The sequence below is a fragment of the Acomys russatus genome, chromosome 5, assembly GCF_903995435.1.
Source record: "Acomys russatus chromosome 5, mAcoRus1.1, whole genome shotgun sequence".
Taxonomy (NCBI): domain Eukaryota; kingdom Metazoa; phylum Chordata; class Mammalia; order Rodentia; family Muridae; genus Acomys; species Acomys russatus.
In genome coordinates this window covers 8,637,571-8,921,700 of record NC_067141.1, presented here as the reverse complement: position 1 = coordinate 8,921,700, position 284,130 = coordinate 8,637,571, and the positions used below count along the sequence as shown (strand labels likewise).

The window sequence follows — 284,130 nt, the reverse complement described above, 5'->3', positions numbered from 1 at the left end:
ACGGACACATGACGCACTGGTTATGGATACGACAAAGGCCATGTGCAGACAAAGCACATGACACTGTGTCCCAAAGGAGAGCAAGGAAAAGGTGTAAGCTGGTGCCAACTCACATATGTGGGCAGGTGCATCTGTTATGTGTCTATCATCCATCTTCCTACCTATCCCTTCATCACCATCCATCCATCCATGCATCATCCATCCATCCATCCATCCATCATCCATCTATCCATCCATCATCTGTCCATCCATCCATCCATCCATCATCCGTCCATCATCCATCTGTCCATCATCCATCCATCCATCATCCATCCGTCCATCATCCATCCATCATCCATCCGTCCATCATCCATCCGTCCATCATCCATCTTCCATGCAGTCATTATGCATTTCTGTATAAGAATTCACATGAACTCTTTACCCAGGCTTCCCCTGTCCTCTTCCAGAGTCTAGCCTGGTGAGGACCCCCGCCCCCACTTGATCTTATTTTTCTGCAACCTGCCAGATCAAGCCCAGCTCCCACAGCCAGTGCCCTGGCCTAGTGTGGCCACACAAGCCCTGCAGCAGATGACCTCTGGGTTTTCCTAGGGTCCCACATCCTGTGCTCTGGCCTAGCCCCACCCACCTCTTCTGCACTGTCGCCAAATTCTAGGCTTCATCTAGGGCCTGCTCTATCTGTATCCACACATAGGACCTTTATACCACCTCCACACCCCACCCCATACCCAAACATGCCAGGTTCCCCTCCAGGACCTAGCCTGGGGACTACTCCTGACCTCCTCATCCATACCTTTTCTGCAATCTACCAGATTTAGCCAAGGTCCCACAAAGAATGCACCAGCCGAGTCTGGTCTTTCCTACCTTCACCATAAAGGGGCTCTAGGCTTGAGCCAGCATCCTCCCTACCTATCCTCCGCCGTACCACAGGACTCTCCCAAGGCATACCCAACCTACCTCCCCCAACACTCCAAGCTTGGGATGGGAAGCACATACTGTGTTCCAGCACAGCCCCTCTACCCACCTGACTGTATCCCACCCACCCATTCCCATCCTCTAGACCCACCCCACCCCCCACATCTCCTCTTCTCCCAACCCTGTTCCGTCCACAACAAACTCAGAACTAGCAAAGGGAATCCACGTGACTGGATCTCATCACAGCAATGTCAACAAGATGAAGGAACAAGCCAGTATCCTCTCTCCAAAAGGCACCAGTCGTGTGGGAACGTTTGCCAATTAGAATTACCTAAGTGAATTCCAAGTCACAGATTGTAAGAGAACAATCATAAACAGCGTCAAAGAACTCAAGGAGCCTAAAGTAGACGCAAAGAAGCACTTCAGGAAAATCAAGGAGCAAGCGCTCAGAGTGGATAAAGGCCTGAGTGATGCCCAAGAGAGCACAAACACAGGCTGATGGAGAAGATGGAGACAACCCAACATTTGAGAATGGAAGTCAGTAAGGAGATAGAAATGGAAGAGGACTCAAGCTGAAATAAAGACAGAATTGAAAAATTCAATAGCCCAACTAGAAAATTCAAAGGAGGGGGCTGGAGAGATGGCTCAGAGGTTAAGAGCACTGACTGCTCTTCCAGACGTCCCGAGTTCAATTCCCAGCTACCACATGGTGGCTCACAGACATCTATAATGAGATCTGGTGCCCTCTTCTGGTGTGCAGGTGTACATGCAGACAGAACACTGTATACATAATAAGTAAATCTTTCCTGTTGTTGTTTTGTTTTTTTAGTTTGAGTTTCCCCATGTATTTTAGACTTGTCCTAGACTCGCTTTGTAGACCTGGCTGGCTACAAACCTCACAGAGATCCATCTGCCTCTGCCTCCCGAGTGCTGGGATTAAAGGTGTGTGCCACCACTGCCCAGCTGGAACACTTCATTCTAACCGAGAGGACACTACTACTATTCTAAACACATATGCAGCAAACCCTAGAATACTCAATTCCATTTAAAAATGTATGATTGGAACCAACGACAGAGATTGACAACAATCCATTTATACTAAGTGATTTCAATAACCCACTTTTCCCCAGTAGACAGGTCATCTGGGCAAAAATTAAACAGAAACAGCAGAATTAGCTGATACCATACATCAAATAGACCCAACAAATATTTACAGAATATCCTCACGCAAAGACTAAAGACTACACATTCTATTCAGGAACACACAGAAGCTTTTCTAAAATAAATCCCATGTCGGGGCAAAACCCACCAATCTTTACAAATTCAAAAAGATTGAAATTACTCCTTACATCCTTTCTGACCACAGTGCAACAAAACTTAAAAATTGATGGCAAGCCAATCTCTAGTAAATACACAAATTCATGGTGATTAAACAACTCATTACTGAATGATGAATTAGTCAAATATCAAGAAAGAAATTTAAAAAAAAACTTCCTGGAATTAAATGAAAAGTGAAAACAGATGTTTACATTATGATTCATATCAGAAGCAAAATTACAGTTATGAAGTAGCAACAAAAATAATTTTATGGGTGGGGGGGGTCACCACAATGTGAGGGACTATATTAAAGGGTTGCAGCATTAGGAAGGTTGAGAACCACTGCCTAAGGCAAGGATGGGCCAGAGGAGAGATGCCTATGGATGGGGTCCCAGGAGGTTGACACGTCACCCAAGTCTTGCTGTGTCACAGAAGCAGCTCAGGAGCAAGGTACAGCTGCTAGTGGTGCTGCCTCACCCTGTCCCCAGTGTCTCCTCTCTGCAGTGACAAGGTCTTGCTTGTCTGCCTTCCCAGGGGAGACTCTGGAGTTCCCAGTGGAAACTGGGTAAAGGAGCCACTCACAGTGAGATGTGCACAGTTGCAACCCAGGGCAGGGCTGAGAATACTGACATCTAAGTGGAAGCACCAGGTCAGCACCAGCCAGCTCTGTTTGTGTAATGGATGGCATCTCTTGGGGAGTGGCTCGTGGTACCCAAATCCTGGCAGGCTCTCCGAAAGAGACAATGTTTTCATACCCATCCCTATCACTAAACAGTCTTGCTGCCCTTTGTTATTTGCACTACTTCTGATATGTTAACAATTCCAAATAAGGGCAAACTCTCTCATCTCAAGAAACCAGCAGCTGGGGGCTGGATACGACAGCTTGCCAGAACCACTGGCCAGAACCAAACCCACAGAGTGATCAGGAAAATGAGGGGCATTGGGACTCTCATCTGTCGTGTGTCACCCCACACCCCCCGACCTCAATACACACACACACACACACACACACACACACACACACACACACACACACACGCACTTCCCTTATTAAGTGACAGCCAATCAAGGCAGGCAAGGAAGTTCTTTGTTTTCAGCCTTTAGGGAAGAACAGAAACGGAAGGGCTGGTATTGGGGAGGGGAGGCCGATTCTCCAGAACATTCTTTCTTGTTCCTAAAACCCTCTTGCGGTCCTAAAATACTCTGCACCCAGAGATTCATGTGAAGTCATCAATCGACTGTGTGGTGCCCAGGGATGTGTGAGGTCATCATGCTTTGATGTTGGCCAGTTATGTAATACTTCTCAGGGGCCTCTAAGGATCACGGGGATCAAAGGTCTTTGGTAGGTGCCTGGGGAGCTGACAGCGGTGCACATACTGGCAGTGCTGAATGTGCAGTTCCTGGTGTCACTCTTTACCTTTCAAGAGCTTCCCGCACAGCTTTTTAGACAGATGATGATGATGATGGAGGAAATCAACTTGCTACAGCAATTAGGTTCCACTCGATCCCTTGAGAAGCGTGATGTAACTGGCTAAACATCAAAAATGGCAGCCCCTTCTCTTCAACACACAAGGGAATGCTTACTCAAAATGCAAAAAGAGAGGCAGAAGAGATGGCTTGGTGATTAAGAACACTCACTGTTCCTCTAGAAGACTAGAGGGAATGAAGAAAAGCAAAAAAAAAAAAAAAAAAAAAGGAAGGACACGACTGCTCCAAGGGACGGTGGGGGAGAAAGTTTATTGTAGATGAACAGGAGAGCATGGGGCAGACAGAGACATCTGGGAGAGCCTAGCTAGAGAGGACGTCACCCTGACTGAGCAGGATCATGTGGAGAGAGGGGGAGGGGAAGTAGAAGGGAGAGCAAAGAGAAGGGAACCAGGAAGGTACAAAAGGGATGAAGCCAAAATGGCTGGATTATTCAGGGAAGAGCAGCCCAGGCTGTGGGATGGAGAGTTCAGGATAGGTGTTGGGGTATGCAAGACAGGAGGACCCTGAGGGATGCTGGGAGAACCTGGTGGCCAGATCCTCTTTGATATATTAAGTAGGCACCTCAGCCATTTGCTCCAGGGTTTTAGATGACCTATTTGGTTGACTACCTATTTGGTTGCCGTCACTCACATCAAAGTGCCACCATCTGTAATCCTGGCTCCAAGGGATCCATTGCCCTATTCAGCGGGCAAGACACTCATGACACCCATGTGAACTAAAATGATAAAAATAAAAAAAATTTTTAAAAAACAGCTGGAAGAGCACAGGGCTCTTCAAACTCCTTTGCGGGTGGCTGTGAAGACAACACGAAGTCCTGCTCACTGTGAGAAGCGTCTAGGAACGGAGCTCTCTAGAATTCAGGCCATGGTGGCGTTGAGATGAGAGAAATAGGGGGTGGGGCGGTGAAGGTTAGAGTAGGCTCAGGATGGGGTGGGGCAGGACATATGGCAAAGTCCAAGGCCCTTGGACAGTGACCTCCTCTTCACCTCCCTGGGGCTGATTCCAGATGGGGGTCATTAGGCTCTACTGATGGTCCCTGGATGCAGCGTGTGGTGTCTCCATGTCTGTTCTCCATGACTTGGAGGAAGAGTTTGGAGAATCGCTGTTTACAAGCTTGACTTCTCTATCCACTAGAGACCAGAGACACTGTCCAAGAGTGCTCCCTCTTACCTGCTGGATTCCTGGGAGCCCGGGGCTTTTGCTGAAGGGGGTGCAAGGGCCCAGCCAGACTTTTTGATCACTATAGACAGAGTGGTCTTCACTGTGCAGGTCTTCCAAGACACAGAGGGTCTCAGCCCCATAAAGCAAGGCTCACTCTTCCTCAAAGCCAGGGTCCTCCACGCTGTAGATGTGAAACCTCAGGCCAACCTCATTTATAACGGTCAGGACCAGGCACAGCACATCTTTGGTCTCATAGGCATAGGCCAGGTTGACCTCGGAGCCCAAGGGAAGCACCATGGTCAAGTCATAAGTGCCCCAGCTTCCTGCTCCCTCAGGCAGGGTCCCTAAAGCTGGATGTACAGGGAATGGAGGCGACAGAGTGGCTCATACCTATTTCTGTTCACAAGGAGCCTCCTGTGGCCCCACCTTCTGCCTGTCGCAGCCAGGGAAGATGCTCAGCTCGTCTGGCTAGTGGTTTGAGGTAAAAGGCTAAGAGGATCACATCCCTGGTGAGTGAAGGCAGTGTCTCAGCTCCTCACGCCTTTGGCTTCAAATGCTGAGATCCCTCCTTTCCAAGACTTTACCTCTAGTGGGCTCACCCCTCTCGGGGGACTCCCTCCTTAGATGGCTGGGGAGGCCCCAGTCCTGGTGGGGGTGGCCTGCGATTGCAAAGCTGTTTTCACCAAGCTCCAGCTGGTTCACTGTCCACCCACTATGGACTGTCATGGGTGGTGGCAGTTCCCTCTGTCTTCTGTCCACCCTGCTTGGTTTATCTCTGTTTTCTCTCTGTTCTCTGATCTAAGAACGTACAACTGATGTGCTTGAGAGATGTTTACCCTCCCACTGGAAGCTGTGTCAGGGCCTGTGTGCCGGGGACTTGGGCCACTGTTTCCTCTCCCTGGGAGCTGAGCGGGTGGTGAGTGTCTATGACCCAGCCTCCTTGCACGAAGAAAAATACACTGAGTCGGGAGTCTCGTCGGAGAAAGGTCTCAATTTTATCACGGCGGGTTTTTCTTATATAGAGTATAGGGAGTGGGCGAGGTATAAGGTGTCAGGAGATATGACCTCTCCCAGCACGTAAAGTGGCCTGATACTGTGGGACCAATCAGTTTGTGTTACATGGCTGTTGGTAGGCAGGGCTCGCACCAGGGCGTGCCTGGATGGACCATGCTGAGTCATTTTTATGCAGAAGTATCTGCCAGAGACTGTTGCTGAAAACCGGGCCAGGTTCGCTTCTGTCCTCAAGGCCTCAGAGGGCTGACAGATTCAGCCGTGAGGTTCAACACCTGTACTGCCTTTAACTTCTGACCTGGCCATTCTGTGCTTGAGACACCGAAGGCTCCTTTGAACTTTGTGCATTCATGGATTTTTAATTTTTGCCCCCGAAGAGGTGGATAAATTTGGGGGTATTCTGGCAATTTAGTCCTTTTGGAGTCAGTAGCTGTGCTGCAGGCTATCTTGGAGAAATGAAACATAAGGAAAAGCTATAGGGAAATCTACCTCACAAGGAAGAGAGCTGGCTACTGGGCCACCTGCAAGGGAAGGCCTAAGCCTGGCACGATGGCTGCTCAGCACATACGGGCCAGTCACGGAGGAGGTGACAGAATGCCTGTGTCAGACGTGAGTCAGCAAAGCCAGCATGGCAGCGATGCTGAGTGTGGGAGCTGAGGGGACAAAGGGGGTCTTTTGGGGCTTCACAGAGGAGGGGCCTGTCTGTACTGGGTCCATCTGTTTTCACACACAAGACTCAGTCCATTCCTTATCAGCCCAACCAGCCGCTGGCGTGGATGGGTGGGAGAGAAAAAAACCAGTCTGGTTTTGACTCAAGTGCTTTGCTCCAGGAAGACTCACAAGTGACGTACCTGCCAGAGAAAAACTCCAGTGTCCCTCGATTACATTTACAAAATGGACTGAAATCAGAACTTGGTGGCCTTCAAACTCTCTCAGTCCCTGCCCACTCTCTACATCCAAATGAAATTAACCTATAGATCCAACCTTGAAAAGCAATAGAAAATAATCTATAACAGTGTTTTACATATGTTGAAACCCAACACCGGCCAATAACGAATGGAACACCAGGTACACACTATCCTCCTTAAACTACATTGAGACCCCTTGACTACATCTCACAGAAGATGAAAGTTCAGAAAAGGTAAGTAATTTCCCCAAAACCACTCATCTTAGAAGTGGCAGAAGAGGGATTTGAACCCAGGGGTTATTCTTGGTTGAGATCTGACTGGAAATAGAGGTCTGTCTGGTCCCCTCCCACATCTGCTAGGAGGTCCCCAGGAGTGACCTCCACCCTTGAGACTCTGCAAATGTGGAGACCAAGACACTATGAGGTCTGTCATCTGAGGTGAGGGATGCAGCCAAAGAGGACCAGGCTAGTGACTGACAGGAAGAAAAAACCAGGACATGCTGACATCTGGGAGGACTTCCAGGAAGATAGGGTCAGAGACAAAGCAGGACCTAGCTTCTCATCTTCCTTACCCCTGTAGCTTAGGCAGACAACAGGGCTCTCTTCTCAGAGACAATAGGTCTAGCCCGAGTCTGGAGGTGACCCATATGTGTACATGACAGTAGGCCATCCTCACACTCAGGTTTGGCTGCCCAGAAACCGAGAGCTCAGGCAGGAAGGCACAGAAAGCACAGGTAACAATGCCTTTTGGCTTAGCAACCACAGCTTTAAATCCAGCCTCTGGTTCTATCTGAATAGATTAAGTGAGTCCAACCAAACCCTCTTCCTGGCGGCTCCAGGAGTGAGTGCTTTGACAACAAGAAGGGACCAAGGAGCCTCTGGCCAGCACAAGTTTCCCAGGATGCCAGGTCAGGGTGCCATTTCCCTGGGGCCCCTTCCTGCTGCATTTTCTGCCCTGCCCACTACTCTTCCTGAGGCTTCCTCCACAGAGTCTGGGAGATGCTAACAGCTACCAAAGTATGGGTTTACCAGAATGTATCTCTCTAGGCTGAAAGGGAAAAAACCCATGTAGACGTCTTCCATTCGGAGAAAAAAACTTTTGTGCCATACTGAAGCTGGGGAGGCTCCTGACAATGGGTGGTGAGGTCCCTACATCTCTGGTAAGGCCTCTCTTCTCCCTTTTGTCCTTTTTTCCTGTGACATCCACTCTGTGACCCTAAGCTTCCACATGCGAACTACAAACACAGCCTGTGTAATGCTTAGGTTTGATGCTGGTGGCCAGTCACACGTGATGCAGGGACTACAGGCCTTGGGATGTGTAGAGGATGATGAGGGTAGCGGTATGCTTGTGTGGAAGAGTTCAGAGGACCCCAAAGCATGCTGGTAAAGCAACGGGGCTTGGGTGAGTGCATGCCTGGTTGGCAGTGGCCTGATGGCCGGGAAAGTGTATGTGGAAGGTTGCAACCACCCTCCCCCACATCTTCATGTCCTGGCCACAGCACTGTGCAATACTTGGCCCTCCAGAGTCCTGCCTATGGTGTCCCAGGGCCTTCGGTGATTAACTCAGAATGGAGATAAGTCTGGGACTTTTGGAAATTGAGGCAGGCCGAGGGAAAGAACAGGAGGGCAGAGAGGGAGGCATGGGTCTGTCCTGGGTTACAGCCACCAGCTGGAGCTCCACTCAGGAGTGCTGGATTGACAGTCTCTGCTGACAATTACATGCCCACCCTTGGCTGCCTTACAGAGAGATGACTCCAAACCCAAGGGCAGCTGGCAGCGCGGTCCCAGCTCAGCCCCTGCGCATGCAGCCAAGGCCAACAGTCTAGCAATTAGCCCTCAAGGTTGCAAAACTGAGTCCCTCTAGTTCTGGTTCCCAAGGAGAAGGAGAAAGCACAGGCTATCCCAGGGCCAGCCTTCTGTCCTAAGGAGCACACTTGCAATGGTCACCCTCGATCACTTTCATCCTAGCAGTGTGGCCTTGACTGTGACAGTGAAAGGGGAGACTAACTGATCAGTCTGGGAGGCCTGAGCCATTTAAGGTGAGAGCTGGACCTTAGAAAGACAGAGATATGCGGGATAAAGAAGGAGTGTCCGGTGACGGGCCGAGGCTGCCCAGGGAGACCAGTCTAGACCATGTAGACAGCATACAAGAACGGTGGGTGGGGCCTAGGCATCAGCCTGTAGAGGACACCCATAAGGCAGTGCCACTGATGGCCTCAGAGGTGGCGTCTGCTCTCCTGGGGGATTGTCTTCCTCTGCACCATGAGTGACAGGAAGGAGGAAAGGACTAAGGACTGCTTCCCCACCCCCCCCCCCCCACACATCTGAGAAGGCCTGGATGTCTCCGGCTCTCATAACCAAAGCTTTGTCTTTGCATCAAATTCTCATGTTTAAAGAGGTCAGAGTGGAAAGGAGATCAGGTGCGCAGTCAGGTGACCTTGGATCCTCCGAATCCTCCACCCCATACCTCCTCAGGGGTCATCAGTGGCCCTCTGCCACCCTCTGAGCCATTTGAAAACACACATCCTGCAGATAGGGTGGGACAGTCAGAGACAGCTCTCCAGGGAAGGCCCTTGGGGCTCACTCCTCAACCTACCATGTCACAGAGGGAAACACTGAGAGAACAGACTCCTAATGTCTCAGGATGCTTAGCTCATAGTAAAGCTAAGGGGCATCTGAGTGGACTGTGGACCTGAGCCTCATGGACTCTGGTTCCTAGGGAAAGAAACAGCTTCAGCCTCATTGATCCCATTCAAAACCAGCCTGTCTGTATTTTGTATGCCCAGATTCCTTGGTCCTGGTGCCTCTCCATCCCAACCTCACCTTTCTGATTTCTAGATTCTCTTTTATTTTATTTTATTTTATTTTATTTGAGATAGGGTCTCACTGCATAGCCCTGGCAATCCTGGAACTCTCTATGTAGCCCAGCCTAGCCTTGATTGAACTCACACAAACCCACCTGTCTCTGCCTCCTGAGTGCTGGGATGAAAGGTGTGTGCCACCACCGCCCAGCCTTAGAATTCCCTCACAGGAGGTTCCTCGTGGATTCCTGTTGACCACTTGTCCCTGGATTTGACCTCATATCCTCACAAAGAGATTTCATATACCCCACACACTTCTTGTTGCCTTCAAGACTGAGACCAGGAGCTGTCCTTCAAATAACCTTCCGCATCTGCTTTCTGGTTTTTGGCTATTCTCCCAGTGTCCTGGCCATTTCCTGGGTGGGCTCTGGACTTCCAGTTACAGGGCCCTTGCTTGTTCCCACAGACAGAACCCTTCTTACCCATCATGGTATCCATGACCCAAGCAAGACTTCAGACCCATAGCCAAAAACAAACCAAACCAGGCCAAAAACAAGCAAGCAAGCAAACAAACTCCCGAGAAGCTATGGCCTTCCACCTAACCTCCCCTCCCAGCAGTAGCTGCCACAATCACTGTCCTGGTGGCTGCTGTGTGATGAACACGTTACTACACGCAAGACCTAGGTGTGTCCGCAGTGTGATCTTCTCTAATCCTCTCAAAGACAGTTTCACTATGGCTGTCTCTGTTTTACAGATGTAGAAATAGATCAGACGTTAAGTGACTTGCCCACGGTTGCATACCTGAAATTTAAAAACTGAGTCTTAGACCCTGGAAAATTGACCAGGGAGCCCCGTCCTTAAGCAGCAGCACAGGTGGCACCAAGGACACCAAGCTCCTTCCTAGGTGGCGTGTAAAAATGTGACTTTGGTCTTGAAGAGCAAGGCCTGCTAGGAGACCCATGGGTGCTGGAAAAGGAAGTGCAGTTGGTTACAACATTGTGGTAAATACTGGCTGTATGGTGCTGTCACATATAGTGTGTGCATGCAAACAACACATGCTCACACAGACAGACATTCCCATAGGCACACAAGCTAATGTCAAACATATGTTTTATCTCAGCATACGGAAGCATCCCCCCTGAGGAGATGAACTTTCATTAGCAGTGGTTCTGCCAGTGGACAGAAGGTCAGCCCGGGACGAGTCTGCTGTATCTCCAGATGCAAGTACTTAGGTCTTAATGATGTGTGTTTTCTCATATGTGGGCAGCTGACATCCGCCATGTAAACTATTTACAATTTCCCAATATACAGAGTCAGCGCTCAGGAAAAATGGAGCAGCAGAGGCAAGGCTCTGGAAGAAAGAGATCCCCAGGGGCTCCTTTCTTTCTTAAAAAAAAAGGGGGGGGGATATCCTTGTCCCATTGGACTAGGATGAAGGCAGCTGTTCTTTGGGGGGCCCTCATTTTAGCGTGGGGAGGAACACAAGGGATGGACACTCCCATAACTGTATCCTGGCTTCCCCTGGACCTTTCCTGAGGGAATCTCATCAGCTATGGGAAGGTTGGGGCACGAGTGGCAATCAGGCACCCAGAAGGAGCCAGGACATGGGAGTCAGAGAGAAGGACTGGCTTGACAGTTGGTGACCCTGAGCCAAAGCCACCACGTTCTGGGCTTTCAAGGTGGGTTTTTCTACCCATTTTATACTTCTGCTGCCCTGAGAAAGGATGCTATGAAGTGGGATTCATGGCTCCGAGGTCATGTGAATGCATGGTGAGCCTTACAGAGTTGGGGAAAGCAGGTCAGTGTTTCACTCCTATCTCCCAAGGTGGAGTGTCCTTCAAGAGACCAAATGTTCAGGAAGTGCTGGACTTGACACTGGAATTCAGGGTCACCTCAATCCCAAACCTGAGATCTCTCTACTCCACTTCTAAAATGACTAGATGGAACTCAGCAAACAGGAATTGCTCAATATGCTTGTTGATGAGTGCGTGTGCACATATGTGTTTGCTCACTGTGGAGAATGCTTGCCTAGCAACCACAAGGTCCTGGTTTCTATGCCTGACTCCACTTTTTTTTAAAAAAATAATTTCCTATTTGGACACAGATATGTTTTTGTGGAGTCATCTGGTCTACCTCTGCCTTGGTGACAAGCCAGTTTCTTAGTCATAACTAGATGGAAATGCAGGATGAGTTTCAGGCAGACACTTGGAGCTGAAGGCTAGAGAGAACCGAGCAGCACTTGGGAGATGTGTCTCGGGCTCTGGCACTTTCCAGCCTAGTCCAGGAGCTGCCATGTCTCTTGTAGTTTCATTTGGTGGTACAGGAAGTGTCTGTCCCCAGCTTTCTAATAAATTTGAGTGACTGGAAGATAACACCCTGTCACTTGCTAAGACCCGAAGACCTGGATGGGAGACAAGGAGGAAGTAGGGGAACATAAGGACTGTTCTAGACCCCACTCCTGCCTCAAAATTAGATGCACTCCCCAACCACAAACAGACGGCAAAGGGAAATTGGGGGACGGCAGTCCACAGAGAGCGATCCCTTGCTTGGGGGACCGATTCGAAGCCTGGCTGACAAGAATAAAATGTACCCTTCTTCCACCTTTTAAATCAAAATTCCAGGACTCAGTGTGAGAGCTGCTGTGCCTGCCCTCAAGTCTGTCTAGGGCAGTTCCTCTCGGTCTGTGGCCAGGAAGGAGACACAGCCCACAAGCCTCAGACAAGAACATATCAAAGGAGAAAGAAAGGGTTTGTTTCTGAGTCACTGGGAAGAAACAAGTCAGTCCAGCTAACAGAGAAAGTGTTCCATGTACTGGGTACAAGGCTGATATCTAGTGTCTGGTGGCAGGATCACCCCCTTTCTCACTCAAGGTCCCCAAGATCAGCCCAGCAGGTCGGCTGCAAGATCTGGGCTTTTAAATGAACCATCATCTTTTTAAGCCCCATAAAATGCTCTCTTCCTTCCTTCCTTCTGTCCCACCCTCCCCTTTAATTTTATGTGTGTGAATGTTTTGCCTGTGTGTATATATGATACCACAGGCATTTGGTATCCTTGGAAGTCAGAAGAGGGCATTGGATCCCCCTGGAACTGGAGTTAGGTTGTGAGCCACCATGCTGGTGCTGGGAATCAAAAACAAGAACAGCAAGTGCTCATAACAGCTGGGCCTTCTCTCTAGCCCCACAAAGCAGGATCTTGCTATGTATATCTCAGACTGACTTCCAGCTAATGATGTTCCTCTGTCCTGGCCTCCAGAGTGTCAAGGAGTACACCACCGTGGCCGGGGCTACTGATTTTCTTAAAAAGGCTATTCCCCACATTTTTAAAGCTTTAGGCCTCACAAAACCTGGACTTGCCCTTGACTGTTTTCACCCTCGGTCTCACAGGCCCCTTCTAGTAGCCTGTCCAGGGCCTAGCTCATGCCTCAGCAGCCTCCAAGCCTTCAGGAAGATGTGCCCAAACCTGCCATCTTCCTCTTCACCCCATGAAGGTCCCAAAGACACAGAGTCCGAGTTCTATGGAGTCTTATGCACGGAGTCTTGGGTGTCTGAGCAACTGGGAGGCAAGTTACACCTTACATTTTCCATCTAAGCTCAGTTGGCTTTTCCTCCAACAAAGATTCTAATACATAGGCAGTAGAGACGATGAAGAAGAGTCGCAATCTCCGAAGAGGCGTGGAATTCACTGTGAACTCTTAGCCCCGTTAGATGCCATGTCTGTGCCCAAGGCCCATGGGTGGGGGCATGAGGGTGCAAGAGGCACACAGGAAACACCCTGACTCTGTGTTCGGAAGCAACAACAACCTCCAGGAGACCTGCAATTCCATCACAGTGCAGGCAATCGGGCAACTGACTCTCTGGGTGGGGTCCTTGAGGACAGTTGAGGATTCTCTTAGGCCAAGTGTAAGCAGAGGTAGAGGACACCTCTGTGTGGCCAGTCAAATGCTTCGTCAGCTGGTGTCTGACCCAAGTTTGTCCGTCAGCTACAGGTCGCCTGAGTGGCCATCCTGCCTCCAAGCCACAGGCCTCAGCCTAGGAACTTTGGTCAACAGAGCTGGCCAGCAGCACTAGCTCAAGGCTAATCAGGACTGTGAGTGGCCAACTGTGGGCAGCTTCTTGGTCCTCAGAGAGAGCCACAGAGATGGTTTCACCAGACACGGGAGGCTCCACAGCTGCAGCAAGGCCTGAGCATGGCTGAAGGTGAGGAGGTTGGCTAGGCAGCGAGGAGGTCTCACTATCTTTTCTGTACACTGCCACCCCTGGCTACTCTGGGGGAGCTGATTCAAGGGACAGTTTAAAAAAAAAAAAAAGACTTATTTATTATGTATACAGTGGTTTACATGTACATCTGCAGGCCAGAAGAGGGCATCAGGTTGCATTATAGATAGTTGTGAGCCACCATGTGGTTGCTGGGAATTGAACTCAGGACCTCTGGAGGAGCAGTCAGCACCCTTAACCTCTGAGCCATCTCTTCAACCCCCAAGGGACAGTTTTGTTGGTGGTTAGGTTCCGAGTAAGCCACACAATGGAAGAAAGATCACAGGCTCCGGACCTGGACCGAATGGAGTCTAACCCTAGTCCCACTCTCACTTCGTTGTGCTTTTACCGTTATGCAGCAGAAAATAAACCGGACACCTAAATTACTTTTAAGTGTGCAGTCCTGTGGTACTGCGTTCACTCTTGCAAGCACCTTCCCCTAAAGAGTGTCATCACCCTAAACAGAAGCTGTGTCTGTTAAGGGCTCACTCCCCAGTCCAGTCCCCAGAGAACTCCAATCTGGGTGATGGAAGTCTGTCTGTCCTGGGCTGACCAAGGGGTCTCAGCAGGTAAGGGCACCTGCCACCAATCCTGGCAAGTTCAGTCCTTGGGACTCACACAGTGAAAGTAGTGAGCTGAATCCATAGGTCGTCCTCTGACCTCTACATATATACTCTGGCACACAGATATGTGTGAGCATGTATACACAACACAGCGCGCGCGCACACACACACACACACACACACACACACAGAGTTAAGTTTGTTTGTTTGGTTTTGGACACAGGGTGTCTCTACTTGGCTTTGTCTGTTCTGGACTCAAATAGTTACTTTTGAAATTACCTTTTACAGTCTGAGAACTTCATATAAATGTGTTCCTACAGTATATCTGGCTTTTATTTTTTTTAACTTAGCACAATGTTCTTAAGCTTCATCCATGTTGGAACACGTGTCTGAACTTGGTGGGATTAAATACATTATTGGCTGTATGTGCTGTGTTCTGCCTGTGCATTCATCTGTTGATGGACACTTCCCACACAGCAGAAGGGAAGGGAGCTGCAAAGGTGGCGTTACTTAGCATCTCAGTCTCCACAGCTTCTTCTGCACATCCAGCTTTCACGGGCCTGCCTCGTGTGTCAATACCTTCCCTGGTGCCAGCAGGTCAGAATGTGGTGACAGCGCAGAGAAATACCGCTAGAGCCAGCTCTGTGGCTCACAGGGTAACCGGAGGCCCATCGTAGTCGCAGCAGTGTTGGTGAAAGTTTCTCTCTCTATGTCAACTCTTCATCTTTCTGGCTGGTGGCCTTGCTAGTTACACTTTAACTCTTAAAGTTCCAGGCTTGGGTGCCTTTAGCTCTTAAGGAAAGGAGAGGTAGCTATTCCCGCCTTCCAGTTTCTCTGCCACCACACCAGCTCTCTAGCTGAGAACCTTGGTTATTTAACAACAGGAAGTCTTCGTCAGCTAAAGCTGGGTGGTCCACAATGGAGGGTTGTAAAAGGAAGAACCTCGGTTCCTTTTGACTTGATGGCTCAGCAGTGAACAGCAGCTTGTTGGAAGCTAGAGACCTATTTAAGAAGGCTGATAAAACACTCCGGACGGCTTATCATGTACTAAACTTACTAAACTTGGAAGCATTCAAAGACATACCCACATTTGGCAAGCAAAGCAAGAATATTTTTATGAACCTCACACACACATGTGCACATACAATCAATAAGCAAAAAAGGGGAGCTCCCAAAGACACCATCCATCCACATATATGTAAACATACAGATAAATACATGTATATGTATATATGTGTGTGTGCATACATAGAGACAATATATACAGACAGACATATAAACAGACAGATTTTTGGATGAAGCAGATGGCTTCAACAACTGTTTAATTCTCTCTTGGGTTTTTATATGATCTAATACAAAGGTTCTTTATGAATGGAAAAATTACCTCATTCAAAAATAGATTGAATTGTTACATAGAAAGAGAGTTAGGAGCGGCTGGAGAGATGGCTCAGAGGTTAAGAGCACTGTCTACTCTTCCAGAGGTCCTGAGTTCAATTCCCAGCAACCAAGTGGTGGCTCACAACCATCTGTAATGTGATCTGATTCCCTCTTCTGACCTGCAGGGGGCCCTAGCATTCATATCGCCTCTTAAAAGTTCCCAGAATTCCAAACGTCACACACTCACGGAATCTGTCTGCAGCTGGCAAAATCTGCTGTGAAGCAGCCTTGTATCCCCACACCTGGGATTAAAAGGAAAACATATTCCCGTAACAGTTCTTTAAACAGTTTTTTAAAAGAAACCAAAAATTCTCACTGCGGAGCATTATGCAAGAGCCTCTGCCTGTCCATGTCACTCTGAGTTCTGAGCAAAAGGAACCTCAGATGAAATGAGCTCAGCCCCAAATGTCCTTTCTTGGTTCCTGGGACCAAGGGCCGGTTGGCAGCTAGACTGTGCACTGAGTGGAATGCAACTGGGACCCAGGACGCCTGGGTCATGCTTCCCTGCAACCTCCCCTCGCCTGTGCAAGTGTGCACATGGTCTGCTGAGGGCCCTAGTCTGAACATCCTTTAAATTAAAAAGCATCATTACTTGTGTGTACGTGCTCACACTTGTGCACAGGTGTGTCTCTCTGTGTGTGTGCTCCACTTGCACACAGGCCCGTGTGTGTGTGTGTGTGTGTGTGTGTGTGTGTGTGTGTGTGTGTGTGTGTGCTCACGCTCCCACTCGTGTACAGGAGAATGTGTGTCAAGGCTTGCATGTGAAAGTTAGGGAGTTTTGGAGAACCGATTCTCTTCTTCCACGCAGCATCTGGAGATTGAACTCAGATCATATCTGGGGAGCAAACACCGTTACTCTCTGAGCCACCTCACCAGCCCCTACTTTAAGGTTTCTTTATGAGAAGAGGACCCCCTCGGGCTGCCCCCCCCCACCCCCACTTCTCAAAACACACACAGTCCACTGACTCCAGAGAAAGGCTTCCCTCATTCGGCTCAGTTCTCGGGCTCTGCTCTGCACTGCAGTCTAGGCTGGCATCACTTACAACATACAGATTCTAGGATACTGATGTAATCAGAAAATATAATCCTAGAAGACAGGATTCTTGTCCACTAGATGACTCCATTTTAGAAGAGGTACTCTTCCCAGGTGACCTTGAGTTCCAGGGTCTGGCTTTGCCATAATTGTCCAGCAGGTCTCTGAAGCATGACCCTCAGGCAGGGGATGTGGCTCAGGTTAGGTGGAGTACCTGGTTAGCATGCACAAAGCCCTGCGTTTGATCACAACACCACATTAAACCAGGATGCATGGTGCACACCTGTAGTCCCAGCACTTGGAGACAGAGGTAGGAAGAGCTGAAACTCAGGGTCATCCTTGGCTACATAGAATGTTAGAGGCCAGCCTAGGCTACATGAGATTCCCATCCCCAGCACAAGACAACAAAAATGATTCTGGAGAGAGATTGGAATAATAATAGGAAGATACAAAGAGGAAGAAGTGACCATTTGACAACACAATTCCGGATAATCTGACACATCCGGAGACACTAATTAACTGTTCTCATCTGACCCACAACTCTGAGCCACAGCACGGTGCAGCTCCCTGAACGCACAGCTGCTGTGCATACTTCCTTCTGGCATCTCCTTACTCGTTCACCTTTGACCTTATTTTTACCCACAAAGGTAAACTCCCATGTGGTGAAGAGCTCGCCTCGTCTGTTCACTGTGTAGCTGCCAACCGCAGAAGACGGTCTCATACTCAACAGATGCCTGACAAACACATGCCAAGCAAATCTGATTCGATATCCACCAACTCTCCCTCGCCCCCAGAGAAGAGGCGAAATAATTAAGATCTTATCCAAATGGAAGGACAGAGGGTTTCACACAAGTGACAAGCTAGTGATTAAGGTCCCCAGGGAAAAGGCTTCATGAGAAACCTGTCCATCTTGAAGCTGCCTATGGCAAGATGCTCTTGGCCTGTGGGTTGACACTAGCTTGATCCACTTTCCGTTTCCTGGCCAGATGATTAAACCTTTGTCTTCCAGAGATCAGATTTAGGTCCCTGACTCTTTCCCTCTCTGAGAGGGCTGTGGAAGCTCCCTGAAGCACGGAGTGGGGCTGAGTTAGCCCCTTTGTCTGGTGAGTAATACACAAAGGTTCTTCCCCCAAACCACTGGAGCCCGCTTGAAAACAGCTACGAGTCTGTGCCTGACCCCAGAAATGCAGCCAGTGAGACTGCAGAGAAGAGCCCAGTTGTTGTTAATAAGCTCCACCTGGTGGAAATTCAGCGGAGAGGCAGGAATCCCGAGGTCAGCACTGGCTGAGCCCATAAGTTCCCTGGGTAGTAACCAGGTGCAATGCCCAATGCCGAGGACACTGCCATTTTCTCACTCCTTCCATCCAGTTAGGATGGAAAAAAAGAAATGATTTCAGATGAGAAATTACTCTGGCCCTGGAAAACTCAGCAAAGTCTTCATGTGTAAAAGAGGGGTCCCGAGGCTAGTCATCCTGTCAGGCGGTAATGAAAGGTCCTGGAAAATCCAAGTCAGGGCATATGTAGCATGCAAGACCCAGATTCCCATCTCCTTTCAGATAAACAGCCCTTGGTCCCAGCCCAGCAAGAAGGGAAGGATAGCACAACTAGAATGAAAATGAGGGTCCATTGAGTTTATTTTTTCCTTTTCAAATGCACTTGGGGGCACCTAACAGAAGAACACAGGGCTGGAAAATCCCACCAGATCCTGGCCTCAGTCTGACCCCGTTCTGCATCGTCCACCCCAACCCCCTCATCCCCCCCCCCCCGACAGGACTCACAGCTGCAGCCACCTCATGTTTTCCAGACGGGGAGTATCCCATGTCCTGCACGTGGTCTTTGGTCCTTGTCACTGATATAGGGGCATCTACCTGCTGGGTGAGAGCTCCCCCTAGCATAAGTCTCCACGTCTGCGTGCTGACAACCCTAGGTTTTCCTCGGCCAAGGCCAAGCCTTCCCCACAAGCTCCAGATCTGGATGCCTGCCTCTCCTCGAAATCTTCACACCGTGGGTCTATTCAATTTCTCCAACTGAATGCTGAGGTGACTCAGTCTATAAGTTGACACTCCTGCCCTTCCCCCAGCATGGCCTTCCCCCACAGCCTTACCCTTGCTTCACTCTCCCACGTGCTGACACCAGAACCGGGAAGGTGTGGCAGCTAATATCCACAGAACTTGTGACCATAAGGAAGGCAAGCTTTGTATGAGGGGTTATCTGGGCTGAGTTCACTGAAATGAGAAGACTTAACCTAAATATAGTCCCACCATTCACGGGCTCCAATTGCAGAAAGAGAAGAAAACAGTCCCAGAGAGGCGGCTCAGAGGTCGGAGCACCGGGGACTCTTCCAGTATAATTCTGACCTGAACTGCCTTGGATTCTCAGCTCCCACGTGGCAGTTAATAACTATCTGTAACTTGAATTTCAGGGGATCTGGTGCCCTCTTCTGGCCTCTGAGGGCACCAGGCATGCACACACATGGTACACAGACACACATGGAGGCAAAGCACCCATGCACAAAACTTAAAAGAAGAACAAGAGGAAGGGAGAGAGGAAGGAAGGAAGGAAGGAAGGAGAAAAGCAGGCAGGCATGGAGTTTGTGTTTTGTTCTGTTTAGAAGATGACCCAATCCGCCATTCTGCTTCCTCCTGTGGATGCAATATGACCAGCTGACTCATCTTCCTGTCACTAAGGTTTTCCCACCCTCGGGCTACGAATCAAAGAAAATCTCTGCTTCCTTAAGCTGTGGTGTCAGGCGTTCTGCTGTCCCGAAGCAGTTAACAGCAAAACCACCCCAACAGTTCTTTCCCTTTCATTTTCCAGTTTCTCCCTTCCTGTTCCTCCATCCACCCCTCCCATCAGCCCCTCCTTGCTCTCTTTCAAAGCATGGCTTCCTTTGTCATTAAGTGCTATAGGATGAATATCACATTTATTGCTAAATATAAACTGTTCCATCTGCATAATGTTATTCATTTGTGAGCCCACACCACTTCTGAAAAACTGATTTATGAGGAAACTTGTTCTCTCTGCTTAGGGAGGCCTAGAAGAAGTTCTACACTGCTTATAATTAGTTGAAAACTAATAAAGAGTTGTGGTTTGTGTTTCCTCTTCTTCTTCCTTCTCCACCCCCTCCTCCTTTTCTTCTTCTCCCACGTGAGGCAAACCCACTCTTCAGATGCTTCAAGTTGTGAAAATCGTGCATTCCCCAGCTGAGCAGGAACTGAGACAGAAAGTGAGCAGCCTTCAGGTCAAGAGGAGTTGGAAAAGGAAACAAGGTGAGCTCTTGTCCTCGAGGCCAGGAGATGGGGTGTTAGCCGTGGACCGTTTTGCTACTTCGAACAGCTCACCTGTCTTAGCTTTAGGGAGGAAAGGGTTTATTTGGCTTCCATGCCCTGAATTGCAGTCCACTGAGGGAAGCCAAGGGAGGAACTGGCCAGGAACCAAGAGGCAAGAGGTGATGCAGAGGCCATGGAGGGTGGTGCTTACTGACTTGTTCAGCCTGATTTCCTATAGAACCCAAGACCTCCAGCCAAGTGCCACATACAAATGGGCTGAGCCTTTCCACAGCAGTCACTAATTAAGAAAATGCCCTACAGCTCTGCCTATAGCTGGATCTCATGGAGGCCATTTTCTCAACTGGGGTTTCCCTCCTTCCAGATGATTCTAGCTTGGGTCAAGTTGACATAAAAATAGGGAGGGCACCCTTTCTGTAGCTACAGTTCCTCTTCTGAAAAACAAAGTGCTCATTTGGGAGTGGGACCCAGATTCTTTCTGAAGCTTCTCTGAGCTCTCCCTGGCCAGGGTGTGCTTGAGGCTTTGACTGAAGCTCCCCAGTACTGCATATCTGGTTCCATTCTGCAGCTGCCGCCAAGCCGATAGAGCCAGAAGCAATTTGGTAGAGAGGAAGGGCTGTGTCCTAGGAAGTTATGTCCAAAAACAAGGTTGAGGGGATCTGTTTTAGCCCCGACGTAAGTCCATTTGGTCTGCTCCATCTCTTCTTCTAGGGAGCATCCTCTCCCCAAGTCTGAAAAAAAATCCCCATCAAACCCTCTGGGTCTGAGACGCTAGGTGCTTCCCAGGAGCTGGGGATGGCTCTTACTCACCCCAAGCTCATCAGAGTTGCTTGTCTACCAGCCCCAGTGGTAAGTGGGAATGGGCAAATGATGCAACCCCAGCCAATTAGCCCCCCAGCCTCCCCACCCCTACAATAAGGTCAAGTGTGGGCACTTGACTCAGTCATAGGCAAATTAGAGGCCTGGTTCATGACCACAGTAGTAGGTTCAGGGAGTGTGACCCATGTCCAGACCTAGCCCTGAGGTCAGGGAGTGTGATCAGAGTCCTGAAGCTACAGCTAGAGCTTCAGGGAAAGGACACTTAGGGTGCTGAGGACTAAGGCTGATAAGATGTGTTTTCCTCCTGGCAGCTAAAGGCCCAGCCTGAGGCCCCGGGCATCTATGTCTGACAGGAGCTGCAAGGAATAGGTATATTCACTGTTCTCTTCCTGAGAAAATGGCTGGAAGGTGGGAGCTACCATATTTTCTGGACCATAAGACGCACCTAACCATGAGATGCACCCAGTTTTTAGAGCAGTAAAACAAGAAAAAAATATCCTGAACCAAATTAGTAGTAGCATAATAAGATATTTATTAAAATATAACAAAATGTGGTAATATTAAACAGTGTTAACTCGATGGGAGGAAAGGCTTAGAGACTCAAGCACTTTTCTAGTTTTCTGGAACCCCCAAAAACTCATCATTGCTAGTGTCGGCGTTTAGGAAGCTCAGTTGCTGACAATCACTTGTGTCACTTTCTTCACTATCTTTATATATGATATTACCTTCAGTTCTATCCAAGGCATTGCTAATGCCACATCTCTTGAATGATCATACAATGATTTCCTCCTTCTTCACTGACTGCCATGATGTTTTAACCCGTTCACAAACTTGAGTGACAGTGGCCTTTTCATTCGTCCTGTTGGAGTCAGATCATGATTCCCAGCAGCCATTCATCTGTTCCACTCTTCTCTCATAAAGACTTTAAACAGTTTGTTGATTGACACATCGAGAGGTTGCAACTGACTGAGAAGACCCCCAGGAATAACAGCTAAATGAGTTTTCACCTCTTTAAATCTGTTTTTTATTGTTTCACTAATATGTGCTCTGAACTGGTCAAGCACTAATAAAGCAGTTTTTTTTTTTTCCAGAAGCCCTCCAGGACGTTTAGAGCACACTTTCTCAATCCTTCTATCGTCTCACATATGCAGAATGAACAGTTCTGTCTTCTCCCATATGCCCAGTAAAGATTTCTGCACAGCAATGTGGCCCCACTGGAGTCAAAGAGGCCCCACTAGAGCTTCCTTATTGCTACACATTTTACTGCACTCCCCCTGCCCCACTCCGGGCAGCAAGCTGACGCACACCTGCTTACCCAGCAGGCTAAGATTGGCATTCAGATCAGCACAATAGCAGGGGGGCAGTGGGAAGGGGGGATGGACACACAGAGACCAAACTCTGTGTGAGAAGGGATATTTTGGTGATATCCTCTATGCCTCTTCCTGTTCCCGTGGACACACTGAACCCTTCGCACGTTCCTCGGCTGGCACACTGACGACATCGGTACGTGACCTCTTTGTTGATGTCCTGTAGACAGCAATCAGACCATAAGGCACACCCTAATTTCCCCCCACTTGGGGGGGGGAAGTTCATCTTGTGGTTTGAAAAATATGGTATTTTACGGGCTGAAGAGATGGTTCATCAGTTAAGAGCATAGTCTGCTCTTCCAGAGGTTCTGAGTTCAATTCCCAGCAACCACATGGTGGCTCACGACCATCTATACTGGCAGGATGTCTTCTTCTGACCTACAGGTATACATGCAGATAGAACAGTCATATACATAACATAAATAAATATATTTTTAATTTTTTATTATTAATTTATTCTTGTTACATCTCAATGGTTATTCCATCCCTTGTGTCCTCCCATTCTTCCCTCCCTCCCCTTTTCCCCTTATTCCCCTCCCCTATGACTGTTCCTGAGGTGGATTACCTCCCCCTGTATATGCTCATAGGGTATCAAGTCTCTTCTCGGTAACCTGCTGTCCTTCCTCTGAGCACCACCTGGTCTCCCCCTTCAGGGGACATGGTCAAATGTGAGGCACCAGAGTATGTGAGAAAGTCATATCCCACTCTCCACTCAAGTGTGGAGACTGTTCTGATCATTGGCTAGATCTGGGTAGGGGTTTAAAGTTTACCGCCTGTATTGTCCTTGGCTGGTACCTTAGTTTGAGCGGGACCCCTGGGCCCAAAATAAATATTTTTTTAAAAAGGAAAAAAGAAAAATATGGTATTTTAGTAGGAACTCACAGGTTTTAAGTATGCCATGTGGAAATCACCCACAAATGTGGTTTTCTCTTCAGTGAATACTTTGATCAACATGGATGCGCCACATGCCAAGTCCTCCTCTGCTTGGCCTCTTCGTACGTGCCTCAGTGTCTCAGGCCAGCACTGGACTCTTGCCTTAACTCTGCCCTTCAGTGTGGGCACAGGCTCCGGACCTCTAGGCACAGATGGTTCATAAGTAGCTGAATCATGAAATATTTAGCGTTGGTGTATACCAGGTTCCAAGGGGGTGCAGAGGAAGGCTTCCTGGTTGGAAGGGGCAGTGGGGGTGCACGTGGGTGAGCAGACATGATCCTAAGTGGTAGCTATGAAATGTCATGCTAGATGAGTATTATCATGTCCACAGGAGGGGTCCCGGCCACGGTGGACAGGGCAGGTCTGTAGGCTGCGTCTGTTGGTCTGAGGCCCGGCACACAGACCATTGCTCACTGCGCCCCCCTGCCCCACACCTTCCAACCAACAGAACCAGAGCAAGTTACCATGAGTCAGACAGTTTTACACAAGTATGGGTGAGAGCACAGCATCTATTATTTGGAGTGAGAGCAATTATGAAATTTTATGTCCGATACTGTGACTCCTTAAGGATTCATCTGACAGGCTTCCTTCCCCTCCATATGTTGTTTGCTGTCAAGATAGAAACATGGCTGATATAAACACAGAAGCCGTAAACACATGTGCTTCTGACACAAGCTGTCAGGACCTGCCTCACCGCCTCGTCCAACTGTACAGAGGAAAGAAGCCACTTACTGGCCGCTCAGGAAGGGATAAAGGAACCAGCAATTGTCCTCCAGCCTCCAGCAGAGGACACATTACCTACAGAAGCCAAGTGCAGCATTTGCGATTCCTTTAGGAAGGGATGACGTCATGGCGGGGGAGACCATGGGAATGGTCTGGGTGATGGAAGGGAGTGCAAGCCGAAGTTCTCAGCAAGGCAAGAACAAATGCAAGGGCAACTACCTTCCACAAAGCCTGATGGTAGTGAGGTTGGAGGTGTGAGGAGCTGTGCGGCGTGGTTTTGGAGGAGACCCTCTCTGAAGTGCCCTAGCAATAGCTGTGGAGCCGCCCACCCTCTGTTTCCTAGTGTGGCCTGCCTGGAAAGCTCAAGAGGGCAGAAGCCCTTTCTCTCTCTGTCTTTCCAGCTGGAGAACCTGGAAAGACATACACACAGGCACACGTGCACCGTGTATGCACTGTATGCACACTCACACCTCACACGCATACACTCACGCACAAACATAGACACACACCACATACACATGTCTACATACATGCACTTACACATACACCCCACACAAAGACAAACACACACATATCTGCATACACACACATATATGCACACACCACACACACGTATATATACATGCATGCACACACACACCAACATACACACATATACAAGCATACACACACACACACACACACACACACACACAGAGGAGGGACACCTCTTATAGACCTTGAAGTCTTGCTTCGAGCCTTGTGTCATCATTGGTATGTCCTCCTTACCTCAAAGTACCCACAAAGCACAGGAGCATTCCAACTTTGTTCTTTTGCTTCCTTTATCAACACATCAAACTCTCTTCTACGATTTCTTGCTTCTCAGTTCCAGAAGGTTCTTTTAATGTTAAAGGTAACTTCTTTAATTCAGGGCCGAGTACGTGGCCACTGCAGGGTATCATGGAGTAGGCTTGGAAGAGTGGCTTACAGAAAGTGTGTCAGGGGCTTCAGGGTGAGAGCCAGACACGGGGGAGCAAACATCAGCAAGTCGTGGTAAGTGAAGGAATGAATTCACCCGGTGATATGTGTAACTGTCTGACGCACATAGCAAGCCTCTCTCCCTCTAGGTCCTCTCCTTCCAGCTCAGCTGGAAAAGACGCTGAGCTCTGGAGGTGTCCAAGGGCCTGAGGTCGGCTCTGGACTGAAGGCACTTGGAGAAAAGGAAGAGACACGCTCGAGGGCTCCCCATAGGCGGCCAGGCTGGCCTGCATGCCCAGTCCCTTAGCATCTCTCCTTTCAGATCATGACTCTAATACCACTTTCCCAGGATACAGGGTCATGTGGAGACTTGAAAAAGAAAGAAAGAAAAGCTCCAGAGCGCCACAATCTGGGGCCTGAGTGGTGATAATGCTGCCGGGTGCTAGCTTCCTCACAAGCCACAACCCCAAGGCTTGCCTGTAGCAGAGGGCACTTGGAGAAAATGTGGAAAAGAGCTCCAGGGTTCCCCAAAGAGAGGCCAGTCTTGCTTGGACTTCCCAGCCTCCTCTAGCATTCTCTTGCTTGGAGAATGTTGTGTAGGGATGGGGGTGCGGTGCAGATGCAGGGTGTGAGTATGAGTGAGTTGGGGGAGCGAGGGAGAGCGGGGGGTGGGGGGGAGGTGGTGGTGGTGGTGGAGGTAATGGTGGTGGTGGTGGTGGTGGTGGAGGAGGATGTGTGGATGTGATGGAAGGCACTTAGAAAAAAAGAAAAAACTCCCGGACACTCTGAGAGAGGCCAGGTGGCTGGGAAGCTAGTATCCACAGTCCCAGGACTCTGGGGCCAGTCTGGAATGGAATGCAGAAAAGGAAACAAACAAACAAACACATTCCAGCACTTTCCGGAGGTGGACCGTCAGAGGGTGGTGGTGGGTGGTGGTGAGGGTAAGGATCCGTGAAGGGTCCACTTCCAAGCAGCCTCCCACAGCCCTGATACAGTCCCAGAAGGAGGTGAACCTTAAGATCGACTCACTCAAGTCTACACCCCCAGTTTTTTTTAAATAAGGCAGTGATGGGCAGTAACTAACACCAGATTGCCCGGTGTACAATTCTAAGACCTTAGAGTGAGTTTGAGGACACCCTGATCTACATAGTGAGCTCAGGGCTACTCATGGTAAAGCCCCTGGGTTTTGTTTTGTTTTGTTTTAAAGTTACCAAGAAGACATCACTCCATCCACACCTTGAACCCTAGATGCTGAAAAAACAAACAAACAAACAAAACACCAGAAGACAGACTTATGAGGAGTTGGTGGTTCATTTCTGCACGATGATGAGATGGACCCATGGACTTGGAGGCTTAAAGGTACCAGTCTAGGTGTGGTGATCGAGCGGAGCACAGGTGATCAAGAAAATCTGCCAGATTCCAACCGTAATTAAGGATGCTGAGTTCTGTTACAAATCTGTACAACTCTCACTTTCTTTGGCACTACCTACCAAAATAATTTTTAATCTCTGTAAGTTAAAATTTATGTGTGTGGTTTTTATATCTTTAGAGTAAAGGATTTCCCTAAACTTAAAATCAAATGCACACCAGGTATAGTGTTGGACACCTTTAATTCCAGCACTAGGGAGGCAGAGGCAGGTGGATCTTCTGAGTTCAAGGCCAGTGGCCTATATGGTGAGACCCTGTCTCAAAAATAAAAACTAAATTAAATTAAATGCATTTATGGAATCTTTACATTATAACTTATTATGAAACACTGGTCAATCCTTCACTTCTTGGGATACTTAGTAGCAGCAGTGGAGATCTGAACAGTGCAACAAGAGCAGTGGCGGTCTCATTTACAGACACCAAAATGGAATATTGCTTGTATTCTTGAAAAGCATTTAATTAAAGCAAATATGATACCTTCAAGCCATTTTCTAAGTGTTAATAACAATAATAACAGTTTAGGGCAGGAAAGTTGGCCTTGTGGATAAATGCTCTCTCTCTCTCCCACCCCCACACACAAAATATGTGTGTGTGTGTGTGTGTGTGTGTGTGTGTGTGTGTGTGTGTGTGTAAGCAAAACCCAGGACAGCATACAAGTGTGGTCCTTCCAGGATGAAAACAAACCAGTCATGAAAGAGGAGCAGACCTTCCCTTCAAGATCAGTGACATTATTAAATATCATCTATTATGATGGTGTTTAAATTTTACCATCATTTTTTTTTTTTTTTTGAGACAGGATATCACTCTATAGACCAGGCTTGCAGAAAAAACCACCAGAAAGCATGTAGTGTGAAAAAGAAATTAGTGAGCCCAAAAAAAGAAAAAGGCAAAAAAGAAAGAGATGGATGAAGGAAACAGCAAGGCTTGCCATGCCAGGTCACCCTCCTTCCCACACTGTGGGAACCTCTTGCCACCTCGTGTTCATCTTAAGCAACAACCACAAATTAGGCTTTGAATTGCTGCTGGCCAACACCTAGCAGGCATACATAGGGAGCCCTTCTCTCATAAAAATGAATGCACAATGCATAAACACGTGCAAAACTGAGGGGGAAACCCCAGAGAGTGTAAAGGCGGAGCAGGAAGTAGGAAGGAGGCAGAGGGGGTGGTAGGAAAGAAGTAAACAGGATTTATTCAACATGGTCACAGTAGGAAGAGGGCCAGAGAGCCTGTCAGGCCTGTCTCCCTTCCTCTCCCTGCCCCCACCATAAAAAAATAAAAATAAAGGTTAAAGAGCTAATACTTGGTTATCAGTAAATAACAGCAACAATAATAAGTTTAACATAATTTTGAGACACTTACTGCTTTCATGGCAGCACTCAGAAGGAAATCCAGGGCCAGGTGGTGAGACAACGTGTCTGCAGACCTGAGGGTAAAGATGGTGGGACAATCGATAGGGCTTGCTGACTTCCAGACAACATTTAATCAAATTAAGTTGTGACATAAAATCAAATAAGCTAAAAGACACGCGGGCGTGGAGTTTCCCCAGAAAGCTGGCAGTAGCTGAGTTTGGAAATCAACTTGAACGCGTCTGTTCTCTGCTCGCCGTGGTGATGCAATATTTTGGAACTAGCTCTTAACATTCTAAGGGACCGGAGCTTTTGCCAGACCTCACAGAGCTGATAACATGCCTTGCAGTCACTAGACTGCCACCCTGCTGTGTACTCGAACTGTTTGCTTAAGTTGTCTTTAGGAGAACAACGCAGTGATCAGAAGATTAGATTTCTCCATGTAACGGACTTTTAGAACCTAATCTTGGCACGGAAGGAACTCAAAGCAGTGAAACTGATGTTATCAAGGACTCCCTAGTAGACTTGCTTAGGAGAACTTAAGTCACACAAAGGTCAATAGTCCGCTAACCAGAGCTGCTGAAGATTCACAAAACTTGGGAGCCTAGGATGTGAATATTTACTCACCCGGACTGACCAAAGACCCAGACCTCTGATGGGCAGCCCATCGGGTAGCTGGGTATCACAACCATCAGTAGTCCTCGTCTGCCATTAAGTCCCCTGCGCTCCTAACAGGAAGAGCATAGTTCTGCCAGGCGGCCAAGACAGACCTGGGTAACAACCACTGAAAAGGAACGACACTGGTACCTAAAATAATCCTGGCGGTATGTAATATCTTTGCTGTGTAAATCTCCCATTTGTCTACCTGGCCAGACTTGCAGCCTCCTGTTTAAATTGTTCAGAGTGTAACCTGGGGCCAGATCCAAAGGAGATTTAAGCATGACAGCATATGTGGAATGCATAAACCTAAGGTCGATATGAGCTAATGAAATCTTCTGTTGGGGGCTGACTCTTGTTTGGGCATTAGCCCCAGTGAGCCAGGTTCCTAAACCAAAGTGTTTTCCTTCGTTTCTAACTGTGTGGAGGGATTTCTCCTTGAAGAGGCATGTTGTTTGTGTAACAGTGTAATTAAATCAGCTGTATTAGAACAATGAGAGCTAGAAACATCAATTACCAATTATCTCACAGCATCTGGTGGAAACATACACAGGGTGCTACTGAGCGGCTCTCTCCAGGCTTGTGTTTAGTAACTTTGTAGACTGAAAACGAGCTTGGTGGTGACATTTAAACCAAAGAAAGGGCAGTGTAATAGAGTTTTTACTGGTTTGCTTTTTGGAAACTTGGGTTGCTAGACATCACGTTTTTTTCTTTTCTTTTCTCTTCTTTTGCATTTTTTTTTATTCGTGGTTTTCTATTACTTTTGTAGAGCCTTTACAGTGTGTTGAAACCCTTTTCAAAGCCCAAAGCCCTTAAGGATTTGCGTTTGCATTTGCTTGTGTGGGGTGTGTGTGTGTGTGTGTGTGTGTGTGTGTGTGTGTGTGTGTGTGTGAGAGAGAGAGAGAGAGAGAGAGAGAGAGAGATTTTTTTTATGTAGCCTTGGCTGTCCTGGACTCACTTTGTAGACCAAAGTGGCCTTGAACTCACAGAGATCCGCCTGCCTCTGCCTCCCGAGTTCTCGGATTAAAGGGATTATAGGCATGTGTCACCGTGCCTGACTAGTATTTGCATCTCGTAATTTTTGTGAGTTAAAGTATTCACTGAACATGCATTTTTCCTTCTTGTTTTGTGACTCTCCGTGTCTCATGCCTGACTGTGGTGTTGGCTGGACAAGAGTGAAGTGTGGCGATGGCAGTGTCTGGAGACGGGCCGGTGAGAAGCTACACTCGCTCCAGAAGGCATTTTTAACCTCAATTTCCTTTGTAATGCCCAGTGGTGGCTGGGAATGAAAGTTAAGTCTTCACTGTTGGGAAACTGGTTGACAAAATCACTTCAGGTCTCTGCTGTTTACAATACACACTCTGGCTAATGTTCTGGTTAAGAAAGCAATAATTTCACCAGGTAGTGGGGGGTGCATACCTTTAACCCCAGCATTTAGAAGGCAGAGGCAGGCAGATCTCTGAGTTAGAGGCCAGCCTGGTCTACATAGTAAGTTCCAGAATAGCCAGGGATGAACAGAAAAACTCTGTCTTGAAAAATGAAAACAGACAAACACAAGAACATTAAAAAAGAATGACAATATAATGGTTTCTAACTCATGCCCTTTGGTAGGTACAGGAGAAGACAAAGGTGTCATATATTATCTCACATCTGAGTTTTATTTATTTGCTTTTGGTGGTGATACAAAACTCAAAACGGATCCGTCTCTATTTTCCTTAACTTTTAATAGAAAAATTTGAATATATTATTTAGTAAAAGGGTGATAGATTACATACAGCCTAACATGCAAGTCAATGGAGGTTTACCCTTCCCACCCTCAGAATTGCAAACTACATTGTAGCTGCTCTTACAGCTAAGAAAAGAAACTGGCTGATTCAGGAAAGAATTACTGTTATCTATGATGACTAGGCTGCTCTCAGAGTCAGCAGGCACATTGGAGGACTGGTCACAAGGATGCAAAGCCATGAAATAAAGGAGAAGCAACGCCTGCAACAGTGTGTGTGCACATATGCTCGGTATTTGGTATCGTTCATTGACATCTGAAGCATTAAACTCCGTTATTTTTTTTTGTACTAGAACCATATGCAAGCCGGGTGTGGTGGCGCACGCCTTTAATCCCAGCACTCATGAGGCAGAGACAGGCAGATTATTGTGAGTTCAAGGCCAGCCTGGTCTGCAAAGCGACTCCAAGACAGCCAAGGCTACACAAAGAGACCTTGTCTTGAAAAAAAAAACAAACAAACAAAAAACAAAACAAAACAAAAAACCAAAACAAAACAAAACAAAAAAACCCTAAAAAAGAGCTATATGCTTGTTGACTTCCATCATGACTAGAAAGTTCTATCATGTTCTTTGCTTTTTTTTCCTACTAGAAACTGAGTACATGTCAAGAAAGGTGCATTCACATATGTATGTATGTATGTATGTATGTATGTATGTATTACTGCTAATCCCACTGACATGAGGAGAAAGACCACTGACCACAAATTATGGCCAACCAAAGCAAACTTTATTCTGTGGGGGTGGGGAGTGAGGTAGGCGTGGGGGTGAGGCAGGGATGCACTCCCTGAGGAAGCCTATTGCAGTGATGCTGTCAAGAGCATTCTGGAAGAAGAAATCCAAAATATCAGAAGAAACCTTTGCCCTTATCAAGAATGTCTGAGGCTTTTTCTGGGACTGTGATTTAAGAAGCATCTTCATTGGCCTCTCTAGCACCCCAGTCAGCCATTGGCCATCCTGTCCTTCTGTCCATTCCAGAGCAGGATGTTCTGTCAGAAGCATCAGAAGAAATTGCAGAGGATTTGGCAGCTCATGGCTGCCAGGTTACAACAGAGGAACCTGAGAGAGACCGGGCTTCCCCCCCCCCTGCAGCCTGGCAATGCATTTTCAGGCACGTTCAGCGAACAGTCACATGGAGTCAGGAATGAAGTGCCCTGCTTGGCCTGGCAGCTGATCTCTTACCTTTTACTGGGGGGGGGGGGGGTATTTTAAAAGTCAGAGCAGATGTGAGCACTTTAGCGTTTCGCTGGCTTTGTTGGTTGAACACCATCTGAATTGGTGTTAGCATGCACTGGCAGCATTTGGAATTACTTTTCAGAGAATGCTATCTGCCTCAAAAAACGATCTGCGTTGCTTTTCAGTGTCTACCAGCTGCGGTGTGTTGGTCACACACATCATTTTCAAATAGACACAAAAATTACATGCTTTCACATCTTCAAGGCACTTGAAAAACATCTATATCCCTTGTAGGTTTTGAAGTTAGGCAGCTCTTTGAAAATTCCTTCATTCGAATGTCATGCCGTAACCTTTAGGGCAGCAAGCTGAACAACCCCTGTGGGATGATTTAACTCTAAGAGTAATATTTTATACAGCTTTATTACGAAACCTGATCTCTCTCTCTCTCAGGAAAGAGTCAGGTTGAGAATTAGAATGGTGCCTTAAGTCAGAGCGACTTCTACACTGAGATTACTGTGTGCACAAGACCTGTGTGCCATCCAGGGACATTGTAAGGACAAGGCGTCTGTCCTGATCAGAGTGAAAGGCAGGCAGGGCAACTATCAGAGATGAAGGTGTGGCTCATGTTCAGAGTCAGCCTTTGGCCAGGGCTCCCTTCAGGGTGTGGATGCTGTGGGACTGTAGCTCCACCTTATCCCCACCCCATCCCCACCCCACCCCTACCCTCTACCCCCTACCTCCCACCCTGTACCCCCTGCCTATAGCCTTCTCTCTAGAATTGGTTCAAGAGCTGATATTACAAAGAATCTTCAATCTTTTTTTTTCTTTTTAAATTTTTATTTGTTTTTAATTAATTTATTCAAAGTACATCTCAATTGTTATCCCATCACTTGTATCCTCCCATTCTTCCCTCCCTCCCACTTTCACCCTATTCCCCTCCCCTACGTCTGTGCCTGAGGGGGACCTCCTCTCCCTCTATATGCTCATAGGGTATCAAGTCTCCTCTTGGTAGTCTGCTATCCTTTCCGAGTGCCACCGGGCCTCCCCATCAAGGGGACATGGTCAAATATGGGGCACCAGAGTTCATGTGAAAGTCAGTCCCTACTCTTCACTCAACTGTGGAGAATGTCCTGTCCATTGGCTAGATCTGGGTAGGGGTTCGATGTTTACTGCATGTATTGTCCTTGGTTGGTGCCGTAGTTTGAGCAGGACCCCTGGGCCCAGATCCGCCCGTCATAATGATCTACTTAAGAATCTTCATTCTTTACACTAAACTTTATTCTCATTTTACTATTGTATTGCTTTGGACTACTAGATCCCACCACCTCTAAACACAAAGCTCAGAGCATTCTAGATCTTCTTCTAGGTAGACTTGTGACTAAACTCACGGTAACAATGCACGAACACGGACACAATTAAAAGGCACCTTCTCAGGCTCACAGTTCATGGAATGCTTGGTGTGTAGTTGTTCTCCTTACTAGAAGTACCTAGTAATTTATGTTCTTCCCTGGTCTGAACGCTTGGGGAAAGGTTAAATAGCATCCTGGGGCTTACAGAAAGATCATCCTCGTGTATTGAGGCCAAGTGGCTTCTGAGCCGTCTTTTCAGGCACCCTGTGCACAGCAAGGCTGTAAATAACTTCCTTATCTGGCTCCTCGGTGACTCCAGTACCCACTTGACTCTACTCCAGGTCCTGACCTAGGGTGAAGCCGTGTACTACCCTCTGTGCAAAGGCACCGGATTCCCATGAACAGACTTGAGATTTGCCAAGGGGTCCAAGGAGAAGTCTCCAGCCTCCATCAAAACCAACCGTCCCTCAGAAGGGCGTGTGTCGTGTTTCTCTGAAAAGCTGCCACTCCCAGTAAATTGGGGGGGGGGCCTCAAAATTGGAAGGGTGCCTGGGAGACCTTGCTGGTTTCTCCTTACTCTGAACCACACCTACCTCCCCACAACCCCCAACTCTCTGTCCCTCTGTCTCTGTCTGTCTGTCTGTCCCCCTGCCCCCACCCTCAGAAATTGGCCTTCACAGATGCATTTTATTCACCCAAAATGTTCTCACATGAAATGAAAAATGACATGAAAGCACCTCTCCCCACCCCCCAGCATGCCCCACCCCCCATCCTTCCTGTTTGTGTTTTCAAGCTTTTACAGGAGACTGAACAGTGGTCTTAAATTTTTTGCTTCTTCATTCCTGCCCCACCTAAGCTACAGAAACTAACCTGGGTCTGTATCCACCCAAACTTCTTAAAGTAAAAAGTCTGGAGCTCCAAAAAGAGGGGTGCGGGGTGCTTTAGTCCATGAGTGACAGGAGTGAGGAAGCTAAATTAGCAGTCGGGAAGCTGACTGCTTCTGCTTCGGGACCTGGAGGCCAAGGTAAGGGACTTCCCACCTGATGCATAAGGGATGAACAAGACGGCTCCCAGCAGCCCCACCCCCTCCAACTCTAAGTGACCATGGTGCTCCTTGGAGTGTCCAGGAAGGTGCTTTGTAATAGATGATGCTAGAATATTGACGTCAGGCTGGAGCTAAGGGAGGGAGATGGGAACACCAGAGCAGAAGACTGGCACGGATGACCTAGGGGCTCTGCAATGGCTTCCTGCTAGATGAGCAAGTCAGGAGCCACAGTGTACGGAGGCTTTCCATCTGCTTTTCTTCCTATCATCTTCCTGCACCTAGAACTTTCTCTTTAGTCTCTGACTGGCTGAGTGTACATCTTATTCTAGCAATAGCCAGTGTTTTCTCAGAGCTGCTGAACTAAATCTCCAAAATCATCTTTAAAAATGTTTAACTAAGAAAAAGGGATCAAGCGCTCCAACGTCCAGCAACAGCGGGGGGGGGGGGGGGGGGAAGAACCCGGAGTCTTTTAAACCAAACTTAGTTTTGTTCTTTATTGGGGTGTCAAGGTACAGCCATGTCAGGGGATGAGGACATTGCAGAACCCAAGGCTTCAGGGTTCTTAGCCATGATGCCCTGATCCTTCAGGCTATGAGGCTTTACTCTTTGGGGGTTCTTTGGACTTCAGAAAGCTCCTATATTTGGCCAAAAACTGACTCCCCAAAGTACTCAGCTCCCGCTGGAGTTCCTCCAGAGTCTTGTCTTGCTCTGGCTGCTCCCCAAGCGTGTGCTTCGTGTAATAGCTGGTGTACAAGTCCACCCAGTCACCAACCACAGTCACCATGTTCTCTTCAGGGATAAGAGGGTCCTCAAAGACCTAAGGGTGAGGGGAGAAGAGAGGGCGGTCGGGGGAGAATGTAGTCAGCGACGTGGAGTGCCAGGATGGTCTTATATTTCTACTCCCTGTTTTTAGATATTCGACTCAATGCTACATTGCCCTTTCAATTTCAAAAGAGCCTTCCCCGACCTCCCAGCACACACACACTCTCCATCTCTGTCCTTTGAAACAGTGCACGCATGCGGGCTTACCTGCTGATTCAGCAGAACATTAAACTCCTTTATTCCTGCAGAGATCAGCTCCTTATTAGTCTGAAAAGGGGCCATCTGTCAGTTAAAGAGAGAGGTAATATTAATCTTTTTCCCTCGGGCCTGAGTATCCTCCCCAACTCCCTCACCATCACCCTGTTAAATAGTCCTTATAGCTGAGAGAGAACGTCTCCTTTCCTAAGCCTTTTGAGTCCTGCTCTGCTCTGAAATCACATTTCTACCAATGTGGGCTCACATTCAGGTCCAAGGGTGCTGCGCTGACCTCACTCTTCAGGGCTTCTGTGTCCTCTGCACTCAGCTGGATGTAGGCAGAGGCAGGAGTTAGCTTAAGAAGGAAACGCCCTGTATTGAGGTCCTGAAGGAGCGTGATAGTTTATCCTGGGGTGGGGAAGGTGGGTGGTGAGGCCTCCCTGGAGTTAGAAAGATAGAGATACCAAGAAAAAAAATAGATAAATGAAGACAGAAAATGCAAGAAACAAGCCAGGAATATATATTTGCCCTTTCCTCTACAACCCCCAAGCCAGTCTGGGAATGCTGAGGAAACTAACATTTTCTAAATCCCATTACGTAATGGGCACTTTTGCATCGTACACAATGTTAACAGCATTGTTCCTCCAATCCACAGCTGCCACATTAAGAGCAGTTTAGAAGCCAGGCTACAAAACCACATTCAGGAGGCAGAGGAAGGAGAGTCAGGGTAAAGGCCAGTTCCAGGCTATATCCAAACAACACCTCATTCTACAAAAAGAAGTTTATTCTACATGTATTCTTTCATGCCAGACACTTTCTCAAGCACATATTAAGTATTTATCATTATAAAAATACTTTCAGAAAAGGTAGGATACATACATAGTGAAGCCTTTTCAACTATAAGGAAAAATGAAAGTATGTCTTTGCCTCAGTGGAACAAAGTTACCTTTGAATACTTGTCAGTATTTCTAAATAATGTGTAACACACAGGACATCTAAATAGTTACGTACTGGGCTGTCAAGATGGCACAAGATGATACTTGCTGCCAAGCTTGACAAACAAACAGGGTGTGTGTGGGAGCAGCTGTAGGCTAAGAATGCCAGGCTAAGAAATGATATTTTATTTTCTGATTTAAAGAAAAAAGAAGATGCTTTTGGAAAAATCCTATTTTACGGACAATTCCCTAAACCAGGTGGGAAGGAGAATTGGGGAGACAAAGAGAAAGGGGTGAGTGTAGAGGGAGAGACCCTCCAGCTTAGATTCTCCTTCTAGCTCCATGGAGCTCTCTGCATGAACAGAAACACAGTAGAACCTCCCTGCTTGTGCTGTTTTCTGACACCATCCCTGCAACCTCTTGATGCTCTTACCCCAAGCATCCTTAGAGGCCTTGTAGAAATAATATTCTAACTTGGGGAAGGCTGGAGGGCAGAGAATCGCTTCCAAGGGTGTTGGTGAACCAAGATGTCTTATTTGCTACTTGAAAAAAGCCAATGACTGAGGGACAAGTACTGGGGCAAAGAAAAAGACTTATTTGCAGAGCCAGGAAGCCAAGGAAACAAAGATACTAGTGGCAATACAACCTGTCAGGTGTGTGGACAAAGGAACGCAGAGCAACAAGCAAGAAAGAGCGAATAGCTGAGGATGTTTTTAAAACAAAACTTGAAGATTGGTGATGTCCAGGGGCCCTTCATTCTTAACTTTGATGTCTTTGGCTTTGGAAGGGAAGAGAAGTAAGTGAGTTTAAGTCAAACCAACCTTGTTCTAGACAAAATAGTTCTTAATGATTAATATGCCTGCATGTAGAGTCGGGCAGAAATGTCCGAATCAGAGATTGTGACAGCCAAGGCAATGATGGTGCTGGTCCTCGTGCTTAGCCTGGTTTCCCCTCAGTGGCCCAGTTCTTGTGTTCTCTATGAAATAAGTTTAGGTGAGACACCCAGAGTGCAGTGTAGAAAATAGGGTTCAATGCACACTACGAAGGGATGAGAGTGGGCAACGGTCAAAGGGCCATGAAGAGAAAAACAAACATTCCCACAGAGTAAGAACTGAGGAAAACATTCCCACAGAGTGAGGACTGAGGAAAATATTCCCACAGAGTGAGAACTGACAGTGTCCAAAGAGACCATTGTTGGCGTTCCTGCTCTGATGGAGCAGAGTCCTGGCACTTGGGAGCCCAGGAAATGCACAGCTCTGAGGGGAGAAGGTATCCCAGTGGAAGGGTATCCTGAGACATGGGGGCCCAGGAAAGACATTACTCTGAGAGGAAGCCTCCTCAGCACAGACATTGCAGTGCCCAGGGGAGGGCATCCCCAGCAGAGCTGAGGTGCCTCAGGAGCCTCAGCCCCTCTCCACCTCTCTTCACTGTTTCTTAGGTTCTTCCTACGACAGAGTCACACCAGGCAGTAAATCTCATAAAAGAGATTTATTGGAAGGGTTCAGGGTGTGGAGGGATGAACCCAGGGTTGGCTCTCCCTGCTCCCAGGAGAGGACAGCAGGGAACTGTGCAGACACAGTCTTTATATAGGGTTTCTTGGCAGGTGGAGTTTTCTAGGGCAGAGATTTCCAGGGTGGGGATTGGTGGGATTTCAAGTCCTGAGCTTGGGGGAGCTCAGGGATTGGTGGAGTTTTGTTCAGACTTTTCACCTAAAATTAGCAGAATCTGGGAAGGGTCCTGTTGAGCTGGAGATGATCTTTGTGACACCATGTCCAGCATGTGATATGTGACAGCATGCCTCTGGACATGCTGTTAGGACAGTTAGAGAGGTCTGGGGGAGGGGCCTGGCTACTGGAGCTCCTCAGGCAGGGGCCTGCCCACTTTCCTGCCTTGAGGGTTTACAAAGTATACAAAATTTACAAAGGCAGTCCCCTTTTCCTGGGGTTTCAACAGCCAACAGCCTTTGAGGAGGGCATGCTCTCAAGAGATAGGGAAGGACAGTGATTAGGGGCATCATTTGTACCATCCCACAAGTTTAGAGAGGCTATTGCTCTTTAAACATGGCTCTAAGTGACCACACTGTGCTTGGCTTGAGGTATTCTGGCTCCTTCCTCAGTTTAGCCCACGTCCATTCTTGGAGAGCTTTTACCCTTTCTTAACAGGCTGTCTACTTCTATTCCGTGCCCGATTTAAAAGGCATGGTTGTTCTCTGTCTCTCCTCCTGGTAACTACCAGGATTTCCACCCAACTTGTACTATGTTTCCTTACTAAACTAATAAAACTGTCCTCAAGATTCCTTTTCATGGGGGGCTGGAGAGATGGCTCAGAGGTTAAGGGCACTGACTGCTCCTCCAGAGGTCCTGAGTTCAATTCCCAGCAACCACATGCAGGCAGAGCACTGTATACTAAATAAATAAATAAATCTAAAAAAAAAAAAAAAGATTCCTTTTCATTCTGTTTCTAAATTCTTTTATTAAAAAGAAAAAAGAGGTGTGTGTGTGTGTGTGTGTGTGTGTGTGTGTGTGTGTGTAAGTGCACATCCATGTGTTTGCCTGTGGAGGTCACGAAGAGGGTGCCTGATCTACCTGACATGAGTGCCGGGAGCCAGACACTCATCTTCAGGGAGAAGTCCATGAAGCGAGCCACTCAGCCTTCGCTCAGCCTCTAAAGAGACTAAGACGTTCCCATGGGAACCTCGGTTTCCCCAGTAACAAAACAACAACAAATGTTGGCAAAGAACCCTTTCCGCTGCTAGTTAAGAATGTAAACTGGTGTGACTTTTGAAAAATCAAAAGGAAAAAAATTAGAACTTACCATATGATTATAGCTCTACTATTTGTAGGTATACACCAAAGAACTCTGTGTGCCACCACAGAAATATTGGTACATCTGCGCTCACTGCGGCAGTACTCGCAACAGCTAAGACATGGAATCAGTCTGGAACTCAGTAGACAAATGAGCCACAAAACGTGGGATTTTATTCGGCCATAAAGAAAAGTGAAGTCATGGCATTTGCAGGGAAACGAGTTTTAAGACTGTTTCAGAGGACAAATGTCCCATGTTTTCTCTCATATGCAAGTCCTAGATTTGAATTTTTAATTTGTGTATTTGTAGAGAGGGAGGTATAGGTCATGAAGTTAGAAACGGGACCACGAGGAGGGAAGGGATCTTAAGGAGAGTAGGAAGAAGACAGAAATCATGTGACAAAAGCAGCGTCAGGGGTGGGTGGGTGCGTGGGTGCCTAGTAGGAGTCACGCAAGGGAGCAGGAGAGGCAGGTGGCAAATAGGAGCAGACGCACAAGCTAATTTTCAAAAACTATATTGTCCCTAGCTTCACAAAAAAAAAAAAAAAAAAAAAAAAAAAAAAAAAAAAAGGCACCTGCGACCCAGAGAGGATTCTTAGTTACACAGCTAAAAGTTTGAGATATGAGTGGGGTCTCGAGTGGGGTCTATTTCCCCAGGAAGGCATCTTTTTCCTCTCCTGATTATTGGAATTCAAATCAACGGGACTCCACATTGCTCCTAAGGCCCAAAGATCGACAGATAGGCAAGGTCAGTCCTGGAGAGCGTCCCAGGAAGGCAGGAACGATCTGATTTCTCAGATAGTAAGAGTATTGCCCTTCAACGGCCGCCGTAGCCAAACCGGAAATGTAGTTCGTTTTGCTTTTTTGCCGCGTTGGACCGTCGCTCTGAGCTCCAGGGATGGCTGACGTTGCGAACCTGCGGCCGCCGCTGTGTACAGAGCAGTTCGGCTCCGGAGCCCCGCGCGGGTGCAGTGCTGCCGCCGACGGGAGCCTGCGCTGGGACCAGGCTCGGCGCCGGGGCTGGCTCTCCGGGGCCCCAACTGCGAAACCCGGGCAGGACGCGGGTGGAGGCTGGGGGCCCTGGGCAGCGCTGCCCGCTCTTTCGGGCCTCAGAACCGTGCTGCTGCCCCAGGGCTTCCCAGATAGCGTCAGCCCGGATTACCTGCCCTACCAGCTGTGGGATTCCGTGCAGGTCCGGCCGACGACCGACTGTCGTGGGGGGTTAGGTCTATGGCTGAGGATCAAGGGACCTGGCCACTGCACTCTTCATTTGCACGTGAAAGGCTGGGGTGCTCCGCAGTGCCCTAACATTTTTCTTTTTGAGGGGTGAGGGGACGAGGTTTCCAGACAAGGTCTCTTTGTGTAGCCCTGGCTGTCCTGGACTCACACTGTAGACCAGGCTGGCCTCGAACTCACAGCGATCCGCCTGCCTCTGCCTCCCGAGTGCTGGGATTAAAGGGGTGCGCCACCACGCCCAGCCCCTAACAGTTTTCAAGGTTACACAGCACCAGTGAGAGCCGGTATAGCACAGTAAGCCCCGTGGGCCCTCTTCCCCCCGCGTGACCCCTCCTCACGCCACTCCCTTTCTTTCCAGGCCTTTGCTTCCAGCCTCTCCGGCTCCCTAGCCACCCAGGCAGTCTTGCAGGGCTTAGGGGTAGGCGACGCCAAAGCCTCTGTTTCAGCGGCCACATCCACCTGGCTGGTGAAAGGTGAGCTGGACCCCAGGAGCCTTACGGGTTGATCTCAAACCCCGCTCCCCTCCCCCCACACTTCTCGCTCTGGCCTCCCCTACCCTCCACCCCCTTCACTACAAACACTAGCCCTGCAGTTCTGCAGTGGTCTGACCTCCAGCAGTGGCGCGCGTGTGCGTGTGTGTGTGCGTGCGTGCGTGCGTGCGTGCGTGCGTGTGTGTGTGTGTGTGTGTGAACATTTATGGTCTGCAGCCTGATTGGACGGTACATACAAGCAGCGTGCCCCCATGCCTAGAACAATATTCTATTCCCGTCTCGTTGCCCACTTCGGGAATAGCCTCATCAGTGAATCCGCCTAAGTGACACAACTTGTTACCCAAGCAAACTTGAGAATCCCTAAGTCATCTGGGTCCCTCATACTTAAATTAACTTTAATCCTACTTTACGCAGCCTTGCATAGAAATGTAGTTTATTGCATAAAACTGCCAGCTTCTCTGGATGGTGAAAGTTGGATACTTCCAGTGGGGAAAAGGACAAGATGTATTCCGACTCCTCTGGGACACTAGACAGTGCTGTAAATAATGATTATAGTAACCATGTGCTGAGAACATACAGCTTTTTGAAAAATCACCAAGAAAAACAATATTATTTGGCACAGTGCAGCCTAAAGAGTGGAGCAAAGAAAAGGGAAATGGCCGTTTGTTTGATGTGTGGGAGTGCCTGTGCAGTCTTCTGGCCTCTGTCTTTCCCAGTAATTCCGGGTGGTATTTAAATGAACCCTAGGGGCGGGGCAAGCGCACAGCTCCTGCCAAAGGCCTGGCCACATTTTTGGTGAGCCTCCCCGAATGCTTTGGAGATCAGGAGTGCACTGTGTAACTGCGGGTGATCTCTTGAAAGAGCATGGTAGAGCAGAGTGATCACTGGCTTATAATCCTCATTGCGTCTTCTTTTAATGGTGGCGATGATGATGATGATGATGAACATCCGGTTATAGGGCCTGGTTTTGAACATAGGTGTTCCAGTCCGTTTCGCAGCACCACACTGTTAACTTGACCTTTTCCATGTTCTCCTTGAGCTGAGTTTGAAAACTGCAGTTGCAGTCTGGGTCAGTAATTGGTGTTTCTGAGCATCCGATTCTTCCTACCAGTGTGTTGCTTGTATATGTCTAGCGGGTTTTTAAGAAAAGCCGAGACCTTTTTAAGATATGAAAGTATATGCGCTTTAGAACCTGTCACCAATATTAAAAGATGTCCTCTTAGTTAGAAAGAACTTTAAAAAAGCTTGTTTCCCTTAAGGGTGAGATGTTTATATGCAGAGCACCATGTAAGTAGCACCCTTGGACAGGACATCTTGTAGAGCTTCTGTCGCCTCCAGGTCCTTTTCTCCTACCCCACCCCTCCCCCACTCCCCCTCCCCCACTTTCCCACAAGGCTCCCCATACATCACCCAGTGCTTAGCTTGAGTCTCAGCACCTGTTTTGAAGCACTGTTGGGTGGAGCCTCTCAGAGGACAACCCAATAGGCTCCTGTCTGCAAGCATAGCAGAGTATCATTAATAGTGTCAGAGGTCGGCTCTCTCCCATGGGGCGGGTCTTGGGCGGGGCCAGGCACTGGTTGGACATTCATTCCCTCAATCTCTGCTCTATCTGCTCTGTCTTTATCCTGCACATCTTGTGGGCAGGGTAAAATTTAGATTGAAGTTTTTGTGGATGAGTTGGTGTTCCCACTCACTGAAGAGGGTGTTCTCTTTAGTCACTGGCCCCTGCTACTAGGAGTCCCTGCTAGAGTACCCGTCATACCCTCCCAAGAGCCTGCCCTGACTTAGGTCTCCGCCAACAGCCAACTAACCAACAGAGCCAACTAACTAGGGCCCAGAGGGGTTTGCTGAGACGGAAGCACCAACCAAGAACCATGCATGGACTGGACCTAGGCCCCCTACGCAGATATAGCTGATGGGCAGCTCAGGCTTCTTGTGAGTCCTCTAGTAAGGGGAATAGGGGCTGTCTCTGACATGGACCCTGTTGCCAGGTTTTTGATTACTTCACCCTGGCAGGACTGCCTTGCCAGGCCACAGGGGATTAGGATGTGCTCAGTCCTGATTTGATGAGCTAGGGTGGTTGGGAAGGGGGCTTCCCTTTTCTGAGGACTAGGGGAGGGGATATGTAGAGGGGAAAGGAGGGTGGGACTGGGAGGAGAGGAGGGATGGGGCTATGACCAGGATGTAAAGTGAATAAAAAAATTTTTAATTGGATTTTTTATTATTAAAAAAAAAGTATGTTATGCTGGGCCTGGTGGCACACGCCTTTAATCCTAGCACTTGGGAGGCAGAGGCAGGCAGATTTGAGACCAGCCTGGTCTACAAAATGAGTTTAGGACAGCCAAAGCGACACAGAGAAACCCTGTCTCAAAAAACAAAACAAAAACAAACAAACAAAAGTTAAAAAACAGCAATTGACTTTTATATATGGCCTTAAAGAATTATTGTTGTGATATTTTGTGGAGATTCTACGGAGTGTTGCTATCTTAATGATCCAATATAAGAAAATGGAAGTCAGAACATAAACTTGATGAGAGACAAGTGGCCATGGATTAAAAGTATATTTATATATCTAAAAAAAAGAAAAAATATTACTTGTTTTGTTCTTGACACAGGATCTTCTATAGCCCAGGCTAGCCTAGAATTCCATATATCACTGGAAATAAACCCCCTGCCCCAATGTCTTTACTTTGGATTATAGGCATGCACTATTATGCCTGGCTTTGGAATGTGTGATGTAATCATTTTCAGATACACGCTGTCCTGGTTGATTGGTTGGTTAGTTTTGGTCGTCTGAGAAAAGGGAACCTCAGTTGAGAATATGCCTCCATGAGATTGGTCAGAGCCTGTGGGGACCCTTCTTAATTGATGGTTGGTGTGGAAGGGCCCAGTCCACTCACAGTGCCATCGCTGGGCATGTGGAAGGGCCCAGTCCACTCACCGTGCCATCGCTGGGCGTGTGGAAGGGCCCAGTCCACTCACAGTGCCATCGCTGGGTGTGTGGAAGGGCCCAGTCCACTCACAGTGCCATCCCTGGGTGTGTGGAAGGGCCCAGTCCACTCACAGTGCCATCGCTGGGCATGTGGAATGGCCCAGTCCACTCACAGTGCCATCGCTGGGCATGTGGAAGGGCCCAGTCCACTCACAGTGCCATCGCTGGGCGTGTGGAAGGGCCCAGTCCACTCACAGTGCCATCGCTGGGTGTGTGGAAGGGCCCAGTCCACTCACAGTGCCATCCCTGGGTGTGTGGAAGGGCCCAGTCCACTCACAGTGCCATCGCTGGGCGTGTGGAAGGGCCCAGTCCACTCACAGTGCCATCGCTGGGCGTGTGGAAGGGCCCAGTCCACTCACAGTGCCATCGCTGGGCATGTGGAAGGGCCCAGTCCACTCACAGTGCCATCGCTGGGCATGTGGAAGGGCCCAGTCCACTCACAGTGCCATCGCTGGGCATGTTGCCCTGGGGTAGATAAGATAGCAAACTGAGCAGCTGGGCCAGAGCTCTCCTCCATGGCTTCTGCATCAGTCCCTGTCTCTAGGATCCTACTGTACTTTAGTTCCTGCTTTGACTTCCTTTGGTGGCCTGTGACCTGGGATCGTAAGCCAAATAAACCCTTTCTTCTAAAAGTGTATAGGCTGTCTATACCTGCCCCAGCTCTGAATAAAGACACAGAGACTTATATCCATTTAATAATGGCTTTAGGCCTTAGCTTACTCTTGTTCCCAACTAGCTCTTATAACTTAAATTAACCCATCTGTATTAATCTATGCCCTGCCATGTGACTCTTTACCGCTCTTTATCTTCATATGTCCGACTTCCTATGTCTGGTAGGCAAATCTTTTCATGCCTCTTTCTCTTCCAGAGTTCCTGTCTTTCTGAAGTTCTGCCTGTTCCCTCCTTCCTTAGCCATAGGCCATCCAGCTGTTGGAGAAGAATGTTTGCAAAACCCTGAGACAGGGGATGCTTAGTAATACCAAAGTCCGTGTGCACTCAGCTCTCTGCTGGGACAAAAGTCAGCGTTTGCTTACACAAGGCCAAAGCTGGGCTAGGGACAACCGGTGAATGAGCTGCTGGGTTGAACTGAAGCTGGACCGTCCAGTGGGGAGCTGATTTAGGGATGTTGGTGATGCCAGAGGAACTGAGCAGGCAAAGATGGTGCAAAGACGTAGGCCTGCAAGTGTGGCAGTGGTGCTGGAATGGATTGGGATCAGAAACTCACCAGACAAAGGCAATTTACAGGCTGGTGACCTGTTGGTAACCGCCACTCATTGGCAGGGGTTTCACAGCAGACTGATTTCTAATTTGTGGGCAGGTGGTTACTTAACGCACCAGTTAGACTGAGACGGTTGTAGATCCTCAACCCTGCTTATTGTAAGGCAGAGAAGAGGAGGCAAGAATCACATTCTCTGTTCTGGTAGGACAGCATCGGCTTTCAGATAATAGGTAGAGCATTACGTCATTATTTTATCATAGTGCCACCCTCCAGACTGCAATGGGTCCTGGAGACTGCTTCTGTTGCTCCACAGACCTCCCCTCATCTCTGTCAAATGGCCCAAGTAGGATATATGCCCTGTCGATGTAGGTACACAGCTAAAAGGAAGAAATGGAGTCTGTCCCACTGACTCCCGCTGGATCAGTAGTAGTAATCTTGCCATATTCAAAATGACAAATTGGTCTAATATAAAAATCTCAAACATAAAAATGTTGCTTAGAGCTGGGCGTAGTGGTGCACACCTTTAATCCCAGCACTAGGAGGCAGTGGCAGGTGGATCGCTGTGAGTTCGAGGCCAGCCTGGTCTACAAAGTGAGTCCAGGACAGCCAAGGCTACACAGAGAAACCCTGTCTCGAAAACAAAAACAAAAACAAACATTTGTTTATATGTCCTTGAAGGCAAGAAGTTCAAGTGAGTTAGAGAGAGTAGGATACTTACGAAGTTTCTTTGATGGGTATTCCAGGTTCAGGCAAGGGCCAGGAATGGAGAAGCAGAGTGGACTGGATAGGAAAGTGTCACACACATAACAACATCCTTGAGAGACTGTGGTAGTGAGGAAAGGTAGACCTCCATGTCCCCATGACATCTGTTTTTCAGAAAAGTTGGAAATACAGTTGTTATAAAATGCTCCAGTTTATTCTTACATTTTCTTTGAGATGTACTTGCTTTGTCTATGAAATAGAATGATCCTTCCCAAACGTCAGGATGATCATGATAGTTGAAAGTACTTCAGGTGGGCTGGAGAGATGTGTCAGTGGTTAAGAGCACTGGTTTCTCTTCCAGAGGTCCTGAGTTCAATTCCCAACAACCATGTGGTGCCTCACAGGCATCTGTAATACGATCTGATTCCCTCTTCTGGTATGTGTGAACGTGTATGTGTGTGTGTGTGTGTGTGTGTGTGTGTGTGTGTGTGTGTGTGTGTGTGTGTGTATGTGTATAATTTTTTTTTTAAGTACTTCAGGTGTCTGTCAAAGTCCTTAGCGATACCCTCAAGGCGAAGCTCCAGCGTGGCTGTAGAAGGCACACAGGCATGGAGGCTGTGCAAATACGACCTTCTGTTGGCATTCTCTACTCAAACAAGATAGAGGCCTCCACACGCCCCACACCCCCTTCTCTCTTTCCTTTCCAGTGCCACAATGGAAGTCCCTCCCAGTTGTCTGATTCTAAACCATGTCCTTGTAATCCTCCCGCTGGCCTGCTGGATGCTGTCTCCACATAGGGGCAGGCTGAATTTGCAGGTGTTTTGTGGGTCAAGCAGTTTTACCTTTTGCAAAGCTACTTGGTTCCACCATTTTGTTACAGAAACAGCTGTAGACTAGACAAACTTTTGAATAGTTATACGGAATAGCCATGTGTTCCTCAGCACTGTAGTTGTGGAGCCTCCTGAAAAGCAGACTGTGCTGGATGTAGTTCCTATGAACTAGTCTTTCACACAAGTTTATAATACTAAGTATTTATGTTGATATGAGCAGTTGGTTCATGTAGGTTTTCACTACTGTCTGATCTGCCACTGGGTAGATGTACCAAGATGTTGTCTCCTTATCTGTAAGCATTTGTATCATCTCAGGGTTTGGTTGCCATTGACAACACTGCAGGCTGAGGATGCAGCCGGTTTCTAGAGAGCCTGTCTAATGATGCTGCAAACAGGATTTCCTGTCTACTCTGTACACGCTGAAAAGCTGCTGACCTCAGTGTACCCCTCAGAATTAACTATGACGAGCATTTGTCACACCAGATGTTTTTCAAGTGCAGTGTGGCCTGAAGTGAACCACAGCCAGAACTCCTGGGGTCCTTTCCTTTCTCTTACCGATGCCTTCTTCTCACCCCCAGATTCAACTGGTATGTTGGGCCGTATCATCTTTGCCTGGTGGAAGGGGTAAGTGTGTCTTCCTGGCCAGCTGACTCTAGTGTTTCCCAGGGGCATTAGTAATAACACGAGTATTTACTTACTAGAGAAAGTTCAGTTAAAAAAATATGCAAAGTGCTTAGCATCTCGTACTCCACTTCCATTTTATATAATCTCCAATCCCCATAATCTTATTGGGTAGGACTGAACATTTCTTAGAGATGCAAGTCTGGGAATATAGCTCAGAAGTGGAGCACTTGGCCTACCATGGTCAAGGCCCTGGTTTAAATCCCCCAAGTTACAAAGAAAAAGATGACAAAGATACTTTTTAAGATGAGAAACACACCTACAAGAGGGAACTTACTATCTCAATTATTGCTCGCTCACTCTGGCTGCTTAGATAGGAAGAGTGCTACGTGCTCAACACTGCCAGTGTGCATGTACAGTATACAGTGTGCCCTGCGTGAACTGACAGGCCAGTGTGCATGTACAGTATACAGTGTGCCCTGCGTGAACTGACAGGCCAGTGTGCATGTACAGTATACAGTGTGCCCTGCGTGAACTGACAGGCCAGTGTGCATATACAGTATACAGTGTGCCCTGCGTGAACTGACAGGCCAGCGTGCATATACAGTATACAGTGTGCCCTGCGTGAACTAACAGGCCAGCGTGCATGTACAGTATGCAGTGTGCCCTGCGTGAACTGACAGGCCAGCGTGCATGTACAGTATACAGTGTGCCCTGCGTGAACTGACAGGCCAGCGTGCATGTACAGTATACAGTGTGCCCTGCGTGAACTGACAGGCCAGCGTGCATGTACAGTATACAGTGTGCCCTGCGTGAACTGGCAGGCCAGTGTGCATGTACAGTATACAGTGTGCCCTGCGTGAACTGACAGGCCAGTGTGCATGTACAGTATACAGTGTGCCCTGCGTGAACTGACAGGCCAGTGTGCATGTACAGTATACAGTGTGCCCTGTGTGAACTGACAGGCCAGCGTGCATGTACAGTATACAGTGTGCCCTGCGTGAACTGACAGGCCAGTGTGCATGTACAGTATACAGTGTGCCCTGCGTGAACTGACAGGCCAGTGTGCATGTACAGTATACAGTGTGCCCTGCGTGAACTGACAGGCCAGTGTGCATGTACAGTATACAGTGTGCCCTGTGTGAACTGGCAGGCCAGCGTGCATGTACAGTATACAGTGTGCCCTGCGTGAACTGGCAGGCCAGCGTGCATGTACAGTATACAGTGTGCCCTGCGTGAACTGACAGGCCAGCGTGCATGTACAGTATACAGTGTGCCCTGCGTGAACTGACAGGCCAGCGTGCATGTACAGTATACAGTGTGCCCTGCGTGAACTGACAGGCCAGCGTGCATGTACAGTATACAGTGTGCCCTGCGTGAACTGACAGGCCAGCGTGCATGTACAGTATACAGTGTGCCCTGCGTGAACTGACAGGCCAGCGTGCATGTACAGTATACAGTGTGCCCTGCGTGAACTGACAGGCCAGCGTGCATGTACAGTATACAGTGTGCCCTGCGTGAACTGACAGGCCAGCGTGCATGTACAGTATACAGTGTGCCCTGCGTGAACTGACAGGCCAGCGTGCATGTACAGTATACAGTGTGCCCTGCGTGAACTGACAGGCCAGCGTGCATGTACAGTATACAGTGTGCCCTGCGTGAACTGACAGGCCAGCGTGCATGTACAGTATACAGTGTGCCCTGCGTGAACTGACAGGCCAGCGTGCATGTACAGTATACAGTGTGCCCTGCGTGAACTGACAGGCCAGCGTGCATGTACAGTATACAGTGTGCCCTGCGTGAACTGGCAGGCCAGCGTGCATGTACAGTATACAGTGTGCCCTGCGTGAACTGGCAGGCCAGCGTGCATGTACAGTATACAGTGTGCCCTGCGTGAACTGACAGGCCAGCGTGCATGTACAGTATACAGTGTGCCCTGCGTGAACTGACAGGCCAGCGTGCATGTACAGTATACAGTGTGCCCTGCGTGAACTGACAGGCCGGCGTGCATGTACAGTATACAGTGTGCCCTGCGTGAACTGGCAGGCCGGCGTGCATGTACAGTATACAGTGTGCCCTGCGTGAACTGACAGGCCGGCGTGCATGTACAGTATACAGTGTGCCCTGCGTGAACTGACAGGCCGTCGTGCATGTACAGTATACAGTGTGCCCTGCGTGAACTGACAGGCCAGCGTGCATGTACAGTATACAGTGTGCCCTGCGTGAACTGGCAGGCCAGCGTGCATGTACAGTATACAGTGTGCCCTGCGTGAACTGGCAGGCCGGCGTGCATGTACAGTATACAGTGTGCCCTGCGTGAACTGGCAGGCCGGCGTGCATGTACAGTATACAGTGTGCCCTGCGTGAACTGGCAGGCCGGCGTGCATGTACAGTATACAGTGTGCCCTGCGTGAACTGACAGGCCGGCGTGCATGTACAGTATACAGTGTGCCCTGCGTGAACTGGCAGGCCGGCGTGCATGTACAGTATACAGTGTGCCCTCCGTGAACTGACAGGCCGGCGTGCATGTACAGTATACAGTGTGCCCTGCGTGAACTGACAGGCCGGCGTGCATGTACAGTATACAGTGTGCCCTGCGTGAACTGGCAGGGCGGCGTGCATGTACAGTATACAGTGTGCCCTGCGTGAACTGACAGGCCAGCGTGCATGTACAGTATACAGTGTGCCCTGCGTGAACTGACAGGCCAGCGTGCATGTACAGTATACAGTGTGCCCTGCGTGAACTGGCAGGCCGGCGTGCATATACAGTATACAGTGTGCCCTGCGTGAACTGGCAGGCCAGCGTGCATATACAGTATACAGTGTGCCCTGCGTGAACTGACAGGCTAGTGTGCATATACAGTATACAGTGTGCCCTGCGTGAACTGACAGGCCGGCGTGCATATACAGTATACAATGTGCCCTGCGTGAACTGACAGGCTAGTGTGCATATACAGTATACAGTGTGCCCTGCCTTGACAGGCCAGTGTGCATATACAGTATACAGTGTGCCCTGCGTGAACTGGCAGGCCAGCGTGCATGTACAGTATACAGTGTGCCCTATGTGAACTGACAGGCCAGCGTGCATATACAGTATACAGTGTGCCCTGCGTGAACTGGCAGGCCAGCGTGCATGTACAGTATACAGTGTGCCCTGCGTGAACTGACAGGCCAGCGTGCATGTACAGTATACAGTGTGCCCTGCGTGAACTGGCAGGCCGGCGTGCATGTACAGTATACAGTGTGCCCTGCGTGAACTGGCAGGCCGGCGTGCATGTACAGTATACAGTGTGCCCTGCGTGAACTGGCAGGCCGGCGTGCATGTACAGTATACAGTGTGCCCTATGTGAACTGACAGGCCAGTGTGCATATACAGTATACAGTGTGCCCTGCGTGAACTGGCAGGCCAGCGTGCATGTACAGTATACAGTGTGCCCTGCGTGAACTGGCAGGCCAGTGTGCATGTACAGTATACAGTGTGCCCTGCGTGAACTGACAGGCCGGCGTGCATGTACAGTATACAGTGTGCCCTGCGTGAACTGGCAGGCCGGCGTGCATGTACAGTATACAGTGTGCCCTGCGTGAACTGACAGGCCAGCGTGCATGTACAGTATACAGTGTGCCCTGCGTGAACTGACAGGCCGGCGTGCATGTACAGTATACAGTGTGCCCTGCGTGAACTGACAGGCCAGTGTGCATGTACAGTATACAGTGTGCCCTGCGTGAACTGACAGGCCAGCGTGCATGTACAGTATACAGTGTGCCCTGCGTGAACTGACAGGCCAGCGTGCATGTACAGTATACAGTGTGCCCTGCGTGAACTGACAGGCCAGCGTGCATGTACAGTATACAGTGTGCCCTGCGTGAACTGACAGGCCAGCGTGCATATACAGTATACAGTGTGCCCTGCGTGAACTGACAGGCCAGCGTGCATGTACAGTATACAGTGTGCCCTGCGTGAACTGACAGGCCAGCGTGCATGTACAGTATACAGTGTGCCCTGCGTGAACTGACAGGCCAGCGTGCATGTACAGTATACAGTGTGCCCTGCGTGAACTGACAGGCCAGCGTGCATATACAGTATACAGTGTGCCCTGCGTGAACTGACAGGCCAGCGTGCATATACAGTATACAGTGTGCCCTGCGTGAACTGACAGGCCAGCGTGCATGTACAGTATACAGTGTGCCCTGCGTGAACTGACAGGCCAGCGTGCATGTACAGTATACAGTGTGCCCTGCGTGAACTGACAGGCCAGCGTGCATGTACAGTATACAGTGTGCCCTGCGTGAACTGACAGGCCAGCGTGCATGTACAGTATACAGTGTGCCCTGCGTGAACTGACAGGCCAGCGTGCATGTACAGTATACAGTGTGCCCTGCGTGAACTGACAGGCCAGCGTGCATGTACAGTATACAGTGTGCCCTGCGTGAACTGACAGGCCAGCGTGCATGTACAGTATACAGTGTGCCCTGCGTGAACTGACAGGCCAGCGTGCATGTACAGTATACAGTGTGCCCTGCGTGAACTGACAGGCCAGCGTGCATGTACAGTATACAGTGTGCCCTGCGTGAACTGACAGGCCAGCGTGCATGTACAGTATACAGTGTGCCCTGCGTGAACTGACAGGCCGGCGTGCATGTACAGTATACAGTGTGCCCTGCGTGAACTGACAGGCCGGCGTGCATGTACAGTATACAGTGTGCCCTGCGTGAACTGGCAGGGCGGCGTGCATGTACAGTATACAGTGTGCCCTGCGTGAACTGACAGGCCAGCGTGCATGTACAGTATACAGTGTGCCCTGCGTGAACTGACAGGCCAGCGTGCATGTACAGTATACAGTGTGCCCTGCGTGAACTGGCAGGCCGGCGTGCATATACAGTATACAGTGTGCCCTGCGTGAACTGGCAGGCCAGCGTGCATATACAGTATACAGTGTGCCCTGCGTGAACTGACAGGCTAGTGTGCATATACAGTATACAGTGTGCCCTGCGTGAACTGACAGGCCGGCGTGCATATACAGTATACAATGTGCCCTATGTGAACTGACAGGCTAGTGTGCATATACAGTATACAGTGTGCCCTGCCTTGACAGGCCAGTGTGCATATACAGTATACAGTGTGCCCTGCGTGAACTGGCAGGCCAGCGTGCATGTACAGTATACAGTGTGCCCTATGTGAACTGACAGGCCAGCGTGCATATACAGTATACAGTGTGCCCTGCGTGAACTGGCAGGCCAGCGTGCATGTACAGTATACAGTGTGCCCTGCGTGAACTGACAGGCCAGCGTGCATGTACAGTATACAGTGTGCCCTGCGTGAACTGGCAGGCCGGCGTGCATGTACAGTATACAGTGTGCCCTGCGTGAACTGGCAGGCCGGCGTGCATGTACAGTATACAGTGTGCCCTGCGTGAACTGGCAGGCCGGCGTGCATGTACAGTATACAGTGTGCCCTATGTGAACTGACAGGCCAGTGTGCATATACAGTATACAGTGTGCCCTGCGTGAACTGGCAGGCCAGCGTGCATGTACAGTATACAGTGTGCCCTGCGTGAACTGGCAGGCCAGTGTGCATGTACAGTATACAGTGTGCCCTGCGTGAACTGACAGGCCGGCGTGCATGTACAGTATACAGTGTGCCCTGCGTGAACTGACAGGCCGGCGTGCATGTACAGTATACAGTGTGCCCTGCGTGAACTGACAGGCCGGCGTGCATGTACAGTATACAGTGTGCCCTGCGTGAACTGACAGGCCGGCGTGCATGTACAGTATACAGTGTGCCCTGCGTGAACTGACAGGCCAGTGTGCATGTACAGTATACAGTGTGCCCTGCGTGAACTGACAGGCCAGCGTGCATGTACAGTATACAGTGTGCCCTGCGTGAACTGACAGGCCAGCGTGCATGTACAGTATACAGTGTGCCCTGCGTGAACTGACAGGCCAGCGTGCATGTACAGTATACAGTGTGCCCTGCGTGAACTGACAGGCCAGCGTGCATGTACAGTATACAGTGTGCCCTGCGTGAACTGACAGGCCAGCGTGCATGTACAGTATACAGTGTGCCCTGCGTGAACTGACAGGCCAGCGTGCATGTACAGTATACAGTGTGCTCTGCGTGAACTGACAGGCCAGCGTGCATGTACAGTATACAGTGTGCCCTGCGTGAACTGACAGGCCAGCGTGCATATACAGTATACAGTGTGCCCTGCGTGAACTGACAGGCTAGCGTGCATATACAGTATACAGTGTGCCCTGCGTGAACTGACAGGCCAGCGTGCATGTACAGTATACAGTGTGCCCTGCGTGAACTGACAGGCCAGCGTGCATGTACAGTATACAGTGTGCCCTGCGTGAACTGACAGGCCAGCGTGCATGTACAGTATACAGTGTGCCCTGCGTGAACTGACAGGCCAGCGTGCATATACAGTATACAGGGTGCCCTGCGTGAACTGACAGGCCAGCGTGCATATACAGTATACAGTGTGCCCTGCGTGAACTGACAGGCCAGCGTGCATATACAGTATACAGTGTGCCCTGCGTGAACTGACAGGCCAGCGTGCATGTACAGTATACAGTGTGCCCTGCGTGAACTGACAGGCCAGCGTGCATGTACAGTATACAGTGTGCCCTGCGTGAACTGACAGGCCAGCGTGCATGTACAGTATACAGTGTGCCCTGCGTGAACTGACAGGCCAGCGTGCATGTACAGTATACAGTGTGCCCTGCGTGAACTGACAGGGCAGCGTGCATGTACAGTATACAGTGTGCCCTGCGTGAACTGACAGGCCGGCGTGCATATACAGTATACAATGTGCCCTATGTGAACTGACAGGCTAGTGTGCATATACAGTATACAGTGTGCCCTGCCTTGACAGGCCAGTGTGCATATACAGTATACAGTGTGCCCTGCGTGAACTGGCAGGCCAGCGTGCATGTACAGTATACAGTGTGCCCTATGTGAACTGACAGGCCAGCGTGCATATACAGTATACAGTGTGCCCTGCGTGAACTGGCAGGCCAGCGTGCATGTACAGTATACAGTGTGCCCTGCGTGAACTGACAGGCCAGCGTGCATGTACAGTATACAGTGTGCCCTGCGTGAACTGGCAGGCCGGCGTGCATGTACAGTATACAGTGTGCCCTGCGTGAACTGGCAGGCCGGCGTGCATGTACAGTATACAGTGTGCCCTGCGTGAACTGGCAGGCCGGCGTGCATGTACAGTATACAGTGTGCCCTATGTGAACTGACAGGCCAGTGTGCATATACAGTATACAGTGTGCCCTGCGTGAACTGGCAGGCCGGCGTGCATGTACAGTATACAGTGTGCCCTGCGTGAACTGGCAGGCCAGTGTGCATGTACAGTATACAGTGTGCCCTGCGTGAACTGACAGGCCGGCGTGCATGTACAGTATACAGTGTGCCCTGCGTGAACTGGCAGGCCGGCGTGCATGTACAGTATACAGTGTGCCCTGCGTGAACTGACAGGCCGGCGTGCATGTACAGTATACAGTGTGCCCTGCGTGAACTGACAGGCCGGCGTGCATGTACAGTATACAGTGTGCCCTGCGTGAACTGACAGGCCAGTGTGCATGTACAGTATACAGTGTGCCCTGCGTGAACTGACAGGCCAGCGTGCATGTACAGTATACAGTGTGCCCTGCGTGAACTGACAGGCCAGCGTGCATGTACAGTATACAGTGTGCCCTGCGTGAACTGACAGGCCAGCGTGCATGTACAGTATACAGTGTGCCCTGCGTGAACTGACAGGCCAGCGTGCATGTACAGTATACAGTGTGCCCTGCGTGAACTGACAGGCCAGCGTGCATATACAGTATACAGTGTGCCCTGCGTGAACTGACAGGCCAGCGTGCATGTACAGTATACAGTGTGCCCTGCGTGAACTGACAGGCCAGCGTGCATGTACAGTATACAGTGTGCCCTGCGTGAACTGACAGGCCAGCGTGCATGTACAGTATACAGTGTGCCCTGCGTGAACTGACAGGCCAGCGTGCATGTACAGTATACAGTGTGCCCTGCGTGAACTGACAGGCCAGCGTGCATGTACAGTATACAGTGTGCCCTGCGTGAACTGACAGGGCAGCGTGCATGTACAGTATACAGTGTGCCCTGCGTGAACTGACAGGCCGGCGTGCATATACAGTATACAATGTGCCCTATGTGAACTGACAGGCTAGTGTGCATATACAGTATACAGTGTGCCCTGCCTTGACAGGCCAGTGTGCATATACAGTATACAGTGTGCCCTGCGTGAACTGGCAGGCCAGCGTGCATGTACAGTATACAGTGTGCCCTATGTGAACTGACAGGCCAGCGTGCATGTACAGTATACAGTGTGCCCTGCGTGAACTGGCAGGCCAGCGTGCATGTACAGTATACAGTGTGCCCTGCGTGAACTGACAGGCCAGCGTGCATGTACAGTATACAGTGTGCCCTGCGTGAACTGGCAGGCCGGCGTGCATGTACAGTATACAGTGTGCCCTGCGTGAACTGGCAGGCCGGCGTGCATGTACAGTATACAGTGTGCCCTGCGTGAACTGGCAGGCCGGCGTGCATGTACAGTATACAGTGTGCCCTGCGTGAACTGACAGGCCAGCGTGCATGTACAGTATACAGTGTGCCCTGCGTGAACTGACAGGCCAGCGTGCATGTACAGTATACAGTGTGCCCTGCGTGAACTGACAGGCCAGCGTGCATGTACAGTATACAGTGTGCCCTGCGTGAACTGACAGGCCAGCGTGCATGTACAGTATACAGTGTGCCCTGCGTGAACTGACAGGCCAGCGTGCATGTACAGTATACAGTGTGCCCTGCGTGAACTGACAGGCCAGCGTGCATGTACAGTATACAGTGTGCCCTGCGTGAACTGACAGGCCAGCGTGCATGTACAGTATACAGTGTGCCCTGCGTGAACTGACAGGCCAGCGTGCATGTACAGTATACAGTGTGCCCTGCGTGAACTGACAGGCCAGCGTGCATGTACAGTATACAGTGTGCCCTGCGTGAACTGACAGGGCAGCGTGCATGTACAGTATACAGTGTGCCCTGCGTGAACTGACAGGCCAGCGTGCATGTACAGTATACAGTGTGCCCTGCGTGAACTGACAGGCCAGCGTGCATGTACAGTATACAGTGTGCCCTGCGTGAACTGACAGGCCAGCGTGCATATACAGTATACAGTGTGCCCTGCGTGAACTGACAGGCCAGCGTGCATATACAGTATACAGTGTGCCCTGCGTGAACTGACAGGCCAGCGTGCATATACAGTATACAGTGTGCCCTGCGTGAACTGACAGGCCAGCGTGCATATACAGTATACAGTGTGCCCTGCGTGAACTGACAGGCCAGCGTGCATATACAGTATACAGTGTGCCCTGCGTGAACTGACAGGCCAGCGTGCATATACAGTATACAGTGTGCCCTGCGTGAACTGACAGGCCAGCGTGCATGTACAGTATACAGTGTGCCCTGCGTGAACTGACAGGCCAGCGTGCATGTACAGTATACAGTGTGCCCTGCGTGAACTGACAGGCCAGCGTGCATGTACAGTATACAGTGTGCCCTGCGTGAACTGACAGGCCAGCGTGCATGTACAGTATACAGTGTGCCCTGCGTGAACTGACAGGCCAGCGTGCATATACAGTATACAGTGTGCCCTGCGTGAACTGACAGGCCAGCGTGCATGTACAGTATACAGTGTGCCCTGCGTGAACTGACAGGCCAGCGTGCATGTACAGTATACAGTGTGCCCTGCGTGAACTGACAGGCCAGCGTGCATGTACAGTATACAGTGTGCCCTGCGTGAACTGACAGGCCAGCGTGCATGTACAGTATACAGTGTGCCCTGCGTGAACTGACAGGCCAGCGTGCATGTACAGTATACAGTGTGCCCTGCGTGAACTGACAGGCCAGCGTGCATGTACAGTATACAGTGTGCCCTGCGTGAACTGACAGGCCAGCGTGCATGTACAGTATACAGTGTGCCCTGCGTGAACTGACAGGCCAGCGTGCATATACAGTATACAGTGTGCCCTGCGTGAACTGACAGGCCAGCGTGCATGTACAGTATACAGTGTGCCCTGCGTGAACTGGCAGGCCAGCGTGCATGTACAGTATACAGTGTGCCCTGCGTGAACTGACAGGCCAGCGTGCATGTACAGTATACAGTGTGCCCTGCGTGAACTGGCAGGCCAGCGTGCATATACAGTATACAGTGTGCCCTGCGTGAACTGGCAGGCCAGCGTGCATGTACAGTATACAGTGTGCCCTGCGTGAACTGACAGGCCAGCGTGCATATACAGTATACAGTGTGCCCTGCGTGAACTGACAGGCCAGCGTGCATGTACAGTATACAGTGTGCCCTGCGTGAACTGACAGGCCAGCGTGCATGTACAGTATACAGTGTGCCCTGCGTAAACTGACAGGCCAGCGTGCATATACAGTATACAATGTGCCCTATGTGAACTGACAGGCCAGCGTGCATGTACAGTATACAGTGTGCCCTGCGTGAACTGACAGGCCGGCGTGCATGTACAGTATACAGTGTGCCTTGCGTGAACTGACAGGCTAGTGTGCATATACAGTATACAATGTGCCCTATGTGAACTGACAGGCCAGCGTGCATGTACAGTATACAGTGTGCCCTGCCTTGACAGACCTGCCAGTGCACATATATAGTATACAGTGTGCCCTGCGTGCATATACAGTATGCAGTATGCCCTGCCTGGATGGACAGGCCAGTGTGCAAATATAGTATACGGTGTGCTCTGCCTGGATGAAATTAACTTTAGGTGCTTATGCATGGCCAGAGAATAACTGTAGAGTGGAGACAGGTGAGGTGCCGCCCACAGTGTAACAGAACAGAAGTATCCTAGGCATGGATATCGAAGCCCAGCTCTTTCTCTTGTCTTCCTTCCTGCCTACCCATTGCTCTGTGAGCCAAGAGAGCCTGCACTAGCTATCTATAACCTGCAGTTACACCAAATTTGGTATTAAGCAGTCTGAGTATATGGACTTAGGCCTACTAACCTTTGAAGAAGCAAGGAGAAAAGGAGAGTGGTCCAGGAGTAGCCTCTTCAAAGGTTGCCAGAGAGTGAGAGACCAGCAACAAGCAGGATTTTCCCTTGGAGCCAGTAAGGGCTAAGGATCTTGTGTCAGGGCAGTGACTGTTGGAGCAAATCACTGGTCAGAGAGCCAGATACAAAATTACCTTTCAGGGGAGCTCCATCATGAGGGAGAGCTCCCTGCCTTGCCATGGGAGACCAATTAGGAAAGATGTAGCATCCCACCAAGGACAGCATGGTGGCCCCAACTAAAGAGAGCAGACCTTCACTTCACAGCCCAGAGAGAGCGAGGTGAGGAGAGATGGCAGCCGCCTGTACAGTGTAATAAGGGGAGCCAAAAGGAAAAACCTTCAAACCTCCCTCCCAAACAGGTCTGACTTTCAAGGATGTTCAGAGGCGTGGCAGCAAGTTTCACAGCATGGGACTTAGTTCATCCCAGTCTGTTGCTAAGGGAAGTGGGGGCAGCATGGGACAGGGCCATGGCCTTATGTTACAGCTGAGTTGGGAAGGTCTACAAGGCCTTTCTTACCAGCTGTTATCACAGAGCTGCGGGAGGGCATGGTCCAGTTCCCGGGATAGTGAAAAGCAGCTAGGGTATTTGTGATCTAGCAGTGACAAGGTCACAGCTGTCTGGTTGAAAGTATATCTGCTTAGGACCCCCAACACCAGGCTGTTAGCACAGAGGAAATTTATTTTCCCCAGAGGGATGGGGATAAGAGACAAAGACAGGAGAGAGAGAGAGAGGACTAGGGAGAAGGGGACAGGAGCAAGGGAGAAAGAAGAGGGTATTTATCCTGGGGACAAAGGACTGCCTCTGGATAGAGAAGAGATAAGTGTGGCACATAGGAAAATAGAACCTTATAAAGATAAAAGGGGAAGCCCTGTGTTAGGATGAGGTGTTTAATTTTAATTGGGCATGTTAATTAGGTGAGCCAGAAAGGCTTTTGATTGCTGACCAATACTTTGATAGCTGGACCTTGGTAGTCAGCCTCAGGAGGAGAAAGTGGCCAAATAAGGGAATGGGCCTTCGGACTAGCTTTAGGAGTGTAATCTAACAGTTTAGCAAGGCGGAGGGAATGGGGGACAGGGCAAGGCGGCCAGAGCTGTTCGCTCAAGCTGGCCAGAGTCTCTTTGCTGCGTTTCTACCTTAGGCTCTTGAGACCTCACCATGACTTAAGATAATGCCCGTATAGCCCACAACATTTCCTCTCTGTTCTAAATCACAACAACCTCTTATCCCCAACAGGAGCAAACTGGACTGTAATGCAAAGCAGTGGAGGTGAGAAGGGATGGGAGGGAGGGGAGAGGATGGAAGAGGGAGGGGAGAACCCGTTGTTCTAGAAGTCTCTTGTATGACCTTTGACCTCTGATCCTTCCCCTAGGCTCTTTGCTGACGTCCTCAATGACATAGCCATGTTCCTAGAGATTATGGCTCCCATGTACCCAGTCTTTTTCACCATGACTGTCAGTACCAGCAACCTAGCCAAGGTATCCACCTCTGGGGCACTTCTGGACCTGAGATGCCATCCTTCACAGCGCTGTGTGTGGCTTACCTGGGCCTTGTACTGAAGGCTCTTCTAAAAAGGGGACAAAGTTCATATGTGTCTACTCAGACACAGACAAGTTGTCCGATCCTCCTTTGACTAGATGCTCTGTGTACCTCAGCCAGCTAGTGCAAGGCCATGTTGGAGCACATACTGGTGAGGACTCTCTGAGCCAAGAGGTGAAGAGGTGTCCGGCACCAGTATCTGAGGGCTAGGCTCCCGGCTACTTTTCAGTCTTAAGGAACATCGGTTTAGTACCTACTACATGGATGACACAGGCCGCAGACTCTCCTGTCTTTAAAGGAAACAACACATAATGATGCAGATATTTATGGGATTATAGTTCTGGGTATATACCGGGCGGGGAAAGGTCTGGGATGTGTGGTGATGGGAGAGTGTTCCAGGACCAAGAAGTCACAAACACAGCAGTACCACAAATGCAAGCTGCTTTCCCTCTGTGATGGGTGTTCACTTGCCCAGAGGCCTAGTGAGGTCAGGAAAAAAAGCCCTCTACTGTCAGGTATGTGGAAATCAGTAAAGCTCTGAGGCTCAGTACTAGATCCGTCTCAAAGGCCTGGCTGTCTAACACCACATCCTAGTAGCATTTTGCCACAAAGCACTTTGGGATTGGAGTAAAGCAGTCTTTGTTTAGGGACAAGCAGTAAGTGGTGCACGCACCTTATCCTTCACCCCTGCTTTTGTTAGCAAGGTAGGAAACTCCCGAAAGAAACCCTGCTGTAGCTGTGGACCGGGGATTATGACTTCTGGCATGTCAAATTCTGCAGCAAACTGAGCCATGTCTGTCCGACACTAGAGTGAGGCCCACTCTTTGTTTTTGAGATCTCTCTCAGCAGAGTTTCAGTCTCTGTGACTAGCACTCCCTCCACAGCTGCAGCAGCCAGATGGTGGCTGTAATCCATCCCTCCTCCACATCAGCTGTCACCTTCAGTTCTTCACAGCTTTCCCTCCACTCAGCCCCCGGTCTCCCTGTCAGCACGCTGCTGGAGAAGTCCTGCCCTCGGTAGTCCAACCCCCTTTAGTCCTTAACACAGCCCAGTGCTCTTTTGAAAGTGGGAGCCAGTGGGCCAGCAAGGTGGCAGCACCAAGCCTGCTGACCTGAGTTCAGTTTCTAGGACCAACATGGTGGGAGGAAAGCAGGGCCTCCCACAGAGTCTCCTCTAACCTCCATGCCTGCACCATCCCACATATGCACATGTAACCTCCATGCCTGCACCATCCCACATGTGCACATGTAACCTCCATGCCTGCACCATCCCACATGTGCACATGTAACCTCCATGCCTGCACCATCCCACATGTGCACATGTAACCTCCATGCCTGCACCATCCCACATGTGCACATGTAACCTCCATGCCTGCACCATCCCACATGTGCACATGTAACCTCCATGCCTGCACCATCCCACATGTGCACATGTAACCTCCATGCCTGCACCATCCCACATGTGCACATGTAACCTCCATGCCTGCACCATCCCACATGTGCACATGTAACCTCCATGCCTGCACCATCCCACATGTGCACATGTAACCTCCATGCCTGCACCATCCCACATATGCACATGTAACCTCCATGCCTGCACCATCCCACATGTGCACATGTAACCTCCATGCCTACACCATCCCACATATGCACATGTAACCTCCATGCCTGCACCATCCCACATGTGCACATGTAACCTCCATGCCTGCACCATCCCACATGTGCACATGTAACCCCATGCCTGCACCATCCCACATGTGCACATGTAACCTCCATGCCTGCACCATCCCACATGTGCACATGTAACCCCATGCCTGCACCATCCCACATGTGCACATGTAACCCCATGCCTGCACCATCCCACATATGCACATGTAACCCCATGCCTGCACCATCCCACATGTGCACATGTAACCTCCATGCCTGCACCATCCCACATGTGCACATGTAACCCCATGCCTGCACCATCCCACATATGCACATGTAACCCCATGCCTGCACCATCCCACATATGCACATGTAACCTCCATGCCTGCACCATCCCACATATGCACATGTAACCTCCATGCCTGCACCATCCCACATATGCACATGTAACCTCCATGCCTGCACCATCCCACATGTGCACATGTAACCTCCATGCCTGCACCATCCCACATGTGCACATGTAACCTCCATGCCTGCACCATCCCACATATGCACATGTAACCTCCATGCCTGCACCATCCCACATGTGCACATGTAACCTCCATGCCTGCACCATCCCACATGTGCACATGTAACCTCCATGCCTGCACCATCCCACATGTGCACATGTAACCTCCATGCCTGCACCATCCCACATATGCACATGTAACCTCCATGCCTGCACCATCCCACATGTGCACATGTAACCTCCATGCCTGCACCATCCCACATATGCACATGTAACCCCATGCCTGCACCATCCCACATGTGCACATGTAACCTCCATGCCTGCACCATCCCACATGTGCACATGTAACCTCCATGCCTGCACCATCCCACATGTGCACATGTAACCTCCATGCCTGCACCATCCCACATATGCACATGTAACCTCCATGCCTGCACCATCCCACATATGCACATGTAACCTCCATGCCTGCACCATCCCACATGTGCACATGTAACCTCCATGCCTGCACCATCCCACATGTGCACATGTAACCTCCATGCCTGCACCATCCCACATGTGCACATGTAACCTCCATGCCTGCACCATCCCACATGTGCACATGTAACCTCCATGCCTGCACCATCCCACATGTGCACATGTAACCTCCATGCCTGCACCATCCCACATGTGCACATGTAACCTCCATGCCTGCACCATCCCACATGTGCACATGTAACCCCATGCCTGCACCATCCCACATATCCCACATACACAATAATGAATAAATTTTAGTAGTAAAGGTGGAAATCAAGTTCGGGTACTTATCTGACCCACTGTTCTTTGGGGACATTCGAGGCTTCCAAGGTTCTACTTGGAGCCAAACTGTTTCCTGCCAGTCACTCGAGCCTCATCTTGTACCGCTTTTCTCTTGATTTTGAACAAATTAATTCCTCCACTTTTACAGCTATACATAAGTTTCATCAAGAAATGTCCGATTTTTATCACAGCAAAATTTTCTGTATCTGTCATCTACAAGAGATTTGATGAACCCAGTTGCCAGTAACTCTAGTTGATGGCCTTTGCTTTATAAAGACCTCAGTAAAGATGGAAGGACCTTAATCCAGGGCCACTGCAGTAAGCCTGGGTCGGCCTGACAGGCTAAGTGGAGCTAAACTGGGCCAGGAGGAAGAAAGGACTTAGAAGTAGGTTGAATAGAAGTGTGAAATTGGAACCCCGACTGGACCTCATTGTCCGTCAGGGAGAAGTTAGCCAAAGTAAGGAAAGGAGAAGCATGAGTTACGAAATGTCTCTCCAGGGGCGCACCCCTGTGATCCTAGCACCCTGAGGTCTGCAGGGGCGCACCCCATGTGATCCTAGCACCCTGAGGTCTGCAGGGGCGCACCCCTGTGATCCTAGCACTCTGAAGTCTGCAGGGGTGCACCCCTGTGATCCTAGCACCCTGAGGTCTGCAGGGGCGCACCCCATGTGATCCTAGTACCCTGAGGTCTGCAGGGGCGCACCCCTGTGATCCTAGTACCCTGAGGTCTGTAGGGGCGCACCCCATGTGATCCTAGCACCCTGAGGTCTGTAGGGGCGTGCCCCTGTGATCCTAGCACCCTGAGGTCTGCAGGGGCACGCCCCTGTGATCCTAGCACCCTGAGGTCTGTAGGGGTGCACCCCATGTGATCCTAGCACCCTGAGGTCTGTAGGGGCGTGCCCCTGTGATCCTAGCACCCGGAGGTCTGTAGGGGCGCACCCCTGTGATCCTAGCACCCTGAGGTCTGCAGGGGTGCATCCCTGTGATCCTAGCACCCTGAGGTCTGTAGGGGCGCACCCCATGTGATCCTAGCACCCTGAGGTCTGCAGGGGTGCACCCCTGTGATCCTAGCACCCTGAGGTCTGTAGGGGCGCACCCCTGTGATCCTAGCACCCTGAGGTCTGTAGGGGCGCACCCCTGTGATCCTAGCACCCTGAGGTCTGCAGGGGTGCACCCCTGTGATCCTAGCACCCTGAGGTCTGAATTAAGACTGTTGCAAGTTCTAGGACAGCCTAGGTTGCATAGCAAGACCCTGATTCAAAGAGGGAAAAAAAGGTCTTTGGGGAAAGGAAGTTGGAATTCGCTATAGGTCACAGGGTGGTAATGGCAGGCAAGACTGTCATTTTCTCTTGGAACAAGGTAGGGAACATGTGCCTGAAATCATGGGAGTTAGAGCCAAGGGCTAATTGGGTTCAGTGTTTGCTGGGGGGAGGTGTCACTGGAGACCTGTTTTTCTATGACTGGTGGGACTTATTTATGTGCTCAGCCACAGAAGAGCCTGTGTTTCCACAGCATGTGGCCGCTCTGACCCTCACTCTTCTCTTTTTCCCACCCAGTGCATTGTAGGTGTGGCTGGTGGGGCCACTCGAGCTGCACTGACCATGCATCAGGCTCGAAGAAACAACATGGCTGATGTGTCAGCCAAGGACAGCAGCCAGGTGAGCATCAAGCACTGGGGAACAGTGTGCAGTGGGGAAGGGACCAGGACAGGCTACAGTTTGCAGGTATGGAAAGAGACCTCTGAGTACCCCGGAAGGACACACAGGGAGGACCGTAGCTGCCTTTGCTGTCACTGAGGTGTGGGGTCAGATCTGACAGCACAGTTATGGAGAGAAGTTCAGCCTGATTCCAGCCTCTGCTCACTGAGAGCAAACCTTTGCCCTCTGTAGGCTATATCCCCGCTTTGAGAGCTGTATGTCCTGGTCACAGCTGGCAAGTCAAGGTGTGCGCAGCATGTGAGGTTCTTAGGATCACTAGCCAGAGGCTCCACTTAGTAGTTTGGAAGTCCTCTGGCCCACTACCCTTCTTCTGACTGGGGGAGTCTGGGACAGACTGGGGCTGGGAGGGCAGCCCTAAGCCTGGCCTCCACAGGTACTAGATTTTCCCTGTATCTCTGTGCAGGTGTTCACCATTCATCATCCAGTTCACAGCCACCCTGTAAGGTCGACACATGAGGAAAGGAAGGCCTGGACAAGTCCAAAAATGTGAAGGGCTGATTTTGTTGTTGTTTACCTGTTTATTTCTTGTTGTGGTTGTTGACACTGAATCAGTTTAGGAAGCCATTGTATCCAGTCCTGTTCTAGCCCTGCTCTGTACTCCTAACACTTGTAAAGCATTAACCACGTGTCAAGGGTGTTCTCTCCACGAGCTCATCCCGGCTTTACAGTGTTGTTGTACCCGTTGTGACCATTCCACAGACAAGGACAGAAAGCCAAAAGTCCATCTAGACGTCCGTGGCCAGGTCCCTCCTCTCAGGAAATGGTTGAACTAATCAAGTAAGAGCCAGGCCCTTCTCTCTTGCATCTCCCAGCTCCTCCTGTTAACTCTCCCTGGACCAGCATCTTGCCTGAGCCCCCAAGCTTTGTTGCTGTAGCGTGAGACCATGTGTAGACCATGTGCTCAGTCTCAAAGCCAGCCCTGCTTTCTGCTTGTTTCCAGAGAAAGTGAGGTTCCCTTTGGGGGCTCTTCATCTCATTAATAAAAGAATTTAGAAACAGACTCAGTGTATGTGAGGGGCACAGTGAAGAAGCTACTAACATAATTGCTTTATTATTAAAGGGAGGTTTTTATTATAGATAAGAGAAAGAAAATATCCAGAGATATCTGATCTGGAAGAGTCCAGAACAGAGAGAAAAGAAGTAGACTGGCCATGGCAGCAGGATGGACAGAGCCAGGGCTATCTGCGAGAGGTGAGAGAGCAGGAGAGAGAGACTAGAAAGATAGCAGGAGAGGGGACAGTGAGAAGAGCAAGAGCAGGAAGGATGCTAGTGTGGGGCTTTGAGCTGCATAACAAGTACTTGTGAGTAGGGGCTGAGGAGCCCGGAGGTCAGCGTGGACTTGATATGCACCCACAGGTGGATGTCAGTGGAGCGCCATGTGTCCCTTCTGCCAGAGGCAGGGGAATTGATTCCTTTCAGGGACAGAAAACCTGTTTCACAAGGTCCTGAGGAATGCTGGCTTTTATCTCAACACCAGAAATGCTTCTGCAGTCCAGCTTGCACTCATTTCTGGACACATGGACTGCCTGAGATGTAACACTCCGAAGGGAGCTCAGGAATACTTAGTTTAAGAGATAAGAGAAATAAATAGCCCAGGGTAGGTGGGAATCCCAGCAGCCTCTGGGAGCAGGGATGGAGAAAAGCTTTACTCCCTTTCACTTAGGCATGGAAGGAAATAGCTTATTAAAGGAAAAAGAGCCGGGCGGTGGGGGTACACGCCTTTAATCCCAGCACTCGGGAGGCAGAGGCAGGCGGATCACTGTGACTTCAAGGCCAGCCTGGTCTACAAAGCAAGTCCAGGAAAGGCTACACAGAGAAACCCTGTCTTGAAAAACCAACCAACCAACAAATGAATGAGGGGGGAAGGGGAGCATTCCCAAGAATGTAAGTGGTTAGCAAGCTAAGGAGAGAGTCCAAAAAGCATCCAGCCATGCAGTATATAGTATGTGTCTTTATAGCCACCGCCTGTGTGTGCTAACAGGCTTTGTTTCACATGCCCTCTGTTAGATGATACCAGGGTAAGGAGGGCAGAGATTGTCGATTTAAAAACCACAGCTGGCTGGAGAGATAGCTCAGTAGTTAAGAGCACCACCTGCTCTTCCAAAGGTCCTGAGTTCAATTCCCAGTAACCACATGGTGGCTCACAACCATCTGTAATGTCATGTGATGCCCTCTTCTGGCCTGCAGGTGTGTATGCAGGCCAAATACTGTATAATTAATAAATAAATAAATTAATAAATAAATTAATTAATTTAAAAAAATCTCCAAGTTTTAAAAAAAATAAAAAAATAAAATAAAAACCACAGCTGTCTGCCAGGCGTGGTAATGCATCTCTTAGCACTCAGGGAGGCAGAGGCAGGTGGATTGCCGTGAGTTTGATGCCAGCCTGGTCTACAAAGCAAATCCAGGTCAGCCAAGGCTATACAGAGAGACCCCATCTCAGAAAAACCAAAACTACCACCAACAAAACAAAACCCAAAAACCAAAGACCAAAACAAGATAGTTTATTCTGAAGCCATTTTGAATAAACATTGCCCAGGAACACAAAACGAGGTTGCTCCAAATTCCATGCTCCAACATGGAAGCGCTTACATGAAGTTTTTATAGTTTTACAGAAGAGAGAGAGGGATACATACATCAAGGCAAGTTTAAAATATATTGGTGAATATATCAGAGAGGCTCAACGGGTTTTGTTTTTTAAATAAACCTGACTTAAGAGTCAGTTCTTAGAAGCCTGTCACATTTAGTAGAAACCATAAGCTTACTTTGATGAAACAAAATCTTCGTTTTTTTAAGTACATTAATTGCTTGAGAAAAGCTAAAGGCACGGGGTTACATCATTGTCCTGAGTTTTAGATTTTAGGAGTGGCAGAGCCTAGAGGATCCCCTGTCTGATGAGGGGACTATCCCTGAAAGTGAAGCTTGCGCCTTGGAGCGGGACACATCACATCCTGAAAGCCAATTTGCTTTCCAAGCACAGAATGTTTTAGACATTTACAGGTCACAGCTGAAACAAGTAAACAGCTAGTGTTTTAGCTAAGGCTGTTTATTGATCCCCCTTTTTCATTTTAAACTTTAGTTACAGAATAAATTAAAGAGTTTTGGCTAAACTCGGCAGTTTTAACTAATGTGACCATTTACTTATAGGACAGTTGGGTTCTGGGTAAACAATAAAGATGTGAGCATATGTGAACACATAGTCACATGTAAATATAATGCTGGATTGTATGCCACGGATTATGTCCATCTTAGGTTAGACTATTAATTAGATCACATTATGATAGCACTAGCAATTCTTAATCCAAAATAAGTCTTTATAGATATGATTTTAATATAAAGTTGGAGGGCTTTGATCTTAAAATCAGAGTGTGATCTGACTGAGCGGACTGGGCAGACACCCAGAGCTTGATCATTATGTAACTGTCTTTAAATTGGACAAGCTAAGGGCTGGATTTTACCTCTAGGCTCATTTCACTTGGGAATAAATGTTTCCCTGTTTATGGAGAAGACATCTGAGAGGTGAACCAGTAGCTTCCAGCGTTAGCTCAGCTGCAGAGACTTCTGTTTCCTGAGCATCCTGGGCCCATATTACCACCCAGTTCTGGAGTTCACCTTCATTAGTGCCACTCTTTAGTTCTTGAGTCCATTGAGATAGAACCCCAGACTGTAAACTCCTGTCCCCAGTAAGAACTGTCCCTGTAGAGAAAAGCAGTGTAAGCTTGGAGGCACCTGCAGGTGCCAACATTCGAAGCTGTAGGCAGTGAGATCCTGTAAGGACCGACACTGGCGTTCACTTTATCATGTGGTGGTGGGGGCACCTGGGAGACATCAGCACCCCTTCTTAATAAAAGAGCACCTGGTTAGAGACCCGAGGGGTGGAGAATAGGAGGAAGAGAAACTGGGGAGAATAGGCACTGCATAAAGTAGGATGTGGGGTCATTTGGGGTTCCCACTCTTGTAAACTTTCAGGCCAGAAGTTAAGAGTTTTACAGGACCATCTGAGTGTAAGTTGACTAAACAGGACAGTTAAATGTCTACCACTATCAAGATTATGACTTGTTTATGAATGAGATGGAGGTGTTTGGTATGGCCTCACTTTGGTTTTGTAGATCTTATGAAGCAAAAAAGACATTACCAGAATTGTTATGAATATACAGACAGCATTTTGTTTAAGTGAAGTTGTTAAAAAAGTTGATCTTGATTTAAAGCCTCAACAAGCTTTTGTGGTACCTTCACCCTGTAAAAATCACCTGCCTGGGCCCCGCCTGCCTGGACCCCTGGGGTCAGGTTCACAACTCATAGCAGTTTCTATACCCAGAGCCGCTCCTCTTGGTGGGTGGTGGTCTAGAAATTTTAAAGGATGAGGACGACAAAAGGAATGTTGAGAAGACTGCGATATGCAAATGAGTGCTGACAGAATGGGTTGCCAGTGACACTGGGCCTTCTTTTCTGCCTATGTGATCTGGCTGTCACTGCTGCCCTTACAGATCCTGTCGCCCCATCGCCCACCTTAGAAAGCCAGGCCCACTAGAAAGCGGGTGCTGGCTCTGCCATCACTACTCTCACGTGGGCTTTGGGCCCTCACAGTGGGCTCTGCCATCACAGCCCCCAGCCCTTACAGATCTGCCAGGTTTGTGGGCAAAGTAGGGATCTGGGCCCTGAGCCTCAGGGCCTGAGACGGAATGCTTCAAAGGGAATCTTGGACACCAGGTAGCTGAGCTTTAGGGGAGCCTCTTTGGGTTCCTTCTTGGCTCCCACATGTCACAGGGAAACTAAGGTTCCCTTTAGGGTCCTCAGTGAAGGGGTTCAGAGACAGACTGAGAGGCAAGCTCAAGGATAATTGTATTAAAGCTTAAGTAAAAACTCCCAGGAGGGAAGATGGAGGAAAAGTCACACCTTTTAAAGTTAGGCATGAGATAGAAATAGATTATTTTAAAAGGGAAAAGTCTACCAAGAACAGAAGTGGGCTAGTGGGCTGAGGAAAAAGTCCAAAAAGCTGTGTGCTCTTTTATGAATACACATGCCCCCCCGCACCCCCACCTCTCTATTTCTGTTTGTTAGATGATGCCAAGATAAAGAAAAACCCCAGTCGTCCTCGAAACCTGGCTCTCTTTCTCGTTTGCTGAGGTAGCTTTCCTCAGTCCCTGCCTCACACACTCAGGATGCTGTTTCAACTTCACGTGGCCACTGGACTGACTTCACCTACAGACACAGAGGCCCTTTCTGCTTCTGAGCACCTAACTGCCTCAGTCGCCCCTTCACCACTTCATATGCCCTTTCCCCCTCAGCCTATCTCCTTGAGAAGAAAGCTGGGAACAAAATTGAGCCTAGGGGGGCCCCACTCTGTGCCAAGGCCAGCTGTCCCCAGAATTCCAACAGTTGGAAGCCCCAGTTCATTGTCTTGAATGATGCACTGGGGCCGGCAGCATGGCCCTTTCCCCTACGATAGCTTCATTCTGGCCATTAGAAGGCTCTAGTTACACTGGTCCACGAGCAAAAAGTCAAGCCTGTTCCCTGCTGGGGTTCCTTGTCTGCCAGTATTGGATACCAAACAATAAGTGGGACCCACCTTTTCTGACGCACTGTAGAACTCTAGTTGTGCCCAGCCAGAAGTGTCCCAAGGGTGTTCTAACGGTATTGTGTCTCCTGAGCTGAGAAATTCCCAGACTCGTCTAAATAGCAGCTCACTCACCAAAACATTAAAAACGTAGTTGGCACTCCCATCGGGGTAGGGGGCCCTGCTTGGCTCTGAAGCAGTAAAGATTATAATAAAAAGCAGCTAAGGCCAGTCCTCCTGGCTTGACAGGAAGCCCACTCATGCTCAGCTTCTCTGCTGTTTTCCAGGAGACAGTGGTGAACCTAGCGGGGCTCCTGGTAAGCCTCCTGATGCTTCCTTTGGTATCAGACTGCGCAAGGTAAGCCAGGAGGGAGGCTGGTGGGGATGCCCAGCTTGGCCACTTCCTGTACTCATTGGCTCCCTTACTCTCTTGCCCCAGCCTTAGCTTCGGGTGTTTTATCCTCCTCACTGCCCTCCACATCTATGCCAACTACCGTGCAGTCCGAGCCCTCGTCCTGGAGACCTTGAATGAGAGCCGCCTCCAGCTGGTCCTAAAGCACTTCCTTCAGAAGGGAGAGGTACTTGAGCCTGCCTCAGCCAATCAGATGGAGCCACTGTGGACAGGTGACCCAACCCTTTGGTCTCGTGTTCCTGTGCTTCCCTGCCTTCCCACTCTGCCTGAGCAAACTGACTTGAGCTCCAAACAGGTTTCTGGCCATCCCTGTCTCTGTCCCTGGGTGTTCCCTTACACCGTTTGGCCTCCAGGTAAGTGGCCCAGTACCTCCTGCTTCCCACACTCCCCACATCCGCTGAGTTTTTTGGTCAGGTTTCACTGTATATCCTGTTTTAGATTTCTTGTTGCCATTGTACAGCCGTAGAGATGAGCCTGAGCTTTCGGGGAGGCAGAGAATAGAGCAGAGTAGATGTGTGTTAGCAGCAAGCTGCCTTCTAAAGACCCTGTGCAGACCCATCGACAAAGCAGCCCTCAGCCTCCTCACAGTGAACGGTGGTGACGGCAGAAACTTGCAGCCTCTCAAGATGCACAAAGTGAAGGATGTGGACTCATCCTGAAACAAGCCGCTTAGTTCATCCCCTCTAAGGCTCACGGAGCACTGTGGAAGAGGGGCAGGAAGGATGCAGGAGCCAGAAGCCAGGGGAAAGAGCTCTGAAGTACCATTTTCTACACCTGCTATGATGTGGTTTACTTTTTTTTTTTTTTTTTCCTGTCATAAACACCATGACCCAAAGCAACCTGGGGAGGAAAGGGTTTATGTGGTCTGTAGTTCTAGATCACAGTCAATCACGCAGGGAAGTCAGGGCAGGCGCTAAGACAAAAGTCATCCTGTTAACGGGCTTCCTCACTGGCTCATGCTCAGCTAGCTTTTGAATGCAACCCTGGCCTGCCTGCCTAGGGATGGTGCCACCCATAGTGGGCCAGACTTGCCAGATCAACCTTCAATCAAGAGAGTCTCTCACAGACACAGCCGTAGGCCAGTCTGGTCTGCGCAGTTCTGCAGCCGAGGTTCCCTCTTCTCTGGTGACTCTAGGTTACGTCAAGTTGATAAAAACTAAGCACCACACAGTACAGCTAGTGCGTCACTGACATGCAGCTGTACTTACCTGCACAACGCCCACACAAGGCTGGCCATACCAGTCAGCCAAGGAAGAGGCCTGTTGTCTGTGAGAAGGGGACAGCACTCTCTTCAGTTGTGTGTCCACTGCTGAGCCTACCACGCTTCAGCCGTAGCTCCCAGTCCATGGCCATAAAGAAGGCCCTAGTTAATCTCAGTGGGCCCCAAAACAAAAGAAATAATAAATATGAGAGAGGGATTTGTGGGAAAAGGAAAATGGAGGGGTGGGAAGGTATAAGTGGCTAGCATGCAAAGGTGAAAATAATTTCAGCAAAAGAGATGTTTATGGATGAAGGCGGGGTGGTGCCTGGGGAGCACTGTACACGGGAAGGAAGAAGGTGTGGGAGTGCGAGAAAGGTAGTAGCTAGGAGGAGATGGGCAGTGAGGAGAAGGCCAGTGGCAAATACATAGATGCAGCCAACAGTTTGGCTGAGTGGGCCCTCCTGCTTGCCCTCCCTGCCCCAGTGCGCTCTTCTCTCCCTCAGCGTCTCTGAGCTGAAGCAGCTGGTTGAGGGGCATCAAGAGCCGTACCTCCTTCGCTGGAATCAGTCACAGAGTGAGTGCGCTACATTCTCCCTTCATCCCCTGACTCCAGGCCTCCGATCCCTGCACAGTTTGGAAGCTGCCTAGAGTCCTAAAGAGTGCTCTAGGCCAAAATTTGATGCATTTAAATTAATATTTTCATGCCCTAATGAATTCACTGTATTCCTCTGTAACAGTGGTTCTCGACCTGTGGGCACTGACTCCTTTGGGGGCTGCACAACCCTTTGACAAGGGTCACAAATCAGATATCCTGCATATCAGATGTTTGCATTATGATTCATAACAGCAGCAAAGTTACAGTTTTGAAGTAGCAGTGAAAATAATTTTATGGTTGGGAGTCACCACGGCATGAGGAACTGTATCAAAGGGTCACAGCATTAGGAGGTTGAGAAGCACTGATCTCTACATGAAGCTACAGAAGTTGCCTTATTCCTTTTTTCTAAGGATTGAATAGGGTGATTTATACATTCTAACATATTCAAATAACACTATGGCCATTGGCTTCTCTGGAGATCATTTTGTCTCTTACCCTGAGCCCTTTCTTAGGGAAACAAGTCCTCAGGATTGCTGACTGTGTGTAGTGTGCTAAAGGCATTACTTTTTACTAGTGAAAGAAATTACCTCTTGGGGCTACTGTGAAATTGTCCTTGGAAACTGAACATTTCGTTTGGCCTAAGAAACAACTGCAGTTGGAAAGGAAGAGTGGGCACTGCTGTGTCTGCAATGGCCTCAGGCACATGAGGGAGTCAGAGAGACGGGTTGAAGGCATTTGAAAAATAGTTCTTTTCTGCTCTTTCCCTTCGGTCTCTCCAGACCAGGTACAGGTCGCTCTGAGCCAAGTGGCAGGCCCTGAGACTGTCCTAAGGGCTGCCACTCACGGGCTGATTCTCGGAGCCCTGCAGGAAGATGGGCCGCTTCCAGGAGAGCTCACAGGGCTGAGGGACCAGGTTCGGGCTGGTAAGAACTTGATGGCCTAGTATTGGCTACAGAAGATGTGGGAAAGGGTGGCTTTCTCTTTTGCTGAGGAGGTGAGCGTTCCTGATTTTGCCCCCACCAGGTCCTAAGAAAGAAAGCTGGGTTATTGTCAGAGAGACACATCGAGTGTTGGACACACTGTTTCCAAAATTCTTGGAAGGTAACATCAGCTCCTGGCTTCTTCAACCTTGGGTCCTGCATGGGAGATAGAGGGCTGCTTCTGTCTGTATCTTCAGTCTGGATCTCTGTCGCCCTGGTTACAGGGTTGAAGTTTAGGATGGTCTCTGATATCTGTTGATATCGGTAGTCTATAACAAATTGGTCTTAAAGCATTTACATCTTTCTGCCTCTTTCGTGCACTGTGGCTGATTTCTCACTATGCAAATGAAACTGTAGCCTCATTTTCTGCCACAGATAATCCCAGCAGAGGAGCCTACCTAGTGTGAAAGGCTTGCACCTGCCTGTGCCTGTTCACATAACCCACCCCTGGCTCAGTCCCAAGCCTCCACCCTGCCTCATCCTGTGACCTCTTCCTAGGACTGCAGGCTGCTGGCTGGAAGACTGGCAAGCACCACCTAGAGGTGGGTGAATGGAGGGCCACGTGGCTGGTGCCACCAGAAAAGAAGGTCATATGAGCAGCCCTGCTGGAGGCCCAGAGCCCAGGACAGAGCCCAGAGCAACAACTCGGCCACAACAGGATGTTAGAAGGACAGCTTTATTTTTGCAATTGGTCTGCTACAACCAGCTGGCCACCATCCTGTGGGATGTGACAACCAATCAAATGGACTGAACCTCAGGTAAAGAGGAAGGGAACCAGTTCCTTCCTACCACGTTCTTGCCCCCTTTTCCAGGATCCCGCACTTTTTGTGAGGTTCAGACATGCCCTGGCTGCAGCTCATGTTGTTCCACACGTGTGACTTTATGCATAAAAGCCCCAGAGGAACACAGCCACAGTCATCATGAGCAGGGCGTTGAGGTTGACTACTCGGGCCCAGCTGGGGTCCTCACTGATATCCTCCAGTCGCCTGGATGTGGGAGCCGCCTCCTCAGTAGCGCCTGGAGGACTCCTGGACCCACTGCGGCTCATGCCACAGAACCAGAGCAGGCACTGGCGGAGCAGGCCTGGTGCTGGGGGCTGGCCCTCTGGAAGAAATGGGGGTACAGAGTTAGTAAGAAGGGCATTAGCTCCCCTAGCTGCCCAGGACACTCTCCTGGGCATGCCTTACCTTCCATCCTCACTGCATGCTCCTGGCCCCCGTTCTGCACAGGGGGAGGGGTTGGGCCTTCCAGCTCAGCAACGTCCAGGTCCTCCCGCTCCTCCTTGCTGTGCCGGAGACTGAAAACCAGCCGGTGGAGCTGGAATACGGGGAGAAGGGACCAGGTGGGAGTTGTGCCCTCCACCCCAGGTCCACACTGGCATACCAGCTTTGTCACTGCCCTCCCCAGCTTCCCTTCTTCTGGCCTGCACACTTGCCTGGGCTCAGCTCACTCAGATTCCTCTTTCAGGATAGGCTTGCCTTTACCCTGAACCCCAAGATCTTCATCTAGTATTAAAGTCATTGGCCCTGTCCAGCTCCATGCTTTACCCCAAGTTTATGTCTGCACCAGAACCGTAGTTTTTCAGGCTGGTCTTAAAGTTCTGATCACAGTGCGTTCCTGTGCCATTTGCTCTGCTTCCCCAAATTTCCAGTTAAGTAAATGTCCTTGTCCTGGAGATACAACCTCATACTGAACTCCCTGCCTTCTTGAGTCTTTCTCTGTGGCATTCCTTGAAGCAGACTGGCTAACAGGGGGGTGGGAGGGCAGAGGGGGACAGTTCATCCATCCCATTCAGTTCGCATTTGGGCTCCCAGTTCCCCTGGAGGCTGGCCCTTACATGCTTCTGAGGGATGGGTGCGGTGCATAGGGAGACCACGAGTGTGAGGAGGCCAGAACAGATGAAGAGCACAATGGCGAAATAGAGGTAGTGTACCCGGCAGAAGAGCGCCGGGCACGCTGAGGGTCGCACGCAGCTGCCCGAGCCAAAGAAGAACTCAGGTATGAGACGAGCCAGGCCCATCAGCAGGCCCCCAACTAGTCCCCAGAAAGCACCCTGTAGGAGAAACAGCATTAGCCCACTCAGCATGCCCAGGCCTCACCCAGAGTTGGCGCATGTGTGCCCTACTTACCTTCTCATTAACACGCGGCACAAAAAGTGCAAGCACAAAAACTGCAGACACCGGAGGGGCCAGGTAGCTGGAGACAGACTGGATATAATCGAAGAGCTGCCCACCCTGTGCTGCCTGCACTACTGGTAGCCAGGCTACAGACACTGCCACAATGAATACCACCCAAAGCCTGCAGTCGAAGACAATCAGATTTTACCCAGGACCCACCTTCCCCATTACCCTGCTGGTGTTCCATGCCCACAACCCAGGTTCAGGTATGGAGTGGGGGTTGGGACCCTGGTTGTACCTTCCGACTAGCAGCAGCTCCTTATCACCTGCACGAGGCCGCAGGCGTGTATAGATATCCATAGTGAACAGTGTGCTACTGCTGTTGAAGATGGATGCCAGAGAAGACATGAGGGCAGCCAGCATGACTGCTAGCATGAGTCCACGCAGACCTGTGGCCAACAGGGGCTGTCAGGCCAGGGCCATTAGCGTGCCCAAGGTGGTGAAGGACTGGCACTAGGTGACCCCTGGGTGGTCCCTGCAGGCTTGGACAAGGACAGCCCACATCCAGCCCTCACCGTTGGGCATGAGCTTCACAACAAGCCGGGGGTAGGCGATGTTGGAGCAGCCCACCTCAGTGCCGCACACCCGCTTACACACCTCAGGGACCACACACGCCACTTCATCTGCAAGAAAGAGCCACAGGGTGGCTAGGAAAGGCCGTGATCTGCAAACAGACCACTGAAGAAGTTCCGTGTCCCTGGAGTCCTAGAGATGGCCCTTCTGGTGGGAAGCAGACTGAGATACTAGGGTCCCACGTCTTGGGATAAGAGACAGACACTTGCACAAAAAGGGGGGGGGGTGCTAGTGGGTACAGTACTGTTGAGCCTGATGGGGTGCAGACAGGCAGGGGTGGTATTGTTGAGCCTGACATGTGCAAATAGCAGGGCACAGTACTGTTGAGCCTGATGGGGTGCAGACGGGTGGCACTGGCGCACAGTACTGTTGAGCCTGATGGGGTGCAGACGGGGTCACTGGCGGGGCACAGTACTGTTGAGCCTGATGAGGTGCAGACAGGGTCACTGGCGAGGCACAGTACTATTGAGCCTGACAGTGCAGGCAGTACCTGGATAAAGGATGCGGCTGATCATGCCTGGCATGACCATGAGGAACATGGGCATCAGCTTCAGGTAGCCACACAAGATGCATCCAGCTTTGATGTGAGTCAGGTTCTTGCCAGCCAGACAGCGCTGCACGATTACCTGGGACGAGAAGCACCCAGCTCCACGGTCCGTCCCTGTGCTCGCCCTTGCCTCTACTCTCCACAGCCCCCAACGCTAACCTTAACCCTGACTCTAGTCATACCAGTCTCTAGCTCTACAGAGCCCCACTCCATCTCCACCCTCCCATCCCACCACTGGTTTCTGACTTCTTTTAATCATACCAGTCAGGCCCTGCCTTCAACCTCACTCCAGAGGGTGGTGTCACCTATCAACCAGCGCGGGGCATTTTGAGTTCGGTACCAGGTGTGTGCGCACACACCACCGCACACCTTGACCTCACCTGGTCGCTGCACCAATACCAGCCTGAGACAATGGTAAGCCCCAGAAGCAGTGCAGGCCATGGCAGGTCTCCTGTCACAGGGTCACGCAGTAGGTGATAGGAGTCAGGCCTCGGCCGATAGCAGGTGCTGGAGATGTTACCAACAGCTGGATCCTTGGACACCGTCAGTGAAGTCACTGCTCCCAGGTATTTGTCGAAGAGACCCGAGTACCCGCCCACTTCATGGAAAGCTGTGCAGGCAAAGTTGTGAGGGGAAAGGGCCCAAGTGTGAAGGCCCTCCTTAGGACCCATGTGGCAGAGATAAGCGATGTCCCAGCCCCTCCACTGAAAGCTCTGGACAGCAAAGACCCATGACCTGCCCACTGGGTAAACTCTGTACCGTAACCAGTGAGGATGAAGGCCCCAGCAAGGATGACAAAGGTCTGCACGGTGTCTGTGTACATTAGCGCTGCCAGCCCACCTGCAACAAGCCTGAGTCAGTGAGGGACAGCACAGTCGCTGGGCCCTAGCACTTATGGTTTTTGAGAATGAGAAAAGTACCGCTTCTAGAGAACAAATCTTATGAAAACGATGCTAGCCATGTGCCCTGGGGCGCCCGGAAGCAGACTTGTTTTAGAGTCCACCGATGCTTTCCTGGCCAGGAATCCATGTGGTGCAAGATTCCCACCATAGACTGCTTGGCTAGGTAGTGGGGCGGGGGTAACTCTCCGTCATTTGCATCCTACCCTGCCGCAGGCCTCCACACCCACTTCAGCACCACTCTACCTACTCTCTGCATGCTCTGGGATCCTGGGCACTGCACTTGATTTAACCAAAGATCTTGGAGACTGAGCAGGTCAACTCTTCAGCCAGCCAAGAAGGGCAGGAGCTTCTAATTACTTCCCCCATTCTTACTCTTGAGGTTCACCCCGCACTAGCTGGGTACCTGACCTTCCAATCTAAAACCAAGGGACACTGGGAGATTTTTCACAGATTTAATTCTACTTGGACTGTCACATTTCCACAGCTCTCTCTCCCACTTGCTTGTACCCCAACAGAACCACAGCTTCCAGCTTTATGTTCCAGGCCAGCCCTCTATCACTACCACTAAGCAGCCTTTCCGCCCCTCCCCCCATCACCACCACTACCACCACCACTACCACAAACCTCACTGTCACCAGCATCACCACCACCACCCTCACCGTCACCACCATCACCAACAACCCACCTACCACCACCACCACTACCCACCACCATCTCCACCACCCTCACCGTCACCACCACCACCACCACCTGTGCGCAGCCACCTGTCACAGTATAAATCATGGTGATGCCCAGGAGTGCAATGACAGAAGCATAGATGTTCCAGCCCAGGGCCTGCTGTATGAATACTGCCCCAGAGAACATGTCCACCTTTCAGGAGAGAGCAAACACGTAGCTCAGAGGCAAAGGAGGGTCCACCTCCTGCCCCTGAAACCATGCATCCTATGTGGCCACACCTCAAAAGTCCACTCATTTTTCAAAGACCTAGTCTTCCTAGGTCGTGAACACTGCCCACAGCCTCAGAGACCTGCTCTTTCCAAGCCGGGACTCCTCATGCTGAATCTTGCTTTTCTCCTTGGTCCCGCCCCCTCCAGAGGTCTCTGATGATCTCATTGGGCAGTTGTACCTTCCAGAGAGTCTGTACTGCCCACCGCACATGCTCACCGAGATCTTGGTGAAGATGTACAAAAAAAGCGAGAGCACGGACAGGTAGAGGCGAATGCGGTGCCCACCGAAGCGCTTTCGGAGGTACTGAGGCATTGTAATCACACCGGCGGTCAGATACACAGGCACGAAGAGCCAGCCGAGGAGCAACACCACAAAAAGCGCCTGCGGGAACAAGGGATAGCCCGGGGTGAGCCTGTCTTAGCATCTTGAGCAGGCCTGTCCTAGTCCTTGCGCCCAGGACCCAGAAGACCACAGTGGAAGAACCTGGGCTCTGGACAGGAAGGGAACGGAATCTTGACATCTTCCTGGCACCTTATCTAGAGTCTTGTTTGCATTTACTGGGTGAGCATCACCACCGACCAGTCTCTCTAAGAAGGTCTTTATGGCCTTTCCCCACCTCTCTGGCAAATGAACCTGTGTGCACAGACTCTTCAGAGCCACCTCAGCATCTGCAGGGCAGGGCGGCCTCCCCTCCTCCGCCCATGCAAGAATTTTATCCTCAAAGGTTCAGTTCAGCCGCCTCCTCCAGGAAGGCTCAAATTCTTCATCTCTCCAATCCTCCAAAGTGAGCCCAGTCCCAGGCCTTCATCTCCTTGTTCTTGCAAAGAACTGCAATTCAGCTTAGAGATGCTCACAGACTACAGTGTCGGAGAACATCAGGACAGGCACTTCATCTGTGAACTGCCTGCCCCACTTCAGAGTGGAGTACATGGGTCAGGGCACACCGAGGACTGATGTTTGTGCATACAGGAAGTACCCTACTGCCTGCCTGTAAGTAGCATGCGATCCTGGCTCCCAACCCAATCTCACTGCCCCGCCCCCCCTCCCGAAACTGGGCTGTTCCAACTTGTTCATATTCCCCATGCCAGCAGCTTCCCTAAGATGTGATCTTTGCAGGAGTTTCCACTGGGGTGGGTTATTCTAGAAAAAAAGACCTCACATTCCACTCAAATCCAGCCACAGCCAAGCCGCTTGCCGCCCCAGTCCCTGCCAGGCCCACAAAATGACCGCTGCCGATGTTGCTGGCGAACAGAGAGGCTCCAACCTGAGTCAGAAATAGGGGTGAGCTAGGCTTGCTACTCCTCTAGGGTCCCGCACCCCACCCCCCATCCCATGGCCCAACCGCTCTCACCGGCCACCACACCATGCTTCGTCCTGCCAGGAAGTAGCCACCAACTGTGCCTCGGTTGGTTCTGAACATAGACTGGTAAACAGAAGTCGGGGGGAACTGGGATTGGGGCACATCTCTGGACTTCATTAGCTTCCTCGACACATTCCTCAGCCTTGTTTCAGGCTGAAGATTAACTAGCCCTAGACTCCCCAGATTGTTTGTGCCCTAATCCCCAACCTCCTCCCAGACACTCAGTGCAACCCAGGCCCCAATCCTGGGGCAGCTACAGGAGCCTAAAGACACCAAGATTCAGCCTGGCTTACCTGGTGGCTCCAGATATGGGCTGTCACTCAGCCATCACGCAGACAGCGAAACGGAGACCTCACTCAGAATGCTTAGCTTAATGACAACCTACTGATACCCCAGCCCTCTTTTGCACAATCCAGAAGGTACGAAGACAAGGAATTATAGAGTTGCTTGCCTACTGGACTTAGGTTTCTCTCTCAAATATCCAAGCACCTTTCTCCCACCCCTCTCGGAGGTCTCCCTAAATCTTTACCCTCAAGCCCAGAAGCAATTCCGGATCAAAACCCCCTCAACTTCTCACCCATAATCCAACACCAATGACCAACAGGAAATAAGCAGCGATGACCAGGATGTCAGCAGGATTGTCAATGAGGACCTTCTGCTCCCCCACTTCAGAGCCTTCCTCTGCGTGCGCCTCCATCGTCTCAAGCATCTGCCCCTCCACGGGCTAGTCCCTGGGTTCTCCCAGGGGAGGGATTAATGGTTACCTCAGGAGCACTGAGCCGACAAGTCTTCCAGGTCTCAACCTTCCTCTCCAGCTCTATTTAGCTGAATCAGGTTCTATCAAGGCCGAAGGCTGGTCCTGGGGCGCCGGACCCTTCTGAGTTCAGGAGCGGTCCTTCCTATACCCAGTGTTCCAGGAGAAGCCATGTCCTGCATTCCCTGAGCACACTCTCTCTCTAGTTTCTGAGTAGGGAGCCTGGCTCAGCCAGCCTCCAGGTTCTAACCCAACTGACAGCTTTGCTCATCTGAGCAGACTCCTCCACAGCTCCCATGACAGTCAGTAGGGAGTGCTCGCTTCTCAGCCCAACTGTCAAGCCTGCCGCGCCTTGACTGCTGCCATACGAAACTCAGAATGAAATCACACTGCCCTGACCACTCTCCCGCCCTTCCCAACCCAAGTACTTTCTAGTTTCTTCTTGTTCTATCCCAGGAATAATTTTAAATTTATTTTTAAGGGTTTTTTTTCCATGCAATATATTTTGGGCATATTCTTTTCCCTCTCTCAACTTCGCTTAGATCCCCTCCCCTTCCCCCAATCAACTTCTTATTCTTTTTCTCTCTCAAAAAAAAAAGAAAAAAAGAAAAAAAGAAAAGAAAAGAAAAAAAAGAAAGAAAGAAAGAAAAAAGGAAGGAAGGAAGGAGCAAAACAGAGAAAGAAAACAGAACATGGAGTCTGTGTGTTGGCCAACTCTCCCTGAGCGTGCAGCCTGCCCTGGGGTGTAGTTAACATACCCAGTGTCCCTCCATTGAAGAAAACTGAGCTCCTTCTCCCAGTAGCTGTCAACTGCAAACGTTTCTTGGTTAGGAGAGGGCCTTTGTGGCTACTTACCCTTCTTCATGCTGGGATTTTGTTTGAGTTGAACTTGCACAGGTCTTGCACACGCTGCCACATCTGTGAGTTCAGATGTGCACCAGCCCTGTGGTGTCTGGAAAGCTCCGCTTCCTTGACGATTACTTCCAAGGCTCTTACAATCATTCCGTCCTCTCCTCTTCCACTTAGAATCCTGAGGCCTGAGGGGAGGCATGTGATACAAACATTCCACTTAAGGCTGATGGCTCCAAAGTCTCTTACTCTTTATGTTGTCCAGTCATGGGTGTCTATACCGTCCACTCCACATATGCATGAGCTTTCAGTGACGCACTGACAATGAGTACAGTTGTCACTAGGAATCCTAGCTGTGTGCATTTGGCAGAACTATTGTAGTGTATTTTCCCTAGGGCCCATGCTCTATATAGTCCCAGGTTCTTAGTCATTTTAGTGGTGTCAGGAATGGGTTCCATTTCATGGGATGTACCTTAAATACAACCAAAAAGTGGCTAGCTACTCCTGTAGTATTCATGCAGCCACGGGCGTGTCTTTTGGTCAGGTCTCTGTTCTAAGCCACAGGGTTTTGTAGCTGGGTGAGATTGATGACTACTTTTCTCCTCTGGTAGTGTGTATAGTTCTTTCCAGCACTATGACCTCCAGTCAGACACCTCGATTTCTCCATGTTCAGTGACATAAATGGTACTGTCTTCAGCAATAGGGTCTCCCCATCAGGTTATGCAGAGTAACCAGTAGCGCTGGTGACAGCCTGTTATGTTCGAGAGGGCCACTGGATCTCAATGGCCAACAACTTCTAAGATGAACTTCATTTCTAGTCCTGGGACTTCTGCTTGGTCACATGTGGTGTTTAATTGGGACATTGTCCCCTCATTGTATGGCAGTTCCATTTAAATTCTATTAATGTATGTGTGTATTTTAGGGTGCTTCTTCAGTAGTAGGTTTCCATATGGCTCTTCTATTTCTTTTTTAATTGAAAATAGATTTTCCTATATTATATATTCTGATTACAGTTTCCCTTCCCCTGCTCCTCCGAGTTTCTTCACACCATTCCACTGACTCAAATCCACATGCTTGCTTTCTCTCTCTCTCTCATCTGAAAAGTCATCTTGAAAAATAAGTAAAGTAAAAAAAAAAAAAACTCAAATAGAACAAAACAAACAGAAGAAAAGAGCCAAAGAAAAAGCACAAGAAACACATACAGACGCAGACACACACACACACATTCTCACACATACAAATCTCATAAAAAAACACAAAATCAGAAACTGTAACATATAAGCAAAAGGGGCTGGAGAGGTGGCTCAGTGGCAGAAGGCACTACTGCTCTCCCACAGGACCTGGGTTCCATTCCCAGCACCCACATGGCCTGTAGCACCAGTTCCACGCGATTCCAATGTTCTCCTCTGGCCTCCTCAGGCTCTGTACATATGTAGTGAACAGACATACACACAGGAAAAGCACCCATACACATAAAATAAATAAATCTAAAGTGAAATAAAAAGAAAGAATTTAAAATATATATATAACCAAAAGATCTGGGGGGAAAAATGCCCAGACAAAGCATTGTGAGTCAAAAACACCATTGAGTTTGTGTTGGGCATCTACTGGCCGTGGGGCCTGCCCTTAAGTATGGGATGTCTAGGATGTCTGTCTCTCCCTCTCTCCTCCCCCACCCCCACTGTCCAATTGTAGGAGGAAGCTGCTCTGGTGATCCACAGGCTTTTCAAAAGGCTTTTAGTGCGACTTGTCCCTACGCATACCCTTCCCCCCCTCCCTTTTTAATCTTCCTGTTCTAATTTTCCTCTATCCCTTTATAACATTATATCCTATTTCCCCTGCCTTGGAAAACCCCCTTCTCATCCCTGGTCACTTAGCTACCTAACCTCTGTGAATGCTATGAAGGAAACACACATATTTAAGCTTTAAAAGCTAATATCCACATCTAAGAGAAAACATGCAATGTCTGTCTTTTTGGGTGCGGAATATCTCACTCAGAAGGATTGTTTCTAGCTCAGACCATTTACCTTAAAATTTCTTTTTTTTTTTTTTTCTTAACAGCTGAGTAATATCTCTTTGTACCTCATTTTTATTAACTGTAAAGTCCTTTGGGTAAGTGCCTGAGAGTGGTATAACTGAATCTGATGGTAGATTAATTTTCTTCTTCTTCCTCCTCCTCCTCCTCTTCTCCTCTTCCTCCTCCTCCTCCTACTGCTTTCTTCTTCTACTTTCTTCTTCTTTTTGGCTTTTTCAAGACAAGGTTTCTTTGTGTAGCCTTTTTGTCCTGGACCTGCTTTGTAGGCAAGGCTGGCCTCAAACTCACAGAGATCCACCTGTCTCTGCCACCCGGGGTGCCGGGATTACACTGCATCCTGATTTTCAGCTTCTTCTTCTTCTTCTTCTTTTTTAGATTTATTTATTATGTATATAGTAGTCTGCCTGCATGTGTGCCTGCATGCCAGAAGGGGGCACTGGATCTCATAATAGATGGTTATGAACCACCATGTGGTGGCTTGGAATTGAACTCAGGACCTCTGGAAGAGCAGACAATGTTCTTAACCTCTGAGCCATCTCTCCAGCCTGATTTTCAACTTCTTAAAGAATCTCCATACTGATTTTCCCACAATGCATGTGTTTCCCTTTCCCAGAATCCTCACCAGTATGAGGTGTCATTTGTTTTTTTCGATCTTTGCCATTCTGATGAAGCTAAGATGAAATCTCAAAGCAGGTTTAATTTGCATTTCCTAGTGGCTAAGAATGTTGAACTTTTAAAAAATTGTCTCTCAGTGTTTCATCTTTTGATAACTCTCCACTTAATTTTATACTCTTTGTGTAGCCCTGGCTGTCCTGGACTTGCTTTGTAGACCAGGCTGGCCTGGAACTCACAAAGATCGGCCTGCCTCTGCCTCCCACGTGCTGGAATTAAAGGCATGCGCCACCACACCCAGCTCGTTGGTGTCTTTCATCCCCTCTGTCTCTTTCAATCTTCTTGTCTTCTCTTCTGCTTGGTTTGCTGAGCCCTGAGTGGAGGGCTTTGATGAAGACATGCCATGGAAGACTGAGTGCTCCAAGGCCTCTCATTCTCTACACATTGTCCAGTTGTGGGTTTCTGGGTTAGTTCCCATGTACTGCAGGAAAAAGTTTCTCTGATGATAGCTGAGTGAGAGACACTGATCTGTGAGTACAGGAGAATTGCTACATTCCTTAGCATAGCAGTCCTCAATCTGTGAGTCATGACCTCTTTGGGGGTCAAATAACCCTCTCACAGGGGTCACATATCAGATAGTTACATTACAAATCCTAATAGTAGCAAAATTACAGTTATGAAGTAGCAATGAAAATTATTCTGTGGTTGAGGGTCACCACAACATGAGGAACTGTATTAAAGGGTCACAGCATTAGGAAAGTTGAAAACCTCTGCTTTAGCAAAACAGAGTATTTGGCTTTCCCCCTAGGTCTATAGCTCATTTATTCTCAGGTTCTTGGCCACCTGAGCCAAGGCGTAAGGCTTAGGTTCCATCCCATGCCAACTAGAAACTGGTTGGTTATTCCCACTATGTTTCTGCCACTATTGCACCCGCACCCCTTGCAGGTAAGTCATCATATCACAGACGGAAGGGTTTGTGTCTGGGTTACTGTTTACCTTTCTTCTCTGGTAGCATGCAGAGTACTTCCAGTACTGTGAACACTAGTTAGTAGGGGTAAAGGCTCTTGTTAGGCATCAGCTTGACTTCTCCATGTTGAATGAAGTATGTAAGCGTTGTCTTCAGCAATTGCACCTCACCATCAGTTTCTGGAGAGCAACCAATGTCCTTGGTAATAGCCTGAGACGTTTGGTGGGTTCTCTGGGCCACCTTTGGCCAATGACTAAGGTGGATGTAACCCATTCCTGGCACTGGATGTTTCCCTTGGCGTGTAGGATGTCTAGCTGAAGCATTGTCTTCCCCACTATTTGGTGACCGCATTTAAATTCCTCTCATATATGTATGTATTTTAGGAAGCTTCTGTAGCAACAGGATTCCACATGGCTCCCCCAGTGGCCCTTTAGGGTTAGTTGTCTCTTTCTTACATTCCCTTTCTTATCCCCCTTATCTTCTCTTCTCCATTTAATCCTCCTGGTCATCTTTCTCCTGTCTCTCCATAACTATATATTCTGTTTTCTCTTCCTTGGGAGATCCTCCCCAACCAAATCCCTTACTCCATACCTAACCACTGTGGCTATATGAATTATATATGTCCATGGAAGGCTTAAGAGCTAACATCCATATGTAAGAAAATGTACGCCATATTTGTCTTTTGGGATCTGAGTTGCCTTGCTCAGGGTGATTTATTCCATCCATTTACCTGTGAACTTCATGACTGGTTTTTGTTTTGTTTTGTTTTTAACAGCTGAATGACTTTTTTTTTTTTTTTTGAGACAGTGTTGCACTGGCTGTCCTGGACTCACTTTGTAGACCAGGCTGGCCTCAAACTCACAGAGATCTGCCTGCCTCTGCCTCCCAAGTGCTGGGATTAAAGGGGTGCGCCACCACACATTTTCTTTATCCATTCATCCATCAACAAATATCTATGCTGTTTCCAATGTCTGGCTATTATGAGTAGAGCAGCAATGCACACGGATAAGCAAGTGTCTCTGCAGTAGGATGTATGTCCTTTAGGGATATGCCCAAGAGTGGTCGTGGCTGGATGGTGAGGTAGATCTAGTCCCAGCTTCCTGAGGAACCTGCACACTGGCTTCCCTAGTGGCTGTACGAGTGAGTTTGCACTCCCATCAGCAATGGGTAAGTGTTCCTCTTAACCCACATCCTCACCAGCATGAGCTGTCACTTGTTGTATTGATCCTGCCCAGTCTGACTAAAGTAAGATGAAATCTGAAAGCAATTTTGGTTTTCTGTTTTTCAAGGCTGGTTTTCTGTGTTGCCCTGGCTGTCCTGGAAGTCACTCTGCAGATCAGGCTGGCCTCAAACACAAAAGGTCTGCCTGTCTCTGCCTCCCAAGTGCTGCTCAAAGTAGTTTTGATTAGCATTTTCCTGATGACTAAGGATATTGGACATTTCTTCGAATGTTTCTCAGCCATTGTGTTTCATCTTTTGAAAACTGTTACTGGGGAGGCAGAGGCAGGCGGATCGCTGTGAGTTCGAGGCCAGCCTGGTCTACAAAGCGAGTCCAGGACAGCCAATATACACAGAGAAACCCTGTCTTGAAAAACAAAGCAAAACAAAACAAAATAGTAGTAGTGTCCTCAACTCCTTGGAGCTGGAGTTACAGATCGTTGTGAGCCATCATGTGGGTGCTAGGAACGGAACACACATCTTCTGAATGTGCAGCACTCATAACCACTGAGCCATTTCCCCAATCCTTTTTAAAAATTTGTGTTTTATATGTGTGGCTGTTTTGTCTGCATGAGTGTCTGTACGCCATGCATGTACCTGGTGCCTGTAGAGCCCAGAAGAGGGTGTTGGATTCCCTGGAACTAGAGTTACAGATGGCTGTGGGTGCTAGAAACCGAACCTGGGTCTTCTGGCGCTGCTCCACCCCGACCCTCTTGATACTACGTCTTATATTAGAGCCCTGGAGCCAGGCTGGCCTGGAACTCACCATCTACAAGTAGACTGCTTTTGTACAGGTGTTGAACTTGCCTCCCTCACGCTGGGATTGCAGTGTGAATTGCCAGGTGTTTGGGGATTTTGTTTGTTTGTTTTGTTTTGTTTTGTTTTGTTTAAGATAGTCTCAAAACCCAACCTGGCCTCCATTTTGCTATGCAACTGAGGATAGTCTGCCCTGTCCTCCACGTTGAGATCACAGGCATGCCTCTCCACGGCTTCATCTGATGTCTGCTGTCATCCCAACAAACCAGGAGAGAGCAGTTCCACAGGCCTGTGGCCTAGAGCCCTCAGAGTATGAATCGGACAAGGGTTGTAAAGCAAGGTTCTCCAGCACTGTGAGGTGTGGAGTGTGTTTTTATGTTTGTAGAAAAAAAAAGTGTACAAGAATAGTGAGCCTCGGAGGGACAGGGACATCCTGACCTCTGATAGGTCGGGTGACAAGAACCAGCATGAGGTCAGAGTGAGATCTACATTCCAGGCTAGTGGGGTTTTTAAGGCGTGTGGGGCCCTTTCAGAGCTTGACAAGCCTGTGGGTAGGTAGGTCTCTCCAGTGGCTGGGTCACAGCAGGGACGGGAGTGAGGATAGGGGCAGGGATGTCTGGGTAGCTCCAGAGCTGGGGACCTGGAGTACTCAGTCTTTTTTACGAATGGGTTTTTGGCGGGTTGGTTTTGGAAATCTGTGATCCCAAGAGGAGATCAGCCGAAGAGCTTCAGGAAGCACGGCTGGCAGTAAGGCTTGCTGGCACGCTCCTGGAAGGAGCCTTTGGTGAGCGGACGCAGGCAGAAGGTGCAGGTAAAGTGATCTGGGTGGAAGCGGCGGCCCAGAGCAGACACGCAGCGGCCAGTCACGGGGAGGCCACACGTGCCACACAATGAACCGCGCTGGGCATGGAAATGGTTTTCACACAGCGGGCGCCCCTCGTGCTCAAAAAAGCTGCCTCCCGAGAAGGGTGCGAGGCATTCCTACCAGAAGGAAGTATTGACAAAATAAGGCAAATCTCTGACCAGGTAACCTGTGTGGAAAACTAACATCCATCCACCGTGACTCGGGCAGCCTCCCCGCAGAAGTAAAGCAGCCCTTCCGATCGATCGCCCCCCACCCTGGGCTCCTTGCCGGCTCCCCACAACCACGAACCCTGCAGACGAAGCAGTCTGGGTGCCAGAGCGCGCTGAGTGCTGAGATGTAGTTATCCAAGATGGGACCTTGGCAGCCCTGGCAGCGCGGGGCGAACAGCTGCAGGAAGTCCCGCCGGCAGTAGGGGCGGCCCTCCCGCTCGTGGAAACCTGGGGGCAGGGACAGGAGATGTGGGCAGGACTACAAAGATCCAGGAGTGGCAGTGGGTATGGGCAGTAGGGAGGGAAGGACAGGGTCTAGAACTAGAAAAGGACGGGAGTGGGCGGGAGCCCATGGGTGAATAGGGAGGGGCAGGCGGAGTAGAAGAAAACTCATGTTGAGGAAAAGAGTGGACCTGTAGCTTTTAAATATCAGCTCTCACCCTCTTCTCCGAAGGGCTCCCCGCAACTGACGCAGCAGAAATGTTCAGGGTGCCAGTGGGTGCCCAAAGCGGTAACCATTTTCTGCAGACAATGAAAAAGGACATTACTGTCGCCTTGGTCCCTTCTTTCCTCCGCCTCCCTCCAGGAACCTGGAGAAAGCTGAAGAACTAACAAGGAATTTGGGGTTAAAGTGGGTAAACAGAAGATGTGGGCTTGGAGGTGGGAGAGGCCAATCCTTGCTGAGTGAAAACAGGTAAATTGGTGGGAAGCTTACATGTCGGATGGGTTGGTTGCAGAAGCCACATCGTGGGGAGAAGCGTTCAAAGTAGCACTCGGGGCAAAAGGGAGCCCCATCCTTCTCGAAGAAACTGCTGCCTCCCAGGGTTGTGGAACAACCACTGCAAAGGAAGTGCTCTGGGTGCCAGGCTCTACCCAGGGCGGTAACCACCTGCGAAGGTGAATGGGAGGTTTCTGTCAGAGTGGCTCTCCACATGAAAGGTGCCCGGTGAGCTAAGGTTTATATACCTGGCATTTTCCCAGTCTTAACCTTGACGGATCAGGATGAAAAAAAAAAAAAAAATCAAATGTTCAAAGCTAGCCTTCCAGCTTTACTCCAAGGGTTTAGGACCACAATCCTTCAAAGGCTTAGTTACTTTAAAGTTTGTGTGGGGTGTTTTTTGTTGTTGTTTTGGTTTTGTTTTGTTTGTTTGTTTTGTTTTGTTTTGAGACAGTCTTTCTAAGTTGTGCTGGCTTCAAACTCACTATGTAGCTCAGTTCTCCTACCTCTCAACCTCCAGGGTGCTAGACTTAAGGCAACACCACCATGCCAGAAAACAGTTGTCCTTAGCCAATACAGACGTAAATTTTAGTAAAGGTGCAACCTATGAAGACTGAGGCACCTAGGGTCTCACAGAAGTCATACTGCCCTGCTTTCTGGGATCAGCAATTCTGTTAAAGGAGTCAGGTACTTAAGGCACCAGGCTCAGCTATTCTGCTCAACCCATGATCCAAAAGCCAGGACTCTTGGACCAGACTCTGAAAAGGAAGAGAGCCAAGAGACAGTAGGCAAAACTAATAGGCCTTTGGGGAAGATTAAACGAAATGGAGCTATGAAAAGGAACTAGCACAGTGGCTGGCACACAGTAGCCAGGTTGAAATTCTTACCCTATGGCTTATCACTAAGAGTTTCTGTTTTCTCATCCATAAATAGGCATGGTGCAAAGGGTTCAGTTCTACAGCAAAAGATGTATTTAGCGTGTGCAAAGGCCCTCGGTTTAGTCCCTAGCACACATACAACTTTTTAAACTAAGAAAACATAACATAGAAGGTTGGAGAGATGGCTCAGCAGTTAAAAGCACTGGCTGCTCTTCCAGAGGACCCAGGTTCAATTCCCAGAACCCACATGGCAGCTCACAGAGGTCTGTTAACTCAGGCAAAACACCAATGCACATACAATTTAAAGAAAGAAAGAAAACATGAAACATAGCCTGGGCATGGTGGCCCGTACCTGTCCTTCCAGCACTTAGAAGGCTGAGGTAGGAGGACTGTCGTGAGGTCAAGGCCAGTCTTGGCTACAGAGTGAGTTTCTGGTCAACTTAGGCTACAGTTGAGACACTACCTCAAAAAATAATTTTAAAAAACACAGAAAATAGGCCGGGCGTGGTGTTGCACGCCTTTAATCCCAGCACTCGGGAGGCAGAGGCAGGCGGATCACTGTGAGTTCGAGGCCAGCCTAGTCTACAAAGTGAGTCCAGGATGGCCAAGGCTACACAGAGAAACCCTGTCTCGAAAAACTAAAAAAAAAAAAAAAAAAAAAAAAAAAAAAATTAAAAATTAAATTAAAAAACACAGAAAAATATAAACAATAATGTCTACTTTAAGTGGGTATAGTGGCATATGCTGAAAATGCTAGAACTTGGGATATAAAAACAAGACTTACTTGGTTGGTTGGTTGGTTGGTTTTTTGGTTTTGTTTGTTTGTTTGTTTGTTTCTCTTGTGGTCCTGGCTGTCTGGGACTTGTTTTATAGACTAGGCTGACCTTGAACTCACAGAGATCCACCTGCTTCTGCCTCCTGAGCGCTGTGATTAAAGGCGTGTGCCACCATACACAGCTTAAAAGCAAGACTTAATGGGTTTTAGATGTGCTACATAGTAAGACCTTGTCTCAGAATTTCAAGGATTGGGCCAGAGCTGTGTCTCAGTTGGTACAATGAATACCTGGCATATACAAATAAACTTGTGGGCGGGGGCATGTCTATAATCCCAGTACTCAGGGTGTGGGGGGGACTAGAGGATCAGAAATTGGAGTTTATCATTGATGATATATTGAATTTGAGACCATGGGATACATGGAACACTGTCAAAAAAGAAAGAAACAGAAAAAGAAAAGAAGAAAGAAAGAAAAGAAGAAAGAAAATCTGGGAGTTAGGGTACAGCTCAGTGACAGAGGGTCTACCTGGCATATGTAAGGGTTTGGGTTCAGGCCTCAACATCACAAGAAAAAACAATTTCCATTTCACAGGTACTCATTCAAAGAGAATAATGGAACATTTGTTGCACACAGTCTCCCCACAAGGCTCAGAGATCATCAGAAGACGGGGTGAGAAGGCTGTAAAAGCCAGAATTTGGGGGAGGCTTCTGCAAATCAGCACTTCCTCAACACGGCAAGGGGGTTGTGCTCATGAACCCACAGAAGCTATGGATCTTTCACAAGACCTACAAGTCCCAGGCCAGTTCAAACCACACCAAGGGCGAGGGAAGGGCTCGGTTAGCGCCACCCACAGCAGAGGAGCAATTGGCAGCTGTTGGCTGCTAGTCAAGAGTGCTTCGGTGCTTCTGGTTTTTTCAGGCATGTGGCCCTGGAAGGTGCAATGCTCTGAAGGATGGTCCTGCAACATCCCCCGCCTCCCACCAACACTGGCAGCAATACATGCACTTGGTAAGTTTTTAAAAGATGACACGAAGTTGGGAGAAATATGGGGGCACTGGAAGGAATAGAGGAAGGGGTTGGATAGATGCAAAATACATTATATAAATGTATTAAATTCTCAAAGAATTAAAAAAATATTTTAAAGGGAAAAACACAAGTCTAGTTCTCAGAGGTGCCTATACTAGTACATGCCTCCTCTCTCAGGGCTGCACTTACTTGCCCAGCAATAGGTTTATTGCAGGAGCCACAGAGGCCCTTAGCCTGAGTGGGAACACCGCGGCGGCTAAGGTCGGACTGCAGCAGGCCCAGCATTGTGTCCAGACTGCCCTTGCCAGCCTGTCCTGGTGGAGTCGGGCATCCCTCGTGGGTAGGGCTCACTGCAGGAGGCTGAGGTGGTCCTGAGGCTGGAAGCTGCAGTCAGATGACATGGAAGTTGAGTCAAAAAAAAAAAAAAAAAAAAAAAAAAAAAGCCACAGATTGGAAGCATCAAAGCAGGATTGGTGAGCCCAGCCCAAATCCTTCCAGACTCACGTGGTTCTGGACGCGAAAGTCAGAGAGTGATGCCATCAGTCTGTCCAGCTCCAGAGTGGCTGAGGTGGCGGAAGGCTTTGAGGGGACAGGGAAGGTGCTGGGAGGCCTGTGGAGAACACAGTCGTATAACTTCAGAGCCTGCCCGCATAACACGCCACCCTCCTCTGGTAACTCAGACATCCAGGCCCCATCACCTCCTTCCCAGCCCTGCCAGCTACCCCAGGCTCACACAGTGGATGTGCTGCTGTCTTCTGATTGGTCCTCCTTCTCCTCTCCTTCTGCCATCTTACTAGATGGAAACTGAGACATTATTTCATCTGTAGAGACGAGAGAATAACACTGGCAAAGAGCCATACTCAGCCCATCCTCCCGGTGAAGGCTCCATGTCCTTGGGCTCCTCCTCAGAAAGGCCCACGTCCCTTATACTCTTGCCCATCTTTGCCCTTCCCCGACCCCATCAGAGACCGGCTCAGTAACCCCAGTACCTGTGATGTTGAACTGGGTGGCATTAAGTTCCTGAAGCAAACGGTCCAGTTCACAGAGCCCGTTGCCCAGGACACCACTGGAAGAGGAGAATGGAGGCGCCACGGGGGCCACAGCCTTTGGGGACCGAGGCTTGCAGACTGTGCTAAGGGACAGGAGGGAACATGGGTTTAGAGTAGGGGAGTCCCCTCATCTGAACTTCAACTGATTTCCCTATCTCCATGCCCTGGTCCCCAGGCCCCTCACCTGTATAGATGATCCTTGTCCCCAGAGGCACCTGAAGATTCTCCAGACCCTGTCTATAGAGAGTAGAGACGTATGTAGGACAGTCATATTTCCTTGCCTCACTCAGACGCCAATTTCCCCAAACCCAGACCAACCCAGGCCCTAATGGCTGCCCCAGACCCCAGAATCTCATCTCACCTGTGGTTGGTGGCCATAGGGTGGGGGAGGTGTGAGTGTCTCTGGTGGGCACTCTTTTGGAGCCCCTAACCTTGACATGTGTGAAGTGGTGGTCTCCAGATCAGAGAGCAGGGCATCTGTGGTGAGAGGCCCTCAGGGTGAGAGGTTTGGGGCGGGGCGGGGGCGGGGGCGGGGGCGGCGGCATCAAGGTCTTAGAGGTTAGAGGATAAAGGGTTCTAAGTGGTAGTGTTCAGAAAAGGTAGGAAGCCAGTGTTAAAGACAGTGGCCAAGAAACATACTGAGAGGGCCAGACCAAGGCCCAGAAGTACAACGGTAGCGGGGGGGGGGGGGGGCGGACATTTATGACTAGACATCGCCCTTGACTTATCCTGGGAACCAAATACAAACCCGGTCACTTGACTCTTACTCTCTCCATCTTTCTTACTGTACCCAGAGCGGTCAATCGGCTGCACGCTTGACTGAGTGTTCTCTGTGCCACATTCACTACTTCTTCCCATATTTACACAGCCTGGCCCACTCACACACACGTCCTTCTCTCAGGGGTAAGTGGCACCAGCAGGGAGCGGTCCCCCCCCCCCCCCATACTTCTTATCCATGCACTATTGTGGAGGAGCGCCCTCTGCTGCTGGATCCAAAAGTTATGCCATGGGGCTTCTAGCCCGAGCCTCCGCAAAATAGGGGGGACTGGATGCCTGGGGCGCTTTGAATCTCTGAGCGCCCCCTTACCCCCGCCTTACCCTGTCGCTTTACTCTTCTCCGAGCATCTACCGTAGAAGCCGTAAACTTTTATCACTTTGGCATTCTCTGTATTACTCTTTCTTGCCCTGAGGACTTACTTGACACCCGCCCTCCGCCCCCCCCCCCCCCCCCCCCCCGCTATACTCAGGGACACTTAACTCTTCTTTTCTTGAAATACTGGTGTGGTTTCAAGAGAAGATCCGAAACTTGATGTCACACTCTCCTCTCCAGACTATTTTCCCAGTCCCGGGACCCAAGGATCCTTTAACCCCTTCCTACCCAGAGCCTCTAAATCCAGGCCCCCGTGGGTGCCTTAATGCTTTGTCCATTGCACAAGCAGGATTGAGGGAGCGGAGCCAGGGAAGAACGGAGGGAGCGACATCGCAAGCAAGGCAGGGGGAGGCAGGAAAGGACGTGGATTTGGGAGGGAGGCACAAGCAGTGTGAGGCAAAAAATGGAGGGAGAAAACTGGGTTGTGGGAGACGTGCGAGTGGGGAAGAGGATAGATGCAGGCAGGGGTGAGAGGCTAGGAGGATCCGGTCCCCCACTCACCCAGGTCCTCCATGGCGGTGCGCTGGCGGACAGCTTGGGGCGAGCAGGGCGGGGGCCGTGTCCGGTGGGGGCGGGGGACGAGGTGGGGGGGGACGTCAGGGAGTTAGAAGCAGGGCCGTGACCATGTATGGAAGCCGGGACCCGCTGGGATACGGTGGAGGGGGGGCTGAGCATGGGAAAACGAAGAGAGACAGCACCAGGGCCCACCCAACCCAGCCTTCTGGCTGGCTCAGAGGAGGCCACACCCCAGCCTATGCCTCAGCGGCAGCGAGTCCCAGCAGCTGAAGCCAAGTCAGAAGTGGTTCTGCCTTAAGGACTCTCATAAACTGAGGGCCCCAAGCCGGCACCTGAGTGCCAGGCAGGCCCCAACTCCCACTCAGGGCACCTAAAAAAGACAAGTCCTTTGCAGAATTTTGTTTAGAGACAGGAGTGGCACTCCTAGGGATCTCTCAGACTCTGGGCTCTGACAGCCAGCCAGAGATAGAATGGCTAGAGGCGTACAAACTAGGAAATGTCTCACACTGAGGTGACCAGAGCCTGTTCCTAAGCAGCACATTCCTAAGGTATTGATGACAGAGAAGAAAGCAGCACAGACTCCAGCCACAGAGTGACGAGACTCTGTCCCTGGGCTGGCTTCCTAAGAAACCAAGTTGGAAACACCTGGAGGCTTGGAGTTGGGTATGGACAACTGCTGTCTTACAGGCATCCTGGGGGACAGATTTAAGCAACAGAATAGGAGGCCTCAACCCAGGAGCAAGTCAGAACCTGGGAAGTTTGATAAAAACACTGAAGGCCCGCATAACCCTCCATGGCAGCCTAAATCGGTCAGAAAGGGCCCAGTCATAAGTACTTTTTTTTTTCTTTAAGATAGTCTTTCACTATGGAACCCTGGCTGCCATGGGAGAACCACTAGCTTCTGTCTCCAGAATGCTGGGATTAAAGGCATGCATCACCACACCCTAATACACAAGCCATCCAGAGATTCAGACACCCAGAGGCTCAGTGTCAGCAAGGCCACCTTTACTCACCATTCTGAAATGCCCCCATCTGGGCAGGCTTAGTCCAGGGCTGAGCTAGGTGGTGGTGCCCCCTCTTTCACCTGGATGCCTGTGAAGGGGCTCTCTCTGCATGCAACCAAGAATGGGGCTCAGGGACCCTCCCTAAGAACACAGTAGGTCTCCCGCAAGCCGCTGACACTTAAGAACTTGGCTTGGAACAGTTGAGATGGCTCAGCGGCAAAGGCTTTCTGCCACGCCAGATGACCTGGATTTGGTCCCTGGGACCCATATGATGGAAGCAGAGAATTAAGTCCTTCAAGTTGTCCTCTGGCTTCCACATAGGAGCCATGGAATGCATATACCTACACATAAATGTCTTTAAAAACAAACAAAAAAACCTGGCTCAAGAGATGAGAACAAACGTGGATACTGACAGGCAAAGGCCAGAAGGCAGAGGTGTTATGACATGCTGCCACACTCATACTCAGCCCAAACCTCTCAGCCCTGGCCAGGTTCTATTTAGATAGGTGACTGTGTCTAAGCAACGAAGACTCGTGACCAGAAAGCAGGCCTTCTTCAGGGTCCAAAACTCCATCCCATGGGAAACCCACCATGCCCCAGGTCTGTATTAACACCAGGCAATGAGGCCAAGGCCGGCCCACGTCAGAGCGGCGGGTCCTCAGAGGTGAAAGGGTGGAGACACTCCCCACCCCTCTTCAAGGAAAGCAAGCAGAAGCACCACACAACAAAAGCGTCCAAATCTCAGATTTTTAATTTCAACACCATAGGGCTGAGTCAGACCAGACCCTGGAGCCTGAGCTGTCCTCTTGGACTCTGTGCACAGACTCTGGTGTTGGCTTTTCAGGTATGGATCTTCTCATCTTCTTCCTGGGATTCAGTTCCATTCTCTCTCCAGTCCCTGAGGATAGCTCCTTCCGCAGTCTCCTCTCACGCCATGCTGAGAGAAGCCTCTTTCACAGCCAACTCATGCCTTGGGTGCTCCCCCAGGGATACCGACAGTTTAACCTAAAGGTGTCTGTTCTATGGCTCGGTCCCCATCACCACGGCCAGCAAAGCCTCAGTGAGGGGCCCTGCCTCCTCACCTGCTACTTCCACGAGCCCCGTAAGGGCTAGGGCGCGTTTTCTTGGGCACTGCCCCGGCCCCAGTGTCCACCGTGCACAGTGAGCAGCCAGCCGGGGCCGGCCTAAGCGGAACACCTCACCCACTGACTCAGGGCCACCCCGGGGACCCAAGTGGATGCGGCCAACAGCCTCTTCTAGCTCCTCCTCCAGCGCAGGCAGTAAGAAACGGCCAGCAGCTTCCAGTGCTTCCTCAGCCTTGGAGCCCAGCAGGGGCTGGCCAGGTGGGGGTATGGGCCCCAGAGCAGCCCCACAGCCTCGGCAGCCATGCAAATGATGTAGGACAGGCCACGCTGCACTAGGGGACAGGCCTCGAAGTGGCACCAAATCCATCTGGGCTTCAGCAAAGCTGCCGGAGAGCAGGGCCCGGAAGAAAGGGGAGGCAGTAGCTGAAGCAGCCCGCTGAGCAGGGAGCTGGAGGCCTGAATCCAGAACGAAGTGCAGGTCAGGAGCTGGCACAGGGGTTGGACCCAGCAGAGGTTTATAGAGGCAGGGGGCAGGTGAGTCTAGTTCCAAGGGCACAGCAGGGAAAAGGGCTGGGCTCGCAGTGGGACACATCAGGCCTTGGAGGCAGGAAAGGGAATCTGCTGCAAAGAAGAAGAAGAGTGGGTGTGGAGCTGGCTGGGTTAGTGCTGTGAGGAGGATGCGGAGGCCACCCTGATCCAGAAGTAAGCGGCGCCACAGAGCGGGCTTCCTGTGGGGAAAAGGGGGTCTTTCAGCGGGGGTGGGGGGGGGGGCTAATGGCAGGACTGGAGAGCTGCAATCTTGCTGGCAACCCCTGCAAGACCCCCACTTCCCCCTCACCGGCAGATGAAGGGTAGGGTCAGGGCACAGGCTACACGGTCCTCAGGACTCCCAGAGAGCAGCAGGTGGGTGAGAGCACCCACCCCGAAGGGGGACTCGGCCTGGACGGTCAGGTTCCGCAGCAGCATCTCACCTGCAGGGACAGGCACAGCAGTCTCAGGGTTAAGGACGGGAGTGCTGTGGGCAAGGCAGGGCTCTGCGTCCATGGGAGGGGAAGAGTAAAATCTCAGGGCAAGAAGGCAACAGAGGAGTGCAATGAGCACGGGGTCAAGGACAGGACTCGGGGTACGAGGAGCTAAAACTCAAAGGAGGAGGCCAGGAAAGTGGATGGTCAGAGTGTAGATGCGGACCCTCCAAGACTGAAACAGCCTACAGTCAGGCACGGAAGACAGGGAAGTCTACAATGAAAATGGTAGCAGAGCCCGAGAGGACATGGTGCCCAGGACAGTACAGAACCCCAAACAGAGTGGGTAAAGAAACGCAGAAAGGTCAGACTCTAAAGTACGAGGAGCCAAGCCTGGTACCAGGTTATCTTGGCCCCGAGGTTTGGGCAAAGGACAGAACAGAACTCTCTGTGTCCCAGGGCTATGGACAGAAGGGCAAGTTCTCTGCCTCCCGGGGCCCCCCAAGCCCTCAATGCCTGGGGGCTGAGCACCATGGATGGTAGGCTGGAGAGAACAAGAGGGCAACTGAGTAGGAAGTAGAGGTTCTCGGTCCACAAAAGGTGTGGGAGGATATGGGCCTTTCGTGTGGGTAGGGACAGGGGAAACATACCCAGCTCCTGGTGCTGGCTTTGGTGTACAGGCCGGGCACGTGGCACAGGCCAGTCATCTGGTGAGACACCGAGTATGAGCCAGGCACGCAGCAGTGCTGCACCGTAGCTACGCACAAAGGCCTCAAGGCAGGCAGGGTTACAGGTGAGACGTGCCAAGATACGTAGTGCACGTGGGCTTGGTGGTCCTGGTGCACCCGTCACATAGGCCAAGAGGCCACACAGTGCTGGGCCAGTCACTAGAGCTCCACTTGGGTCAGGAGCCTGGGAGAAGCGTGACAACAGCAACAGTGCTGGCCCCTCTTGGCCCCAAGGCTCCTCAGGAGTGGCAGCAGGGATACGGCCCAGTTTGCGAAGTGTGCGGGGTGTCGACATTGAGGTCTGGCCAGGGGTAGGACTGACTGACTCAGATGGCTCTGGCATCGGGCAACGCTCAGGAGACCAATCTGGGGACATATCTCCAGGGCCTGCTGCATAACCCTCAGAAATCAGCCACAACCTACAGAGGACAGGAAGAAAAGGAGTCGGAACCCGGAGCCAAAGCTAGGAAGCAGAATCAAAAAGGTGGTCCTGCGTCACAAGTTCAAGGCAAGCCTGGGACAGAGAGTTCCAAGGACAGCCTCATGAGGCACTGTCTCAAAAAAGAAAAAGAAAGGCAGACAGATGGGAGGGGGCGAGGGAAGAAAGAAAGAAAGGGAAGAAAGGGAAGGAAGGAGACAGCTCTGTGAAAGAAAGGCATGTAAAGGGAGGGAAGACACAAAACTGAGATGGGGCCACACGTCATTCTGAATTACTAGTGTGCACCATGTGCCGAGCCCAGCTTTCGGTGCTCAAGAAAAATCAGTGAACAAAACGTGGTTCCTGGAGTGTATGATCCACTGAGGAGAAACAGCACAAGCACGTAAAAGCACGTGGTATGACCAGGTGTTTTATGCCTGTGGTCCTAGCGCTCGGGGCTGACAGGGCAGGAGGATGCTCAGTTTAAGATCAGCCTAGACTGCCGTGAGACCCCTTGTCAAAGCTTTCACGGTCCGCTGTCATACAGTCAGGGTAGTGTGTAGGGACAGCAGAGGAGGGAAAGGATACTGACGGGTGGAGGAGGCAAATAGTAAATAAGACGGTGATCACGACCCCTTACAAAGATGGTAAGAACCGAACAAAGACTTGAAGGATGTGAGAGAAAGCATACAGCAAAGAGTGTTCTAGACAGAAGAGCAACCGAAGACACTGCAGTGAGGGATGGGGGTTATCAGGAGGAAGAGGGCTCTAGACTCAGACGCTCTCAGGCAGTGCTTCCTCATCACGTTTAGGCACTCAGGGTTGACCATCAGGGGTGAGAGGGGAGATGTCAAAGTTCACAAGAATGACACATCCCGACCATCGCTCGGAGCTAAGGAAGGGACAGTCTGTGCAGCCCCTGTCATTCTCCATTGCACACACAAGCCATCGGTGCCTCAAAGAAGTCAGTTCCTTATGTTTTGGTGATGGTAACAGAATAAGAACTTCTCTAGAGGGTAAGACAGGCAGGAGGATAGCTGCAAGTTCAAGGGCAGCCTGGGCTATATAGTGAGATCCAAGCAGCCTGGGCTCCAAAGTAAAACATTATCTCAAAAAAATATAAACAAACCAACAAAGAAAATAAGGCTTGGGCTCCATAGCATACCACTGTAACCGGGACACGTGCCACCCCCAGTCAACTGGTGTAGGGCCCAGATTCTGGGTGACAGGGTGGAGCCAGCGTCAGATGGCAGATCTAAGTCATATTAGAGAAGAGCAAAGAATCGGGACTAAGCCTTGGTAAACATCTTAAGGCAGAACAGAGGCAGAGGTAAGGAAGATGGCTGTAGCAGACACAAACTCCCTCCCCCAAGCACATCCATCTTCAGGCCCTGATACGAGGTCTCACCTGAGGCTTCGGAAGCTTCCTGCCTCTGCCTGCCCAGAGGTCCGTTCCTCAGGGAAGTCCCAGGAAGCAGCTTCTACGCCGTCGTCTTCCTCTTCGCCAGCTTCACCACATAGCTGCCTGGCCAGAAGAGGGACAAGCCCCAGAGCCTGTAGCTTGCCCAAGGCTCCAGTGTCATAAAGGAAGCCTACAAGAGCAGCCACGACACGTGGATGCCAGGCACTGGCACCAGGATCCTGCAACAGACCCATCAAGAGCTCCAAACCACCAGCATCCCGAAGCCGGGCCCGGTTGATGGCTTCCCGACATAAGAGACACACAGCCCGCACTAGGGGCTGCTGGGAAGCTGAGCTGGTCCCACTGGGACCCCGCCGCCTCCTAAGCTCACCTAGCAGCACCTCCACACCACCAGCATTGCCCAGTGCAGGCCGCACCAGGCCCTGAGCACACAGATTGGCAAGGATCAGGATGGCTGCCTCACGTATCGCACGTTTAGGGTGAGAAGCCAGGCTGACAAGTGGACCCAGTCCCCCACCCAGACTTAGCTGCTCAGCACAGGCCCGGGAACAGCCTCGGCTGAGTTCCAAGAGAGCTCGAACTAGGGCCGAGGTCAGTGCAGGGTCTGGGGCAGTAGCCAGGAGCTCAGCCAGTGGCCTCACTGCTCCCTGCTGTGCCAGGGCTAGGCGGTGCTGGGGTGAGTCTGCCAAGTTGCGGAGGGCACGGACTATACTCTGTAGGCACTGTGAGTCCTGGCAGGCCGTCAGGCTCTCCACAAGGAAGGGAACTGCACCTGGGGAAGGGAGAGGATGGCACACAGTGAGCAAGGGTAGACATCTACATCCTCCAGCGAGCCTCTGCGAAGCCCCACTCTCACAGCCTTCTCACCAGCAGAGTGGATGTCCCCGCAGCTCTCAGGCTCCATGGCTAAGTTCCCCAGAGCACGGGCGGTTCGGTTCTGGATGCTGTCTGTCTTCACACACTGAAGAATAGTCACTGCAAGAACAGTTGGTTTTCCTGAGGGCTACGCTACGCCCCGGATTGGCCGCTCATCAATCCTCTCAAGAATGTGGTGAACGGCCACAGACGCAGGTCAGTGGTAGAGTGCTTGTACCAAGCCCTGAGCAACAATCCCCAACAACCCAAAGAGACACGGGGGAGGGAGGGAGAGAGAGAGGAGGGGAGAAAAAAAAAACCACGTGCCTTGAGAGAGTCAGGTAAAGGCTTCAGAAGATGCTAAAAGGTGAGCTGGAGGACAGAATAGGTATTTTCTAGAAGGTAATAAATGGAAAGGCTAGTGCCTCAGGTTTGGAAGCAGCTTTTCCAAACGACCCAGGGTAATGGTGTCTGTGACTTCAAAAAGCCCCTCAAATGCCTGTGCAAGGAGTCAAAATATAAATGTGAAGGCGGGCTGGAGAGACGGCTCAGAGGGTAAGGGCACTGACTGCTCCTCCAGAGGTCCTGAGTTCAATTCCCAGCAACCATCTATAATGTGATCTGATGCCCTCTTCTGGCCTGCAGGTGTATGTGCAGCCAGAGCACTGTATACATAATATCTAAATAAATCTAAAAAAAAATTTTTTAATGTGAAGGCAACCGAAGCCACAAAAGGGCTTTACGAAGGGGGATGGCATGATACACCCCAGCAACTGCACCCCAGCAACTGCGGTGGTGGGGTATTACAAGAGAAAGCAATAGGGCAGGAAGAACGGCCAAAGCTGTCACAGTAGTCCAGGTAACTTGGCTTGAACCAAGTCAGCTTTCACCCCTGCCAATGAAAAGGAAATACTGCCCAGTGCAGTGGGCAAGGTGGAAGCAAGGTTAGAGAGAACTTGGTATTTCCTGACTACTGTCAAGAATATTGTCAAACACATCACTGCACAAGTGCATTCATTCTATGCAAGTTTTTGATACATTGATCTTAATCTTTAAAAAATTTTAATTTAAAAATTAGAATTTTTAGGATAATCAATGACCCAAATTTGTTCCCATCGTTACCAAATCAGCCAGTACACAGAAAGGCTTATCCTTTGCTGGAACTTGTTTACCGTGTGCTTTTAAGTACCTGGCCTATGCTTGGAGTCTGGGAATTCTACATTTGAATTTCATTTTATATCCAACTTCAATCTTGCCAGGTAGCTATTGTTATTACATAAGAGCGTCTAGCTTTGGAGAGGTTGGATGATTCGCCTGGTATGTCTGATGGTACCACTTTCTGGGTCCATTTTCTGAACTTTTAAAACTATACTTTCTGGCCCCCAGCTCATCCACGTGAAGCTTTGCGTAGGGAGAACACAGCAGTAAGTACTGGCTTTCAGAAGCACTACAAATAGGACCAAGCATTTGCTCAAAAGCGCGGCAGGAGCCAATACCTTGTCCTGGTCTGGGCAGGTCCAGGTATAACTTATGAGGAGTGCGGTGACGTCACACATACGTCACACCTGAAGAGATGAGTGGCGCTGCACCCTCACAAAGCCCCGTACTCGGAGGCATGAAATAGAGCACTAAGGACTGTACAGGTCCTGTGGGTGGAGCCTTTCTAAGAAACGGGGGCGGAGCACTTACCCAAAGGGAGAATGCCTCCAAGTCTACGCACTTCGGGCCCGGCACGCCCCTTCCGTACAGCAGTTGGCTAGAATGCTAAGCGCCAAATCCAGCGTCTTGCGCAGGCGCACTGGCAACGAAGGCGTCAAAGGCAACTCCTCAGCGGGGGCGGGGCCAGGGGAAGAACCAGCTGACGCAACCGAAGAAGGGGCGGAGCCAGGGCCTGCTTGGGAAGGGGCGGGGCCCGCAGCAGCCGTTCGGCGCAGCAGGGCGAGAAGGGGGCGGAGCCCGCCGCGTGCCCGGAAGCGCTCAATTCCCTCTGCTGCCTTGATGTGGCGCGTGCGAAGAGCTAAGAGCGCGCGGCCCAGGGGTGTCTCGTTGGTAGCTGGGTCCTTTGCCCCACCTGGCCCCTCCCCGGCCGCCGCCGTGAGTTGCGCGAGGCAGAACGAGAGCGAGTCCGTAAGGGTCGGTCTCGCAGCCGCCATCTTGGCCCGGGCCTAAGGCTCCGCCCCGCGTCTCGCCGGCTCTCTGAGAGAGCGGAACTGGGTGAGGGAGGCGTGGCCTGGCTGCTCCTCCGAATAGCGCCGCCGCAGTTATCTTGCGAGTCGGAAGTTGAAGTTCTAAATTCTGGAACACGGGTACTTGCACAGTCGCAGAAGACATAGCGAGAATGGTGTTTATCTGTGTGAAAGTAAGAGGCGCGTGCGGTGCATGCTGGGATATGTAGTCGGCGCCAAGCTTAGTGCTGTTGGAGGTGGGTGAGAAACTCCTCCTGCCAGGGCTGTTGTTGAGTGAGCTGTTGCTCCTAGAGCCAGACGCCCCGCTATGGAGTCTCAGTGCTGCCCAACATGACTTAGCTACTTCGCTCCCGGTACATCCTTGTCAGCGACGTTCAGACTTTCCTTGGCAACCCTCAGGCGCGGTGGTCGACGGCCCGGAAGGCCGGACTGACGGGTTCGCCGGGACCCCAAGCCGTATCAAAAGGGCTGAGTTCCTGACGGAGAGCTCTCTCTAAGCGAATGGGAGAGTTAAACCTACCGGGAAAGTTCGCTGCCGCTTCCTAGAGCTGCTCGGGCTTCTGGACCTTTCCGTTTCCGGTGCTGGCCTCCAATCCTCCAGTACCTCTTTTTCCAGCTGAACTGATGAGTTAAGTAGGTGGCGTTTAGGAAAACGAGCACTTCTCGCCCGCCATGGAGCTTGCGGCGCCAGAAGTGGCTCTCGATGGGGCGAAGCTGCTGGGGAGCCGGACATCAAAATCCCCGGGAGCCCCCAGGTCGCCCCTCGATCGCGAGGCTGTGCTGCATGAGCGCCCCCTCCTGGCGCTGCCAGAGCAACCAGCAGCCGAAGAAAAGTTGCTGGGCCAGCAGTACCTATGTAGGTCAGGCTCTGCCCCTGAGGAAGAAACCTTTGCCAAGACCAGTGATCCTGCAGTCCCCAAAGCTTTCAGGTGCCGGAGTTGTGGGCTAGCTGTAGCCAAGCTCTCTGACCTCATTCACCATCAAAGCAGCCATGGGTGTGACCGGCCTTACAGCTGTCCAGAGTGTGACAAAAGCTTCCGGCGTGGCTCAGATCTGGTTAAGCATTACAGAGTGCACACTGGTGAAAAGCCATACCCCTGCCCGGAATGTGGCCGTTGCTTCAGCCTCAGCTCCAATCTCACTAAACACCGGCGTTCTCACTCAGGTCTCCGGCCTCATAAGTGCATGGAGTGCGGAGAGGCCTTTGGCCGCAGTGCAGACCTAGCAAAGCACCAGCGGGTGCACACTGGGGAAAAGCCCTATGCTTGTGCCGAGTGTGGTAAGGCTTTCCGGGTTAGCTCCAACCTGATCCAGCACCAGCGTACTCACACTGGCGAGAAACCCTACCGCTGTGGACTCTGTGGCAAGAGTTTTAGCCTGAGCTCCAACCTTTTACAGCACCAGCGCTGTCACACAGGTGAGAAGCCCTACTTTTGTGCCTGGTGTGGAGACAGCTTTGGGCGCAGTTCCTATCTGCTGGAACACCAGCGTTCACACACAGGGGAGAAGCCCTACAATTGCTGTGAATGTGGCAAGAACTTCACCAACAGCTCAAACTGCCTACGGCACCAGCGCACTCACAATGGAGAGCCACCCTTCAGGTGTCTTGAATGTGGACGTGGCTTTAGTGAGAACACCATGTTCACTGAACACCAGCGCATCCACTTGACCAAATGACCTTTCTAGAATGTGGCAAAATCTTACACCACAGCTCCATCAATATTCACACGTGGGCAAGAAACCCTAGAAGTTTCCTGTGGACAAGACCAGCATATGCACACAGGCCTCACATTTGCAGCAAGTGTGCCAAGAGAGTTCCCACTTACTTCTGCAGGTGACCCACAGTAGCAAGACCTCCTTCTGCCTGTAATGTGGCAAGGCCTTTGTCCATAACTCTCAACCTTGTCTAGTACCAATGGATCTTCTAAGATGAGATTTTCCGCAGTTAACCCTGGCTTTGATTTTTGTCTAGACTTTGTTACTTGGTTTGGTCCAGTCCTGAGGAGCCTGAAGGGAACGAGTTTTAAAGCAGACTTCTGCACCCCTCAGATGATTTAACTAAGAGCCAATCGTAGGAATCACAAATGCCACCATCTGGGTTGAGACAGGAACCCCAGACCAGACAAACAGCACTAGAACTGTAGGTACTACCTTCAGAGAGTCAAGATTTAAAGACACACACACAAAGGTCCTGATCTATAGATTTTGTTCAGTGTCCATTAGCTAGAGGGAAGTTTTTCAATGTCTACCGCCACATAGCTCTGCCCCAGCTGCATCAAGATAGGTTAACCATAACAAAAGCAACAGCAACTTTTTCCCAGAGGAGGAGGACTACAAGCCAGGCAGCAGGAGTGCAGTAGCCAGAGGCTGGAGGTGGAACTAGGGATCATAAAAGGCTATGTTTTGGCAAAAGGACCAGAAAACTTGAATTTGGGATTGTTACATAAGCTCTGGGTGTAGGATCCCATTCAAAGAACTCTCACCACTGGATAACAACTATCTTTACTGTTTACACTAGGGCGGTAGGGACTGAGGTGGAAGCAAACAAGATGCTTTATGGTATTTGTAGGCATGGGCAAAGGCCCAAGATTTGTCATCTGGCCCTTTTCTAGTCCTCAGTCTCTTCCCTTCAAAGTGCCCCTTCCTTCCTTCCTTCCATCAGTGGAAGGATAGTGAGGACTCCAGACTTCGGAGAGTCCGTGTGGCCTTTCTGTCTGACACAGAGGCAGGTCACCCACCCAGGTGTGTCTCTGCTGCTGGGCTTAGGGTGGGAGTCTGGAGATTTCCCAGAGCACTACAGAGTCTTTGATCCGAGCACAGTCTGAGCTTGTTTGCCTGAGAGGCATGGACTAACCCTTTTAAGGTCGAAGATCGCATTCTCTGTTTCAAAGATCTAATAACTTCTTTGTGACAGTCCTTTCATCCTTAACTGTAGACTACTGGTCCCCTGCCTTCCAGTTGTGCTGCCATTTGCTGCATTTACAACTGTGTCTACATAGAGGAAGAGCATCAAGTTGTCCAGCCTCAGTTTCTAAGTATCCAGGTTTGTCATCCTAGTTGTGTGACCCATTGCTTCTGGCTCTGAGTTTCTTCATCTGTGAAATGTGCAGGCTGTGAATATTCCATGGCTGTACCTACCTTCATGAAGACCTGGCTAGGGGCGTGGATCAGTAAGCCTCAGTTCAAGTCTGGAGTCCTATTGGTTGTACCACTCAGAAAGCATCATGGCAACTCATGGATCAGCCTCTTAAGATTGCAGAAATGACCGAGACACTTCCTGGAGTAGCCTGTTGTCCCATAAAGGCAGTGGACCAATAATAGCAGTGAATGATGCTGGTGTTGGAGAAGGGGTGTCACCTGGAGCAAATCTGAAAAGCATGGCCCAGGTGATACCTAATGAACAGATCTGGCTCCTCAAGCTGGGTAGGAGAAAGTTACTCCAAGTAGGAGTAAGTAATTAAAGAAATTACTCTTGATGTGTTCTCATCAATAGTACTTCAAGAAACACAAAACCAAGTCCAGAAATATCTGGACATAGCACATACGTAGTTGGCACTCAATAAATTGTTGTTATGATCAGTTCTGTTCAATGCTGCTTACTATTGGCCTTTGGCTCTGTTACATTGAGTGAGTGCTTTACCCTACCTTCAGGTGTGTGTTAAGCATATGGAACAGGTGAGCACAGAAGCAAAATCTCTTTTGGGGAAACTGAAAGCTAACTTCTCACATTATAACAGGTATCCCTCGACCTACTCTGGAATTACGGGCCGTGGGGGGTGGGGGACAAGAAATGTCCTGACCATACATAGAAGCGGATCTCAAAAGCAGGAAGGGTGGGCTTGACCCAACAAGTACCATTATTCAAGGATGTGACCAGCTTTAAGCCAGAAATGCCAAACATTTGTCTGGCCATGTTTGTGTGTGTTTAAATTTATGCAAAACTTAAAATTGCACATTCAAAGTTAGATTTCTAGTTTTTCTGTTTGTATAGTTGAGAAAATCCTCAGTGTTTTTTCTTTTTAAGATTTATTCATTTTTATGTGTCTGCCTATGTGAATTTGTGTGCACCACATGCATACAGATGCCTCTGGTAGCCAGAGGGTATTGGATTCCCTGGAATTGGAGTTAACAAGCATTAATAGCCTAATGTTAATATTGGGAACCAAACTCAAGTCCTCTATAAGAGTGGTAGGCATTCTTAACTGCCAGTGCAACATAAGATCTTTAGAGCAATGATTTATTCAGAGTGGTTATTCCATCATTCCTATTATATTTCTGACTGAACATGAGGACTATTTATTATTCACCTGACCCTACTATAACACCCAAACACTACCGTAAGGACCTTTATAGAATGAAGCCAAAATACCCCCTTACCCATTGTATCCTCATTCTACTGTTTTCCTTTCTTCCCCTCCCCTAACACTGCTCAGTGACTGACCTGTCCTCCTTCACTGAATCTGCCGTTTTCTCTCCCTGTATCCCTCCCTAGCCTTCCTTCTCTGAAAGAGGACATGGCAGGGCACACAGACTCAGTAAGGCAAACTTCTGTGTGCCTTTTTAGGAAGTTCTAACTATTGAACTCTGGTTGATTCGCTGAGCTGTTGTGGGAATAAGGCAAATTTGAAGCACTCTAACTATCCGAGCCTACTTAAGTCAGGGAGTGTTGAAGTGGGTAACATACTCTCCCCTGCAATGGCCCAGCTCCTATCTAGTTCTGGATTGAAGTGCTGGCACCAAGTTGTCTCATGTGATCCTGATGGGGTATATATAGACCCTGTTGTGTGGTTAGTGTGGCAGGACTTGGGGGGAGGTGTGCTTACTCCCTCCCCAGGTCATTCCCCTAGGCATACTATAGAAGGACGAGGCCTATGATGACCCCACTGAGTGCCAACAATCCTATTCTGGGGCAGATAGCCCTGAAAAAAGGCCACATGATTTACAATTTTTCTCTAGGATTTGGATCCATTTCCTGGGGGGGGGGGAAGGAGAGAGATGTGGATGAGGGTCCCAGGTCTCTTAATTCCAAGGGTGGAGACAGGCAAATCTCCAGACATGCCCAGATTCAGGGACCAATTGGAAACAGAATTGGGCTTGGGGGAAGCTGATGCAAGGCCAACAAGAGTTTCATGCCAGACGGTGGTACATATGTTTAATCCCAATACTCCAGGAGAGATGCAAGCAGATCTGAGTTATCAGCCAGCCTTGTGTACTAGTAAGGTACTCCCATCTCCCACCTACATCCTGTGTACATCAGAAGTGGCTCTGGCTTAGGGCCTGGACCTCGAAGCTTTTGTTTCTGCCTCCTGAGCAGGGCCTTAGGTCTCTTCCCATTGCCTTCCCCACATAGCTATTCAAAATCATGGACATGTTGCCTTCCCCTCCCTCAATCCCAGACCTACATCATCCCTATACCACAGCTGTTCAGAGTTGGAAGGGTGGAGGGAGGAGTGGGCTCCATCTGGGGCTGTGGCTGGGAAGAATATGCAAATGAGAACTGTTCAGCATGGAAAGATGCTCTGAGCACAAGCTCTGGCCCAGAGGCTCACAGTATTTCCCTGTGACTGCAAGAAGCCAGGATGCAGACATGGGTTCCCCCCCCCCCCCCACACACACACAAAATCTACCTCTCTCCACCGTGTCAGCTTTGAACTGACCACAGATTACATATCCTAGAAGATGACAGGCTAAAAGGGAAAAACTAAAGTCCTGCTTGCCGTGTGGCGCCTCTCTAGGTTTGCTACCATCCACTGCTCTCCAGGAATGAAGTAAGAAGCCTTGCCTGGTGTTCAAGCTGCAGACTCCTCCAAGTACAGGCACTCAAGCTTGTGCATTTTTTTTTTTTTTAATGTAGTATTAAAAGCCGGGAGGTGGTGGTGATTACCTTTAACCCCAGTCCTCGGGAGGCAGAGGCAGGCGGATCTCCATGAGTTCAAACTCAGCCTGGTCTGCAGAGTTCAAGGACAGTCAAGGCTACACAGAGAAGCCCCATCTTGAACCAGCCCCCAAAAGTAGCTTCAAGAGTGAATGAAGTGAAATCTAGTTTCTAAACCAGTGAACTTGCTTTGAATAGCAAGTTAGGAGGGAAGAAAGATCTGCTCTTCCTCATTGACTTTCCCAGTTCCCTTTCTTCCTCCTCCTGAATAATTAGCTATGAAGGTATCAAGTTAGGGCAGATGGTGAAATCAGCATCTTCTGTGGGCAGTAATACATGGCTGAGTGAAAAGTGTGTCCATCTGCGTGACAGATGGGCTGGCATAGGTTATGGGGCACTAACCAAGGAAGGATGGCAGGAGCAAACTGTTAAACTGGCCACTGATAAATAAGCACATATATTAAAGATAATTAAAGTCAGGAAAGGAAGAAACCTAGGTGGGTTTTATTAGAATTAAAGATATCAGTAGACAGGGCCTTCAGTAAACGTAGAGTACAGATAAGTACAGATGTATGCACACATACACAGCTGCATGCCCATGTGTAGGTCTTCCAACTAGCTCTGCAAAGTCTTGAACCAGTACCATCTGAGTAATAAATGGTCTTAAGGTAATAAAAATCAAAGGAAGCTGATACATGGCTCTAGACCAAAGAAGACTAAAGAGACACAGTGATTAATGCAATAGGTACCAGGTCCTTCTTGCTATAGCAAATGTATCCTCTAAGCTGGGAAAGCTGGAGTAGGATCTAAGGCTCTGATACCAGTTAACATCCTGGTTTTGATGGCTATACATAGGCAAGAGAACGGTCTTGTATGCAGAAAATACATACGGAAGTATTCAGAGGCTGTGCGTTAGGACAGTGTTCTCAAATTGTGCAGGGAATTTTTTTTTTTTTTTTTTTTTTTTTTTTTTTTTTTTTTGCATTGGATTTTAACCACTCTTGTAATTTTCTGTTTAAAAATAATTGTAGAAAAATCAATCTGAACAGGAGGCAGGAAGAGGAGGATCCCAAGGTCAAGGCTAGCCTGGGTTACATCATGAGACCCTATCTAAAAGAGGGGGGGCTGAAAGGAAAGGGGCTAGCCTGGGTTACATCATGAGACCCTGTGGAAGAGGCGGGAGGAGAATCCCAAGGTCAAGGCTAGCCTGGGTTACATCATGAGACCCTGTCTAAAAGGGGGGGGGGCTGAAAGGGAAAGGGAGGTGAGACTGTAACTTTTTTTTTTTTTTTTTTTTTTTTTTTTTGGTTTTTCGAGACAGGGTTTCTCTGTGTAGCCTTGACCATCCTGGACTCACTCTGTAGACCAGGCTGGCCTCGAACTCACAGCGATCCGCCTGCCTCTGCCTTCCAAGTGCTGGGATTAAAGGCGTGCCCCACCATGCCCGGCCTGAGACTGTAACTTATTGGCAGCTCTTGCCTTGCAGACCCAAGTTCCAGTCTCTAGTGCAAAAGATTAAGTTTACAGACTCACAATATGGTGGCTTGGGAACGTTTAGTTTGAGGACATTAACCTATATACCAAAAATTGCCACTGTATTAAAAGATGACCTCAATGATTATTAATGGATTACTCATTCATTTATAAACATACTGTGCTAGTTTCTGAGAATAAAATAATAGGCGAAACAAACATCTCAGCTCCCAAAGCGTTTTTGTTTGTTTGATTTTTGAGTCAGGATCTCATGTAATTCGTGACGGCCTTGAATTCATTATATAGCTAGTGATCACCTTAAACTTCCAATCCTCCTGCCTCCACATCTCTTCCAGTGTTGGTATTACAGATGCAGTACTAAGCACACCCAACATTTATGAAGTGTTGGCGTGCTGGCAATTGGACCCATGGCTTCTTGTAGACCAGGACCAACCTAGTCCCAGTCACACACAAGGCTTCTTTAGTTGAACGGTAAGTTAGACCACTGCTAACACCCTGACTGCACGTCTGAGTGAGGAGTGCAACTGGTGGTATGAATCGAACCTTGAGAAACAAAAACTGACCAATTTCCAGCAGGTTCAGGTAAGCTCCTCAGAAGGTAAGCTTCACCAGAGAGACTTGAGGTCCTCGTCTGCCTTTTTTTTTCTATTAATTGAGAGAAGTCAGTATCCTAAATAATTGCAATACTAATATTACAACAATAATGTCTAAACAAATTGCTTTTCCAAGCAACACACAGCTCCGCGCAGCCTGCCAAAGCCTGGGTCTGGGTAGCACCGTGTAAAGATAGTCTTGTTCCACACCTCTCTCCACCTGCTTTAGCTTGGGTGACAACGAGCAAGTTTGGAAGTGAAAGAAGAGCCAATATTAAAGTGCTGTGTTACACACTTCCTGGAGAGACATGCACAGATAGATGTCTACTCACCCTAGATAGAAAACCAGTATCTGATTTGAGCCAATGAGTTTATTGCAGTTACTGGAGTGTGAGTAAAGGTTTATGTACAGGGTCACTAAAAGCTCCCCTCAGCGTGGGTGAGAGTTCATGAAAAATGGAACTCCAGAGCTCTATGTACAAGTAGCATGCAGCTCAAAGGCTGGAGAGTCGCCTCAGCAGACCTCATTACTTATATAACCTTGGGGAGGGAAGGGCTTTGTGCATCTCCTACATTTCAGGCATGTCCTGAGAGCAATGAGTTGTTTCCTGAGTCTAAAGGAGTCTCTTTGCAGGGTGAAAGATTTTAGCTCATAGAAAATTGTTTTACCACAAATTGGCAAGATACTTTTTGGTAGAGGGTGCTTGAGAATTCTTGCATGAGATCTAGAATTTGGAAATTAGAAAGAGACTTTTTGTTTTGTTTTGTTTTCTTTTCATGCAGCTATTAGCTACATTTTGGTGATCAGAAAGTAGAGGAGACTGGGCATTTCCTGTAGTAGTTTGCAGTATTTAGTTGTCAACTTTGTCAAGGGGAAATATTAAGAAGTTTCCTGATCTCTGGGTGGTAACATCAGTCGGCCAGCATGAGATGAAGCTTCTGCCCACTCTGGGCCATCACACCTGTGTGCCGAATGTGAGGAAACACTCCAGGATTTCACTTTGACAGCGCAGACCCCTTCTTAGTCACAACTAGTTCTTCAGCCTCAGCTAACCGGTATCAGGTGTCCCCACAAAGCGAAGGTTTCACTTTAGTAGTTATTAATTCAAAATACCACGCAATGAACCTTATAGAGTCTTGGAGGGACTCTTTGTTGTTAAGATTTATCTATTATGTATACAGGGCCCTTACTACATGTATGCCAGCAGGCCAGAAGAGGGCGTTAGACCACATTATAGGTGGTTGTGAGGCACCATGTGGTTGCTGGGAATTGAACTCAGAACCTCTGGAAAAGCAGCCAGTGCTCTTAACCTCTGAGCCATCTCCCCAGCCCTTGGAGGGACTCTTAAACATCCCTTGGGAAATTCACAAGTCAGTCATCCATCATTGGCATTTCTCTCAACTCTTTATCTTCTGCGCTCCCACAGAACAGCCCATTAAGCTTTGAACACTCTATGGCTTTGCCAGCTCAAAGTGCCAAAATCTTTCCACAAGCCTCCCCCAACTGCATGGTTAGTGTCCTGGCTAGTTTTATGTCAACTTGACACAAACTAGTCATCTGAGAGGAGGGAATCCCAGTTAAGAAAATGCCTCCATAAGGTCAGGCTGTAGGCAAGCTTATAGGGCATTTTTTAACATTAGTGACTGATGTGAGAGGGCATAGCTCATTGTGGGTCGTGCCACCGCTGGGCTGGTGGTCCTCAGTTCTATAAGGAAGCAGGGTAAGAAAACCATGAGGAGCAAGCCAGTAAGCTTGCTTCTGCATCAGCTCCTGCCTCCAGGCTCCTGGCCTCCTGTGTTGATTTCTCCAGTGATGAAGAATGTTGTGGAAGCTTAAGCCAAATAAATCCTTTCCTCCCCAGGTTGCTTTGGCCATGGTGTTCCATTACAGCAAATAGTAACAGCAATATTCTGTGGCCCACTACCAATTTCTGTCTTCATTCTGGTTTCTAGTCCTGTGGCAAAACACCATGACCAAAAGAAACTTGGGACAGAAGCTGATGCAGGGGCCATGGAGAAGTGCTGCTTGATCCTGCCATCTAGTAGGCGGAGGCCAAGACTACCAGGGCTAGCATTGCCAACGGCGAGGTTCATGTGTGCATCAGGCCTGGTATATCTGGAAGACATGCTTCCTTGGTGTTCTCCTTCCCCTCAGGCTTTGACAATCCTTCAGCCTGTGTTGGCTGTTTCTTAACAATTAAACTTTATTATATAACCCAGCTAGCTTACACAAGAGGGGAAAAAGGTTAAAGGGAAAAAAGGGTGAACCTTCTGGTATCCATTCCACAGGATGGGTCCCTAGGTGTCTCTGGCCTGCGAGCTGGTCTGGCCTGTTTGCTGATCCTCTGGTCGATCCATGTGCGCTCAAGCCTGGTCTGACCCTGCTGCTCCTCTGTCCTCTCTCTGCCTGCCTGCCTGCCTCTCCCATTGAGGGTTGATTAGAAACACCATAGTCCAGCTGGAGTCCCCAGGTCTGCTTCCTGAATTCCAGGCCTGAGATGGTTCCACCCAGTCTCAGGGAGTATCCATGGTGAGTCCAAGGGCAAAGCCCGCCAAGACTGCTTTCACCTGTGACAAAGCTTACAGTCCTTCCCACAGCCTGCCATAGGAGATTATTTTGATGCATTAATTGATATGGGAAGGCCCATCTCAATCATGGGCGGGACCATTTCTTGGGGCCTTAATTACATGAAGCAAGATGAGGGTATATGAATGCTTCCTCTGCCCCTTGATGATAGTCACATGACCGTCTCCTGCAGGCTGCCACTGCCATGGCAACTCCGGTATGATGTACTGTTCTCTGGAATGGTAAGCCAAAATAAGCCCTCTCTCTCTTAAACAGTTTTTGTCCTGGTACTTTATCATAACAGAAAAGTAACTATGATACCTGCTAAATTAATTAATATGGAACTGTCTATACAAGACTGAGGTCTTATTTCAAAATTCTAAGTCTTGGGTCAGCCCTGTCCACCATTCTTTTGAATTTAGTTATTGCTAATTCGCATAGGTGGACCCTTTCCAGAGAGAGCTGACAAACACCTTGCAGCTAATAAGTTCTGAATTTCAGCCGCTATCAATTTTGTGGAAAAGAGTTTGGATCCTTCTTCCCTTCTCTTAGTTGGTAACTTAGCCTGGCATCTCTCAGCTTTCTGCCTTTCTCCCTGAACAACAAAAGCCAAGAAAAGGCCAAAAAGGATCCAGGAGCCTTCGGCCATAGAGACTTATCTCTTAGCTATTCCCCCACCAAACCATAACAAAGTATCCTTCTTTAAGGGTGAATACACTAAATATGTTGGGCACCAATTGTATCAGTTCAGCCTACTAAGCCAATAACTGACACAGAGTTTGAAACATACTTTTAGGCTGTCAGCACTATGCCAAGCAGAATCTAAACTGATTCTAATCTACTCGTGAACTAACATAAACTACAGTAAACCTCACAACATACATATATCCCATGCACTTGCCAATCTGATCTTCAGATGCTTCGTCATCCTTCCCTGTCAACTCTCAACTCTCTTCCTCCTCTCCTCTCTCAACTATCAATCCTTGGCTTCGCCCCCTCTCCAGGAAGTCCTACCTTCCACTTCCTGTCCTTCTGCCCAGATGATTGGCTAAATAACACTTTATTGACAGTTGTTACGTCCACTCAAGACATTCCTCCACAGTGCTTTATCATAACAAAAGTAAGATACCTGCTAAATTAATTAATATGGAACTGTCTATACAAGACTGAGGTCTTATTTTAAAAAGATTAATAAAATTCTCTCTTGAGCCAAATATGAGTGATTGTTGCTAATTATAACAAAAAACCAAAAACAACAACAACAACAAAAAAAACCAGCAGCTGTCGGTTCACAACAGAAGCAGACACATAATTCCCTTCAGAAATGACATTTTTTAGAGTAAAACAGTCCGAGGTCATGGTGGGACCTCAAGGTGGATGAGAACATTAGACAAAAACAATACAATATATGGAGCCTGGGACATGCTGGGGGCCTTAGAGGGAAGGGGAGATTTCCTTTTAGTGTCTGGAGAGGAGCTTCGATAAGAGTGATAATAAGACTGGGGAGTGCTGGTGCACACTTTTAATCACAGCTCTCTAGAGGCAGAGGCAGTTGAATCTCTTGAGTTTGAGGCCACACACACACAGATAGATGATAGACTTTTCATAATTTTTATAATTTTTAATAATGTTTTAGAGGTGGCCGAAAGTTTCACGTCATATAGTTTAGTCCAGCATAGCATATGTGACAGAGAATGTGAAGGAGGCAGGAACTATAAATTGAAAGCTCAAATCACAGCACAGACTGTTTTTTTAACTGTTTCAGAGAGAGCTGCAAGGGAGGCATGGCCTGATTCAGATTACGGGATGGGGTCTAAACGTGCAGGCCCATTGTGCTGGCTGATGTTGTGTCAACTTGACAAAGGTAGAGTCATTTAGAAGAGGACCCTTAATTGAGAAAGTGCTCCTACCGAGTGGCTGTGGGCAAGCCTGTGGTGGGTTTTCTTGATTGATGATCGATGTGGAAGGGCCTACTGTGGGTAGGACTGTAAGCTTTGTCACAGGTGAAAGCAGTCTTGGCGGGCTTTGCCCTTGGACACACCACGGATACTCCCTGAGACTGGGTGGAACCATCTCAGGCCTGGAATTCAGGAAGCAGACCTGGGGACTCCACCTGGACTATTGTGTTTCTAATCAACCCTCAATGGGAGAGGGAGGCAGGCAGGCAGGCGGAGAGAGGACAGAGGAGCAGCAGAGAAGAGGATCAGCAAACAGGCCAGACCAGCTCACAGGCCAGAGACACCTAGGGACCCATCCCGTGGAACGGATACCAGAAGGTTCACCCTTTTTTCCCTTTAACCTTTTTCCCCTCTTGTGTAAGCTAGCTGGGTTATATAATAAAGTTTAATTGTTAAGAAACAGCCAACACAGGCTGAAGGATTGTCAAAGCCTGAGGGGAAGGAGAACACCAAGGAAGCATGTCTTCCAGATATACCAGGCCTGATGCACACATGAACTCACACAGACATGGCAGCATGCATAGGGCTTGCACAGGTCCAAGCCAGATGGGATCCCAGTGCTGAGAGGGAAAGTGAACACAAACTCCCATCCCTAACCAAGAGACTATCTTCAGTTGACACCCACTTGCAAAGGAAAAGTTGGTTTTCTTCAATAAAATCTCACTGTATATAGCTAAACCACACTTCTGGGCAGGCCCATGCCCAGCTCTACAATCAACACAAAATTAATTCAGTGGTGTTTTTGGAGATTTTGTTTTTTGTCTCATATTGCTTTGTTTCAACTTTTTTTTTCTTCTTTATTTTTTCTTTATTTTTTAATTCATACTGGTCTTTTGTTTGTAGAGTATTTCTCTTGTACAGTATGATTCCTGATTTTTATGTTTTCAGGCATGTGTGTATGCATTTCTTGTGCTTTGTTGTTGTTATTATTATCATCCTCACCACCACCATTATTTTGGTTTATCTGCCTGTTTGTTTTCTGAAGAGAGAGAAAGAAGGCATTGAGTTGGATGGGTGGGGAGGTGGGGAGGATCTGGAAGATGAGGAAGGGAAAACCATGATCAGAATGTAGTTTATAAAAAATTATTATCAATTAAAAGAAAAGATAACCCCTCCCTCCTGGGAACGCCCAGCAGCTCCTCAGTGATTCTAAATTCTGTTAAGATGCAGTGAGCGCTAACTGTAACATCAACTTGGTTTAAAGAGATTTGTATTTTGAAAGTTAACCGAGGTGAAAACTCTCCAAGGAGGGCCCTGACCCTTGAACATCCTCAGGACCGGGTGCAAACATGAGGCACCCTGGAGATTCTGGGCCAGAAGAAGAGTGTAGAACCTGGCGGGCTGTTCACTTTAGCCTTTCTCTTGGGTATCCCGGCTTCTGGATCGAACATGCTCAGTGCCACGTGAAAGCCTAACAATCATGGCCAACCACTCATATGAACCCCTCAGATGGACCAGCACTGCCTCATGGAGGAAAAGGGGAGGATTCACGAAACTCCTCCTGAAGTTACGCAAGAGGTAACCAACTGAAGGAGCTCCCTGCCCCCAGACTCTTGCACAGTGAAGATGCCAGCAAATTGCCCACGGAACTCTTTAGTGGGTGCAGTTTTTCTGGAGTCATCATGATACAGGCAGAAATCTTTAGTGGTGCATCTGCCTTGAAATCAGGTGTGGGGAGTAGAATGTCTCAGATCGACACCTGCGTTAGGCTGGCACATACTCCGGTAAATAACCCCAATAAACTCAAAGGTTCACTAGGATGGATTTGAAAAGAGTACTCTCCTTTGTTCTGGGGAAGGATGTGACCTACCCAAAGTTACTTGAAGCTCAGGCAAAGCTCAAATTTTAATTGGAGTTCTTTCCAGACCAGGGCAGAGTCTTTGAGCCAAGGGGAACTGGCAGAGCCAGAAAAGAGGCAGCACTCTCCAGTACAAAATTTAGGGGAATCCTAAAGCACTCTGTAGTCAAGGTAAGTAACATTTAATACAATTTATTCTTTTAAAAAAGATTTAATAAGTAGTCAGTGTTTTGCCTGCATGTGTACCTGCACTCAAATCTCAGTACAGACCATTGTGAGACACCAAGTGGTTGCTGGGAATTGAACTCAGGACCTTTGGAAGACCAGGCAGTGTTCTTAACTTCTGAGCCATCTCTCTAGTCCCACAGTTTATTTTTTAAAAATCAGCAGACTGCTGAGAATGGTGGTGCACACCTATAAACTCAGCATGTGGGTATTCCCTGGGCAATTTACAGACAGCTACACGATGGAAGAGCCTCAGCACAGGGCAGTCCCTCAGTCAGGAAAGAGTGTCATAAAACATCCCTTTCCCTCCATGAGGCCGTGGGAATAGGTTCGTCTGGGTGAGTGTCCACATTGCTCTGCTGTACAATGGCAGTGGATGTGTTCAGTCCAGAGAGCTGAGAATTACAACACAAGGACCGAACTGGAGTAGCCCACAGGGCTCCATGCTCTCCTGGTCCAGAGGTGGAGGGAAGATGATCATAAATAAACCCCAGACTAGCCCAGGCTAGCTCATGAGAGTAGCAGAGGAAACCACACACTTGGGATGTATTTAGTGGCGGAGAACTTGCCTACTCCTGGCACAGGAGAAAAATAAGCAAACTACAGCCTATGAAAGCCACATACACTTGTTTAAAAAAAAAAAACATTTTAGCAGGACCGCAATCAGAGCTCTAGTCTGAGGCAGAAGATAAAGGCAAGCAAGTGATAGGAGATGCTGGATGGGGAGGAACCCTCACGCCCAGGTGACTGGTCTCTTCCCAGCTAAAGCAAGAATTCCAGCACATTTGCTGTGAAGGTTGCATAGAGATAAAAATCCCACATCTATATTATATATCATATATGGATACTGTTAAAAGCGTAATGAGCCAGGCTTAAGGCCTGAATACACCTGACCACAGAAGCCTCCCATCTCTCCCAAACATTTTCTGGGAAGCTTTGTTTACAGTGGAGACAGTGACAGCCTAACTTCCCACACTCTGTGATGGAGAGTTTCACTGTGTCAACTGTAAACCCAGGTGCCACCCTGGCATCTCACTTAGATTCCTTAGGAACACTTTGAAAAGAGTGACATCAAAATTCACCAAAATCCCGACTAGTATAGCAAGTCATCACAACTCCCTTGGAGGAGCCCTGCCCAAACTCTCAGGTGTGTCTCTGATGCTTAAAATCTGTATCGTATTCTCCTTTGATGAGCCCCAAGTCTGCTTCACACCGGCTCACCCTGAAATTCTTCTCTTCTTTGAAGCCAAATGCTCCCTTGGGGCGGCTCCTGTGATGCTGGGGCCCTCTCCAGTGCCAACAGCCTTCCCCAGCTAGGGCTGGGCCCTGTCTGGAGACCGGAGGGACTCCTCTGCGAGGCTGCACCTTGTGAAGAGGTGGGATCTCACGTGGTACCACATGGAGAAAGGAGTGTTTGTGAAGACCTTACCCCAGACTGTTTACTGAGATAAAGGCATTAATCGTCACAGAAGCCCTGGAAAGCAAGGGGAAGCAGCCCTACCACCCCTTTTAGCTCTCCCTCTTCTGGTTGTTTCCTGGACCACGATTATCCCATTGGCTAGATCCTAGGATATCAACTCCTTCCTACAATGGTCCTAAGTTTCATCAGACCAAGGCCTTCGCCACACCACCGCTGTCACCACACACACACTGGCATAACCAGCCACCCACCTTCAGGCCAGCTTTCTGCCATACCTTTCTACTGCATCATTTTGACTAAAAATACAGTGTGACCCTAGTGGAGACACTTATTTAATGATAATAACCTTTGTCATCTGCCCACAAGCTGACAGCCATGGACGCCTTAGTTTAGGGCCTTGACCTTTGTTCATTACTTTATCGACATCCTGGGATCCCTTTCTCAGGAAGGAGGTGCAGTAAAACGAAGAGCCTAGGGGGTCACTGAGGGCAAACCCAGTCCTTTAGCTTGGAGTTTCTCAACCTTTGGCTAATTACTGTTGCTACATCCCCAGCAAAACAATTTTGTAAACGCCTAAACTTCCTGGGTAATTGTGTTACACAGGTAGAGGACCATGACATTAATCCCTAGAGCAGCCCCGGGCTGGAGGACCAGTACCTTACTCTTTATCCCAGTGTGCGCTCAAATTGTAGCGTTTTCTTGCTATTGCTTGCTACAGAACAAATGCTACTGTAACAAATACTCCTTGAAATGGTGTAAAGTAATTGGAAGACAAAGAAAACAAACCCCACCCTCACCCATCCCATCCCACCCACAATAAAGACCATGTAGAAAACAGGCTGTAATTTAGAGGTAAGATAAAGAAAGCCTGGACTAGACTAGTGACAGAGTGTATAGGAAGGGATGGCTGTGGTAGCACAGAAAGAATGGAAAGTTATGGTGAAGGAGAGGCAGAAAATAGCAAGCTTTATCATTAGTCAAACATGGTTAGCAAGCTTATTAAGGAAATACCTGGTTGCATCAGAGTATGAAAGGAGAGTAAGAATGTCTCTGATCTGAGACAACAGAGCTGAAACTGTATGACTGGAGCCTGCTTTTTAAACTTGCTGCATGTTGCTTCTTTTTCTGGAAAAGAGCATAAGACAGCAAGTTGTTTGCTAAATATAAAATTGCCTTAGCTAGAAACTTGCACATTTTAGCTTCAGTAAAACTTGCTTAGCTCTGGGGTAAAATTCTCCCTGGGGTGGGATTAAAAGGACCCTAGGATGGCCAATGGCCACACAGACATGATTATGGCTGTTAGTAAACAGACAGCGATACAGCCACCCCAGATGGCCCAATGACCATGGGAAAACAGGCAACACCAAAGCCACTCCGGAAGCACGTCATCAGAAACACGTCACCACCAATGAGCAGGATTCAGGTCTCCCTAAGCCATGTGTGTACCTTCTGTGCAAGCGTGTCAACTTTCTGTGCATGTGCTAGGTCGGCCTATAAAGGGGATTCCTCCCATCCTCCAACACGTGCAAACCTGTGCATGTTTCTGTACTTTCTGAGCATGTGCTATGCACTAGGTCGACTTATAAAGGGAATTCCTTGCATCCCCCGCCCCCTTCTTCCCTCATGTGTCTCCAGAGACTGTCTCTGTACCCCTCTCCCCAAAATAAATCCTCTTACATGGATCTGCCGCGTGATTTCTATTCTGCCGTACAGCCCTGCCACATACATTCTAATAATAGCAATGCCTAATCCTATTCAAGCTATGAAATATTTGTGGTTGGGCTAAACCTCTTTAAACAATAGGAAGAGTCTGCAGCTGTGTGCTAATTCAAGAGCTGAGAATTTCTTACTGGGAAAAGTTGGGTATCCCCCTTTAACAAACGCGGGCCCTTGAGGAGTCCAACAAGGCCAGCAAACTCTATGAAAGGCTTCAGTTTTTCACTAACGCAGCACAAGTTTTGACTAACGTAGCATAAGCCTGCGTTCCCACTTTTCCCCAAGAAAAGGAACTTCAGCTTCAAAGGAAACCACAGGTCGGCTTAATCAGCCATTCCCTAGTAACTACCCCTAGCAACAGCCTATCAGAGAATGTCAGGAAGGGCCCAAAGGCCAGATGGCCCAAAGTCCAGGGACCATGTGGGCTTTTTGATAACATTGTGACCAGTTGTGGCTAAGGCTACATTCAGAGGACAATCAGGAAGAGACAGGACCCCCATTACCTAAGTCTTACCTATGCTCTGGCCAATAGTTGACTCTCCCCAGTGGAATTTCCCCAGCCCACTGTAACCTAAACAATGCCCGAGGCTTTCATTTTCTAGCCACTGCTTCGGTGACAGGTGAGAGTCCCAGCCCTCGTGAGTTTGCATCAGAGAGCGGCTCCTTGGTGGTCACTGGGGTTCTTGAGACCTGGGCATAACATTTGGGGGCTCGTCTGGGATCTCCATGGTTTTTAGGGCCACCGCCTGGAGTGTTGAACCCGGCTGGTAAGAAACTGTGTCTCTGTGTCTGTCTCAGTCTGTGTGCCTGTGTGGGATCCTTTTCTGGTGTAACTGGAATTGACCTAAGCAGACGTGCAGGAGGGTGGTCAGTCCAGGACGCTGGAAGATGTTTCAGGTCTTGGCCTGTATGCAGGGGACGGAGTGCCCCTGGAACCTCTGAATGAACAGAGAAGGTCATGTCTGCGAATCGGCCTCCGGCCATTATATGCTACTTGTATTTTTGTTGACGTTCACCTATTGGAGTACTGTGTTTTGCTCTTTGTCTGTCTCTGATACCCTCTGGTTACCTGTCGCGTACTATTTCCATTTGACTGAGACCTTAGGACAGACTGTGACAACCTCTTTTTCCTCTCATGACGCACCACTTTAGAGAAAGACGTAAGACAGTGCACTCACAACTTCCGTCTAGAAGTAAGAAAAGGAAATCTTGTGACTTTTGCGGCTCCGAATGGCCCGCCTTGCAAGTCGAATGGCCTCCGGAAGGCACGTTCACCTTGTGAACTGCACGGAGGGTGAAAAATGTCAATTTTTTATTCCCAAACCTGGCACCCAGATCAAATCCCATATATTGTAGAATAGGAAAAATCTAACCAACTCCCCGCTCCATCCTCCAATCTAGGGCAGCCCCTGGGAAACCCAGAAAGGGAGGATGAAATGGATAAATCGGCCTCTGAGCAGAGGGGAGGAAGCAGGTGCTCTCTGCCACTCTGAGTGCAGGAGGGCATATCAGACTTCTCTTCTACCTCCAGCTGATTCCACTGTGTTACCTCTGTGGGCAGCGGGGCCCATGGCACAAAATGGCCACCAGCCATATCATTACTGGCCCTTTGCCATGAGTGACCTCTACAACTGGAGGTCACAGAATGCCAAATTTTCAGACAATCCTTGGGACTTCATTGATCTGTTAGATTCTCTTCTTTTTACTTAACAGCCAACATGGGACAACGGCCTGAAACTCCTTAGAACATTACTTATGACAGAGGAGCGAGAACGAATCCAGACGGAACAGAGGGCAGCCCATCTCCAACACTGATAACGATTAATCTGGTCTTTCCACTCACTCACCCAATTGGGACCACAACACGGCAGCAGGCAGGGAGAGGCTCCGGGTCTACCGCCAGAATCTATTGGGGAGGTGGGCATCTCAAAATGGCAGCTCACAAGCTGGCCAATATGGCTAGGGTAGAGAGAGATGTGCAACAAGGTAAGGATAAAAACCCCGAGGCATTTCTAGAGAGGATCATGGCCGCCTTCAGACAGTACACTCCTATGGATCCTGAAGCACAAGAGAACAAGGCGGCCGTGGTGATGGCTTTCGTCAACCAGGCAGTCCAGGACATTAAAGGTAAGCTGCAGAAAGTAGAGAGGACGAATGAGAAGTTGATACGGGACTTAGTGGCAGTGACAGAAAGAGTATAAAACTGTAGAGAGTCATACGAGGAAGAGCTAGCTAAGGCTAACAATAGTCAAACCTGTACCCTGGCAATGACTCTTCTTGCTTCTAGCACTAATCACCACAAGGAGAGCAAAAGCTGCAGAAGACCATCAGAGGACAAGGGAAGAACGACTCTTCAAAAGGGCGAGCCAAGTCGGGAAAGGACCAATGTGCTTACTGTAGAGAAGAGGGGCACCTGGCCAAAGAGTGTCCTAATAAAAGAAACAACTGCCCCAAGGCCCAGTCCTGGCAATTGGTGAACTCAATGATTAGGGGAGATGGGGTTCGGATCCCCTCTTTAGTCCTAGTGTAACTCTGAGTGGAGGGGACCCCCAACTCAGTTCATGGTAGAAACCAGGGCTGAACACTCAGTTCTAACTGAAGCCAGAGGACCTATATCTAATAAGACAGTTTGGGTACAAAGGGCTGCAGAAGTGTAACAATATCCATGGACTACACGAAGAACGGTAGATCTAGGGGTGGGATGGGTATCTCACTCACTCACGGTCATTCCCAACTGCCCCTACCCCTTTTTACTAACCAAGATGGGGGCTCAAATCCATTTTCACCAAAACAGAGCCACAGTCTCTGATAGTAGAGGAAGGCCTAATTATGCGTTGACTGTAAATTTGGCTGATGGATACCAATTGTACCAGCCTCCCCAACAACCAACTCTGAACACGGATCAATGGTTACAGGATTTTCCCCAGGCCTGAGCAGAAACAGGTGGTTTGGCTAGACACCGACCCCCTCAGTCTATATTGAAATTAATGTGGGAGTAGACTCTGTTAGGGACTGTCAATACCCTATGTCTAGGGAGGCTCACCTTGGAACAACTCCCCACATCCATCGTCTGTTGGATCAGGGAATCCTAAGACAATGCCAATCAATCTCGAATACTCCCCTCCTGCCTATAAACAACCCTAACTCAAATGATTATAGACCTGTCCAGGACCTGAGGGAAATCAGTAGCAAGTGACAGACATACACCCAACTGTTCCTAATCCCTATGTCTTGCTCAGCTCCCTGCCACCTCATCATTATTGGCACATGGTCCTAGATCTGAAAGATGTGTTCTGTAGTCTGCCCTTCGCCCCCAGGAGCCAAGAATTATTCGTCTTCAAGTGCACCGATCCTGAAAAAAAAAAAAGGCACCAATGAGCAACTGACATTGACCAGACCACCACAAGGATTCAAGAATTCCCCTATCATCTTCCATGAAGCTCTCCATGAAGACTTGAGTGAGTACCCTTCCCAGCACGTGGGGATAACACTCTTACAATACACGGATGATCTCCTGGTGGCAGCCAAGAGCTATGAAACATGTCTCCAGAGGACTAAAGACTTACTTCAGACTCTGGGAGACCGGGGACACTGTGCCTCAGCCAAAAAGGGCACAGGTCTGGCAGCCAGTGGGAAGCTACCTGGGGTACCTGCTCAAAGAGGATCAGAGGTGGCTTACTAAAGCCGGGGGGCGGGGGGAACAGTTCTCAGAATCCCCAGGCCGGCTTCAGCCCAAGGGGATCGAGAATTCCTGGGCTCGGCAGGGTTTTGCAGATACTTGGATTTGCTGAATTGGCCAAACTCCTTTATGAAGCCACTAAAGAAGGCAGCCCCTTTCGATGGACAAAGACTGTGGAAAAGGCCTTTACAGAAATCAAAGCAGCCTTTCTGTCTGCTCTGGCCCTTGGCCTCCCTGATGTTACAAAGCCATTCTATCTATATATTGATGAGAGCAGGGGAATAGCAAAGGGGGTCCCAACCCAGTATCTCAGCCCCAGGAGGAGACCCGTGGCTTACCTGTCCAAAGAGCTAGACCCACTCGCAGCACGATGGCTTCTCTGCCTCAGAATGACAACAGCAACAGCTGCCCCCCAACCCCCAGTTAAGGATGAGGACAAATTAACCTTAGCACAGGAATTTGATGTGACCACCTATCTTGCCATAGGGGGAGTACTTAAGCAGCCGCCAGACTGCTGGCTCAGCAACATTTGCCTACCTCACTATCAATACCTTCTGCTTAACCCTGTCAGAATCACCTTTCAGGCCCCAACTGCTCTGAACCCAGGCTACCCTTCTGCCAGATCGGGACCTGGGCGCACCACAGGAGCGGACCTCTACAATTGTGCTGGCATCCTGACCCAGGTACATGGAGTCCAAGCCAACTTAAAGGATCAACCATTGCCTGAGGCAGACGCCACCTGGTACACTGATGGAAGCAGTTTTGTGCAGAACAGACAAATCAGTCTATCAGAGAATTTCAGGAAGGGCCTGAAAGCCAGATGGGCCAAAGTCCAGGGACCATGTGGGCTTTTTGATAACATTGTAACTGGCTGTGGCTAAGGCTACATTCAGAGGACAATCAGGAAGAAACAGGACCCCCATTACCTAGGCTCTGGCCAGTGGTTAACTCTCCTCAGTGGAATTTCCCCAGCGGGCTGTAACATCGATTAAAAACCCTGCCTAAACATTGCTCCAGGCTCTCATTCCTTAGCTGCATCAGGTGGCAGGTGAGGGTCCCAGCCCAGGCTTGGAATAAAGAGCCCCCCTGTGTTTGCTCCTTGGTGGTCATTGGGGCTCTCGAGACCTGGGCACAACAGCCACCACATGCTAGCCCTTTGTGCTCAACCCAGTCTTGGAAAATGAAATGAGAGAGCTCCCTGACAGTATTTTGGGAACTTCCTCTGAACAGCTTTCTGACTCCCTGAATGGCTGGCCTCCTTCCTATACTCTTTTGGAGATAAAGAAAACTCATCAGGCAACCTTCAGGATAAAGTAAGGTGCCACAAGGTAGAGAGAGAGAGAGAGAAAGAGAGAGAGAGAGAGACAGACAGACAGACAGAGACAGAGACAGAGAGGGGGGCACCGGGGGAATGAACTAAGAGCGGCACTAGCTTTGAAACCCCAAAGCACACCTGCATTGATACAGCTCCTCCAACAAGGCCATGCCTCTTAATTTTTCCCAAACAGTTCCACCAACTGGGACCCAAGTAATCAGATATGTGAGCCCATAAGACCCAACTCACTCATTCAAACTGCCATACCACAAAAGTTGAGCTTGGTGAACCAAAGAGTTTCACAGGAATGAGTGAGGGGTTACTTATAGGAGCAAAAATTATCCAAAGAGCTACATCAACAAAGGCCACCCCAGCATGGGTGACAATTCAGAAAAATTGAAAGCCTTGAGCAGCATAGTAAGTTGCAGAGTGTTCTTTCCAGGTGGCTTAGCTGGTCTGAGCCTCTTGGCAGCTTATGCCTCCTCCTGGCAGGTCAGCAGACCTCAGCTTCCTGCAGGTAGCCAGCCTTCCCTGAGAGTGATTCTTAGCAGTCTTTACTATTTACTCTGGGGATGGGATCTGATGAAACCAGTCAGTTTCAGGAACTTCCTGAGTTAGTATTTAATTGTTTTCTTCTTTTTTTAAAGAGCATCCCTGCAGTATTTCACCTTCTGGAAATCATTCTGTCCTGAGAATTCTCATTTTCCTCTGGTATGAGGTTTTGATCTTGAAGAAACTGCTGCAGACAGGAACCTCCCAAGTCTGGTACCTCTTCCCTCCTGAGGGACCCCATAAATCGTGCCTAGAACAAGATGGCTCTGGCCCATATGGTTGCTGATCCCATATGTACCACAATAGAACTCTGTCTGAGCAGGGGTTCTGTAGTTTGTGGAAGATGTAAACTTAATGCATGCTTTTTCTACTGGATGGTTTTCCCCTTCCTAAAACCCCTTTGCCTACTCCTTTGTTTCTGCCCCATCAAGCCTGGATACTCTCACTGTGCAACAACAACCTGAAACGGTCCTTTTCTGAGTTCCTTTAGATACTTGGTGTTTTGTTTCGTTTTAATTTTTTTTGGTGTGTTTTTAAATGGTTTTATGTTTAATGTTTTTCTGTTATAGGTACTTATGAGTTTAAAAGGAAGGCAAAGGGAGATCCTGTTTGATCATGGATGCAAATTGCCGAGCAGCTATGATTTTATTAATTTATAGATATAAGATAGATGTCAGAGGGTGATCCTTTAAAATCAAATGTTCTGGTTTTTGGTTTTTGTTTGTTTTGGTTTTTTAAGACAGGGTTTCTCTGTGTAGCCTTGGCTGTCCTGGGCTCACTTTGTAGACGAGGATGCTGGCCTTGAACTCACAGAGATCTGCCTGCCTCTGATTCCTGAGTGCTGGAATTAAAGTTGTACACCACCCCGCCCGGCCTAAATGTTCTGTTTTTTATAGTTTATTCAAAGGAAGATGTCTGTCTCTTGTGAGTCCCCATTAGACTCCACAGAAAAGACACATTGGGCAACTCTACACAGAATAAAAGCAGGGCAGATATTTTTGAGTCTATATAATTATCACTTGACTCAGCAATGGGTTTGCTATCCAATATAAATTGCTGGGTTCAGTTTTATTTTTAAAAATGCCTTTTGTTTTGTTTTGTTTGCTTGCTTTTTGAGACAGGGTTTCTGTGTAGCCTTGGCTGTCCTGGACTCACTTTTGTAGACCAGGCTGTCCTCAAACTCACAGCGATCTGCCTGCTTCTGCCTCCCGAGTGCTGGGATTAAAGGCATGCGCCACCATGCCTGGCTTTGAGGCATAGGTAATGTTGGTAAATTGCCATATGCTGTTTAAGGTTGCTGTAAAGCTGCCTCTGAAAATGAAATCTGCCCTGCTCACTTTAGACCCAAACAGTTTTGTCTCAACTTTCCCTACAGGTGATACTAATTTATTAGTGTTTTGCTAGAACCCCTGCTCACCCCTGGAATGTTAGGGTCCGAGTGATCTGCTGAAGAAAGACCCCAAGGCAGTATGCAAAAACAAAGAGCGTTTTTGTTTTTAATTCTAGCATGCTAGGATCACCTCTCTCCTCTAGAGGGTGACCCTAAAATGAGCATGCTTGCTCAACAGTTGGAAGGACTTGTGACAAGCTTTAATGGATTGGTCAGAATTGAGTCAGAGTGTACGAGGGGATTCAGGATTGGCTGTTTGTTTGGTTACCAGGGACTTTTTGAGTCACTGAGGTTTTGGCTCTTACTCAGGAGTTGGCCTTTAATTTGATCGGACGGGGCCAACTGTGTTCTTTACCAAGGCCATGGAGTAATAAAAACATGGTATTTAGTCATTTTGTTCTATAAGCTGATTAGCTGCCCATGAGCTGCCCATAAATTGTGTTTTTTTCCAGGAATTGTTAGAAACTTGGCCTAGTTAGGCAGAGTGAAAAACCTGAAGCCTGTCATGGAGTTGGTCTAGCCAAGCAAACTAGGGTCTTTAGGGGGTCTGGGATGCCTGGGAGAGGATCCCTTTATTAAAAGATGGGGAACTTCATCTGCCCTCCTTCCTCTAGCCCCTCCGGCACTGGGAAGCTTCCTAACAAAAAGGAAAGGCGCCAAGAGCCCAGTTCCATGTTCTCGCCAGCTGTCACAACCTCTTCTCCTGATGCTGCCAGACCCGAATCCACGCCTAAGTGCTCAGCTCTTGACCATACTTGGACACAGTCCCAGCTCACGGCTGACACGTCATCACCCTTTGCCTATGGTTCTATAAAATCTCCCCACCACAGCCTCAGCACTCCACTTCCTCAGGCACATTCTTTGGGACTGATGAGCCTGCCAGAGAGCTGCCCCCAGTAAACCTGCTTTTTTACTTTTAATTTGGCTCAATTGTATTTATTTTGTCGGTGTAGAAGCCATTCAATTGGATTACCCTATAGACGTAATTTGGATACAGTTTTCTTTTAGTAAAAGGATGTTCTATAGTTTCTCAAAGATAAACAATTGACATTTCCTACCCTCATTTGTGCTTGCCTAAAAGGATCCCAGCTTGGCTTGTTAATTTATTTATTGTTGTTGTTGTTGTTTTTCAAGACAGGGTTTCTCTATGTAGCCTTGACTGTCCTGGACTCACCTTGTAGACCAGGCTGGCCTCGAACTCACAGCAATCCACCTGCCTCTGCCTCCTTAGTGCTAGAATTAAAGGTGTGTGCTACCATGCCCAGCATTGTTAAATCTTAATATCCCTTCAGGAAAGGAAAAGGTGGACAGGATCACTGAACATTCATCTGCGTTTCCAGCCAGTTGTATGAATTAGGACCTAATTGCATACCAGCTCGAGGTATCTGGGGACAAACTAGGGTAATAGAGTCTAAGAAAGACTAAGAAAGGGGAGTTCCCATCTGTGCAGCTACACGGGAGCCGGCACACATACTGGATGAAGACCAATAAAAATAGACATTGTTTAAGTCACCAGTTAGGAAAATTCCTCACAACATATGGTAAATTTATTTGTTAATTATATCTCATGCTATTAAAACTTGTTTTTTATTTTTTATTTGTTTGTTTTTTGAGACAGGGTTTCTCTGTGTAGCCTTGGCTGTCCTGGACTCACTTTTGTAGACCAGGCTAGCCTGGAACTCACAGAGACCTGCCTGCCTCTGCCTCCCTGAGTGCTGGGATTAAAGGCGTGCACCACCATGCCTGGCTAAAACTTCTTCTTCTTTTTTTTTTTTTAGAGATTTATTTATTTATTATGTAAACAGTAATCTACCTGCATGTACACGATCTCATTATATATGGTTGTGAGCCACCATGTGGTTGCTGGGAATTGAACTCAGGACCTTTGGAAGAACAGACAGGGCTCTTAGTCTCTAAGCCATTTCTCCAGCCCCCTAAAACCTGTTTTTTTTTTTTAAATAAGGATTTACATATAAAAGTTAAGATGGCTGGATGTTTTCAGAACTCACACAGAAAATAAGAGGTAATACTTCATATAACTTTTAATGAGAAAAAGGTAATCTATATGATTTGTCATCTAAAGGTACCATTTCAGGGTTGACATGTGTGATGGCTAATCTTGTTTGTCACCTTGACTATACCTGGAATTAACTAAAACCCAAGAAGCTGGGTATACTAGTGAAGACTTTTTCTTAATTAAATTAATTAAAATTAAATGAATAAGATTAAATTTGGGATGAGCCACCCTAACTCCAGACCTTCTGAGGTAGGAAGATCCAGCCTAAATCCCAGCCACACCTTCTAGTGTGGCAGCTTACAAAGAAGACAAGGAAGAAAGTTTTTACTCTTTCCTGCTTGCCTTCCCTCTCATTGGCAAGTTCACTTCTGCACTGGCATTACAGCCTACTTCTTCAGGATTCCTGAATGCACTGGAGACCACCCAAGACTACTGGATTCTGGGACTTTCCATCTGGAGGCAGCCATTACTGGAATAGTTGGTGAAGGGACTTTGGCCAGCTGGAGCGTGGTGAGCACGGCTCTGGCAGCCTTGCCCTCCTCTGCCTCGCTAAAAACTGTTAGATCCCATTCCTAAAGCTAGACTTTAAGGTCTATTCCCTTATTCAGCCCTGTCCTCTTCCTGAGGCCAACTACCAAGGTCCAGCGATTGAAGTCCAGCAATCAAAAGTCCCTTTGGCTGACCTAATTAGCATGCCCAAATAAAATTAAACACCTCATCCTAGCACAGAGTTTCCCCTTTTATCATTATAAATGGCCATTTCCCCATGTGCTGCATCTATCTCCTCTCTGCCCAGAGGCAGTCCTTTGTCCTCCAGGACAAAAACCCCAGTCCCCTCTCCCCTGTTCCTGTCCCCTTCTTCCTCATCTCTTCTCCCCTGCCTTTGCCTCTTATTCTGCACTTTGTTCCCCTGGAGAAATAAACCCCCTGTATGCCGAGAATGTGGTCTTGGGGGTCCTGACGAATATTTTCCCTTTTAGTTTGACCACGGCCTCTAAGTCACTCTAATATAAGCTCATTCTATTGGTTGCTTCTCTAGAGAACCCTAATACAGTCTGGAAAGATCTTTAGCCCTAAATACTTTTTCCTGATAGTTCTTGGGTATAAAAAGTGTTCCTCATTCAAAATATATCTCAAAAGCTCTATGCTGAGGCTTGAATTTACTCAGAATCCCTGGGACCACAGGGGAAAAGTCAAAAGGATATAAAACTGCAAACAGAAAGAAGTTTACTTACGAGTTACAACAAATAAAAAGTTAAAATGTTGCAAAGGATATAACTATAAGGTTATATCTTTAATAAAAACAATTTAAATATTTTAGATAAAAATGAATCATATATAGATACAATATATATTTTGTCCTAAAAGTAAAATAAATAACAATGGTCCATAGCATCAAAACTTAAAGCCAAGTCACAGAAGATCCGAATAAGAAATATAAGGTTCATGAGAAATGGGAGTTGATGAGGTGTTTACTCATAAGAGTTTACTAATGTTCCTAAGGTTATAATGATCTAGTTATGATGACAAAAACTTACTTGAAGTATGTGTTTAATCACTTATGTCTTTGTTAGTTTTGTTAAACCTTTCCATTTGGGAAAACTGAGTCATAACAATAGCTATGGTAGTGATTATTGCACACAGCTTTATTCTTATTGAAAGCCTACTTATTTTTTTTTAAGATTTATTTATTTAATATTTATACAGTATTCTGCCCCCATGTACACCTGCAAGCCAGAAGAGGGCACCAAATCTCATTATAGATAGTTGTGAACCACCATGGGGTTACTGAGAATTGAACTCAGGACCTTTGGAAGAATAGCCATTGCTCTTAACCTCCGAGCCATCTCTCCAGCCCAAAAGTCTAGTTATGAAAACCAATTTGATCCTCTCTCCTGAATTATATCCTTATGATGAAGACAAACCTGCTTGATAAAGACATAATGTCAGATGATGGCATTCCAGGAAATTCTCACTTTAGCAGTGAGAATTTCAAAATAAAAGAAAATGCCAGTGTGAGGAAAATAAACGCTAAAAAGGGATAAAAAGCCACCTTTCAGCTTTTGAATATAATGAAAATTGAAATAACTTCCAACTTTAAGAGTTTCTGAAAGAAAAACACATACTTAATGTATGATCTAGTAAACTTAGATTTTTGTAGAGGTACACTATAAAAGAACCATCAGAATGAGGTTCCAAGTTTCTCTGTGGCTTATAGCTATGGCTTGATGTTTATTTAGGTGCTACAAAGAGCTCTAACTCAAAAATTTGTTGTTTATTAAGGCCCAAAATTTCAACAAAGATAAAAGACCCTAATTTATAAAATACTAATCTTATGGGAGTTTCTAGTTTATTATTAATTCTTTTAAAAGGTAATTAAAATATGAGCTAATGGTCAATTACCTCACAAGTGATGAAATGTTTTTAATATGCCGAGAACTATGTTTGTGGTCATTCTAAAGGTAAATGTAATTTATTTACAGAGACCAGATAGAAGAAGGCGGAGGCCAATTTATATCTCCCATTTTACAGTCTTCTGTAAATGTCAAAAAGTCAAAGTAAGGCATAAAGATGGCACAGCAGAGCAAGTTTCAAAGTAAGCTTGAAGTTTGCTAATCTGAAATAATATTTGAAATCAAGATTACTTTAGCAATGAAAATTATAAAAATCTGACCTGGTTTTGGAGAATTGAATACTTGAACAAAATGGGTTAAGTTTACAATAGGCGCACTATGTAAAGGTTGCTGTACTTGCAGGGCAGAATGTCCCCAAGCTCAAGCAGTACCCTTTCCTTTGGATGGGACACAGACCCCGTCAGGGTGAGTTGCATGCTAGCCTCAATACAAGATAGGGAAGCATAGGGAAGTAAGACTTGCTGAACCCACTGCTCCTGTCCTGGCTACTCAGGCTGGACCAGAGAAACTTCCTCCTCATCTGTAGGGCAGACAAACTGGCCCTCATGTCTCACATGATGGGTGGGGATGGATTCTCTTGCACAGTGGAGGGTCTTGGAGTCTCTACCCCTATCCTAAATATCTCAAGCAAGGAAGAATCAAATAGCAATTTGTTTCCTGAAGTGTCCCACGATGACACTGTAAGCAGAGAAGCCTGGTACCCAAGCCTATCGCCCAGCTGGTGTAGGGACCTGTATGAAGTTCAACTGGCACATCCTTTAATCTGCATCCACTTCTCCTCCTCCTTGCAAAGGTAATCCAGGGTCTGAGATGTCAATCCCTAACTTTATGAGGAGTCCCCAGGGCAGTTCCAAATAAATATAGTGCAGATGCTCTGCATAGGGCCTGCCAGCACAACAGGAGGAACTCTGGACACTCATTTAAACAGTAAGTTGCACGTGTCATCCTGTGTGGATCCACCATGCCCGGGTAAAGACAGCAAGCCCAACTGAGGAAGGAGAGACCAGGGCTGCAAAAAAATCTGCTCAGACCAGCCCTTCCAACTCACCATCCAGGGATGATGGCAGACTCATCAGGCCTGCTCTCACCTCACCCAGAAGTTTGAAGAACTCTACAACCATGTTCCTGTCGCAAACCCAGAAGCTGATGGATCCGTGCACAGCAGAGTCTTGAGGAATTCAACAGGGGACATTTGGAGGTGGTGAGTGCAGCCAGTGCCTTCTTCCCTTTGGACTCAGGGTACTGTTGACACAATGGTCTTTATAGGCTCCAAAGTGTGAAGCCTAGCTCAAAGAGTTACGTTAGCTCTGCTGTACCTGTGAGTGACAGCTATTCTGGAGAAATTATTATTATTTTTTAGACATATTTATTTATTATGTATACAATGCTCTGTCTGCATGTACACCTGCACGCCAGAAGGGGTGTCAGATCACATTACAGATGGTTGTGAGCCACCATGTGGTTGCTGGGAATTGAACTCATGACCTCTGGAAGAGCATTCAGTGCTCTTAACTGCTGAGCTGTCTCTCCAGCCCCTATTCTGGGGAAATTATTTACTTTCATTAATGACTTATGCCTGGCAATACATCCAAATAACAGCTTGTCCTTGCAGATGAAAGTTCTTTAAAAATTATATGGGACAGGTACCTTCTGTGCCACATCTACTCTTTCGTCCGGGTCCGATTTCCCCAGTAACATGTGGGACTTTGGCAGGAACCCACAAAATTCCTGCTAACAATGCTACGTAGTGTCCTAAGGAAGAGGCATAAGAAAGGTTGACACAGGTCAAGCCCTCCGTGCCCCGCACCACCACTTGGCAAATGTCTAACAAAAGGTCGAGATGCTGCACAGTGGGGCTTGGTTTGTTTGTTTGTTTGTTTGTTTTTCTCTGTCTGAAGGAAAGAACCAATCTAGACTTCCAGGAATGGGACTCTAACTAATGGATGGTGCACTAGGGAGCTCAGGGGCTGTGGTGGCTGCAGATGCTACTGTTTCTACATAGAAGCAGTTAAGACAGAACCCAGCCGGATGTGTGGCATGCACCTCAAAATACAACACCAAGGAGGACCTACAATCCAGGCCAGATAGGGGTCCTCGGAGAAAGTATGTCTCAAAAAACCAAACAAAAGAAAAAAAAAAAAAAGAAATAAAACCTGGGGTGGGGGTGTGAGCTTGCCTGGAGTGCCCAGCCTGTAGGCTCAGTCCCCAGCAGCACAGAAGTCAACAACAGGACGCAAAAAACTAACATCGGTAGAAAAATCTCCAGGTAGTTGGGCAAGGGCACCACACGATGGCAGCAGAGGGCAGGAGCGACTTTAGGCGCAGTCACCAAGTGGCTGCAACAGGCAGAGAAGGCATGGGTGGCAGGGACTTCTCTGCAGACCTGCATGGCTAGTTAGGATGAAAGAGGGACCTAGACTCTTCGTAAGTAAAAATGTCCCTCTTTCTAAGTTTTCTCTAAAACTTAGGGAGAGGATTAGAGGGAACTGTGCGTAGAAGGAGGTGACAGGAAAATTTAAAGTCCTGTTTCCACAACAGGGAATCATAAAATCCAACAAGTCAAAAAGTGACTGCCAAGAATCCATCACAATTCAATGGGGAGTCAGCAAGGACCATAAGTCAAAGGAGGGGCCTGGCAGGTGGAAACCATTGAGTTTCTGTTACGTTTATTTGTGTATTTGTGTGCATGTTGTGTGTGTGTGTGTGTGTGTGCGTGTGTGTGTGTGTGTGTGTGTGTGTGTGTGTGTGTAGCCTGGGTAGGTGGAAACCATTGGGTTTCTGTTACATTTATTTGTGTATTTGTGTGCGTGCGTGCGCGCGTGCGCGTGTGTGTGTGTGTGTGAAGACAAATGTGCAGGAGTCTCTCCTTCTATCTTTTGGGTCTTAGGAATCAAACTCAGGTCATCAGGCTTAACTGCTTGCCCCCTTACCTGCTGAGTTCTTTCTCGGAAATGTCTTACTTCCCTTTTATACCTCAATTAGATGCATCAGGCGCTGCTCAAAGCTGGAGGCATCCTTTTAGACTGTGATCTGAGCACAATAGAATCCACACCTGTAACCTTGGTGCTTACAAAACTAATGCAGGAGGGCCAAGAGTTCGATTCCAGCCTAGCCGACGTAGTGAGCGCCTCCCTCAGAGAGAAAGAACAGAAAGTCCAATGGCTGAGGATAGACTCTGTCTGCAGTGCAGTTCCACCTCTGGCTCTTATGGTCTTTTCTCCCCCTGTGCCTTAGAGTTTCTTGTGCCCACTAGATGGAGCAGTGGGCAAAGGCGCTCAGCATACAAGCATGGCGACCTGCTCTCAGTTCCCAGAATCCACTTAAAAGCAGGACAGAACAAACACCGTGAAGTTGTCCTCTGACCTTTTCACAGTGCCGTGCCACACACTGATACACAGTAACATAAAGTGATGCAGGACTGAGCTCAACAGAAGAATATCTCATTAGCATGCACACAGCCCCGGCATTCAATTTCCAGCACTGATGAATCATTTTTAAAATGGGCGCGTCACTAGCTTTACGCATCTTACATGTCTACACTGCGCTCGCATATTACATGTCTACACTGCGCTAGCCATTGAGAACAGAATATTAAATAAAATCATTCCCCACCACTATGCAAAAGAATACTATATTTTTATTTACTTAGATAGTATAGTGTAGGCCAGATTAACTTTGACCTCGGTATATAGTCTACGATGGCCTTGAACTCCTGATGCTTCTGCCTCTATATTCCCAAGTGCTGGTGTTAAAGATATGTGCCACTGCACTGAGATTATGTAGCACTGGGCACAGAACTCAAAGCATTGTGGGTACTAGGTAGGCAGACAGACACTCAAGGTATTCTACCAACTGAATTACATACGCACACACCTCCAACCCCACTTTTTATTTTGTTATTAAAGACAGGGTATAGTGTATTTCAAGCTGTGCTCAAACTCATTAAGTAGACAAAGGTAGCCTTGAACTCGGATCCTCCTGCCCACACATCTCAAGTGCTGGGACGACAGGCTTGTATCACCAAGCCTGGTGCATGTATCACTTTAAATGTCCTCTTGCCAGAATAAAAGGCACGTTGCACCAGCTGCCTGAAGAGGATCTCCTGCTACTCGGGACCCACTTTAGACAGAGAAAGACCCTAAAAATAGCCCTCCATGTGCCGGCTCAGCAGGTGATTGGCTCGGCTAGGGGAGGAGAAGCTCTAGGCCGGGTGAAGGAGAGAGAAAAGGACAGTGCCATTCCCAGAGTCCCTTCAGCAATGGCTCTGCCTCTTAAGGTCTTGAGTCGGGGCTTGGCCAGCGCAGCCAAAGGAGACCATGGAGGGGCAGGAGGTAAGTGGGGCCAGGCCTCTGACCTACACAGCTGCAGCGACTTCTCCCTCCTTCCTTTCCTGCCTCCCCTCTCCTCATCCGCCAGGCACGGATCTTTCAAACCTCTAGGCCCCAGTGATAGCTTCTCTCTCACTCTCTCCCTTGTTTCCTCAGCCAACACCTGGCGCCTCCTGACCTTTGTGCTGGCTCTCCCCAGCGTGGCCCTCTGCACCTTCAACTGCTGGATGCACGCCGGCCACCGCGAGCGCCCGGAGTTCATCGCTTATCATCACCTCCGCATCCGCACCAAGGTATAGCAGAGGATGAGTGAGAGCATGTGGCAGGGTGGGGCGGGGGGCGGGGCGGGGCGGATGGTACCCCAGGGGAGGAATTGTGGTGACCTATCCGCCTTCTCTCCACAGCCTTTCTCCTGGGGAGATGGTAACCATACACTTTTCCACAATCCCCATGTCAATCCTTTGCCCACCGGCTACGAGCACCCTTGAAGTCTCAGCAGGCCCGTGTTTCCATGGTTTCCAGATTGACCTTATGCGTCCTCTATGAGAGCCCCTGAGGTCCCAGTCGAAAGTCCCAAGCGCAATAAAGGTGTGGAACCCTTTGTGTCCTCAGGCTCTTTGGGAACGGCATGGCAGAGGGGCTGGGCAGGCTCTGGAAGGGCAGTTGGTATCTGGGTTCAAATTCTTCCACTCAAGGAAAATGGGATATTTCCCCCTGCGTTTTCGTTTTATTTAAAACATTTCATAGAAACAATACATGGCATATTTAGCATATTATTCTCACTGTGTTGTGTAGCCATTCTTACCCATATGTAAAGATATGCTGGCTCTGTGCTTGCTCCTGCCCCGCCCCCCCAAAAAGTAAATCAATACTGAAGCCTGACACATGTGCAAAAGTATTAAAAAAAAAAATCTCCCAGCTCAGGAACTATGACATCAAGCCTGGGAAGTTTCCCAGGCTAGCTCAGAACTGTAGAGAACTTGTTCCCATGCCAGTAGCTTCATTGGCAAAAGCAAGATCAACTCTTTGTGGTAGAGATCCGTGGGAAGGTGGGTTCCTAGGACGCAAGCAGATGTGGAGGAGTCTCATAGCTGCCACCTGCCTCGCCGGCCGCGGCAGGGTCTTCAAGATGCCGTGCGGCATTGGCGTCCAGCATTTCTTTGTACTGACGTTTGAAAAAGCCAAGCTGTGAAATGTAGTAGGTCAGAAAACCGGGTGAGAGGGCAGGGAAGAAAGCTGAGAAGAAGAAATGGAAGAGAAGAGAACTAAACTAGCTTCTAGTTGTGTGCCAGAGCAGTCATGTGAACAGCTGTCAGGAACTGAGAAAGACTGCGTGCCAAGCAGTTGTTAGGCCCATAACTGTAGGAGAAAAGCACAGGTTCACTGTCAGGCAGATTTGCACACGTGCCATGGCATTTCTGTTTCACTTCCGCCAATCTGTGATGCATGTCATTACAGGAGAAACAGGAGACCAAGCAACTTGCCCGAAATTAAACTGCAAGTGATGAGGTTGGAACATGTGCCCAAGCCTGCTCCACAACTTAACAGTCTGAGATCTCACTGTCCTATCTTGTGCATGGCAGAGCGGATAGTGTTAGGAAAATGATTCACCTTGTAAAGTGCCGCTGTGATGAGAGCCAGCAACAGCAGACCTCCCAATGAGCTGCCCACTAGGAGGAAGGTGGGCTCGTAGACCTCCAATTCTTCTAGCACTGTCTCCACCTGTTTTGAATACCAAGGAATGCCCCCTCTCTCTGACACACACACACACACACACACACACACACACACACGAGAGAGAGAGAGAGAGAGAGAGAGAGAGAGAGAGCAGGTTCCCAGCCTCACACATTCGCCCTTCCTTGCCCATGCCCTGTCCCAAGCATTGAGAGACAGAAGCATTCATGCCAAGGGACCTTCATTCATCCTCCCTCCAGGCTGGCAAGTCCCCCAGCCAGCAGGACCGACTGAGCATTAGGAGCCCTCTCAGCAGCCTGGCTACCGCCTGCCACACCGCCACTACCTGGGCTCTCAGAAATGCCTCCTGTCCCGACAGTTGGGAGTACACAGACGTGTTGAAGGTGATTTCGGCCACACTCGTGAGCAACACCTTTTTCTGCAAAGTCTGCAAAAAGAGAGGGTGAGGCAGGACTGGGATTTAGATTTGGGAGCAGCTCAGGGTTCAAGAACTGCCCCGACCCAAGGATGCCCCAGACCCATCAGGCCCACGTGGACTTGGGGAGAACCTTTGCCATTGGCCACACACCTGACTGACCCAGCCGAAGCTGAGGTTGCCCTTCAGAATGAAGTCAAGCTCGTCCTGAATGCCCAAGGAGGGGATGTCACAGCGGAGGTGCAGGCAGTCGGCAATGGAGCAGTCCTGGGGGCACGAGGGGAATAAAGCTGGGGAGGGTGTCTTTACTAAGAGAGAGACAAAAGGAGGAAATAAAGGCTTCCCAGGATGAGGTAGAGAATATAAAATCACAAGCTGACTACACAACTCCGATCAGTCAGTACATTCCCTCCCCCCCCCCCCCCCCCCCCCCCCCCCCACCTCCCCACTCCCAGCCCCATCCCCACCCCCGTGTAAGAGCTTTTCTCACCAGCACAGAACGCCTTTGAATCTGGGTCAGAAAGTCAGAATTCTGAGGAGGTTCCCTCTGTGACACACAAGAGACACCCTGGGGGCAGGTGACATTTTCCTTGATAAGAGCATGGCATTATTATAGAAAGGGATTCTGGAGAGAGAGAGAAACAGACAGGCTGGTACCTGTGCTGGGCTCTTCACAGCCACATCCCACACAGCCACGCCGTTCAGAAGGACGGGGACCCAGAAGTGAACAGTGACGGCCAGCTCCCTCTGACTCAAGTTATTCACCTGCAGGACATGGAGACCAGATATCGGCACGATCCCTAGAACGCCCTCATTTCTTCCTTACCCATAGTCCTCCAGCCTTCCTCATCTCCGTCTGTTCTCTATCTAGCCTCTCACACGATACCGGTGCTCGGCTTCTTTCCTTCTCTGCCCATTGGAAGACGAAAAGTTGAAATGCTTGGTGGAATCGTCCTGCCTGGAGAAAACGGCATGTTGGTGAAAAACAGCTCTGAGGCCATCTCTATTTGAGCCATGGCTGCAGACTACTGGACCCAGATGGCTTGGGAAAATGACACGGGTCTTCAGGTGCATCTGCAGCCACCGTGCCACTCCCGCCCCTCTCTCTGCGGTGCCTTTGCAAGCACTGAAGCTACCAGCTCCTCTCTTGATGCTCTGACTTCTTTACACCCCAACAGATTCGATCCAGCTCTTTCTCTGGCATGGAATGTTCTTAGTCAAGTTCTGTGGATTTTCACTAGAAGATCCAACTTCTGCACATCTCTTGTAAGGATCAACATTTCCCAGTGTGGAGAAAGGGTTAGCATGCTCCCTGTACTAGCTGACAGAGTCTAGCACAAAGGGCGTGGCCTCGGGAACGCCTATAAAGTCTTCTGCCGGAATAAATAAGCCCATGGGGGTTCTACAAAGTGAAATCTAGATTACTTGGTACAAATGGAGTGAGGGCCTGTCTCTGGTGGCAGTAATGAAAGCAGATATGGACATGTTGTGGCACATGGGTGAGCACATGTGACAGGAAATGTCCCAGGAACTCAAGTCAAGAAGGCCCTATACGTTGGCAGAGGGTTCTAGCTATCAGCTCTTTATTTTATTTTATTTTTTTTTGTATTTGTGAGACAGGCCTCAAACTGTAGCCCAGACCAGCCTCAAATTTATAGCAGTCTTCCTGCCTGTGCCTTCCAAAGGCAAAGATTACAGCTCTCAGCCAACACACCTACCTAGCTTATCCATGGCTTTCAGTAGAAATTTACTATGTTACAAAAGAGGGTAGGGAGGGGGCACAGGAAGAGCAGGAAGGGAGAGAGAGGGATGGAGAAGATATATATATATATATATATATATATATATATATATATATATATATATATATAGTTATATATATAGTTATATATATAGTTATATATAGTTATATAATAAAAATCTAAATTAAAAAAACAATACATATTTACTTTTGAAAATGTAGTATAGTATACCGCTGATGATATGAATAAAAAGCATCAAAGACCAAAGTGCCCCCCTGGGAGGGGGCATTTGAACAGTCCTGAGGATTTCAATAGTTAAGTCAATGAGTGATGTCTCAGATCTCAATAGAATTAAGCAGGCTGGGCATTGTGGTGCCCATCTATAATCCCAGCACTCGGGAGGCAGAGGCAAGCAGATCTTTGTGAGTTCGAGGCCAGCCTGGTCTACAGAGCAAGTTCCAGGACAGCCAGGGCCGTATAGCAAGACCGTGTCTTTAAAAAAGAATTGAGCAACAGGAAGGCTCAGCCTGCTTCACCACCACCAGAAGCCAGAACCTCTGCATGCCCCAACAGTTTCACACTGTCAACTTGGCTTTTAGAACACAGAGGAGACTGAGGGGTGTGGCTCTGTGGCAGGGCCCTCGCTGAGCATGCACTGGACCCCGCGCTCAGTCCTCAGAATTGAAGCACTGCTGACAAGCTGCATGAGTCCGTATCTCAGACCCACCACTTCCTACTGAATAAAGTAACTGAAAGGCATGTCACCTAAGGTCATTAGAGAGAGTCCTGAAGTTCCCTCTACTGAGGGCTGTGGCAGCACCCGGCATACATGAGCTCCCCATAAACATTAGGGTTTTTCTTAGCATGCTAGCTGGATTCTGCTCGGCTTCCCATACCTCATGTGTCTATGTTCATACTTTCTTTCCTTCTTTCTTTCAAGAATTTATTTTTATTTTATGTGCATTGGCATCTTGCCTACATGTGTGTCTGTGATAGAGTGTCAGATCCTGGAATTAACAGACAATTTCGAGCTGCCATGTGAGTGCTAGGAATTGAACCCTGGTCCTATGAAAGAGCAGTCAGTCCTCTTAACTCCTGAGCCATCTCTCCAGCCTCTGTTTCCATTTTCTTACTGTAAAATCTCCAGTTCTAAACCTATTTTCTAAAAACAAAAATTTTTTTCACACTTATTTGTTTATCTGGAGGAGGGTGCCACCACCATGCACATTTAGAGGTCAAAGGTCAATATACGAAAGGAAGTCTGTTCTCTGCCTCTACTGTGTGGGTCTCAGGAATCAGGCTTGGCAGCTCATGACTTCACCCTCTCAGCCACTTCCCCAGCCTTAAACCTCTTTCCAAATTTAAGAAAACACTCAACCTTCCTTAGCCTTGAGAAGTAGGTAGGCAACACACAAGCACCAACACAAACCCTCTCTGGAGGAGGCTTCTGGGCTCATCTGCTTTCTTGGACTGTATAATCAACCCTGTTGTACAGGGTGAGACATTCAATATGGCTTGCCTGGTGAAAACAAGGGCAAGTTATTTAACCTCTTAATTTCATTTTTTTTTTATTTTAATTTTTGGTTTTTCGACAGAGTTTCTCTGTGTAGCCTTGGCTATCCTGGACTCACTTTGTAGAGCAGGCTGGCCTTGAACTCACAGAGATCCACCTGCCTCCGCTTCCTGAGTGCTGGGATTAAAGGCGTGTGTCACCACCACACGCAGCAACCTCTTGATTTTTTAATTAGTAAAAATAGGTATAGAATGTAGTTATCCAGAGGTTTAAATGAATATAATAATAATAATAATAATAATAATAATAATAATAATAATAATAATAATAATACCAACTATGTAACTCTTCCCAAATCCCATTAAAACAAAAAAATATTTGAACCATCCCCCAGTATATTTAACTGTAAGCTGTGTCATAGGGGCTTTCCTAGGGATAAAAGAGGAAGTTCATGTATTCAGTCCATGGGTCATGTCACTAACAGTGACACATTTGATTCGGACCTCCTCCAGTTCTCCTACATACTCAGCCGCTGCAGCAGCAAACCTGCCTGTGGTAGTCTCTCAGGCTTTCAAACAGTTCTGGAGCATAGTCCAATGTGGCAAGCCCCTTGCTTGCTTCTAGCTTTTTCCAGCCCTTCTCACCTACTCACCTTTAGAACCCATAGCACCAGCTCTATACGTGACTCTCCTGCCAGCTCTACCCTGCTCAGCCTGTGTTTCGCCTCTGTGGTGACAGAACTGTCCTGTTAGGGCAAGCTCCCCAGCACACAGTGCCCAGAAGTCTTGCCCTCTATCTAGTACCTTCCCTCCCTGTCTAGGGCCATGACTGGCACCGGGGAGAGCTTCCTGTGAATGGAAGACTGAAAACAGGAGGAAGAAGAGGAACTTAGCAACAGTGACCAGGTGTGCATGTCCCACCAGCAGACCCTTGTATCAGAGAAGTGTACAGCTTGTCATGGTGTGCTGTAGACATAAGGCTGGGACCCCACACGAGAATTTCCACGGGAGGACACTTGGAGGCTCGAGACTAGACATTGTTTGAGATTGTTCATGTGTTGGGAGTTTGGCCCTGGGCTGGGAATGCTGGGAAGTGACGAGACCTTTAAGAGCAGAGGACCTAGGGAGAAGTCTCCAGACTGGCACCTCCTCTTTCCCTTCACCTCCCTATCCTAGCTGTGTGGCCACCCTCTAGCCTACAGTTCTGCCACTGGCATGCCGTCTGCTATCTGTGGTCCAGGGGACTCTGGTCAAATTTGGCATCATGCTGCTTGGACTGTAAGCCCCCAGTCTGTGAGCGAAAGAAACCTCCTCTTCATAAGGATCCTGCCTCTGTCAGCATCATAAAATGGGCTGGTCCAGATGCTCATTACAGAAAGAGCCAGCTGAGTAAGAGGCACCAGGCTTGGAGGAAGGTCGGAGGTCCACGGGGAGGGCTGAGGGTGAGGTACCTGCTAATCACTGTGTACACAGTGTACTTCACCGGGAGCTGCAGCTGGAAGGAAGTCGTGTTGGTTTCAGGCTTATTATTCTCACTGGAGAAAAAGAGTGGCAGGCGATCGTGAAGGAATCCAGGAAACTAAAGGCTAGCTGGGGGCAGGGGGAGGGGTGACATACCACAGCTTGCCTGGCTCACCTGCTCGCACTGGCCCTCAGAAGCAACCTGTCTCCCAGGAAGACCTTGGAGGAGACATCAAAGGTGACCATGAAGGTGCTCTGAGGGGAGAAAAAAATGAAGAAATGGGGAAATGGAGAAAGAAGCTCATGGAAAAGTAAGGGGAGGGAATGGGCTGGGACACAGCAGGCCACTGCGGAGGACTTGGGGGGCAGATAGCACTGACCTTTGCACCTTCCCGGAAGACGGGGTGGTTGATGCTACAGCTGGTACTCCTCAGGCTTTCCTTGTCAGTGGGCTCAGCCTCACATGCCAAGCGTAGTGGGCGCTGATGAGGTTGCTTGTAGGAGTGGAGCGGATTCAAGAAACTGCATTAGTTACTTTTCAATGCTGCTATGATGAAGCACTATGGTCAAGGCAACCGAAATATGGAAGAGTTCATTTGGGAGAGGGACAGGAGCCCATTACGGCAGGGAGGCACAGCAGCCAGAGCGGGAACCAAGGGCCCACACCCTCAGTCCCACGTGTGGATGCTGCAGGTGGCCCGAAGCTTTTGCTCTTTTGTGGTGGTGCACGCCTATGATCCCAGCACTCGGGAGGCAGAGGCAGGTGGGTCTCTGTGAGTTCAAGGCCAGCCTGGTCTACAAAGTGAGTCCAGGACAGCCAGGGCTACACAGAGAAACCCTGTCTCGAAAAACCAGAAACCAACCAACCAAACAAACAAACAAAATCTATTTATTATGTTTACCGTATTCTGCCTGCATGTGAGCCAGCAGGCCAGAAGAGGGCACCAGATCTCATTATAGATGGTTGTGAGCCACCATGTGGTTTCTGGGAATTGAACTCAGGACCTTCAGAGCCATCTCTCCAGCCCCAAAGCTTTTATTCTTGACCCCCAACCCAAACAGTAGTGTACTTCCTCAACCAAGACTGGCGCTCCTAACCTTTCAGACGGTGCCACCAACTGAGGACCAAGTGTTAAAACTCTATGAGAGACTATTAGAGACATTTTTCATCGCAACCACCACAGTTACGCATATCTCTCTCTATAAAGAACCGACACATGAAAATGGTGGCATTGCAGAGCAGTAGGGGGAACAACAGAGTTTTCAATAACTGATACCAAGAAAAATCATCCCATATTAAAAAGTAAAAGTGCAGAATTAGATTCCCTACCTCATTTTATACATAAAATAAATTCTAGCTGTTTTAAGGATTTATATATACAAAAGCAAAACCATAAAGATTTTTAAAGGGAATATGGTTTTTCATAACCTCGGCATAGGGAACCTCACTCGTACATGTTAGGTGTGCTCTCTACCACTAAAGCTGCATCCCTCCCTCAGGAAATGCTTCTTAATGTAGGCTCAGTTTTCTTAACCAATATATTTTATTAACAATTTAGCAACCTTATACTATAGAGGCCATGTGGCAGCCATTGTGACTCCCCTACCACAAACAGGCCCTACCTTCTGTGATGGCTGCTAATCTTGGTTGTCACCTTAATTGTATTTGGAATCAACTAAATCCCAAGCCGATGGGCACACCTGTGAGGGATTTTCTTCATATGATTGAGGTGGGAAGGCCCACCCTAAATCTGGGCCACACTGCTGGTGGCCATCAAGAAAAAGACAAGGAAGAAGGAACTTTGTGTTCTGCCTGCTTGCCTGATGTAACAGGCCTTGAGACCTTAGCACAACTGACGCCATGCTAGAGGCATCATTCCGATTTCAATACCCAGCACACAGGCCCCACACCTGCCAAAACTAGAACATCAAAGACCTAGTCCGTACTTTCAGGATCCAGAAAGGCTCCTAAATGTACTAACCTTGCTTTGTGGCCCCTGTGGCTTTGCTTCTTTTCTAACTGTTCTTGCTGACCAAAGCATGTCAGCCAGGCTGTGGGATTTTGCTCACAAAAGACAGGAAACAATAAAGCTTGGGGTGCATGATTTGGGCAAATTCTCCTCTTAGCCGCCGGCCAGCAATACAGACGTGCTGCTCGGCTTTAAGAGTGTCAGTGTGAAACAAACAAACAAACAAACAAACAAACAAAAAACCAACCAAAGAAAAAAGAGTGTCAGTGTGTTCTCTGGTAGAATTAGCTCACAACAGTAGCTGGCGAGTTCATCTATCTTGCTGCTGTGGCTAGTACTACACCCATCGTCCTCAGGATTCCAACACAGACTGAGGACCAGCAGCTCGCCCAGGGGCACTCCAGGACGCCGGCACCAGATTGAGAAGGCAAAGACATCAGTTTCGTGACTGCCAACTACCAAATTCTCTGCCTTGCTATCCTGGGTCAGCCATTGCTGGACTGCCCAGTCAATATTCTATAAGCTAGACTAATACACCCTTTTTAATATATATTCATTATATCTGTTCCAGTTCTTTAAAGACCCCTGACTACCACACCTTCTAAAGTGTGAGCCAAATATGTCTCTCCTCCTTTCGGTTGTCTCTGGCAGGTGTTTGGTCACAGCGCAGCAGCAGCCACAAGCCTCACGCAGCACGGTGGCTGACTCTCACAAGCAGTTTGGAAGGAAGAGATCGAGTCCCAGAAGAGGACACAGGACATAGTCTCGTTCACTGGCGAGCTGAACAGTGAGACTTAGAAAAACACTCATGGGGGGAAAAAATCTACAAATACCTGGAAATGATTAACATGAAATTAAACATGTGGTTTTCTTAGGAAAAAACATGAGGTTATGATAGGGAAGGATACAGGGTGTGGGGCCTTTGAGAATGCTAGTAGCTTTTTAATTTTATTTTATTTTATTTATTTTATTTTATTTTATTTATTTTTTGCTAGTAGCTTTTTTAAATTAAATATTTAAAAAAATTTTTACACATACTTTTATATTATTACACATATATACAATAAACTACCTATAGCAAGAAGAACCACAACACAATCAGGAATTATATAAGTGTTACAGAGAATGCTAGTAGTTTCGTTTACTTTTGACTAGTACTAATTTTATGGATATTTGCTCGCTATTGATATTTAGGCTTAATATACTTGTATCTGTGTAGTTTTCTACTATCTGTGGTTGTATACAATATCTAGATACATACATGGTAGAAAGATTGTAAAACAGGAGGTTATAGGACAGGGAAGAAGCCTTTTGGTTTGAAAATGGCTTGACGGGGCTGGAGAGATGGCTCAGCGGTTAAGAGCCTGCTCTTCCAAAGGACCCTGGTTCAATTCCCAGCACCCACACGGCAGATCACAATTTTCTGTAACTCCAAGATCTGACACCCCTACACCAACACATGCACATACATTAAAATTAAATTTAAAAAAATTTAAAAAAGAAAAAGAAAATGGCTTGATGACCCCCAACACTTTGTGTACGAAGTTTAATTCCCATTGTGACATATTAAGACTGTAGAAATTTAACCAGACTGTGGCATTTAGAAGTGGGGCCTTTGGGAATAAGGTCATTAACATGGGACCCCGTGATAGAAGAGGAAAGAACACATCCACACACGTCTTTGCCATGTCTTCCCTTGAACTGCCATGAGGCTGCCAGCAGGACACCATCAGATGCAGCCCTCAAGTGTGTACTTCCAGAATCAGGAACCAAGATAATTACCTTTTAATAAACCTTTTCAAAATTGTCCTTTATAATTCATCCAGCCTGTGGTATTTTTGGTATCAGGGAGAGAAAAGACACTACCTGTCCAGCAGAGTCCAAGGGGTGTGCTTACCTGTGTTCCTGTCGCCCGTCGGTAAGACAGCCCTGCTGGGTAGTAGAACTTGATTAAAGTGCCGTAGCTGTCCTCCCCATCATTCCACACGGTCACTGTCACGGTGAGCTCTGAGTCCCTTCCCACTGCCATCATCTGCAGGCTGAGGAGGGGAGATCAAGCCTGAGGGAGTGACTGTGCTGGAGATAAGTTGAAGTTGGATCAAGGGCAGAGGCAAGATGGCGGGAACTCCAGAACTACAAGCTGACGGAACTGGTTTTCTTAGAGATTAGAGAGTGGCGGTGGGGGAGGTGTGTGTGTGTGTGGGGGGGGGTCCTTCATCAAATGGAAGGAGGCAGCACTCACCCCGAGAAGTTAAAGCTGACGCCCAGGTCCCCCTCACACAGGAGCTCTTGCTTACAGTTCTTCTCAAATGGGAGCTGCAACCAAACAGTTTGCGCCTTTCTCATCCACGTTCAAATCGGTCTCTAACCCCTTGCTGGACTCTCAGCAACCGCTGCTCCCCGGTTTGATAGATAGCAGCAAGGAATGCTCGTAAGGGCTGATCTTAGCTTCAGCACAACCAGGTTTATTTGGATCAAGCCCAGATGCACACAGGAGCTAGTCAGCAAGCATTAGTAAACACCAGGAATGGGACCGGAGTTTTCGACTGAGCCCAAGTTTGGGGAAGTGAAAACTGCAGGTTAATTAGACGTGGCTACAGTGCTTAAGAACTGTGTGATCCAAGATGATCACCCGTGCAGATGCAGATTGTTTCAATTCACTTTGAAATGGGGTGGTCATAGTGGACTTGGGGGCCAGAGAACAAGTGGGAGCTGGGAGTGTGATCAGATGCTTACCTCAGGCAGAGAGAAGGAAACGTTACTCAAACAAGAATCGCAGCAGACTAAGGCTGCAAGGTCAGTATGAGAGAAGAGGGCTGTGTGCAGAATGTGTTTATGTCCTGAGGTAATGGGACTGGCTAGGTTGGTGCAAGGATACAAGCCACGCCCAGCCTGAGAAGCTGAGAAGCTGAGAAGCTGAGGGTGTGTTTCAGATTAGTTGCCAGTGATGGACACAGGTTAAACACAGAGACACAATGTAGCCACACTGGCCCTGGGACTTTATTGGAAGGTATGTAGAGACACAATGTAGTCATCTTGTCTTTGGGTCAGCTACTCACAGAAGAAGTCACGTCATCTTGTGAGCCTGCAGCCAGCACAGGACGAAGATTCCTGGATGAAGCAGGGTCTCTTGCCAGGGAAAAGTTGAGGCGCAGGATGATAGGGTTCACCACGTCCTCCACACAGTCCTGAGAAAGAAGGGTTGAAGAGCCACCATCCTTCCTCTCCATGGCTGGGCTGCTCCTCCTCTGCCTCCAGACAGCACCACATCCAGGCTGAGGGGCCAGGCTGCCCTCCAGCTCTCTCCTCTCTGGCTTTGTCATCCTCACTCTCCCCACCTCACACACTAGAGAGCAGGGTACCTAACAAGCTGGTCTCTTCCCCACCCCCACGCCACTGCCACCACACCTCCTTTCCCCAAACCCAAGATCATCCTCACTGGCAAAAGCAGCTTCACTGTTTCACAGTGATCACCAAGCCCCAGAGTCTTTCTCCGAGTCAAAGTCCAGTTCTTAGTCTCATCAAAAATGGCTCGAGAAATCAGACGACCTGGATCCAATGTCAGGTCATACCTGACAGAGCTTTGGACATCACCTGAAGTGAAAAGGAAAAAGAAATAAAACAGAATTATCTGTTTACGTTTATTTGTTTATACTAGTTGAGCACGTTCCATGATGGCATCAAGTTTTGAGACTACAAGGAGACAATGATAGACGATAGAGACAGACAGACAGACAGACAGACAGACAGACAGACAGACAGACCCTTCACTCACGAATCACAGTCTAGTAAAGGAGATAAACACATGGTCCATAAATGCAATGTGAGAGAAAGAATGCCCCCAAATTTTGGCACTCCTAAGACTCTCAGGGAGAGATTTGCTGGTACATTCACAAAAGTCAAGGGGAAAGAGGAGTGGGGTGAGACGTGATGGAAGATTGAGGGAGGGACCAGCAATGGGATGGAGTTACAGGAAGGGGTTTGAGTCTCCATAATGATAAGAGAAAGTAGTTAAGGATTGGGGTGAGGAGCCTGGCTTCACATTTTGAGATCAGATGCAGTTTCTCACTGGACAATGGGTGAGAGTCACTGCTTTGCTGTAGGTGACCAGACAGGTGGTAGCTTAACCAGGGACAGAGGCTGAGGCAGGGAGGGGAGGAAGGAAGAGGGTATGGGTCTTCCTGGACAGGGGCCATGGGCCTGGGTGCATGAAGAAGAGGAAGAAGAGAACCCAGGCCCTGCCTCAGGCACTTGAGGAAGGGTGGAGGGATTTATGCTTCTGGGCTTGCTCTGTCTTGAAGATAGCCTTAGAGACTCTAACGGGGCGATGCTAGACCCATTTTTTAGAAAAACACTCACCTAGCTGGTCAGGTGAACCTTTGTGGATGGTGAGGCAGACAGTGGCCTTGCCAGCTTCGAGGGCAGTGGGAGTTCTATTCCAGCACTGGTGCACAGACTTTGCCACCTCCACGGGGGCAAATCTTATGGAGACCTCCACTTTCAGCAAAGGCAGACTCCTGGGGACATAAGCAAGAGCTGAAGACATGACCTCCAGGAGAAGGGAGGACCAGCCCAAGAGACGTGGACATGGTGAGCAAAGGTGGGATGTGGGCGAATTCTCACCTGAGCAGCAGCACGTGCCCCTGGGCTCCCACAGCCAGGTCCACCAGGCCATCCTGCGTAAGGTCCTGACCCCCACTTAATGACTGCCCAAAATATTGGAGCCTCGGAGAGAACTGGGATCCAGCGACCCGCTGATCAAAAAGGGAAAGAAAAATAAAAACCAATAGATGATGGTGTCCAGGGATTGTTAAAGGAGAAATGAAGAGCTGGGGGTTAAAGCAAACAGTGTGTGTGTGTTGGGGGCTGTCTTAGGAGACTCTCAGAAAAAGAGAAGAGGAGCCCTCTTATAAATCCAGCTTCTCCTAAGGGTGTAAGCAGCCATGAAATGAAAATTATAGCCATGGGATTAAAATAGATGTATTTGTTTATCATTTGCACAGTCATCCAGACAATATTTGGTACATGGAGTGCTTAGTGCACTCACTGTAATATCTTTACAGGAAGGGATTAATTCATCATTTCTATTTCACGGGGCCGGGGGGTGGGGCGGGGGAGGAAGCAAAATCCCAAAGCTTGCAGAGTTCTAAGTCAATCATTTAGAAAAAGAACACACAGCATGGGCTGGAGAGATGGCTAAGAGGTTAAGAGCACTGATTGCTCTTCCAAAGGTCCCGAGTTCAATTCCCAGCAACCACATGGTGGTTCACAACCATCTGTAATGAGAGCTGGTGCCCTCTTCTGGTGTACATTAAAAAAAAAAAAAAAAAAAAAGAACACACAGCAAATGATGTGTGTTCCTATTGCCAGAGGTTCAACGTCCAAGCTTGGTCTCTTACTCAGAGAACTGTCCACAGCAGAGTGGGTACTACGTCGATGTGAGGACACTTTGTGCTCAGCTTGGGAAAATAGACTAAGAAACAAGAAAAGCAACAGCCACTGTCGCCAGAAACCAGAGGCTGAATTTGGCCAATCCAAGACATGGAGAGGGTGAAGGAACTACAAGAGGCTGGCAACAAGGCCTCACCTGGCTGGGCGAGAGAGCGATGTCCAGTTTCGAGGCTCCGTGAAATACGTAGATGGCGCCTCTGTTCTCCTCCTCTCCAGGGGCACCAATAGCCACGTCTATCAGACCGTCCCCATTCACGTCCCCTAGCACTGTCAGAGCCGCCCCAAAGCGGCCCCAAGGATGGCCCTGCTCCCCACGGAGAGTGGCCTTACACTGCCACCTGCTCCTCTGCAGAGCAAAGCCCATGTCAGACCCAACCTAGGCAGCCCTTCCCACACCAGATGCCACCAGCCAGGACCCTTTGGCACTCACCTCATCGGGCATGGGGCACACTGATACCTGCCCGCCTCGAGTCTGCTCATAGTAGTGGGGGGCACCAATCAGGACCAAGTCAGTGCTGCCATCTCTATTCATGTCCACAGAACAGAGGGAGGCCCCAAAGTAGGAGCCAATCTGATGGGACAAGCCCGAAGTCATCTAAAGACACCCACCCTGGGCCTCTCCCCCAGCACCGTAGCCTCTTCTGTGGGCCCCCAGACCCCTTCATCTCCTCCTTCTCCACCCTGGCCACACTGCCCACTCTCATGCTCCACTCTGGTTTCTTCCATACCAACCTGTGTCCCTCTGACTTCAGACTCGGCCTTCCATTGCCCGGATTCCTGGGTAAAGATGACGACCTTCCCCATGTGCTGATGGCGAGGGGCCCCCAGGACCAGGCTGTGGACCCCCTTCCAAATGGCCAGTGCGGTGGAGTAACCTGAGGCACCCAGAACTCAGCACCAAGGCTTCTCCTGCCTTCAGATAGCTCGACCCACCCTTCCAATACCTCCCCCTCCCCCTCGGCCCACCCACCCCACCCCCGCACTCCTAAACCCTGACCCCACCAGCCTCTTCTTACCCAGGTAAGCATCACTCATGTCCACATTCTCCTGAGACATATTGATGAAAGTGGGCCTCATATTTGGGGGGTATATGAAGGCACCTCCAGACCAGCTGAAGCTTCCCACAGCCCCTAGAACTGGTCCATTCTGGGAGAAAAGGGTGCCAGGGCTGAGCAGGCTAGAGCAGGTCGCTTTCCTAATCCAAGGAAGCCTGCCCCAAACACCTCTCCTCATCCTGACCTTTCTTCTCCCTTAATTTTCACCCACAGTCTCTGCACTTTAACCCCACAGTCTCTCGGTACATTGTCCTGGCCCCTATCAGCCCTGTCACTTCTCCGCCTGTTCCCCCTCCTCGGTTCCTGGCATTTGTTCTATCTTCTCTCATCCCAAACTCAGGCCTCCGGAAACCCAATAGGTAGGTACCGTTCTGCTGGGAAACCACTACTGGTCCCCATGGAGTGTCATCTGGGTCCTTTCCCAATGGAGCCCATGCAGTTGATGTCTCTTCCCAAGCATAGCGGACCTTTGTCCTAACCACCCTCCGGTCGTCCCTCAGCCCTTCTGTGACAAAGTCATCCTCATCGCCAGTGCCCTGAGAGTGCATGCAGTCCTTCATGCTCCCCGGCATTCCTTACTCGCTTTCACTCTTTTAAACTTTTGATCATAGGGAACTTAGAAATAAGAAAGCACTGAAAGAAGTGTTTAACGACCTTCTAAGCACCTTTGACATAGCTCTAGTGACCAGTTCAAAGCCAACCTGTTTTCATTTCTGTTGCATTTCTGCTCAGCCCCGAATTATTAGAAGAAAAAATCTCTTCAAATGCTTTGGGCATACATCTATTTCCAAACAAGCCCTGTGGCACTGTTTTCTTTCTGGTCCGTATGGCCTAGACCATCCTCCCCTTCCAGCTGCCCACAATGCCTCTCGTTCAATGGCTCTGCTCCTGCTATATTCACCCCTTCTTTTCACAGCACAACAGCTTTATTTCCAAGCCAGAACCTTTTCAATTGCCTTTTCCTCTAACCACAGCAGTCGTTTCTCAGATTTTTCCAGAGCTGGCCCTTTCTCATCCCTGAGCCGTTGGACCATCTTTCTCTTTCTATCCTAATCAATACACAGTACAGCGAGCGTGCTTCCAGCTTGGTCTCTCCCCACTGGAATGCGTGTCCCATGAAAGAGCTTTGGCTGTCTCCTGCTCTTCTTCATCCTCAGCACCTTAAGAACTGTGGGTGGCACTGGTCCATCAGAGAGCAGGACAAACCTGCCTCTGGTCCCTCGCGGGTCCCCATCCCGCCCACAGACGGCCCAGGGTTGATGCCTGTTTGCTACACGCACGTTCCACCCACCATTGAGAGAGCTGAACTGAAGCCTTCTTGTGACATCTCATGCTGAAAGGAGCTACTGGAATTCAGTTGGGTTCCTATGGGGGAAACATGTCGCTTAGATTCTCCAAAGCTATGAAAGCACGAGGAATCAGAAGAGAGGGAAAATGGGGCTCAGGGCCCGAGCTCTATAGAGCAATTTTGGGGTGACTTATGAATAAGAGTGAACACCAAGGCTTTAGGGGGCAATTGGTATCAATCCTTTCAGCTCCCTTCAGTTCCCACTTACCCTCGATGGCAAAGATTTTCTCCTGAAGCTGTTTCTGGATGCTGCCAAGTGCTAAAAAGCTGCCCACCTGGAACACGTGGTCCTGTGGAGGAGCTGAGCCAATGGTGTTCAGCTCCTCCAGGGCGGTGGGTTCCTGGAAGGCGTCTCCCACCTGTAACAGAGTGGCATCTAAATGGTAGAAGCCCCATGGGCCTTCACAGGGCGGAGGAGAAGAAGGCTGGGTCTGTAGGTACAAGGAGGAAGAGACTGTACCCCTATAGCATAGCGGACGACATTAGCTTTCTCTGCCTCGGGGATGACATCACTGTACTTCAGGGGATCTCGGTATTTCTGCCCATCTGTGATGACAATTAGGATCTTCTTGGCCCTTTTGCGAGCCCCGTTCTTGCTATGAAATAGCTCTTGCCTGTCGTAGAGTAGAGAGGCAAGATTGTTGAGACATAATTGATTCTGCAAAGGCAATTGGCAAAGGCTGAAGCTTATCAGGCTCTGCCGGGCGTGCTGTAAAAACCATTCACAGCTGGCCATGGTGGCCCAGGTATGCAATCCCAGCCTTTGGAGGATGAGGCAGGAGGGGCATGGGTTCCAGGCCAGGCTAGGCTACATAGTGAGATCTGAAACACACACACACACACACACACACACACACACACACACACACCCTGACTCTCACATCTATTCCCCCCAAAAAAGGTGAGTGGGGGATGGGGAGGAAGGAAAACAAAAAGAATTCCCTTTTAGAATGCTAAACTGAAATAGACCAATAATAAAAGTATTTATATTCAATATTTACTAAAGCTTCTACCAGTGACACTTTCCTAGGAGGCAGTATGGTTTGGGGCAGAAGCTTTGGAGTCAGGCATCCTTTGTGTGTGCTACTTAACCTCTCTCAGTCTCTGAACTTCCTCCAAGAAAAATGATAGCAATCGTGCCATGACTGCTCTCTAAATGTGGTTCCAAACGCTTCTCCCAGAGAGACCCTGGCCTGCCCTGTGTGCCCTGTGACTCACTTTCACCATTAACAATGTAGTGGCTTATTTTGCGTTGTCAGGCAAGTACTCTTATCTCAGACCTAGGTCCGTAGCCGTACTTGTGAGCCACAGCGAGAGAAGTCCTCTGTTAGAGGTTCCGGGAGCAGCCCATGGGAAGAGACCATGTGTAGACACAGGTCTAGTTATTCCAGATGAGCCCCCTCCCCCAGCTTGTCCCTTCATGAGCACCATGTATAGGAAGGAACTCTTTGGGTTCTGGCTGCCTGAAAGAACAGCTGCAGAAACAGCTAGACCTACCAGCCCCTCCCCCTGGATTAGGAAAAAGGAATATGCATTGCTGAAGCCACCAGATTTCATGACTGGAAGAAATGGCATCTGGTTATCGGAAAGATACCACGACAGTGAACAGCCTGGGGGGTCAGTCACATGCTAGCTCTAACAGATGCTTAAAATGTAACTGTAAAACCCCCACACTCTAAGCCCAGAACACAACAAAACACCCGCCAAGTACAATGCTAGAAACCACTGAAGTGCCCAACGCTAAGCAGGGAATTTAGCAAATCATAGCTCGGTTTCTTCAGCTCCTCTGTTGAAAAGTAAAACTCAAAACTGTAGCAAAAATATGGAGCATACTATAAATCTAGATTTCCTTTTTAAAAAAACCAGAGGAAATCTTTTTTTTTTTTTTTTTTTTTTTGCCCTGCTGAGATCATATACTATTAGTCTGCATAATGGCGTTTGGACTGTGATGGACAGAGAGATTTATTGATTTCATTTGAATGTACCCACTTCTTGTCCCTAATACATGTTCTGATAGGATGTCTAGAGGGATTATGGGTAACTCTTAAGCTCCTATGATGCTGTTGCCATTGTTTTGGGTTTTGCGAGTTGTTGTTTGGCATGAGGGCTTATGGATGGCAGGTTGGGTTGGTCTCATACATCCCAAGCAGATCTCAAAGTCAGCCCCGGATGACCTTGCTCTTTGGATCCTCTTGTGCCCACCTCCCAGGTGCTAGGACTAGAGGGGATACCACTACCTATCAAACACTCTCTCGGCTAAGGCACGTTACCAGACCTGCCATTTTGTCCTTTTAAAATGAAATGTCTTAAGGGAAGGAAGGAAGAAGGGAAGGAGGAGGAGAGAGAGGAAGAGGAAGGGGATGAAGAAGAGAAGAAAATTAACTCATTGCTAGAAAGAACCAAGCAGTGGCTGAGTCCAAGGTTAAGATGCAACTGGCTGTGGGATACAGGCTCTGGAGAGACGCACTGCACTCCAGCATATGGGGAGCAGGCCTAGAGTTGTGAGCCACTGTCACATTGCCTCAGATCTTTCTCTTCCCTGGGCCTACCAGTGGGAAAGCATTGGCTCCAGGAAAGGAGCGACTGTGTGGTTTTAAACCCCTTGACTTTTCCATCTTGTGTCCAAGGTACAAGAGTTGCCCCCACAAAGTAGGTGAGTGCATTTAACCAGAGTATCCCTTGATTGGGGTGACCCTTTCACCTTTTAGTGCAGCACCCAAGGGTGTGCAGAAAGCCAAGGATCCCAGACACTCAGCCTCACTCCTTCACAGGAGAACCACACCCTAAGCCAAACCCACCACCACCTGGTTCCAGTGCTGACTAGATATGTAGAAGAAAGGATATGCTGAGGTGCCTAGAACCAGGCCTAATAATAATAATAACAACAACAACAACAACCTGCAGAGGAGTCTAGTGTCACATCTAGGAACTGGACTCTGCCTCTGCCTACAGTCCCTTCTCCCCCCGTAGTCTTCCAGAGCCTCCTGTGGCCTCCAGAGAGGAGCGAGGAACTATGTTGGTGCCACATCTGAGGCGGCAGCAGGCAGGAGGGGACTCACACCACTTCCCGGATGGCTGTGGCTGTGAACGTCAGGCCTTTCAGCTGGACGATGGGGTCCACCAGGCTATGAGGACTCATGCTCTTCCAGAACTCGTTGAAGGTAAAATGGGTCTGTAGGAGGTTTGAGTACTGCATCAGGGAGAACTGCAAAAGCCAAGGGAAGCCGCAGGCTCAGGACCCGCCACAGTTCCCTCCCTCCTCATCCTTCCATTGGGCCTCTCTTCTCCCTTTTCCCTTTCCCTCACCCCTTCTCTGCAGGCTGTGTGGTGTGTGTTTGTGGTGTGTGTGTATCTGTGTGTGTGGTGTGTGTGTGTGTGTGAGTATCTGTGTGTGTGGTGTGTGTGTGAGAGTGTCTGTGTGTCTGTAATGTGTGTGTGTGAGTGCCTGTGTGAGAGTGTGTGTGTGGTGTGTGTGTGAGTGTCTGTGTGTGTGGTGTGTGTGTGAGAGTGTCTGTATGTCTGTGATGTGTGTGTGTATGAGTGTGTGAGAGTGTGTGTGTGGTGTGTGTGTGAGTTTGTGTGTGGTGTGTGTGGTGTGGTGTTTGTGTGGTGTGTGTGTGTATGTGTGTGCGGTGAGTGTGGTGTGTGTGAGTGCGTTTGTAGTATGTGTGAGTGTGTGAGTGGGTGTGTGTGTGTGTGTATGTGTGTGTGATATGTGTGTACGTGTGTGTGGTGTGTGTGTGGTGAGTGTGGTGAGTGTGGTGTGTGTGAGTGCATGTGTAGTGTGTGAGTGGGTGTGTGTGTGTGTGTATGTATGTGGTGTGGTGTATTGCGTGTGTGTGTGTGTGTGTGTGTGTGTGTGTGTGTGTGTGTTGTGCAGGTGTACATACGCCATGATGTGGAGGACAGAGAACAGCGTTCAGGAGTTGATGCTCTCCTTCTGCTGCAGAACATCAGGCTTGTACAGCAAGTGCCTTTTCCCACTGAGCCATTTCACCAGTGACCCTGCTGTTATTTTCAATTAGCCTTTGTTTTTTAAAATTTGCATTTACAGTTTATTTCCCACGTACTTTAAGATAAAAATATCATGGATTATAATGAAAACATAATAAAGAAGGTGCCACTCACTTGCTTGAGCTACCCACCATGAGATTTCACAGCTAAATTGTTTAAAAATCCTTGGCTGGGGGGCTGGAGAGATGGCTCAGAGGTTAAGAGCACTGGCAGCTTGTCTAAAGGTCCTGAGTTCAATTCCCAGCAACCACATGGTGGCTCACAGCCATCTATAATGAGATCTGGTGCCCTCTTCTGGTGGGCAGGCCTCCATGCAGACGTTGTATACATAATAAATAAATAAATCTTTTTTAAAAATCCTTGGTTGTTGATGTATATTTATTTGTTTAATCAGTTGGGTTTTTTTTTTTTTGGTCTGGAAAGGGTCACGTTATATAATCCAACTGAACCTGAACTCACATGACCTGCAGCCTCAGTCTCCCAAGGGCTGGGAAGACAGGCGCACACTCTCATGCTCGGCTCTCTCAATGGTTTTAAGCAATGGAGCATCTGGACACATATTAAATGCCACAGGAGAACCTCTTGTGTTCGTTCTTAAATGAGCCCTGAACTGGCACCTTGCACTTGGCTCTTAGCCCTGCCATAACTCTTCCCCTGGGCTTCCTGCTCCCCGAGCTGTGCTAGGCCCCCTTCCTGCATCACCCTTCCCAGGCCACAGCGCCCAGTATTCACCGAGGTGCTGCTGCTCGCAACCTGGCCCATCAGAGCTTTGACAAAGTCCTTCATCTGGTTGAAGTCCTTTTGATCAATGCTGCCAGAGCCATCAATCAGGAAAGCAACATCCGTCTCTTGTCCTGGACACTCTGCAGCGAAGGAGAGAGGAATTGGGTGTATGTATGGGCCTCGAGCCACTTCCTGGGCTCCAGAATTCCTTCTTGCTAAATAGGGTTGGGAGACCAATCTTGGATTTCCCAGGCAGTTTCTAACCTGTCCACAGTGAGGGTCCTTGCCTCTTCTCTCAGCGGAAGACTTAGTGCTGTCTTCACTCACCCCCAAAGAGGCCGGGGGAGTGGGAAAGAAGACGTAAAGGCTAGGGACCAAAGAGGCTCAGCAATCATCCAGTCAGATCCTCACTAAATACATGCTCTCGGGTGTTATAATGCCCAGGAGGCAAGGTGGCTCAAGGTCACATTCTGGCACCAAAGTCCCTCTCCCCAAGCCCCAGCTCTGCCACTTCCTAGCTGATGGATGTAGGCAACTTGCTTAGTTTCTCTGGACCTTGGCTTCCTTATCTCTAATAAGGATGACAGTAGTGCCTACCACACCAGGTTATCGCAACAACAAACATATCTAAATTAATAGAGGGTATGGCTCAATGTAAGAACTGTTGTCACCACTATCACCTGTGCCAGAAGTTCTCCAGGCTTGCAGAACACATCTGCATCCCTTCCCAGTACAGAGGCATTCGCTCCCAGCTATACGGAGCTGGCCAGCCGCCGCCCTCAGTGTTCCAAGAATCCCTCTGGACAGCAGGTGTGTTGCCCAGGGTTGTAGCCTACATATAGGGTCAACTAGTGAACAAGCTCCCAGGTCATGGAAGTGTCTGTAAGAACTGCATCACCATTCACCTTGCAGTTGTGTGACAGACTTTTCCTGGTGCAACACTCAGAGTCACCCCAGAAAGAGAATCCACAACAGTCCAAAGTAACAATTGCATCAAAGTCCAATTTAGAGTTACTAAAAGGAACACAGTGAAGGGTGGCAGACAGGAGCAGGGGGCACTCAAAAGCCACTATGTCACCAAAAGGCCCACCCCAGCACAGGTGACTGACAGCATGTGAAAAGCTGCCCTCGCGAGCTCTCTGCACAACTTGCAGGCAGCTCAGGAGCCTCTCACTCCTTCCTGGAGAGAATGCTTTTGTTGGAAGAGAAATGCTAACTGGTGCTTGCCTTCCACCCAAACCGCTGTCCTCCTGCTGACCAGCATTGCTCTCAAGAACATTCTAGAACCTCAGAATCTATTTCTGAGAAGATCTGGCTGCAGAGCCCTAACTTTCAAAAGGATACTACCTCCTGCCTCATGGAGGTCACACTGCAAGGGGAAAGGCATATCACATGCATGTAAATAAATAGAGCCTTTCAGATTCTCCCCATGTTTGCACCAGGGTTGTGGGCCTCCACCAACACCCACATCCTGTGTTATTCATGAGGTGGTGAGAGAGCTGACCAACAAAGCCCTGCGGTGTCACACAAGTTGGAGCCTCAAAGCTACAACTTGCCTCCCACACACCTTTAAAATAAGGTTTTTTCCTCTCTCGGCTCTTCTCCCCCACTTGATCTGCTCCGCCCACCAGGGCCTCAAGGGTGCTGGGAGGAAGTGGAAGATCCCCACTTCCCTTTCTGCTTCTTCAGGGACCACACGCTTAACCTTTCTCACAGCAGGCTGAGAAGCCTACAGTTTCCTCTCTTCTGCATGCCTAGAGATGTCTGTACAAGGGATGATGGCGACAGCAGCTGATAGTTAGAGTGGCATCCAGACCTTGCATTCATCACCTTATGTGCATATTAATTAATTTTATTGTTGCAATAACCAAATTTGATAGGCACTGCCGTATTACCCTACACACTCCTGAGTAGCCGCCATCCTGTTTTTCTGCCCGTGTCTTCAGCCTTATAACAAAGCAACCACACTTGTTTTCTATTAAGTCTATGCCAAGTTCTATCAAATGTCTCCTCCTTTTATTGTATCCACCAGGCTTCCAACAACAAGTGCCTGAATAGAGTTGAGCTTCTCACAGAAAGCAATGAACCAACCAGGGGAAGGCTGGCTGAGCTCTGCGGCCTCTCCCAGTGGGGCCCCTCTGATTGTGGCTTCTTACCAGTTCAACCTGCCCACCACCCATTGGCCTTATAGAGAGGCAACTAGACAGTGACCCCGCCCCCAGGCACCCAGCACTTCCTGGCCCCAGATGGTAGACAGTAGACCCTAGTTCTTTCTAACTCTACCAAACCCGTCTCTCTTGCACCTAGTTTATGCCCCTGTGTTCTTTACCATCAGGAGTCCAACCTTGTGACATCCATGGACACCTGTGAGGAGACAATAGCCTCTTCGGGCCAGACATAGTCTCCCCAACTCCCAAGGCCCTAGACACCGCTTCTCTGTTCTTTCTGCTCCCCAAAGAGATTGCAGTCACACTGGGTGGGGGGGGGGGTGTCATTGCTGCTGCTCTACCATGGATTAAACGTTCACTGTGGCGGCATAGTGGCCACTGCAGTCTCTTGCATCGCTCTCACTTAGCATCCTGTGTGGCCCCTGGCTTCCATTCCTAGGCTATAGATGGCACATTTTATCTGTACCCTCCTCTCGATGCAAACAGTCGTTTGACAGAATATTACTAATAAGGGTTATCACATGTTACGTGCCGGGCAGGGATCTACCCACTTTGTATACCTCAAAGCCTTTAGTCTTTATAATTACTTGAACACTAACCCCATTTTGCCAATGAGAAAGCTAAAGCCCAGAGAAAGGTGGTTATTACCTATCCATGTGAAAAAAACCTCGAACCTAGATAAAACACCATTGTATAGACTGACTCTCAGTGGGACAACAGCCAGGCCCCATTCTCCATGGACAACGTTGATGCTGCCACAATTGTGCATCACACTTTCTGCAGCTCTGTCAACCCCCGCCCCCCTTTAGAGAGAGAGTTCGTGGGGAGTCCTGGCAGTTTAGTCACGAGCCATCCACACTGTCTTGCTCATGGATTTCTCTTCCTTAAGACGTGATCTTGCTATCATTGGAAATCCACGGAGTGTCTAGACACCTGTGACAACTGTGAAACCTTTACCCCCTGCTTGACCAGCGCGCAGGCTCTCCTCTGATTCAGCCGTAACCAACTAAGGGTTCCTGTCTTCGTTGTCAGGCCTGAGTGTGCTCCCACTCTCCTCTCGGGCTTGCTGAGGCTCCTGCAGCCTCATGCAGCCCTGCAGGAAAAGAAAGCCTCGTTGTCTGTCCACACAATGCTAGCTCGGCTCCAGAAATCTTGTCTCCAACAAACCCACCTGGCAGGGTAGCAGGAACCACCTGGGTCAACTGCAAGCCGGGGCCTAGAAGGAGGCAGGAACCTTTTACATACATGTTCTTCGCACATGCTCTCTGCACAGTGGGACCACAGGCCTGAAGACAGAAGCCACCTCTGTGAACATTGCTTCTTCGATACTCTTTGTCCTCAACTCCCATCCCTACCTCCGGCCTCCTCCAGTCCCCGCCATGCCTCTCAAGACCCTTCTGGTGACCCAGAGAACTCACCAGCAATTGGGAGTGGTTGGTGGCAGCCACCAGAGACAGGCCCAGGGACATGTTCACTGCCCCTAGGGGAACTGAGAAGGCGGACACACAGTCACACTCAAGCACATAGGTCCATTGAGGGGGGATAGTCTTAGCTGCTGAGAGGAGCTGCTGAGAGGAGCATATTAGGAGAGCTGGGGAGCCCGATCCTAGGTTAATCACTCACCGGGCAGTAAGATGGGTTGGCACATGCCAGTGGCAGGTGCACAGTTGTACAACTGTCCTGTTTGGTTGATCGCCACTACCTCCAGAGGGGCTCCCACCACAAGTCTAGAGGAACAACCACAACACACAGTCAGAGTAGGAACAGGATTGCTCTGAGTGCCATGAGGACGTCAGGCTGTGGGGATGTTTGGGGCATTTTTTTTTTTTTTTTTTTTTTGAGAGGCCCTTTAGAAATCAGTCAGGATGCTCCCTGGCTTGTTATTCGTGTGCATGCATTGGTATATGTGCATGCATATATAGATATGTGTGTATCTTGGTGAATAAACACTTTGGATTTTTCTTTTACCGAATGAAAACATTTTGGTGCCAAAATGACATTTCCCAGTCATGGGAACACACTACGACTCTGCCATTCTGAGTCACCTGAAAAAAATAGTCACCTTGAGTTAAATGAAACAACTTCCTGAGATCAGCGGCTTTGCAAGCAAAGGAGATTATAGTCAACTGGAAAATGTAAATATAAATGTAAGCAATTTAAATTGGACAATTTAACAAGTTATATCAGAATCTGTACCTAACCCTTATCAGAGAAATGTGAACAGTTTACTTGCAAAACACTTCAAGGAGATTTAAAAATTTTTTTCCCTAAATTTGAAATATTTTATCGCTACCAACAGTCTCCTCACCCAGATAAGGCAAGTAAACAAACATGGGCATTTTTTCCTGGCCAAGCACACCTTAAGTCAATGGGCTACTGAGGATTCTTTTCTCAAGAGCGGTTTATTTTACAGAAAGTTACAATTCCGTGTGCCATCCATGATTCAGGGGTGTTCAAGAGTTTCCTGAGGAAAACTGAACAGTGTTAGGATCTGACTACTGTAAGGTTTGAGACCCCCAATGACACAAACTTGACTCTTCTCTGTTGAACTCATTCTTTCTATAGAAATGTGGTCTTTTTTTTTTTTTCTGTTTCCTTTATGGTTAAAAAAAAAAAAACAAAAAACAAAAAACAAAAAACGCCAGGACAAGCACAGCTTTGTAGCAAATAGAAAATTTCCAATGGTGATAGATGCGAGGACAAGAGCTGCCTCTGGATTTGCTGGGTGTTGGTGCCCAGCAGGGACAGGATGGGTTTGCTGGACAGGACTATGCTCCAATCTGAGCAATAGCTACCCTGGCACATATGTGTGTAAAGGTGCCATTGAGTTGGGCCCTTTAGATTCATGCACCAGTCTATGTGTTACATTTTTAAACAAAGGAAAAACAAAACAAAAACAAGACCCTGGAACCTAGAGTCTAGACTCTGACCTGAACCCTTTTCTCGCCTCCCCAGGTTGCCAGGTGGGTGAAGGGGTGCCTATTCATTCAGAAGTCAGGGGCCTCAGGGCTGCCTGTCGCATCACTGCCAGCACCTCTGTGGAGCAGCCTGCGATTGCCTGCCTGGGTTTACCCCCTTCCCCCCTGGGTTTCCCACACTGTGATTATACCCACATCACATGTGACTTGAAATCCTGTGGTCCTCATTTCTGGAACAAGAGAATAGAAGCTCCCAGAAGGTAGGGCTAGGTATATAATGTGCAACTACCAATACAAAGTGAAAATATGGGGCCTGCTGGGGCTGGGAAGAGATTTTTCCCAGTCTCCTGGTCTCTTGGTTCCTAAGCACCCCTTCCCCCAACCCCTCAAACTCTAAATACTTTTGGGGTAACTTCATCAACCTTGACCATACCCAGCTCTTACCAGGAGAGGGCAGCACAGTGGCTACTAGGCACAACTGGAGTGAAGCTGAGAGTTAGGTGGGTTTGTGGGCCAAGACCTCCAACTCCCAGCATCTCATTCTTTCCTTACAGAACACAAGTGCAAAGGTCAGATCATTCACCACGTGAGGAGCCTGAGAATGGAACACCAGACTGCAAGTGGGTATGCTCTCCGCCCCCAAGTCAGAGGGCCGGTTCAAAGGCTGCTGTTCCAGGCCAGGTCTTGTCCAGACCATCATGGTCCTTTCAGGGCCCATTCATTAAAATATGAAGATGTCAGGGACCTTGGAAGAGACTCGGAAGGGCTTCTTTTTCACCCAAGGCACATTTCTCCCGCCTACAACCGGCAGCTACCTGTCTACAGGACCTGAAAGGAGTTGGCGGCATAGGAGAGCAGGCAAAGCCTTCCTACCGAGATCCACCGAACTGAACCACGGTCTGCCCAAAGCCAGCTGCATCCTCTCTGAATACTGTGGGCTTCTCCACATCCAGGTTGGACCCATCACAGGAAGCCAGGACTGAGGAATACAGGGATGAGAAGATGTTAGCAAAGAAGCCAAATCCCCAGAGGCCTCCTGGTCCCTTGATACTCCACCACCTCACTGCAGTATTGGATGTCACCTGTCCAAGAGAACAAGCCCTCTCCTCCCGCCATGTCTCTGCCGAGGGGCTAGGCTGGCCATTGGGGTCATCCTCATCCTTCTCCCGCCCTCAAAAAGAACGAAATCCAGGCCAGTGAGATGGCTCGGCTGCCTGTCACCTAGCCTGATGTCCTGAATTCAAACCCTGGGGCCCCCATGGTAGAAGGAGCAAACTAGCTCCTGTACGTTGTCCTCTGAACCCCCATCCACATGCCACCCCCACACCCCTGACCCCCAAACACATACACGCACACAAAGTAAATGGGTACGTAACACTGAAAAACAAATAAACAAACAACAAACCCAACCGAGGCATGCCTCTAATCTCAGCACTTGAGAGGCAGAGGCATGAAAATAGTGTCAATTCTATGCTGGCCTGGACTACATAGTGAGCTTCAGGCCAGCCAGGGTGACAGACAAGACTCTTGTCTCAAAGAAACAAAGCAAAGAACCAACCCATTGCAAAGGGCAACAATTTGGGTAAATGTCACCTTCAAACCAGTTCAAAGGACATCCTGGATCGAACAGTAGGCCATTTACAGTGTTAACTCCAGAATACTTCACTCCCACTTTTAGTGCTGGAGACTGAATTCAGGACCTTGAACATGCTAAGTTCTGCTCACAGCTCCCTTCAGGACAGCCACTTGTCAGTCACCCTCCCTCTCCCTAGTAGGTCACACTCCCTGTTGATGCCTAAGCCTCAGGGGGTCTCTGTCTTTCAAAAGCCTTTCTACTCCCTCCTATTGCTAAGCAACCATCTTTTTTCCCCACCCTCCTAGAATTGCCAACCCTCTCTGGTTTCTGGAGTCCATTCCGTACTATCAGGGCCAAGGACACTCCGAAATGGTCATTTGTCTGAGTAGGTGCCAGAGAGACATTTGAACTTGGGTTACAGGTAGAGAGCTGGGGCCCTGTGGCCACATGCTCAGGAGCCTCACATGTATCCCTTCCTGATTGGAGTGACTCCACTTTTTGGGGGGCAGAGGTTTCAAGACAAGGTTTCTATGCATACATAGCCTTGGCCGTCCTAGACTCACTTTGTAAACCAGGCTGGCCTCGAACTCACAGTGATCTACCTGCCTCTGCTTCCTGAGTTATGGGATTAAAGGCGTGCGCCACCACTGCCCGGCTGAGTGACTCCCCCTCTTAGCCAGACTCGAACCCTCCTGGGCAATATGGGGGCAGCAGAAAGTGAAATGGTGACGTCAGCAGGCCCCGGGGGAGGGGGGCATACAGAGATTCCACAGAGCTCTTCCTAAGGGGCACACATGAGCAGGCCCAGAACCCAGACCTGGCATTTCTAAAGAGAAGCTGCACATCTGGGCCTCGGCATGGATCTGATTTTTAAATGATACACGAACATGGTCCCGATACAGACTTCAAATTGTGGGCTATTTATTCTCTTGATGGAGTGGGACCTTGCAGAACACCAGACAGGTAGGATCCAGTCTTTTTCCTCCCTGCTGGCTTCTGCGGCTTTTCCTATATACCTCTGTATATGAGCCTCTGTAAACATGAAGCCTTGAAGAATATGGCTCTAGAAAGGCCATTCATGCTGCACACGCGCCGTACTCACCAAGTCCCTTGTACCCCCCTTTGATTCAGGCCCCTGCCCTGCCCTTGAAGAGCTGTTGGAGATGACCCACAGTCCCACCGTTATCCCGCCAGGCAGGGCTGACCCACAGACTGCCTTCCCCACCACAAAGCCTTACCCCAGCCACACAGAAGGATCGCCAGTCCACAAGCCATCACTGAGCAGAGCACTGGGAAATAGAGAGCCTGAGAGCCTCCAGGGTGCTAAACCTCCTTGGGGGTAGTTAAACAAAAAAATGACTCAGGACCTCAAGAGGTGGGGGCAGGGCCTCAGTGGGGAAATGAGCTTGGGTGAATAGAACAGATATGTAGGGCAGAGGCAAAAGACACCCCACAAGGAAATTCTAACACTTTCCTGCCATCACCTAATGGAGGCTTGCTTCCTTCTCCCAGAGACTACCCTCTCCAGGTGCAGTTAGATGGGGGGGTCGGGGAGATTTGGTAACAAGGGAGTGTGGGGTCTCTGGAGCCTCAGAGTTTTCCAAGGCTGCTTAAGAGTAAAAAGAGAGGAAACGGGACAGACAACCATAGAGGGAACCGGGAGAGCTTGGGAGGGCCCCAGAGAGTCCAGGGGTATGGAATGGAGGGAGCCCGTCCTGGAACTGGGGCGTTGGCTGAAGAAGCACTCTGCCTGTATGTTATGGTTGTGTAGCTTGGTGCTCTTGTGAGGCCCCTAACAGTAGGAGCGGGGGATGTCTCTGACTCTTTCGCCTGCTCTCAGGACCCTGTTCCTCCCACTGGGTTGCCTCACCGTCTTGATATGAGGGTATGTGCCTAGTCCATGTTTGGTTGCTATCCCTGGGAAGCCCGCTCTTTTCTGAAGGGCTGAGGAGGAGTGGATCTGGAGGAAAAAACGGAAGTGGGGGACTTGGAAGAGGGGGGCGGGGGAAGGGAAGCTGTGGTCAGGATTAATATATGAGAGGAGAATAAATAAAATAAATTAAGGGGTGTGTGTGTGAAGCGCAGGTGTGGTGGCCCCAGCTTGTAACCTCAGCACTTGGAAAGCTGGGGGGGAATAAGTCACTACATAGTGCTCAACCTGGCTCCATAGCAGAGCCTAGGCCAGCCTGGACCACTCAAAAAAATAAGTAAGTAAGTGAACAAACAAGGGGGGGGGGAGTAATGGAAATGTAAGTTGATGGGCACAGGAATAGAATAGCCTGCAGCCGTGGCGGGGGGGGGGGTCAGGTAAATGGACTCAATGTTGCCTGCAATGGAAGGAGCCAGACATTAAATTGATGTGGGAGTCCTTTTGTACAAAGATAAAGAGCTGGGCAAGCTGGCCACTGAGCCAGGAAATCAGAGAGCAGTCACCTCTGGTGACAGGAGGACGGAGGCGTTTTATCTTAACATTTATTAAATTTAGCAATCAACGCTAAATATTTTAACATTTTACAAACGGGAGAGGAGCCTGGCAGGCACAGAAATGTATGACTGTTCTTCGTTCTGTATAATTATCTGCATGTTTAAGCTGCTCTACAAGCGAGTATAAATCACCATTTTACAAAAAGCACGGCAGAAAGTCATTTACGGAGAAGCTCAGGACCAGACTTGGATGGTTCAAGGGTGTGACAAGGTCTCTGCCCACCACATACGTTATTTATTTATTTATTTATGTTTGTGTGTGTGCACATTTGACAGCTGTTTAAGTATCAGGTGCAAACAGCATAGCATTGTTTTGTTTTGCTCAGCTGGGGATTGAACCCAGGTCCTCGTGACTGGGAGACAAGCGTGCTTCCATCAGAACATCCCCCGGGCCCCTAAAATCACGGCTCTGTTTTGAAAGTTGATCCTGTCTATTCTCACTGCGTGTGATGAGGGGGTGCAGGTGCTGCTGCACACCTGTGGAGGTCAGAGGGTCAGCTGGGGCTTTAGTTCTCAGCGCTCACCTTTCTGTGGGCTCTAGGGTTTGAACTCAGACTGTTTGGCTTTGTCCTTCAAGCATCCTAAGCCATCTCACTGGCCTCCTGAAATCATTTACTGAACAAAAACTTTACCCTAATTTACCCAAGTTGATATTTAACAGCCAGGAGACTGGTTGTTTTACTGTGTGGATGCTTCCCTCTCGGGGGACCAGGCCAAGAACTGTGGCTGATGGCTGCGTGGCTCTCTCCTCAAGTGTCCCTCCTCGCATTAAGTCTTCACAACATCGGTTCTACGGCTCACTGAACTTCTGTGCTTGGAACTATGAAAGGGTTTCTCTGTGTAGCCTTGACTATCCCTGGACTCACTTTGTAGACCAGGCTGGCCTCGAACTCCCAGCAATCCACCTGCCTCTGCCTCCCGTGTGCTGGGATTAAAGACATGCGCCACCAAGGAAATAGTTTCTATTATCTACCCTTGCCCCTTTTCTTGAGACTAGGGCTCACTGTGTAACTCTGACTGGCCTGGATGTGCTATGTAGACCAGGCTGGCCTCAAACTCATAGAGATCCTCCTGCCTCTGCTTTCCAAGTGCTGGGGCTAAAGGCAGGTGCCACCATGCCAGATCAATAGTCTCTGTAATGTGAAAATGTAAGGAGTTCTTAATCACCTCCCTTTTCACTGCATTTTTTTGGGCACAGTCCAGAATTCTGCTCATTTCACACATAATCTTTTATTCCAAACTGCATTCTAAAAACCATGCTTGAGGCCAACAACTGCACAAATCTCCAACTTTGCCTTGCTTATATTATTACTTGTCTCAACAAAAGTGGTTTGTTTTCTAGTATTTTTAGAGAACAAGAGCATCTTAGGGTTTCTGTTGCTGTGATGAAACACCATGACTAAACGCAACTTGGGGAGAAAAGAGTTTCTTTCCCATGGCACATCTCACTCCATTACTGGAGGAAGTCAGAGCAGGAACTTTGGGCAGGAACTACAGAAGGAACCTGGAAGCAGAGACTGAAACCAAAGCCTTGGAGGGGTGCTGTTCACTGCCTTGGTCCTTACAGTTTGCTCAGCTTGCTTTCCTATACAACTCAGGCCCACCCACCCAGGAGCCTACGGTGTCTCTGGGTCATCCCACATCAATCATTAACAAAAAACAAAAACAAACAAACAAAAAAATCACTCTAGATTTGCCCATAGGCCAGGCTGGTAAGGACACGACTCTAGTTTGTGTCACGTTGACAAAAACAAAAACAAAAAACAAAACAAACAAACAAAAAACCCGAGTTAAATGTAATCTTCACATGCTCTCAGGTACCATGTGCTGCCATGTAACTACTGGCCACACATTGTAGCAGTGTAACCGACACATTCCTGTAATTCCAGCCTGCAGGAAGCTGAGACAGGAAGATGGAAAAGTCAAGGCCAGCATGAGTTACACAAAAGATTGTCACAGAGAAAGCACGTGCTGGATGTACCTCTGCAGTACAGCACTTACCTGGAGTATGCAAGGCCTTGAGTTCAATCTCCAATGCACAAAAATTGTAGGTTTGTTTGTTTGTTGTTGTTGTTGGGTTTGGTTTGGTTTGGTTTTTGAGACATGATTTCTCTGTGTAGCCCTGGCTGTTCTGGAACTTGCTTTGTAGACCAGGCTGGCCTTGAACTCACAGAGATCTGCCTGCCAGCTCTGTCCCACCTCGAGTGCAGAGATTAAAAGCATGTACCACCATCACTGCCCAGCCACAAAAAAAATGACTTAATAGCATATGGTATATTTAATAATCTTTGAGAGTATTCTTCTAACCTTTCACCAGAAGGGCCCCTGCCTGCCCCAGCGGTGGGAAGTCTGACTCATAAGTCTCCTACACACATTCAGTGCTTTATTTCTTTTCTTTTACTTGCTCACTTTTGCTTGTTTTCTGACATATAGTATTCACACGGTAGTCCAGCATGTGACCATCAAGTTAAGGTAGCCATCAATTGGCCCAGTAAAGCTAAGCTTTCATTTTCTAAAAAGTAAAAGTTAAATAAAGAGCATTGACTCTCAAGCTGTGGGTCATGACCTTTTTGGGGGCACCCACACATCAGATATCCTGAATATCTGGCATAGATGACAACTTCCTGAACAGAACACCAACAGCCCAGGCCTTAAGGTCAACAATTAATAAATGGGACGTCATGAGGCTGAGAAGCTTCTGTAAGGCAGGAGACACTGTCAACAGAGCAAAGCAACAGCCTACAGACTGGGAAAAGATCTTACCAACCCTACATCTGACAAAGGTCTAATATCCAAAATATATAAAGAACTCAAGAAATTAAACACCACCAAACCAAATAACCCAATTGAGAAATGGGGCTTGGAATTAAACAGAGAATTCTCAACAGAGGAATATCAAATGGCAGAGAAACACTTAAAGAAATGCTCAACCTCCTTAGTCGTCAGGGAAATGCAAATCAAAACAACTCTGAGATTCCATCTTACACCCATCAGAATGGCTAAGATCAAAAATTCAAGTGACACCACATGCTGGCGAGGATGTGGAGAGAGAGGAACACTCCTTCATTGCTGGTGGGAATGCAAACTAGTACAGCCACTTTGGAAATCTATCTGGTGATATCTCAGAAAACTGGGAATAAGGTTTCCTCAAGACTCAGCAAATCCACTCCTTGGAATATACCCAGAAGATGCTCCAGCACACAACAAGAACATTTCCTCAACCATGTTCACAGCAGCCTTATTCATAATAGCCAGAACCTGGAAACAGCCTAATTGTCCCTCAGTAGAAGAATGGATAAAGAAACTGTGGCACATTTACACTATGGAATGCTACTCAGCTATTAAAAACAAGGAATTCCTGAAATTTGTGGACAAATGGATTGAACTAGAAATGATCATAATGAGTGAGCTAACCCAGAAGCAGAGAGACTCAAATGGTATATACTCACTTATATCTGGACACTAGCCCAAGGGCCATGTCCCATGAAAGCCTTCACTTACCAGGAAAGTGGGACAGAGGGGAGGACATCCTATTGGGACTCTAGGTGAGAGAAGCATGGGAGAATGAGGAAATAGAAGGATCCAGATGGTTCTAGAAACCTACAAGAAGAACATTATGACGGGCAGATCTGGGCCTAGGGGTCCTGCTCAAACTATGGTACCAGCCAAGGACAATATGTGCAGTAAACTTCGAACCCCTACCCAGATCTACTCAATGGACAGGGCATTCTTTACAATTGAGTGGAGAGTGGGGTCTGACTTTCACATGAACTCTGGTGCCTCATATTTGACCACGTCCCCTGGAGGGGGAGACCTGGTAGCACTCAGAGGAAGGATAGCAGGCTACCAAGAAGAGACTTGATACCCTATGAGCATATACAGGGGGAGGAGGTCCCCCTCAGTCACAGTCATAGGGGAGGGGAGTAAGGGGAAAATGGGAGGGAGGGAGGAATGGGAGGATACAAGGGATGGGATAACCACTGAGATGTAATATGAATAAATTAATAAAATATATTCTTAAACAAAGAAAAACTAGATAAATTAAGCTACATAAAAACTAAAACTTTATGCTTTAAGAGAATCAACAGAATGGGGGTAATATATGCAGATTTTATATTTGATAAAGTCTTCATATGCAGAGTATTTAAAGAAGTCTAATAACTCAACAGTTTAGCAAAAGTGACCTTGCTTGTAGCTACAAACAATCTTCCTACGCCCGGCACGCGTGCGACTTGCCCCACATTTGCTATTGAAACTTCTCTGCATTAGGCTGCTCCAGCTTTGCAGTCCCTTCCACGGTTTGCGCTAACACTAGCCGAGCTAAGGGACAAAGCTTTGCGTCACTCTGTTTTTACACGGTTCTGTTCCTCTCCTGAAAGGTCATTTCTCTAACTCATGAAATGACTCAAAAGTTTTACACCTTCACGCTACAGTTTCAGAATGGGCAAAAGTGCTAAAAATCTTGCAGTAATTTTAATTTGCATTTCCCTGATAGCTAAGGGTGCTGAACATTTCTTTAAGTGTTTTCAGGCATTTGTGTTTCATCTTTCCAGAATCTTCTGCCTAGTTCTATATCCTACTTTTTAAATCTTTTTTATTAATTTTTTATTGAAAAATAAAATCATTCATATTACATCTCAATTGCTATCCCATCCCGTGCATCCTCCCATTCCTCCTTCCTGCTTTCACCCCAATCCCCTTCCCTATGACTGTGACTGAGGGGGACCTCCTAACCCTGAATATGATGCTAGGTTATCAAGTTTCTTCTTGGTAGTCTGCTATCCTTCCTCCGAGTGCCATCGGGCCTCCCCATCAAGGGGACATGGCCAAATAAGGGGCTCCAGAGTTCGTGTGAAAGTCAGTCCCCACTCTCCACTTAACTCTCCACAGAATATTCTGTCCCTTGGCTAGGTCTGGGTAGGGGTTTGATGATGACTGCACATATTGTCCTTGGTTGGTGCCATAGATCGAGCAGAACCCCTGGGCCCAGATCTGCCCATCATAGTGTTCTTCTTGTAGGTTTCTAGGACCCTCTGGATCCATCTATTTACCTATCTCCTATATTTCTCCCACCTTAGGATGTCCTCACCACTATCCCATTTTCCTGGTAAGTGAAGACTTTCCTGAGACATGCCCCTTGGCCTAGTGTCCAGATATAAGTGGGTATATACTATTTGAGTCTCTCTGCTTCTGGGTTAGCTCACTCATTATAATCATTTCTAGTTCAATCCATTTGTCCACAAATTTCAGAAATTCCTTGTTTTTAATAGCTGAGTAGTATTCCATAGTGTAAACGTACCACAGTTTCTTCATCCATTCTTTCACTGATGGACACTTAGGCTGTTTCCATGCTGTATCCTATTTTTAATTGTTTTTTTTTTTTTTTTTTTTACTTCTTCATACATTTTAGATACTAACCCTGTATCAGATATGTAATTGGTAAAGAATGTTTCCCATTCTGTAGGCTGCCACTTTGCCCAAATGATATTGTCCTGTGTCACTCAGAGTTTTTCATTTTCATGGCGTCTTAGTGCCGGTGCTTTGGGTACCTATTTGGGAAGCTTTTTCCCTATGCCAATCAGCTCAAGCCTATTCCCCATTTTCTGTTCTAAGAGGCTCAGGGTGAGGTCCACTTGAAGTTGAATCGTGGGCAGAGGATTAATATAGAGTTATTTTCATTCTCCTATGTGCAGTCTTCCATTTTGAACAGCACAATTTGTTGAGGATTCTGTTGTTGGGAACGAGCAATAGAAACTTATTCTAAGTCCTGCCACCATTTTGCTTTTCAGACTCCATTTAATCCTAGGGAGAAACTAAGATCAAGGTCCCAGGCTCTAGGGAAACTGGAAAGTTCCCAATAGCTGAACAGCTTCTGCTGTGAGGAAAAAGTTGTCTGAGTCCAGACACCTCAAGGACAACTTGTAAGGAGACACTTGTCTGAGTCCAGACATCTCAGGGACAACTTCCCCATCTTGCTGACATGGTCAAACTAAGTTCACGTTCCCAGGCCCAGGGACCCACTCCTACCCTGGTTGATGGAGACTCCCTTGTTCAACTCCTTATGTCAAAATATGACTGGACATCGCTGCAGCCCACCCCACACCCCTTCACTCTACGGCTTTACCTTTAAAATATGCTGTGCCATGTCCCTTCAGAGTCATAGTTCAGCTCCCAAGTCTCCTCTGTGGCCCTTATCAATCAGTAGCCGCTTGACTACAAGACATCTTTGTCACCTGTGTTGACCTGGTGTTTGAGTTATGTTGGATTTAAGTGGACCCCAGAACATTTGATACGTTCATTTGGCCAGGAATCCAATCACCCTACCCAGGTCCCTGGTTTGTCATCATGCGCATTCAGGGATTTTGTTTTGGAGATCCCGCCAGTTAAGTCTGACTCCGATCTGTTCTGTGGTGCCAATCTGAGCCCCAAAGAGGAGAAGCTGAGTGCAGCAAGGCTCCTAGGGTCAGAGGAGGTTGGGCGACATCCTGTTTCCTCTCTTGTTCCCACTGGGGAATGTCTTGTTTTGACTTTGGTTCTGGGTCCGGCTGGCAGGACAACTGAGTCCCATTGTTTGGACATCTGGTTCTCTTCCCTCTCCTCCCTAATCCTATTGGTCATCCTTGGCATGCCAGTCCATCCAAGTCTATCAGTTTATATCTGTAGTTCCGTTTAGTTGCTTGATTGTTGCTCTGTCTCATAGTTGGGGCAAGGGAAGGGCCAAACTTCATCTGCTGGCTGAACACCCCTTGACTTAATTTGAACTCATTTCAAAGATTTCCAGGGGGGAAAAAGCAGCTGAATTGGGACAACAAAAACTGACAAGCTGGCACCGCCCTTGGAGCTCTGCACCTGCAGGCTGGAGTCTAGCTCTGCTGGGGAAGCCCTGCCTCCTGCCTGGATCAAGCTGACAGCAAGCCAGGGCCTGTCTGATCTGTTCAGGCTGCCGGCCGATTCCGAGCTTCTCTGGTAAGGAAGCTGATGGCTAGTCCTGCTACAAAGACCTCTGTGCCCACGAGGACTGGATTCAGCAGGTAGCCCAGTTGCTCTTTCTTTGAAATTATGTGGTCACTACATGTTTGTTTCTGACTGGTCTTAAATGTATGAATTTACTGTGTTCTATATGTCTTGGCTGTAGATTATTGGCTTATATACTATTAGATATAGTTAAAAATCTGTTGCATCTGTAACATGAAGTTATCTTAAACTCCTAACGCAGGGTTGGAGCCATTCTGGGCAGTAACAAATGGCATAAGCCAAGCAAAGAAACAGGTCTCCAAAGATACTTTCAAATTGGGATAAGATTTTGCATAATTTCTGTCCTGTCTTAAAAACCAGGTTTGTAAAACTAAGATTTAAAACTATGCTTGATTAATGAGGTATTAAAGCTTCACCTCCATGCATTCATTTACAGGAGGGGTTTTTTGTTTGGTTGGTTTTGGTTTTTGCTAAAAATTGGGCCACAACTAAATGCCAGAGACTGAAAAATCCCCATCTCATGAGGCAATAAAACAATGACCTTGGGCAGTCTAACAAAAACTTAGAACAGTTTCTCAATCTATGGGTTGCTACCCTTTAGGCATCCAAAGACCTTTTTAGAGGGGTAGCCTAGGATTACCTGCAAATCAGATGTTTATTTTATGATTGATGTCACTACAACATTATACACACACACACACACACACACACACACACACACACACACATTAAAGGGTTACAACATTAAAGAAAATGAGAATCACTGGCTCACAGGGTCTATTCAGGATAACAGAGAGATATTTAAAGATATGTATATATATATTTAACCTCCTTGTTTTTACTAGCATTATGAAGATTTAGCTATTTTTTTGTAACCTGAGTCATACAAGGAAATGTTCTAGAACAATAAACCATGTTAGGATCAAGAAAGTTCCCAATCTCTATATTTAAAAAATCTTCACGCTGAAAGACTTTCAATTGAGAAATTGCTGTTTTATTATAAACTGTTAAAGATAATTAAAGCATACAAGTTAATTATTAGATACCTCATAAATAGTTATATTCTTTAATATATTTATAACTACTTATAGTCCTTATTAATTACCAAAGTAAGCTGTATTTAACCTCCTGTATATGTTTTCAAAGTTAAACAAAAAGTAAACAACTACAACATACAACATTTGTCTCTTTAGATATGTCAGATAGCTAGGTGGTCCTCAGACACTTCAGAGATCTGCAGAACATGGCATTTAAAATATTTAATAAAAAGGCTTTTCATAATAAAGACACACCAGCTCCTGACAGCACCCTCCACACAGAAGATGGGCCCAGAAGAACCTCCTCCTGGAGCTTTTGTTCATACGGCAAAGCTGGTCACTGGCTCTAAACTGTCCTTTGCCTCGGCTGCCGACAGCATGCTGTCCAAACTGCGGACAGGCGGGACACTGGGAAGTTGCCTGACTTACTTTGCCTAGACAAAGGGGCAGTTCCCATCCCCCCACCCCCCACCCCACACCACCAAAAAAAAAAATATATATATATATATATATATTTCTGCTTCACATAAAAAGTCTTTTAAGGGCCTAGAGAGATGGTTAAGAGCACTGACTGCTCTTCCAGAGGTCCTGAGTTCAATTCCCAACAACCACATGGGGGCTCACAACCATCTATAATGTGATCTGATATGCATTGGATACATAATAGAAAAACAAAGTCTTTCAGGTCTTCTGGGCCTGACCGCCAATAACAGATTGCCCTCCTTCCCCACCTCCCGACTACAGAAGTGATGACGACTGATTGTCCAGGTAAGTTTATGTCATTTTCAATAGATCCCGAAGCTGCTTGCTTTGCGCTTTCTGTTTACCCAGGTAAAAGTTATCCTTCTCAGGGCTCTCATGCGTTTGAAGACGAGGCTAATAAAAAGAAAACTTTTTACTATTTCTTCACAATGACTGCTCCCAATAATAGACTACTTGTGTCTTGTGGTGAGAAATTGAATAGGAAAATATAAAGTTTATATAAGGTCTGAGGATACAGAAATTTAAATTATGAAGATCTAAAAAAGATGTTTTAAGTTTGATGAATGTAAAATATGAAAATTAGAGGATCTAAGAAGATAGTTTAAAGTTGATAACGCATGTTATGAAGATCAGAGCGTATGAAAACTTGAGCAGTGATAAGACAATGATTTAAGATACATAAAAACATTTTAACCTTATTGTGCCCTTCGTCCTGTTCCTCCTGGTTACACTTTATGCTCCTTACATGATAAGCTTCATTTCACATTTTATCCACGACTGCCTTAATGTTATCAAATTTATGATTTTGAAAACACAATACCATCCCTTATATAACGGACAGGAAGCAGAACATCAAAGATTTGATTCAGATACGTGAAGAGAGGGGCGATGTTGGGAATGAGCAAAAGAAACGTATTCTAAGTGCTATCGTTGCGTTTTCAGACTCCATTTAATCCTAGGGAGGAAGTAAGATCAAGGTCCCAGGCCCTAGGGAAACGGGGGACTTCCTGATAGCTGAACAGCTTCTGTTGTGAGGAGACAGTTGTCTGAGTCCAGACATCGCAAGGACAACTTCCCCACCTTGCTGTCAGGGTCAAACTAAGTTCATGTTCCCAGGCCCAGGGACCTACTCTTACCCTGATTGGTGGAGACTCCTTTGCTCAGCCCCTTATGGCAAAATATGATTGGACAGTGCTACAGCCCAACCCACACCCCGTTGCTCTATGGTTCTATCCTTTAAATGTGCTGTACAGCGTCCCTCCGGCGTCGTAGTTCAGCTCCCCAGTCTGTTCTACGGCCCTGATAGATGAGTTGTGGCTTGATTACAAGACATGTTTGTAAAAAAAAATAAAAAAATAAATTTATTATTTTTTCTTTTTTTTTTAAATTAATTTTTTTTTTATTAATTTATTCTTGTTACATCTCAATGTTTATCCCATCCCTTGTATCCTCCCATTCCTCCCCCCCCCCGCCCCATTTTCCCATTATTCCCCTCCCCTATGACTGTTCCTGAGGGGGATTACATCCCCCTATATATTCTCATAGGGTATCAGAGGAAGGACAGCAAAAAAATAAATTTAATTTTTAAAAAAGACATGTTTGTTATCTCCTTTGACCTGGTGTTTGACCCCAAAACACTGTCTTTTTTCCATTGTATATTTTTGGTGTCTATATACGTGTGGATTTATGTCTAGGTTTTCTTTTTTTTTTAAATACATTTATTTTATTACACACGTATAAAACAAAGTACATACATCAGGAGAACCATGTGACAATCATGAGTTTTATAAATGTTACATTCATGGTGGTTTGGCTATTTGTATCTGTCCAGCTTGAAGTAAACGTCTTTCCTGTCTCGTTGGGTCCCAATTTCTGAATGAGATTCAATATCTATCCTATCTCAACTCTACTAACTTAACTATTTTGTCTTGATCTAAAAAGATCTTATCCCCTAACCAACTAAACCTGATTGTAAAACTACTATCTGGCCTTCAACACACCTCAGAGACTTGAGAAGGAATAAAACTTAAATTCCTGAGTGAACCAGCAGTGCAGGTTAGCAGCTTCCAAAATGTACAAACTGACTTAGACAGTTTACTGCCTGACCAGTCACCCCACACTCTCTATAACGTTGGAGCCTCACCTTCTGCCTTTTGGCCCAATATCTCTGCCAGACTTATTCGCAGGGCAGGAACTACTGAGGACTTGCTTACCCTGGTTTGGCAGAGTGTGGTCATCGACTCTGCCTGCATCTAAGCTGCCCATTTTTAGACAGGATTCTGTTTGTGGCAGGAACTAGGTATGTCTAGGTTTTCAATTCAATCCCATTGATCGACATGTCTGTTTTTATGCCAACACCATGCTGATTTGATTACTATAGCTCTGTATACAGCTTGAAATTAGGGATAGTAATACTTCTAGCAGGTTTTTGTTTTTTTTTTTAGATTGCTTTAGCTACATCATTATAAAGATTAAAGTTGGTTTCCGCCCCCAATTTCTGTGAAGAATTGTGTTGAAATTTTGGTAGGGACTGCGCTGAATCTGTAGATTGCTTTTGGTAGGATGTCCGTTTTCACTATATTAATCCTACTGATCCATGAGCATGGGAGATCCATCTTTTGGTGTCTTCTTCAAATTTTTTCAATATCTTAAAGTGATTATAATACACGTCTCTCACTTAACTTGGTTAGAGGTGGTGGAAGGGGGGTTGTGTTTTGGGGGCTTTCTGTTTGGTTTACTTTTGGGGGGGGCATTGGGGGGCAGTTTTGTTTGTTGAGGTTAGATTGTTTCAGGCTATTGTGAAAAGTATTACTTCCCTGATTTTTCTCCATCTCTTTGTCATTTGTATTGAGGGAGGCTACTGATTCGGGTCTGTTGACTTTGTATCCTGCTACTTTGCTGAAAGCATTGTCAGCTGTAGAAGATTCCTAGTGGGGTTTTTAGGGTCTTTAAGTATTAAACCATATCATCTGCAAATAAGGATACTTTAATCTCTCCCTTTTCTATTTGTTTCCCCTTCAGCTCCTTCAGTTGTCTTACTGCTCCAGCAAAGACTTCAAATATTATATTGTTGTTGGTCTTTGCAGCCTGTGGGTTCTTCTTTTTCCCACTCTTTGTCCTCCCCTGTCTCATCCACTAACACTACATAGGAGGGTTGGGGGAAAAAATTAAAAACACTACATAGGAGAGAAACAAGGAGAGAGGAGAAAGGAGAGAGAGAGATTAGGGAAATGCCTGAATCTAATTTCTTTCCTTTTGTTTCTTCTTTGGCCACGGGCTATTAACAAACTGCAGCCAGCCTCACTAAATTACCACCAACCACCAACCACGCCTGTCGGGGTTCTAGCATTTATATACTCTCTGAAAAGTTCCCAGAATTCCAAAGTCACATAATCGCCGGAACTATCTGCAGCTGGGAAAAATGCACCTCTGCCAGAGCATGAGGCAAATCATAATCAATTGCTGTAGACAGTGCAAAGCAGCCTCACATCCCTACACCTGGAATTAAAACAAAAGCACATACTTATAATATTTCTGTGGGTTTTTGTTTTGTTTAGTTTGATGTTTTTGGTTTTTTGTTTTTGTTTTTTGTTGTTGTTGTTGTTGTTGGTGGTGGTGGTGGTGGTGTGTGTGTGTGTGTGTGTGTGTGTGTGTGTGTGTGTGTTTTGTTTGTTTGTTTGGTTTTGGTTTTTGGTTTTTCAAGACAGGGTTTCCCTATGTGTAGCCTTGGCTGTCCTGGACTCACTTCGTAGACCAGGCTGGCCTTGAGCTCACAGCGATCCTCCTGCCTCTGCCTTGAGTGCTGGGATTAAAGGTGTGCACCACCACGTCTGGCAATATTTCTGTGTTTTTAAAAGAAACCTGGATTCTTTCTACACTATATTGAATTGGTATGGAGAGAGTGGACAGCCTTCTCATGTTCCTGATTTTAGTAGACATGCTATAAGTTTCTCCCCATTTAGGTTGATATGGGCTGTAGTCTCACTCTAAACTGCTTTTATTATGTAGGGGTTTGTCCCTTGTATCCCTAGTCTCTCTAGGACTTTTATCATGAAGGGGTATTGGATTTTTTTTTTTTTTTTGTCAAAATCCTTTAAGAAATCTAGTGAGGTGATCATGTGGATTTTTGTCTTTCAGTTTATTTATGTCATTGATTATGTTTGTTGAACCATCCCTGGATCTCTGGGATGAAGCCAACTTGATCATTGTGGATAGTCTTTTTGATATGTTCTTAAATTCAGTTTGCAAGTATTTTATTAAGAATTTTTACATCTGTATTCATGAGGGTATTGATCTATAATTTTCGCTTTTGTCAGGTCTTTGTGTGATTTTGGTATCCAAGTAAAAACATCTTTGTTAAAAAAAAAAAAAGAATTAAACAATGTTCCTTCAGTTTCTGTTTTGTGGAATAATTTGAGGCATATCAGTACTAATTCTTCTTTGAAGATCTTGTACAATTCTGTGCTGAATCCATTTGGCCCTGGACATTTTTTTAATTATTGCATCTACTTCACTAGGGGTTATGAGTTTGTTTAAATTAATTGTCTGAAAAGTAAATTAACAAGGAGGGAAAATAAATAAATAGCTTGTCTGATCTTGATTTAATTTTGGTTGTTACATACATCAAAAAATTCATCCTCTTGCATGGTTTCTAACTTGGTGGAAGACTGCATTTGATTTTTTAAAATATTTTTTAGTTTTTTACATACACATTTATATTATTACACAGATATAAAATAAACTATATGCAGTAAGAAGAACCACGAAATAATCAGGAATTATAATAATTTTACATTCATAGTGTTTTGGCTATTTGTATTTGGCAGCTCTGAAGAAAACGTCTTTCCTATCTTGGTGAGTCAAAAACTCTGGACTGTAAGTCAATATCTATCTCATCTCCATCAACTTAAAACATCTATCTAGACCTAAAAACATCTTAACCCCTAAACAATTAAGCTTAATTGTAAAACTAAACTCTCTGGTCTTCAACCCTATCAGAGACTTAAGAAGGAATAAAATTAATTACCTGAGTAAACAGAAGGTGCATGTTAGCAGCTTCCAAAGTGAAAAAAAAAATACAGAGACAGTTTGCTGCAAAAATTCTCTATAATGTTAGAGGGAAGACTGCATTTTAAAGTATGTCCTTATGATCTCTGGATTTCCTTGCTGTCTGTTGTTATGCTGTGGGGCGTGGGAGTTATTATCTCATTGTTAATTTGAGTCTTCTTTCTTTGTCTTTTAGTTAATATGGTTAAGGATTTGTCAATCTTACTGATTTTCTCAAAGAGCCAACTCTTTGTGTCCTTGATTTTTATTTCTATTTTATTTATTTCAGCCCTGAGTTTGATTATTTCTTTTTGTCTATTCTTTTTGGTTTTATTTCTACTTGTTATCCAAAGCTTTCAGGTATGTTGTTAAGTTAGTAATATAAGATTTTTCCAATTTTCTGATGTAGGCACTTTGTGCTGGGAACCTGTCTCTTAAAACCACCTTCATTGTGTCCCATAGGTTTGGATGTGTTGTGTTTTCATTTTCATTCAATTCTTTAAAGTTTTTTCTTTCCTCATTACTGTCTTCACCCATTTTTTTTTTTTTTTAATTCAGTAGTGAGCTGTTGGGTTTCTGGGAGTTTATATGCTCTGTATTGTTTTTGTTGTTGATATCCAGCTTTAGTCTGTTGTGGTCAGATAGAACATGGGTGTTATTCCAGTTTTCTTATATCTATTGAGACTTGCTTTGTGTCCAGGTATATGGCCAATCTTGAAGAAAGTTCTTCAAGCTGCTGAGAAGAAAAGTCATTATTTTGTGTTTAAGTAATGTGTTCTGTGGATGTCTGCTGGGTCTGTTTGGCTTAAGTTATTATTTAACTCCAGCATTTCTCTGTTTGTGGCTTTTGTCTGGACGACCTGCTTTTTTTTTTAATTTTTAAAATTAATTTATTCATATTACATCTCAATGGTTATCCCATCCCTTGTATCCTCTCATTCTTCCCTCCCTCCCATTTCCCCCTTACTCCCCTCCCCTATGACTGCGACTGAGGGGGACTTCTTCTCCCTTTATATGCTCATAGGGTATCAAGTCTCTTCTTGGTAGGCTGCTATCCTTCCTCTGAGTGCCACCAGGTCTCCTCATCCAGGGGACATGATCAGATACGAGGCACCAGAGTTCGTGTGAAAGTCAGACCCTACTCTCCACTCAACTGTGGAGAATGTCCTGTCCATTGGCTAGATCTGAGGACATCCTATTGGGACTCTAGATGAGAGAAGCATGGGAGAATGGCAAAGTAGAAGGATCCAGAGGGTCCTAGAAACCTACAAGAAGAACATTATGATAGGCAGATTTGGGCCCAGGGGTCCCACTCAAACTATGGCACCAGCCAAGGTCAATACAGGCCGTAAACTTCAAACCCCTACCCAGATCTGGACGACCTGCTTATTGGTGAGAGTGAGGCACTGAAGTCTCCCACTATGACTGTGTGAATGCTGATATGTGATTTCAGCTGTTTCTCCTATGAACTTGGGTGCCCTCATGTTTGGCGAATATGTTTAGAATTGCAATATCCATGTTGTGAATTTTTCCTTTAATGAATATGTAATGTCCTTTCCAATCTCTTCTGATTGTTTTTGGCTTGAAGTCTGTTTTGTCAGATATTAAAATGGCTATACCTGCTTGTTTCCTGGGTCTATTTGTTTGAAATACCCTGAAGTAATGTCTAATCTTGATGATGAGGTGTAGTGTTTGGATGTGGTAGAAAGTTGGATTCTGTTTTCTAGTACAATCTGTTGGTCTTTTTTTTTTTTTTTTTTTTTTTTTTTTTTTTTTTTGAGAGTTATCAATGAGAAGTGTTTCTTGATTCCTGTTATTTTGTTTTTATGCTATGGGTTTTTTTTTTTTTTTTTTTTTCCTCTTTTGATTTACTGCTCTGGGATTATTTATTCCTTGTGTCTTGGGTACAGTTAACTCCTTCAGACTGAAGTTGTTCTTCTAATGTCTTCTGTAGAGTTGCCTTGGTAGGTAGATATGGATTAAATTTGGTTTTATCATGGAATGTTTATCTTTCTCTATCAAATGTGTTTGATAATTTTTCTGAATATAGTCGAGTGAGCTGGCACTGGGGTCTCTTGGAGTTTGTAGACCATCTGTCCAGGCCCTTCTGTGTTGGCTCTGTTTTTTAACAATTAAACTTTATTATACAACCCAACTATCTTACACAAGAGGGAAAAAAGGTTAAAGGGAAACAAGAGTGAACTTTCCGGTATCCGTTCCACAGGACTGGTCCCTAGGTGTATCCTGCCTGCACACTGGTCTGGCCTGTTAGCTGATCCTTTTTCCAATCCACGTGCACTTGAGCTTGGTCCAAACCTGCTGCCTCTTCTCATCCTTGTTGTCTGTCTGTCTCTTACATCCAAGGGCCAGTCTCTTTTTCCCATCAAGGGTCAATTAGAAACACAATAATCCGGGTGGAGTCCCCCAGTCTGCTTCCTGAATTCCAGGCCCAGGATGGCTCCACCCGGTCTATCTCAAGGTTAATCTCAGGGAGTATCCATGGTGAGTCCAAGGGCAAAGCCTGCCAAGACTGCTTTCACCTGTGACAAAGCTTACAGTCCTTTCCACACTTCTGGCTTTTAAAATCTCCATTGAGAAGTCAGATGTTAGTCTATGTTAGTTATAGATGACTTTGTCTTTTTCCCTTGCAGTTTTTAACATGATTTCTTTGCTCTGTATGTATAGTGCTTTAATTTTTATGTGTGATGGGGAAGTTTTTTCTGGTCCTGTCTATTTGGTATTCTGTATCCTTCTTGTATCTTGGTAGGCGTCTTCTTCTTTAGGTTGGGGAAATTTTCTTCTATGATTTTGTTAAAAAGCATTTTCTGTGTCTTTGGTCTGGTTTTTGTTTGGCATCCTAAGCTTTTCACTTCCAGTTTTATTTCAGTTTGGGTTTTCTATAGTGATTCTATTCCTTTGTTTAATTCTACTCTTATGTCTTAAAATGTTTTCATTATTTTTGTTTCCCAAGATCATTTTTGTTAAGATTTGTTTATTTTTATTTTCTGTATATGCGTGTTTTGCCTGCTTGAATGTATGTGCACCACATGCATGCCCAGTGCCTGCTGAGGCCAGAAAAGATCATCAAGTCCCCTGGAAATGGAATTATAGATGGTAGGTACTGAGAGTCAAGCCTGGGGCCACGGAGAGAGCGCCAAGTGCTCTCAATCACTGGTCATCACATCAAATCCATGAGAGGCAGCAAGTCATTTATTTGTGCTGTCTCTGATTTTTTTTAAATATAGGAGTTTAGTGGTATAAAGTTCCCTCTGAGAAATGCTTTTAATGTGTTTCAGAGATTTTGTTGTACTGTACTGTATAATGGGGGAGGGGCCACATTATACCTTCCAATTCTACTACTCTTCCCGCTCCCCCTCTCTTATTCTCTTCCCACCCCAACCAGCCCACCAATTCCGCTAGTCCCATCCTATACTTTGGTGCAGTTTTTCTTTGTTTTTCTGTCTCTGCTTTGTGACCCTCTTGGTCTAACCAAGGCAAGTGCATGGGCATGGGTGAGAAGCTAGCCGCTGAAGCACAGAGGCACCACTGAAGCCAGTGACCTCTCTGCCAGCAACCTTTGAATGCCATCAGCTCCCCGTGGCAGGGCAGGGCACCGTCCCGATGACTGAGTTCAGTTTTGTGGGGGCCTATGCAGACAACGGCAGCTGTTCACGTACACGGTAAGATAGCCTTTCATAGCCCCCCAACCTTTGACTCCAACTCTTACACTCTTTCCATTCCTTCTTCTGAGATGCTGTTCTCTGAGCCTTGGAAAGGATGATCTAAGTGTCCTGTCTGACACTCAGTACTCAACAGTCTCCTGGTTTCAGCAGCAAACCCAGCCGTGAGTCTACATTAGCCACCATTCACTGCAAAGACAGGATAGGGAAAATGAGGAAAATGCTTTATTATATAAAGCTAGTCCTCAAATGCCCTTAGACTTGGGAAAGTATCTGAAAGAACAGTGAAACAGCAGTTAGAGTCTGAATGAAGGCACAATGCATTGGTGGGGAAAGGCGTTCCCTAGGAGCCACAAGATAGGCTATTACCCTATACGTTGTTAGCCAAAGAGATCCCCGGTGCCCCTAAAGCCATAAAACCTGTTTCCACTGCTGCTGGATGCATGTTAGAACTAGACAGTAACTTCCTGCTGCTGGTGCCACACGTTGGCTGTGAGATATGGAACAAACAGGCTGGAGCAGAGCTGCCAGCCCTCTCCTTTGTTAGCTAGACAAGCCCTGGGTGGAACAGCTCCTTTGGCCTTTTATCAGTGCTCCATCGTGGGTAAACAGATGTTTGCTTATGTCTTCCCAGGAAAAGAAGTCACACAGCAAAGTGGGATAGGCGCCCCCCTTTTTTTTAACCTTGAGCTGCACTAGAGCAACGTCCCTCTTAAGACAGCAGGACACCGTTCTTCCCAGAGCAACACTGATGCCAGAATCCACTTCCATCCATTACATTGCACAGATGTGTCCTTGCCAACTCAGTTTGAGAAAGCTGGGGTTCACAGTCTCAAAGAGAAGCTAGAAACCGATGTTAACAATACTAAAACTGAGGGTAATGGGGAAGCACAGAGCATCCCGGGCCATTAAGTCAACCGTAACCTCCTGACAGGAAACAGGAGACACGGAAACAGACAAGGTAAACAACTACTGCCATTCTTCACCACAGAAAGCCCATTGGTGGCCATGAAGCAAGGGACCAGTGAGCTGCCTATGTCACAGGGCTGTATCACAGGGCTGGACTAAAGGAAGGTTCAGGGGACAGGATCACGTTCAGGGTGCGTGGGACGGGGGCATGCAGGAGCCACCCACAGGAGATAGCTGGGAAAGGCTGGGTTGAGGTGTAGGGGAAAGATTTCAGAGCCTTGCCACTGACGCAGCGGAGTAGCAGGGGCCGCTGCCTGTCCTGTTTCTACACCTCAGCCAGCATTTCAGTCCTCCGTGGACGTGTGGAGCACAGCAAATTTTTCTGCCTGTGTGCCCTGCCCACGCTTGACTCCTAAGTCCCCACACTGAGGCTCCCCTTTCCCTATTTCTTTGCTTTTTATCACCCTGAGGCTGTGAAGGGGCCAACAACAGACTCTTCCATAGGTCTCAATGTCGCAAAACTTTGTGAGACTTTCTTGGGCCAAGCCTGGAAATACAGTGGCTACAAGGTCCCTCACATACGAGCTGATTCTACCTCTGTCCCTCGCCACTCCATTCCTCAGGTACGTAGCCTTTGCCTACTCCAAATCCTAACCCGCCACTCCTATTCTTGAGGCAGGCTAGCTTAGGCGCAGGGGCAAAGAGGGGAAACCCTGTGTGGCTACTTGAACCGGATATAACTGCAGAGCCACATTACAGCCCAGTGCGTGTGCCTGCTCAAACAGCAAACCAGACCTTCCCTCGCTCACTAAAACTAACATGGCCGACTGGAGGCACCACAGCCAACTTTTCTTCATTGTAATGGCAATCTCTGTTCATTTGCACCCAAGATTATCTGTTCCCATCATGCATCTGTGGAGAGCCCCATATAAGGATAGAAAGGGGAAATTTTCTCTACCACAGCTGGCCAATTAGACAAGTGCTCCACACGGGAGCTCAACAAATGTTTGTTCCTGACGAGTGACTTCATAGAGAGTAGCCATGCTCTGCCTGACATGGAAGAAATGCTAAGCTGGCGCCTGCTCAGTATTCTCTGCTCCCTGGGCTCAGAGCCTTCTCCCATCCTCTCAGGTCCACTTAGGCCCTATCTGCCACCCCACTTCCCTGATACCAGTCCTCAGCAGCATATTTTTTTTTTTGTCCCTGTTTTCTACAAAAGCAGGGAAGGAGAAGGTTCAAAAAGCCCCATGGGAGTGGTTTCCAACCTTCCTAATGCTGCTACAATTCTACATGTCATGGTGACCCCCCAACTATAAAATTAATTTGTTGCCACGTCATAACTGTAGTTTTGCTACTGTTATGGATTATAATGTAAATATCTGATATGCAGGACTATGATATGTGACCTCTGTGGGGGTCTCAGCCCACAGGCTGTCCTATGAATTATATCTGTTTCTTAAGAAAAAGAAATGTCTCATGCAAATGCTAAAGGCCTTTTTTAGATTTGCAAACTTCAAGCTTACTTTTAAACTTGCTCTGCTTTGCCATCTTTATGCTTTACTTTGATTTTTTTTTTTTTTTTTTTTTTTTTTTTTTTTTACATTTACAGAAGACTGTATAATGGGAGATATAAATTGGCCTCTGCCTTCTATCTTGTCTTTGTAAATAAATTACATTTACATTTAGAATGACCACAAACACAGTTCTAGGCATATTAGAAACATTTAATCACTTATGAGGTGATTGACCATTAACTTATATTTTAATTACCTTTGTTTTAAGAATTAATAATAAACTAGAAACTCCCATAAGATTTAGTATCTTATAAATTAGAGTAATTTATCTTTGTTAAGATTTTAAGCCTTGAGGGGTATGGTGATGCACACCTTTAATTCCAACACTCGGGAGGCAGAGGCAGGTGGATCTCTGTGAGTTCGAGGCCAGCCTGGTCTACAAAGTGAGTCCAAGACAGCCAAGGCTACACAGAGAAACCCTGTCTTGAAAAACAAAACATCAACAACAACAACACAGACAAACAAAAAAAGGAGAATCCCTTTGGTCAAGCCCAATACCATAGACCCACCAATGTTTAGATAAGCTTCCTTTTAAAGAAGACCTTTCTCCTTTTTTAGGATCCTGCTGCGTTACGTTAAAATCCATCCCTCCATTCACTACATTTAGGCTTAGCACTCTGAGTGGCACAATCCGGAGGTGGTGGAGCCTTTGGAGGGTGGGACCTACTGGGAAGTCCCTGAATCAGTGAGGGTGTGCCCCAAAGGAGACCACAAAGCCATAACTCCAACCTCTGCCATCTCTTTGCCTCTTTGCCGTGACAGGAGAGAGTCCTCTATGGTGCAACCTGCATCCCCACAGAGCCAAAGCATCGGGCCAACGAACCATGGACCGAAGCCTCCAAACTGTGAGACAAAATGAGCCCTTTTCACTTGTGGGTCGCTTCATTTTCTTGTAGCGAGAGCGATCTGATTGACACGCCATGCCACCCAGGGTACAGAGCCAAAGAAGAGCACTTGGTGAGATTCTAGCTTGGGTACAGTAGCCTCGCTCTCCAGTTAGGCTATGAGAATGTCAAAGACAAAGACAAGAGCTCCCGGAGCCCTAGAGAACCCAAGGAAATCTCGTGGGTTTCCGACACCTTTTGAGACCTGTATTAAACATATGCTGTAATGATTATGATAATTATTGGCGTAACCAGTCCATAACAAACATCCGTTGATGAATACGCACAGAGCGTGGCATTATGCCCCACCAGAAAGGACAGTAACACCTGAGCTATCCCAGATGGTCAGTGGTGACTCTTGCATACACTGTTTTCAAGTAAAGAAGAAGCATTCTGAGGCCCAGGAGAGTGTACCTGCTGACCATGGTGTACACAGCATGCTTTACTGGGAGCTCCAAATGGAAGGTGGTCTTTCTGGTCTTGGGTATGCCATTGTCACTGGGGACAGCGGAGGAGTATGGGGTATAAGGGTTGGAATGTGAGGCAGGATCCGGACAGAGGACAGGGTGGGCAGAAGCCAGGCTGACCTGTGCACCTCCAAGGAAAATGACATGGCTGCTGCTGCAACTGGTGCTCCAGAGGCTCTGACTCCTGTTTCGGGTGCTGTCACATGTGAGGTGCAGGGTGTACTGCCGCTGATCCTAGTGAAAAACAAGGCCAAAAGCGCTCAGGAGATAGGTGTGCTCGTCAGTGTTCCAGGGAGACTCTTGGATCTGAGGACTTAGTTCCCTGGAAATCTTAATGCTTGAGGACAGACATCTGGTCAAACTTCCTATAGCGTGGAACGCTCTACTCACTAGAGCCTCCACACACACACACCCTTCATTTCTTGTGGGTTTTTGTTCTCTTGTTGTTTTGTAGTCTAGACTGTTCTGGAACTCACTAGATGGGCGAATCTGGCCTCAAACTCATGGTGATCCTCCTGCCTCAGGCTCCAAACATTAGGATTAGGCATGAGCCAGCACACAAAGCTTCTTGTTACTTTTAAAGACTTTTATTAGGATAATTTCGAACATGCTCAAAGTAGAGAGAGTGGACTCTCAGCCCCTATTCCTACCACTCAGCAGAGGTTTCCAACATCTCCATATTGTCCCCACCCACCCAGATTTTCCTGTTTCTTAATAACTTAAAGTTCTTTTTACACAGCATATTATTCTATCCCAATATATGTCAGTGTCTACTCAACATCAGCAAGGTTATTTTTAATATAACCACAAGATCTAACAAATCACACACAACCGAGTTGACCAAGACTCCTAACATAGTGGCCATGTTCCATTTTCCTGAGTTGTCTCCTGAACTGCTTACTGGTTAAAGATCAATATCCAACAAAGACTCATGCACCACATTGGGTAGATGTGTCTAGGAACACTGTCACTGCTCACACTCTGGGAATCGCTTTCCTGGCTCGTTTTTCATAAGTAATTAAAGTGTGCTCCCACTCAGGGATGCTGGCTGGAGAGATATGGCAGGCCTACAGAGATTAAAGTTTAAACTTCCACTCAAGTAAGGCAGAGAATTAGGGAAGTTTGACTATGCTCTAAACACTAAGAATAGTTCACTTCATTGGTTGTCATGGCAACCTTGGGGTCACATGAGATGTTGCTGCTGTTCAGAACTACTAAGAGAAATGAAATGAAGAGAAAGCAATGGTCCGGTGTGTAATACTTGTTTGAAAACATTTCAATGAGGGGCTGGAGAGATGGCTCAGCGGTTAAGAGCACTGACTGCTCTTCCAAAGGACCCAGGTTCAATTCCCAGCACCCACATGGCAGCTCACAACTGCCTGTAACTCCAAGATCTGACACCTTCACAAAGACATACATGAAGGCAAAACACTGATGCACATAAAATAAAAATAAACAAATTATTTAAAAAAAGAAAACATTTCAGTGAACAAAAGCAAGGTCAGGTGCGGTGGTATATACCTGTGATCCCAGCACTGGGGAAGTTAAAGCAGGGCAAGCCTTGGCTACTTGAATTTGAAGCCAGCTTGGGCTAAATGAGACATTGGCTCGGAGACAGAGAAACAGATGAAGTGATTGGTTCAGGGTGTTGGTCATTGCTGATACTTTTGGTGGTGATCTTAGGAAGCTTTGCTTCACTCTGACCACTTTAGTAAATGTTTGAAATTGATTTAACAATAAAAATTTAGGGGGAGGGGATCTGTTTTTTAAAACTCTTACTGGTCCGAGTTCTGTCTTCCCGAACCATGTCAGCAGCTGCTCTCATGTACCAAGGATAGAGCTGACTGTCTGGGGCAGAGGCAATTTGGTCTGTGTAGCTTAGGTATTCCCATCCAACCTTCACAGAAAAAAATGTCTGGCAAGCCCCAGGCCAGAGTAGCCAATAAGTTCATTGCTTTATTTTATAATATTTTCAAGTATTTGCCCATCTTGGTGGTATAGGCCTATATTCTTGGCATTTTGGAGGCTGGTTCAGGAGGACTGTGAACTCAAGACCAGCCTGGGCTACATAGTGAGTTTCAGCCCAGCAAGACTCGGTCCCAGAAAAAGAACACATAGTGCATGCACACAGGACAGGAGGCCAAAGACAGACAAGGGACAGTATGCCTGGGTTGTGACCTCAGGGAGGAGCTTTAGGGAACCAGAGGCAGACGTCTAACAAGATACCTTGCGGGGCATGTGGTTTCTGGGTCGTTAGGCTTGGTGGCAAGTGACCTTGCCTTGCTGGCTCTGGAACTCATTTCTCATATCCAGTGTCTTCAAACCACGGTGCCCAAAGTACAAAACTCAGGCACTACAACCCCACCATCCAATCAAGACAAGCTAAGATCTCTTGACCCACCCACCAGACGCTGCTAAGCAATGGCCACCCGGGTCTATACTTCACAGCCCGCTCACCTCTTCCTTCCCCCGAAGGAATACATGGCCTTCTGCAACCGTCTAAAGGACAGACCCACGGGGTAGAACACAGTGACTGTGGTCCCATAGGAATCTTCTCCATCATTAGACACTGTCACGTCTGCATTCATCTTCAGGTCACTTCCCACCACCAGGGTCGTCAAGCTGGGTGTCGGGAAGGAAGAGGAAGTGATATAGCCTGCGGCTGGGGATGAACTGCAGGGTAGCATGGTGAAAGACAGGCAAGAGATGCCCAGGTTCTGAGCCCCAGATCCTGGGAGGGAGGCTGGCCTCTGGGGGAAGATCCAGGAAATGAGAGCTCACTCTGAGAAGCCAAAAACGATGCCGAGGTCATCCTGGCAGATGTGGTCAGCTTCACAGTTCTTCTCAAAGGGAAGCTGAGAAAGGGGGCGACATGGGAATTAGGTCTGGGGCCACAGGCTGCTCAAGCCACGCCCACACAGGGCAGCCTCTTACTAACAGCCAGTGAGAAGGAAATGGCAGGCTCCCTCTCTACCAGAGCCTCCTGGGACTCTCTAGCTCCCTAGCAGATCCCAGCTTCCGGGCTTCCGCAAAATGGCCGGCTCTATTCTTACTTCCCGAGAGGAAGTTGGCAAGTTCAGGTTGCCAAACCCCAGGACATCAGAGCACAACCTCAGCTAGGTGTGTCCCGCCTCTCACTTCCCCCACATCCTTGTAGGTGCGCGTTCTTTTCCCACAACAAGGATCCCAGATGTCCTCACTGCCCAGAAATCAGGTCCATGCTGTGAAGTACTCACCAACCACCAGTAGATGGCGCTAAACCTTTCCATTCGCTGAGCTCAGTAAGAATGGGTCTTGTGGGCACGAACTCTCCCCAGAGCCCCCACCATGCTGGTATCTGTTCATGCTGTTAATAACTCTTCTAATAAGTATCCTCCCCAAAAGGACAGCCTGCCTCTGTGTCCCTCTTGAGCCCCGATGTCACAAATAACAACAGACTCACAGAGGCCGTGAGGTACGTTTGCTCATTGACAGCCAGCACGGGTTGCAGGTTTTGTAAGGAAGGGATGGGCAGACCCGCAAGAGAGACGTTGAGACGGAAAATGATAGGCGTCACTGAGTCCTCCACCTAGAGGAGGTGCGTTTGAAGGGTGATTTCAAAGTTTCTTGCATACTTACTGCGGGCGTCCCATCTCTGCATATGTAAGGGGGCTTAGCACAATCCTATCTGTGCTCAATAAGTGCCTGTAGCTTTCACACACACACACACACACACACACACACTCACACCCTCCCCACACAACTGTCTCAATTCATTCAATGGCTCTTCATGAGAGACTTTTCTGTTCTCTGGTTTTCTCTCTCTTTGTAGCATTTATCTCTACCTGACATTCAATAGGTAGACATTTGTTTGTTCTGGGTCCCCCCCGCCCCCATCACCATTGGGGAACTCCCCAATGAGAATTGACTGCTTTGCCCCCTGCTGTGAGTATGTCTCAGGAGGAGCCATAAGTATATGCTCAATAAATGCTTGTATGAGCCGGCCTGAGGCCACACAGCTCCCCCAAGCTCCATCTGGGTGACCCCTGGGCAACTGCAACTAGCCATAGTCTTTTATTCACTTATTTAGCTAACAGGTGTTATAGATCACCCACATGCCAGACCCGGAGCTGCAGCCGCTAGAATAAGCTCAGAACATGCTCTGTTCTCTTTGCCAAACCTGAAAGCGGTCCTCAAATGGCCTCTACCCACAACTGTTCCCACAAGCCATCTGCAGTCATCTCACTGGGAGAAGCGACTTCGCAGTCTCACAGTGCCTGTTCAGACCAAGGGTTTTAACTCGAGTCAGAGTCTGGGTCTGTGTATCCTTGAAGGTGGCATGGGGACTCATGCAACCAGGGTCTAGGGCCAGGTCAAAGGTGACAGAGCTTTGGAGGTCACCTGTCAGGGAAAGTGGAACACAAGGAAGATTGTCAGGGCCGGAAATTCCATCCTCAGACAGAATTCCTGGGTTGGAGGCTTTCCAAGGTCAGGGTCCAAGGGAAGAGACTCACCTTGTTGGGTCTTGGGACTTTCATAGGTAAAGAGGCACACAGTGGCATCGCCCAGTGCCTGGACAGAGGCCACCTGCTCCCGACACTCAAACACAGACCTGGCAATCTCTGCAGATGTGAAGCGTATAGCCGATGACATTCCTAGAATCGGTCTGGTCCTGTTGGCAGAACACTGAGCTGAGGAGACAGTCTTGGCCAATGGGACCGCAACCTCCAGTTAGGAAGAAGGGTCCTAGTCGGGACCCAGGATGGATGTGGAGTGTCTGGGGAAAGTGTGTCCACCTGAGCAGCAGCACGTGTCCTTTGGACCCCACAGCCAGGTCCACCAGTCCATCCTGGGTGAGGTCCTGACCCCCACTCAGTGATTGCCCAAAATACTGAAGGCCGGAAAAGAGCTGGGGTCCTGAAATCCTCTGTCCAGAAGAAAAGAAAGACTGAATGAAATGATGCTACCGTTCAGCCATGGTTTGTTTTCTATTTGAGTGTTACAGGTTTTGCCAAACAGTCCAATAGAACTGTATTATTGATGGCCACGCGCTCTGTGCTGACTAGGTTTCATGCCAACTTGAGACAAACTAGAGGCATGTGGGAAGAAGAAAATTTAGAGAAAATACCTTCATATAACTGGTCTGAAAGCACATCTATAGTGCATTTTCTAGGTTGATGATAGATTGGGGTGGGGTCGCACAAGCGCACAGTGTTATCGCTGGGCTGGTGGTCCTGGGTTCTGCAAGAAAGTAGGCTGGACAAGCCACGGAGAGCAAGCCAGCAAGCCAGCAAGCCAGCAAGCCAGCAAGCAGCACCCCTCCATACCCTCTGTGTCAGCTCCTGCCTCCAGGTTCCTGCCCTGTTTGAGTTCCTGTCCTGACTTCTTCCCTCAGTGATGGTCTGTGATGTGGACCTGAAAACTGAAGTGGGCTGGGGAAAGCTGTAACCCTTTCTTACCCAGGTTGCTCTGGGCCATGGTGTTTTATCACACCAAGAGAAACCCTAACTAAGACACTGCCCAAGACATTAAGTAGATCTTATAGAGTTCATCTAGTTCACAGAAATATTATAAAAGAACAAGACCTCTGTTGACTAGGCGTGGGGACATATGACTATAATCCCAGCACTTGGAAGGCACGAAAGAGAAGGATTTCTAGTTCAAGTCCAGTCTGGGTCACATGGTGAGACGCTGTATCAGAGCAAGACCAGCCCTACTCTGCTCTCCCTGGCTTCCTCTCTTGCCGCTAATTCCCGCTTCTTACATGTGCTCCCACATGCCATCTGCCATGATGGCAAAGCACCCATACACAGAAAAGGTGTGTGATGGGATGAGGAGGGAGACAGTCCCTAAGGGCCGGTGACCCTGGAAAGGCCCATGGCCAGAACCCCAGGGACATTTGTAATTGATGTAAATCCATCAGACCTTTTGGCAGAGAGAGGCTACAGACGGGTGTGAACTGGGCACACCCTCAGTTCTTCTCTCTGAGAGCCTTCGGGTCTCCTTCGGCTGTTAGACTGCATTCACCGTTGTAACTGCCGCAGCTTTCAGGAACATAGCCACAGTGGTGTGCTGGCTGGTAATCTGAGCACACAGACTCAATCCTGGCAGCTGCAGCTAGGTGTGCCTAGTTCATTCTATAGGTGAACATGCGGGGTTGGGGGGGCGGCAGGGGGTAGTGTAGACCTCTCCTCATTCTGACTACATCCTGACTAAACAACAGAAGGAGGAAGGATTGTTCTGGCTTGTGGCAGGCAGGCTGTGGAAGACCAAAGCTGCCCACAGAATGGCAGCCAGGAAGGAGAAGGAAACAGAGGAGGGAGGAGGTCTCACTTATCTCTTAGTACTCTTGAATTCAATCTCAATACGCAAGGGTGGCCTGGCCAGTGTTGCAGTCACTGGTGGAACTACGGGGCTCCTCCCTGTGCTTTTCTGAAGGATGGCACAAGCCTTTTTGAATGTTCACATAGTGAGTTGGAGAGATGGCTCAGAGGTTAAGAGCACCAGCTGCTCTTCCAGAGGTCCTGAGTTCAATTCCCAGCAACTACATGGTGGCTCACAACCATCTATCATGTGATCTAATACCTTCTTCTGGCCTGTAGATATACATGCAGTCAGAGCACTGTATACATAATAAGTAATACTTTTAATGTTCACAATATACCGTTCAATTCACCTCACACGTCTGTGGCTTTTATACGTTTAGAGCTGTGAAACCATTTCCACCAACAATTTTAGAACATTTTATCACCTCAAAAAGAGATCTGACACCTGTTAGCAGTCACCCCATGCCTGTCATTTCCCTTTATGGCCAAACGTAAGCAACCAGTAATCTACTTGCTGTCTCTATAGATCTGCCTATCAGAGACCTTTATATAAATGTAACCATACAATAGCTGCTCTCCAGGGCAGCTGGCCATATGGGCTGCCTCTACCTTTCATCTATTAGTCATGAATAATGCTTCAAAGATCGCTCTATGTAGTTTTTGTGAGGACATGTTTTCCAGTTCTCTTGCGCTAGATTCGTCTGATCATATGACGTCTTGTGAGAAATTAGCACAATGTTTCAAAATAGCCACATCGTTTTTTTCATACTCCCATTGCCTGTGTGTGCTACGCTGTGCTCCTCCTGGTAAACAGTGGTCCTCGTGACTCCTGCTGTGCTGATGAGGGTGCGGTTACACTTCACCGTGGTGCTCCGTCTGTACCTCATGAGTAACAATTTCAAGCATTCAGCATCTTTGTGTGTTTATTGGCCTTTGATTTAAAAAAAAAAAAAAATCTTCTTTGGAGAAAGATGAGCCGAGACGCCTGCCTATTTGACCGCTTTAATGCTTGCTAATCAAAGCAGCCGTGCCTTCTAAGGGAACCCTGTTCTGCTGTGCGGAGGGCTCCCTAGGTACCTGGGAGTAACACCAATTACAGGAATGGAATGAAATTAAATAGCATTCAAGGAGATGAAGGGATGCTGAAGCCAGCATAGCAAGGACGCTAGACCGGAAGCTGGTGAACAGCAGAGAGACACTTAGAGACTGAAGGCAGCGGAGTCAAAAGACCAGAACCTCCCTAGCTTACACCAAACCTCCCACTTACCAAGTTGCAATTATGAGAAAGGTTCCCCACCCGACTCCTATACCCAGCACAAGTTGCTGCCACCTACAGCCTGGAAACTGTTCAAGTCTTAAGTCTTAGGACGAGGCAGGGCATTCAGTGGTCAGTCTTTTCATGTCCAATCGCACAGGTTTCGCCAGCTGCAAAATGCTCAGTGCTTAGCCAAGAAATAAATGAAGTCACAGAAGGGAATTTTTGTGAAAGAAATGAAAAGCAAAGAGGAAGCTTCGGGAGTCTTGGGAGACAGTGGCCGGGCCTCACCTGGCTGGGCGAGAGAGCGATGTCCAGTTTTGAGGCTCCGTGAAATACGTAGGTGGCGCCTCTGTTCTCCTCCTCTCCAGGGGCACCAATAGCCATGTCTATCAGACCGTCCCCATTCATGTCCCCTAGCACTGTCAGAGCCGCCCCAAAGCGGCCCCAAGGATGGCCCTGCTCCCCACGGAGAGTGGCCTTACACTGCCACCTGCTCCTCTGCAGAGCAAAGCCCATGTCAGACCCAACTTCGGCAGCCCTTCCCACACCAGATGCCACCAGCCAGGACCCTTCGGCACTCACCTCATCGGGCATGGGGCACACTGATACCTGCCTGCCTCGGGTCTGCTCATAGTAATGGCGGGCACCAATCAGGACCAAGTCAGTGCTGCCATCTCTATCCATGTCCACAGAACAGAGGGAGGCCCCAAAGTAGGAGCCAATCTGATGGGACAAGCCTGAAGTCACCTAAAGACACCCACTCTAGGCCTCTCCCCCAGCACCGTAGCCTCTTCCGTGGGCCCCCAGACCCCTTCATCTCCTCCTTCTTCACCCTGGCCACACTGCCCACTCTCATGCTCCACTCTGGTTTCTTCCATACCAACCTGTGTCCCTCTGACTTCAGACTGGGCCTTCCATTGCCCGGATTCCTGGGTAAAGATGACGACCTTCCCCGTGTGCTGATGGCGAGGGGCCCCCAGGACCAGGCTGTGGACCCCCTTCCAAATGGCCAGTGTGGTGGAGTAACCTGAGGGGCTCAGAACTCAGCACCAAGGCTTCTCCTGCCTTCAGATAGCTCGACCCACCCTTCCAATACCTCCCCCTCCCCCTCGGCCCACCCACCCCACCCCCGCACTCCTAAACCCTGACCCCACCAGCCTCTTCTTACCCAGGTAAGCATACCTCATGTCCACACTCTCCTGAGACATATTGATGAAGGTGGGCCTCATATTTGGGGGGTATAGGAAGGCACCTCCAGACCAGCTGAAGTTTCCCACACCCCCTAGAACTGGTCCATCCTGGGAGGAAAGGATGCCAGAGCTGAACAAGAGGCCCTGCCTAAGCCAAAGGAAGACTCCCCCTTGCTCCACATGCCCATCTGGTCAGCACTTGACTTCTCATTGCTCTCCCCGCCATCAGCCTCCATCACCAGCCCTGACGGGGCTCAACTCACAGGCATAAGCACAGCGCTGAAACCCTCCTGGGACATCTCCAATGCAAAAGAGCCGCTGCTTGCTGTCTCTGTACCTGGGGAAGGCATGATGCTTGGCTCTCGGGGAGAAAGAACGTTTCCCAGGTTCAAGGAGGCTTCTTAGGAGAATCTAAGGTCAGAGACCAACATCTCTAGCAAGGGCTGGCGCCTCGTTCGCGAGGATCTAAGTTCAAAAGAGGGAAACCCTATCTATGCCCGAGGATTCCCGAGGCAGGTGGCTTCATTGCTGACTTACCCTCAATGGCAAAGATCTTTTCCTGCAACTGGCTCTGAATATCCTTCAAAGCATCAATGTTCTCCACGCTGAAAATGTATTCACAAGGAGGCAGCGACACAATGTCCTTTAATTCTTGTATAGAATCCTTAGTGGAAAAAGCCTTTCCTACCTGTCCCCAGCAAAGACCAACCCCGTGAGGACGAAAAATCTCCTAGGGCCTACAAGGGGGTGTAACGACACTGCTCGAGTCTGAGAACTCCCTATCGGTTCATGTTTTTGAACAACTTGTGGGGTGAGGCTCAGCTGGCAGAAGTAGGTCACTCGGGGCAAGCTTCGGAATGATACCCCACAACCACTCTCTCTAGCCTCTTTTCTGGTCCTCTACAATATGAAGAGCTGTGACTCCAACCATCATTAACTCCGCCCTTCCTTCTCCTCCATCGTGGACTGAGACCCTCTGAAACTGCGAGCCAAACTAGACCATTCTATCACAGAAGAGGAGGTAGGAAAGGGTGTAAGGGCTGGAGGACAAGAGGGAGTGCTGGGAAGGACTGTCTTCTGGATATGACATGGCTGTTGTCATCAAAGGACGCACATAAGATCAAGCCAGCCCAAAGTCCCACACAGATGGGGAAGATTACATCCAAGACCCATTCTACAGAGCTAGTTACAGATCATCGTTGGCGGTCATCCTTCTCTGAGAGTATGGTTCCTAGCAGGGTTTCCAAAGCTCGCATAGACAACACGGCCACGCCCATGCACAGGAAGTTAGGAAAGGAAGGAATTGGGTGACACAGGGGACAGTCAAGGTGGCAGAAATAGGAAATGGAGGATGTGTGTCATCCCGTCTCATTGTACACATGTGCAATACTCTCAAGGAGTGAAAAACAAACTAAAGCAGACATTCCTCCCTTAAGTGTTTCTGCTGGATGCTTTTACCACAATGAGGCTAAGGCATTATACGTGCTGCCACCCACCAAGAACTCTTCAGTCGGCCTTGGGAATTCTTCCTAAATGAGGCTCAAACGACATTAGGGAGTGGAAGCAATGGGGTCCCAGGTCCCCAGGCTGCAGGAACCTTTCCCAGGCTCCATAAACCTAAGGCAGAAAGAGATGAGAGGACTGGTTTCTACCCTTTATAGAGGAAGTTGCTTCAAGAGGACGTTACAAGAGGAAATGGTGGGTAACCATTGTTGTGTCCTACCCCAATTGCATAATGAATGATGCCTGCGGCTTCTGCCATGGGGATGACGTCATCATAACCCAGGAAATCACCTAGTTTCATCCCATCGGTGATGACAATGAGTACCCTGGTGGCATCTTCCCGAGCCCCGCTTTGGGAAGTGAACAGTTGTGTTCTATCAAGAAAGAGGAGAGGCCAGAGGTCTGTGAGTTAAAACTACACTGAATTCTAGCGGCTTTGTGAAAACGAGGATATGGCCTTTCCTGTAGGAGGCCCCACTCCCACTCAGAACTGCCCTCCACCCCAAACTAGCTACATTTCAGTCTCTTCCCATTTATCTCTTGGAAAAAGCAAACGAGGGCCAAAGGGATCCCGGGATGGTCTGGGAAAGGTGCACAGGGAGTCTGGACTCACACGGCGTGCTTGATAGCCGTGGCTGTGTGCGCCCTCCCTCCCAGCTGCTTTACAGACCTCAACAGGCTTAAAGGGCTTGAAGTGGAGATGAAGTCGTTGAAAGTAAAATGTATCCAGAACTTATTAGAGAACTGCATCAGGGAGAACTAAGAAAAGCACACCGGGCTGAAGGCTAAGATTCCCCGGGGGAACTCCTCAAACATGCCCTGGGAGCCTTCCCAGAGGGCCCTGCAGGTCCATGCCCATCTCCCAGGGGACTCACCTGCGTGCTGGGTCACTGGAATTGGCTCATCACCGCTTTCACAAAGTTCAGCATTGTTTTAAAATTTGCGGATGAGATGCTACTGGAGCCATCAATCAAGAACGCAATATTCTGGTCTTGCCTTGGACACACTAGGAAAGGATGTTGCTGTGACTCTCCAAGGGGCACTCACAAGAGCTCCTGGCCACGAGAATGCACTTTCCCGGGACCCTCCACCTACCTCCATCTGGCAATCACAGCCCAGCCTGACTCATGGGTCCTCTCTGTGTCAGAGAACAAAGCTTCCTTGGTCCTCTGATGTGGACAAGGCCTTTGAGTCTCTCAATGAGGCTACAACTGTGAGCGATCTACCTCAAGCTAGCTCAAGTAGATACAAAAATGTAAGCATCTCCTGTTCCAGGAGCAAGAGACTGAGAGCCTTCTCCCCCTGTGTGGACCGCCCAGCCCTTCCCGCAAGGCATGCAACAGTCCCTCCCCATGTCCAGCTTGGAAAGAACCATAGTCTGTGGCCAGTACCTATCCTTATTGGTCAGTGTGACACTGTACTTTTGTTACTGTTGTGCCCAGATCAGTAGATCCCCAAAGACCACCAGGAGTATGAAGCAGTATAAAAAACAAGGGGACTTTACTTAAACTTCAGCCCAAGAGTTCTCAAACCTCACTGAAGTAGTGGATCAGTAGGAGAGTCCTGAACTGCTGTTATTTTTATTGTGGTTAAAAAAAAAAAAATGGGAGTTTGGCAGTTACAGGACTGGTTGACATTTATCAAGGTTTGGGATGGCACTAGGGGATTGGTCAAGCCTGACCACAAAATGCTTAACATCTGGGGATGTTAGGTACTTTTCTGCTGTCCCCTGATTAGCTCAGGCTTAAGGGGGCTCTTTTCCTGGAGCAGTTTATGTTTCTTCTAGTAGCTGAAGTTACCTTGAGAACAGGCCTAAAGACAGGCCTAAGATGGAGTCCATTGACACGATGGAGTCACAATGGCTCCAGTTCCACATTACAGTTAGGTGTTTTCAGTGTCATCCCTGGCAAGAGCCACACGCTGTCTCTGTTTTTGTTTTCAGTGTGGATTCCCTTCCTGGATAATATCAGAATTTTTCTTCACAAGAAGCTTTTCCAGCTCAAGAAAATGGAGTCAACCCTCTGGCGCAGCAGCAATGTTGACTCTCTTAACCGCAGTGTTCTCTGACTCCCCCACAGAGTGGTGGTGGAAACACCCAAGAAGAAAAGCGCCACTAACAAAATACATGGCCTCTATAACTGTATCTACCACTCCTCCCAGCCTTCCTGTTCTGTATGCTCTCTAAAGACAGAGACAAGTGTTCTGACAATTCTTGTGGTGGGGCCTAAACACAGGGTATTCATGTAAAGGTTGCCCACCTATTTCCCTAACGGCCTCGGAGTGAGTATGAAACCGAGGAAGAACCTCTGCATGTGTGGTGCACAGTAGGACCACAGGCCTTGGAACGGAAGGGCTTGGTGAATGGGGATTGCTCTGGTCTGGTCTATTCTGCAACCCCTGCACCTCTAGCCTCTGTGATAGCCCAGCTCAGCAGCCCCAGGCCCCTGTTCCTACCCACAAAGCCACTCACCAACAGCCGGGAAGTGTTGGTGGCAGCAGCAAGGGACAGCCCCAGGGACATGTTCACAGCCTGTGGGGGCACTAAGGAGACAGACATGTACATAGTCATCCTTGAGGACAGAAGGCATCATATGAGAGATGTGTGGGTCTCACCTCCACCTGGTTAACAGGGAAGCCCCACGAGTGAAGCAGACATCCTGCTCATATAAGGGGGGGCTGAGGCAGCACCGGGGTGCAATGGGTAGGCCCAGGAGCTTGTCTGAGACTGAGTTTATGGACAGAGCTGCATCTGGGAAATGGGGCTCCTGGGCTCCACACAGGCCCCCTACATGGTAGGAGCTCAGCATTAGGCCTGAGGAGACCCAGAGCTCACCCAGAAGGTGAATAGACTCACACTTGCCCGTGCGATAGCCACATTTGTAGAGGCCACCTATTTGGTTAGTGGCCCTTATTTCCTTTGGCACTCCGACCACCACCCTATGGGAAGACAGAGAGCGCTGCAGTTAGGAGCCACTGCAGAGAGCTGACACCACCTCTCTGGAAAACGAAGGTTCATTTTAAGGTCTGGGTAGGTAGGTCTTTTTTCTGTTTTGGTCTGTCCTAATAGGAGCCCTCCACTGCTGGCATCTAGATATTTAGTAAATATATGTTTGATGGAAAGTTTCTTGCAAATGTACAACGAGATCTATATGAATGCTGTGGGCTGCAGGTCACAGTGCCTGGCACTTGGTAAGCATTCGGTCAATGCTATCTGAAATTATCCCAAAGGCCTGTTGTCAGGGAAACCCTCAGAACACCCCATAATGGAGAAGTTTGCAGTGATACCACAGGAGAGCAAGGCTGAGGAGGGATGGGACACTGCTGGGACTGCCAAGTCCTCACCAAGAGCCGCCGTACTGGACCACACTGTGTCTGAACCCAGAGCCTTCCATGTGGAAGCGTGTCACTGTCTCTGTGTCCAAGTTGAAGGCAAGAGAAGAAGCGAATGCTGGGGAGGGAGGAGCAACAAGCTTTAGAGACGGCCTCTTCCCTCCTGACCGCCACCTGCCCTCCCTCCCAGCATGCATCTGACAGGCTCCTTGCTCCATTGTCTCTCTTCCACACTCAATACCTCCGAACCACTGCCCTGGACTCCAGACTCATCCCTCTTCTCTCCTGCACTCAGTTCATGGACCACTTTTTTTTAATGTATTCATATGACATCTCAATTGTTATCCCATCCCTTGTATCCTCTCATTTCTCCCTCCTGCTTTCCCCCTACTCCCCTCCCCTATGACTGTGACTGAGGGGGACTTCCTCCCCCTGTATATGTTCATAGGGTATCAAGTCTCTTCTTGGTAGCCTGCTATCCTTCCTCTGAGTGCCACCAGGCCTCCCCAACAAGGGGACGTGGTCAAAAATGGGGCACCAGAGTTCCCATGAAAGTCAGACCCCACTTTCCACTCAACGCTAGAAAACGCCCTGTCGATTGGCTAGATCTGGGTAGGAGTTCGAAGTTTACTGCCTATATTGTCCTTGGCTGGTGCCATAGTTTGAGCAGGACTCCTGGATTATGGACCACTTTTTACCATTAAGTTTCAGGTCTCTGTTTCCACAGAGTGACCCTCAGGGCTTGAAGACACTGCTTTCCCATCTCTCTCCTTGGGGCTTTGATGAGGGAGAATCCAGGGGAGGAAAATGGATGCCACAGGGCTATTCTGCATATACCATGCAATGTACTAGCTCTGCCTACATCAGAAATCTGTGGGCTGTCAAGGCCAACTAGCCTCACTCTCAGGACCACTTGGGTTCTCCCCCAAATTGGCTCTTCAATAGTCTCTCACTCCCCAAACCCCAGACCCAAAGCCCCACACCTCTGCCTCCCTTAACGCCAAGTCTCTCTCCTAACCAAGACCCTGATCTCTCAAGCGCAGCTTCCAGCTCAGGGGCCTGGCTCACTAGGACCAAGTACCCAGTCCCTCCTCTCCAGGACCCAGGCTCACCCATCAGCCAAAGAAGGGCCATGCATGTGTGGCTCACGGCCAGAGAACAGAAGCAAGGCTCTGAACAAACTCGGAAACAGCTACCGAGTCACCAAGGAAGCAAATGAGAAAAAAGGTGGTCAGGAGGCCAGAGAGCAGCAGGGAAGTTGCCAGCGTGACTCAGGCAGGGATGGTGGGGAATTGAGATGAAGTGAGTCCAGAGGGGGCTGGCGCAGCCCACACACTTCACTTCCCTGGAAAAGTTGTTCTAGTTAGAGCAACATTTTTCTGGCCCTCCCAACTTCTGCCTGGGTAGATGTAACCCCTCCCCCCGTTGGTCTCCTCCCTCTCAGCTCCCTTTTCCACTGGCAGGAGTTTGCCCTCACCTTTTCAGCAGGCCAGCAAGTTCCAGTGAGACGCTTGTCTCTGTCACCCTGCACTGGGGTCACAGACACTTGTGGCCACACTACAGGAGAAGCTGAGAATAGTACAGTGATGTGTTATAAAAGATCTGCTAAGCTTGTTCAGGAAATATTGAGTCACACGAGGAAGAATTCAGCTGAAGGTGCGCCCCCAGCTCTCCTATCAGCAAGGAGTGTAATTGTGCCAGGCAGACAGGATGGGCCTGGCTAACAACTGCCTGGGAAAGCCAGGATGGCCAGGGACAATATCATACATTGTAAATCCCCCCGTTTCTCCAAACAACCACACCTTGGAATTTCTGTCTCCATGGAACATGCTTAGTTGCTCAGATGCAGCATGGGGCTGTGGGGCTGTGGGGCTGTGGGTGTATGGGGCTGTGGGACTGTGGGGCTGTGGGCTGTGGGGCTGTGGGACTGTGGGGCTGTGGGCTGTGGGGCTGTGGGGGGTGGGGCTGTGGGACTGTGGGGCTGTGGGCTGTGGGGCTGTGGGGGGTGGGGGATGGGCAGCTGTGGGAGGATGGGGGGTGTGGGGCTGTGGGGCTGTGGGGCTGTGGGCTGTGGGGCTGTAGGGGGTGGGGCTGTGGGCTGTGGGGCTGTGGGGGGTGGGGGATGGGCAGCTGTGGGGGGATGGGGGGTGTGGGGCTGTGGGGCTGTAGGGGTGGGGGTGGTATGGGAGGGTGGGGGTGTGGGGCTGTGGGGCTGTGGCGCTGTATAAACTGATTTGGGTTTTGTTCAGGACTGACTCCCTTTTGTGCATCAGCCAGAACCAGTCCCGCATGATTATTAAAGAGTTTTCCTTGTTTTTCCTGAGTGTATCAAGTGAGTTCTCACTGGGAGGCTTATTTCTCCAGTATAGACACACCAGAATTTTTACTGAGTTTGTTCATTTGTTGTTCATGTGGAGGGCAGAGGGCAGTTTGGCAGCGTTAGTTCTCCCCTTTCACCATGTAGGGCCTAGAGATGGAACTCAGGTCATCAGGGCCAGGAATAGTCATAATGTGCAAATAATTATAAGATTTTATTAAAGCTCTTATAAATATAAAGTGATGAATATATATTTAAATTTCCTTTTCCTAATGAAATTAAAGACAATATAATACTAATGAACAATACCAACCAGGATGCGGTTAGTTTCCTCTGCATAAAATTGCATTTTAAAAAGTCATTTAAAACCTGTCTAACCAGCCAGGGACAGTGGCACACGCCTGAATCCCAGCACTAGGGGAGGCAGAGGCAGGAGGATCTCTATGAGTTTGAGGACAACCTGGTCTACAAAGTGAGTCCAGGACAGCCAAGGCTACACAGAGAAACCCTGTCTCCAAAACCCAAAAGACAAAAACAACAATAACAACAACAAAAAAAAAAAAACCCCTGTTTAACGGGATTAACGCCATAATAGGGCACGTGAAGGTTCCAGACCATCCTAATGTGCTTCATTGCGTAGTAAAGGCAGTTTCTCTTTTATTTGTTTGTTTGTTTGGTTTTGGTTTTTTGAGACAGGGTTTCTCTGTGTAGCCTTGGCTGTCTTGGACTTACTTTGTAGACCAGGCTGGCCTCGAACTCACAGCGATCCACCTGCCTCTGCTTCCCGAGTGCTGGGATTAAAGGTGTTCGCCACCACATCCAGCTCAAGGCAGTTTCTCTTTTATAAGATATTTGGGGCAATAAATTTATCTCTGAGCCTTGGGTTTAGAAAAAAATAAAGTAAGTAAAATACGTATTACATTAGTGTCACCTTATTACATTGTTAACGTTCTAGTTAGTGAATGTGGCCAGCAAAGTGGAACATGGCTCAGTGGGAACAGCACTTGCCATGAACATGAGGACTGGAGTCAGGGCCCTTGCCGCCCATGTGAAAGCCAGCTGTGGGCAGGCAAGCACCCAGCTGTGAGCAGGCAAGCACCCAGCTGTGGGCAGGCAAGCACCCAGCTGTGGGCAGGCAAGCACCCAGCTGTGAGCAGGCAAGCACCCAGCTGTGAGCAGGCAAGCACCCAGCTGTGGGTAGGGAAGCACCCAGCTGTGAGCAGGCAAGCACCCAGCTGTGGGCAGGGAAGCACCCAGCTGTGGGCAGGCAAGCACCCAGCTGTGGGCAGGCAAGCACCCAGCTGTGGGCAGGCAAGCACCCAGCTGTGGGCAGGGAAGCACCCAGCTGTGGGCAGGCAAGCACCCAGCTGTGAGCAGGCAAGCACCCAGCTGTGAACAGGCAAGCACCCAGCTGTGGGCAGGCAAGCACCCAGCTGTGGGCAGGGAAGCACCCAGCTGTGGGCAGGGAAGCACCCAGGTGTGGGCAGGCAAGCACCCAGCTGTGAGCAGGCAAGCACCCAGCTGTGGGCAGGGAAGCACCCAGCTGTGAGCAGGCAAGCACCCAGCTGTGAGCAGGCAAGCACCCAGCTGTGAACAGGCAAGCACCCAGCTGTGGGCAGGGAAGCACCCAGCTGTGGGCAGGGAAGCACCCAGGTGTGGGCAGGCAAGCACCCAGCTGTGAGCAGGCAGGCACCCAGCTGTGAACAGGCAGGCACCCAGCTGTGGGCAGGCAAGCACCCAGCTGTGGGCAGGGAAGCACCCAGCTGTGGGCAGGCAAGCACCCAGCTGTGAGCAGGCAAGCACCCAGCTGTGGGCAGGCCAGCACCCAACTGTGGGCAGGCAAACTGCCTCAAAAGGAGAAGGCACTTGCTGCCAAGCTTGAGGGCCTGAGTTCAAACTCTGGGGCCTACATGGTGGGAGAACCAATCCCTGCAAATTATCCTTGGACCTCTCCATGTTGGCAGTGCACGGACACTAATGTATACACACCGTGCATTCAACACACAATTAATTACTAATGCAATAAAATACTTTAAAAACAACAACAACAACAAAAAGAGTGTTCCTGGAAAAGAAATCTATAGCAATTAATCTAATAAAAGTTTTTATGTATATTAGACATACTTGACGTCTAATACACACGTGATGTCCTCGTGTCAATTGGTTCACTTACTACCCTTGATTACTAAACAAATAAAATCTAAAATTTCCACAGTATTTTTACTCATCGACAGTTTTATATATGTATACAACGTATCTTGGTCATATCCATGCCAAACCCTTTTGCTCCTCAGACATTCCTCAGCATACTCCCCTTCCACCATCATAGTCCATTAAAAAAAAAAAAAAAAATCCACTGAGTTCAAGTAGTACAGCCACATGCCCATGGCTGTAGGTCCATCCCCTGGAACGTGGGTCACCTGCCAGCAGCACCCTCCCGCCAAACAGAAATGATTCTCCCTCCCCAGCAGTCATTGACTCCCAATAGCGGCTCAGCTGAGGGTGGGCCTTCACGAGCCCCTCCCCCACCCATGCCTTAATCCCAAGTAGGTGCCCACAGCTGTGCGGTCACAAAGGCAAGAGCTATGTCATGTTCAGAAGACAGCATTTTACACACCCCCACCCACCCTCCAGCGCCCACACTCTTTCTGTTCTCTCTTCCGTGACCTTCCTTGAGCCTTACAGTCGTGGGCGGGGGGTGGGGGGGGATTTAGGCCTAAGCACACAACAGCCATCTATTTTTAGCACTGTGACCAGTTATGAATTTCTTCACTAACCTCTCTACTCACTGGAAAATAAAAGCAAGCGCCTGTGACCAGAGTTGAAAGCAGCACAAACCTACGCATAGTCCTGAGGTCAAGGGTGGGGTCCCAGGAGCCCCCTCCCCTTCCTTGGCTGATTGGAGATAGAGTCAGTCTTGTGTGGACCCTGGGCATGTAACTGCAGTTTCTCTGAGTTCACAATTGTGATGGGTTTTATCTACTCCAGAGAACGGCGGTTTGTAGCCTTTCACCGGCTCTTCCATACCGCCCTCCCCTCTGTTCTGCAATGTGACCTGATCTTCACAAGGGTGATCTAAGTGATCCTTTTAGGGCTCGGCCTATCTACATCTTAGGCACCCATACGTCTCACGTTCACCGCTAGTTGGTTTTCTTTCATACGTGATGATGGGGCTGGGGAGGTGGCAAATGATAAAGCGCTCATTGTCCGGTTAGGCCTCGTGACGCACCTGTGTCCCAGTGCTCTCAAGAGGCTGAGAGCTGGGTCCCCAGAATAGCTGAATCAGCAAGCTCTGAGCTCAAAGGGGAGACAGACACCCTACTTCAGTAGATGAGGTGACATGCAATCAAGGAAGACCATGGCATCAGTCCCACGTGCACACATGTACCGCGTGCACATGCACAGTACTTTATAATTTTAAATAAATAAATCATGCATAAATGAAGTGACCAGAGATTTTATTATTCAGTTCTCTCTTCTTTTTTTTCCAGTTTTTTTTTTCTTATTACAAAAAAAAAAACAATGACATATGACAGCCAGATGTAGTGGTGTACACCTTTAATCCTAGCACTCAAGAGCCAGAGGCAGGTGGATTTATATGTAGTCGAGACCAGCCTTGTCTACATAGTGAGTTCCAGGACAGCCAGGGCTACATAGAGAGTTGGGAGGTAGGGGTGGGAGGTGGAGGGGGTGGGGGGGGCATATACAGACAATTACTTGAAAACAACTGTCATGAAGAGACGTGAAGCAAATAAAATAGATCAAGATACATTCAGACACCAAAATAAAAAGTTTACATCTCTAATCTTTCAAGATGTAAGAAAAGTTTAATTAAGAAAGAGCTCAGCTTAGTTAGCAGTAGTATACCGTTAGATACGCTCTTTTCCCATTTAATCAGCAGAGGGTCACTTTTTTATAAGTGAGAATCTTAGATGCAGTATGGGGTCTCTTTGCCTTCTATGCTTTGTCCAAAGCAAGCCGTGGTAACCGTCTTTTTTATACAGAATTTTATTTATTTGAAAATAAAGTGGGCTTTAGGCCAAAGACAAATGAGAGGAGACAGGGGGACAAAGCTCCATTTTAAAAATATTTATCTTTAGTTCTGGCATAGCCTCTAAATGTTTATTATTAATTTCCTATTTTCAATCTTCCTTTAACTTAGATGTAGTATCTAAAATTCTTATAATTAATCAATTAGTTGCAATTTTTCTGATTTTTCCTTAGATGTTTTAAATTTCCTTTTTTTCCATTAAAAAACTGTAAAAATATAGTATAAGGTAGGGGCTTTTTTGAAACCCATTTAACTCCCAAATACTGACATAGAGACTAATTACATTTATTAACAAGCTTGAAGCAGTACAGCTGAGCAGATGTTGATCTAAGCCAGTTATACCAGCCCGGTTGCTTCCCAGCCACGGGTCCCATGAGACTTGCCACCTTAGTCTCACCCTGGGTGTTCCTGCTCCATCCATGGCGAACCCTTCACTCTCTTCTCCTCCACCTAATGCCCCTGGCTATTCCTGCATCCTTCCCTCTCCTGCCCAGCTATAGGCTGGTCAGCTCTTTATTAACCAATCAGAGGTGACGAACAACAATTTTTAAACAACATTGAGACCGCAGATTCTTCATAGAAACGGCAACGCCCATTGGACGGCAACCAGATCTCTCTGGGCACAGAAATCGGCATCTGAATACACAGTGCACCCTGGAGATTTCCGGGGGGGGGGGAGGGTTGGTGAGATTTCAGTCAAGGGAGTGGTGAGGGTTTGTGCTCAGGGATTCGTGGGTTTCAGTAGGTTTTCGAGCCAGGAAGTGGGCTCAGATCTTTTACCTTACGTTGTCCAGTTGTGAGTCTTTGTGTTACTCCCCATCACTGCAAGAAGAAGTTTCTCTGGTGATGGTTAACTGAGGCCCTGACCTATGGGTATAGGTGAGTATCATTCAAAGTCATGTTATCGCTATTTGGTTTCCCCCTAGATCCATGACTTATCCAGTCTCAGGTTCTTGGCTACCCTAGTCGCGTCAGGTATGGATTCTGCATAGCGGGTCTTAAATCTAATGAGAAAGTGGTTGGGGGAAACAAACAAACAGAAGTTGGTTACACCCATAACATTTACGGTACTGTTAAAGCAGCGTATCGTGTAAGCAGATTGGCTTTGTAGATTGCAGGTTTGTAGCTGAGTTGATGGTTGCTTTTCTTTTTGGGTAACACATAGAGAACCTTCTAGAACCACGAAGTGCAGTCAGTAGGAGAGAAGCCTCTAGTTAGGCACCAGCTCAACCTTTCCATGTCTGATGAGACATGTAAAGATTGCTTTCAACAATAGAGGTTAGCATCAGTTTGTGGAGAGAAACCTTAGCAACAGCCTGCGGTATCTGGGGATTTCTTGGGTAGCCCTTTGACCAATGACTCAACTAGCTGTAACCTATTTCTGTCACTAGAGATTTCTCTTAGTGTGGGAAAAAAAAAGAAAAGGTTCACTTGGGGCTTTGCCTCCCACATTGTTTGGTGGCTCCATTTAGATCTTTTTCATATATGTACATATTTCAGGAAGCTTCTATGGTTGTAGGCTTCCAATATGGCGACTTGTCAAGCCCTTCTTGGGGTTTGTTTTCCCTCCCCATACTCCTTCCCTTCCCATCCCTTTTCCCTTCCCATTCAATCCTTCCATTCCAGTTTTCCCCATTCCTTTACAACAATATAGTCTATGTTCCCTTCGTTGGGCAGTCCCTCCTCCTCCTAGTCCTTACTAAGTACCTAAGCTCTGTGGTTAGATGTATGAATTGCAGCACGCATATCAAAGACTTAAAAGCCAACATTCACCTATAAAAGAAAGTAAATAATAACTGGGATTTTTAGGGGGTCTGAGTTAACTTACGCAGGATGATTTTTTTTTCTAACCATCCATGAACTAGCAAATTACACAATTTCATTTCTTAACAGCTGACTAATATTCAGTTGTGTAAGCGTACTTTACCCAGTTATCAGCTGATAAACACCTAAGCTGTTTCCAATGTCTGGCTATTATGAATAAAGCAGCAACAGACATGGATGAACAAGTATGTCTGTATATGCGCAGGAGTGGTGTAGCTGGGTCTTTAGGTAGCCCTAGAGTCCTGAGGATCCTCCGCCCTGATTTCCTTGTGGGTGTACAAGTGGACTCGCATCAGCAGTGGATAAGCGTTCTTTCCCTGCATCCTCGCCAGCATGAGCTGTCATTTATTTTATTGATCTTGCCCACTCCGACTGGAGTGAGATGAAATCTCTAAGTAGTTTTCATTTGCATTTCCCTAAGGGCTAAGGATGTTGAACACATCTTTAAACATTTCTTCATTGTTTGCATTTCACCTTTTGAGAGTTCTCTTCTTAGTCTGTGCCCCATTTTTAAATTGGGCTATTTGTTTTCTTGATATCCAGGTTTTTTTGGTTTTTTGGTTTTTTTTAGTTCTTCATATATTTTAGATACTAACCCTTTATCAAATGTGTAATCGGTAAGGAACCTTTCGAACTCTGTAGCCTGCCACTTCACCCAAATGATTGTGTCCTTTGCCGTTCCAACACTTTTCAGTTCCATGAGGTCCCAATAACCGTTGTTCTTTTTTTTAATTTTGTAATTATATTTATGTACAGAAACCTCAGCAGTGTACATTTAACCCAGTTTAGTGGCCAATTCTTTAGCCTTTGCCTTTTCCAGCTTGGTAATGCGAGGATTTAGGATCCAGGAGGTTGTTCCCCGAGTGGCGATGGATCTCCTCCTATCTGTCATTGTAATTGGCCCTAGTAGCTCCCACCAGCTTAACCAGAGCACCCTTGCCTTCCGAGTTAACCTGTGTGAAGGCAACGGTGGTGCAAGTCTTCCTGTGGACCAGCCGCCCCGGCCTGGTCTTTCCCCTGATGAATCAGTAGGGGACCCCCATCTTTCCACATAGGGCAGGCAGGAAGACCACCAGCTCAATGGGGTCTACATCATGGGCAGTCACCACCAGCTGAGCCTTCTTGTTCTCCACCAAGGTGGTGACTGCACTGACCCCTGCTCGAAGGACAGGTGGTCTCATAGTTGGGACGCCCCCTTTCCCAGCAGCTTTCTTCTCAGCATGTGCCAGTAGCCTTAGCTTCTTCTCGTGTTTTGTCTCTGGCCTGTACTTGTGGGCAAGCTTAAGCTGCTGGGTGGCTGTTTGCCGATCCAGGGCCTGGGTGAGCTGGTTAATGGCAGGAGGTACTTTGAGCCATTTATAAAGGAGGGCCCTTTGCCGCTGTAGCCTGATGCAGCGGGGCCATTTAACGAAGCGAGTGAGATTTCTTTTGGATTGGATATCCTGCCCGGTACTGAAGTTCTTGGGTGTCGAACAAAGGATTGACCACCTTTTTAGCTTCCTGTTTCTTCACCACGGCGGGGAGGGGGGCGGGGTCACCTTCTTCCCCTTGGTCTTCTTTGCCTTGGGCATCTTGCTGGGCTGGAGGAGAGAGCAATAACTGTTGTTCTTAGTGCCCGTGCCACGCGTGTCCTGTTCAGAACATCTTTTCCTGGTCTGATGAACTCAAGCCTATCCCCCACTTTCTCCTCTATCAGATTCAGGGTATCCACGCTGGTCCTGGATCCACTTGACATCTTGTGTGGGGTGATGAACAGGATTCTATTTGCTTTCTTTTATACAAAGGCATTCCGTTTGACCAGTACCGTTTGTTGAAGATGCTCTCTTTTCTCCAATTTTGGCTTCTTTGTAAAAGGAAAAAAAAAAAAAAAAGTCCACAGGTGTGTAGACACATCTGGTTCTTCAATTCCATTTATCAAGGTGACTGTTTTTATGCCAATGCCATGTTGTTTTTATTACTATAGCTCTGTAGTCCAACTTAAAATCAGGGATGGTGATACCTCTAGCATTTCTTTTATTACTCAGGGTTGTTTTAGCTATACTGGGGGTTTTATATTTCTATATGAAGCTGAAAAGTGTCTTTTCAAATTCTCTGGAAAATTGTGTTAGAATTTTTATAGGGACTGCATCAAATCAGTAGATTGCTTTGGGTAAGATGGGCATTGTCACAGTATTAATTCCACCAATCAATGAGCACGGGAGAGTCTTTCATCTTTTGGTGTCTTCTTTAATTTCTCTCTTTGATGTCCTAATATTTTTTATTATACAAGTCTTTCACTTACTTGGTTCGAGTTGTCTCATTTTTTTTTTTAGACTACTGTGAAAGGTAAAATTTCCATGATTTTTTTCTCAGTCTTTCATTTGTGTCTAGGAGAGCTATTGACTTTTGTGTGTTAATTTTGTGTCCAGTTACATTGCCAAAATATTTATCAGTTGTAGAAATCTCCTGGTGGAGTTTTTAGGGTCTTTTATGAATAAAACAGTATCATCTGCAAATAAAGACACGTGACCTCTTCCTCTACTGTTTGTAGGCCCTTGGTCTCCTTCAGTTGTCTTATTCTCTGGCTAAGACTTTATGCACTATAGTGAACAGGTATGGAGAATGTGTACAATCTTGTACATGCTAATTGTAGTAGAAATGCTTTGAGTTTTTCTCCATTTAAGTTGATGTTAGCTGAGGGCTTGGTGTAAACTGCCTTCATTGTGGTCCTGTGTATCCCTAGTCTCTTCAGAACTTATACCATGAAGAGGCATTGGATATTGTCAAAGGCCTTTTCTGCGCCTCGTGAGACGATCGTGTGGTTTTTGTCTCTCAATATGTTTATGTGGTGGATAACGTTTATTGATTTGTGTATGTTGAACTACCCCTGCATCTCTGAGATGGAGAGATCTACTTGATCATGGTGGAAAATCTTTTTGATGTGTTCTTGGATTCAGTTTGCAAGTATTTTGCTAAGAATTTTTGCATATATGTTCATGGGGATATTGGTCTACAATTTTCTTTTGTGTCAAATCTTTGTTTGGTTTTAGTATGAGGGCAGCAGTGGCAAGGGGGGTTAAAAGTCTGTTTAAATTGATTATTTTACCTTGAGTTAACTTTGGTAAGTTGTATACATCAAGAATTTTATCTATTTCTTTCAGATTTTTCAATTTGGTGGGATACCAGTTTTTAGAGTTTACCCTTGTGTTTTTCTAGATTTCCTCAGTGTCTGTTGTAATGCCTCCTTTCATCCCTAGATTTATCAGTGTGTGTCTTCTCTCTCATCTTTTGGTTAATTTGGCTAAAAGTCTGTCAATCTTTTTTATTTTATCAAAGAACCAACTCTTTGTTTTCTTGATTTTTTTTTTACATTGTTTTTTTTTTTGTTTGTTTGTTTGTTTCTATTTTATTGATTTTGGCCCTGAGTTTGATTATATCTCAACTACACTCTTTTTGGTTGTTTTTTCTTTTTGTTGTTCTAGAACTTTCAAGTATGTTGTTAAGTTACTCAAATGAGATCTCTACAGTTTTTTTGATGTACACAGTTAGTGCTATGAGCTTGCCTCACAGAAATGCTTTCATTGTGTCTCATAAGCTTGGATATATTGTGTTTGCATTTTCATCCAATTCTTAAAAGTTTTTAGGGGCTGGAGAGATGGCTCAGAGGTTAAGAGCACTGACTGTTCTTCCAGAGGTCATGAGTTCAATTCCCAGCAACCACACGGTGGCTCACAATCATCTATAATGTGATCTGATCCTCTCTTCTGGCCTGCAGGTGTACATGCAGGCAGAGCACTGTATACGTAATAAGTAAATCTTCTTTTAAAAAAGGTTTTAATTTTCTTCTTTATTACTGTCTTGATCTGTTTTTCATTCAGTAGTGAGTTGTCCTGTTTCTATGAGTTTGTATACTTTATAATATTTCTGTATACTTTATAATTCTTGTATACTTTATAATATTTCTGTCATTGTTGATATTCATCTTTAATCTATGGTGGTCAGATATGATGTATGATTTTATTTCAGTATCTGTCGAGACTTGTTTTATGTCTTAATATGTGGTCAAAGCAAGATGTTATTCTGATGGCCCTGCCAATGGACTTGGTCTTTTTCCCTTGCAGCTTTTAATATTCTTTCTTTGCTCTGTACATGTAGTATTCTGATATGTGTCATGGGGAATTTTTCCTGGTCCTATTTTATATTCTGTAGCCTTCTTGTACCTCAATAGGCACCTGATTCCTTAGGTTGGGGGAAATTTCCTCTATGATATTGTTTAGAAAAGATTTTCTGTGTCTTTGACTTGTGTTTCTCCTATTTTCTCTGTTTCTCTTATTTGTAGATTTGGTCTTTTCATAGTGTCCCAGATTTCCTGGATGTTTTGTGCTTGAATATTTTTAGACATTTTAAATCTGATGTGTCCCATTTATTTCTATCTTGTCTTAAATGCCTAATACTCTGTGTTCTGTGTTTTATACTTCGTTGGTGAGGCTTACCTCTGAGGTTTTTGTTTAACATTTTGAATTTTTCATTTCCAGCTTTATTTCAGTTTGACTTTTCCATGACTCTGTTTCTTTGTCAAATTCTAATTTCATATTTTGATATATCTTCATTGTCTAATTAAACTGTGTTTTTACAGACTTAATTATGACAACTATTCATATCCTGTTTAAGGTCCTTGAACATAATTGAAGCAATTGTCTTGTACTTCAACCAAATTGCTTTTATCCAGGCCTGTTTCAGTAGGGTTGCTGGCTTCCGGAGGAGGCGTATTGTCTTGGATGCTCATGCTTGCGTTCCTGTACCTGAGACCCACATGTCTGAAGTTATGATGTTTGAGGTGTTTCTCACTGTAGATATCGGGCTCCATCTTTGTCGGGGCGTCTTCTGTCCTTTGGTTACCATTGCCCAGTTTGGATTCTAGGCAAGTGTGGTGGCTGTGTGTTGGTGGGTGACATGAGGGGTAGAGATGGCCTAGGAGGAAAGGCTGAGAGGGCCAGTGGTAAGGAAGTAGGGGGATCCTTGGTCCACACTAAGAGGCAGCATCTCCAAAGACTGAAGGTGTGGTGAGAGGAGGGGCTCGTGCAGGCAGGGCTAAGAGTAAGTCCGAAGAGACAGTCGGAAGGCAGGAAGAGGGAGGAGGACCTTGAGTCTGTACCAAAAGGACTCTCTTCTTATTACATCACCAGGACCCCGTTGTGGCAACGCTACCCTGATGACCTCACCTAATTTTAATCACCATTCAAAGGGCCCTCTCTTCAGGATGCCATAGGAAGAACGTTTCCATCTCTTAACACTGGGCAAGCAGCTAAGGAAGACACGCCCACACTACACGCCAACCACGCCTTCCTCCATCTCCGCAGGAAGAAGCAAGCCCCTCCCTTCCACATCTGGAGCAAGTGGAACAAATGCCCAGCCCACAACTGTCCTCTTGTACCTCAGTGAATAGCATGAAATTCACATCTTTCTTTTATACAAAATAAGCCAGGGGATGGTAGCGCACGCCTTTAATCCCAGCACTTGGGAGGCAGAGGCAGGAGGGTCACTGTGAGTTCGAGGGCAGCCTGGTCTACAAAGCGAGCCCAAGACAGCCAAGTTAACATAGAGAAACCCTGTCTCGAAAACCCAAACAAAAACAAAAAGCAAAATAAAAGCCAGCCAAGTTGGACAAGACGATTTGCATCCATATTTGCAACTACTTGGGAGGATGAGGTAGGAGGAAGCTCTGTTTCTCCATAAATGAAATTTAAATATTAGCAAACAGGAAGTGACAGCCACTTACTTAGCCAGACTAGTGTAAAATTGGAGCAGGTGCTTTCCAGGCTAAGGGTGTGGTTGCCACATTCACAAAGGTGCAAGAGATGGGCACTGGGGCTCCCCGTGAAGATGGAGGCCGTCTAGATAACGGCCATCACACTTTCCTGTCTGTTCTTGCTGGCCAGTGCTGGCGATGCCTCAGCCATATCCCACGGGCCTTCCCAGGGCCTGTGTTCTTCCAACTGGCAGCACCTCTGGCTCTGACCACTGGACTCTACTCCACTCATATTTATTGCAGGCCAGAAGAGTCAAGGGATTTACACTCTCTCCCCACTAACATATATATATTTGAGTTGATAACCATATGGAAGTGGAGCGTGCACACATACATACACACACACACACACACACACACACACACACACATATAAATAAATACATATATTTGAGTTGATAACCATGTGGAAATGCTGCATGCATACACACACACACACATATTTGAGTTGATAACCATGTGGAAATTCTGCATGCATACACACACACACACTTGAGTTGATAACCATGTGGAAATGGTGCACCTCCCTCTGCCCCTGGACGACACTCAGATGTGTATTATTTACTGTCTCCCACAAGTTCCAGAGCTTCACAGAGCTTCCCATTGGCTGCCATCTGCCTTCCATTCCCACAGACAATGCCCTCTACCTGTAGGGATTTTGTGAGACGCCTCTCTCACTTGAATCCTTTGCAGGGGTTGGGGTGAGGGAAGCTTCCTGAGGATAAAGGGCCTCAAGCATGCTAAGAAAGTGTTCAACCACTAAGCTTGTCTGTTCACTTCTTTTGTTGAGAAAGGTCTTGATAAGTTACTAGGGCTGGCCTTGATGTCACTCTTAGCCCAGGCTGGCCTTGATGTCACTCTTAGCCCAGGCTGGCCTTGAACGCACAACGTTGCCTCTGCCTCCTGAGTAGAAAGGATTATACGTGTATACTACCAAGTTCATCTTCCTCTCAGATTTTTATTTTGGGCTCACTTCAAGTAGAAGAGAAACTTCTAGAAATATCCAATAAATTATACTTATACATATGTAAAAGTTAGATATGACCAATTTATTAACTCAACATTGTTCATACTAGCAAGAGGTTGGAAATAATATATTCAAGGGAGACTGGTTAAATACATTACAGTCACAGGGGCGTACTCTCAGCTAACTTACATCATACATAAAATTATTTGAGCATATTAATAAAAAGACATGCATAGTAGTAAAAAAGTGTGTTGCCACTTGTTTAAACCAGTGTGTGTGTGTGTGTGTGTGTGTGTGTGTATGTGTGTACAGATACCTACAATCTTTCTGAAGTAGATTCTAAACATACAGACTTGAATACTCCGAGGATTCAACCCCAACACTGTACACTTTTTGGCTTGGTTTGGTTTTGCTGTGCTTGGTTTTCAGTGTTGCCCACTGAGCCCAAAGCCTTGCATACAACAGACAAGCACTCTGCCATGAGCTACACAACTCTACCTTTTACCATTCTCAGGTGTCTTTTGATTTTTGTACTGTGGACAGTTTGATCAATGCATATTTAGATTAGCGCTACAATAATAAATGATTAGGTGGTGGTGGGGTTTCTGACTCTTTGGACACCCTTGTTGGCCACCAGTTCTTTACTCCATGTCCAGCCTTTCTTGTATTCTCTGCAAGTCTGCAGCTCATCCACCCAAGAAAATGTTACTTCCGGGCTGGAGAGATGGCTCAGTGGTTAAGAGCACTGTCCACTCTTCCAAAGGCCCCGGGTTCAATTCCCAGCACCCATATGGCAGTTCACAACTGTCTGTAATTCCAGTTCCAAGGGATCTGACATCCTTGCCCCCATACCAATGCACATAAAATAAAATTTAAAAGAAAAGAAAATGTTACTTCTTTCAGACAGGGCAGCCACAGTATTTTGCTATGCTTACCTACAAGGAACTCGTCACCTTGCCAGAGAAGGGTCCATTAGTGTCTGCCCTAGGAAACCCACGAGATTCTTTTCCTTCCAAGAAAATGCATTCAAGGCATTGCCCACATGCAAGAAATGTGTGAGACACACATGCACATGCGCATACACACATGGGTACACACACATGCACACACACACACCGAACTCCTAAGCCATTTTTGTATAAGACACCACTGCAACAGTCTCCTAAAGGACAATGTCTGCCCATCAGCCTCAGGACCTGGGTGTTGGTCGGACCGTCGAGACCCGCTTGCTGTTGGGGAGCTCGCTGCATGGAGAAAGCCATTACTGAGGTGGGGCATCTTGAGGAGCAGCTTCACTCATCATGTCCTTGTATTGCCGCTTGAAAAAGCCGAGCTATCAGGGCAGAGACAATGGGTGAGGCCACAGAATCCATGGCTGCAGGTCAAGGTCACACAGATCAGGAGAGAGACAGAGACAGACAACGGGACCAAGCAAGGAGAAGGCTGACAGGGCAGTAAATAGAAAGGAGCCAGGAGAAGTCAGGCAGGGAGAGAAACAGCAGCACCAGTGCTGGGGCCAGTCACTCTTTACACAGCGGTCATTGTAAACCGCAGCCATCCTGGGAGTTCCGCATGTATTAAGCCGATTTTCTTTGTAAAATGGGTGATAATAGTATCTGGGCACTGAGAGAGCCTCCAACGTGCCCAAAGCCATATGGTTGGCAGCAATACTGAGCCAAGGCCAGCAATGGAGCTGCTGAGGAGTAGGGAGAGGGGGCTGAGAGAAGACGGATTGAGGAGCACCTTGTACAGGCCAGCAGTGATGAGCGCCAGGAGCACCAGCCCCCCGATGGAGCTGCCCACAATGAGTGGGACGGGGTTGTGAACTTCGTACGGCTCCACTTTGGTCTGCGTCTAGGGAAGGAGGAAGAGAAGCAGGGTACAGGCAGAAGAGATCACACCTCAACCTTCTGGAAAGATCCCTGAGCTCAGGGGCTAACTGCTCCCTACAGCCCACACCACCGACCACAGGCCTCACTTCTCTTCACACCTGCTTGTCTTGCCAACCCAGAGATAAGATCCACCATCCCAGCTTCCTCCTCCCTCTAACAGCCTCACCCTCCCACCCCCGTCCCACCAGAGCCTGAGAAGGGTACCTGAGACTTCACAAACTGCTCCTGGCCTGGCAGCAGGGCAAACTCGGAGTCATTAAACGAGATCTCAGCATTGCTCACAAGGAGGAGGTGGTCATGAGAAGTCTGTGGGGGAGAGCAGAGTGGGTGCCAGGCCTGGCCTCCGCGGACCATTACGGCTATACTGAGAGTCTCAGAACACAGCATAAGCTTACCTTGATGTACCAGTCAAATGACAGCTTGCCCTCGAGGGTGACATTGAACGTTTCCTGAGTGTTGAAGGATGGGAGGTCACACTGGATTCTCTTACAGACAGCAACAGAGCAGTTCTGGAAGAGGAAAGACAAAGAAACGCTGACCAAGGGACGACCCTGATGAGCGTGCATGTGGTCTCGCGGCCGGGGCCCCCCCATGGTCTTACCAGCACTGGGGTCTTCTCAAGCTCTTCCTGGAACTTGGAGTGGGAGGGGGATGTCTGCTCTGTGTGACAAACACTTGAGAGGTTCTGAGGGAAGACAAGACACCGAGAAGAGACAGAAATGAGGGCTGTGGTTCCAACCAGCAGAGTAACAGCCCAGGCCAGAGAGAGAGTCAGAAGAGGCAAGAAAGAGATCTTAGGAAAGACCTGAACTTTGGGGACCCAGCTGGACTCACCTGGGCGAAGATGACCTGGGGATCATCCCATACGGGCACCTTGTTAAGCTGGACAGGGACCCAGAAGATCACACTGATGGGGAGGCTCCTCTGGCCCAGATTACTGAACTACATGAGAGAGGAGGGGGTGAGAACGCTAGCCTTGTGGTCCAGCTAGCTCATTGGCTCATTTCCTACAGCCCAGGACCACAGAATAAGGCTTAAGCATCCTGCTCTCAGGAAGATGGGAGCGCGTGAACAAACACCAACCACGCAGCCGAGCCAGACCGACTCATCCTAGCTTCTAGCGCTGCCACTTGCCAGTTGTGAGAATCCAGACATTTAAGTTTCTCTGGCCCTTAGTTTCTCTATCTGTAAACAAGGGACACCAAGAGTGATAGAGGGTTCATAGGCACACAAATGAGAGGGAGAGAGAGAGAGAGAGAGAGAGAGAGAGAGAGAGAGAGAGAGAGAGAGAGAGAGAGAGAGAAAGAAAGAATCTGTTTATGAGTGTGGGGTGTGTATATATGTGAGTGTGTGCATGTGCAATTGTGCATGAAAGTACACATAAGGTATGTGTATTGTGCATATATGTGTGTGAGTGCAAGCATGTGTGTATGTAAGTGCAAGCATGTGTGTGTGTGAGTGCAAGTGTATATGTGTATAAGTGTGTGTATACATATGGGGCCAGAACAAACTTGGCACTGTGCCCGACACACAGGAAGCACAGTATTCATGCTTCCTAAAACTGCTTCCTGCCTCTCTTTACAGCAATTTCCCCCTCCCAGCATCCTCTCTGGACCCAGACTTCCCTGCTCCTCACCCGGTACTGATGCTGTATGGTCTGACTGGTCATCTCTGAAGCTGTGAAATTGAGGTATTTGATAGAACTCTCATCGCTAAAAGAAAGAAAAAAAAAAAAAAAAAGAGGAGACAACAGGTGACAAAACATGAAGGTATCCTGAGAAGGGGGCTTGAACTAAATATGCAGAGAACAGGAAGGTGGCAGTGCAGGCCTTGGGGACAATGTCGGCCAGACACCAAGTGTGTGGGTCTGGGCAAGGGTAAACACACACATACATACACACACACACATGCACACACGCACACACACACATTTGTGTGTCTATGAACACAGGTGCATGTATGTATGCACAACACAGGGCAGCAGCTCATGAACACTAAGCTGGCTGTGTCCAGCCTGTCGGGGGACAGCGGAGTGGAGCAGCACCTGGTGACAACCATGTAGACGGCATACTTCACTGGCAGCTCCAACTGAAACTCAGTTCTGTGGGTCCTGGACATGTTGTTCTCACTGAAAGGAAGGCAGATCTGTAACTCTAAGTGCTGAGGCTCAGCCTTTCCATCTCCCTTCCCCTCACCCTCTGCGCCCAATCTGTCTCCATGTTGGCTGTCCCCATATCCTAAAGCCCATAGCTCTCTCCACCTCACGGAGGTCAGAAAACAACTTAATGGAAGTCGCTTTGCTCCCTCCGCCATGTGGCTTGCAGGGGTTGAACTTGGCCCTTCCCTGATGACCTGCCACTGCAGACCCTACTGATTTATGCTCATTCCTGCTGTGGGTGGGTTCATAGACCCAGCAACCCATATACTACAGCTCCATAGAGTCGGTGCTCTCCTGCCACCTTTAGATGGGTTCCAGGGGATGCAACGCAAGTCGTCAGCCTTCACCCATCCCAAGGACCCGTAAGAGTAAGCTGTTCTGAGCATGCCCAGCTGCCTCCAAGATCCAGGGTTTGCCTGGTGCATGTCTCCTTCCATCTTTTGGCCTTTGCTTGACTTACTCACAACCTAAATACGCTTTCTTCAAGAGTCTTCTCTGGACACCGGGCACCCCTACCAATGTCACCACCTGATCGTTTGCTTTATACTATATTGTAATCACCAGATTCCTTTCCTGCCTGTGCCACTGGACGTCTGTGAGGGAGGGAACCACAGCTGTCTTATTACCCACCCTCTGCCCACCAGCACTTGACACAAGGCAGTTGTTGAGTAAATTAGTATGGGAAGGATTGTAAGCTTTGTCACAAGTGAAAGCAGTCTTGGCGGGCTTTGGCCTTGGACACACCACAGATACTCCCTGAGATTAACCTTGAGATAGACTGGGTGGAGCCATCCTGGGCCTGTAATTCAGGAAGGGGACCAAGGGACTCTACCTGGACTATTGTGTTTCTAATCGACCCTCAATGGGAGAGGGAGACCACCCCTTGCACGTGAGAGACAAGCAGGCAGAGAGAACAGAGAGGAGCAGCAGGTTCAGACTGGCCTTGAGTGCACGTGGATCGGGAAGAGGATCAGTGAACAGGTCGGACCAACACGCAGGCCAGAGACACCTAGGGACCCATCCCGTGGAATGGATACCAGAAGGTTCACTCTTGTTTCCCTTTAACCTTTTTCCCCTTTTGTGTAACTAGTTGGGTTGTATAATAAAGTTCAATTGTTAAGAAACAGACCCAACAAGTGGAGCCCAACATTGGGCTTGAACCCACAATCCTGAGATTAAGAGTCTCATGTTCTACCGACTGAGCTAGCTGGGCCCACCCACACTTGACACATGGCCTGGTACACAGGTAGGTGCTCAAGCAGCGGTTGTTGGGTAAATTAGTCATCAAAACCGGGAAAGGAAAGATTCATCCTGGATGAGCGGCTGGGCCTCAGAGGGGAGGGTGACTGCAGTGTGTGGGGACAGGTACCTGGTCACATTGGCCTTGAGGAGCAGCTTGTTCCCAAGGGAAGCATCAGAGTCCACATAAAATGTGACAGTGAAGGTGACCTAGCATTGGAGAGTGGAGACAGTGGTTAGAAACAAAGAAGAAACAGAACAATTGTCCGCCAACCACTGACTGGGATAAATCAAACATGCTCTGCCCACAGGAGAGAATATTGCTCAGAAATAAATAGAGCAGAACTGGCAGGTAAGTGGCCTTTGGAAATATGATGATCGTTGAAAGAGGCCAAACGCTGAGGGACCACAAGTTGCATGTTGTCCATGGATGGGAAATGTCCAGGAGAGGGGGAGTCATGCAGAGATGGTCAATCAGGAACCCCGTGGGTATCAGCCAGGTCCCAGATGGATGCCTAATCCTGAGAATGCTTGAAAGCCACTGAACTGTAACAATGGGTGAGTTTAAGGGGTGTTTTTATGCCCCAATAAAGCTGGTTTGTAGAAAGGGCCTGCGTCTTTCTTAGGACAAGGGAGGAGAAAGGAGAAGAGGAGGAAAAGGACAATGGGGGCTGATGCTCTGACCTTGGAATTAGCAGGAAAGATGGGCAGGTTGATGTTCCAGGTGGTACTCTTAAGAGCTCCATGCCCTTCGGCGGAAAAGCTGGACTCAGAGGTGGTCACACGCCAAGGCTTCTGGGAGAGCAAACAGTACGGTCAGCTGCCAGCCACCAGGGTGAGAGAAGTAGAGCCAAGGGACTGAGGAAGGACTTGGCTACCTGGTTCACTGACACCTTCCGGTAAGACAAGCCAGGTGGGTAGTAGATGGTAGCCTGGGTCCTATAGGAGTCTTCACCGTCATTTCTTACAGTCACCTCCACGTTGAAGTCCCGGGGGTCGCCCACCACCAACGTGTCCAGGCTGTGAGAATAACAAGACGGGTCATGTGGGCTTCCCTGAAGAGAGTCTGTTTTGATGGAGAGAGGCTGCAGTCCCTTGGAGAGATTAAGGCCGTTGACAGAGCAGGTACTAGGAACCTTGGGCCATGTGAATATCTCTGAAGATGCCTGGGCTCCCTCAGGGACCCAGGGACACACTGACTCGGGTGTGAGGGGATCAGTAACAGAAAGAAACTCACCCCGTGAAACGCATAGTGATGCTGAGATCATCCTGGCAAATGCTGTCACTGCCACAGTTCTTCTCAAAGGGAAACTAGAAAAACGAATAGAAAGGAAAGGAAACAGTAGAATGGGGCAATAAAATGAAATGTTTAAATGTAATTACATAAAACAGAGATGTTTTATGAGCTCCCTCTGTTCTACTCCCACAAGGCCCCAATCCTGAGACCCACCATAGCCATGAAGAACCTCTGAGCATCCATAGCCAGAACCGGCCGAAGGTCCCTGGATGAGCTCAAGGGCTCCCCGACCAGGGTATAATTGAGACGCAAGATGATGGGACTCAGAGAATCTTCCACACAGACCTAAGAGATGGTAGGGATTTGGGGATCTGCCTTCTTCAGTTTCCCAAGGCCACCCCCACCCTTACCCAGGAGAGCTGCCATTTGCCCGCTCACTGGTAAATACAGCTTCAGGGTTTCACATTTCTGTGTCAATCCAAAGGCCTGGATGCGCCTGCGCGTGTTGTTCTGTGTCTCATCAAAGAAGGCACGGGCGTGGGAGCGGCCAGGGTCTAAAGCCAGGTCATAAGTGACAGTGCTCTGGATGGCTCCTGAACGGAAAGGGAGTGGTGAGTGGTGAGGGACTGCGCAGACCAAGGTCTGTGGCCACAACTCTGCTCCAAGCTGTGGGGTTATCCACGTGTCATCTGACCTCCCTGCATCTCAGTTCATCACTTTCAAAGTAAGAATAAGAATAATTTACCAGCCAGGTGTGGTGGTGACACCTGTGATCCCAGCACTCAGGAGGCAGAAGAAGGTGGGTCACTGTGCGTTCAAGACCAGCCTAGTCTACAAAGTGAGTCTAGGACAGCCAAGGCTACACAGAGAGAAACCCTATCTCGAAAAACCAAAAAGGAAAAAGAAAGAAAGAAAGAACATGGACAGGCCAAGAAGTCAGACCATTGGCAACAACAACAAAACAAAAAAAAAAGCAAAACTGTGTTGGATTTGATCAAGTCAGTCTCTCAAGTCAGTTCTGGCTTGTTTGAAAATGAACCTGTTTGAAAGTGGATGAAACTGGAGAAATAATATATTGAGTAATAGACTTACAGTGATAAACACAAATTCTCTCTCCTCTGTGGACCTTAGCTTCTTTTTCTTTTCTTTTTTTTTTTTTTTTTTTTTTTTTTGAGACAGGGCTTCTCTGTGTAGCCTTGGCTGTGCTGGACTCACCTTGTAGACCAGGCTGGCCTCGAACTCACAGAGATCCTCCTGCCTCTGCTTCCTTGAGTGCTGAGATCACAGGTGTCACCACCACACCTGGCTGGGTTTTAGCTTCCAGTTTTTACTGGGGTCTCATTTCTGATCACAGTAAGTGTGTGTAGAGAGCAAAGCATCCCAGAGGGGAGTGTGAGAGGCTAAAGGAGACGTAACAGAGCGGAGCGAGGAGGTAATGGGATCTTTGTGCTATGAGTGTGCAGAGAGAGTACTGGATGGTAGGAAGGTTTAAGTGGGGATTGACTAGAAACAGGGAGGCGCTATAAAGGTTGATATTGTAAGCTAAATACTTTTTTTAAAACTATGCTGGCCTTATGTTGAGGTCCTTGATCCATTTGGTGTGAGTTTTGTGCAGGGTCCGCGATATGGACCCATTTCCATTATCCTACATGTAGCAATCTGGTTGGCCAGCACCATTTGTTGAAGATGCTTTCTTCTCTCCAATGTACATTTTCGGCCTCTTCGTTTAAAAAAAAAATCACATGACTGTAAACGTGGGTTTATATTGAGTCCCCAATCGTAGGCCATTGAACAATGTTTCGGTTTTTATGTCAGTATCATGCCATTTTTACTACTATGAAATCTACAGTGTGATTTGAAATCTGGGATAATGCTGACCACAAGAAAACAGTGGTTTGGTTTTTGGTTGGTGTTTTGTTTTGTTTTGTTTTGTTACAATAAGGCAGTTGATAAATGAACTCACAGTAATTGTGACAAGCGGAGGCAGGACAAAAATGCCAGTATGAAGTGAAAAACAGAGAGCTGGAAGTCCCACCCGAAACAGAGGACCGACTGGCAAGAGGTAGCTTTCTTTGAGAGTGTGACATTTTAGTAGACCAACCCACCTCTAGGGGATAGCCCATTTCCCAAGAGCATTTGGGCAATACAAATTAGACTCAGTGGGTTTTTTTTTTTTTTTTTTTCAGGAGGAGGCTTGTTTGTTTAGGAGGGAGGTAGTTGGTTGGTTTGGTTTTGGTTTTTGAGACAAGGTCTCTCTGTGTAGCCTTGGCTGTCCTGGGCTCACTTTGTAGACCAGGCTGGCTTAGAACTCACAGATGTCCACCTGCCTCTGCCTCCAAGTGCTGGGATTAAAGATGTGGCCAGCACACCCAGGCTCTCAATGGTTTTTTTTTTTTTTTTTTTTTAAGGACACATTGAGTAGATACGGAGATAGGGGTGTGTTTGAAAGGAGATGGAAGAGAAAGATGACTATGACCAAAATTCATTGTATGAAATTCTCAAAAGTCAATTAAAATATTACTTTTAAAATTAAAAATATAATTATACTGGACACCTGAGCCTACAGGCATCTATATCACTTCCCCCCACCAGGGCCAAGGAAGCTTCAAGAAAGAGGGGTGGAGCCACCTGGGCACGGTGGCACACACCTGTAAGCCCAGCACTCAGGGAGGCAGAGGCAGGAGGATGGGGGATGGGGGAGTACTGTGAAACAATCTTCTGCGTGTGGCAAGGCTATTGCAGTCAGGAACACACATCAGCTGTGGTTGCCTGCACAAGGCCTACACAGCACCCTGTCATGGACGGGAGAGGGGCTCGTGGGGTTCCACTCGTCCTGGGGGTGCTGTTGCCAGTTGCCTGGGAATAGTCATTTTCCTCACTGAGGTAGCCACTGCTAAGTTGCTCTATCCTCCAATGAATAGTTTCCCATCCATGCTTGCATCAGATTCACATACAGATTACATGAACATAGCACAGGGATTAGTTGGAAAAATAAGGAGTTCAAGTAAAGGAACAAGTGAGAATAGTGAGGTGAATCTAACTAAAATACATTGTCTACATGTATGAAATTGTCAGAATAGACCACAGTGTATGCGCATGTATGAAGTTGTCAGTAAGGAAATGAATAAATGGGAACACCAGAAAGCAAAAGGCACATCTGATTCCAATCCTGCTGTTAAAGAAAAAAAAGAACAGCCCACATTTTGGGGGACACGAATCTTTCATTCTTCATAAATTATTTTATATCAGCAAGTATCTATTGTGCATCCAAGTTGATAATGATATTATGGCTTCATGAGAAAATGTTCCTATTTCAAAGATGTTTATAGGGTGAGGAAGTAAAACGGTATGGCTTTTCTGTTTGCCTTAACATTCTTGGAATAGGCTAGCAAGATGGCTCAATGCGCAGAGGTGTCTGCTACCAAACCTCACCACCTGGATTGTACGCCCAAGCCTTCCATGTTGGAAGGAAGAGAACAGACTCTCACGAGTTATCCTCTGGCTTCCACATGCGCTCCATCACACATGTAGATGTAGGAATACATAAATCAAATTTATATTTTAAGGATTTCAAAGTGATTTAAGTCAGATGTGCAGGTGCACACCTTTAATCCCAGAACAGGAAGGTAGAGGCAAGTGGATCTCTGTGAGATCAAGACCAGTATGGTCTACATAGCAAGCTCTAGGACAGCCAGGGCTACACAAACAAAACAAAAACAAAAAGGTAATTTAAAGGGCTGGAGATGTGGCTTGGTGGTTAGGAGCACAGGCTGCTCTCACGGAGGGCCGGAGCTCTGCTGACAAGCACCCACGTCAGGCAGCTCCAGAGATCCAACGGCGTCTTCTGGACTCTGTGGGTACCCACACTCCTGTGCACACTCTTACACAGCCACACATACGTATTTAAAGGGACGTACATGTAATTAAAAACTAAAATCTTTAGAGTAGTTCTTAAAGATTCCTTGGAAAAAGAAAAACAGAAAGAACTGAATGAAGCATGTTTGGAAAAGATGTAAAACTTGTCTAAGAATACAATATGCTGCTCTCTTATTTTCTATGTTTAATACAGTTATTTTAAAAACATTTTTGATAGGTAATAATGAAATGTTAAGTTGGGATGTAGCTCAGGTGTAAACTGCTTGCCTACCGTACTCAAAGCTCTGAGTTCAATCTGAGGACCACATAAAACTGAGTGTGGCAGGATACCCCTGGAGTCCCAGCACTTGGGAGGTGAATGCAAAAAAAAAGAAGAAGCTAAGAGTCATCTTCCTGGGCTATATAACCAAGGTCAGTCATGACTACACAAGACTTTGCCTTAAAAAAAATTTTATTATCATTATTATTATATAAAGTTAAAAAAACAGGAAGTTTGATGGGCGTGGTGGTGCACACCTTTAATCCCAGCACTCGGGGGAGGGGGGGGCAGAGGCAGGAGGATCGCTGTGAGTTCAAGGCCAACCTGGTCTACAAAGTGAGTCCAGCACAGCCAAGGCTAAACAGAGAAAGCCTCTCTCAAAAATTCAAAAACCAAACAACAGGAAGTTCCAGGTGGTTATGCAGGAAATAACAATCCATGTAAATTATAGGCATAAGTACTAGGCATGGTGAATGACTAGATGCTTCCAGATGTAGCAAAAATACAAAGTATAAGACAAAGAAAGAATAAAAGGATGGAAGAGGAGGGAGGGAGGGAGGGGAGAAGGGGGAGGGGACCTAGACACTTCTCTGGTAAGGTTTGCTGGGCTGTCCCACGCATTCTAGCCAGGCTTTAAAAGGCTGTCAGTGACAGAACTTTTGTCTGCTTAGGAGACTGAGCAGACCGAGATGAGCACACCTCACCTTCTTGCAGCCGATCCTTGGTACTCTTGCGGACACGGAGGCAGACTCTGACCTCTCCAGCATCCTTGTTTTTTGGCACTTGTTCTTGGCACACAAACACACTCCTTGCTAGAGTCTTGGGATTGAATTCCATGGTGGCCTCAAGTCTCACCACGGGCTGGGCTCTAGAGGGACACACCAGAAAGCCATCAGGATCAGGCAGAGACGCTCCAAAGGGGAAGGGCTGACGCAGTGAGCTGGGTTCTCACCTGAGCAGCAGTAGGTGACCCTGGGCACCCACAGCCAGGTCTGTCAGGCCATCCATTGTGAGATCCTTGCCCCCACTCAGAGACTGCCCAAAGTACTGGAGCCCAAGGGAGAAGTGGGCGCCTGTGATCCGCTGAGGGTAAGGAAGAAGACAGAAAATACTTAAGTGTGTGACTCAGTCACCCAAGGCAGAGACTGTCTTCTTGACCACCCACACTTGTCAAGGAATTCAGATGACTAAAAACTTATGTGCATACAGCAGGTACCCGTGCAGTCCGGAAATTCCATCCTCAGGCTCCAGCCAACATCCTGATACAGGAGCTTGGTCTGGAGGAACTAATAAACACTCTACATGTATCTTTAAATATTCAAATAATCCCAATGGACAGCCCAGGTTAAGGACCACAGTTCTAAATACAAGGGAAAACATTTTGATATGACTTGAAGTAATTGAGCAATTTTTTAAAAATTATTTTTATTTTAGAACTCAAAAGGCTTCTGGAATAGAAAATAGCAACCCTACAATTCCTGCAGTGCTGTTCACTATATTTAAACAAAGAAAACAGAACTTTCCACCTTTTAAAAAAAATAAAATAAACGTATTAAGGAACTGTTTTAAGTCACAACCTCCAACAATACCCAGAGTGTTCCCGGATATCTGAATTTCCTAAGGAAGCTGAAAGTATTATGGAAGAGAAATAAAAAATATATGCTGTTTGCCCCATCCAGGTCCCATTTTCACAGTCAGAAAAATAGAAACATGGAGTATTGATCTAACCAAAAGTACATTGGTCTTCCCAAGGGAGCAGGATTCCCACACCACAGTGCTCATGTGGGGGTGAGAGGACAACATTCAGGAACCGTTCTCTCCTTCCAACACATGTATCCCGAGGTGTGGCCTCGGTCGTCACACCTGTTATCTAGTCACACGAGTGTATGTGCCACCGTGTATGTGGTGGTGAACGGACAACTTAAAGAAGTCGCTTCTCTCCGGCCACCATGTGGGTTCTGGAGCCTGAACTGAGGTTGTCAGACTCGGTGGGAAACATTTTTTCCCTGCTGAGCCATTTTGCCCCAAGTGTTTGATAACTAAGTCTAACTGGGCTTCCTCATGTCTAACAATGCATTACTTGAGATCTGTATGTCAGCACAGCACACGCGCATGCACTCGCACACACACACACACACACACACACACACACACACACACACACACAAACCAGCTGTACCAATGAAAGAGAGCATGGCGCCAATATGTGTCAACCGTGGAGTGCCCCACTGCAGCGACATGTCTAGAGTCTGTGGATTGTACTCCAGCCCAGAGAACGAGCAGAACTGCAGAAAGTAAAAGGTAGAAAAGGAACCGACTGTGGAAGAGATGTTCTACATTGTAGGAGGGTTTTCTTTAGGGGGGACGAGGTTTGGAGGGGCTGTAACAAGGTCCGAATGTACGGCTCAGGCTGGCCTTGAACTTGTTGGATTTCCCATGAGGCCTTACACGTGACCTCTTCCCACTTCTACCTCCTGTGTCCTGGCATTACTGGTGTGTCCTGCCACATCCAGCCACGTGTCTGTATATTGGAAGGGATGAGTTATATTTGTTAAGACTCACTGAATACATATTTATGCATTTTCTATTTGTATGTCTTAAAGTAACTGTGAACGAGTACTTCTAGTTACTAACCTACACGTCAAAGGGATCTGATAGTGCAACTTAATTTAAAACGCATCAGAAAGTAGGAAAGGGCTGGGTGTGGAAACACACAGCTGTAATTGCAGCATTGGGAGGCTCAAGCAGAAGGACCATGGATTTCAGGCCAGCCTAGACAGAATGAGACCGTGTCAATAAATAGATAGGTAGACAGACAGACAGACAGACGGAAAGGCGGGACAGCAAGGCTGTGTTAGGCACCCTCTACGCACCTGTGAGAATCTGAGTCTGGTGGCTCTCTAGTACCGTGTGAAAGCTAGGCATGTCTGCCTGTAACTCCAGCACTGGGGAGTGGAGACTCACAGATCCTTGGGGCTTGCTGGCCAGCCAGGCTAGCCAAAATGGCAAGACCCAGGTCATTTGCGGGGATAAGCAGAAATGAAGAAAGCCATGCTAAGTAAAATAACTCAAGCCCAGAAAGGCAAACTTTGCATGTTTTCTCTCATATGTAGAATCTAGGCTTTCAAAGGTGCTAGTGATGAAACTAACAGGACTGTCACATGATCCAAAAAGCCCCACTCCTAAATATTACTCAAAAGATTCAGAATAAGAATCTTGAAGGGATGTTAGCACATCCACATTTCTTGCCACCTTGTACTGGCTGGTTTTGTGTGTTCACTTGACACAAATTAGAGTCATCAGAGAGGAAGGAGACTCAGTTGAGGAAATGCCTCCATGAGACCCAGCTGTAGGGCATTTTCTCAATTAGTCATCAGTGGGGGTTGGCAGCCCGTGGTGGGTGGGGCCATCCCTGGGCTGGTGGTCCTGGGTTCTGTGAGAAAGCAGGCTGAGCAAGCCATGCATGGGGAGCAAGCAAGTAAGCAGCACCCCTCCACGGCCTCTGCCTCAGCTCCTGCCTCCAGGTTCCTGCCCTGCTTGAGTTCCTGTCCTGACTTCTTCCAGTGATGGATTATGATCTGGAAGTGTCAGCTGAATTAACTCTTTCCTCCCCAACTTGCTTTTTGGTCATGGTGTTCATCACAGTAATAGAAACCCTGACTAAGACACACACCATTCACAGAAGCCAAGAGATGGAATGACCTGCATGTATAATGGCTGACGACAAGTCCCCCCGACAGTGGCACCCCGACAGTGGCACCCCGGCAGTGGCACCCCGGCAGTGGCACTTTCTATAGTGAAATACGATCCTCCCCCTTATAAAGAAGGAAAATCTGGCATTTGTGCCAATAGGAATGGACTTAGAAGACATTATTCTACATAAAATAAGTCAGACACAAAAGGCCAAATCATTCCACTGCAGGGAGTTGTCTGAAATAATCAAACCACATAAGCAAAGCAGAGCGTGACAGTCTCACGAAACTCAAAGAGGAGGCAAAATGGAGGGTTGCCGACCAATGGCCAGAAGCATCTAGAGCAAGTCAGGTGTGAGAGAGCACGTCTCAAGTCTGCTAAGAGGGGAGGTCTAGTATTTGAGTAGTTTTACCATAATACATTTTTTTTTTAATAAAGGAAAATGTGAGACTGGAAAAGACCAGAGACCAGGAGACCATATGTCGTCAGCATGCTGTAGTGGGAGAGAGAACACAGGATGGGTGAGGCAGGCCAAGAACGCAAGGACTCCACAGGCAGGGAACCCATGTGGCAGTGACAGAGTCACTGAAGAGAGGACCGTTTCTGGGGCCAGAATTCAGGATGAGTCATTGCAGGTGTGAGTTACTTAATTTCAAGACCCATTACAAAAGAAAGATCCTGGGTTCACCTGTTTAAAAGCTATCACTAGCCAAGCATTGTGGCTCTCAACTCTAATCCCCACACCCAGAACCCAGAGGCTGGAAATCACCAGCCTGGGCTACGCAGCTGAGCTGGAGGCCAGCCTGGGCTACATAGTAAGATGCTTAACTTCTACTAAGAAGTTTGAAATGGGACTAGGGAGACAGAGGGTGCACAAGTGTGAGGGCCAAAGTTCAGACTCCTAGCACTCACACCAAGGCAGAACACATCTGTAATGCCAGTGCTGGGGGTGGAGGGAGACAGGTGGATTCTGAGAGCTTGCTGGCTAGCCATTGTAGCTGGACCAGTAAGCTCCAGGTTCAGTGAGAGTGCCTTAAAAGATAGAGTGGAGGACCCATGAGACTGCTCAGCAGGTAAAAGGCACCTGCTGCCAAACCCAACAACCTGAGTTCAATCCCCGAGAACCACATTTTGTTCTGCAACCCCCACGTGCAATTTTTTAAAAGATTTATTTATTATTTATACAGTATTCTGCCCGCACGTGTGCCTGCCCACCACAAGAAGGCACCAGATCTCATTACAGGTGGTTGTGAGCCAGCATGTGGTTGCTGGGAATTGAACTCAGGACCTTGGGAAGAACAGATGGTGCTTTTAACCTCTGAGTCATCTCTCCAGCCCTCCACGGGAAATTTTAAAAATCAATTTATACACCCTCACTGAGGCTCCAGAAATATTATGGGAGAGGAGGCTAGAAAGAGTTTAAGAACCAGAAAATAAAAAGAAAAGCTATGAAATGCCATCTTCTGGGCATGATGCATACATTCCCATAATGAATTCAATATAAATAATGTTTGCCAAACCCTGAGCCCAAACAAGAACAGGCCTGTCAAGAGTCAATCGCCAATGGGGAAGGGCTCAAGAGGACCTGCCACGCCCCTACTGAACATGCAACCACTGATAAAGTCTGGGAACTAGAGACTTACTGCTGTCAGATGAGTAACCAACCATTGGTGAGCCCACCAGGTCACATGGATAGCCCTGGTTAACCTCAGTGAGATTCAAGTCAAAACAAAAACTCATGATTATGTCTATGTAGGGAGAAAAGAGGGTTAGCAGAAGACAAGGGAAGATGGGGGCAAGAGAATTCAGAACATGTATGAAAATGTCAAAAGAAAAAAATTTAATTTGTGGCCTAGAGAGATGGCTCAGAACTTAAAAGCACTACTCTTGCAGAGGACCTGAGTTGGATTCCCGGCATACCAGCTCCAGGGGATCCACTGCCCCCTGACCTCAGTGGGCACTTGCAGGCATGTGGTACACATAAACTCATACAGGCAGACATGCATACGCATAAATAAAAATAATAAATCGTTAAAATAAAATTCCATTTTAAAAACATCAGAAATATGAAGAGAGGGGCTGGGCATAGTGATGCATGCCTCTAATCCCAGGACTTTGAAGGCAGAAGCAGGAGGATCTTTATGAGTTTGAGGCTAGCCTGGTCTACATAGTACATTCCAGGTCAGCCAAGGCTATATACGTAGTGAGACCCTGTCTCAATTGGGGGGGAGGGTGGCAGAATAAAGTGGAGAAATGATTAGAAAGAGCATCCCGCCACCAGACTCTGACCTCCACATCACTCTCCTGGCACACAAATACACACGTGCACACACACACACACACACACACACACATGCAATCCATACAGACTTTTAATGTAGCAACAGGAGAATTTTAAGCCAAACTCAGAAGTCTCTTCAAAAGCCCAGGATCAATGGGGTCCTATATGTCTGTGTTTCCCATGGGGTAGGATCTCCAGTACTAACACTGGAACTGATCTGGAGAGAACAGAGCTCTTGGTTACTCAGCCAGAGCTGAGATTCCAGAAGGGCGCAGCACAAGGTACAGCAGCTACCACGCATGTCTTCGTCTGATCTAACTGCGGTTCCCCAGCCAGTGCTCAACGGTTAACATGCTCACACCTGCAGCCTACCGTCCACGGCCCCAGGCCTCAGCTATGCAGTTGAGAGTGGATGCCCCGAAGCACCGCCTACCATTACAGAGAATTCATCTAAACGGGGCATCTGTGAAGGGTGTGTCGCTGTTCGCAAGGTTCCCGAAGGAGTGAAGGAAAACTGATGCCGCAGTCAAATCAGCGACTCCGATCACATGAGCATGCTCAAGGTCAGTGTGTGTGTGGTGGTGGGGGGGGGGGGGGGGGGGGGGGTCTCACCTGGCTGTGGGAGGCACTGATGCTGACTTCCGATGCTCCGTGGAAAATGTAGACCGCACCCTGATTATCCTGCTCTCCCGGGGCCCCGATGGCCACGTCTGTCAGCTTGTCCCCATTCACGTCTCCCAGCACGGTCAGAGCTGCCCCAAAGCGACCCCAGGGATGGCCCTGCTCACCATGGAGAACAGCCTCGCAGCGCCACCGTGCCCTCTGCTGAAGAGACACCCTGTCAGACCCAAAACCCTGGCAACCTTCCATCTCACACCCAGTCCCACCCAGCCCATGACTCACCCCCCTTGGCAAGGGACACACTGACACCTGGCCACCTCGGGTCTGCGCATAATAATGAGGGGCCCCGATGAGGATCAAGTTTGTGTTGTCATCCCCATCTATGTCCACAGAACAGAGGGAGGCCCCAAAATAAGAGCCAATCTGAAAGAGACAGGGCAAAGATGGCACAGTTCTTTCCGCCTATGAAGAGTCTGGGCTATGACGGAGTCCACAGGCAGACACGGTCTGTCAGCACTTAGAAGGCAGAGGCGGGAGGATCAGGAGTTCAAGGCCTTCGTACGGATATATCATAAGACTCGTCTGAAAGGAAGAGGGGGCAGAATGAGATCGTGCCTACTGGGGCAAAGCTTTTGGAGAAGATAGGACTTTCTGTACGATTTGTGGTAGTTTGAAAAAGAATGACCCCTATAGGCTCATATATTTGAATACTTAGTCACTATGGAATGGGGCTCTTGGATAGGATTGGAAGGATTAGGGGGTGTGGCTTTGACGGAGGAAATGTACCACTGGAGGTGAGTTTTGAGGTCTTCTACACACACACACACACACACACTCCCCAAGACAGAGTTTCCTTATGTGAACAGCCCTCACTGTCCTGGAACTTGCTTTCTAGACCAGGCTGGCCTCAAACTCACAGAGATTTGCCTGCCTCTAGCTCTTGGGATTAAAGCCAAGTGCCACCATGCTCAGCAGGTTTTGAAGTTTTCTAAAGCCCATGCCTGGTCCAGTATTCCTCTCTTTCTCAGCTACTGCTCTCAGGGACATGCAAGCCACCATGTTCCCCACTATGATGAGAATGAATCAAAACTCTGGAACTGTAAGCCAGCCCCCCTCCACCCCCCATTAAATGCTTTCTTTTATAAGAGCTGCCTTGATTTTGGTGTCTCTTCACAGCAACAAAATGACTAAGACATGATTCATGATACATTTTGAGAGTGAGAGAGTGAAGGAAAGAGAGAGGCTGGGAGGAGAGAGAGAGAGAGAGAGAGAGAGAGAGAGAGAGAGAGAGAGAGAGAGAGAGAATGTTAAGGTTGAAATCCAGTACTTCAGACATACTAGGCAACTGGTCCACCACTGAGCTGTGTCTCACTGAATACGCTGTTAACTAAAAGAATATATTATAAAGTCAGTGGGCTCAGCTTTTTTATGTGGGGTCTAGACATCAAATTCATGTCTTAATTATCTCTCCATGCCACCCATAGATGTGGAATTACTTCAGTATTTTAACATCTGATGTTTCTATATTGGTTATATCTTGGGTGAATGCCAGAAACAGGTAGTCATAGAAAGCTCTATATAGGTCAGATATTAACTGTATTTAAATAATTTGTTAATTGTAATTAATAAGCATTGCTGGAAATGCTGAGGCTAGGACAGGAATATAGCTCAGTGGTAAAGCACTCACCTGGCATGTAAGCAAGCGTGGGTGGGCACAACATTCCCCTGTGCAAAGCTGAGCTCGGACTCTAACATAAAGCCCTCCACAGACGGCCACACACGGCACCGGTCTGTCCTCGAATCTCTTCGTTCCTGGGTGCCTCTGCATGGTTACGCTTCCCACGCCCCACACTTACCTGGCTACCCAGGATATTAGCGTGGGACTCCCAGGCGCCAGAGTCCTGCCTGAACATCACCACCAGGCCAGTGTGCTGATATCGAGGTGCCCCTAAAACCAGGCTTTGGCTCCTGCTCCTCGTGATGACTGCAGATGCATAACCTAGAGAGAATGTTTTAGTAGGCCAAGTGTTTTCCATTGCAGACCCGGCCCCGCCTTTCCACCGTGAAAAACGATTCTTAACTAGGGCAATAGATCAGCTCCATGCCGAATGTGCTGGGGTAACTATTATGACCACAACAAAAATTAGATGTAAATTTTTTTTAAAAAGAATCATTATAGCTATCCAAAGGGCCAACTAAAGATCCAGCAGCACCCGTGTCAGTGGAGTGACATAACATCCTGACCCCTTCCTAGAATAACTCCTGCCCTCCTCACTTACCCAAGTAAGCATCGTTCATGTCTGAATCCACTCTGGTTGTGTTGATGAAGGTGACTTTATCCTTTGATGTGTGCAGGAAGGCTCCACCTGCCCAGTCAAAGCTCCCCACAGAGCCTAGCAAGGGGCCATTCTGGGGGAAAGAACAAAACAGGACTGAGAGGAGAAGAAAGAGAGGACCAGTGAAATCCACCAAAAAGCCTCCCCATGAGAACCCACTGCGGAGAGAAGCCCCAAGCCCCTGTACCTCTTCTTTCCTTTTGTGCCCCACCTTTACCCCCAGCTTAACGCAGGACCACTCACAGAGGTGATGGCAGCACTGAAGCCTTCTTGAGACATCTCATGCTCAAAGGAGCTGCTGCTTCCTGTCTGAGTGCCTGGAAGGAAGAAAACGTTCTGTGATAAAGTGAGCAGAAAAGCCTGGACCAAAGACCCAAAACCTCCTTGCCAGACACAGGGATGCTCCAGTGTTGACCTGGACACACATGCACCTTATGTGGACCGCAGCCCTTCAGCTACTGCTGCTTTTCTCAATGAAGAATGGGGTCCTCAAGGTATTTGGCCTTCCAACTTTTTCACAGAAGTTGGAGATCCAGCTTACATATGAAATGCCCTAATTTGGTCAGGTGTTGTAGCACATATAGGTAATCCCAGCCCTTGAGAGGCTAAGGCAAGAGGATTACCAAGAGTTCAAGGTTATCCTGGGCTATAAGGGAAGACTCTATCTCAAAAACAAATCCCAAGAAGAAGAAGAAGAAGAAGAAGAAGAAGAAGAGGAGGAGGAGGAGGAGGAGGAGGAGGAGGAGGAGGAAGAAGAAGAGGAAGAGGAGGAGGAGGAAATTCTCTAATTTGTAGATGTATTTGATAAATATTTGTTGGACATTTCTATGTACCACACACTATTTTAGACTGAGGAGACATGACGGCAAGTCAAACAATGTTCATAGCACAAATACATTTTTGGAAAAATCTTGTGCAGTATTTGAATCCACTGTGCTACACTTTAATCACCCTCTAGCCTAGATTTGATAATTGGAGACAAAAATCTTATCCTTGCTATTTCAAAGGGATGGAGCAAAGTCAGACCCAAATGGCTAGGGAAGAGCTAGCTGGTGCTGGGGTACAGACGCTAAGGGGGAGCTGCTGCCCTGCACCAGTCTGGCTCACCCTCAATCGCGAAGATCTTTTCCTGAAGCTGGTTCTGAATGGTGGCCAGGGCTTCAAAGTTGTTCACTCGGAACACGTGATCGCCAGCTGGTTTAGACGCAATGGTATCAAGCTCTCTGCGGGACTGAGGTTTGATGAAGGCATTTCCTACCTGTTGCCAAAGAGCAAAAGCTACACTGTATATTCTCTGAAAGTAGCAGTACCATGTAGCAAAGAAAATTCCTTGAAAAAAGATTCGGAAACGTTTTCTGTCAAATAAAGAGTTCAGTAGCGAACGCCTTAGAACATGGCTGCTGGGGACAGTTAGGCAGATCCTACATAGCACACAGAGCAATGTGGTACCCAGATGGCCGCTCATTTGTTATGTCATTCCTCCTGTAGGGAGCTGACATCTCCCCAGCAAAAGAGAATCCTTCTCACTTATTTTGCTTTTAATTCTCTCCCCTCCCCCACCCCCGTTTGTGTGTGTGTGTGTGTGTGTGTGTGTGTGTGTGTGTGTGTGTGTGTGTGTAAGAAAGAGAGACTGAGTGTGTGTCTGTGTCTATGTTTATATGTAGGAAGTGAACACTGCTTCTCTGGAAAATCAGCAAGGGCTCTCACATTGAGCCTTCTCTCCAGCCCCAAGAGAATCTTCTTCTATATGTGAAGGTCCTTCTTGCATACCATGCTATAAATTCACGACACCTTTTTCTATGTTGTCCATGGTCACACTGGCGAGCCTTATATTTTTGCCTCTTCCTGTGCATAAGCCTTTTCCCCAAATTTTACCACGACTCTTGGTGGGATATCCTGCCCCACCCACTGTCTCCGTGTCAGCCCACGATTGTTACCAGGTGTGACCAAGAATAGAAGCTTTAGAAAGCACCTCCAACATCTACTTTCTTTCCTCTCTGTCTTTATCATAAGGGTGTCCCCAGGTGAGGTCGCCGGAGAATGAGGCCCAGGGAGCAGTAGAGCTAAGTTTCTCTACTTGTTCCCAGTGAGGCCGTCTGCCCAAGCAGACAAACATAGCTCATCCAGGAGAGGAGAGGAGGGAAGAAAGGCAAGGTCAGCAGAGCCACCCACCAGCTTGCAGCTAATAGCGGCTATGTAAGTAAGCCTTGCTGAGACCAGGAAAGCAAATCTGGCCAAACTACAAGCTGATTTATATTGATCGCTGACCTGAGGATCACGTCTACATGTGCAGTATTATTGTGACCTAGATCTGTGGCAGCAGTGTGTGTGGCCACGAAGATATGTGGCAGCAGTGTGTGTGGCCACGAAGATATGTGGCAGCAGTGTGTGTGGCCTAGCAGTGGCCCTTGCCTTCTTTTAATTTTACCAACATTTGCACACTGAAGACAGAACACATCAGTAGAAAAATCGCCAATCTCCACAGATGTACCACGCCCGATATCTACATTTCCTACCCCAATAACATAGCGGATGACCCCCACTCTTTCTGCCTCAGGGATGACATCCTCATAATTCAAGGGATCCCCATATTTTTCTCCATCTGTGATGACAACAAGGATCTTCAATGCATTCTCCCGGGCCCCACTGGTTTTATGAAACAGTTCTCTTCTGTACAGAAAAGAAAATGACAGAAACAAAAGTAGAGACAGAGATGCCCTTAGCATTTGTCATGAATCAGCAACAAAGTCGCCATCGCAGGTGCTGAGCTCTGTCTAGGTGGAGCCATCTCCCCTTGAGTTTGAGCGGTTCTGTTTCTACGTTTTGGACACAGAGTCTTGTTGGGTCTCAAATTGGTGATCCCCCTGCCTCCTCGTCCTGAATTACAGTATGCACCACCACATACAGGCTCCTCATTACTGTTAAATATAGAGGGAAAAAAATGTAAAGAAATAGACCTCCTTGGTCCATCATCAAATCTCACCCAGAATACTGTACAAGCTTTCTAGCTCATTTCCCTACACTTGTGGTGTGTGTGTGTGTGTGTGTGTGTGTGTGTGTGTGTGTGTGTGTGTGTGTGTATGTGAGACACCTCAGCAGTTGTCTACCTTGTCTTGAGACAGGGTCTCTCACTGGCCTGGGACTCACTTATTACTGGGCTAGCCAGCAAGCTCCAGGGATCTTCCTTGTCTAGGCCTTCCCAGCATTGGGATTATACGTGAATTGTCACAGTATCTGGCTTTTCTGCATGGGCTCTGGGGGTGGGGTGAGCTCAGGTCTTTATGATTGCATTGCAAGCCCTTTACTAACTTTATTAACCAAATCCTCAGCTTCCTACACTTCAAGCCCACACTCACCTCTGTACACATACCCAAAACAGAGCCATCTTAAAAAAAAAACTGTAACAGAGACATAACGGAATGCCTCCCACCTGCTTAAAATTCCCAGGCTGCCCTTAGCCACCTGCACACCCAGAACAGGCTCAGCCCTTCTTTCCAGCTGTGCTCTTGCCGCCCCTTTTAGCTGTCAACTTTAACTGCAACCTGCTTTTATATGGAGCTCCTCTGACCCTTCCCAGTCCAGCTGTAAGTACCATCGCCTCCTCCAATCAACAGCAAAGATGAAGGGACTCACACTACCATACGGATCCCTGTGGCGGTGTGCGTCGTCCCGTCCAGCTGCTGTATCTTGCTCACGTGAAATCTTGGGTCAGGGTTCTTCTTGAAATCATTGAAGGTGAAGTGTTTCCAAAAGCGATTAGAGTATTGCATCAAAGAGAACTAGAAAGAGGGCACACATGCTTTACACCCCAGAAAGTGCCCATCACCCCAACAACGGCCCTACACATCTTTTGACAGTACTAGAGCTCAGCAAGAACGACATGTGGATTCCATTCCAAGAGGGTAGCCTCTATCAATTACTCAGGACCACTACTGGACAGGAACCAAAGGAGTGCTGAGACTGCAGCAAGCACTGCAGAACAGAGCGTGAAAAAGCAACACAGTCATCAGTTTACCAAATCCTACACTTGCGTCACGTAAGAACAGTGGCAGCCTGGCTGTCATGAATCTGTCATCAGCCCTCACCAAGGTTTTAGATGTTTTGAATTTGTCCATCACAGTTGAGACAAACTCCTTCATCTGTTGAAATTCTGTGGTCTTGATACTACCAGAGCCATCAATCAAGAAGACAATGTCACTCTCTTGCTGAGGACATCCTAGGCCAGAGGGAAAAAGAACACAAATTAGTTATAAAATTACAAATGTCATCTTTGAATGTCAGCTCTCATCTGGACAGTGAAGGGGAAAAGGGTAAAAAAAAAAAAAAGAAGAAGGAGGAGGAAAGGAAGGAAGGAAGGAAGGAAGGAAGGAAGGAAGGAAGGAAAAGAAATCCTGAATTTGCACCAAGAAAAATAAACATGGACAGATATTCTATACATCTTCAAGATGGGTGACCAGAAGCCTTTGGTAGCCAGCACAACTAAAACCAACTACATTTGGATGAAAGTAACTAGGGAGGGTACCAGAATGCATCAAGGGAGTAGCAGTGACCCTAGAGAGCACAGAAACCCAGCCTGGCCACAGAGGGTCTACACCTGGTTTCCAAAGCCAAGATCAGCGCCAAACCAATAGAGGCTTCTCCCTATGACAGGAGGAAGCTTTGAAAGAGAGCACCAACACCTCTCACCACCTTAAATACGTACAATCCTCATCAGTGGGGATCTCGGAAGCCCTCACAGGCACAAAGCCCAGCCAAGGGAGCTGCCTGGAATCCACATGGCTGTGCTCCCCCAGAAAAGCCAACACTGCACCTGCTCCAACACCACCATCACATCTTGGAACCACAGACACCACCTCTGCGTGTCCTGCCCTAGGGATGGGTAACCATGGTAACCTTCCTACCACTGGGGTCATCCAACTACAATGTACTCTCTGGGCTCAGGTTACTGGAGCTGACTTGGTTACTATACTGTTGCTATGAAGGGACATCATGGCCAAATCAGTTTATAAAAAAAAAGGCATTTTAATTGGATGCTTGTTTACAGCTTCATGGGGCTAATTCCTGACCATCACAGTAGGCGGGTGGGCATGGCGCTTGAGCAGTAGCTAAGAACTTACCTTCTGATCTGAAGACAGCAGGCAGAGAGGGAATGAGACTAGTCCTGGCATGGGCTTTTAAAACTTCAAAGCCCGCCTCCAGTGATGTACCCACCCAAAAGGCCACACCTCCTAATCTTTCCTAAACAGCCCACCAACTGGGAACCAGACATTCAAATATATGAGCTTGCAGGGTCCATCCCCATTCAAATCACCATAGGAACCATCCCGTTGACCATTCTCTGAAAAAGCCAAGGCAACAGCCCAGGAGGAACAATAGAATTCATGTTCTCTGAGCTCAAGGCCAGCCAAGCCTACATAGTGAGTTCCAGAGCAGCCAGGGCTATGTAGAGAGACCCTGTTTCCAGAGAGAGGGGGGGATGCGGTGGGGGTGGGACAGAGACAGAGAGACATAGAGAGAGACAGAGAGACAGACAGAGACAGAGACAAGACAGAGACAGAGAATAAATTATAAAAGAAGAAAAAACTGCCTGCCTTTTGCTGTACAGCCAGCTTGAAGCTGCCCAGCCCTGTGGGAAAGCAGCTTGAAATGATTATTCAACCCCTCACGTTCTCGATCTACAAATGCCTAGGGAACGGGAGTCTATTAGGCAGCCACCCAGCCCCACCCTCTGACTATAGTAAACTTGTATGTTCCCTGTCATGGTCTAAATGAGAGCGGGCCCCCATAGGCTCATAGGTTTGAATGTTTGGTCACCAGGGAGTGGCACTATTTGAAAGGATTAGAGGTGTGGCCTTGTTGGAAGGAAGTGTGTCTCTGGGGGATGGGCTTTGAGATTGCAAAAGTCCATGCCAAACCCAGAGTCAGTCTCTGTCTCTCTGTCTCTGTCTCTCTGTGTCTGTGTCTGTGTCTGTGTCTGTCTCTGTCTCTGTCTCTGTCTCTCTCTCTCCCCCCCCCCCCCCAGCTGACTAGAATGTTGTTCTCAGCTACTCCTCACGCACTGGTTTGCCTGCCCGCTGCCATGCTTCCCACCATGATGATAATGAACTGTAAGCCAGCCCTGTAATGGAAGTTTTGGTTTCTTTGGAAACTCAGTTATGTTATATAAATATGTTTTTGTTTTAATCCCAAGTGTGGGATTTTAGTTTGGGCATGGTCTAGGACGCTGAGGAAGATAGTAGAAAACCCTGAGAGAGAATGTGTGGCCTGGGGTGGTGGCATATAGTGTGTAGCAGTAGTGGAGAGACCAGAGACTGACAGTATGGTGGACAGAGAAAAACGTTTCAATGCAGCAGCTCGGAGCAGACTGTTGTCTGTGCTGTTGAGGGGGATTGATATTGCCTCAAGAGAACCCAACTGACCCTAAATAGCTGGGACAAGTAAAGGGGTCTGTGTCCCCCTTTCCCCACTAACCTCCTTTCTCTCTTATCTAAGGTTTAGGAGTTGGTGGAAGGTAGGTAAAGGCTTCAATACCCCCAAGTAAAATAGAGTTTAAAAACAAATGTCAACACAGCCCCAATTTAATGATTTGTTTTATAAGTCGCTCTGGTCATGGTGTCTCTTCACAGCGATAGAACACTGACAGTCCCCTCCACTGTGTAGCTGAAGATGACTCTGAACACATGTTCCTCCTTCCTCCTTCTCCCAAGTGTTAGGAACACAGGGACAGGCCACTACACTTAGCTGAGTGGAACTTTTTTTTTTTAAACTTACTTCAAAGGAATAGAATATGACAGAGGTAATGAGATGCTAATTCTGAAAAAGCAGAAAACAATTCTGTTACCTCTTTCCCCCCTTCTCTCCCCCTCTTTTCCTCCCCTCCCTCCCTCCCCTTTTTCCCTGTCTCCTGTCATTCATCTACCTCGTCCATCCCCTACCTCCCCTATTCCCCTCTCCTATTATACCCCAGCTGGTGTTTGAGGTAACCATGTGACAAACAACTGAGAGAGACCCCCAGCCTGCTGCCCATGAGGAGCAGAGCCCATCAGCTCAAAAGGCACAGACATGAGCTTGGAGTAGGACTACACCTCAGTCAAGACTTCAAAGGAAGCAGAATCTCATGGCTAAACAACTTCACTTCAGTCTCCCAAGAGACTCAGAAGTAAAGCCTAAGCCAGGCCAAAATTCTGGACTTATAGAACATGTGAGATGGTAAAATTAATTTTTTTTTTTTTTTTTTTATAAAAACCAGTTTGAAACTGCTGTTTGTTAGGTAACAATAGGCACAGAGCACGTGGAACACACTAGGCAGAACAGGATAAGGAAAAAAAAAAACAAGGAAGCTGGGTCTATATGAGATGTCAAAGAAGGGTGTTAGGATAAGGACTGATGGTGTGATGATTCGAAGGCCCACAGAGCACAGAGGAGAGACGACTTCAAACAACAACTTTATTGATTTACTTATCTTAGACAGGGTCCTGCTATGTAGCCCAAACCAGCCTCAAACCCATGGCACTCCTGCCTCAGCCTCCTGGTGCTGGCATCACAAGGAAGTGCCACCATGAGTAGCTCAAAGGAGATGATATTTAATCAAGAATGACAATAGTGGATGATCAGATGGGAGTTGAGAAAGAAGTCCCCCCAGGATAGTGCGCTGAGGACAGCTTGGTAAAGTTCTTGGAGAAGAGAGGCAGTGGGAGGCTCTGAACCATAGTGGCTGAGGCAGAGTGGGTTGGGAAGGAAGCTGGAGAAGCAAGCAGGGTCTACACCATCAATAACATTAAGGACTATGGCTGGGCAACTCCAGCAATTGCTCCAAGGAAGCCGAGTGGCTTGGTCTCCTTCTCCCAGGAGTGAGTGGCTAGTGCACTTACCTTAACTTCTCTCCAAGAGATCCAGGGTTTCCAATCTCCCTGTACTCAGACGTGCCCCCCCCCAATGAGCACCCACCATCTCAGCCCCGCCCCCCATCGCCAAGTCTCTGCCGAAAGGCACCTACCTCTAAGAGCCTCTGGGAACTGCTGCGGCGGCCTCTGCAGGTTGGAGCCAAATAGGTAGCACAAACCATTCACGTACGTGTTCTCCTTGCAGTTTTGGTGCACGGTAGGGCCACAGGCCTGAGGACAAAGCAGAAGTAAGAGGGCTGCCCGCCGGCTCCTGCCTCCCATTGAAGCGCCTCCACCCTCCGCAAGACCTCCAGCCCAGCATCCCAGGTCTCCCATTTCTCTCCTCAAGACCCTCTTCTGATGAAAGGCAACTTACCAGCAGCTGGGGAGGGACTGATGAAGCAGCCAGGGACAGGCCCAAGGACATATTCACAGCCTCTGGGGGCACTGAAAAGACAGACATATGCATAGTTGCACCCTCAGGGATAAGAAAAGTTGTGAACCAGCCAGGCAGGGACATGGCAGGTATGGACACCCATGTTCAATGTCTTTCTCACAATAGCCAGGCACAGATGCCAGTCAAAAGATGACTGGATAAAGAGGTTGCAGTCTACACAATGGACTCTTATCCAGACACCAAGAAGAATGAAATTATGTTCCTTGTATAGAAGTGGATGGAACTGAGTAAGATAAGATTTAAAACGCAGGGGACTATTAGGATTACAGGCCAGCAGGAAGAGCCGGGGAGACTACAGAGGGTAATGAGGGCAAAAGGATTGAAATATATTACACAGAATGTCAGCCAGGCATGGCGAGGAACATTTTTAATCCCAGTAGCTGGGAGGCAGAGGCAGGACAGTCTCTGCACATCTGAGGCCAGCCTGGTCCTCATAGCAAGTTCCAAGCCAGCCAGGGCTACACAATGAGACTTTGTCTCAAAAAAGAAAAAAAGAAAGGATGAAAAAGAAACTGTCATTAAAAAAAAAAAAGCCCAACTTCAGGGATGATGGAGATGTGGCCCTGTTGGTAGAGTGTGACCTAGCATGCAGACAGCATAAGGCCACGTGTGCTGACGCCAGCACTTGGGAGGGAAGCAGGAAGATTGTCGTGCCTCGCCTGACCAGCAGGAAAGACGCAACCACCAAGTTCTTCTCCAAGCGGTTTATTCAAGCTCTTCTTGCAAGCAACTCCCCAAACCACACCCGTCACACACTAATAAAGCATTCTATCATCCAATCAATTCATGCCACGTCTCGCAACCTCATAGGTCCACGAAGGCGGAACTACCGCAGGCAGTGGGCTATATCCAAATAAGGACTTGTTTGTCTTTTACTGAGGCCGCTCTGGCGATGTGCCAGACGCCATCTTAGGGTGTGGTCCTTGGGGGCTCTCCACAGAAGATCAGGAGTCCAAGGCCATTGCTGGCTACAAAGCAAGCTTGAGGCTATCTTGGGTCAAGAGACTTTGCAGAGAGGGGAGGGGAAGGGAAGAGAGAGGCCGAGGAGGACAGGGAGAGGGTGCTCCTCTTATATGGCATGATATATGCTACTCATGTCTATCTGGGGACAGGCCAGATGGCTGCCTCAGTCCGTGAAGTTGTCGCCGTGAAAGCACAAGGACCTGAGTTCAGATCCCCAGAGCCCATGTGATAACGAGGGTGTGGTCATGTCATCCAACCCCAGTGCTAGAAGGGCAGAGACAGAAGCACCCTTGAAATCCGTTGGCCAGATGGCTCAGCAGCTAAGGGCAGTGTCTGCTCCTCTAGGACCTGGGATTGACTCCCAGCACCTACATGGCAGCTCACAACTGTCTGTAACTCCAGTTCCAAGGACCCCTGACACTCTTGTGTGGCCTCCCTGGGCACCAGATGTGCATATGGCACATATACATTCACGGAGGCAAATACACATAACATAAACAGAAGAAGAGGAAGAAGAGGAGGAAGAGGAAGAGGAGGAGGAGGAGGAGGAGGAGGAGGAGGAGGAAGAAGAAGAAGAAGAAGAAGAAGAAGAAGAAGAAGAAGAAGAAGAAGAAGAAGAAGAAGAAGAAAGAAGAAGAGAAATTCATTGCCCAGAAAGCCTTGCCAAATCAATGAATTCCTGACTCAAAATAAGCAAGATAGAGTGCAGTCAGGGATGAAACGGATGCTGACCCTGACCACAAGCTGTGCCCAGCGCACGTGCACCTACAGACACATGTGCACACACCACACACACATATAGAAAATTAAATATTAATTGTTTTAGCAAAAAAGAGCTGCAAAGTGTCACTTCAGCCTGGGAGACCCAGGATAGACTATGAGGAAGGAGCATAGAGGGGTTGCCTGGGGAGTCTATCGACAAGGCAGAGGCTGGGGAGCACAGAAAACAGGAACACTTGACAAACTAGGTGTGTTCACAGGTAGACTCCGTTCAGGAGCCAAAGGGAAGGTCAAGACTCACCTTGCAAGCGGATGGGCTCACACTTGCTTGTGCTGAAGTCACACACATAGAGGCCACCTGTCTGGTTAACAGCCTTTGCCTCCTGGGGGGCTGCAACAACGACTCTGTAGGAAGAGAGTAACAAAGAACCTTCTGAATGCAGGGAGAGGAGGCTACAGGTGCAGAGAGAAGTAAGGTTCCTGAACTCCCACAGATAGCAAGAAATAGCAAAGAAAAAATGAAAAAAAAATTAAATCCTAGAAAGGGAGGCTTTTTCTAAGAATAACATAAAACCCTGAGAGAATTTTTTTTAAAAATGGGTTTAAGAAAACAGCACATAAAGTTAGGGTGGAAAAGGGATGGAGTAATAGGGGGGAATGGGAGAGCAGGCGCTAAGAGGTGGGTTTGCTCAAAAGATATTACACACATAAGCAATTCTCAAACCAAAATAAATGGGTATTTTGAACACATAACCATTTTAATAAATGTATAGATATGACAATGATTAAAAACAAAGCCAAGCCAGCGCCAAGCGATGGGCATCTCTCAGGACAACTGGCACAAGCACCGCAAGACCGGGGGTAAGAGAAAGCCCTACCACAAGAAGCGGAAGTATGAGCCAGGACAGCCGCCACCAACACCAGGACTGGCCCTTGTCGCACGCACACAGTCCGAGTTCGAGGAGGCAATAAGAAGTACCAGGCCCTAAGATTGGACATGAGCAACTTCTCCTGGGGCTCTGAGTGCTGTACTCGTAAAACAAGGGTCATTGATGTTGTCGACAATGCATCCAGTAACGAGCTTGTGCGCACCAAGACTGGTGAAGAACTGCATCGTGCTCATTGGTAGCACCCCATACTGACAGTGGTACGAGTCCCACTACATGCCGCCCCTGGGCCGCAAGAAGGGAGCCAAGCTGACTTCTGAGGAGGAAGAGATTTTAAACAAAAAAATGATCAAAGAAAACTCAGAAGAAATACGATGAGAGGAAAAAGAAAGCCAAAATCAGCAATCCTCTGGAGGGGCAGTTCCAGCAGGGCACGATTCGTGCCTGTATCGTCTCAAGACCAGGCCAGTGTGGCAGAGTGGACGGCTATGTGCCGGAGGGCAAGGAGCTGGGTTCTGAGGAAGATCAAAGCCTGGAAAGGCAAATAAACCATTCCTAGCTCATGTGTAAAAAAAAAAAAAAAAAAAAAAAAGCCAAAAGATAAATGATAATCTAGGAAACTTACACCCCAGGTTGCCTTCCTCCTCTGGTCTTCCTGCAAACCAGGAAGTAGAAGAGTTGAAAAAGGGGGGTGGGGAAGCATCAACAGAAAAGGGTCTCCTGTGGAACAAGTGCTCTTGGGCCCAGAATGCCCACTGCCATCTTGAACTCCCAGCAGCTGGAGTGATCAGAAGAGAACAGGAAGAGACTGACTCCACCAACGCTCCAATTGGAGAGGAGGGAGGGGCTCACAAGCCCTTTAAGGGTTGGCAGGGAGAAGGATTCTCTTGTAAGTTGCTCCTGCTCCTGTGGGTAACCCCTTAAGCAATCCCAGTTAAAGTTATTGGCCCAGAGCTAGACATGGACGGAATCATTCTTTGGTCTCTGGTTAGTGTCCTCCCTGCAGTGAACATATATTTGATCACATCTTTCCAGGAAAAGTCACACAACAAATACACCTCCCATGAAAAGAGAAAACCAGCTGGTGAGATGGCACCAATGGTGAAGGTGCCTTGCCACACAAACGTGATGACCTCAGCTCAATCCCCAGGTCCCATGATGAAAGGAGAGGACTGACTCCCAAAAGTGATCCTCTGACCTCCATACGTGTGTGCGCTCTCTCTCTCTCTCTCTCTCTCTCTCTCTCTCTCTCTCTCTCTCTCTCTCTCTCTCTCTCCTCTCTCCTCCTCTCGCTCTCCCCTCCCTCTCTCTCCTCTCTCTCTCTCTCTCTCTCTCTCTCTCTCTCTCTCTCTCTCTCTCTCTCTCTCTCTCTCCCTCATACACACACACACTGTACATGCATACACTACTAGAGGTCAGATTGCACAGTCTGAAAATATCAAGCCACATCCCCCCCCCAGAAGCTCCCCTGTAGTGAGAATTTTGGAATTTTAGTTTCTATAAAAATACAGAAATATTATAAGAATATGGTTTTGTTTTAATCCCAGGTGTGGGGCGATGGAGCTGCTCCCCAGCAGCTGACTATGATTTGCTCTGTGCCGTTGGCAGGGGCTTGGTTTTTCCAGCCGCAGATAATTTCTGTAACTGTGTTTGGAATTCTGGGAGCTTTTCAGAGGTTTATGAATTCTAGGGCCCTGAGAGGTGTGGTGGGTTGTTGGTGGATATTTGCAGTTTGCTAAGCAGTTGTGCACAAGGAAGAAAACAAGTAGATATCCTGGAAAATGAATATCAAACTTGCCCCAAGAACTCTACGTCCCTAATCAGCAGGAAGTAGTATAACAATAATGTCACCGCTTTCCAACCCCTGACTTTATTCAGGGATCTCTTTCCTTTACATTCTATGCTTTTTTCTCTCATACCTAGTGTTAGGGGTTGAAAGGGAAGAAGAAAAGGAGTGGAGAAGGGTGGAAGAAGACTCCACAAAGTAGTAAAAGTCCAGCTACACCCGTTCCCTGGGACAGAGGGAAGAAGACTTCTGTGCATGTGATCTTACTGCTAATTTATGCCCTACTCGGCACCTGGCACCTGTTCTGCTCATCACATACGCCACCTTACACCAAACCAAGTGCTGCAGAACTTTCCATCATCTCCTGAAGAGCTATAAAAGCCGAGCATTTTTCTTTGGATCCTCAGGATGTCTCACAGCTTCCCTCTGGGACTCTCTCCATGATCCTGTCATGGTAGCTATGACTATATCTTACTTCAATCTCTCTCGCTCGCTCTCTATTTTTCTTTTTCTTTTTCTCTTTTTTTTTTTTTTTTTTTTTTTAAGATAGTGTCTCACTATGTCACTCTGGCTGTCCTAGAACTCATTATGTAGACCAGGCTGGTCTCATTCTCACACTAGGCTAAGATTTGTTTAAAGTGTGTGTGTGTGTGTCTGTCTGTCTGTCTGTCTGTCTGTCTGTGTGAGGTATATGCATGTGAGTTCAGTGTTCATGGAGGTTGAAGGTACCAGGTCCCCTGGCCACTCCTTTTTTCTATCCAACATAAATAATATTCTTCTTCTTCTTCTTCTTCTTCTTCTTCTTCTTCTTCTTCTTCTTCTTCTTCTTCTTCTTCTTCTTCTCCTTCTTCTTCTTCTTTTAAAAATAAGACAACTAGAGAGATGGTTCAGCAGTTAAAAGCACTGGCTTCTCATCCAGCGGACCCGGGTTCAATTCCAAGCACCCACACAGCAGGGGAAAATGAGGGCTAAGAGAGGAATAAGTATAGTGAGGAATAACTAACAATAAAAACCTTTAGAAAGAAAGCAATATGGAAACCAATGACTACAGAAGCTTCCTAAAACATATACATCATATGTATGTGTATACAGACACATATTTTATTGTGTGTGTACAACTAATATTCATATACCCACACACACAGACACACACACATATGTATATAGTTTTTTTATTATTTATAGGGCATTACTCTATAATGGAGGAGGCAATTCCTCTCCCAGACACTGTGGCTATCAAATAAAAGCTCGGGTATCATCTATGACTCCAGTCTCAGGTGATCTAACGCCCTCTTCTGGCCTCTATAGGCACTGCATGCACATGGTGCACAGACATGCAGACAACATACAGTTGGAATGGAAATAAATAAAAATCTCAATTTTTTTTTTTTGAGAAAAAAAAATTTTAACATTCAACATCCTTATCGATCAGGGAAGTGCAAATTAAAGGGAAATGCTTTGAGATTTTATCTCACCCCGGGCAGAATGACTAAGATTATTTTGAAAATTACAACAAATGCTGATGTGAGGAAGTCACTGTTGGTGGGAGAGCAAACTGGCACAGGCACTATGAAAATTAGTGTGGCGTTTCCTCAAAAAGATCAAAATAGATCTACCCCAAGATCCAACTACACCAGCTCTGGGCACATGCCCAAAGGGTGCCATTTCCTTCTACAGAGAGACCAGCTCGTCCACTGCTGCTGTAGTCACAATATCCAGGAAATGGCAGCAGCCCAGATGTCCCTCGGCTAACATAATGAAAATGTGGTACACGTGCATGATGTAATAGAAAGGAAAGGGAAAGTATGAAATTTGTAGGCAAATGGATGGAACTAGAAATAAGCATCCTGAGTGAGGTAACCCAGACCCAGAAAGACACACACCACATGTTCTCGCTCCTATGTGGGTGCAGTCTTTGGATCTTTGTCTATCTGGTTTCAGCTGGGGTACCCATAGAAGTCAGGAAGTAATAAGGGATCATGGGGAGGGCAGTGTTAAGGGAGAAGACATAGAATAAAAGTGGCACGGAGAGAGAAAGGAGGACAGTGAGGCAGGAGGGCTAAGAGAGGAATGCTTATGGAAGGGGCAACTAATAATAAAAAACTTTTTTAAAAAAGCAGTATAGAGACCAACTACTAAAGGAGCTCCCTAAAATATGTACATTATATGTATGTGCATGTACACACACACACACACATACATACACACACACACACACACACACACACACACACACATACATACACACACACACACACACACACACACACACACACACACACACACACAATGTATATAGAGCAGATACCATGAGCTATCAAATAAAAAGCCTAGATATACAGGACCTATTATTTTCAAGTCGTTGGTCAGTGGGATCTCTTAAACTCCCCCTCCAAACATTATAGACTACAGCCACTGCTCTCGCTTACCCTCCAGAATTTGACGACCATAGCTTACTGCTTAAGACAACACACACTTGAGTCGTCGAGTATGGAGAAACCAAGTTGGTACCGAGCTGGACACTTCATCCCAACTGGCTAGCTTCCACAGTGCCGGACGGCTCCATGCATATTACCAGTGAGAAAGTAACCCCAAAGTTTTACACAGCAACAATAAGGACTGGCCTGGCACAACATCCAAGTGCCCCCTGGTGTACTAGTGGCATGAATATTATGGGAATGTGTTTGTTAGCTTTTCTCATCTTGACGCAAGCCCAGACACATGAGGGAAAAGGTAATCTCAGTGAAGGAGTCGCCTCCATCAAATTGGACTGTAGGGGCACTTCCTTGCTTAGTGGTTGATACGAGAGTCTTGGGAGCAGTGCCACCCCTGGGCAGGTGGTTCTGTGTTGCTTCAGAACCAGGCTACGCAAGCCAAGAGGCAAAGTTCCTTCAGGGCTTCTGCTGCGATTCCTTCCTCTAAATTCCCGTCCCCAGATTCCTGCCTTGGCTTCCCTTGGTGGACAGGCGACACTGGATTTGCAATCCAAATTAGCCTCTTCCTCCCCCGAGTTGCTTTAGGTCATGGTATTTTATCAGAGCAATAGAAACCCAAGACAAGCAGTAGCCTTTGCTCTCTATTTGCATCAGAGTCTGGTCCACAAGATAAAATGCATATCTAGTACTGCTAACTGGGTCAAGAGTCTTGTAGTTAGGTGTGCCATAGGCCTGAGGGGAGAATCTACTGCTGTTGGTCTACTAATTGGGCACCCTATTAACCTTCTTTTGAAGAACTTCCATTATACCTTAGATTAGCACCTCTCTCAATCCTCACAAATGAAGCTTTTTCTTCCATAGATGGTCATAATTACAGAACCACAACGGGTCCATACATAGAGAATGAGAGACTCAAGTGCCCAGCTCTAAATGAGACATCCATACTACACACTTCCTCTCAAGGCTCAGGGCTCATTACGGAACAGGAAGTGGGAAGATTGTGCGAGCCGGAAGCAATGGACGACGATAGCGAAACGGTGTTTTCTAGACATGAGAGAGCTATTGCTCACAGTGCCCCCCCCGCCCCCCGTGACTGCAGACCCCAAGACGTCTTTATTCTGAGAAGATACTTCCAAGTAAGTTATTTCTCTTTTTAAAAATTGCTTTAGATTTTTGTGGCCTCTATCCTTCATCACTTCCCTTTATTCTGAGTAGCAAGTAGGCAGGAACGTGCTCAATAAAGTTTAACTTCATGGCAGAGAGACGGTTCATTGGACAAAGGTGACAAGCTCTGTGCATCCCCGGGGCCCTCGTGGCAAAACCAACTCCAACAAGTAGCTCTGACTTCCGCACATGCATGCTGTGGCATGTGTACACACACACACACACACACACACTAAAAAAAGTCTTAGAAGTATTTACAGTAATAACCTGGAAGTAGGCCATAATTTGAACAAAGCTCATGCTGCAGCTTGAGGGCAGGATTTGGGCAGCAGCGGAGGCAGCTATGAACCAGATTAAAAATCCTTCCTGAAGAACCACAGAAGAAAGCTGTCAGGGGCCCCTCCTAGGAAGGGAAGTACAAGGAGTAAGAAAGATTTTTTTTTTAATCCCAACTTTCTTGGATCTTGTGACTTTGGACTCCTGGAACCTCATTACTGATTCAAAACAGAAAAAGCAGCCAAGAGAGCAGAGGGCTGCAGCTCAGCGGCAGGGCATTGGCAAGCCTCGGACTCCATCCCCAGAAACGGAAGCAAAGTGGGGGGGGAGGGATCAATAAGGAAACTCTTTCTCTTCCCACCCCACCCCCAGCTTTTAGACCAAAGGCTCCCCTGAAGCCTTTACCGGGATTCACCAAGCTGGACCACACTCTGCCCGAAGCCTCTTGCAGTCTCTCGGAAGGTCATGGGATGTTCCGTGTCCAGATTGAATCCATGACATAAGCCCAGCACTGGAAGGATAACAAGGAAACGAGAGTCCAAGAGAAGGAGCCGACACGGTTAAGAGGACAGCACACCTCTCCCTCCCCCCCCCCCTGCCCCGCCTCATCGTTCCTGCCCACACTCACTGAAACTGGCAGCCCAGGCAGGGCTTCACGGGCGTGGGATCTGTCTGTTGTGGTGCTGTGAGACAGCGTTGTATATAGAGCAGCCTGGCCTGGAGCACTAGAGTGTAACTGTGGTTACAAGACCTCCTGATCTTCCTGCCCCCCATCCTACCTCCCAGATGCTGGGGGTGCAGGGGTGGACCATCATAATGCAGTCCGTTCACTGTTTTCTACAGAGGTTAAACAGAACCCAGCACTGGGGAGGCAGAGGCAAAAGACTCACTAGTGTGTTCCAGACTAGTCAGGACTGCCTGGCAAGACCATGGAGGAAAATGGTGGTGGTGGTGGTGGTGGTGGTGGTTTAGAGTCAGGGTTCCTCTGTGGATTCCCTGGCTGTCCTGGAACTAGCTCCATAGACCAGGCTGGCTTCGAACTCACAGACATCCACCTGTCTCTGAATCCTGAGTGCTGGCATTAAAGGGATGTTCCATGGCACCCGCACTGCTTGAGGGAAAGCTTTTCAAGACAAAGTCTCACCTATTCTAGGCTGGCTCTGAACTCCTTGTGTAGATGAAGATAATCTTAAACTCCTGATTCTTCTGCCTCTAGTCACCTCCCCACTCCCCACCCCCACACCTCACACCTCACTCCCCACCTCCACACCCCACTCCCCACCCCTCACATCCCACCCCACACCCCCACACCCCACTCTCTATCCCCATACCCCACTCCCACACCCCACACCCCACACCCTACCCCCACACCCCACTCCCCACCCCCCACCTCCACACCCCACTCCCCACCCCTCACATCCCACCCCACACCCCCACACCCCACTCTCTACCCCCATACCCCACTCCCACACCCCACACCCCACCACCACACCACCACACCCCACCCCCACACCCCACTCCCCACACCCCACCTCCACACCCCACTCCCCACCCCTCACATCCCACCCCCACCCCCACACCCCACTCTCCACCCCCATACCCCACTCCCACACCCCACACCCCACCCCCACACCCCACCCCCACACCCCACCTCCACACCCCACCCCCACACCCCACACCCCACCCCATTATGCAGGGATCACAGGTGTTTATCTGGCCATAGGAATCAAATTTAGAGTTTCATAAATGCTAGGCAAGCCCCAGGCCTCATCCCTACCAAGTTTTCATCAAGGAAATTCAAGCTGTAATCAGTTATGACAATTTCTGAGAGACAGGCTTGTTCGTAGTTCACTTAACTGGGGAGTTCACTCAGCAACCTCTGTCGCTGATGAGTGACAGAGGTCCGCCTTTCAAAAGAGTAGCCACATTTAACCCATTGCCAAACGCGCCGAGTCCACGGGAGCCTTTCATGGGGTATAAGGTAACCCCGTCTAAGCCCACAGCGGCCTCTTCCCCCCTTTCACAACCACAATGATTTACACAACCAAGACCTCAGTTAGAAAGTTTCCTTCCTATGCAACCCTCAGTCAGCCCCTTCCCTTCTTGACTCACTCCCTACAAAAAAAAAAGCGACATAAAAGGAAACAAACTCAAACCCCCTTTTGATTTATCCGTCATTCAACAAACACTCACGCCAGGTGCTAGGTAGCTAGAACTTTGAGCTAAGTAGAAATGCTAAGTGGAGCGCAGAAGGAAACACACCGGCTGCAGCTGCGCTCCATGGTGCTATCCCGGCACCTCTCTGGGCCTCAGTGGCCTCCTCTATGCAGAGCCGATGGGGTTGAGTCCTTCGTGCAGGCTTCCCTGGCCTGTCCTCTTGTCTACCTCTCCTCTTTTTCTTCTTGAATCATTCATCCTTCCCGAACGCCCTTTGCCTCTCCCCACCCACCTCCTTCCTGTTCTCTGACTTTCTTTCTCTCTACTTGTAGCCCCAAAGATCCCCCCTCTCTTTCTGATGGCCCCCTCCGACTTCCACTGGCAAAACACCCATACCCCCTAACACTAACAATAATAATAATAATAATAATAATAATAATAATAATAATAATAATAATAATAATAATAATAAAAGAAATTAAATGAATCTCTCTCTCTTTTTTTTAAAGAAATAGCCAAGAATTGGCCCAGCAATGTGGCTTAGTTGGTAAAGGGGCTTGCCACTAAGCACTGACTGCCTGAGTCTGAGTTCGATCCTTAGTACCCCGCATTCCCTAAAGCCCTTTGCCTCCTCCCACCTTCCTCGTCCTATGACTGTCCTCTCCACTCTTAGGCCCAAAGAATCCCTCCTTCCCACCCTGAGGCACCCCACCCCCACCCCCTAATCCCTTCTCCTCACCCTGACGATCCCCCAATACCCTGACATACCTGTTACCAGAAGAACTTTCAAAGTCATGACTGAAAGCAACGAGAGTCTGGAAGTGTGAACTGTGGGGTTGCAGGACTGCAGACACACTTTGAGGAAGCCACGAAAGCCAGCAGGGGTAAAAATAGAGAAGTAAGAAGCAAAAGCTGTGAGAGATTCAAAGAGGGTGGAGGCTCTGCAACACCCATTTGGTACTGATTTCCCTCTGGAAGAGGTCAATTTTTTTATTTTTTATTTTATTTTATTTTATTTTTAAGCAAGGAAGACGTCCGGGCGGTGGTGGCGCACGCCTTTAATCCCACCACTTGGGAGGCAGAGGCAGGAGGATCGCTGTGAATTCGAGGCCAACCTGGTCTACAAAGTGAGTCCAGGACAGCCAAGGCTACACAGAGAAACCTTGTCTCAAAAAACAAACAAAAACAAAAAACAAAAAACAAAAAAAAGACGGCTCGGCGTTTAGGACCAGGCTGCTCTCAGAGGGGACCCACATCTGGTTCTCACATGGAGGCTTAAAATCATCTCTAACTCCAGTCCAGGGGATCCGATGCCCCCTTTTGGCACTGAATGCGCGTGGTGCACAGACATGCATGGCAGGTAAAACACCCACACACGTAAGATAAAATGAATAAATCTTGTTTTAAAAGCAACAGCCAAGAGTTGGCCCAGCAAGGTGGCTCAGTTGGTAAAGGGACTTGCCGCTAAGCACTGAGTGAGTTTGATCCCCAGTATCCACACGGCTGAAGGAAAGAACCAACTCCTACAAGCTGGTACATGCCCACCTATACACACCCCAAGTGTCGGGAGCCGCTCCGCCATTCCAAGATGGCGCTGGCTTCCTGTTTCCTGATTCTTCACGGAAGCCCTTATGGCCAGTGCGCATGCGCAAGCACGTCACCCTTACATAACCCGCTTACGCAGGCGGTATGCTAATTAGGTATTCTCTAGAGCACCAATGACGAGAAGACACGTCCCTCCATGCCTCGATAGTTCCTATATAAGCCGTGGATTTTACGGGGAGAGGGTCCTTCTCCATCAGTCTGCAGAGAGCTGTACAATAAAATCGCTGTCAGAAGAATCCTGAGTTGCCGCGTCTCCTTTATCGGCGAAAGGTGCGCGCGACACCCAAGAGTGAAGAAACTATCAACTTAGGATCCCATTAAGAGTCATATATCCAAGACATAGCTTGGTGTTCTATATAGTTCATGAAAGTTTTGAAAAAGAACTTGAAGTTATTTACAACGGAACTGAAGGATGACATTCGTGAGATATTCAGCCATTGCTGCCTTGTTGGACATGCAGATCACTCCAGAGTCTCATTCTTAAAAACAGTGGTTTCTCATACTTACCTGGCAGGGTAGACACCATGGTCAGGAAGGTGGTTTTCCCAGGGCGAGGCTCACCTGCCCTGGCCCCGCAGGGTTTTCAAACGGGAACCTGGGAAGGGGTGCGGGAGTGAGAGAGGGCAGGAGACACAAGAAACAGGAGGCAAGTCTGGATTCTGATCAAACCTTATTTATTGAAATTTTTCACAGGGTTTTTATAGGCATGATGGCATGGGTATTTGCGTAAGCTGGGGTTGCTATGGATGCCTAACTGTGAAATGCTCCAGGAGGTGTCTACTTTTACAGCTGCTATGATCACAGAAGGGGGAGAAATTCCAGAGAGAGAGGGAAGTTGTAAAAGATCTGGTTAGTCATGAAAAAGTTCTTGGAACTGCTGCTGGTGGGGAGCTGGCCATTATCTGGTTTTACCAGTAGTCTTATTGGAAAAGCTAGTTTATGGCCAGAAAGGAGTAGCTCTTATTATGAGCTTGGGGGTCTTAAAATGACCATCCCCCACACTCGCCCATTACACTTGGAGCATGCTGTCCTCTGAGATTTCCCCAAATCCGGGATAATTGACTGTTTAATTTGTGGTGGTGGGGATCTGAATTCACACTCTGTTAGGATTCTGCATCAGTTTGCCTACCTGTGACGTCACTGCTTACCTGCCACGGGGGCGTGGCCCTGCCCTGGGTCATATAAAAGAACAGATCATCCACGTGGCACTCTCTCTCTCTCTCTCTCTCTCTCTCTTCCTCCCTCTCCCCCTCCCCCTCCCTCCCTCTCTCTCCATCTCTCTACCTCTACCTCCCTCTCTCTTCTCTCTTTCTGGGATACCCCTTCCCCCTTTCCTTCTCCCCCCACGCTCATTTAATAAACTCTGTATAAAGTAATATCTGCCTGGTACCTTGTGTTCTATCATCCACGTTAATCTTTAAATTTTTATATATATAATACTCTCCTCTGGTCAAATTAAATTAAAAAAATTTTTTTAAGTGGTTTCTTTACTCTTTGGGGTTTTTTGTTTGTTTGTTTTTCTTTTGTTTTGTTTACATCTATTTATTTGGGGTGTGTATGTGTGTGTGAATGCTTATATGTTTCAATGCATAAGTATGAATGAAGGTCAAAGTACAACTAATTGGGGTCAGTTCTCTTTTTCCATCACGTGGGGCCTCAGGGATCAAATTCAGGCCATCAGGCTTAGTGGCAAGTACCTTTACCCACACAGTGCGCACTGATGATGTGCCCGGGCACGAACTGATGATGCACCCAGGCACGCACTGATGATGCGCCCGGGCACGCACTGATGTGCCCGGCTTTCTTCATTCTGTCTTGACACCTTTTTTATTCCTAGTTCTATTTTCAATATCCAGATGGAAATAGATGTTTGCCTGCTTGGAAAAAAAAAAATTGTGTACATTTTGTTTCACACACGCGAGTTAAGTGTCTGCTACACAAGTATGAAAATTAGAGTTGGGGGGGGGGGTTGGAGAGATGGCTCAGTGGTTAAGAGCGCCACCTGCTTTTCCAGAGGTCCTGAGTTCAATTCCCAGCAACCACATGGTGGCTCACAACCATCTATAATGTAATCTGATACCCTCTTCTGCAGATAAAGCACTCATATGCAATAAATAAAATAAATAAATCTTTAAAAAAAAAAAAAGAAAGAAAGAAAAGAAAATTAGAGTTGGGTTTCCCAGAACCCATGTGAAAGCTAGGCATGGTGAGACACACCTGTAACCCCGGCACTGAGGACAGTCACAGGCAGACCCCTGGCTGGCATTGGCCCACCAGTTTGGCTGATCAATGAGAGTCCACATTCAGTGTGTCTCAAAAAAAATGAAAAAAAAAAATGGAGAGTGATGGAGGAAGACACCTGACAACTCTAATCTCTGACCTAAGCATGAAAACACATACATGTATGTATGCAAACACACATACATGTGCACACCCACACAAATACATGCATACATCATATATACACATATACACACAATGTGAGCCAGGCGGTGGTGGCACAAGCCTTTAATCTCAGCACTCGGGAGGCAGAGGCAGGTGGATCACTGTGAGTTCGAGGCCAGCCTGGTCTACAGAGTGAGTCCAGGACAGTCAAGGCTACACAGAGAGACCCTTTCTTGAAAAACAAAAACCAAAAAAAAAAAAAAAGTAAGGTGGCACACATCTGTAATCTAAGCATCCAGAGGCTGATGCAGGAGGGTTCCCACAAATTTAAGGTCAACCTGGGATACAAATGGAGACATTATCTTAAAAAAAAAAACAAAAGCAATAAATACCCCAGTGGGTGGCCTGACACCTATGTCCATAAGGGAAGAGCTAATTGAACTTGAGATTATTTCTGGCAAAGAAGGATATGAAGTTAGAAGGGTGTCTTAGTTTGGGGGCTACCACTATGATGAGACACCATGACCAAAAACAACTTAGAGCAAAGGGTCTATTTGGCTTACACTTCCACAGCACTGTTCATCATGGATGCAAGTCGGTACCGGAACTGAAACAGGGCAGGAACCTGAAGGCAGGAGCCGATGCTGAGGCCATGGAGGGGCTCTACTTATGGGCTTGCTCCCCACGGCTTGCTCAGCCTGCTTCCTTATAGAACCCAGGACCACCATCCCAGGCATGGCACCTCCCATAATGAGCCAGGCCCTCCCCCTTAGATCACTAATTTAAAAAAAAAAAAAAATTAGTGAATCTAATGGAGACATTTTCCTCAACTGAGATTTCTCTTCTCAGGTATCTCTGGCTGACATAAAACTAGCCAGTACAATGGGTGACAGGGCAGAGAGGTTGGACAAGGTGACTGTAGATGTATTTGATCAAAATACATTGCATAAATGTATAAATTTTCAAAGAATAAATAATATTGGCTTGAAAACAAAAATTAAATACAAATGAATGGATAAATGCTAATATCGTCATCTCTGAGACAGTGAGTTACTAACACATGACGTTATCAGTTACTTCCTCGCAAACCACTCCAAAACTTAACACAGCACTTTATTTTGTGGGAAATTTATTGTTACTGTTGTTATGGCTTCTGGGGCTCCTGGCTCACAGTTCCCACTGAAGTATCTCACGTGACTGCAATCAGATCATGACTACTGCTGCAGCTATCCAAACGCCCTTAGGCTGGCCTTCCAAGGTGGGTCATGCACACAGCTGAGCGTTGGCACTGGCTGCAGACTAAGGCTGGTGCTGTCGGCTGCAGCATCTCTCCATGTGGCTTGGGTTTCTCCCAGAATGTTCCAAAGTCACTGCCACCAGGTTCTATTCACTAAGTGGCTACAGAGATTCTCCGTGTTCATGGCGAGCAGCACGCTTCTCAACTCTGTGCCCAAGGGTCTGTGACCAGTCTTCATCTGCCAGGGGAAGCGATTTTCATTTTCCTCCACACAGTTTTTATTTCAGAAATATTGGGGTCATGAGCCAGGAGTGGTCACACAAAAGGCAGAGATGAGTCTTTATTTTGGTTTTTCGAGACAAGGTTTCTCTGTGTAGCCTTGGCTGTCCTGGACTCACATTGTACACCAGACTGGCGTCGCACTCGCAGCAATCCGCCTGCCTCTGCCTCCTGAGTGCTGGCATTAAAGGCATCTTTAGGAGTTCAAAACCAGCCTGGCCTCATAGAGAATTCCAGGTCAACCAGGGCTACATAGTGAGACCCTAACTCAAAATAGGAAAAAAAAAATTATTGGGATTTTTTTTTTTTTTGCAGGTGTGAGGGATGATTGCAACAGGCCACGTCGGTCTCAACCTTGTAATCCTCCTGTTTCAGCCTCCAAAATGCTAGGATTACAGCTGTGGCCTTGAGGGGGGGGAACCTTTATAGTCAGAAAGAAAAAACTGTAGTTGATTTAAACTGACAAAAGTGAAACTATTATTAGCAGCTAAGGGCTGAAGGAAAGAAGAACAAAAGCCCAAAGACGCAAAGGAGAAGTTACCTACGGGATGTGAGGGTGTGTGTGTGGGAACAAACACCCGACAGAAACGGCTTGGGGAGAAGACATTTATTGACTCAACGTTTCAGAGGTTCCAAACTCCACTGTTACTTGGCTCTGTGTTTCTGGACCCTGGTAAGGTCAAAAACATCACAGCAGGAATGTGTGGCAGAGACCACGCTTCCCTTCGCAGCAAATCCTAGGAAGACTGGAGACCAGACACAAGCTTCAGAGTCTCGCCCCAGCGCAATGGCGAATCCGTGCCTGTCGATTTGACGGCATCTGGAATCAATTGGCCTAGAGACATGTCTTGTAGGTGCATCTCTGAGGAAACTTCCAGAAAAGACAAACTGAAAGAAACGTTCCCTCGGGATATACGGCTTCTTGTGATGGGTGTCGAAGATAGAAGAGGTTGGAGAGGAGACGGCATTGCTTGCCCACCTGCCTTTTCATTGTTGGGGATGGGCTACATGGCCAATGTTCTTCCATCTTTTCAGAGCCTAGGTTCCTACTTCTCCAGAAGTCTGCCATTCACCAGAAACTAGCTGACCTTGTTGTAGGTCAGCAGTTAGACACCTGTTGTGGTTTATTGTGGGGGCTGGTCATTCTAGACCCCCGAGCTACTCCTTTTCCGGTGGGACTACTGATAAGATCAGATGAAAGGCCAGCTGCCTGTGAGCAGCAGTTCCAGGAGCTTTTTTCTGACTAACCAGATCTTTCACGATTTTCCTGGAATTTCTCTCCTGCAATTAGCAGCTGTAAAGCTGCTGGAGCATTCTAGAGTTAGGTACCCATAGCAACCCTTGCTTACGCAAATACCCATGCCTCTGTGCCTATATAAACACTGTGAAAATTTTCAATAAACGGGGTTTGATCAGAATGCAGACTTGCCCCCTTCTTCGTGTCTAGTGTTCTGTCTCCATACAGGAAAATTCTCCTCCCGAGCATTAGTCGAACCCCGGCGGGCCGGGGCAGGGTATATGGCTCCTTGTGATGGGTGTCGCAGATAAAAGAGGTTGGAGAGGAGACGGCACCTTGCCCACCTGCCTTTTCATCTTACTGGTGGACGTGTCAGTCATCTGCTGCGGCTGTCCTTCGCTGGCATCAGACTCCAGCGTCTACTGAGGACTGTAAAATTTCCTCAACAGCTTTCCAGGGCTTTAGCTTCAAGTCTTGGCCTCACAGGTGTACAGACAGATGGTGTCAGTCTACCCAAACCCTGTCATTAGTGCTACTCCTCCAGACAGTCCTAACCCTAACACCCACGGTAACCTACTTTTGCCAAACAGACCCCACTTCCTTCAGTTTCCAGACTTTTCCAAAATAGGCCACAAACTAGAGACCAACCATCCAACACTTGAATGGGGGCAGAGGGAGGAACATGGACCATTCATATCTAAGCCATTAACAGGGAGTAAGTTAATAATGAGATAGGTTGATTTTGATTTTTAAAAAAATCTTTTCCATTCTGGCCACTGCAAGGGGCTATTCTAACTCAGCACCAAAACCTCTTCTAGTATAAGCAGAAGCTAAGCGTCCACTGCAAAGATCTAGAACAAGTCTCAGCACAGCTCCCCAGTCCAGAGTGTCTCTCAGTGGCCCACTATCCTAGTGGCATTTCTGTTGCCATGATAAAACACATGACCAAAGGCAACTGTGAGGGGTTTTATTTTAGTTTAAAATTCCAGGTGACAGACAGTCCATCGTTTTGGGAGAGTCAAGATGCTCTCACATCACATCCACAGTCAAGAGGAGAGAGAAAAATGCACCGGCTGCCTGCTGGCATTCCTTCTCACATACACAGTCTGGGGCCCAAATGGGGGAAGAAACACACACACACACACACACACACACACACACACACACACACACACACACACACAAAGTGCTGCCCACAAAGGGCTGCTTGTTTCACGTCAATTAGCAGTCAAGATAATCACCCACAGGCCAGATGTTCCCACAGCCCTTCACCTGAGGCTTTCTGACCCTGTGGTTCTGGGTTGTGGCACGCTAACATTTAAAACCAGCCATCACAGAGACCTACAAATAAGAGAAGAAAGTAGGAGGAGACTTTTTGAGAAAGGTTCCCCCCCGCCCCCCAGTGGGAGAGGAAGGGGGATGAGAGCCAAGACTAAGGGTTGAAAATTGCTTAAATTCATTATATATGAATATGAAGTTGTCAAACACTACAGTAATAAAGTAAATGAAGCGCCTGGGAGGACCCTGCCCCAGCCCCTGACCTCGCCCCGCCCCGCCCCCTGACCCCGCCCCACCCCACCCCGCCCCCCGCTGAGCTGAAAGTCAGCATTTGTGTCCCTCTGCTTCCTGACTGTGGGTGTGACCTAGCCGCTCTCCTGCTCCACAACCATTCCTTTCCCAACATTATTCATTGCAACCTCAAACTGTGAACAAAATAAACGGTTCCCTCCTTATGCTGCTTCGTCAGGCACTTGTTACAGTCATGAGAAGGGTTATTTAGTGGAGCAAGGCCAACTGATCTGTGCCTGCATCAATGAAGAAAACGCCATCCCTTCTCAACAGCTAATTGCCGTGGTCCCTCCAGCAAGGGCAGTGTCTCATGGGCCCACTTTTCCCGACTAGTGCTACTCTGCGGACCATGGGTGGAGTGTCCACCTTAATTAACCCGGTCTAAAAACTTTCTCATAGACAAGCCCAGAGTGAATCTCCAAGTCAGTCTAGACCTGGCAGGTTGATGGTGTTAACAGTCACAGCTTGTAACTTCCAGGAGAAAGTGTGACCAGCAAATTGAGATTCCTTCTAACAACGTCAGTCTTGAACCCTGCAACAGCTATAGACCCCGCCACACAACCCCAGGGCAGGCAGCTGCGGGTGCGTGCCGAGAATGGATTACAATGTTTAGAGACCAGAATCAGAGGTAAGGCTGCGACCTGGAACTGCGCTACCCACTCACTGCACGCTCCCAGCTGCAACAGAGGCAAGAATTTACCCCCAAGACTACATCTGCTGCCCTTTCCCCACTGGCTGAGGCAACTTCGGGAGATTTAAAGCTCAAATGTGTTTCCCTTCCCCTTTCTCTTTAATCACATTCATTCATCTGCTGAGGAGGAGGAGGAGGAGGAGCCACACACCACTTGTAATGGCCTGTGTGCAAAGGCCAGAGCATAACTTAACTTGCCCCCTTCCGCCTTGTGAATTCCAGGAACTGAACTCAGTTTAGCGTTTTACTGCTGAGTCATCAAGCTGCCGTTAGGGATTGGTGAGGTGGCCCAGTGGTTAGAAGCGCTTGCAGAGGACTCAGGCTCAGTTCTCAGCACCCACATAGTGGTGGCTCACAACTCCTGACACTCCAATTCCAGGGCATCCAATGCCTTCTTCTGACCTCTGAATGCACAAGGTGCACAGACAGCATACAAGCAAAACACTCAAAAACATAAAATAAAGTCAATAAATCTGTTAAACCTTTTGAAGAAGCTGCATCAAGCAAAGCCAAAAATATCAACAAAGCCAGAGAAGCAGAAGAATCTGATTTTTTTTTTTTTTTCAAGAGAGGGTTTCTCTGTGTAGCCTTGGTTCTCCTGGAACTGGCCTCAAACTCACAGAGATCTGCCTGCCTTTGCTTCCGAGTGCTGGCATTACAGAGATGCGCCACCACACCCAGCTTGTTGGTTTTTTTATATACATTACTACTTAACAAACCACAACCAACAGCAACCAACCAACAACCAACAACCCACCTATCAGGCCTACTGCATTTATACACCCTCTGAAAAGTTCCCAGAATTCCAAATGTCACCCAATCTCAGATTTTGCACGCTAGAGCACAAGGCAAATCACAGTCAGCTGCTGTGGATAATCTGAAACAGCCCCATATCCCACACCTGGGATTAAAATGAAAACGCATAATATTTCTGTTTTTTTTTTTTTTTTTTAAGAAACAAGAATTCCCACTACAGTTATCCATGGGCTGTGCAGCCATTTGGGGCCATGCTGAGTCTGTGGTCCATCTGTGGTCTGTGCTGCCACCTGAGGCCACGTTGATGTCCTTGACCTGTGCCGCTGCTGAGCGCTATGTTGGTGTCCACGACCCGTACTTCAGCAGAAGGCCTTGCTGATGCCCGTGGTCCATGCTGCCACCGGGTGCCAGGTGGAGGGCCTTGATGCGTGCTGATGCTGGGGACCATGTGGATGTTCGTGGTCTGTGCTGTTGCCAGAAACCACTAGAGGCCCAGGGTCCGTGTTCCTCCTAACTGTGAAGGGCAAGAAAGCTACTTTTGCAGTGTAATCTATGACTGCAGACACCCAGTTTAGGAGGACAGACATAGAAGGCTTTTGTGACCACCTCTCTATCACCCCCACCCCACCCCCTACCCACAACCACAACCCCACAACCCAAACGTAACAGTCTAGACAGGAAGCCATTAAAGAGAACTCTTAAAAATTGCGATAAAGATGCTGAAGTGTAGCTCTCCACAACTGATGCTTCTGGCAGGGGTGCAGGTGGAGAAAGACTCAGTTTCTTTTAGGGGACTGGCCATTGGGATTTTGACCTTACTCCAGTGAATATATGGACAATACAAATTAGACTTGGGCTTTTTCTTTCTTTCTTTCTTTCTTTCTTTCTTTCTTTCTTTCTTTCTTTCTTTCTTTCTTCTTTTTATGGGATGGGAGGTCACAAGGGTAGAGGTGGACATGAGAAGACTAGGGAGTGAGTACGATTGGGGTACATGATGTGAAATTCCCAAATAATCCCAAAAAATACTATGTTGGAAAAAAATAATTTTGTGATCGGAGGTTACCACAATAAGAGGAACTTTATTAAAGGGTCAATGTTGTAGAAAATATAAATGCTGATAAAGTTTATTATTAATAGCCCATAAATATTATGACTGTTTTATTTAACTCACTATCAAACAATAAAAGATACAGACACCTGATAGATTTTTAGATAAGCCTTCTTTAACCTGGGGCTCGGCAGATATTAAACCCCGAAACTACTTCGTTATTGCCCAGGCCCATATCCCACGCCATTTGCCTTAATCACTTCTATCTGAGCTTTTTCCCATCCAATAGCCCCGGAAAGACTCGCACAAGCTTTCTGTCCTTCCGTCCAGGCCGCTCCTCCCACGCTATTCTCAGACTTGACTCCTCCCACCCAGTCCACATGGTTCTTTACCTATCCCAAGGCGGCTCTCCTCCTCTACTCTTCTGTCAGTGACCCCTCGGCCCTCGAAACCCTTGAACCCTAACTACAGCTCTCGCTTCTGTCCTGCCAGGGTGTGAAGGCCTTTTATTTAGCCAACCAGGGATGATTGGGGAACATTCCTTACATCGCATGGGTACAGGAGATGGTTTCAACATTCATAACAATGCCCATGGCAGGGCGGGAACCAGATCCCAGGGCACTTGGTCCAACAAGTCACAGCATTAAGAAGGTTGAGAGCCGCTGAGCTAGAAGCCGTTAAAAGTTGCTGGAGGAGGAGGAGAGGCACGGTATAGCTCCTGGAGCATTGCCCTTGCTCAAGCAAATAATCCTTACTGCTCCCATGCAGGCAACCTGAATTAAATGCAGTGAGCCACAAAAAAAAAAAAAAAAAAAAAAAAACATGAGAGTGGAGGAAAAGGTGGGGTGGCAAGGTCAGCTTCTTGGGGGCCTCCTTGGGAGCATGGTACTTCTAAATGATGAAGGACTTCAACTCATCCTTTTGGTGGTCTCCAAGGTGCCTTAGAAAGTCACTCAGATGTCCCTGCCTCTGGCTATGCTCTCCCTTTCATCTCCAGTAAACTTTCTCCTCCACCAGGCCTAGGAACAGCCATGTCCTTTCCTTTTTATTTATTTTTATCTATTTATTTTCTCTCTTTCTTTTTTAGTTTTTCGAGACAGGGTTCCTCTGTGTAGCCTTGGCTGTCCTGGACTCACTTTGTAGACCAGGCTGGCCTCGAACTCACAGCAATCCGCCTGCCTCTGCCTCCCTGAGTGCTGGGATTAAAGGCATGCGCCACCACACCCTGCTTCCTTTTATTTTTCTTTCAAGTAGAAGCACACCAGAGCAGACTGGGAAACAGTGAGCCAGGGAAACTCTTCTGTAGTAAAACCTGCCAGAGGTTTTTTTTCCCAAAAAAAATAAGGAAAGGAAGATAGGGAAAAGAAAGGCAAGAACAAAAGCTGAAGAAATGGTTCAGAGGCTAAGAGCATTGGCTGTTTTTGCAGAGGGCCTCAGTTTGAGACCAGCCTGGTCTACAGAGTGAGTTCCAGAATAGCCAGGGCTATGTCAAGAGACCGTGTCTCAAAAACTAAAATAATATTAATAAATGAATGAATGAAATAATATAAATCTAAAAGAAAGAGGACTCTTCAAGGAATAACAGCTAAATATGTCAGAACACACTAATAACCCCAGCCTTCTGGAGATGAAGTCAGAAAGATAAGAAGTTCAAGGTGAGGTGGCTCAGTGGTTAAGAGCACTGTCTGTTTTCCAAAGGACCCAGGTTCAATTCCCAGCAACCACATGGCAGCTCACCAACTGTCTGTAACTCTAGTTCCAAGGGATCCGACACTCTTACAACAATGCACATAAAATAAAATTAAATAAATAAATTTTTAAAAAGAAGTTCAAGGTTGTCCTTGACTACACCACTGACTTAAAGGCCAGCCTGAGATATAGGAGAGCCTGTTTAAAAAAAAAAAAATAGAGCAGCCAGGCGGGTGTGGTGGCGCACGCCTTTAACCCCAGCACTTGGGAGGGCAGGCAGATCGCTGTGAGTTCGAGGGCAGCCTGGTCTACAAAGCGAGTCTAGGACAGCCAAGGCTACACAGAGAAACCCTGTCTCAAAAAAAAAAAAAAAAAAAAAAAGAGCAAACCAACAAGGGGCTCAGGGGATAAAGGCTCTTGCTACAAAGCCTGACACCCCAAAGTTGTTCTCTTACCTTCATACATGACAACCTGGCACAAGTGGGCATGCACACATACATAAATAAAATATAACAAATTTTTATGAAGAAAAAAAGGAGGACCTGGCACTAGCATCAAAAACAATGCATTTCTCCCAAAGAGAAGCAAAAAGCCTGCCTCTGGTCCTACCTCCCTCATCCACCACCACCCGGTTTCACTTCCATTTTGCAAATCTTCCTCAAAATAGTTGCCTATATCTGCTGTGTGTTTTTCTCCCTAAAACTCCTTCCAAGCCAGCAAACCCCACCCTGGCCCTTTCTCTACCAAAACAGCTTCGGAGGTCACCAAGCCAGCTGGGCCTACTTCAGCTTTCAGGTCCCAGTCTTTATCTTTAGTGATGCAGCCCTTTTGACATGACGTCACTACTTCCTGGAGCTGAGTGTTCAGTCAGCCTCTGAAACCCTGCGGCCCTGTCTGCTACCTTGGTCCCTCCTTCCTGATTGGCCAATCCTCTCCTCCCCGGTGGAGGAGCTCAGAGGTCAGTCCTTGTACCTCTTTGGTTGCTGTTGTTTTGTTGTTGTTGTTTTGTTGTTGTTGCTGTTGCTGTTTTGAGACGGGGTTTCACTATGTAGCCCCAGCTGTCCTGGAACTCACTATCTGAAACCAAGCTGGCCTCAAACTCCTAGAGATCCACTCAGCTCTGCCTCCCAAGTACTGGGAGTGTTTATGTACATGTGCATGTGTGTGTTCATAGATGCATTTGTATGTGTGTGTTCACACGTACATCTTTACTGGTCATATAACTCGATGGCGTGAACTTGTTTCGTCGCTGGTTACTGCCAATCTTACCTGCCTCCTTTATTCACTCTCTGTGCGTCGGCCCATGACACAAGGCCACACCACCGGGGGACCTGAGTTGTTTAACCAATAAAGATACACTGGATCGTCCTTAGGGTCCAGCGGTGGGTCATTTAAACAAACAGCCACAACTCCTTGTGATCTTAGTCTCTTAAAGCAGACTGGGTGACAAACAGAGAGCTACACACCTGTGATCGCACAACTTGGAAAGCTGAGGCAGGAAATCAAGAGCTGGAGGCGAGACTGGGCCCCACTTCCTGTCCTTCCGTGATGTGAGCAGCCTCTGTTCCTTGCTACCTTGCCTTCCCTGCAGTGATACACTGGGATGCCCTGAAACCAGGAGCCAGAATTATCCCTCCCAGAAGCCGCAGGTTCTATTTTGGTCACAGTGACGCAGCCGTAAGTAATACAGAATATGAGCCAAACTGAGGAGATGCTAAACTCTAGTGCTGTAAGTATATGGCTTTTTAAATTGTGTTGTTTTTACATTGTGGGAGTTTTGCCAGCGTAAATGGCTATATGCCACATCTGTGTCTGGTGAAAGAGTCATGATATGGGTGCTGGGACTCCAACCGCAGTATTCTGGAAGACTAGCTAGTGAGGGCTCTTAACCCCGCAAGACTTCTCTCCAGCCCCTATAGGTACAGGCCTTGATAAAGTTACGCTCTGGCACTCTTGCTAGTACTGTACTGTGGCTGTTGTGATAATTCCTGAGATAACAGATGTGAGGAATCATGCCTTGAATGCTCAGCCCGAGTTGACTGTAATTATTTCACTGTCTTGAGTCTATTCATGATTTTAAAAACAAAACAAAACTGTGTGATCCCAATATTCTGATCGTATACGACCCCGTGAGAGGCTGACACCAGTTCTAAGAAATCACAGTAGTTATATTCAACTCATGGTGGTACTGGCTGGGCAATAGTATAATGAAATATTTCCACAAATAAGAAAACACAGAAGCACCACAGGTCTCTTCTGTGATGAACCCAACTGCTCTTCAAAGCCAGGCGTTCCCCCGCTCCTCCTCTCCAGGCTCCAGCCCTGTGAGTCTCCTTGACCTCCCATCCATGCTTATGCCCCCAACTCACCACATCTAGACCCAGCACGACAGCCACTGCAGCAAACTAGTCTGGCCACCCATGCCTGCACCACAAACGTTCTCTAGATTCCTCCAGGACCTGCCACCACGCAGTGACCCACACATCCATCCTTCCCACTCAGCCATGTGGACCCCCACACTCCAGGCTTGGACCACAGCGTACTTCCAGTACACCAACCCAGTCCCCTCTCTCCTCCTGACTTCATTTCATCCAAGCTATTTCCAACCTCTAGGCCCAGCCCACCCCACACATCCTCTCCTCTACCCCAATTTGCTCTGACCATAGCAGACTCAGAATTTAAAAAGGAAGCCCACATGCCCAGGTCTCATTGAAAAAAAGAACAAAAACAAAACAAAACAACAACAACAACAAAATCAACAATACGAAATGTCAAGTCAGTTTCTTCTCTCCAAAGCCTATTGGACCAGCAGAAATGTTTGCCAATGAGCATTTCCTAGATGGAACCAGAACACAGAATTTATGAGAAAAATTGTAGACGCCGTCGAAGAGCTCACGGAGTTTAAAGAAGACACAACGAAGACACAACTCAATGAAAGTAAGAGCAAAGAAGAAAAGGGAAGACCTGAGTGATGCCCAAGACAATGCAAACAAAAGGATGATGGCCTTAAACTGGGTGTGGTGGCACACGCCTTTAATCCCAGCACTCGGGAGGCAGAGGCAGGCGAATCACTGTGAGTTCGAGGCCAGCCTTGTCTACAAAGTGAGTCCAGGACAGTCAAGGCTACACAAAGAAACCCTGTCTCGAAAAACGAAAAACAAACAAAAGGATGATGGTCTGAACAACCAGGACCTGAGGATGACATCCAATAAGGAGATAAGAAAGAACATCAAAGGGAAACTCAAGCTGAAATTAAGATAGAATTGAAAAAAACCCAAGAAGAATGAGCTAAGCAGAGGACAGAATATCAGGACTCAGAGCTAAGGCAGAGGATCTAGGGCAAACAAGCAAGGAATGTGAAATAAAACATCAAACATGGGAGGCTGGAGAGATGGCTCAGAGGTTAGGAGCACTGGCTGCTCTTCCAAAGGTCCTGAGTTCAATTTCCAGCAACCACATGGTGGCTCACAACCATCTACAGTGAGATCTGGTGCCCTCTTCTGTCGTGCAGGCAGAATGTTATATACATAATAAATAAATCTTTTTTAAAAATAATAATAGATAAATACAGGAAAGGAACACACAGGAAATGTGGGACACCATAAAAAAAACTTCCCTAAACTAAGGAAGGGTGCACGCACACGTGTGCACACACACACACATGCATGTGAGCACGCACACACACATGCACGTGAGCACACACACACACATACACACACATGAAACATACAGATACTTGCTCAGCCATGTGCATTACTGCTCTGTTTAAAGTGGCCAGGAAATGAAAACAGCCAAAATGTCCTTTAAGCAATGATATATTGTGAAAATAAAGTGCATATATGTTAAGTTTCAAACCATAAGTTCCTGAGGTGCCTATTTAACATATCAAAGCAGACTTGGCCTCCAGGTTCTCCCAGCATCCTTCAGTCCCTACCTGTTACAGAGTATGGCTGGCATACCCCTTCCTCAACCCTGAACTCTCCAGCCCAGGGGCTGGGCTGCCCTTCCCCAGAGGTTCCTCTCTACATAATCCAGACACTTAGCTACCCACCAGTTGCTGTTAATTGAAAGGTATAGTCTAATAAACTTTATTATTAGCCCTGTAATTGTTATGGTGGTAATTTCTAACCCACTATTAACCAATAAAAACACCAGACACCTGTTGTATTTAGAATAGCCTTCCTTCACATGGGGCAGGACAGAGGTTAATTCCATAAATTACCTTCCATATCTCCCCTCATCCCACATAGCCTGCTTCTAATAATTTCTGTCAAGCTGCCTCCCATCCATAATCCCAAATACTTGCTAATGTTCTTCATCTGGGCCAAATCCTCCATCCATGCCGGCCATGTGCTCTTTACTCCACCTCACCCATGGCGGCGGCCTCCTTCCTTCTCCTCTGCCTCTGCTGTCTCTTCTCCTTCCCAAGATCCTTCATTCCCCAAGCCCCAGAACCTTAGCCACAACTATCCCATTCGCCCTGCCCAGTTTTGTCAGCTTCTTATTGGTCATTTTTAGGCAAGGTTACAAGTATCATTTTGGGGTATGTGAGAGTGTGCTCATCAAGGCAGCAAGCAGAACTTGGGATCCAGTAATTAGCTCAAAATACATCAGACCAACCTCCAACATGTACCCCTTTTTTTTGCTCCTTTTGTGCCTTTGGCCTCCTGGCTATTGTACTTGGTTCCCCACTTTCCCTGCCCTTTCCCCCCTCCCTACATGGTTCAAGGTCATGACCACTCTGGACTCTCCCAGCTGTGTCTGCCTCTGGTTATGCACTCCTCTGCATATACAATAAACTTCCTCCTGCACCACGCTAAGCAGCAGTCACGCCTTTTCCTTTTTATTTCTCTTTTCATTCAGTATATACTCCAGGAAACTATTCAGCTGCAAAGAAAATGGAATCATGAATGTTGAAGATACGTGGGTGGAGCTAGAAAACGTCATGTTGAGTGAGAGAACCCAGACCCAGAAAAGACAAACGCTGCATGTGTTCTCTCATCAGAGGCTCCTAGCTCCAACTCTCTAGATGTGCATGTATATCCATGCAGGCAGAGAGTAGAAAAGTAAAAAGGGACCATTTCAGAGGCGTAAGGGAGCAGTAAAGAAGGGAATAGCAAGGTACAAGCCATCTAATCAGGAAAGTGGGAAATAGGTGGGGGATGATCTTTAAGGAGGAGAGATGGAGGTCAAAAGAAAAGAAGCTAATAGTTACCAAGAAGAGACTTGATATTCTGAGAGCATATATAGGGGGAGGAGGTCTCCCTCAGCCACAGACATAGGGGAGGGGAGAAGGGGAAAAATGGGAGGGAGGGAAGAATGGGAGGAAATAGGGGGAGGGCTAATAATCGAGATGTAATATGAATAAATTAATTAAAACAATTAAAAAAAGAAAGAAAGAAAAAAAAGAAAAGAAGCTGAGAGGGTAAAATAACATTTAGGAGTCTGAAAAAGCATTAAGTTTGAAAATATAAGTATGAAAAAAACAATACGATGATTCATGCTATTAAAAGTTTATCTAAAAAGCCGGGCGTGGTGGCGCACGCCTTTAATCCCAGCACTCGGGAGGCAGAGGCAGGCGGATCGCTGTGAGTTCGAGGCCAGCCTGGTCTACAAAGTGAGTCCAGGATGGCCAAGGCTACACAGAGAAACCCTGTCTCGAAAAAACCAAAAAAAAAAAAAAAAAAAAAAAAAAAAGTTTATCTAAAAACATGTGCAACATATGTAATTCTGTGTATAAATATACATATATTTTTTTTTTAAATAAGCTTTTCCAAATAGGGCTAACAATGTTCTGTTCAGGAGCCAAAGAATGCCTAACAAAAATCCCAATACCAGAAACAAGATGCCTTTTTTTAAGTTCTTGTTCGAAGTTGTCCAAAAGGTATAAAACATAGAGTCTATTGCTATTGCCCCTGGTTGCCCCTCTAGAGGTGGAGAGTAAGTCCCTGCTGCCAAAGACACCATACATTTTAGAAATGGGCCCCAAAGGCCCCTGAGTTGAACATCCCCTCCCAGCGGACGAGCTTTTATGGTACCAGAAGGCACCATGCAAGCTTCCAAAGGAGGGAGGCAGACAACAGTCCCACTCAGCTACAATGCCCATGAACTACAACAACGACCAGCATGGCGAGACACAACACTGAGGGTGCAGCAGTGGCACACATGCCTTGGCGGTAGCCAACAGCTCTCTATGGAGTAGTGGCACGCACCTTGGCGGTAACCAACAGCTCTCTAACTGGATTTAAGACCCACTCAACAGAAGGGAGACCATGCCTGGTACTGGAAACCACTTTATGAAGCCAGCACAATCCCTAACAACAATCTGCACATTTGTCCTAACGCTCACACAGAAGTGTAGTCCTCACCCTCATCAAGGACATTTTTCTCTGCAACATATGGAGACCACTACAGAAACGACAACCAGTCAGAGTGCAGAGTTAAGGACCGCAGTCCCAACAGACGCGTCTACAAAGCAACTCCCACACCTAAGGATCAGGGAACACTGAGAAAGAAGGGACAGAAAGATTGTAAGAGCCAGAGGGCCACGGAGGTTGCTGTGAGGTTGAGTCTCTAACACAAGTCTCACCGACATGACTGACTGCCTACTCAAGGGCTGAACAAGGACAAGAGATGTGCAGAAGGGGACAGTGCAAAGCACATGAGGCCTCAACCCTACACAGAGTCTAAGGCAACTAATGAGTGTTGAAAGTGGGAGGAGGAGTCTCTCCTGGGTAAGAACGCACCACTAGCTTGTCCAACACCAAATGGCCAGCTCTGAAAAATACACATACAAGCAACTTCATGTAGACTGAGCAGGTTATATGTAAGAATACATGTATATACACATATACACATGTAACAGCAATGATAAAAGAAGAGGTCGTGAAATGGACAGAGAGCTAAGACAGTTATGGGAGGGTTTGGAGGACAGAGAACCTGTATAATCTGTATAAATATGTACAGAGGCTGGGGAGGTGCTGAGAAAGGTGACACTCTGTGTAGAGGACTGGTAGATGATTTGTTCATTTTATAATTTTCAGCAGTGTCCACAGATTAACTAACTAATAAAAATGAGTTATAAAAAGCAAGGCAAAGGAAAGAAAAGCAGCCCATACACCACCTCAGCACACCAGCTTTCCCACCCTTTTCAGCCCTCACACCCACAGGCAGGTGTAATTAATGGTTATTTCTGAGCCTGCTCTAGCTCCCAAATAACAAGATGAGACCTGTTACGCTTATTAATAAGCTATAGAGCTACAGCTGGCAGACAGTGATCTATTCTAACCCACCTGCGCTATCCTGGGCACTTCCCAGCCATGTGCCCCATGTTCCTTGTCACCTAGTCTCACCCCAATCACTCCTGCTCCATCTTTGTCGTCATGGCCCATTCTCTCTCTCTCTCTCTCTCTCTCTCTCTCTCTCTCTCTCTCTCTCTCTCTCTCTCTCTGCCCATCTCTCCCAGAGACCTTCTTCTCCCAGCCCACCACCCCCCACAGATGTCACGTAAGTCGCAGAAACAGTCCTACCGCAGGTCCCAGGGACCCCTAAAGTCACACAGCAAACACACTTGGCTAGAAGTTAGTTTGGGGCAGGAACCACCTTTTTTTTTCTTTTTTTTCTTTTTTTTTTTTTACCATTCCTAAGATGCCTGCTGCTGCCTCTCACCCTTGAAAGCAGAAGCAGCCCAGGCTCTGACCTGAAAGACAGGGAGAAACTGACGACTTTCAATGACTGGAAGGAAGTTCCCTCGCTGAGGATGGAGAAACCACAGACTTTCTGTGTGTTCATAAGAGAAATGGATGCACATGTCAAGGGTCAAGTGTCACCCAACTCCACCAAACAAGTCACTTGAGGAGAATGGAGCAGGATGTCTGCAGAACCTGACCCTTCTGTTCCTAAGAGGTCAAGCCAGGTCTAAGGGGCTGCTGGATCATAGTATCCTCTCGACTGTCTGTGCAGTACTATGACATCCATAAAGAAATAAGAGAAACAACACATGGAACATCAGCAAACTATCTCAGCGATTTGTTTGTCTGTTTGTTTATGGAGATGGGCCTTTACTGTGTAACTCTGGCTCACTACGTACCACAGACTGACCTCACGCTCACAAAAATCCCCCTGCCTCTGCCTCCGGAGTACTGGGATCAAAGGCGTGTGCCACCAAGCTTGGCCGTTTCAGCTTTTCTACAGCCACTCCAGGCCACTCTCAGGCTCAGATAGGACAAAACCAACTTGATGCCATGGGGCAGATCTAATTCTTGTATTATAGTTCTGCCAAACAATGAGTTAGCACAAATGTGTCCCAGCATCATTTTTAAAACTTATTTTACCAGACTCTGCTTCAGGTGGTGGTGGTGGGTTGGGTTTTTGGTTTGCCTGGTTTTGTTGTTTGTTTGTTTGTTTGTTTGAGTCAAGGTCTCATGTAGCTCAGATTGTCTTCAAGTCAGTAGGTAGCCAAGGATGACTTTGAACTTCTGGCTCTCTTCCCTTGGCCTCCCTAGAGCTGAGAGTATAGATTTGTGCCAGCACATGCAGTTTTGTTGCTTTTATAGCAAACGTTTTTGAGGAATCTAGTTAAATGATTTGTAGGAAAAGCTTAATGCAACACCTGACATGTAGGATGGACCAACCAGACCCAGGGCGACTTTCATTGGTTGAGGGTGGCTTACTTAGGGCTTCCATTGCTGTGAAGAGACACCATGGCCATTGTGGGTTCCTTTCTCCCGGAGGCTGGGCTGAGAATCTGGCCACAGAGTTTTTTGTTTTGTTTGTTTGTTTTTTGTTTTCATTCTTCTGGAGGCAAGCTGAAGAAGGCTCCGTCCTGAGAACCGGTTGCAAAGGAGGTTTTCTGGGAAGGGGGGGGGGGGGGGAGGAGTCACACTCAGCCTGGTTGAGACAAGAGAAATCTGCTTCCCTTCCAGAAGGGGAAGGGGGCCTCTGGCTTTCGAAAGGCCAGGCTACACTTTATTAAAATAAAGACAAAAGAGTCAAACAACTAGATTTTAATTCACTAAACTTAAAAAAACGGCAAGGGCAGAGGGCTACTGGGAAGGGAAAGGGGTTGCGCTGCGCAACCTTCCAGCCCCTGGGTTTTTAAACTAAGCTTACTTGAATAGCAGGAGATGCTCCCAAGTCACTTCCCGGGGCTTGTCTCCAGGGCGTCTTTGATGTGTTTTTTTTTTTTTCAAAGAGCCAGCTTTTGACACCTTTTGTGTGGGTTAAGGTCTGCAAGGAACTATCTCTTAACACATTTGGGTCGGGCGGCCTGTTGCCAGCAGGGGGTCCGCTCACCTATGTCCGAGCTGGAAGCTTACCAGGAGGAAGCTTCCTCTGGCCTGCAGGCCTAAGATACAAAGGCCTACACACCATAGCAACTCTTACAAAGGAGCATTTAATTGAGGCCAGCTTACAGGCTCAGAGGTTTAGTCCACTGTCGTCATGGTAGGAAGCTCGGTGGCATGCAGGCAGACTTGGTGCTGGAGAAGGTTCTGAGAGTTCTATATCCAGACTGGCAGGCATCAGGAAAAGAGAGTGAGCCACTGGGCCTGGCTGGCTTGAGCATTTGAAACCATAAAGCCCACTCTGAGTGAAACACTTCCTCCAAAAAGGCCAACCTACTCCAACAAGGCCAACCTACTCCAACAAGGCCACACCTACTCCAACAAGGCCACACCTCCTTATCCTTTTAAATAGTGCCACTCCCTATGAGCTCATGAGGCCAATTTTCATTCACACTAGCACAGAGGGTTAGGTTGTTATAAAAGTAAAGTTGCAGAGGCTTTAGCCAGGCTGCCCTGTTGACAGTCCAAACACAACCAGGTAAAGGGTAAAGAATCCAGTATCAGAGACCCAGGCTCCTTTTGGCAGATTGCTCTAGGGATGGGCCAGCTTTGTGTGCTCTCTCTCCCCATCTCATCTCATTGGCCAGAATTTAGTTACATACATAACTGACAGGGAGGCTGGAAAATGCTGTCTTCGTTCTAAGTAGCTATGCGTCTAGCTAAAATTGAACATAAAAAAGAAACTCCACTAGCTCCAGACACATTCTTCCTCTTGTTACTCCAAATACCTGAAAGAAATATCTCAACAGCTTGCCAAAGTGAGGACTAGCCATAGGTGCCACTGGCCCAATCCTGTATCACAGCATCACAGTTATATTCAATCCAAGGCTCTATAAGCCAGGTGCATGGGCCTTGGAGGTTGGGGAAAAGTTACAGATATCAAAGTGTTGTAATCTGCTTAACCTGCTTAAACTCCACAGCCCTCAGTTGAGACCTACTTTAGTTTCTAGCATAACTGTGGCTCCTCTGTTCATGCCTGCTGTCCTTTTTAGCAGATCAGAAACCATTTTGTCTTTAAGTGTCCATTTTTATCATAAAGTGAGATTAAGTTCCGGTTCCCAGGCTCTACCTGGCTGAGGGCTTGAATAGCTTTTCACTTACAATTCAAAACTTGCTGATCATTCTACTTGAATTAATGACTTATGTAATACTTAAACAAAACCACAATACCCTGCTATGTTCCTATCTTCTGGACCAGTGTAAAACTGGAAAGTCCCCAAGCCTATATCCCAGCCAATCAGCTTAAAATGCTTTGTCTAGCTACCTAGATACATTGTGCTTGGAATAGAATCAATTCTTCTTGGGTTTAGCTAATCATAATGAAGTCATGCTGCCCTGCCACTTGCTTCCCACCTGGTTACCTGGTTGTTACCTGGTTATGGTGTTTCTTATAAAAGGCCTGCCTTAGAAACAGGCCAGTGTCACAGTTTGGCTCCCAAGTCTACTTTGTCCCTGGCCATGGTCAGTCTTGGGCTGCGGTGTTCTAATAAGCCGTCAGTGTCTCACTGAGATTGGTGCTTGGATAGCTTGTGTGGCAGCCCTTGTATTGCAAACAGCACTATGTCTACTATGCTTGGTAGCTGCTGAGTGAATGAGACACAACACATTCTTTTTTTTTTTTTTTTTTTAAAGATTTATTTATTATTATGTATACAGTGCTCTGCCTACAGATACACCCGCAGACCAGAAGAGGGCACCAGATCTCATTGTAGGTGGTTGTGAGCCACCATGTAGTTGCTGGGAATTGAACTCAGGACCTCTGGTAGTGCACTCAGTGCTCTTAACCACTGAGCCATCTCTCCAGCCCACAACACATTCTTTTCTTTGTTTTTGTCTGTTTCTGCATTGCTCAAGATGCAATCCAAATCCTTGTTCACACCAGGTAAGGGCTCCTTAACTGAGCTTCGTTCCCAGCTCTGCAAAATGATTTTGATTTTCTGTTCAGCACTGTGATTCCTTCATCAGCATTTCAGTTTTGCCCATCCCAGCAATTCTCGATTTCCATTTGAAAGACTATGTGGTTTGGAAACGCTAGTGCTGGTCCTGAAATTCGAAAGAGAAAAGCCAGTTCCACAGTTTTGAGCCAAATTTGAAGCAAGCTTTAGTTAAGCACTGACCAGAAAATATAGTCTCTGGTCAGGTCCACTCCTGGGTTCCCGGTGATTGGCGACAAGACACGTGTTGTAGGGGCTTTTTAAGGACAAAACTATTGACCAAAACCAAGGATATTTCCCATGTGGCTTTCTTATTTTCCAAGAACTACAACTCCCAGGATTCCAGGGCAGGTGGGACTTACAGGTTGACTCTGACACACAAGCTCTAAGATGAGACTTATAAAGCAATATGTTAGGCCATGTATTCTGAACTTATGTATTCTGTCACTGCGACTTAAGTAATTGTCTTAAACACGGGCACAAAACCAATGTATGTGCAGAGACACAGATGTTTTGTTTGCTTGCTTTTTTTCCCCCCATGCAAATACAGAGTAAAGCCTCAGAACTCCAGAAGTCAGAGCAAGAGGATCAGAAGCTCAAGTTGCCTACAGTTGGGTTTGAGGCTAAGCTGGGCTACATGAAATCCCGCCTCAAAAATAAGCAAGCAAAAAGAGAGGAAAGCTAAGGACTTAATGGGAGAGGACTCTCAAGTGTGAGGCCCTGGTTCCCTTCCAAACACTGCCAAAAAGAAATAAAAGAAAGGCGAGCTAATGTCCCAAGATGATTTCAGGGTTATAAGGTAAGAGAGCAACTTCTGTGGCTGAAGAGATGGCTCGGCAGTTAAGAGCACTTGCCTGGCCTTCCAGGGGAGAGGGGTTCAAGTCCCAGGGTACACATAGCTGTTCACAACCATCTGGAACACCAGGATACACATAGCTGTTCACAACCATCCGGAACACCAGGGCACACATTGCTGTTCACAACCATCCGGAACACCAGGGCACACATTGCTGTTCACAACCATCCGGAACACCAGGGCACACACTGCTGATCATAACCACCTAGAATGCCAATTCCAGGGTGTCTGACACCCTCTTCTGACCTCTATGGCTCTGCAAACATGATAGATAGCTCAACAGTAAAGAGTACATACAGCTCTGAGTTTGGTTCCCAGAACCCATGTCAGGAGGCTCACAACCACCTGTGACTCCAGCTGCAGGGAGATCCAACTCCTCTGGCCTCTGTGGATACCTGCACTCATGTACACACACACACACACACACACACACACACACACACACACACACACACACATACAAACACACGTTAAAATAAAACAAGTAAATCATTAAAAATAAAAAAGAAAATTATAGGCATGATGCCGCATAACTTTAATCCCAACACTTAAGAAGCAGACGCAGGCAGATCTCTGTGAGTTTGAGACCAGCCTGGTCTATCTAGTGAGTTCTAGGCCAGCCAAAGCTACATAGTGAGCCCCTGTCTCAAATGAAATGAAAGAAACAAAAAAAGAAAAAGGAAGGAAAGAGAGAAAGAAAAAAAGAAAGGAAGGAAGGAAGAAAGGAGAGAGAAAGCAAGAAAGTAGGGTGGAGAGATGGTTTAGAGGTTCAGAAGCATCTAATGTGCTCCTAACATATATATGTCCCAGCATCCTGCCAGGCGCTGCATCCAGAACGCAGGTGCTCCAGCCTAAACCTCACAGACTGCATCAGCTAGACCTGCAGTTTCTTGGCCACAGATGGTCTCACGGATCCTGAACAGCAAATACAGCAGCCTGCTCTTCCCGGTCTTGGCCAAGATTTCAGCCTTTGGACTCCCTGTTGCCATCCTACTGTCAGCAGGAAACAGTCAAAAGACCAGATTATTCTGCAGGGCGTGGCTAGCATGGCCTGCCCTCTCTACCTAGGGGCCTGGCTTAACCCTCTCCCAGAAATTCACTATATAAACCAGACATTTTGGTTCCAGGAACCCCCTTTATTCCCCCACCTCCCTACCCTCTCTCCTTCCCTCCCCCACCCAACCCCAGCACGCTCTCCCCCTTCCCTTTCCCCTCCTGTGCAGCTTCCAACAAACCTGCATTATAGCTTGGCCGCCAATTAGCTCACTCTGTTTACTTAATCAATCGCCTAAGTTCTGTTCCCAGAACCCATACTAAGTGGACTCACCCAGGGGATCCACTGCCCTCTTCTGGCCTCCTTGGGCACCTGCACACATATACACTTTTTTTTTTTTTTTTTTTTTCCGAGACAGGGTTTCTCTGTGTAGCCTTGGCTGTCCTGGATTCACTTTGTAGATCAGGCTGGCCTCAAACTCATAGTGATCTACTTGCTTCTGCCTCCCAAGTGCTGGGATTAAAGGCGAGCACCACCATGCCTGGCCACACTTTTTTTTTTTTTTCAATTAAACAACATATGGCTCTTTTATCTGCCTGTAGCTTGCCACACTGCCATGGAAACTAAGCCCTGTGGATGTCTTACAGTTTCTATACCTATACAATCAATAAGTGGTCTGGGAGAAAACACTGCTAAATTTCTCTGGAGAGACCAACCCTTGGTATGTTGGCCCACCACAGTGAATGCCCACCCAAGAATATACGGGCAGAACAAATTGGACTCAATGTTTTGTTTTTGGTTGGTTGGTTGGTTGGTTGGTTTTTGTTTTGGTTTGTTTGTTTGTTTGTTTGTTTGTTTTTGTTGATGAGGATGATGATGATGTCTTCTATTTGCATGTACACCTGCAGGCCAGAAGAGGGCACCAGATCTCATTATAGATGGCTTTGAGCCACCATGTGGTTGCTGGGAACTGAATTTACCACCTTTGGAAGAGCTCTTAACCTCCAAGCCATCTCCCCAGCCCTTGTTGGTTTTTTGGTTTTTTGGGGTTTTTTTGGTTTTTTTTGGTTTTTTTTCCCCTTGTTGGTTTTTTAAAGACTGGTTTCTCTGTGTAGCTCTGGCTGTCCAGGCCATCTTGGTCCCAGTCACTTGCTCTGGGAAATAATCTAGACCCGCCCTTTCTCAGTACAGACAGAGAAATGGATGTCCAGAGAGGGAAGGTGACCTGGCCTCTCCAAAGCCAACATCACCAAGGACAATGGCCCAAATGACTATCTCCACTAGGAAGGAATTTTGTCAAAGTGCTTCAACCCTGACCTGGCTAGTTATTATGACAAGTTAACATAGGTAGAGTCATTTTTGGAAGAGGGAATGTTCCCACCAGATTGGCCTGTGCAAGCCTGTGATGCATTTTCCTAATGGATGGTTGGTGTGGGAAGGGCCAGCTCACGGGTAGGCGGTACCATCCCTGAGCAGGTGGTCCCAAACACAATAAGAAAGCAGGCTGAGGAAACCAGGAGGAACAAACCAGTAAGCAGCATCCTCCATGGCCTCTGCATCAGCTCCTGCCTCCAGGGTCCTGCCTTGAGTTTCTGCCCTGACTTCTTTCAATGATGGGCTGTCATCTTTGAGGTGGAATAAACTCTTTTCTCCCCAAGTTGTTTTTGGTCATGGTGTTTCATTACAATAGAAACAACAAGACAAAATCCTTCCAGTAAGCAGTGTGCCAGTGTTGTGGTACACGGAAGTGAGGATCAGGAGAGAGACGGTGAGGGCTGAAATTGATCACTTTGCTTGTCCAATCTCCGTTCTAGAGAACAACTGTTTTCCTGCCATAAAGGTGTCACATGAGGGACAAATTTTGTTTGTTTTGAGACAAGGTCTCACTGTGTAACCTTGAAAGACCTAAAATTTACTATTTTAGCAGGCTGACCTCAGAATGACAAAAAAGGCCTCCACTTGCCTCTCTGTGTCCCAGGTGCTGAAATTAAATGCGTGTCTGGTGTTTACAGCCCTCCCAGAGGCTCTCTCCCAGCCTGAAGCAGCAGGGTTATGGGAGTCCTGAAACAGAAACAATGAGCTCATTGATAAGTAACTAAGTGCTCATGCCCGATAAAAACCACCTGCTTCTCCCAAAGCCCCAAGCGAAACCAGTTCTACAGAATGGGTGTGGCCACTCCATGTTTGTGTGGAACCTTGACATCCTTGCAGGTTTGTGAAATAAAATGGCGCTGGTAGTCACACCTCACAGCTTTCCCACATCGTCCCATGAAACAGTCCTCTCTGAGTTCTCCTTCTATCGTCCCATAGATACTCAAATAACACCTACTCTTCATCAAAATTGAGAGGTTATAGAAAATATAGAGATGTGAAGTTAAATTTTTACCTGTGATACCTCAATGGTATGGATGCTTAAACAAGATGTGAAGAAATATAACACCGATAGGCGTGCTGACATAGAAGTGGGAAATCTCACGGGGCCCACACACACACAAAAGAGCTACAGGCCAATAAGGATGCCTCGAATAAGAGAAATAGTGTTCCCCAGGGATGAACCCACCCCCTAACCCCCTAATTGGTTATTCGATCCCAAGTGCTCAGCCCTGAATCATATGCCTACAAGTATCACTAGAACTGAGCAGGGTGTGTGTGTGTGTGTGTGTGTGTGTGTGTGTGTGTGTGTGTGTGTGTAGAGAGAGAGAGGTGTAAAACAATAACAACCAAAGGAGAAGAGACCATGTTTTCAACGGGGAGCATGAAGGGGCTATATAGAGGGGATTAGAGGGACGAAAGGGAAGGGGGAAAGTGATCTAACTATATTTTAATTTTAAAATGTAATTAAAAAGAAAAGTTACGTTTCTAGGAATCCCACTAGTGACATAGGTTAACATTTTAATAATATTTTGTGGGGTGCTGCTGGAGAGACCGAAGTCTGAAGCATCCAGATAGCCAACTGAGCTCAGTCTATTATGACAGACTTCCTTTCTCAGTGGGGTTCTCTCTTCCCCTGATCGGGGACCCCCCAAATCCTCTAAGGAGCATGACATAGCCCTCGGAGAAGCTCAGAGGACTGACCCTTTCCAGATAAGAAACCTATTCAGCAAGCACCTGGGGATTCTTGTAAGTACCCCACCCTATGCTAAGGAGATCCTAACCTGAAGCAAATGACCTTTAAGTCTTGCCTAGAAGTTTCCCCCCAACAGTAGGATAATTAAGCACTGTGTTTTCCTTCTTGTGATGGGACCCCGTGCTACTGCATGTAAATAAAGTACTGTAACCCTGAATGTAGATTAAGTGTCCTGGCACCTCTGCCCAGATCCAATCAGACCCATTCACCCACACACCCCTCCTCACTGCCCAAGGTTTATAAATAAAGGCTGGCTGACCAACTCTCTTGTGTGTTCACCATTCCTCCACTTGAGACTCCACTTACTCTGGGGAAAAACCGCGGCCGGATGCCCAGTGGTCAGGCAGGCATGGCGGAACTCCCTCGGCAGCCACCAGAGCCTGCTCCATCCCTGCTGCTAGCTCTGTGCTGAACACCGGTGAAGGACCTGTGTCTCGGACATCCACTTGCTTCCTCGGCCGTGCTTAGCACAGCAGCTACACAAAACGCTGTAACACTTCGGTATCAGCATAGGTTTGTGGAGCACCCATGTCTCCACTGCTGTCTGATACTGACAATTTCATTCTAAAAGACTAAGCTGTAACACTGCACCAGTAAGACCAGAAACCTGGCTCAACAACCAGGCCTCCAGCCTCAGCCTGAGAGCTCTGAGCCACCCCTGAGGGAGAAACAGGACCTTGGGGCCTTTGATCTCAAGGTTTGTCGTTTCTCATCCGGAAGCAAACAGAGCCTGGATCGGTGGACCACCCACTGGATGCTGAATGACAGTATTTTATTAATTATTTGATAATTTTATAGAATTTATCTTCATCTTATTTACCCAACACTTTGTCAGAGATTTTCCCTCATAATTGTAACTAGAATGAATTTATAGTTTGAAATAATTGTTTGTTTTTCCCTAGAAAAAGTAGAGTTAATTCTGTCCCTCCCAAAAGTATACAATGAGAGTGTAGATTTGAAAGTTCTCTGCATATTATGAGTTGAATATGGCATGTCCCCATAAATTTGTGTTTTAAATACTTAGTTCCGAGATGGTGACACTATTTTGAAAGGGCCTACAAACATACAGAAGTCAGGTCTGATTAGGAGAAGTGAGTCACTTGGGATAGAGTTTCATTAAAAACTCTTTGGCATGGCAACTATCTGTAACATTGACACTCTGGTAGTAGAACCAGAAGGATCAGGAATGTAAGGCCATCTTTAGCTCCTTAGTGATGGTATTAGTCAGGGTTCCTCTAGAGCTAGAGTAAAACAACTTACAGCCGGGCGTGGTGGTGCACGCCTTTAATCCCAGCAGTCGGGAGGCAGAGGCAGACAGATCGCTGTGAGTTCGAGGCCAGCCTGGTCTACAAAGTGAGTCCAGGACAGCCAAGATAACACTGAGAAACTCTGTCTCAAAAATAAACAAAT

At 47.9% G+C, this 284,130-nt stretch overlaps 10 protein-coding genes, 1 non-coding gene and 2 pseudogenes across 13 annotated transcripts; 4 read left to right on the top strand and 9 right to left on the bottom strand.

Annotated features, from left to right (window-relative positions):
- Nucleotides 1-34,338: 34,338 nt before the first annotated feature.
- Nucleotides 34,339-35,287, bottom strand: Ahsp (alpha hemoglobin stabilizing protein). Its single transcript, XM_051147191.1, has 3 exons — nucleotides 35,032-35,287; nucleotides 34,779-34,853; nucleotides 34,339-34,566 (listed from the first exon to the last, which is right to left on the bottom strand). The coding sequence occupies exons 2-3, from the start codon at nucleotides 34,851-34,853 to the stop codon at nucleotides 34,339-34,341; spliced, it is 303 nt and encodes a 100-aa protein (XP_051003148.1). The 5' UTR covers nucleotides 35,032-35,287.
- Nucleotides 35,288-39,391: 4,104 nt separating this feature from the next.
- Nucleotides 39,392-73,289, top strand: Rusf1 (RUS family member 1). Its single transcript, XM_051145385.1, has 13 exons — nucleotides 39,392-39,697; nucleotides 40,100-40,214; nucleotides 46,554-46,599; nucleotides 58,925-58,957; nucleotides 59,061-59,166; nucleotides 63,737-63,838; nucleotides 69,743-69,813; nucleotides 69,895-70,079; nucleotides 70,163-70,220; nucleotides 71,572-71,642; nucleotides 72,443-72,586; nucleotides 72,687-72,764; nucleotides 73,142-73,289. The coding sequence occupies exons 1-13, from the start codon at nucleotides 39,404-39,406 to the stop codon at nucleotides 73,237-73,239; spliced, it is 1,401 nt and encodes a 466-aa protein (XP_051001342.1). The 5' UTR covers nucleotides 39,392-39,403; the 3' UTR covers nucleotides 73,240-73,289.
- Nucleotides 73,290-73,303: 14 nt separating this feature from the next.
- On the bottom strand, nucleotides 73,304-79,895 carry Slc5a2 (solute carrier family 5 member 2). The gene is made up of 14 exons (XM_051145386.1): nucleotides 79,728-79,895; nucleotides 79,142-79,213; nucleotides 78,950-79,054; nucleotides 78,007-78,171; nucleotides 77,607-77,712; nucleotides 76,700-76,780; nucleotides 76,321-76,550; nucleotides 75,884-76,019; nucleotides 75,336-75,443; nucleotides 75,059-75,209; nucleotides 74,773-74,941; nucleotides 74,481-74,696; nucleotides 73,831-73,960; nucleotides 73,304-73,747 (listed from the first exon to the last, which is right to left on the bottom strand). Exons 1-14 carry the CDS (start codon nucleotides 79,857-79,859, stop codon nucleotides 73,524-73,526), a joined length of 2,025 nt encoding a protein of 674 aa, XP_051001343.1. The 5' UTR covers nucleotides 79,860-79,895; the 3' UTR covers nucleotides 73,304-73,523.
- Nucleotides 79,896-86,989: 7,094 nt separating this feature from the next.
- On the bottom strand, nucleotides 86,990-93,876 carry Tgfb1i1 (transforming growth factor beta 1 induced transcript 1). 3 transcript variants are annotated; one of them, XM_051145384.1, is made up of 11 exons: nucleotides 93,514-93,600; nucleotides 92,224-92,339; nucleotides 92,047-92,099; nucleotides 91,803-91,940; nucleotides 91,547-91,634; nucleotides 91,318-91,423; nucleotides 91,003-91,197; nucleotides 88,131-88,304; nucleotides 87,856-87,937; nucleotides 87,495-87,643; nucleotides 86,990-87,322 (listed from the first exon to the last, which is right to left on the bottom strand). In XM_051145384.1, the coding sequence occupies exons 2-11, from the start codon at nucleotides 92,238-92,240 to the stop codon at nucleotides 87,056-87,058; spliced, it is 1,269 nt and encodes a 422-aa protein (XP_051001341.1). In that variant the 5' UTR covers nucleotides 92,241-92,339; nucleotides 93,514-93,600; the 3' UTR covers nucleotides 86,990-87,055. The 3 variants fall into 3 exon arrangements, with proteins under 3 accessions (XP_051001341.1, XP_051001340.1, XP_051001339.1); XM_051145383.1 differs by having other exon boundaries at nucleotides 91,803-91,945; nucleotides 93,514-93,594; XM_051145382.1 differs by lacking the exon at nucleotides 92,224-92,339 and having other exon boundaries at nucleotides 91,803-91,945; nucleotides 93,514-93,876.
- Nucleotides 93,877-95,358: 1,482 nt separating this feature from the next.
- On the bottom strand, nucleotides 95,359-102,452 carry Armc5 (armadillo repeat containing 5). The gene is given in 7 exon segments (XM_051145379.1): nucleotides 95,359-96,345; nucleotides 96,456-96,588; nucleotides 97,230-97,726; nucleotides 99,134-99,920; nucleotides 100,016-100,123; nucleotides 101,693-101,726; nucleotides 101,728-102,452. Coding segments are annotated over 7 exon segments (2,781 nt in total). The 5' UTR covers nucleotides 102,157-102,452; the 3' UTR covers nucleotides 95,359-95,552.
- Nucleotides 102,453-102,789: 337 nt separating this feature from the next.
- Nucleotides 102,790-104,123, top strand: LOC127188969 (zinc finger protein 239-like). The gene has a single exon (XM_051145380.1). The coding sequence runs from the start codon at nucleotides 102,862-102,864 to the stop codon at nucleotides 103,864-103,866; it is 1,005 nt and encodes a 334-aa protein (XP_051001337.1). The 5' UTR covers nucleotides 102,790-102,861; the 3' UTR covers nucleotides 103,867-104,123.
- Nucleotides 104,124-135,364: 31,241 nt separating this feature from the next.
- LOC127189942 (cytochrome c oxidase subunit 6A2, mitochondrial) lies at nucleotides 135,365-136,302 on the top strand. Its single transcript, XM_051146999.1, has 3 exons — nucleotides 135,365-135,532; nucleotides 135,686-135,822; nucleotides 135,934-136,302. Exons 1-3 carry the CDS (start codon nucleotides 135,460-135,462, stop codon nucleotides 136,015-136,017), a joined length of 294 nt encoding a protein of 97 aa, XP_051002956.1. The 5' UTR covers nucleotides 135,365-135,459; the 3' UTR covers nucleotides 136,018-136,302.
- A 284-nt stretch (nucleotides 136,303-136,586) lies between these two features.
- LOC127190170 (integrin alpha-D-like) lies at nucleotides 136,587-186,687 on the bottom strand. Its single transcript, XM_051147190.1, has 32 exons — nucleotides 186,636-186,687; nucleotides 164,816-164,866; nucleotides 162,875-162,980; nucleotides 160,707-160,810; nucleotides 160,502-160,572; nucleotides 160,255-160,369; nucleotides 156,925-157,055; nucleotides 155,238-155,383; nucleotides 152,639-152,792; nucleotides 152,387-152,537; nucleotides 152,122-152,195; nucleotides 150,792-150,921; nucleotides 150,508-150,650; nucleotides 150,206-150,346; nucleotides 149,912-150,121; nucleotides 148,948-149,078; nucleotides 148,684-148,841; nucleotides 147,764-147,918; nucleotides 147,384-147,512; nucleotides 146,567-146,640; nucleotides 146,222-146,363; nucleotides 144,923-144,925; nucleotides 142,735-142,848; nucleotides 142,530-142,609; nucleotides 142,345-142,428; nucleotides 138,519-138,597; nucleotides 138,297-138,404; nucleotides 138,130-138,207; nucleotides 137,793-137,906; nucleotides 137,550-137,651; nucleotides 137,141-137,251; nucleotides 136,587-136,715 (listed from the first exon to the last, which is right to left on the bottom strand). The coding sequence occupies exons 1-32, from the start codon at nucleotides 186,685-186,687 to the stop codon at nucleotides 136,587-136,589; spliced, it is 3,570 nt and encodes a 1,189-aa protein (XP_051003147.1).
- Nucleotides 186,688-186,761: 74 nt separating this feature from the next.
- Nucleotides 186,762-206,223, bottom strand: LOC127190169 (integrin alpha-X-like). The gene is given in 24 exon segments (XM_051147189.1): nucleotides 186,762-186,807; nucleotides 187,064-187,350; nucleotides 189,574-189,611; nucleotides 189,614-189,738; nucleotides 189,898-189,971; nucleotides 190,559-190,684; nucleotides 191,342-191,496; nucleotides 191,610-191,767; nucleotides 191,892-192,022; nucleotides 194,968-195,177; nucleotides 195,262-195,402; nucleotides 195,564-195,706; nucleotides 195,848-195,977; nucleotides 196,133-196,206; nucleotides 196,407-196,557; nucleotides 197,593-197,746; nucleotides 197,986-198,131; nucleotides 198,248-198,402; nucleotides 198,498-198,567; nucleotides 199,666-199,710; nucleotides 199,843-199,913; nucleotides 200,206-200,309; nucleotides 200,715-200,820; nucleotides 206,145-206,223. Coding segments are annotated over 24 exon segments (2,919 nt in total).
- Nucleotides 206,224-209,461: 3,238 nt separating this feature from the next.
- On the bottom strand, nucleotides 209,462-210,465 carry LOC127189941 (60S ribosomal protein L7a-like; annotated as a pseudogene).
- A 6,408-nt stretch (nucleotides 210,466-216,873) lies between these two features.
- Nucleotides 216,874-256,147, bottom strand: Itgam (integrin subunit alpha M). The gene is made up of 31 exons (XM_051145378.1): nucleotides 256,082-256,147; nucleotides 254,738-254,824; nucleotides 252,218-252,323; nucleotides 245,566-245,669; nucleotides 243,501-243,571; nucleotides 243,238-243,355; nucleotides 239,327-239,457; nucleotides 238,875-239,020; nucleotides 237,758-237,911; nucleotides 236,349-236,499; nucleotides 235,485-235,558; nucleotides 235,185-235,314; nucleotides 234,762-234,904; nucleotides 233,188-233,328; nucleotides 232,897-233,109; nucleotides 227,263-227,393; nucleotides 227,015-227,178; nucleotides 222,614-222,768; nucleotides 222,389-222,520; nucleotides 222,176-222,249; nucleotides 221,817-221,958; nucleotides 221,623-221,730; nucleotides 221,069-221,148; nucleotides 219,586-219,669; nucleotides 219,178-219,253; nucleotides 218,376-218,483; nucleotides 218,143-218,226; nucleotides 217,937-218,050; nucleotides 217,746-217,847; nucleotides 217,393-217,503; nucleotides 216,874-216,982 (listed from the first exon to the last, which is right to left on the bottom strand). The coding sequence occupies exons 1-31, from the start codon at nucleotides 256,098-256,100 to the stop codon at nucleotides 216,911-216,913; spliced, it is 3,525 nt and encodes a 1,174-aa protein (XP_051001335.1). The 5' UTR covers nucleotides 256,101-256,147; the 3' UTR covers nucleotides 216,874-216,910.
- On the bottom strand, nucleotides 220,840-220,912 carry Trnak-cuu (transfer RNA lysine (anticodon CUU)). Its single transcript has one exon. It is a non-coding gene; the product is annotated as a tRNA-Lys (tRNA).
- On the top strand, nucleotides 246,080-246,699 carry LOC127188966 (40S ribosomal protein S8-like; annotated as a pseudogene).
- Nucleotides 256,148-284,130: the final 27,983 nt, after the last annotated feature.

What these genes read in the sequence shown, in the direction of transcription:
- Rusf1 (XM_051145385.1), top strand. Translation starts at nt 39,404, where the DNA reads ATGGCTGACGTTGCGAACCTGCGGCCGCCGCTGTGTACAGAGCAGTTC. An exon ending in TTGGTATCAGACTGCGCAAG is followed by an intron (nt 69,814 to 69,894) that starts GTAAGCCAGGAG and finishes CTCTTGCCCCAG; the next exon opens with CCTTAGCTTCGGGTGTTTTA. An exon ending in TTACACCGTTTGGCCTCCAG is followed by an intron (nt 70,221 to 71,571) that starts GTAAGTGGCCCA and finishes TCTCTCCCTCAG; the next exon opens with CGTCTCTGAGCTGAAGCAGC.
- LOC127188969 (XM_051145380.1), top strand. Translation starts at nt 102,862, where the DNA reads ATGGAGCTTGCGGCGCCAGAAGTGGCTCTCGATGGGGCGAAGCTGCTG.
- Slc5a2 (XM_051145386.1), bottom strand. Translation starts at nt 79,859, where the DNA reads ATGCTTGAGACGATGGAGGCGCACGCAGAGGAAGGCTCTGAAGTGGGG. An exon ending in TGCCGCGTGTTAATGAGAAG is followed by an intron (nt 74,697 to 74,772) that starts GTAAGTAGGGCA and finishes TTTCTCCTACAG; the next exon opens with GGTGCTTTCTGGGGACTAGT. An exon ending in CACCCATCCCTCAGAAGCAT is followed by an intron (nt 73,961 to 74,480) that starts GTAAGGGCCAGC and finishes CCCGTATTCCAG; the next exon opens with CTCCACCGGCTGGTTTTCAG.
- Ahsp (XM_051147191.1), bottom strand. Translation starts at nt 34,853, where the DNA reads ATGGCCCCTTTTCAGACTAATAAGGAGCTGATCTCTGCAGGAATAAAG. An exon ending in ATGTTCTGCTGAATCAGCAG is followed by an intron (nt 34,567 to 34,778) that starts GTAAGCCCGCAT and finishes CCTCACCCTTAG; the next exon opens with GTCTTTGAGGACCCTCTTAT.
- LOC127189942 (XM_051146999.1), top strand. Translation starts at nt 135,460, where the DNA reads ATGGCTCTGCCTCTTAAGGTCTTGAGTCGGGGCTTGGCCAGCGCAGCC. An exon ending in AGACCATGGAGGGGCAGGAG is followed by an intron (nt 135,533 to 135,685) that starts GTAAGTGGGGCC and finishes TTGTTTCCTCAG; the next exon opens with CCAACACCTGGCGCCTCCTG. An exon ending in ACCTCCGCATCCGCACCAAG is followed by an intron (nt 135,823 to 135,933) that starts GTATAGCAGAGG and finishes TTCTCTCCACAG; the next exon opens with CCTTTCTCCTGGGGAGATGG.
- LOC127190170 (XM_051147190.1), bottom strand. Translation starts at nt 186,687, where the DNA reads ATGGCGTGTCAATCAGATCGCTCTCGCTACAAGAAAATGAAGCGACCC. An exon ending in TTGCGAGCAGCAGCACCTCG is followed by an intron (nt 155,384 to 156,924) that starts GTGAATACTGGG and finishes TGGCTTTTGCAG; the next exon opens with TTCTCCCTGATGCAGTACTC. An exon ending in GTCAGCTTTAACTTCTCGGG is followed by an intron (nt 146,364 to 146,566) that starts GTGAGTGCTGCC and finishes TCCCCTCCTCAG; the next exon opens with CCTGCAGATGATGGCAGTGG.
- Tgfb1i1 (XM_051145382.1), bottom strand. Translation starts at nt 93,687, where the DNA reads ATGCTCAGCCCCCCCTCCACCGTATCCCAGCGGGTCCCGGCTTCCATA. An exon ending in CACCGCCATGGAGGACCTGG is followed by an intron (nt 92,100 to 93,513) that starts GTGAGTGGGGGA and finishes TACTCTCTATAG; the next exon opens with ACAGGGTCTGGAGAATCTTC. An exon ending in CAGACTGCTTCGTCTGCAGG is followed by an intron (nt 87,323 to 87,494) that starts GTTCGTGGTTGT and finishes TCCTTCTGGTAG; the next exon opens with GAATGCCTCGCACCCTTCTC.
- Itgam (XM_051145378.1), bottom strand. An exon ending in CTAATATCCTGGGTAGCCAG is followed by an intron (nt 233,329 to 234,761) that starts GTAAGTGTGGGG and finishes TGTCTCTTTCAG; the next exon opens with ATTGGCTCTTATTTTGGGGC. An exon ending in GGAAGGTGTCAGTGAACCAG is followed by an intron (nt 221,731 to 221,816) that starts GTAGCCAAGTCC and finishes CTCTCCCAGAAG; the next exon opens with CCTTGGCGTGTGACCACCTC.